The sequence below is a fragment of the Pinus tabuliformis genome, chromosome 3_2, assembly GCF_031772625.1.
Source record: "Pinus tabuliformis cultivar Carrire ecotype Pingquan chromosome 3_2, CPIR1, whole genome shotgun sequence".
Lineage (NCBI taxonomy): Eukaryota > Viridiplantae > Streptophyta > Pinopsida > Pinales > Pinaceae > Pinus > Pinus tabuliformis.
This window is the reverse complement of record NC_142302.1, coordinates 78,570,556-78,858,913: the sequence shown is the minus strand read 5'-3', so window position 1 is coordinate 78,858,913 and position 288,358 is coordinate 78,570,556. Positions and strand designations below refer to the sequence as shown.

At 38.8% G+C, this 288,358-nt stretch overlaps 1 protein-coding gene across 2 annotated transcripts; it reads right to left on the bottom strand.

Annotated features, from left to right (window-relative positions):
- Positions 1–51,942: 51,942 nt before the first annotated feature.
- On the bottom strand, positions 51,943–285,385 carry ATSTE24 (Peptidase family M48 family protein). Of its 2 annotated transcripts, XM_089415853.1 has the most exons (15): positions 285,206–285,385; positions 242,784–242,931; positions 242,383–242,467; positions 242,100–242,195; positions 190,051–190,116; positions 189,696–189,794; positions 189,290–189,403; positions 189,022–189,132; positions 134,518–134,580; positions 94,058–94,150; positions 62,135–62,248; positions 52,811–52,882; positions 52,516–52,581; positions 52,301–52,395; positions 51,943–52,185 (listed from the first exon to the last, which is right to left on the bottom strand). In XM_089415853.1, exons 1-15 carry the CDS (start codon positions 285,234–285,236, stop codon positions 52,176–52,178), a joined length of 1,263 nt encoding a protein of 420 aa, XP_089271979.1. In that variant the 5' UTR covers positions 285,237–285,385; the 3' UTR covers positions 51,943–52,175. The 2 variants fall into 2 exon arrangements, with proteins under 2 accessions (XP_089271979.1, XP_089271978.1); XM_089415852.1 differs by having other exon boundaries at positions 51,943–52,395; positions 285,206–285,383.
- Positions 285,386–288,358: the final 2,973 nt, after the last annotated feature.

The window sequence follows — 288,358 nt, the reverse complement described above, 5'->3', positions numbered from 1 at the left end:
ATATATATATATATATATATATATATATATATATTGTACTTGATTTATTGCAAAAATTACATTAATAAAATCATTTATTGTTGTTATCTACTTCTGTATTGCAATTATAAATGTTTTGACTGGTAAGAATAACAATTAAAAAGAAATATTGATTCACCCCACCCCCCCCCCCAGTATTTCCAACAATTGGTATCAGAGCAGGATTCTTCATATCAACCTAACAGCTTGAAGAAGGATTCTTAGTCATGATGAGAAACCAAGAACTGTCAGGAAGACCTCCTCTGTTCAATGGCACAAATTTTGGTTTCTGGAAAAAGAGAATGTCCTACTACTTAATGTCCCTTGGACCTGAAGTTTGGCATTCTGTCTTAAATGACTACATATCTCCTTCCACTCTTCCAACAGATCAAGATGAGAGGAAAGTCTACGTTGCAAATGCAAAAGCCTTAAATTCCATCACCAATGGAATCACTTATTCTGAATTTACAAAAGTCGTGAATTGTAACTCTGCCAGAGAAGTATTGGATAAGTTAATTAGCTTATACGATGGGGAATCCAAAGTCAAGAAGGCAAAGCTTCAAACTCATAGAAGGAAATTTGAAACTCTGAAAATGGATGATGAAGAAGATATTGCATCATACTTTCTCCAAGTAGCTGAAGTGGTCAACTCTCTTAAAGGATTGGAAGAAAACATTGAAGAAAACACCATTGTTCAAAAGGTCTTAAGATCTCTCCCAGACAGATTTGACTCAAAAGTAAGTGCCATAGAAGAAATGAAGGTTCTATATACTCTCAAGATAGATGAACTCCATGGAATCCTCATTGCCTATGAGATGAGAAAAGGTTGCCCAAGTTCCAAAGATGTAGCATTCAAGGCCTCAAAATCAAAAAAGGGGAAAGAAAGGAATGTCAGTGGTGATGACTCCGATGTTGAATCCAAATTGGCACAATTTGTACGAAGGCTGAAGAAAGGATCTAAGCTAAAAGGTAAATACCCTCTTATTTGTTTCAAGTGTGGAAAAATAGGTAATTATGCTACAAAATGTCCTCATAAGCATGATAGTGATGATGAAGAAATTCTAAAAGGATGGTATACAAAAAGAAAGGGTTCAATAAGAAGAATTTCCTCTCTAAGTAAGATGAGTCTGATGAAGATAAATTTGTAGTCATCAAAAAGAAATCAACTAACCAGTTCCCTCACCGCAAAGGAGGTAATGAAGAATCAGATGAAGAAAATGACCATGTTGGAAGCCAAGAAGTATTATCCATGGCATTCACAAATGATGATGACTTAGGGCTAGATGGAAATGTAGATGAATTGTTAATAAGTGCCATTGAAGAAAATTAGAAATTACAGAATAAAATCATTTCTCTCAAGGTAGAAAATTAGGAAACAAAAAGAAGGGAAGATCTCTTGAAAAATAAGCTAAAAGAAAAAGAAGAAGCTTGCGAAGAACGTGAAGCCGAAATAGTATCTCTGAGGAAGGAATTGGAGCAAGTTAAAAAGAGTTGGAAAAGCTCTCGAATACTTGACACTATCCTAAATAATAAAAAACCTCAACATGACAAATTTGGAATAGGTTTTAAAGGAGAATCATCAAGTACTAAGAATAATGTGGAAATCTATGCCGACGTACTTTCCAGCAACCCAAAAGAAGAAAGATTATTTCATTAAAGGCTCATCCCAGATCCAAAGAATGAAGAGAGAGTAACTCCAAGGAAGAATGTTGATTCAAATCATGGATGTTACAACAAATACAAAACAGTGTTTCATCAAAGGCCCATCTCAAATCCAAAGAATGAAGCGGGGGTAACTCCAAGGAAGAATGTTGATTCAAATCATGGCTATTACAGCACATACAAAACTATATTTTTTGGGCATTGTTTCCATTGTAAAAATTTTGGTCATCAAGCTAGACATTGCATGGCTCGTAAGAATGACACACCAAAACTGAAGGATCAAATAAACAAGCCATATGACCCCAAAGGGAAAGGACAAATCAAGACCTACAATTATTTTGATCCCTTGGCCAAATTTGATCTGATTTGCTCATTATGTAATAATAATGGACACAATGAACAAAATTGCCCACTCAAAAGAGGAAAATCAAGAAGTGAGAATCCCAACACGAATAAATGTGGCCTAGCTCTAGATACATGACAGGGGACAAAGGGAAGTTTGTCTCATTGAACAAAAAGGAAGGAAATGTATCCTTTGGAAGTGGATCTGCCAAAATTGCTAGAAAAGGAATTGTTACTCTTATAAATGGAAAAGGAAAAGCTCAACATGCTTTGCTAGTAAATGGGCTCAAACACAACCTCCTGGGTGTTAGCCAAATCTGTGATTATGGACATAATGTTGTCTTTAGCACCAAAGACTGTGAAATAAGGAACTCTTCCTCAGGGGAACTTGTGGCGAAAGGGGTTAGAACACCAAACAACATCTATATTCTGAACAAGATTCAAGAAGATAAATGCTACTTAAGTCAAACATATGAAAGTTGGTTGTGGCACAAGTGACTTGGACATACAAGCTTCGATAACTTGATCAATATCAGCAAGATTAAAGCGGTACGAGAAATTCCAAATTTATTCAAACCAAATCAAGGAGTATGTGGCCCATGTCAACGTGGAAAGCAAACTAGAACAAGTCACAAGACCAAGGAGTTCTCTACATCAAAGCCTTTGGAGATCATTCATGCTGATTTATGTGGACCAACTAGAACTCCGGCACTCCAAGGAGAAAGGTACTTTGCTTTATTTGTTGATGACTATACTAGAATGATGTGGGTGTTTTAAGAATCTTAAATCTCTTGTGGAAAATGAAAAGGACTCTAAGATTAAGTGTCTCAGAACAGATAGAGGGGGAGAATTCACATCAAAAGAATTTGATGAATTCTGTAAAATACATGGAATTAAAAGAGAACTCTCTGCTGCCAGAACACCAAAGAAAAATGGGGTAGTTGAAAGAAGAAACCGAACAGTTCAAGAAATGGCAAGAACAATGTTAATAGCAGCTAACTTGCAGACAAAATTCTGGAAAGAAGCAGTCGGGACAGTTGTCTATACATTAAATCGAACTCAATTGAGACCAAATAATGAAAAGACTCCTTATGAATTATGGAAAGGAAGACCTGCGTCAGTAAAATACTTCAAGATTTTTGGAAGCAAGTGCTTCATAAAAATCAATGATGACTCACCAGGAAAATTTGATTCACGGGTTGACGAAGGGATCTTTCTTGGATATTCTATAAGAAGCAAAGCCTACAAGTGCTACATTAACTGAATACGGAAAATAGTGGAAATCATTGATGTAAAAATTGAAGAAGACCTTCCAGAAAAAGAAATTGAAGAACATGAAGTTGATCCTCTCATTGAAGAAGAAGAACCTGAAAAATAAGAAAAAGACCAAGGAAAAACTAAGGAAAAAGAACCATCTCAAACCCCTTCAAAGATGAAATTTCTCCAAAAATATCATCGAGAAGAGTAGATTATTGGCAATATGGATGAAGGGATGCAAACCCGAAGAAGGATGACTAGTACACCAAAGAAGAATGATGTTGCTCTTCTATCCATGATAGAACCAGAAACATTTACTCAAGCAAGTAAGGATCCTCATTGGGTAAAATCCATGGAAGAAGAAATGTCTCAAATTGAGAAGAATGAGACATGGGAGCTGGTACCTCGTCCAAAGTACAAAAACATAATAGGAACAAAGTGGGTGTTCAAAAACAAAATGAATGAAGATGGACAAATCATCAAAAACAAGGCAAGGCTTGTTTGTAAAGGCTATTCACAAATTGAAGGAATTGACTTTGAAGAAACATTTGCACCAGTAGCTCATGTGGAAGCTATCAGGATGTTATTGGCATTTGCTTGCTTAAAAGGATTCAAAATCTATCAAATGGACGTAAAATCAGCATTTCTGAATGCGGAACTCAAGGAAGAAGTCTACATGGAGCAACCAGAAGGGTTTAATCTAACATAAGGAAAACACTTTGTTTGTAAGTTGAAAAAGGCATTATATGGGCTGAAACAAGCTCCTAGAGCTTGGCACACAAGATTAGATCACTATCTACAACAACAAGGCTTCAAGAATGTCCTGGAAGAAAGTAATCTCTACATAAAGACGGATGAGGATAAGTTACTAGTCACACTTGTTTATGTTGATGATCTGATTTTTGCTAGTAATAATGATGAGATGAGCCATGAGTTTTCTCAAAATATGTCAAAGGATTTCGATATGTCAATGATAGGAGATTTATCTCACTTCCTTGGACTACAAGTATCTCAAACCATGGTAGGCATGTTTATATCTCAAGCCAAATATCTTAAAGACATGCTTAAAAGATATGGAATGGAAGACTGTACACCCATGACCACAAGTTGAAAATTGAGCAAAAATGATGACTCCCCTCTGGTGGATGCAACTCATTACAGGTCAATAATTGGAGCCCTTCTGTACTTAACTGCTACAAGACCCGACATTATGCAAGTGGTAGGAATGGTGGGAATATTTCAATCAGCCCCTAAACAATCCCATTTGTTGGCTATAAAAAGAATTCTCATATATGTGAAAGGAACCCTTGATTTTAGTCTCTGGTACCGTAAGAGCTCAAATCTTACTTTGACTGCATACACTTATGCTAATTGGGCCGGAAGTGTCGATGATTGGAAAAGTACTAGTGGAAATGCATTCTTCCTAGGAGACTGTTTAGTATCTTGGCTCAGCAAAAAATAGACATCCATATCACTATCTACAGCTAAAGCCGAGTATATAGCTGCCACAGATTGTTATACTCAAATACTATGGATGAAGGAAGCTCTAAAAGATGTCAACATAGGTACAAATCAACCAATTACCATCTATTGTGATAACACAAGTGCGATCAGCCTCAACAAAAATCCAGTGATAAACTCAAAGACCAAACATATACCAATCAAGTATCATTTCCTTCGTGAACAAGTAGCTGAACAAGACATCATCTTGGAATATATCAATACTGAGGAGCAGATAGCTGATATTTTCACAAAACCTCTTCCTCAAGAAGCATTTGAACATCTTCATCAAAATATGGGGGTTATCTCTTTAGCATCATTTAAGTTGATTCATAAAGATGTTGCAGGACAGGGGGAGCAGTTAGACAGGGGGAGTCCTTGAGCACTCCTTTGCCACTGATGTCAAAGGGGGAGAGAAGAAGAATATTGCCATCAATGACAAAGGGGGATATTGTTGATCTAGATTGTCATTAATGTCAATATGAAGCTAAGGAGAAGCACAGCAAACTTGTGAAGAACAGGAGCAAAGCCACTGGAAAGAGGATCACATCAACGAAGGTACATAAACAGAGTCATCGGAAGTCACAGAGAGATATTTCCAAGGGAAACCGCTATCGGAAGTCATAGGAGCTATCAAAGCAGAGCTATCAAAGCAGGGAAGAAGTTCATTAGAAGGAACAAAGAGGAACACGCATCAGGAGGAGAAGCCAGCAGAAGAGCAGTTAACGGAGGAGCATCGCATGTAATATATGCCAAAGAAGAACTATCAGAATCCAAAGGGAAGACCGATCAGAGGAGCAAGAGAAGCATAGAGGAAGAGTCATTTGAAACCACGAGAAGCAAAGAGTGGAGAGTCGTTACTCTGTGTAACCGCGTTCAACAGTTAACCGACGAGTTTGTAATAGTGGCAGTGGTTATCGGGCGGACGCTAGGCGGTAAGTGGTATTTAGAGGAGAGTGCTTGATTCCATTAACCGAGTGACACGTAGCACTCAGGTGGAGAGAGAAAACCACTTTTTCGGGTGGTTATTTCTCTTGCAAGTGGCTTACCCGAAATGCATGTAGGTTGTTGGATCTAGCGTAGGTTGATAGACGGCAAAGAATTAATGGACGGTTTTGGGTTTATTAGGTTAAGTCGGGACCATTAGATCTAGAGAGAAGATCAATGGGGGAGGATCGTTAAGGAATACCGCAAGAGTGTAAAGTCGTGTCATGATAAAATATGCGATTGTGATATATATATATGATATATATATATATATATATATATATATATATATATATATATACCCACGGGATCATTACAATATGATGTAATATAATATCGCGTCCGTCGCAATATCGCAAGCCTTGTTAAAGTTTTGCCACATTGAAATCCGCCGATTGCGATATAATTACGAACCCGACTACACCATTATAGAATGGCTTAATCAAATGTCGCATCTGCGGTAATCGCAACGTACAAAGGAATGTCAAACGGTGATTGTGATAAGGATGTGGACCCCACGGAGTTATTAACAATAGTTTATAATCATATCGCATCCAATAGGGGCAATCGGTAATCGGCCATCGGTGATGTTATAGACATGGCTTATAAAATACCTCCTCAAAGCTGCGATTGTGATTGAGATTGTGACATGGCATGTGGGACCACCCATTATATATTTATAACTATGTTAATCTATGATATTGTTACAGGAGGACAAAGGATGTTAAGGGGCATCGGCAATGTTATATCGTGAAGACAAAGAGTTGCGGCTACGAAAGCTGCGATTGCGATATAGTTATTTCTTGTTGGCATTACGACATTATGGAAATGTGATTGAACTTGATGGCAACCCTCTCATAGACGGACATCTCTCTTATATACATCTTGATGGGGACAAGAAGAGCTAAGAGGAGAGAAGAGGGGCCATTTACATATGTTTATATCACAAAGAAGTAGTTATCGGAACCATTGAGCCATTGGAAGCTTATCGGAGCAATAGAGGCTCATTATCATACATATTCTTATCAGGAGGTATCGGGCTTATTAAGAAAAACCCATATATGCATGCATTAATATTATCGAGAGTGGTTTGGGTGCGTAAAACCCATATACATATGCTTTATTCAATAAGCAATAGGATGTATGCATTTTCCCCTTTCGGCGGATATATCCCAGTTACATGAGTATTAATATATGTGTTTCGGCATATCGGCATCGAGGTTTCGGCTAAGTAACCCGATGGCTTATTGACCCGATTGCAATGGACCCGATGGCATTTCAAATATGGTTTATAATAATATCGCATCCGCTGTATATCGCAAGGTATATAGGGTCGCCCACCTCAAATCCTCTGATTGCGATAACTCCACGGACCCGATGGCGGAGTTAAAACTAGTTTATAACAATATCACATCCACAGTATGTCGCAATGTATATAGGGCCGTCCACCCCAATCCTCCAATTGCGATAAGAAGTGGTGGACCCAATGGGAACTTTAAAGGGACTTTATAATATATCGCATCCATCGCAAACCACCGATAGCAATGAAAAGAGCGGACCCGATATATATAAAAAGGAGGGTTAATGGGCATGTCGCATTCGATCCATCAGATCGGAAGTCGGGAATAAGCCATGACACGGGCATGCGTTGTTAGCGATGAGGAGTGGACCCGATATATATATATATATATATATATATATATATAGGCTGGTTAATGGGGCATGTCGCATCCGATCTATCGGATCGGCCATCGGCAAATAGACAATGTTATACAGCGATAAGGAGCGGACCTGATATATTTATAAAGCATGGTTAATGGCCATATCGCATCCGATCCATCGGATCATCCATCGGCAAATAGACGATGTTATACAGTGATAAGGAGCGGACCCGATATATTATTGTTATGGGTGCATAATGTTTAAAGTCCGCCTTTTTTTGTTTGGACTTGTTTTCCGTTTTCCCGCTATCATCGGTCAAAGCAAGCGAGCCTCAGGATTTCGGATCCTCTGGTTTCGACTCATGTTTTTATCAAAAGCATGACTATATAAGAAGAAAAGAGATCCTTTGGCAAGGGATGGATTATGAATTGAAGATCTTAAGGGAGAATTGATTGGCATTCTTGTGATCGGTTAAGGAGCAATTACTAAATCTAAATCAAGGAGAATGCGCGCAGAACAGAGCAAAGGATTGCAAGCTTGAAGTTTAGACATTTCTTCGAGAGAAATCGCATTTCTTCGGGTGTATTGTAGTTCAGTAAGTAGCATAAGAGCAGCCAACCGCAGGATTTCCTTTAAGCAGCAGTCATTCTTTAACTCTGATATAGCCTCCTCTGCTGTTCGCTAAAGGGTTCTGGGTGCGCATATTGGGTTTGTCTTGTGTCTAGCCTCCGAGTGCACTGTTATATGTATATCCTCTGCATTGTGTTCTGATTTCGGCATAAACAACCTCTGTTTTAATGGGTGACCAGATCGAATATTTATTTATATTTTGATCTAGTGCTTGGGTTGGCGCTTGGGTGATTTTGAAAGATCTGCTGTATAAAGAAAATATATATTGATTTGATGCTTGGGTAATTCTGAAGATTTGTTTATACTTGATGACCATTTGATCTTCTTGGATCCAGTCTGAAAATTAATGAAACATGGTCCTTCAACGAAGTAGGGGGTTGTAGCTCCCTTCCAGGAGAGACTGGAAAACGAGACAAGGTTGTAGCTCTCTGCAGGTTGCAGCCTGCGTACTGGTAAAGGACTGCACCAGTACAAATTCTTTGTAAAAGAAATTTTATTTGAAAGAAGATAAATACATATTGCAGCAGGTGGTTTTCACCCACATTGGGTTTCCACCTTATATCTGGTGTTCCGTTGTGTGACAATCTGTTTTTAACTGTTCTTGTTCATCATTTTATGGTACTGACATACAAGTTAATTATCAATTTCGGAAGAATAATTTAAAGCATAAATCTGGATGGTTTATTGAAAAGAAATTAATAATACTGATTCACCCTCCCCCCTCTTAGTATTATTTCCAACAATTGGTATCAGAGCAGGTCCTTCTGAAGAAGCTTGATCGCTTGAAGGAGATCGTTCATCATGAGCAACTACGAGAGGGAAGCATCAATCAGGCCACCAATTTTTGATGGGACAAACTTCGTATATTGGAAGGTAAGAGTTACTGCCTATCTTCAATCTCTGGGTACAGAAGTCTGGGACATCATAGAAACAGGGTATACTTTTCCATCAGCTACTCCTATAGATCCAGCTGAGAAGAAGAAATATGAAACAAATACAAAGGCGGTCAATACTCTTCTAGGATGTCTATCTCAATCAGAATTCGTGAAAGTTATGCAGTTAAAATCAACAAAAGAAATATGGGACAAGATTGTCCTAAGCTATGAAGGAGATGATCAGGTAAAACGAGCAAAACTTCAAACCCTCAGGATTCAGTATGAAAATATCAAGATGTATAATGATGAAAGTGTAGCTAACTATTTTCTTCATGTAGATGAGATTGTTAATTGTATGAAAAACATGGGTGAAGAAATAAAAGAGGCTGTTGTGGTTGAAAAAGTTCTAAGATCTTTGTCACCTAGGTTTGAATCTAAAGTTTCTGCAATAGAAGAAAAGGAGAATCTACAAAGTCTTAAAATGTCACAGCTGCACGGAATTCTTACTGCTTATGAAATGAGGAAAGGAGGTCCATCAGACAGGAGAGAAGTTGCCTTCAAGGCTTCAGGCAAAGGAGAATACTATGAATCAGGACACGTGTCAGAAGAAGAAGAAGAATCAAATTTTGTCAAAAATCTCCAACGGGGTGCTGGACGATTCCGAGGTAAGTTACCTTTCAAATGCTTTGCATGTGGAAGAGTGGGTCACTATGCTGCCAAATGTCCTCATAAAGAAAAGAATGACAAGGGAAAGGAACCTGTTAGATGGAACAAGAAACAGAATGCTAACAGGAAAAGCTATTACACTCATGAAGATAGTGATGGACTCTCAAATAGTGACGAAGATGAACGAGGTAATGACTATAAACTCTTAATGGATTTTGAGGATGATGACTACATGGATGCTATAGATGAAGAAGGTTTTTATGAAGAAATGTCTAATCTCAAATTTTTCTTAGAAGAGAAAAATGTGATTATTGAATCTCTGCAATGTCAACTAGCTAAAAGAGAAAAACATCTTGAAAAATTGGAATGTGAAATTGTTGGTCTTAGAAAAGAGATTGAGAAGACAAAAGTTCTTAATCTTAAATTTGTTAAAGGATCTGAAACTCTGGATGAGATCATCAATGTGCAACGTTCTCCATTAATCAAGACAGGTCTGGGATATAATGGAGAAGCATCTCAAGCATCCACCTCCAAAAGTTATCTTGATGCAGCAAGAAGGAGCGAGCAAAGGCCTAATAGAAATCATCAAGTAAATCAGGGACAGTTTATCTCAAGAACGAACAAAAACTATCAAGAAAATCGGAGGCAAGCTACAAACAGAAGCTACAACCAGCCATAGGTAAAATCTTCCCAATTTGCCTCAAGAATGGATGTTGGTAGAAACTACAATCGGTTGGATGACAGATTTGATAATCGCAGAAGTTTCTTCAAATGTTTCTCTTGCCATAACTTTGGTCACAAAGCAGCTCAATGTGTTGCCTATAAGACAATCATGACTAGAGAAGCTCAAAAACAAAGAAGTATGTCTGGAATCAAGAAAAGGACCTATAACAATTTTTCCGCCCTTGAAAGTGAAATTGAATGTTCTATTTGTAATAACTTCGGTCACGAAGAATCTGAATGCAGGAGCAGGTTTCGGAAGACAACTCAGAAGGAACAAAGCCCGAATGCCAGAACATGGAGAATGAAGGAACCACAACCAGAAAGATGTGGAATAGCTTTTTATGCAGAAGGACAGGAAAATTTATGGTTTATTGATAGCGGATGTTCAAAGCATATGACAGGTGATAAAGAAAAACTTGAATCATATACTACTCTAGAGAAGGGAAAGAAGGTTTCTTTTGGAAATGATACTCCTGCGGCCATAAAAGGAAAAGGCACTGCTCAGTTGAAAGAAAAGGTCAAGGTTGGAAATGTTTTGTATGTTGATGGCTTGAAGCATAATCTGCTGAGTGTCAGTCAAATGTGCAATCAAGGAACGGAGGTAATATTTCGATCAAATGGATGTAGTGTTCGTGATCTCGATACAGGAAAAACAGTGATCAAAGGCAGAAGAACTCCAAATAATTTATACATATTTGAAGAAGGACAACAACAATGCTATTTGAGCAAGGACGATGAACATTGGTTATGGCACCGGAGGTTGGGGCACCTAAGCTTTTCACAAATAAGGAAAGCATGCAAATACTAGGCAGTCCGTGGTCTTCCAGACATCAAAATTCCAGACAACATAATATGCAAATCATGTCAGTTTGGTAAGCAAACCAGAACTAACTTCCCTGAAAAGGAAGGATCAGCTAGCAGGCCTCTTGAGCTGGTACATACAGATGTATGTGGTCCATTTAGGACAAGGTCACCTCGAGGAGAAGAATATTTTATATTATTCATTGATGACTTCTCTAGGATGGTTTGGTTAGGACTTATGAAGCACAAAGACGAAGCATTCGAAAAGTTCAAGTCTTTCAAAGCCTTGGTTGAAAATGAATTAGATTACAAAATTAAGTGCCTCAGGTCTAAAAGAGGTGGGGAATTTACCTCAAATGAATTTTTTGATTTTTGTGAAGAACATGGAATAAGAAGGGAATTCTCTACAGCTAGGACTCCTTAGCAGAATGGAGTTGTGGAAAGGATGAACAGAACAATCCAACAAATGGCTCGTGCTATGCTTGATGAGTCTGGAACCCCCACAACCTTCTAGGGTGAAGCTGCATTTGCTGCGGTTGTTATTCTCAACAAAACAAATGTCCGAGTGAACAGCACTCAAACTCCGCATGAGCTCTCGTATGGTGAGACTCCTTCCGTAAAGCACTTCAAAATTTTTGGGAGCAAATGCTATATTAAGAATATTGATGAACATCTTGGAAAAATTGAGCCTAGAGCAGACGAAGACATTCTCCTTGGTTATTCTCCTCACAACAAAGCATATAAGTGTTACAATAAGAGACTTGGAAGAATTGTTGACAGCATTGATGTAGTGGTTGATTAAAAGAGATACATTCCTAGGCAAGTAAGGTATGAAAATATCGAAGAAGATGAAGACTACCCTCCAAATCAGACCAATGATGAAGAAAAAGAACCTCAAGCACCCGAAGAACAGATAATGATAGAAGAGAAGACTCCATCCAGGTATGTACAGAAGAATCATCTAGAATCTCAAATTTTGGGACAAAAAGAGGCAGGCGTACAAACAAGAAGATCAACTGCAGAAGCTTCAAGCCATTTGGCATTACTCTCCTCCACTGAACCAAAAAATGTAAGAGAGGCATGCAAGGATGAATTTTGGGTCAAGGCAATGGATGAAGAACTTGAACAGATCGAAAAGAACAACACTTGGGAGTTGGTTCCTAGACCAAAGGATAAGAATGTCATAGGAACAAAATGGATTTTCAAAAATAAGTTGAACGAAAATGGGGAGGTAATTAGAAACAAGGCAAGACTGGTGTGTAAAGGGTATGCCCAACAAGAAGGAATAGATTTTGAAGAAACTTTTGCTCCTGTTGCAAGACTTGAGGTCATCCGAATGTTCCTTGCTCTCTCAAGCTTTCAAAAGTTCAAAGTATTTCAAATGGATGTGAAATCAGCTTTTCTGAATGGAGATTTAGAAGAAGAAGTATACATTGAGCAGCCAGATGGTTTCATTCTTGGGAATGATCCAAATCTTGTATGCAGATTGAAAAAGGCTCTCTATGGCCTTAAACAGGCTCCAAGGGCTTGGTACTACCGTTTGGACAAATATCTTCATCAACAAGGTTTTTCAAAAGGATCAGCAGATAGCAATCTTTATATAAAAATTGAAAATGACAAGTTGCTAATACTTGTTGTGTATGTAGATGATATTATCTTTGGCAGCAATGAAGAAGCTATGAGTCAAAGCTTTTCCTTGGTAATGCAGAAAGAATTCGAAATGTCCCTACTAGGAGAACTGACATACTTTCTTGGATTGCAAATCCAACAAAATGAAGATGGTATCTTCTTATCTCAAACCAAGTACCTCAAGCAGATTTTGAAGAAGTATGGCATGGAAGATTCAAAACCAGTATGTACCCCCATGGTTACAGGATGCAGTCTTAGTGCGAATGATGAATCAGCAGCAATTCATCAACCAACCTACAGATCTATGATTGGAAGTCTACTTTATTTGATAGGTACCCGACCAGACATCATGCATGCAGTGGGAATAGTTGGAAGATTTCAGACCAATCCTAAGGAAACTCATCTTCAAGCAGTTAAGAGAATCTTCAAATATCTTCAAGGTACTCAAAACTATGGCTTATGGTATCCTAGAAACACAGATCTCACACTCCATGCTTACACAGATGCAGATTGGGCCGAAAGTGTGGATGACAGGAAAAGCACAAGTGGTGGTGCTTTCTTTATGGGTTCTAGATTAGTATCATGGTTCAGCAAGAAACAGAGTTCAATTGCCTTATCTACAGCTGAAGCAGAATATGTGGCTGCTGCATCTTGTTGCACTCAACTTCTTTGGATGATGTAGACCTTGCAGGATTTTCAAATCACTTGTACTCCACCTATCTCCATCTTATGTGATAATACAAGTGCAATCAGCATTTCAAAGAACCCAGTCATGCATTCAAAAACCAAGCACATACCGATCAAGTATCATTTTCTCAGGGAACAAGTGCTTGAACAAAAGGTCAAGTTGGAATATGTTTCTTCTAAGGAACAAGTGGCTGATATATTTACCAAACCATTGCCCAAGGAGACTTTTGAATACCTCAGGAAAAAGCTGGGGGTTGTCGATGCATCATCCTGTTGTTAATTCTCAGATTGGTGCTTGTACGCAAGGTTCTTATGGGGTATACGCGTACAAGGTTCAGGGGGAGCATAATTCATTGTTGGCATTATAGTATTACAGAAGGAGTAATATGTTGGTAGATGAACTGTAAATAAGGCGTGCACCATATTTGATTTCAGTAGGAGTGAACAGGGCGGTCGGCGGGCCTCGGTAAGTTCTTGATTGTCTCAATATCCATGGCAATAAAGGTGTCAAGTTCAATTAACGGCACCAGCTGAAGGGAAAAACAGGGGGTCTTTGTATTATACGTAGCCAGAATAACTCAACTTTCTGCCATAAAGAACATGGTGTCGCAAACTGCTGTGGAATGAAATGGTTGCCAAAAAACTCTAAAGTTGATGTCACTTTCAGAATCTGATTCATAATTAGGCGGAACAGGTTCTCTGGGGGAGAAATCAGGAGGAGCAAGCTCTCAGGGGGAGAAATAGTCAGGAGAAGCAGATATCCGCCCTTTGCCCTTGATGTCAAAGGGGGAGAGTGCTTTGGTCGGTGTTGTTGCCATCAAGTCCAAAGGGGGAGATTGTTGGCATTATGGCATTATGGACATGTGTTGAACTTGATGGCAACCCTCTCACAGACGGACATCTCTCTTATATACATCTTGATGGGGACAAGAAGAGCCAAGAGGAGCTAAGAGGAGAGAAGAGGGGCCATTTACATATGTTTATATCACAAAGAAGCAGTTATCGGAACCATTGAGCCATTGGGAGCTTATCGGAGCAATAGAGGCTCATTATCATATATATGCTTATCGGGAGGTATCGGGCTTATTAAAACCCATATATGCATGCATTAATATTATCGGGAGTGGTTTGGGTGCGTAAAACCCATATACATATGCTTTATTCAATAAGCAATAGGATGTATGCATTTTCCCCTTTCGGCGGATATATCCTAGTTACATGAGTATTAATATATGTGTTTCGGCATATCAGCATCGGGGTTTCGGCTAAGTAACCCGATGGCTTATTGACCCGATTGCAATGGACCCGATGGCATTTCAAATATGGTTTATAATAATATCGCATCCGCTGTATATCGCAAGGTATATAGGGTCGCCCACCTCAAATCCTCCGATTGCGATAACTCCGCGGACCCGATGGCGGAGTTAAAACTGGTTTATAACAATATCGCATCCACAGTATGTCGCAATGTATATAGGGCCGTCCACCCCAATCCTCCGATTGCGATAAGAAGTGGCGGACCCGATGGGAACTTTAAAGGGACTTTATAATATATCGCATCCATCGCCGATAGCAATGAAAAGAGCGGACCCGATATATATAAAAAGGAGGGTTAATGGGCATGTCGCATCCGATCCATTGGATCAGAAGTTGAGAATAGGTCATGACACAGGCATGCATTGTTAGCGATGAGGAGCGGACCCGATATATATATATATATATATATATATATATATATATATATATATATATATATATATATATATATATATATATAGGCTGGTTAATGGGTCATGTCGCATCCGATCGGGCCATCGGCAAATAGACAATGTTATACAGCGATAAGGAACGAACCCGATATATTTATAAAGCATGGTTAATGGCCATATCGCATCCGATCCATCGGATCGGCCATCGGAAAATAGACGATGTTATACAGCGATAAGGAGCGGACCCGATATATTATTGTTATGGGTGCATAATGTTTAAAGTCCACCTTTTGTTGTTTGGACTTGTTTTTCATTTTCCCGCTATCATCGATCAAAGCAAGCGAGCCTCAGGATTTCGGATCCTCTGGTTTCGACTCATGGTTTTATCAAAAGCATGACTATATAAGAAGAAAAGAGATCCTTTGGCAAGGCATCGATTATGAATTGAAGATCTTAAGGGAGAATTGATTGGCATTCTTGTGATCGGTTAAGGAGAAATTACTGAACCTAAATCAAGGAGAATGCGCGCAGAACAGAGCAAAGGATTGCAGGCTTGAAGTTCAGACATTTCTTCGAGAGAAATCGCATTGCTTCGGGTGTATTGCAGTTCAGTAAGTAGCATAAGAGCAGCCAACCGTAGGGTTTCCTTTAAGTAGCAGTCATTCTTTAACTCTGATATAGCCTCCTCTGTTGTTCACTAAAGGGTTCTGGGTGCGCATATTGGGTTTGTCTTGTGTCTAGCCTCCGGGTGCACTGGTATATGTATATCCTCTGCATTGTGTTCTAATTTTGGCATAAACAACCTCTGTTTTAATGGGTGACCAGATCGAATATTTTTTTATATTTTGGTCTAGTACTTGGGTTGGCGCTTGGGTGATTTTGAAAGATCTGTTGTATAAAGAAAATATATATTGATCTGATGCTTGGGTAATTCTGAAGATTTGTTTATACTTGATGACCATTTGATCTTCTTGGATCTAGTCTGAAAATTAATGAAACGTGGTCCTTGAACGAAGTAGGGGGTTGTAGCTCCCTTCCAAGAGAGACTGGAAAACGAGACAGGGTTGTAGCTCTCTGCAGGTTGCAGCCTGCGTACTGGTAAAGGACTGCACCAGTACAAATTCTTTGTAAAAGAAATTCTATTTGAAAGAAGATAAAGACATATTGCCGCAGGTGGTTTTCACCCACATTGGGTTTCCACCTTATATCTGGTGTTCTGTTGTGTGACAATCTGTTTTTAACTGTTCTTGTTCATCATTTATGGTACTAACATACAAGTTAATTATCAATTTCAGAAGAATAATTTAAAGCATAAATCTGGATGGTTTATTGAAAAGAAATTAATAATACTGATTCACCCCCCCCTCTCAGTATTATTTCCAACATTTCTTTAATATGCAATATTATTATAATACGGCCTCTCTTACGCATTAACATGTCCTGTAAGAATTTGATGAATCCAAAGAGACAAAGGAAGCTGAAGAGTGAGTGCAGAGGAAGCCAGAAGATCAAGTGAGCAAAGAGGAAACGAGCGGAAGCCAAAGGTCAGGAGTATCAGGCATATACAACAGAGAACAAGGGAAAGTTTGAGGTGTTGGTGAACTGTAAGAAAAAAATGGAGCCAAAGTTCTGGCAGAAGTGGAAGGAACAAGAGGACAAAAGTAAGTCATAGGTCTAGCAGGGTTGGGAGTAAAGAATTACAACCAAACAGATCTAGACAGTTACAGCAGAGGGTTGGAGCCCTTGAGGTTGGTGCCTCAAAACAGAAAGGATTGATGTCTTGGGAGTTGGTGCTCCTAAATTCAAGGTTGGTGCCTTGACAAGACAGAGTTGGTGCTCTAGAGTTTGAAGCCTCACAAAGAGTCCAAGTTGGTGCTTGGCAACAGATTGAAGCCATATATATATATATATATATATATATATATATATATATATATATATATATATATATATATATATATATATATATATATATATATATATATTGTACTTGATTTATTGCAAAGATTACATTAATAAAAGCATTTACTTATGTTATCTACTTTTGTGTTCCAATTATAAATGTTTTGACTGGTAAGAATAAAAATTAAAAAGAAATACTGATTCACCCCCCCTCTCAGTATTTCCAACATGAAGCTCAATTCAATAGTTTCAGATTGAAGATGACAAATGTTATTGGTACATGTGTCTTACAATTATTCAAACTTGTGATTGGGGTATACCGTGAGTCCCTAGACAATCACAAAGTATAATACCATGAGTTGTAATCATTATCTTCATAAGGTGTCATGATGTCCCATTCATGAGTTGTCTATGTGATCTAGATCTAGATCTAGAAGATCTAGAATGGTCATTGGTGTATTATGAATTGAGACATTGAGATCAATATAATAGAACAAAGGTGCTTTAGGCCTTTTTTTCCAACTCACTTGTCTTGTTTTGCTCATGTTAATTCTTAACAAGTTTCAGATTCTCTACATTCACCACCAAGTTTCAGAAGACATATAAACACACATCTTGTTGAACCTGTCCAATACATGCAGGTAGTCTTGTCCCTTCCTAGTTGTTGGAAAACCTCTCACAAAGTCCATGGAAATTTTTTCTAAAAATCGAGTAGGTATAGGTAAGTTATGATATAGACCTTGTTTCATGTTACTAGGCTTGCTGGTACAACAAAGCATGCATCTTCTTATGAACCTAACTACATGTTCATACATTTTGGGCCAATACTCACACCTCTAGAAGTTAAGCATTGTCTTCCCTACACTAAAGTGCCCTGCAACCTTGAAGGTGTGAGTCTTGCTAATCAACAGTAATCGCTCACTTTTAAGAACACATAACTTATCCAACCTATAGAGTAACCCATCTTGGAGATGGTACTCAATTGTGTTTCCACCATTGTGCACATGACTCTAGCTTTGCAACTATTGAAACACCTCCTTGAAGTCCTTGTCTTATGAATATGCCTCTCAGTATGTATCATGGTTGAATCACTCCACATGCATCAAAGTTCCCAAAGCTATGATATTTGATGTGGGTGGCCTTGAAAGCATATTAGCCAACTTGTTTTTGTTTCCCTTCTTATACTTGATCACTAAATGACATTGTTGTAAAAACCCCATCCACTTGTAATGCCTAGTTTACTGTAGCTTACTCTCGACCTACAAATATTGTAGCTATTTAAGGAAATGTAACTAGACTAGGTCTTCATAAATGTAATTTTGATATTTGTATTTATTCAAGAAAAGATAAATTATTTTTGTAATATGTTTCAATGAGCTTCTTGGTCATTGAAAATAGGTCAAGAACATTTTTAAAGTGCTTCTAGAAAGTCAAAGTTAAAATGTAATTATGATAAGACCCTTTGATGGCATGTTACATCATGTATTTCATCATACAAGGTCATGGGAACACCTCCAAGCATAGTCAAATCCTCTCCTAGCATCAATGAAGTCTCCACGAAGCAAAACGATGAATAAAAATTGAATTATAGTGCAAATTGTAAGTTGGACTAATGGAAAGTCATGTTGGCTTGAAGAGGAGGGACATACCTCTACTTATAGAGGTTATCCACTCCTTAAAAGCACAAGGAACTCACTCTGAAATCTGCCCACAAGAAGAGGGTTGGACATGACGAAGGAAAGACAAGGAAGAGGGATACAAGGACAACATAATAAGAAGACAGAACAACAAAGTAAAGGAGGACATTTATGAAGTAACTACAGTCACACATTCGAGGTCAAGGAAGGTTTGACTGTGGCCATAGCAGCAGAAAAGAATAGTTCAAGTATCATCACTGTTTGGGTTGGAATTTCAGGTCTACAAGGCCTCCCTCTAAAGTGAAGGAGAGATCCTCACAAATGAAGGAAGAATAGAGAAAGCCAAGGAAGGAGAGGACTGTTTCTAGGGCTAGAAACAATCACATGTACGAAGTGCAGTAAGGGTATGACAACAACTAACAGTTCTTTGTTTGGGTGAGAGATCAAGCCTCCAAGAACTCACAAGCCTAGTGAAGGAGCCCATCACTATAAAGTAAAAAGGACTCTAATTGGAAGACGAAGTGCTGGAAGACAAAGTGTCGGAAGAAGTGCCTGAAGATGTGTCAGAAGTGATAGTGCAGAAAAAGATAGGATTTTACTTATACTTGGAGGATATCCTAGTCAAGGGTGGGGGGTTTGGCAGTTGTTCAAATAAGAAGCTTCAATAAGAGAAACCTTACCAAGGGTTTTCCTCTCAAAGAGTGGAGAGGTTTTGTCCCTGGCAGAGAGCCAAACTTTGTGTTCTTGTTATTTTGTTTTGGTGGCAGTTTGATGAAGTACACACATATGCACTAATAAGAAGAAGAAGAAGCATAAGCTAACAATAAAAGTAAAAAGACTCCACAAATTGTTATCAAGTAACCAAGAATCACACTACATTACTTTGCCCTAGATTCTTCAACATGGTATTAAAGCGTTAGGTGACACATCAAGGAAAGGGAAACTCAAGAACACTCATAAAGGGGAAGCATCTACAAGGTTGAAGCATCAATCCTAGAAGTCTCAATCACTTCAAGGACAAGAAGGGTCTACGATCCATCATTCATCAAGGAAGTGTACAAAGCTAGAAGAAGAGCCTTATATAAAGGCACCTACATAGAAGAGAAGATTGAAGCAAAACATGTTGAAGGAAATGTAACTAGGCTAGGTCTTCATAAATATAATTTTGATATTTGTACTTATTCAAGAAAAGAGAAACTATTTTGATATTAATTGTCGATGAGTTTCTTGCTCATTTAAAATAGGTCAAGCACATTTTGAAGTGCTTCTAGAGAGTCAAAGTCAAAATGTAATTATGATAGGACCCTTTGAGGGCATGTTACATCATGTATGTCAATGTACAAGGTCATGGGAACACCTCCAAGATAATCAAATCCTCTCTTAGCATCAACGGAGTCTCCAAGTAGCAAAATGATGGATAAAAGATGAATTTTAGTGTAATTGTCATGTCGGCCTAGAGGACAATCAATTCGGCCTAAAGAGGAGGGGAAAACCTCTATTTGTAGAGGATTTGCACTCCTCATACAATGCACAACCAAGCTCTAAAATCTGTAAGAAGAAGAGGATGAAGTAAGACAATGACAAGCCAAGGAAAAGGGTTACAAGGACAACGTGATAAGGAGATAGAACAACAAGGGTAAGAAGACAATTTCTAGGTGAGCTACAACTACACATGCAAGGTTCAGGAAGGCCTACCTATGGCCATAGCAACAAGAAAATAAATATCATTATATATCATTGTTTTGGGTGCAAACTAGGCCTACAAGGCCTCTCTCTAGCGAAGAAGGAAGGAAAAGAAAGCAGGGAAAAAGAAGATTGTTTTAGGGTTCTGTCCACACATGTAGCAAGAAAAACTTTGTGGGTTTGACAGCAGTTGTAGACAGCAATAGGAGAAGCCTCATTTGGATGTGCATCTAGGTCTACAAAGAATCAAAAGAAAATAAAATAAGGTTATCTCTATAACAAAGCAAAAAATCCCTAATTTTTTAGGGTTTCCTAACTCAAATAAGCAACAGAAGAAGGACGAAGTTCTAAAGAGAAAAGGTGCCGAAACACAGAGGATCATGTGCTAGAAATTATAGTGCAGAAAGAGGAAGGATTTGACTTATGCTTGGAGGATATCCTAGTCAAGGGTCTAGGGTTTGGCAGTTGTTCAAATAATAAGCTTCAATAAGAAAAAACTTACAAAGGGTTTTCATTTCAAGAGTGGAGAGGTTTTGTCCCTAGCAGAGAGCCAAACTTTGTGTTCTTGTTATTTTTTTTGGTAGTAGTTTGATGAAGTACACACATAAGAAATAATAACAAAAAGAGGAAGTATAAGTTAACAAGAAAAGTAAAAATACTTCACAAATTGTTATCAAGTAACGAAGAATCATCACAACACTATTTTTCCCTAGATTCTTCAACATGGTATCAGAGCTAAGGTGACACATCAAGGAAAGGGAAACTCAAGAACACTCATCAAGAAGAAGCATTTACAAAGTTGAAGCATTAAGCCTAGAATTCTCAATCACTCCAAGGAAAAGAAGGGTCTATAATCCATCATTCACTAAGGAGGTCTACAAAGCTAGAAGAAGAGCCTTACACAAAGGCAACTACAAAGAAAAGCATATTGTAGCAGGACCTACATCAAGCTACAAGTCATCAAGAAAATCTCATTATCAAGCAAGTCCACTTGAAGAAGGCAACTTGAATAGCATCAAGATCTAGGGAAGACAAGCCACCAAGCCTTCGAGGAAGAAATTCCATTACATATCAAAATCTATCAAGTAAGTACATGTCCCCTTCTGAATATACATCAATGTCTTTTTGCAGGGAAATCAATAAATTGGTAGGTACCAATAACTTTCTTGCATGGAAGAAGAGGAGTGATCTACTACCCAAGGAGAATGAACTCCTAGAGCATGTCAAAGGGAATATTGTTATCCCTTCTAAGGAGCAGACTCGAGCCTTAGCCAAGTAAAATAAGGATGAGGCAAGAGCTCAAAGGATTCTAATAGAATCAATCAAAGACTCTCTCATTCCTTATGTCTCCAAGTTTGAGACATCCAAAGAAATTTATGATAAGCTAGCAGAGTTATTCTCGGTATCCACAATTAGAGAAGTAATATCTCTGATGAATGAATTGTACAAGATGAAGATAACAAAGGAAGGAATAAATCCCTACTTCATGAAAATATCTGAAATGAGATCAAATTCAAGAGCTTGTGGAAGTCATGTCTGGCAAAGAAATGACAAATGTCTTACTCAATGCTCTACCTGAGGAGTGGGGAAACTTCACATCAAGCATATATGTCAATAAGGAAGCAACCACTCTCAGTTAAATGTGATCTCTATGCAGAACAAAGGAAACCATACTTAAGGAAAAGGAAAAGGTGGGATCAAAGGAGCAAGCATTTGCTACCATGGCCAAAATAAAGGGTAAATTTGACAAGTTTGGTCCACGAAGAAAAAAAAACAAAGACATGTCCAAGATCTAATGTTTTGGATGCCAAGAATAGGGACATTACAAAAGGAATTGTCCTAAGCTTAAAGAGGACAACAATAACAAAAGGAAGAGGGAAGAAGCTCACATAACTCAAGAGATGAAAGAAGAAGGAAAGAAGCAAAAGAAGGAAGATCCTCCAGATCTCTAATATGACTAGGTCAAACTCTTTACTTCTAGACTTCTTTCAAAGTTTTGAGTAGAATAGGAGCATGTAGGAATAAATTAAATTGCATGGCTAGAATCACCCTCTACTAGGTTAAACTCTTTACTTCTAGACTTCTTTCAAAGTTTTGAGTAGAATAAGAGCATGTAGGAATAAATTAAATTGCATGGATAGAATCACCCTCTAGAATCTAGCAGCATAATGTCCATAGAGTTCTAGAAACTCATGTAGATGTAGCATTTGTGATAAGAACCAAAATGAATAAGTAGAAATATCTTCTAGAATGTAGGAGCATGGTAGATATAGCTCAAGATATTCATATAGAAGAAGCATACCTAGTATAGGACCTCATACATGATGAAAGAAAATTGATCATGATAAGAATCTTAGAAGACCTACTTCATCAAAAGAAAGGAAACATTTGCAAGGCAAGGATCTTTAAGATCCTATGATGGAATCTTCAAAAGAAGGTTCATGAACCAAGGCAGATGTCTCATTGGGAATCCCATTCATGGGATTCAAGAAAAGGGATGATATGCAGGGAAGCTAAGATGAAGCAAGAAGGGCCACACCAAGGTCAATCAAATGAAGCAAGGATGATCAAAGGAGAATCAAGATGAGGTATGTATGCATCAAAGTTTAAGTCATGTTATCATTTGTATATTATTGAGTCATGGGTATAGTTCTATAACATGATCAAGCATGAAAGAATCTCTTTCACCAAGGACATGCTCGAAGGCATGCACTACAATGCGATGAAGGTCAACAAAATAATATGCTCACATAAGGAGCATAAGGTTGGTGACTAAGAAACGAGAAGAAATGCTGAAAAGTATAGAAAGTAAGCAATAAAGGATTGCTCTCACAAGAAGCATTAGATGTTGACCTATCTATGTGAGGAGAAGCAAATGAAGAAAAGATATCAAGCATGTGAAGAACACCATGATCACTGAGAATCACTATCTGACAAAGGCCTTGAAGATTTCTCCCGAAAGAAGGCAAGACAATGTTGATAAAGAAAAGACCCTTGACACCTATGAAGGCCTTAGAGATACAAAAGGTGTAGATAACTGATTCTACTCTACAGAGATGTCATGATGAAGAAGCCATCCAACAAAAGAAAAAGAAATGTTGAAGCAATATCAAGATGAAGTCATGATGGGCTACTAGGTCAAAGCATGTAACCTAGCAAGTACTATGAAGCATCCATGAGAAGAGTATTCTGAAGCATGGACAAGATGAAAAAGGAGTAGCCAAGATGACAAGAAAACCTGATAGTCACTTTCCACGAAGCAATGACATGACAAACCAAGAAGGAAAGTGATCGATGGATGGTTCCCTACCTAGAAGAAGTTCGAACAAATACTTCATGACATCAAGAAAGAAAGGAGATCAAGCAGCTGAAGGACCCACAAAGAAGAATTTGTTGATGAAGGAAAGAGTCTCCAGTTAAGAGGTAGCTCTAACAGGTCCTTGATCAAGAGGGAGTTTTTGGGTCACCCCTGATTACAAAGGAGTGACAATTGTGTTTTCCATTTCATGGGCCATGCACTAGACCAGGACTAACAACCGTAAGTCTAGATGAAGGCCATGAAGGGAAATTTACATACAAGATAGACACAACATTCTTGTCTTCACTTGGGAAGAAATAATGGGAGGATTAGATAATCATCTGGCATATGATACTCTTTGAGGATGTGTAGGGAATTCAAGAAAAGAGTAGTCAAGAGGACCGATATTCTTTGAGGGCTGGGAACCCAAGATAAGAATAGTCCTAGAAGGTCATACTCGGAGAACACCCGGGTGGGTATGTACCTTGAGAGACAATGATGAAGGTGTCTATAAATCATTGGTCTCGCGAACATTGTAGCTCATGGTCTCGTAAAGAGATGGATTTGTTAGTCAAGGCATTGCACTATGACAAAGCTAATGGATATGATATTATTACGGATGGATTGCTAATCGGGTTTCTCTTATGTGAAATTGCAAATTGTCAAACACCTTGTAAGATTGTATGAATATCTCCCTAGTTAAGAGGGAGTGTTGAAGGAAATGTAACTAGGCTAGGTCTTCACAAATATAATTTTGATATTTGTACTTATTCAAGAAAAGAGAAACTATTTTGATATTATTTTTCAATGAGTTTCTTGCTCATTGAAAATAGGTCAAGCACATTTTGAAGTGCTTCTAGAGATTCAAAGTCAAAATGAAATTATGATAAGACCCTTTGAGGGCATGTTACATCATGTATGTCAATGTACAAGGTCATGGGAACACCTCCAAGATAAGTCAAATCCTCTCCTAGCATCAATGAAGTCTCCAAGCAGCAAAACGATGGATAAAAGATGAATTTTAGTGTAACAGTCATGTCGGCCTAGAGGACAATCAAGTTGGACTAAAGAGGAGGGACAAACCTATATTTATAGAGGTTTTCCACTCCTCATACAATGGACAACCAAGCTCTGAAATCCGCAAGCAGAAGAGCAATAAGTAAGACAAGGACAAGCTAAGGAAAAGGGTTATAAGGACAGTGTGATAAGTAGATAGAACAATGAGGGTAAGAAGATAGTTTCTAGGTGAGCTACAGCCACACGTGTGAGGTTCAAGAAGGCCTGCCTACGGCCATAACAAGAGGAAAATAAAAATCATTATATATCACTGTTTTGGGTGCAAACTAGGCCTACAAGGCCTCTCTCTCCAACAAAGAAGGAAGGAAAAGTAAGATTATTTTAGGGTTCTGCCCACATGTGCAGCGAGGAAAGCTTTGCAGATTTGACAACAGTTGTAGACAACAACAGGAGAAGCCTCATTTGGAAGTGCATCTAGGTCTACAAGTTATACAAAGAAAAGAAAAGAATATTATCTCTATAACAAAGCAAAGAAGCCCTAATGTTCTAGGGTTTCCTAACTCAGATAAGCAACAAAATAAGGACAAAGTGCTAAGGAGCAAAATTTCCAGAAGACAGAGGATCATGTGCCAGAAATTATGGTGCAGAAAGAAGAAGGATTTGACTTATGCTTGGAGGATATCCTAGTCAAGGGTATAGGGTTTGGCAGTTGTTCAAATAAGAAGCTTCAATAAGATAAAACTTACAAATGGTTTTCCTCTCAAGAGTGGAAAGGTTTTGTCCATGGCAGAGAACCAAACTTTGTGTTCTTGTTATTTTGTTTTTGTAGTAGTTTGATGAAGTAAACACATAATCACTAATAAGAAGAAGAAGAAGTATAAGTTAACAAGAAAAGTAAAAATATTCCACAAGTTGTATCAACTAACGAAGAATCATCACAACACTATTTTGCCCTAGATTCCTCAATAGAACATACATCAAGCTACAAGGAGGTCCACTTGAAGAAACCTCATCACCAAGGAAGTCCACTTGAAGAAAAATTGAAGAACATCAAGATCCAAGGAAGACTAGCCATCAAGTCTTCAAGAAGGAATCCAATCCATTACATCTCAAAATCTATCAAGTAAGCACATGTCCCCTTCTGAATATACATAAATGAATTTTTGTAAGGAAAGCAATAAATTGGGAGGTACCAATAAATTTCTTGCATGGAAAAAGAGGACTGATCTACTACTCAAGGAGAATGAACTTCTAGAGCATGTCAAATGGAATATCACTATCCCTGCTAAGGAGAAGACTCAAGCCTTAGCCAAGTATAATAAGGATGAGACAAGAGCTCAAAGGATTCTGATAGAATCAATCAAAGACTCTCTCATTCCTTATGTCTCCGAGTTTGAGACATCAAAAGAAATTTATGATAAGCTTGTAGAGCCATTCTCGGTATCCACAACCGGATAAGTAATATCTTTAAAGGAATGAATTATACAAGATGAAGATAACAAAGGAAGGAATAGCACCCTACTTCATGAAAATATCTGAAATGAGAGATCAATTTCAAGAGCTTGGGGAAGTCATGTCTGACAGATAAATGAAAACTATTGTACTCAATGCTCTACCTGAGGAGTGGGGAAACTTCACATCAAGCATATATGCCAAGAAGGAAGCAGCCACTCTCAGTGAAATGTGGTCTCTATGCAGAACAGAGGAAACCAGACTTAAGGCAAAAGAAGATGTGGGATCAAAGGAGCAAGCATTTGCTACCATGGCCAAAAGAAAGGGTAAATTTGGCAAGTTCGGTCCACGAATAACAAACAACAAAGGCATGTCCAAGATCCAATGTTTTGGATTCCAAGAATATGGACACTACAAAAAAAATTGTCCTAAGCTTAAGAAGGATAATAATAACAAAAGGAAGTGGGAAGAAGCTCACATAACTCAAGTGATGAAAGAAGAAGGAAAGAAGCAAAAGAAGGAAGATCCTTTGGATCTCTACTATAACTAGGTCAAACTCTTTACTTCTAGCCTTCTTTCAAAGTTTTGAGTAGAATAGGAGCATGCAGGAATAAATTAAATTGCATGGCTAGAATCACCCTCTAGAATCTAGCATCATGATATACATAAACTCCCAGACAGTCATGTAGATGTAACATTTATGAGAAGAACAAAAATGCATAAGTAGAAATATCTTCTAGAATATAGGAGCATGGCAGATATAGCTCAATATATTAATGTAGAAGAAGCATACCTAGTATAGGACCTCATACATGATGAAAGAAAATTGATCATGATAAGAATCTTAGAAGACATACTTCATCAAAAGAAAAGAAACATTTGCAAGGCAAGGATCTTTAAGATCCTATGATGGAATCTTCAAAAGAAGGTTCATGAACCAAGGTAGATGTCTCATTGGGAACCCCATTCATGAGATTCAAGAAAAGGGATGATATGAAGGGAAGCTAAGATGAAGCAAGAAGGGCCACACCAAGGTCAATCAAATGAAGCAAGGATGGTCAATGCAGAATCAAGATGAGGTATGTATGCATCAAAGTTTAAGTCATGTGTATAATTACATGATCAAGCATGAAAGAATCTATTTCACCAAGTACATGCTCGAAGGCATGCACTACAATGCGATGAAGGTCAACAAAAGAATATACTCACATAAGGAGCATAAGATTGTTGACTAAGAAGCAAGAACAAATGCTGACAAGTCCAGAAATAAATCAATGATGGAATGCTCTCACAAGAAGTATTAGATGGTTAACCTATCTATTCGAGGAGAAGCAAATGAAGCAAAGAGATCAAGCATGTGAAGAACACCATGATCATCGAGAATCACTATTTGACAAAGGCCTTGAAGATATCTCCCGAAAGAAGGCAGGACAAGGCTGATAAAGACACCTATGAAGGCCTTAGAGATACAAAAGGTGGAGATAATTGATTCTACTCTACAGAGATGTCGTGATGAAGAATCCATCCAACAAAAGAAAAAGCAATGTTGAAGCAATATCAGGATGAAGTCACGATGGGCTACTAGGTCAAATCATGTAACCTAGTAAGTACTATGAAGCATCCATGAGAAGAGTATTTTGGAGCATGGACAAGATGACAAAGGAGTAGCCAAGATCACAAGAAACCCTAATAGTCACTTTCCACAAACCAATGACATGACAAACCAAGAAGGAAAGTGATCAATGGATGGTGCCCTACCTAGAAGAAGTTCAAACAAAGACTTCATGACATCAAGAAAGAAAAGAGATCAAGCAACTGAAGGACCCACAAAGAAGAAGTTGTTGATGAAGGAAAGAGTCTCGAGTTAAGAGGGAGCTCTAATAGGTCCTTGATCAAGAGGGAGTTTTTGGATCACCCTTGATTATTAAGGAGTGATAATTGTGTTTTCCTTTTCATGGGTCATGCACTAGACTAGGACTAACAGCCGTAAGTCTAGATAAAGACCATGAATGGAAATGTAGACACAAGATAGACACAACATTCTTGTCTTCACTTGGGAGGAAAGAATGGGAGGATTAGGTAATCATCTGGCATCTGATACTCTTTGAGGATGTGTAGGGCATCCAAGACAAGAGTAGGCAAGAGGACCGATATTCTTTAAGGGCTAGAAATCCAAGATAAGAATAGTCCTAGAAGGTCATACTCAAAGAACACCCGGGTGAGTATGTACCTTGAGAGACAATGATGAAGGTGTTTACAAATCATTGGTCTCGACAGCATTGTAGCTCATGGTCTCGTAAAGAGATGGAGTTGTTAGTAAAGGCCTTGCACTATGACAATACTGATGGATATGATGCTATAACATATGGATTTCAAATCTGGTTTCTCATATGTGAATTCTTCAAGATTGAAAATTTCCAAACACCTTGCAATATTGTATGAATACCTCCCTAGTTAAGAGGGAGTGTTGAATGAAATGTAACTAGGTTAGGTCTTCATAAATGTAATTTTGATATTTGTATTTATGCAAGAAAAGAGAAATTAATTTTGTAATATTTGTCAATGAGTTTCTTGGTCATTGAAAATAGGTCAAGCACATTTTCAAAGTGCTTCTAGAAAGTCAAAGTTAAAATGTAATTATGATAAGACCTTTTGAGGGCATGTTACATCATGTATGTCATCATACAAGGTCATGGGAACACCTCCAAGCATAGTCAAATTTTCTCCAAGCATCAACGAAGTCTCCAAGCAGTAAAACGATGAACAAAAGTTGAATTATAGTGCAAAATGTAAGTGGACTTAATGGACAGTCATGTTGGCTTGAAGAGTAGGGACATACCTCTATTTATAGAGGTTGTCCACTCCTCAAAAGTACAAGCAAATCACTCTAAAATCCACACAAGAAGAGGGTTGGACAGGATGAAGGAAAGACAAGGAAGAGGGCTACAAGGGCAGTGTAATAAGAAGACAAAACAACGAAGTAAAGGACATTTCTTAAGTAACTACAATCACACAAGTGAGGTCAAGGAAGGTTTGACTGTGGCCATAACAGCAGAAAAGAATAGTTCAAGTATCATCACTGTTTGGGTTGGAATTTAAGGTCTACAAGGCCTCCCTCTAAAGTGAAGGAGAGACCCTCACAAACAAAGGAAGAATAGAGAAAGTCGAGGAAGAAGAGGATTGTTTCTAGGGCTAGAAACAGTCACATGTACGAGGTGCAGTAAGGGTATGCCAACAGCTAATAGTTATTTGTTTGGGTGAGAGATCAAGCCTCCAAGGACTCACAGGCCTAGTGAAGGAGCCCATCATTCTAAAGTAAAAAGGACTCTATTTAGAAGACGAAGTGCTGGAAGACAAAGTGCGGGAAGAAGTGTCAAAGATGTGTCAGAAGTGATAGTGCTGAAAAAGGAAGGATTTGACTTATACTTGGAGGATATCCTAGTCAAGGGTCTAGGGTTTGGCAGTTGTTCAAATAAGAAGCTTCAATAAGAGAAAGCTTACCAAGGGTTTTCCTCTCAAAGAGTGGAGAGGTTTTGTCCCTGGCAGACAGCCAAACTTTGGGTTCTTGTTATTTTGTTTTGGAAGCAGTTTGATGAAGTACACACATATGCACTAATATGAAGAAGAAGAAGCATAATTCTCATTTCCCATTTGATAGTGTTTCCACTTCTTCACAGCGTGCACCAAGGCATAGAGTTCCTTGTCATAAGTAAGGTAATTAAAAAATACCCCATGAAATACTTAGGGATGGTGGCATACAAGTATTCCTCTCTATATCAAGCACTCCCATAACATACCCACTTGTATTTGTCTCCACTTAGAAGTGTTGTTACAAGTTTGGTATTCCCAAAAATAGTGTTTGATAGATCTTCTTCTATAACTCCTCAAAGACCCTCTACTGACCCTTTCCCACTGGAAACTCTTGCCACTTGTTGTTACAGTGTGGAGTGGTGTTGCCATTATTGAAAACAACACTATGAATTTCCACAGCTACTATGTTTGGCCAACAAAAATATTAACCTTAGAAACATTAGCAGACAAACATTTCATGATGACCTCCACCTTTGCAAGATCTATCTTCAGTGCTCCTCCACCTATCACATACCCAAGATACACCAAATACTATTGTGAAAACTCACACATCTCGATATTTGCCAGTAGTTGGTGCTTCTTTAATGTCTTTAGCACCCACGTCAAATATGAGATGCGCTTTTCTTAGGAATCATTGTATATTAGTGTATCATCCAAATATAAAATAACAAATGAATCTATTAAAAGGCACATTACATCATTCCTTAACCTCATAAATGTGTTTGGTGCATTGCATAGGCCAAACAACATGACTAACTACTAATACAAACCTTGTCTAGTTATGAAGACAACCTTCTAGGTATCTTTATCTCTGACTCAAACTTGGTGATATCCACACTTTAAGTCTAGCTTGGTGAAGCATTTCGCTTGCTACAATTGGTCCAACAGATCATCTATCTTGGGTAGGGGGTACCTGTTCTTGAGCATGATATTGTTCAATTCCCTATAATATATACACATCACCAAATCCCATCTTTCTTTGGCATAATAATGATGGATAGCTATTGCAATTGTTTCTTCACCTCACTTCCTTCTATAACATACTACCTACACAACCCAATGTTTGCCAATGGGGATTCTGGAAACAATTGGATCTCGTACTCCACTTCCCTCTCAAGTCGTAGCCCTTTAGGTTCCTAGAACACATCTTTGTGTGCATGTAGCAACTCTTCTAGTTGTTTTTCTGTTTCTTAGTACACCTCTCTAAGGATGAATTTGTTCTCATTGACTCTTCTACAAACTGATTTTCTCCAAAAAACAATGATACATACTTCTTATTAGAACTGATCAGTTTCTTGGCTTGTTTGACACTTACCAGTGAAAATTTGGACTTTCCCTCGTGTGTGATGATGGTGAACAATTTTCCATCCTTAATGAAGTACTAGTTGGCTCTACGCATGAAGATTTCATCCTGCATATACATATAGGGACTTCCAATCACCACTCCACATACATCAAGAGGAACTACATCTAGTTTTATTTCATCAATAAAATTGGCATTGGTAGAAAAATTGATTTTGTATTGTTTATTTACATTTATTTTTTGCATACTTATTTACCCATTCCAATGGATATGGGCTTGTACAATCACAAACTTTCAATCCTAATTTATTAACCAACTCTGCTACAATGATATTTCCCTGTGATCCTAAGTCGAACAGAGCAACAATCTTTGTCTTCTGCACCTGTATCTTTATCTGAAAGATACTAGTATTTTTAAACTATGTAAACTTTGAAACGGGAACTATAAACTCAAAACGGGAACTCTGGCCAAAAAACCCTGAAAAAAACATCAAAAACAGTGCTAAAAATGAAAAGTGTGTATACTGGAACGATGATTTTATTTTTTAGGGGTCAATTTTGAACAAGTTTTAAAAATGGCAGTGACTACGAAATTTACTACGAAATTTTAGTGCAAAATGTAGCTTCAAAACGAAAGTGATGATACTGGAACAATGATTTTTTTTTAGGGTCAATTTTCAAACTTTTAAAAAATGCTAGTAAAACCAAATTTTTATGTGCCAAACAAAGTTGTTTATGAGGAAAAAACACATTAATGTTTTTGGTAGAATATCATTTTTCTTTCCTAAGTATAAATTCAATATGTTTTCAACCATAACATGCTAGATACAAAAGAAATTGAATTTTTTTCAACTATAAAATTAAAAAACCATGACATTATGAACAAATTACATCACTAAATGAATTCAAAAGGCATTATTTGTATATTGAATAAAACATGCATTATATCTCTAATTTAATATTGCATTGTAGATATTTTGAAACAATAAAAATTATCATAATTAAGACATATAATCCAACAACATAAAAATGCCTCATAAATTCTCATTTAACACCATATGGAAATCATTAATTTTATTTCAAGATACGATGCATACATCAGTTATATAAACTGTCTTAAACAATTATTCAAAATCGCTCATATTTTCTTGCACACCATCAGAATTCACATCTTCAGATGAGTGACTGGATGTTGACGAAGATGTTCCATATTCTTCTCTTTCATCAACTAGTGCCCCATCTGAGTCCACATGCATGCCCAACACTTCAGGTTTTAAAATTCTTCTAGATCTACGACCGGTTTCAGCAGACTTCCATCTCAACATTGCTCCTTCTGGTAACAACCTTTTCAGAATCTCTATCGTCTTGAAGTGAAGAATTCCTCTCTTTGTTAAATTGAAGTCATAAACAAGCATGTCAACATCCTCCAATTTTAATATGTCTGTGCGGTGGCGATTTATATTTGTACCCTTTCTTTTTCTCTTTCTGCCATTTTTTTTATCAACTACCATCTCTAGCTTATACACACCATGAATGGGTGTGTATTTATGGCATACCAATGTACTTCAACACTCGTAACATCCTCATTTTCTGTAAAGACCTTTATAACTTTAGCAACCCATACTGGATAGCCATTGGGATCTCCATCGGTTAGCACTGCAATCATGCAACCCTCCTTAATATCCGGTACTGAACCCCTGTAAAGGTCTTCCATGGCTTCACGTTGTGCATGAGATCTTCTGGAACCAATATACATCTCTCTTTCCTCTGCCTATGAAGAATTAATAATACCTTGAGATTGCTGCTGTTCAACAATGTTTATTTCCTCATGTTCATTTGACACATTTTGTGGCCAAATAAATGGATTTTTCAAAGGTATATCTTCATTTATTGTTGTTGAAATGATATCACTTTGATTATTGAAAAATGACTCCCACCAAAGTGAATCAGCAATTTCAAAGTACTCATATGTATATCTAATACATTTTTTAATTTCTTCCGGGCAATCAGAATAATTTATATCTCTATTTTGTCTGCATGCATTCTGAACTTCACCAATTGATTGTAATAACAATATTTTTTATGCAAATATTGGATGATCTGGAATGAACTTCAAAAATTGCAAACTTGATGATGGTGCCCATTCTGCAGTAGTTGAATACTTCTTGCCCCATATTAGTGTTTTCCCATCAATTTTTTTGATACGAAATTGATGTTGGAAGCTAATGTCATTAAGTTGCTCAATGCATTTCCCCTCACCATATGATCCCAGAATAAACCTTCGCATGTCAATAGTTTCTTCCAACACATCAAAAGAAGGCTCTGGCATGTATGATTTCTTAAGACATTCAATTAGTGATGGCAAGCTCCCAACTTGCTTCCTCCTCAATATGACTGAAAAATCACTGAACATCTGATCAATATGGTCATGAGTGTGCCCAACAAGAAGGAAACCAACCTTTACCTTTTGAAAAATTCTCAATTCAATAAGCATGTTTAGATATCCAAAAACAACCTGATTTTTGTTTTCACGGCAAGTGTTGTCCAATTGTAGATACAAAACTTCAAAAAGATTTACCAGACCAATGAGAAATCACATCATGAATTATGGTTATGGTCAGATCTGAATCATTATGAATATTTGGAGCTGTGAAGTACACCTTTGGCAACATTTTTCCATTGAAGACCATACAACCGACCAAGTGAGACTGAATAAAATTTTCCTCCTGTAAATTTTTGGGCGTGCTAACAAAATGTGGTAAAAGTGTTTTCTTCTGGTCCATACCATCAATTATCAAACCCAAATATTTATTTGGATTATCATAACACTTCTTTCGATGCTTGTACAACTTCTTCCTTTTGTTTGTTTGTTGTTCGCAATGCTCCTAAAGTTCTTTGACAATTAAATCTACACAACATAAAAGAAATTCATTAAGAAATATGTTTTCTTAGTTGATGACTATACAATTTTAAAAGTTGAAGTTATGAATGCTTACCTCTTTCTGACCCTTCACATTTGACCCTTTTTTATTTAAGAGAAGCACATGTACTGTGAATCCCCATCCTTGTCTTCTTAGGAATACGGACATTGTTGAATTCTTTCTTCCATACTTTCACAAAACATTGATATGCAATAAACCGGCCATGTCCCTCAGCACCTTCTGCATATTCTTTGTATAAGTTGTAGATTTCTTGTCTTGAAAAATTATCTGGAATATGTATTGTCTCTCTATTTGGCATACACTCTCCATGCTTTGAAAAGAAATCTTTCATCCATGACATTGCAGTGTTTGATAATGGCCCAAATTGTCTTTTATGACGTACTTCTAAATAAAATGTGGGATCTTTTTCCAAATTTTCTTGAATTCTCGAGAGACAAAAATTCCCAATCGAATGAAACATTTTGAAAGCTTTTCTACAGATAAATAAAGTCCTAATATGATAATCATAACCTGACAATGTAGATTGCATGCACCCAACTAAATATGAATTTTGCATGATTTTATTCATTGACAAATATCTCTTCCTGCTTTCTAATGCAAATTTCAAATCCATATGTTTCAAGCAATCTTTTTGGCAACATTCACTTGAAATGAGAGCGCTGATAGAACTTCTTTTCGTCAGATATTCTGCTCTACCCCTTGTATAACTAGAACAGCTTGCATTGATACAAAAAGGTCTGCTCCTACTCCTCGATACAATATTTCTTGGCAACATCTCCATCATTGGATTATCATTTGTATAAGGATTTTCATCATCATTAAGAGGAATGTTATCCACGCTATGATCAGCTCTTCTTTTCAACTATTTACTTGGAGGATATTCTACATCTTCCCCTTCTTCAATGCTACTGTCATAGTCCTTAGAATTCAGACTGAATGCAAAATTTGACTCGATGTTTAATGGATATTCTTCCTTGTGTGCATTTTCAATGCTACTCTAATAGTCCATAGAATTAGGACTACGTCGAAAATGTGATTGTTTACTTATTGAAGATGTTACATCCTGTCCTTTGTCACTGCTACCTTTATACTCATTAGAATTAGGACTAAGTGCATCATCCTGTCCTTCATCACTGCTGCTCTCATAGTCCTTAGAATTATGACTAAGAGGACACTATGACACTCCATTCGCTTGAAATTCATCATCACGCTCTTAATAATTGTTGCTCTCATAGTCCTTAGAATTAGGACTAAGTGGACACCGTGACACTCTGATTTTTTGAAATTCATCATCCCGCTCTTCATCACTGTTGCTCTCATAGTCCTTAGAATTAGGACTAACTGGACACCGTGACACTCCATACTTTTGAAATTCATCATCATGCTCTTCATCACTACTGCTCTCATAGTTCTTAGAATCAAGACTAGGTGGACACTTTGACACTCCATTCTTTTGAAATTCGTTATCACGTTCTTCATCACTGTTGCTCTCATAGTCCTTAGAATTAGGACTAAGTGGACACCGTGATACTCCATTCTTTTGAAATTTTCCATCATGCTCTTCAAAACTGTTGCACTCATAATCCTCAGAATTAGGACTAAGTAGACACCGTGACGCTCCATTCTTTTGAACTTCACCATCATGCTCTTCAAAACTGTTGCTCTCATAGTCCTCAGAATTATGACTAAGTGGAACCTGTGACTCTCTATTTATTTGAAATTCTCCATCCCCTCTTTCATCAGTGCTGCTCTCATAGTCCTTAGAATCAGGACTAAGTGGAAGAATTGACTTTCTATTCATAGTGGAAGAATTCTCGCTATATTTATCAATATGAATAGAGTTGTTATGCGATGAAGATGTTGATGGTGTATAAATCGAAACTTCACTATCAAAACAATACATCATTTTCAAATAGAAGATGTTGAATGATATAAATGGAGAGTCTCCTAAAAATATTATATAGCTTAGAGAATGAAATTTTCCCTCCAAAAAGTTTCGCGAAAATATTTCCCTCCAAAAATTTTCGCGAAAATATTTCCCTCCAAAAAGTTTGGTAGATTTATTTACCTTCATTATTTTATTTTACAAGCTATTGAAAAATGTAAACTAAATTTTTTTATGAAATAAATCATTCAAATTAAAATTATAAACTACAACTTCTACATTAATTATTTTAATAGTTAAAGTATATAATATTTACTAAACAATTGAATATTTTTTTTTATAACATATTCTAAAATAAATTAATCCCACATTCAACCTGTTGTAAAACAATTCTACAATATTCGTTTTATAATATTTTAAAACAAATTATCCCACGTTAATTGTACGGTAAAACATCTCTGTAATTTCACTTATATAATAAATTTCATTATCACTATTACTCACATCACATCCAGGTTTTCTGAAGTTCGTTGGAAGACTTGTGAATTTGTGGAGTAGCTACATTGCTATGAACAACATATTCAATGAAGAATTCTTGCAATTGAAAGGTAAGTTAATTTTTTTTCCTTGAAATTTTTTATATTAAATTAATTTAATGAAGAAGAATTTTTTTTTTAAATTAATAATTTTTCTGAACCAAAATAACAATTAAGTCCGTCGCGAGCATGGTGGGCCCAACCAAACTCAATCGCCCAATAGCCGTGGGCAGGCCACCGTGGTGTGCGAGGTGGGCGGGGAGGGCCAATGGGTGCGCGGGGTGTGAAGGCGCAGGTGGGGCAGTAGGGGGTGTGGGGGCGGGTGCGGCTGCGGCACCCACCCCGGAGGCCCACCCGCCCATCACGGGGGTTGGGCGATTTTGAGAATCGCCAAGCCCCCGCAGCGAGCGGGCGGGCCTTTGGGGTGAGAATCGTCCAACCCCCGCAATGGGCGGGCGGGCCTCCGGGGTTGGCGCTGCAGCCCCACCTGCCCCCACACCCGCTACCGCCCCACTCCCTACACCCTTACCCCCTCCACCCACATCCAACTCCCCTGCCCCCTCACACGCATCCTCCCCAACCACCCCCCCAACCCCCCTCACACCTTACCCACGCCCCCTCACCCTCGCCACGCTCCCCCCGACACACCCTCCTCACCCCCTCCCCCTCACACCCTCAACCCCCGTCACATCCCTATCCCCGCCCCCTCACACACTCAACCCCACCTCGCCAACCCCTCACCCCCGCTCTCCACCCCTTCACACCCCACGCACCCTACGCCCCGCCCCCTCACCACCCCCTCACCCACCCAACGCCGCCCTCGCCACCCCCTCACCCACACACTGCCTACCCCCACCCCCTCACACACTCAACCCCCCTCATCCTCTCACACACCCGCACTCACCCTACCCTCGCCCCCTCACACCCTGCCCACCCTCACGCTACACCCACCCTCTCCCTACCCCCGCCTCCTCACACATCACCCACCCAACGCCCCTCAGACCCCGCCCACCTAATGCCCCTCACACCCATGCTCACCCTACCCCCGCCCCCTCACACCCCGCCCACCCTCACACTACCCCCGCCCCCTCACACCCCACTCACCCTCACGCTACCCCGCCCTACCCCCTCATGGGCCCTCCCTGCCCAAGGCCTCCCCCTCACACCCCCCTCAGCCGCCCCACCCACTCCACGCCCACGCCCTCATCTGCCCCTCACCCGCCCTCGCCCACGCCCATGCCCTCACCCTCACCCCGCCCACGCCCACGTCCTCACATGCCCACCCTACCCCCTCACCTGCCCTCACCCATGCCCAAGCCCACGCCCACGCCCTCACCCCGCCCACGCCCTCACACGCCCACGCCCTCGCCAGCCCGGCAATTCGCCCCCCCACCCGGCTGGTGGTTGGGCAATTCTGGGAATCGCCCAGCCACCAGCCGGGCGGGCGAGGGAGCCACCGGGGTGGCGCGGCCGGGCATGGGCGTGGGCGGGGAGGGCGAGTGAGGGAGTGGGGCGGGCGTGGGCGTGGGCAGGTGAGGAGGAGGGTGAGGATTGGGGCAGGCGTGGGCTTGGGCGAGGGCAGGTGAGGGGGCGGGTGAGGGAGTAGGGCGAGCGTGGGCGTGGGCGAGAGCAAGTGAGGGGGCGGCCGTGGGCAAGGAGGGCGGCTGAGGGGGAGGGTGTGGGGAGGGCGGGTGGAAGGGTGGGCGAGGGTAGCGTGAGGGTGGGTGGGGTGTGAGGGGGCAGGGGTGTGAGGGGGGTTGGATGGGTGGGGAGGGTGTGTGAGGGGGCGGGCAAGTGTGGAGGGTTCGTGTGAGGGGGCGTGGGTTGAGTGTGTGAGGGGAAGGGGAGAGTGCATGTGAGGGGGCAGGGGTAGGGAAGGCGCAGGGGTTGGGGAGGGTGAGTGGGTTGGGAAGAGGGACGGGGTTGGAAGGGTGGGCAAGGGTAGCATGAGGGTGGGCGGGGTGTGAGGGGGCGGGGGCGAGGGTAGGGTGTGAGGGGGGTTGTATGGGTGGGGAGGGTGTGTGTGAAGGGGGTTGGATGGGTGGGGAGGGTGTGTGAGAGGGGGGCAGGCGAGTTGGGAGGGTGCATGTGAGGGGGCAGACGGGTGGTGAGGGGGCGCGGGTTGAGTGTGAGGGGGTGGGGAGAGTGTGTGTGAGGGGGTAAGTGTAGGGATGGCACGGGGGTTGGGGATGGGGGGTAAGGTGTGATGGGGGTGGGCAGTTGGGGAGGATGCGTGTGACGGGGCAGGGGTAGTGAGGGGGCGCAGGTTGAGCGTGTGAGGGGGTGGGGAGAGTGCGTGTCAGGGGGCAGGGTTAGGGAGGGCACATGGGCTGGGGAAGGGGGGTAGGGTGTGAGGGGGGCACGGGGGTTGGGGAGGGGGCGTGTGGTTGGGGAGGGAGGGTAGGGGGGCTGAGTGTGTGTGGGGGTGGGGAGAGTGTGTGGGGGGCATGGGCAGGGTGCGTTGGGGGTGGCATGGGGGGAAGGGGGGTAGGGTGCGAGGGGGGTTTGGTGGGTGAGGGTGAGGAGGGTGCGTGTGAGGGGGCGAGAGTGTGGAGGGGGTGGAGGTTGGGGAGAGGGGGTTAGGGGCGTGGCATAGGGTGTGAGGGGGGGTTGGGGGTGGAGAGGTAGGATGTGAGGGTGGGTGTGGGTGTGAGGGTGAGGGTGGGTGTGGGTGTGAGGGTGAGGGTGCATGGGAGGGGGTGGAGATAGGGGAGGGGGGTTACGAGGGGGGGCGTAGGGTGTGAGGGGGGGTTGGGGATGGGGAGCGTGGGTGTGGGGGTTGGGGAGGGTGCGTGTGAGGGGGCGGGGGTAGCGTGTGAGGGCCCACCTGCCCACCCTCAACTGCCCCGACCACCCGCCCTCACCCGCCCACCTACCCGGCCCGCCTCGCCCGCCCGCCCATGCCCGCACACGCTTGCCCACCCACAAATAAAAAATTTATGATATATTTTCGTTGTTAATTTAAGTTAATATGTTTTTGTTATTTACTGATTTATGTGTTTCTATTTTTCAGGAAAATGGCATCAAAGAAGATTTCTGTGAATCTTTCTGTACCAAAGACTCTTAAAAGTGCATCTTCAAGAAACATTGGTGAACGAACTCCACCTGAGCTCATGGCTACAAATATTTCAAGTGCCTCAAGTGATAAGAAGATGATTTCAGATTGGAAGAATTCAAAAGAAATTTCCATCAAGAATCTAGTATATGAATAAAAGAGAAATCACAAATGTCAATATATATCTATATATTGATATACCGAATGATAATAAAAATTTTGAGGTGATGGGAAGAGTCATAGATATGTGTCCGGTACTGGACACTGAAGTTGTTTACATACTTACAAAAGCTCTCAAGTCACATGAAAGGATTAAATACCGACTATCATATTCATTATATGACATGGGAGAGGTATCTACAAAGTTGTGTAAACAAATCATAAATGAGATGACACAAAACATCATAAGTATTATTATTTATATTTGTATTTTTCGTTCTTGAAAGTGTCTCGCTATATTTTTTAACTTTGTTTTTTATTGACATATGATATTTTGTTTGGTAGAATTTTGTTGAAAGTTGTTCAATTAGATTGGGAGGCATTCATTTCATAGAGCATGATATCATGAAAGTTGTCAGTAGTTTTTACTCAGTGTTAGAAGAAGATATGGAAAACAAGAAAAATGTAGTAATTGATGATGCTACAAAACTACATCCAAATAATCAAAAAAAAAAAAGGGCCTCTGGTGGATAAATCTAGTAAAGGTAAACAAGTTACTTTTGAAGACGATGAAGTTGAAACTGACAGTGAAGCATATGTTGCCATCACTGAAGATGACATTGGAACTAAGAAGAGCCATAAAAGACCAAAAGTAACAATGCCCAAGAATAAATCTGTTGGGAATGTTATGATGAAGAAAAGTAAAGTTGAAGATTTTGAAGCAGTCATTACGAGCAGTCAAGAACCTAGTGAAACTTCAAAAGAAAGCAAAGAAATCTTACACCAGGAGCTGATTTAGAGGATGGCATTATCAAAACAAAAAAAAATGCCATTCGACAAAATTTGACAAAGAGAAACTTAATTGATGGTGGTCGTACATTTCAGCTTAATGTCAGGCAAACCTATAAGGCAAGTGAAGGACAATGTCAATATCAAGTTAGAAAGCCACATCATCTGCATGTTCACAACTTGAAGACATTGATGAGGTACAATCCATATGCTCATGTGGTTAGTTATGTGCTTCTTGTTGATCCACTTTAAGTTCCCAACAAAGAAGCATTTGACAAGTCAAAATGTTTTGAATACAATTATTATGTGCTTGGGGGTAACCATTAAGTAGAAGTTCAAAGACAATTGATGGAGGCATATCCTAATAACCCACGTTTTGAAACAATGAAATGTATCATTTACGCTGGTTTATCAGATACAAAAGCAAAGTTAGTGGCATAGAATCATAATTCAGATAATGAATATAGGATGTCTATGACTTTCATCCAAAGGGTTAGATTTATTCATAGTGAATTTGAAGAAAAATGTGGTGGGGATAGGATAAATGTTACTGCAGATTTCCGAAAGGAATGTTGTACGGAAATAGGCTATCAATTTGAAGAGAAAACCAATTCAAAAGATGGAAAAGGCAACAAAAATAGTGATTTATTCAGAGGTGTTGATAACATTTTCTAATTGGCATTTAGAACAACAGATGTTTGGAAGTTGATTGATGAGATTTTTAGCATGTGGGAAGACATTGCCATTAAAAACCAGAGGTTCAAAAGTCTAAGCCATTGATATGTAACAACAATAAATCAGCTCTTGAAATGAAGCAGCGTCCAGACGATATGACTATCACACCTTAGAGGGTGATGCAAGGAGTGAAAGACGAAAAAATTGTCAAAACAATATTATCTCGTGTGAGGTCAGGGGAATTATCATTGGAGGAAATGTCTAAAGAATTTCAAAAGTAAGTTTGTTGAATTATTTTTATTTATTTCTAGATTATAATTATATTTTAAATAAAACATGTTGTTCTTCGTAGTATTTGTTATACATATCATTATATTAACTTTTTGTTAATTTATCTATGCAGCCACAAAGTTTACATGAAAAATCAAGAACAAATGGTTAGATTGTTGAATGAAGATAGTTGGGATGATGTTGTACGCAACTATCTAGATTCAAGTTCTACATCAACATTAAAAGCTTTTTATCTTGCACTTAAAAAGGTATTTTGATTTATACATTCACTTTTATTCACCTGTGTACTATTTTTAATTTATAACTTACACATATATTTGTTTATTTTATAAAAAATGACGAAGGATGATAATGGAGCGCCAGATAGTTTCAAAACCTTTATTGAAAAAATAAAGATCGAAACACTGAGAAAGCAACGTATTAAGAATGTTGAACTTGATCTAACTCTTAATCATTTCATTTGGAATGGGCTAGACACTATTCAATATCAAGTAATACAAAGCAACTGTGAAGACATTGCTAAACTCTTACCTAAAAGGGATTATGCCCTAGTCATTGCAGATATTCCCCATGGTTTCAATATTCCAAACATTGACTATGATAGTGACCCTTATACTTATCAAGCTCTTAGTAAAGTGGTTGCGGGATTTGTAGATGTCACGTCATCACCATTATGGAGATTTGTGACATTTCATTCAGACACACAATTGGAAATAATATTGTCAAGCTTCAAGGGGAAAACAAATTCAAGGATGCAGCTTACATGGTAAGACGTTTAAAATGTATATTTGATTAATGTTGAAAAATTCACTTATGTACAAGTTAATTGAATTTTTACTATTTCATGTTACAGAGAAAAGTCAAATCTTTTTAACAATGAAGATCAACAATTTATAAATGATTGTGAGTTCATTCATATTGATAGTTGGGCAAAAAATGATAGCCATATGTCTATGATTTTTAATCAGGTAGACGGAAAGAGTCATAGCCAAATACTGACTTATGATGTTGTTGTGAGAAAACTAACATATCAAGACAAAGAAGCAAAAGGAGAGATAGTTAACGTTTATCAAAAACCACAATTATTGATTAACTATATTATAGACATATGTTCAAATGAAAGAGATTGGGTTCTGGATCTATTTTCTGACTCAGATAAGTTTTATTATATGGAATTGAATTTCAATATGTTATTTTTTAATTAATATGTCATTGTACTAATTTAATTCATTATTTCTTTTGTACTTGATAATTGGGTACAACACTAGCTTGTTGCCTTCAAAAAGGAAGAAATTGCATTGCAATTGAAAAAGATCGAGTACAGTGCAATTTCATTCAGCGAAGAATTAATGCTCTTCAATTTCTTCCAGATGCAATGCAAGAAATTAGGTTGAAGAAATGGGACTTTAGTGAATCACGTGTAGCAAAAAAGGCAAAGGAACCCCAACCACCATTACATGGAATGTTTGCAAAGACATACATTGGGAGATTCGCAGACATCAAAGACCCATTAGAAGAGGAAAATGAACAAAAGGAAGCAAAAAATATTGTGGAAGAAGATAATGATGAAACTCTAGAGGACAAAGAGTTTGGATTATGTGACATTGTTGATTAAATTTAAGTTATGCGTAGAAATCAAGCTTTGCAATGTTTTCACTTTGACATTTTATGAGAAGAATAAACACTCAATTATGGTTGTTATGCATTCAATATTTGTAATATGTGATTTTCGCATTGATTTTTAAGTTAATCATTATTTAAAAATTAAAAATAAATAAATAAAAAGAAGAAGAAGAAGAAGAAGTTATTATTATTTTTTTGACATGAAATTCAAAAAAAAAAAAAATATTATTTAACCATTTTTAGTTAAAATTTTCGTATAAAAATTGTGATTTTGACATGTCAATTCTAGCAAAAAAAATTATCAAAACGTGTAGTTTTTTTAGTTATATTTATGTTAAAAATGGTTATTTTTATGTCCATTGTTAAAAAATATTGTTTTTTAGAAACAATTATTTCATGTGGATTGAAAAATTAATTATGTATAAATATGTAGAATATCGAAAATTCAAAATATCGACCTTCTAATTTAAAAATGCAAAACAATAAAAACCTCACTACAAAAAAAAATTAAAATAAATAAATAAAATATGAAGAAAACGACCACTTCAAAAATTATCAAATTTACAAAATAATTATTTACATTTTATACATTAGAAAATTTAAAGCCAAAAAACAGGTCTTTTAAAAAAAGGGTCTGATACAAAATACCCACTTTTTCAAATCAGCATCAAAATCACTACCATTTTAAAATGTAATGTACATAAAAAAAAATTAAAGTGCCAAAACCTATGCTCTAAAAAAAACGTGTGTTCTGCATCACCCCTTTTCAAAATCAGGTCACTTTTTTGCTATCTCTACGAAAAGGGTAACAGTATCAGTTCCTGTTTCAAAGTTTACATTGATTTTATTCTCTTCGTGTTGTTGAAGGCTACTCAGATTCACCTCTTTACGCACTGATATACAAATGATCTTCTCATCCACGTCTAAGTTGCTTTCAACCTGGTTGCTCGAATTAATCGCCACAAGGTTCTTTTTCTTTGCATAATTCTTTTAGTTCTTTGGGTCAAGCTTTGGATGCAATTTTCAACACTTTCCTTAGTATGATCGTCAATGTTATTGTTGGGATCTTTGTACTAATGTGTTGTCGTTGTCATATTTTTTGCCCTTCCCCATTTCCACTTCTTCTTCCCCTCCTCGAAAGCTTCCTAGTGCTCTTTCTACTTCAACCCACTTGATTTCTCTTTCTTATGAGGCTTATGTTCTTTAGATACTATACTTGTACACAAGCCTCATCATCCAATATATGCTTAAATAGCATCACTTGCTTCCGTAGATGGCTATGTAGATGCCCAAAATACAAGGAGTGCATCTGGATTATTCAAGGAGATACTTAACATTATGGCCATCCTTCTAAATTATGTGGTGTACTCTTGTACACTCTACCCTTGCTTCTACCTAAGTAATGCCACCAAATCCATACCCGATATGGTAAAATCGTGACTTTATTTGGATTTTGAAATCCTCCCGCATGGTCATTAGTGGATCTTCCTCCAACCTCAAGGTTTTTGTGTGGCTTTTCCACCAAGTCAAGGCATGGCCCTCTAATTTTACGTGAGCAAACAAAATATTTTGTTCTTCCTCTATATGATGAACATTAAAATAAACATCTAATTGTGTGACTAGCGATTGAACTTTAAAGTGTCAATCTCACCTTGATACGACTTAATATTGACCTTTGCTTCCATTTTGAACAAGGATTGTAAATGCTTCATGGCACTCCAACTAGATTGATATTTTTCAACTTCTTTCTTTGGCTCCTTCTTTGTTTCTTCCTAGTCTCTTGATCTACCCTCTAATCGGACCTTTGCATTAGAAAACCCACCTTTTCTGAATAGCCTAAGATTATCGCTTAAGGCTACCATGAAGAGGCTCACATTATGGTTTATGTCTACAACTTGTGCTTCCAATCGCACAAACCTCTGCCCTAGAGGATCATGAGGGTTATTCATAGATTTGTTGACAATGACTAGCGTTTTGAGACTTTCGGCAGAATTAATCTTAATACCCTGCAACTCCCCACAATGTGCCCAAGGAAACCTACTCTAGTACCAATATGATCCATAAACTACCATGGATATTCCAATGAACAATTAGTCACAACAAATCTAATATCCTTATACTCACAAATACAAATCTATGTTATGCAAATTATTTTTCCTTTAACTTTTAGATTTATTGAGTTACAGTTTCATACATACAATATTTAGAATGTAGAAAATAGATAACAAACAAACACAATCACCCACAACAATAAGAACACAAAATATACCCTAAGAAACCCTATTAGGAAAAACACAACTAGAAGGTGAAACTGCTCTACTCTCTTTCTTTGAATGAAATATGGATGCAAATACAAATAATGAGACTTGTCGTCTATGGGATGTTATAGTGCACAAATTCACTCTATTTTCTCTCTCCCTATCCTCTTTCAACTAGTATGTTCATCTATAAAAAAATGCAGTGAAATAGAATGGAACCCCTTTTCTTCCTAGTAGTCTAGTTATAACACAACATGATAACCTATTAGTATTTAAGTTTCACTCTATCTCTTAACTAGAGTTACAATATTAACTCTTCTAGAGTTTTCTTCATCATGATCACATGACTAGCTCCCTTTCCATGAATAATGTGAGTTATCATGGCATCCTCTTGAATTATGAAGGTCAAAACAAGAAAGTCAACTTCCAAGTGACATAATTTTTGCATACGAACTTTAATTGAGACAATTCTTACATTGTTGGAAAGGTTTCTATGTGTAGAATAACATAAAACGGTACTAAGCCTAAGTGACAAAGTTTTACTTCCAAAAGATGTCGTTCAATGCCTCAAACTAGTCCCAAAATGTTTCACACCCAAATTTGCCAAACTGAGTCACGCTAGTAAAAATGGTCTTGTGAACTGATTCCTCCACTTTTTCCACTCTGAAAGCATTGAGATAGATCAGAAGTAATATAACAATCCAATCGGGATCAAAGAAGTTTATTACAACGTTGCCTCCAAAGACAACAAGTGTCTAGGACACCTAAAGGTCCTCTATCCTCATTTTCCATTTGAAATTCAAACACAACCATATACACAATACATTACCCAATTTCTCTACTCAACAAACAACAACTAATTACACATTCACAAGTGACATTTAATTAAGTTTAACATTGTCTATTAAAACACATATACACTTAACTGAAGATTGTTTGATGCTAAGAATTGATTTGAGAATAAGTTTCTCCACCCAACCCTAAATTTTATGCCATAATCTTGGTAAGAATTGATTTGAGAATAAGCTTTTCCACCCAACCCTAAATTTTATGCCACACTCTTGGTGTTTTTTTAGCTGGTTTTTTTTTAGAATATTGTGTTTTTGTTATTTAAAATATGTTTTTGAATGCATAAATAGATGTAATGCCCTAAATAACCCTTGAGGCACTCAGGTTATCCAAAGTACAAAACTCAAAATTGTGATTCCAACAAATTCTTGTTGGATTTCAAATAAAATTCACGGAAAAATGACTAAAAAAATGGTCAAAACATATAAGAGTTAAACTATAGCGAAGTTTAACTACACAAACATTCTACCATTGGTCCCCCCTTAGTTAGGCCATGACACCACAAGGGGGGAAATGGACAACACTATTGTAAATGAACTAGGAAAAGGAACCTCTCCTTCACTAACATGAGATAATCAAATGACCCCTCCACGTATTGGACTTTAACCCCCATGATCTCCAAACATCTCTTAAGAAGAAAAACAATTCAAAAAATCCCTTCATTACTCCATAATCCATAGACAATTCGCCCACCTCTTGTTTATCATGTTGAACCAGCACATCAAATTGCAACTCACTTTACCCAACTAGATTATAGAGCCCTCCTACAACTATTTAGTAAGCAAAAATTGTTTTTGGCGAGTTCAAAACACATCAACAATGATCCAACTTATGATTGACACTTTTCTAGTCATATTTGGACACCCAAAATGTAGCATATTCATTTAGAACATCCAAACCGACATTCCACTTGAGAATGGCAACATTCTCCTCATGATTCCACTGCTCCAAGCACTCACGCATCCCACAACTCTCTGTCTAGTTCCATGCATTTGTGTGCAACTACTCGCCATGATTTTTTTTGTTCCCTAATGCCATTCATGGATCAACTCTCGAATTTGAAAGTTTGAAAGCACTTCACAACCACCATCGAGCCTCCATAATTATGATGAGTGGTTGCTTTAGCTACCCAATGCTTCATTTAATGAGTTGTGGGTTGGTGGGAAAGCAAGGCAACAAATCTTGAATTCAAAGTTTGGTATAGTGCCTTGAGGGAGGATAGTTGTCGAGACTAATTTTCCATAAACCCCTAATAAATTTCCACTTGTGATATCATAATCGATATCAATTCTCACATTCCAAATCAATGGCTCAGTGTTTTTAATTAAAAAAAAATTAATTACATATTGTTTCTAATTGTCTAGTTTGGTTTGTCATGACAATAACCTTTTAAGTGCCGCATGATCATGTGTGGCTCCATGCTTTCATGGATGAATATTGCCCATATATATTTTTTTACCATTCCCCCACACCATTCATGGATAAACTCTCAAATTTCAAGATGGATACTTACCCATGCTACCCATTGAAGTCTAAAAGCATTCTACAGCCACCAATCCCCATAATTGTGGCAAGTGGTTGCTTCAACTACCCAACTTGATTTAATGAGTTGTGGGATGGTGGGAAAACAAGGCAACAAATTTAGAATTCAAATTTGGGCATAATACTTTGCATGAGATTATTTTTCTAGCAACACTCGTCAAGACTAATTTCCCATAACCCCCTCATCAATTCTCACTTGTGGCATCATGGTCCATATCAACACTTGCACTCCCAATTAGTTGCTCAACATTTTAAATTAACAAGAAATTAATTACATACATATTGTTTTTAATTGTCTAGTTTGGTTTATCACAACGATGACCTTTAAATGCCCATACATGCAATAAAAAAACAATTATTAACAATGATCTCGAGGTTAAATGGGGTTGTTACAAATATGAAATTATATTGATCCATAATTTTGCCCAAGCGTCCTGAACCTACTTATGATTGCATCCTCTAGTCCAATTAACTTTTTTTATATGATGCACAAGCATTTCACACCTCTAGAAAAGACTTTTCATGAGCATAAACAAAATAGCCCAACTAACTCACTAATTCATATGAATCTATATAATTGACTTCAACTGAATAAATTATTTTCAATCATAATTGGAAATCCCGTATGTTGTAGCATAGATCAACACCAAGAGTATTAAGCATCTATATAATGGCATACTAAAATCAGAAAAAACCAATCAAAAGAATTAAGCATGTATATAATACCATACAAAAATCAGGAAAACCCATCAAAAGAATTAAGCATGTATATAATGTCATATGAAAATCGGGAAAACCCATTTATTCTACAAGAGATCAACACAAATATGGATTTACACATTTACAGCCCTTGAGTTGTCCATATCTATATGTCAAAAGCAAGTGGTCACAATATATGTTGACATCACCTTCATGTAGAGAATAAATAAGTAAATGAGCAAAAATCATAAAATCTTATCCTTTTAAAAAATCAAATCCATTTGCCAAGAATAATAGAGATTGAAACATCAATGACAATGTATTTTCCAAAACCAACTGGTCTTGAAAAACCACCATATATTTTTTTACCATGTACATGGAAAATTTTAATCCTTAATATGCAATCAATGAAATATTTGAACGTATTTCTATAATAAATTCAAATTTATATGGATTTTATATAGTTTCTATAAAATTTTGATGATTTTTAAAATAAAATAATTTTATCATATAGAAATTGAACAATTCAATTTTTTTAAAATATGAAAATTACAACTCCTTTTTTGAAAAAAAACATGGAAAATTAGCCAATTGACGAAATTTAACTCCTAAAACTTTCCTTGATCATCTCTACGAACAAAACAACTAAGATTCCAAAATGCATGCCTTCTCCATGATGTAGAGATAAGTCTATCAGTAAAGGATGCCACAATATTGACCAATAGCATGAGAAAATCCAAACAAAACTAACAGCAAGTAGGCCATATCCTAACTATGGGGCAAATGAAAAACAAAAAATGGTAATGCACAACAATTTGTAGCATCAACCTAAGTAATAAATAACATAACATCAACCTAACTAATAAATAACATAATATCATGGAAGAGGGGCGAAGCCCACCACCCCGCACCACTTCCCATCACATTTATGAGGGGGTTCGGGGGGGGGAGTTGGGGATGGCATGGCTATCACGTCCCATACATCCACACATGCTAACCGTATTACATCCCTTTGCATTAAGATGGAAACTCTCATTTCGTTTATGAGCTCTTGGCTCATATGTTGTGGTTGTTTTCTACAACATCTACAACATTCCCCTACCGCAATTGGGATATTTCCCCCACAATGTTGGCTTTATGGAAACCTTGTCCCTCTGTCATGGTCATGTGTTCTTCTACAACCCCTGTGGCACACTCACAGTGCAAGTGGGATATCTCCCCCACGACACTACTATGTGAGAACTCAATTGCATGAAAGTCTTGGTTCCCTAAAAGCTGATCTTCATTAGATGCACCTAGTTTTGATCCTTTAGGCGCAAAGCAAGGTGAAAATGACTACACAAGTTACTTCTAGGATGTCGAAAATGGTGACAAGGGACAAAGTTAGAACGGGAAGGCGTTGGCAAGGATTCGAACTTCGTCTGCAACATTTCCATGTTTGTAATTCTTTCTATGTCCAATCCTTGTAGCATTTTCAATTTGTTAGCCTTTGCGTGGTGGACTCTAGTTCATGGTCAACAGGGCGTCTCGGTGATGTGAACTATCATTGGTGTGCCTGGGATTTTATGGCCAATCCAACGCTCCTCTTTGTTTATTCATCCTTTGTCACAACTTGCTACTCTAAATTCTAGACCTTTCAAGAAGCTAAGTGTTAAACTTCTGCTAATACTATCCTCGATCCCATCAACATGTTTCATTAGTTCTCTTCTTTTGGGGGATGTCTTTAATTGGGACACTCTTATCTTTGAGTACCATGCCCTGCCAACGAATGCAATGTCGACAAGGGTCTGGAGGCCGAGGCCGAGGCCCACAAGGCTGACCTTGAGCTCAATCCCAAGCTTAGAACATTGTGGCCATATTCCATTCTTCCACCCTTCAGAAATCCAAGAGGAAATTCCCCAGTTAGAATCCTTAACTACAAATGACCACCATACATACTCTTATTCCGAAATTCAAGATGGAGTAGCCTACTGGGTTCCCCACCCTAGTCATCCCAGGGGATGACAGAGCCAATATCTTAATTCCATTACCCTCCATTGGCAAGTGAAGATGCTCTTGGGCAAGGTCTTCAAGGAAAGACACGAGGACCACAATGACATTATCTCATCTTCATGAAATTCGCCAAGTCCAACGACACCAACACACGTCTTGTCAGCTTGGATGCTTGTTTGGCCGCATAGAAAGTCGTCTACAATGTGGCCTAAGCCTCCAACTCTTGCAGGCACAAGCATCGAGGATCTAGCCCCAGTCACTTCATCGGATAACTGATGCTTCTTCCAGCCTCTTGGCTTATGTTTTTCATTTTCAGTAGAATACTCTCTTCCAGCAGCTATGTAGCTAGCACTAACTGGTATTTGAATTTTGGTATATCTAGGCTAGAACATGTCAGCAACTTACACTACAAGTCAGTTTATTCTAGGATGGTTTTGACTGATAAAACGTAGACCATTGTCTGCAATTCCAGCTTCCCTTCTGGCAGACTTCGACAGGGCTCAATGTAAACAGTATCTTTGATTTTGTATGATGATATTTAGAGGCAATAGGAATTTTAATCAACAAAAAAAAAACATAATCTGTGAAAGCGCAACGAACACAGAATTTAGGTATACACAAGGTATCTAAAAACTGATGTATGAAGAATTTTTTTCCTCAGATGACAAAAGCAGCAGAATGAATAGACAACAAAAGCACTTGTATTATAATTGCCAATGACAATAAATTGTTTTGAACATATACAATAGAACTCTCTTCAATCAAACACACAGACATTATAACAGAAAGCCATAACTAGAATGAAATCCTTAAACTCTCATAGAACGACAATCAAATCAATAGTGACATTGCATATACTGATAAATAACCTTTGGAAGAATGGACGTGATCATGTCTCAAACATGGTTAAAATATGATTAGTGAGAATGCTCATAGACAGATCAGGTGAACAGCAAGCAAAACAAGTCACCATATTTAAAAGAAAAAAACTCCAAGGAATTATCAAACAAAAGAGCAGTGCAAAGCAACAATATAGAGAAAAAAGCTCAATAAAGTATAAAAAAGGCACACCTCAAGAATAACAATGCAAAACATCATATAAAAAATTTATGTTTCTCTTATCAATTCGGAAGTGTCAACTTAGCTAACATATTCAGGAGTATGATTACCAAGATAAGCAACTTCGAAACAGTAAAGAAGAATAATGGCCAATGCAGGTTTCCTTCTGATATAACTTTTAGCTAACCTCAATTGTTGGTTCATATCGAGCACAGTTAATGTTAAATTAACTCTTGCTTCATCTCATCAATCAAAACTCATACAAATGATGCACAAAATGTTATGTGATCTGATAAGGAAACACTATATATTACAATCATCGTGCCAGTGGGATTATTTCACACTTGGAATTTTCCTTATTGCAGAATTCAAAGTAAAGCTAACGTGCATGCTTCAAATTTCAATTTCTTAGTATCTTCCGCTCATGTTACTTTTTTTTTAATAAGAGGCCCTTATATAATTCAATTACATTTGAGCTAAAAGTTGGTCGCCTATAATTTCTAACTCCAAACCATTCAAAAGTCAACATTACTAAATGATTTGTCACACACGGAAAAATAGGAAAAATAAGAGGAACTTTCAACTTCATCGAACTTAAGTTTTATAACAATGTCTAAACATAGGACGCAACATTATTATCATGCAAAATTGAAACATTCATTGTTATTACAGAACATGTGAAGGCAATGCACCACTGACTTTATACATCTGCCACTCAAACAACCAACTATAATATACCCTCGTTGCTACTGAAGCAACATTTTGGTCATCGAGCAGCTTTCTGCTAATAGTCAAAATCGGCTGCAACAAGGCATTCAGGCCCCCAAATATGAAATAAATGCATGCAGATATCGAGGAATTAAAAGGATATACATGAAACCCCACAAACAAATCCTAATCCTCTTTTTCATCAGACCTGTCCAATGCTGCAAGCCTCTCTACAAGAGGAGGGTGAGAGTAATGATATGCTGAATACCAGGGATCAGTATTCATAGCCGATAAATTTTCCTCCTACACATATTTCTTAGAATCAATTGACATATCCTTCCAAAAATTGTGGTACATTTTTCTTGATTTATGTAATGAAAATTGTAAAAGAAATATTTATTCAAGTCCAAGATATTTTCTCACCTGCAACTTAATAAGCCCTGCTCGGAGAGGAGCACCATAGCCAAGTTTCTTTGCAAAACCATCGGCCTATATCGAAAACGAGAGGATAACCCACAAGTAAAATGCACCAATATGCATTCAAACAAAACAAAGTCAAGAAGTCTTGCTATGCTGAAATCTGAATTGATGAATAAGAGAGATATTTTATAAAACATGGTTGGGAAAGCAAAGCAGCATTAGTACAACCAATCTATATAAAATCAGGTCCCCAAAATACATATTTTCATCTAGAGAAATACGGCACAGAAGTGTTTACCTGGAACTCAAATGCTCGACTGACAAGATTGAGAGCAAAGCTCACAAGATGATGAATAGGCATTATGGTATGCTGCATATTTAAATAATAAAGATCATAATGGCAGAACAGAGTAATAAATTGGACATTCAAAATATTCTATGAAAATAGAAAGACTTGAACTGTGAAAGAAATGTTTTAAGAACAGACAGACAAATACAAATGAAAATATCAAGGATCAAATTATGAAATAAATGTGCAAGAAAAGTGACCGATCATTTGGCTGTACATAATGTCAGAAACTTTGAAAACAAACAAACAAACAAAAAAGTAATGAAAATTTGCAATAAATACTAAGGAATATACCTTTTAAAATAGAGCACTACAGAGCATACCAAAGAAACCCAAAAGTATATTTGTTGCAGGTCCTATGACATAATAAAGATCCCTCCTACCCACATGACCCTTATTACTATGTTGAGCAAGGAATTGTTACAAAAGTTAATAAACATCCAACTTATGTTCTAAGTCATGAGACACTCCAAACTAGGGCCTTGCTGTAATACATATCCAAAGCTTCCAACCTTCTGTTTGGTATTTGAACTCAATTCCGTGGCAGGCATGAAGCTTACGTGTTGATTAGTTGACGTATACAAACTAGAACATTGTTTGAAGAATAGGTATACAGGGGTAAACATAGCCAACCTACAAATATTTCTCATTTAATATTAATAACACACAAAAATAGTGATACTAATAAGCACCCTCTATAACTTCACTCCACAATATCTGGTTTCACTTGTAAGTGCAGATAAATTTAAAATTATTTGAACCAAATGTCAGTACCAAAAAACTGAACCGTCAAATGGAGAAATCTCATATTTATCCGAGCAAATTTAAAATGGAACTGCCAAATGGAGAAATCTCATGTTTGGAAGCCCGCATATCCTACTCTAGGCTGAAAAAATGTACAACAAAAATTTCAGGACAGAATTAAAAGAAAATCATGTCAAACCAATGCTCCTACATAGGAGTGCAATTCGAGGAGATAATATCACCATGGTCCAAAGAATAAATAAAGAAGATTTGAATCAGTTGTGATGTGATTAGAATCGAACAGATTGAAAGCAATGTTCCACCATGTTTATGTACACGGGCACATATGCTCAGCAAATCTAGAGAGATCCCCTGAATTTCTGGTAACATCAGGTAGGGTACATCAGGAATATACCCAAATAAGGGACACTACCCAAATGTAGATCAGAAATTTCAGGATAGGACAAAATGAAAGTCATGTTTGATGGCTTGGTCAAACTAACGCTCCTGTATACAAGTGCAATTTGAGGAGTACCTCCAAATTTCATAGAAAAGTCTTTATCAGTTGCAAAGTGATACATATATGTTGAAATTTCTAAGTCTAACCGTTAAAAATTTTATCTGTATTCTTCTGGTTTATTTCTCCTACTTGTTAATTACAAACAAGTTATTTAAACATACAAGCATCAAAATAAACACAACACAGTCTCAACCATCTACAAATCAATAGTTGAAAGAAATAGCAAACACACAAGTGACACCGTTATTTTTGGACAACTCGTCCCTAGAAAAACCCAATGCGGGAAAACCGGTGCAGCAATTCTGAGGTTTATATTATTATGCAGTCTTTCCTTGAGTACACCGGGGTGCCAAACTGGCTCACCCGACAGAGAAAAATAACCGGCAGAAATACCTCTCTATTCGAAAGCAGATATTCAGAAAATCTACCCCATGAAACCCTCTCCAGCACAACTAAAGCACTGCGTCAGCCTCCTGACCTCTGCGCTAGCCTCAAAACCCTCTGTGTCAGCCTTTTGAGGCACAGCGCAGCCTCTACAGCCTTCTATGTCACCCCTGTTGTCCTCTGCGTGGATGACGCATGCCCTTCTAGCTCTGCACTCTCTGTTGCGCTCTGCGTGGCCTGCTCTGGCTTCTGCGTCTGCCTCTCCGCCTCTACGCTGGTCTCTTGGTACTATCTCTGCCTCTCTGTCTAGTACTCCCTACACCTCGCTGCAAACTGATCACTGATTCGACTTTACTTAGCAAACCCCGCTCTAGTAAATCAAATGACTGATCACTCTAGTGTATCTCCAACTGACCCTCAAGCCTCCTCTTATACTTTTCATGTTGGTCCTTCAACGGCCGAGATTACATCTCTAATCAACGACTAAAATTAGATTTGGCTTGAACCATGTCTTTTAGAACCTTCTAACCCAGTTTTATCTTAATACCCATTAATATTTTATTTTTCCTAAGTTTAGACTTAGGAACTCTATTAAAAATATTAATTATTTTAATATCTCCCAAACCGGGAATAATCTACCCAAACCATTTCTGGGTCTTGGAGATCTCATGTTTTTTAGCCTCTCCACCAATTTTCATGGCTAGAGCACATCCAATGCTACCCCAAATCAACAATATAGATATTGAAAGAAATGTCCCACCAAGTTTCCAGTATGTGAGGATGCAAATACATCGGGACATTTGCTCAACATATCTAGATATATACCCCAAAATTTCAGGTCACATCAATTGGGGTACATATGGAATATATTATAGGGGCAACACTCAAAATATAAGAAGTGTATTAAAAATAAATTTGAAATATGAAATTAAAAAACAACAATTTTTTTTAATCACCATTTACCGATTAATAACAAATTGTGCACAGCATTGCATCGGTTATTATATAATTTATTCAACGAATCATTGTATTTCTCATGATTCATTATAGAAGGACTATATCCCAATTCATACATCCATGGACCATACATCACATTCTACATAATATGCACATTACTAGTAAGCTTTTTTAATTAGAAACGAAAAAAAAATTCTAAAAAAACATGGAGCATGCAATAGCATGTACTTGGTCTTATACTTGCATGTGCTATAAAATTCATCCACATCATCCATGCCAGCATCAATATCACTATAAAAGTCCTCAATCTTGAATGGCATTCAATGTACCCTAAGCCAATTCTTGCTACATGGCACCATCAATATCTCATTATCATTTAATAGTGTGTCCTTTTGAATTGACTTCCCATTGTGTCGTTTTCCCATGCAAATATTCACATGTCTTCTTATGTTAAAGATATAGGGCACTATGCCTTATGACAAGCTTCCCTGTGCTCCTACAGTTAAAGTTGTTCCTCTTGATAAAGTGGATGAAGTCATATGTGGGGACTAGATCCTCCCAGTTACAGAGAAATTAGCACTCTAAGATAGAGGAATAGCAAGATTGCAAAGCTCTCAAGCTCCAGTCCCACACATCTTTTGTCAGCTAATTGAAACTTTCCAAGGCTACATGCCGTAACGCATTCCTTGCATCTGTTTTCTTGAACAAACTACTTATTTGTGCAAATTAAAGAAATAATCATTGATTTTTTTGCATCAATTTCATGCAGAGAACATTTTTGAAATGGCAGCTTGAAACCCTCATTTACTACCAGATCTCCATATACCACTGTGGATTAAGTGCATTTGCACCATACGGATTCCGGAATGATGTGTCTATCGAATCCCACCAGAGTAATGAAGAATCACATCAGCTAATTGTCGAACTGTAACAAGGGCTCCCTCACATGAATGGTAGCTCCCACTCTACCCAACACATTTTCAAACTAAATCTCTCCAAGATGACAATAACTTGAGACATTATCTAAATTTGAAAACTATGTCCAAGATCATGAGAAAACACATAATGCCAAAGAGAAAGAGCCAAAGCACAAGAGATGAGAACACCAGGATTTAGAGATCTGTCTTCCGGATCCATCAAATAAATCTTTTAGATTACCGACGTGTTTCGAACCAGCTAATATGGTTCATTTTCAGGACGATTAGATCTCAAAGATTAGCATTGGCAATCTAAAAGATTTATGTGATGGATCCGGAAGACATATCTCTAAATAACTCTACTCACAAAAGCCTCCATTCAGAAAGCACCAGGATTTATCAAGCAAACTCCACTTGAATACTATATTGCATGAATACTTTATTAAGTGATACATAAGAACTTAAGAAGTGCACTACAACCCTTTATATCATTAGGTGTTTAGCTTTAATGCAGCTTTATAGCTTTTACAGCTCTACAATAGCTTTTAATATGGCATTGACAACATTACCATGTACACTTTTGAACATAAGATTTCCTCATAGGCAATATTAGAATTTGCCACTTTTTTAACTTCCCGCCTTTTTCTTGATGATGGAGAATGGAGTACAGAAGAGAGAACACATCATCACATCATCCCCCTTTGATGATGACTTCAATCACCCCAGGTAATTGTCGCAATTGGACAAACTTTGATTTGGTGAATATATCTACAATCTGCTGATCTATGGGACAATGTATTGACTCAACAATGCCTTCATTGACTAAACGTATCAAGCAACCATGTATGGCATCACAATTTAGCAAATTATTTGTTTTGTGGCTTCCTCCTTGGGCTGTTGAATCATTCCAATAATACATTTTATAGTTTTTGTGTTGATGTTTGTAGGTCAGGCAGGTGCTTCTACACAGGCTTAAGTGTCTAGACATGCAGGAATAACTTAGCCTAAGTTTTGACTTAGTAAAGCACATAATTATTGTGTTGGCTAATTGAGTTAAAGTAAACTTAGGAAAAGTGAAATATTTACATTAATGACTGTTTCAATGTCAGCTCTTGATCTCAAGGGAGTCAAGATCTAATCTTGATTGTCAATCACTTCAGAGATTAGGGTTAGGGATTTAGCTCAATGCAAAGTTATAAGAGAAAGGCTAAGGAGACACACCATACAGCAGCACAAGAATTAGAGAGGCATCTCAGTGAGGAGTCCGATACTCTCGTGTGCCAGGTCAGAGGGAGTGCGAAGGGGAGCTTGGAGATTCAGATCAGCCAAGGGGATCAAGGACTATTGTAGGGCCTCATCTGCTAAATCAGATCCGAAGCACTGTAATCTATAACGCTCTCAGTTGGGCCATTATCCCAAGACGGGAGCCCGGAGCCCAAGTAAGTTCTGAAGTTAATGAAGAACTGTTGATTGGGCAGATTCTGTTTGTATTATTGTGATTGAGATTGGTTATTTTTCCCTCCGCTAATATAGTTAAGAACTTCGCTGTGCTTTCATTCAAAAGATCTGTAATCTGCTAAGGTCAGTGAATTTTCGGGTGCTAGGTAAGCAAGAAGATTAACATTTCGTTGCCTCGAATAGTCAGAAATTATAAGTTTCCAATTTGCATAGTTTGAGACAACATCAAATGTTCAGGCTCAGGTTCTGGTTTGAATTCAATGACAATGAAATTCAGATAAAACTCAAATTTTTAGATAAAAATCATTATCAAAGTTTGTTCATGTATAGATTTCAAAATTTTCAACATATTATGCTTTAAGATAAAATATAGGGTTCTCATAGAATTGATAAAACATTATTATAAATTCTAAATTCTAAATTACGATCAAGTCCAATGGCATTACTAAACATTATAACTGGGTAAAAGCTGCAAGTGCAAGGGAGACATACACTTGATAGTGTGATTCATGATCACCTGAGAGATTCAAATGCAAATATGAAAGTCTAAATGAATAAAGGAAGCCCAAAACAGAGCTGAGATAGTCCAAAACTGCTGATGATAGAACCTTCAATGGTGACAATATTTAATACTAACAGAAAATCCTGTTGCAATTCAATGGACCCTGACTATGGAGAAATTGGGGATATAAACCATAGATAACGAAAAAACAATGAAGAAAAAATAATGCAATCTGAACAGTACATGGAGAAGATAATTAGTCAAAATAACATAAAGAAACAGTTGGTGACAGTCTGCAGAAGAACCCAATCCTTTAGAATCATCAATCCAGTGGGGTGCCAAAGCAAGGTGAGTCAGTTGCTGGTGTGGAAACTTCTCCAAACAGAAACAGAAAGAAATGAATGAGTCAGGCAGGATGATGTTTTGAGATAGATGTAGGTTTTTTTCTTTTAATTTCATTTTTTCCCATTAAAAAACTAAACTAATGGAAAAGAGGGTTGAATTTTGTGTTCGAGTTCACAGTACAAAATTGCATGCCTCATTCTGATTTGGTTGAGAAAACTTCTCAATGAATTTCATTCTCCTTTTAGAACTTGATGAAATTTGAATCCCAAGGAAAATAAACATTGGAACCTGTTACTTAGGCTAGAGTCTACAAGGAGGAGGAAGTTGGGCCATAGTAGCCATAAACAACCAAAAACCGAAAACAATGATGCCCAAAACTGAAATCTGACTATGTTAAATGTAGCTCTAATATAGCAAAATGAAGAGCCAAAAGTGTTTCACTAAAACCAGAGGTATTCTTTCCCTTTTTTTTTTTAATTCCAAAGCAAGGTCAATTTTTTTAAATCAAAACTTCATTTTTGGCCACCATATAGCAATTTTCAGCAGCCATTCCCAACCGTTGTATGGGACAGTTATACAATCATATGGAATCCATACTGAATTGCACAGAATTGCTCACAAAACCGCTGTAAAAATCAATTTACAGTACAGACTAGCCTTATTTCTCAATTTTCCTGACAGTATAGATGAATGGAAAGCAGATTGAAGCTGTTTTTTTCCTATATTGTTGCCCAAATTTGCAGATCTAAAAGGTTTAGCTGCTGATTTGCTATCTGTCAGCAGATCCAACGAGAAATTGATTGTTTTGGTTGCTATTTATTATAGATCTGAGTGTTTTAAAGCTGGTTGTGGGCAGATTTGCCCAAATCTGTGTGTTTTTCAGCTGATTGAGAACAGATTTGAGTCTTATTGGACTGGTGGTGAGAAGCATTGCCTAGATCTAAGTGGGCTGTTTGTGGGCAGACTTATTATAAATCTGCAAATTTTTCATCATATTACTCTGTCCTTGGGTTATTTTTAACCTTCACCTACGGCACCTGTTACCGCTCGGGTTAGCAGCTTTTTGAAGATCAACAAATATTTCTATAAGTACTATAATGTAAAAATTATATATTTAAAGATTAATATATGTTTTTATTTCACTTTCATATAAATTTAGTTTTTAAAAATTATAAAATATTTTATATTATTTCTACTTGCCGTATCCGGATCCTGGCTTTTCAAAAAACTGGTGGATCCGTATCTGTATCCAGATCCAAATCCTGGTAACTTATGTTTAGACTCAGGACCTAAGACACCCCTGCTTGGCATGCTGTTATTGGACCTGACATGAAACTGATTGGGCACTACAAATACAGTGGGAATCAATCTGTGACTGTTGTCTACCCATATATTTGGAGACTAATTGTTTATGGATTACATCCCAATGAATCAATTACCTTTCAAGACTTCAATTCCATTTCTCTCACAACCCATTACTCAAGCATGTTAGAGTGATTTTGCCTACTGCAACATTATATGCTGTATTGATCAACAATTTTGCATAATTGGTGTCTCATTGTTTGTATATATATTCATATGCATTAAAATATATTATTTTATTTTGAAAATTTTTATGTATTTTCTACATAAATTTTGAATACCTTTTCATCAACTTGCCTCTGAATCAAATGCTGAGTTCCGAGGCTAATCTGAGTTGAAGGTCAAAGCCAAGTCCAATTCTAACAACTTTGTGGTCGAGTCTAAGAATTGTCACTGTTCACCCTGCCTACCTACCTACCTACCTATAGGCATTACTATGATGTATTAGCCACAATTATTATTATACCCTGTCGACAAACAACCATTCTAAAACAAAGTATAAACAGCCATATGCAGAATATGATAAGGTTTGTCAGTGAATCACTAGGCCTCCGTTTAGATGGATAAATATTATGGCCAAAATAGCTACCTCTTCAACGACAATTACAAATAATGATTCCCCTAAGACAACCAGGTGCCTCTTGCAATGCTAATTAGACCCTCTAAGGATCCAATATGCTTCCAACACAAAACAAGTAGAACAAATTGCAAAAAATCAAACAATCAATCACTAATTCATCAACGAGATGAATCAAAAGAAGCCATAATGTGCAATCTAGCATCTCCATACCCTTATTTTACTGGTATATGGATGCTTCATATTTTCTTGTGGGCCAAACCTAGGTGGAATTTTTCATTTATTCACTGACATAGTCCTCTACTATGCACCCTCTCTTTGAGAAGATCATCCTTACTTCTAAGGCCTCCACCACATGTTTTTGTTTTGTCTAGTGGGATCAAATGAAACTTTCTTGACTCCAGATTGGTTTCCTGGACCACTGAATCAAATAGACGGTTTCTGAAGCCATCACTATCAATTTTGATACTATATAAGAGGCCTTTTCAGTATTCATAAATTCCTTCCCATTTTACTCTATCTTTCCTGGTATATAATTCCATAACCTAGAAGTACGATTAGCATTTCTCTATTTGTTTCTCAGTTTTACTATCCATCTCTCTATAAATCACATAGACATTGTCCATCTAACCAAAGCATCTAAACAGAAGGCTATGGACCATTCATTGACTATTTAAACAGACAGATGAATCAGCAATGATAAACAATAGAGAGATAGGTAGAGACAAACGAAAAATATAAAATTGATTAATTGTGATTCATATCTTACATGAAATATCCAAAATCTCAAATTCAGTAACTAAAAAGATCAAAATAGTCCACTGATGAAGATCAATGTCTAAGTAAAAAATATTTCCCAAGAAAACTCTCCAGCAGAACAGGGATTAAAAGAATCTATGGTTGATTGGAAAATGTTCCAGCTGTATTCTTTATTTAGGATAACTCAAAATGGATGCAAGTTTTGGGCCACTATGATCTAAATCCGTGTCATTTTTTGCTTCCAATAGATTCAGCATTGGCTTGTAGCATAGCATAACTGGTAATTAAAGGTACTTACCAACTTGTTGTTACCTAAAATTTGTTTAGTGTTTAAAAAAAATGTCTGGTGACAATAACAAGGTTTCTCAGAAATTTCACTGTAAAGACATCTTTATGAATATTGGCAGTTTCATCCGGAATATAAGATATAACAACATAAACCTGGCCTCCCAATCTAAGTTAGCAACTTAGCTATAACATCATTGAAAAGTTTTGTCAGCATATTTTGTTTTCATGCATCCAGAGAACACATTTAACATATCCATCTGGTTTTTGCTTCACTCTGAGATGAAGTTTATTCCTTTTCTTTCAAGTATTTCATCCAAGACAAGAAACAAATTATAAATGAAAATACTACAGCCACTACAAGAAACTTCCTTGACCCTCTTGCTCACTTTGTATTGAATTTACCTGAATGTTTCATTACAAAGGAACAAGATAAGATTATTGATAGAAAGATAGAAAATACCTGGAAAATAAGAAGCCCCACAAGTACAGGTTGGGATTGGAAACCAAAGCTTTCAAAGAGATCTTTTGAATTCCGAACAAGAGTATAGCCACCAAATTGTAATAGTGTAAGCACCTGAAAAGATCACACCCGTCTTCAAGATTGCCAGCCACAATAATAATAATAATAATAATCTAATTATAAGGTCACAGCCAAACCAGACCCCAAATTGGCGTATGAGACCTCCTTCTTTGTGTGACAACAGAACCCCAACTAATCTATAACAACTTGCTAAGAATCTGAATGATCAACACCCAATCATAAATACTGTTTCACTCAAAAGTGTTTTATGTTCAATACCTTGGAAAGTTAAAAGACAAAATGCCATAAGCTTGTTTCTATTTTCTAAAACAAGCTTTTGCCCACAAAAGTATGATCTTAGAGGAATTACAATCAACAGCATATCCCCTTATCATTTTCACAAAGTTACAATTAGTGGCTGACCATTTGAACTGTTATAAAGTAAAAACAATGGCCATGCCATGAAGAATTACGCTTAGGGTCACACTTTGCATTGGCAGACTATTTACTTCAAATAAAAAAAAAAACTAAATAGAATCTCATTTTCCTTCATTGAAATCTCTGTTCAGAGTCTAGCTTTGAGTAAATCCCTGTGGTGTGTCAAGTTGTCAACAGCCTAGCTCAAGAGAGATGGAAAATAAACCCAACAGTTATTGTACATTTTAAGAAGGAAGTGGCTATAATAAACAAGTCCCCGTAGCAACAAAAGCTTGCTTGGAGAAATATGTCAACCACATACTTGATGACATTGTAAAACAGCTTAAAGCTCATGGAAATTACGAAAACCATACAAGTCAAGGGACAGGCTGTCTTGAGTTTCTAGTGCAATCAAGACGAGCAATTTTTCAAACTGATAACTACTTCCAATGATACAATATTAGTTCTTTAGAGCATTCCAATCATCAAGCAGTTATACATGAAAAATTTCAACCATTCACTTCTACAATAGAGCAATAGAGATCACAGTAAACAATGAGACAAGAAACAAGAAACACCAAGATTTAGGGCAGAGGCCAGGGCAAAACCCACAAGGGGAAAACCCAACAATCTTTCCTTGTGAGAGAGAGTTCAATTCATCAACTGTACATCAGTTAAAGTAACATATCTTTGATGGACAAAATTTTGTCTTCTTCTTTAGTCAGAGAGCCACAAAACATTGCTTTACAACATAGATAAGGAGCCATAGAGAAGCTCACATATCACAAATAATAGTGCCACAAAGAAGCTCGCATACTATAGACGAATAGTGCCACAGACAAGCTCACATGCCACAAATAATAGTGCCACAGACAAGCTCGCATGCCACAAATAATAGTACCACAGAGAAGCTCACAGACCATAGATAAGAGTGCCACAAAGAAGCTCGCATACCATAGATAATAGTGCCACAGAAAAGCTCACATACCATAGATAAGAGTCCCACAAAGAAGCTCGCATACCACAGATAATAGTGCCATAGAAAAGCTTGCATACCACAGATAATAGCGTCACAGAAAAGCTCGCATACCACAAATAATAACACCACAGAAAAGTTCACATACCACAGATAAGTGTCACAGAAAAGCTCACATACCATAGAAAAGAATACCACAAATAATAACACCACAGAAAAGTTCACATACCACAGATAAGTGTCACAGAAAAGCTCACATACCATAGAAAAGAGTGCCACAAAGAAGCTCGCATACCATAGAAAAGAGTGCCACAGAGAAGCTCGCATACCATAGAAAAGAGTGCCACGGAGAAGCTCGCATACCATAGATAATAGTGCCACAGAACTCGGCTTGCTTAGGTCTACAAGATCGAGGAACAAGAGATAGATACTTGCTTTTGTTTTCAACCTCCAAGTAACTTGACTTCTTCATATAGAACAGAAAGAGATGTGAGATCAATCGATATGAAATGGAGAAGTGGTCTCCTATAAATATTCTTCAATAGGAGGTCGAATGGGTGCCTCAAAGGGGCCTGGCCGACTTAGGCCAACTTGACATTTGTTGAGTCATTAAATTCAAATCTAAATTTTCTTTTCTTTTTGATGAAAATATCGACCATGGCACCCAAAATTTCGAACGCTCCCTCTTAGCCAAGGAGGTAGTTTTCATTTTCTCTCTCAAGATCAATCCTGACCAATCCATAGGCTTCTTAGCAATAGCCCAAGGGAGAGATCAGATGTACAAGTCTCTCTCTTTTAAGATCAATATCCCCGACCAATTCATAGGTCTCTCAACAACTGCCCGAGGGAGAGATCACAAGTCTCATCATAAGGAAGGATACATAGCATCAAACACATCCCATCAAACAATATCGGTAATGAGGCCAAACTCTCCAACCATATGCAATTGTTACAAAGGGTCCATCTCCCCGACCATAAACAAGGTCTTTCTATCCACAACACAAGGGATGAATCCATATCTCAATCCCTAACTATACAATCTCTCGGTCCATTTCCCAACCAAACTCACTGGCCTCTTAGTCAATGACCCAAGGAAGGGAACTTAAGATCATTCTCCCCGACCAATCCATTGGTCTCTCAATAACTACATAAGGGAGAGATCACAAAATCAATGTCCCCGACTAGATAGTTCAATGAGCCAATCAATTTGTGATACATAGAGGCATCAATCAAATCACAATCACAATCTCGTATCTTCTTCAAATTTGTGACCATGGGAGTGTCCATGGACTTGCAGTGCATCATGCCAAATTTTTTAAGGATCTTAATAGTGTACTTGTCCAAAAAAGATTCCATCAAGCTTTTGCTAAATTTCCAATCCCAAATAGTAATGCATAAGATCAAGATCCTTCATCTCAAATTCAAAAATCAACTCCATCTTACAGTGGACAATGAGAACTTCAGCCCCCATTAGAAACAAATCATCGACATATAATAGCAAAATCAAGGGCTCACCTTCAACAACTTTGGATCAACACTATTCTTCAAGACTTCTAGCCATCTTCATCTTGGAAGTCACAACTGACTCCTTTTCATCATGGATCAAAGCATGCTTCAATTAGCCTGATCTTGTCTGCTCCCTCTGAATCCAAAGCTCATTTAATCACGAGTCTTCTTGTCACTTTGTTCTTCCATCAATTGTCACAGCCTTGGCAGTCTTCACAATGTACCTACAATCCTCACTAGGAGGCCATGGAAGAACAAATACAACCAAACAAGATACACAAGGACAAGAAGAATAATAACAACAGTAATGATTTAAAATAAGAGAGATATAAGATACTTATATTTTGAGAACATGTTGGCTCCCTCTTGATCTTTAGTCTTCTTGCAAATCAACTTCATCCACATGATGTCATTCCTTCTTAGAGCTAGGGTTTCTTCTTTCAAGTCGAAGTAATCATAAGACCAAGGCTTTCTTCTCCAACCTTGATTGATTAGATAGGGTGATCAAATTATTTTCTATGGTTTTGACTCCAAACCCTAATAATTCTTCAAGTTTAGTCTAGGGTTTACAAACCCACTCATCCTTGCATTCTTTCCCAACTTCATCATTCTTGTTTTCAATATCAGTATTATGAATGATCAGTCCTAGGGTTTTGTCCATAAACCCTGGGGCATTCTTGCTCAAACCCTTACTAGGGTTCTACAAACCCAAAACATTCCAAGAATCTGGTCAAGACATTCATTCTTCCAAGTCCTAGATTTTGCAACCCATTACGTCTCAATCTTTCAACAAGATATTAGAAAATGTATTTTGCACATAATTTGACCATTCTTCAAGATTTGAAGAGGAGATTCAACCACTTGATATGTCTCAACAACTTCACTATTAGTCCTAATCTAGTGCATGACACATGAAATAGAAAAAAACAACTATCACTCCTTTTTAATCAGGCGTGATCTAATCCAAGCTCCCTCTTGATTAGGGACCTGTCAGAGCTCCCTCTTAGCTATGGACTCTTCTATACATCAGCAACATCTTCTTCGTTGGTCCTTCAGCTGCTTGATCAACTTCTCTCCTTGAGGTCATGAAGATTAGTTGAGCTTCTTCCTTGTAAGGCAACAGTCATTGATCACTTTCCTTCTTAGTTCGTCATGTCATTCCTTTCTTCATGGAAAGTGGCTTTCATCATATCTGGAACCTTCCTAATATGGCTACTTCTTTCTCATCATGCTTCTTCCATTTATCACATGAATGCTAGATGTAACTGTAAGTAGCCCTGCATGAACTTATCCAGATCTTATTCAAGAAATCAAAATATATCATCAAATCATACCCTACTAGGTGGCTCTTCATCATGACATCTTTCTGCAGGTATCAGCACCCTGCATTCATGTTGACACACCTCCCAAAGATATCCATTGTCAAGGGTCTTCATCTTTTCCATCAGAGTCTTCATGTCTTTCCGGGAGATTTTCTAGTCAAGTCTTCATGATATTTTGGATGTTGATTGCCTTCATCAGGGTTGCATATCTCACGATCTCTTCCTTCCTTACACATTCCATTCCTAGGTGCTTTTAATCAGAGTTTCTTCGTTGTGATCAACCACCTCAGGTTGTATCTCTGAGATGATAATGGTCAGCTATCATGCCAGGGCATCTAGGATAATTGTTTTAGGGGTTTTGTTTAATTTGGAGGACCAATGTAGGAAACAAGTTTAAAACAGTGATGCCTAACCTTTTGAATAATATTAATATCTAAACAGAGGGTTGCTATTAAAATTCACACAGTGATATAGCTTGCATGGTGGTGAGCAGAAATAGAGAGGTGGTATGGCTATCACAGTCTTCAAATTGAAGATTAAATAATCATAAATAAGAAAACCTTTAAACTATGTTCAAAAGGTTTAACAAAATATGCTTAAGCTTACAACAGATGTTGATGATATTATGATTTAGAGGGAATTAATAAAGCAAACAGTTTATGTAATTCATCCTCTTTATAAATGATCACTTCAGAAGCTTATAAGAATAATTGAGACACAATTACTCCTACCTAGTTATCTTTGTAAAACATAAGAACATGAAGAAAACACTGTGAAATAAAATTGGAAAAACTTACAGAAAAAACGGAACTGTATGAATCAAAATTCAGTATCCATTTGCTTTTGTATTAATGATTCAGAAAAGACGAAACTGTATGAATCAGAATTCAGTATCCATTTGCTTTTGTATTAATGATTCAGAAAAGTCAAGTACATTCAATGCTTAGAAATTCTTCTTCAAGGGTGCAACCCTTAATAACTCGTGAAAGAGAGTTATTTATACAATCTAAGTACTGAGAAAATATCTTAAACTATTTTACAAAAATACATAATTACAAAATCAGGAATATAAACTACTAGCCGATCTGGCACTATTTTGGTGTTGAGCTGTTTGATGACTGTTGCTGAAAAAATTGAAAAAACTATTGCACTTGTGATGACTGTTCCTGTAAAGGCTACATGTTGTTTCATCACCCTCTAGTCAAGTAAATCAGTTAATACTTCCCAACGCTTCTTATCTGGGATAGATATCTTGGTTACCCTTCTGTAAATTTCATCCATCTCTGTATACTTCGTGAAAGTGGGTTTTACTGGAAATATATGCCTAATCTCATCTAAAATGAAGAAGGTGTCCCTCAATGCATTTAGCACCACTCTTGGTGTTACTGCACCTCTTATGTTTGACACTAAAGCTACATTGGTGCCTACCTCTGTAAGCTTTTGAACATAATCCTCAATAGGCATTAATTTGCCGTTAATTACAAGCATAGAGGGCAAACCCTTGCTGGTCAACGGTTCAATCCTACTGAAAAAACGTTGAACTATTGTATTCACACTGCTGCACTTTTCTCCCAACTGAAGGATAAGGTTCTTCTTGGTGATGATCTTCTTTACTTCCAGTATAGTTGTTGTCCTATCATTTATCCCTAATTTTTCAAGCTCATAGTTGTCTTTAGAATTGAGGAACTTGATTATATCAGAAGCAATTTCTGGCATATCCTCAAGTTGTTTAGAAATAGTTTCAACAGCTTGCTAAGCTTTCTCCAAGAGGTCTTTTTGATCAAATACTATCTTGATATAGGGCTAGATAGCCTTAATTGCTTCAGTAATTTCTTCCCACAGAATTTCTCTTGCCAAACCCAATTTGTTTCCAATGTAAGATTCTTTGAGTTCCCTCTGCAATGTTTCAATCTGACCTTTTGCTCTCTGCAACTCAGCTACATGTGAAGTGTCTGCAATTGTTTTCATATGTTGTAACTCCTTGAGTTCATTCTACAACTTCTTGATTTCTCCTGTCTGAATAGACAGGTTCTAAACAGCTTCAGCAAGTTGTTCAGCTCCTTCTGTTGCACCTATAGTTGATGTTGTGGCTGAAGTAGAAACCCTGGTTACAGGGATTGTTGCAAGGGGTACTATATCCATTGGAGTTTGGGCTCTTTTGATAGCTTCCTCTTTCTCCTTGACTAGTTTCTCCATCTTCTCTTCCATCTGTTTTATTTGTAGATTTTGTTCCATGATGAGCTTCATCATGTCAGACTTCTAAGTTTTAGTTTCTTCAATCTCTTTAGCCATCGAGTCCTCAGAAGCTGGTAGTTTGAGCTGCTTCCTTAATGTTGAAAGCTCAGCATTTTTCTTCTTCACAAGTTCTTCTATAGCATTTATGTTGGAGGGATCATATCCCATCTTCAGCACCAAATCTTCTAAAGATTTGATCTTTGTGTCCTTTGCCAATGAGGAGACTTTCTCCAACTTGAGTTGTGACTGTGTGTTTGCTAAGGTAACCTGCAATTTTGACAAACTCATGGCAGTATGAGTTAAAGTAGAAGAAATCATCTGTCCAGTTTGTTTGTGCATCTCAATTTGATCAATTGGATGCACATCCTTTACATTAAATTCAAAAGAGGTCTGCTTCTGATAATGTGTAGCAGTCCTAGGCTGTGGAATCTAAGCCTGCAGAAAAGCCATCTGCATTTTACCCTTCTCAGAGTCAAAGACTGAAAGAAGTCTGGCCTGAGAGCTGGAGGAATGTTTCTAGAACTGTGTGTAGGTGTTCAACTTCAACTCTTCATTCTTCTTTTTTATCTCACTGAAAACATGAAAGATGTCCTCCTCCTTGTCCTTCTGAATGCTTCCACTGGTCTGAATTACCTGTTGTTCATGAGAAGTAGTGGAATGAGTTGGGGATTGGGTAGACTGTCCACCAAACTGTGTATAGAGCATAGTCTCTCCAAGTCCATCAAATGTGGTTTTCTGAGACTCATGTGTTGCACCAACAGTCACAGAGATCCTAGGTCTCTTTTTCCTATGCACAATCCTAAAGCCCTGGCTTGATGCTTCAGTTGTAGGGGATGATTGTTCTTCCCTTGCTCTTTTAGTTGTCTTTTCCTGTGCAAGTGGAGTTTGCACATTTGAGGTAGAAACTACCTGCTCTTCAGCTTCTTGGAGGGTGTTCTCTATCCACTCCAACTGATTTTTGTATTGTTCTATTTCTGGCGTGGCTGTGTGGTGATATGCAGTAAACTTGTTCTCCACCCTGAGTTTAGAAATCATTCCCATTGGGTCATAAGACCAAGTGAAACTAAGACCAAACTTCATTTCCTTTAGTAACTTATCTGCTTCTTCTCCTGCTGCTATGGTATTGCAGATGAATGGACCAACCTGAGCTTTTAGCTTGAATTGAGATTTCTTCTTTGCTGCCACAAAGTGTACTTCATCTACATTTAACCTTTGTCTAATATATACTAGTGCAAAGATTCTGATGGGGAGGTACTTGGGAAGTTTGTAGCGTGGAAGCTCACAACCATAAACCCTGATTTCTGTGTAGTTTTGGTAAAGATACAAATCTCCTGTTGTGGCCTGGTCGACCAACTGCAATACTTTGACAATCTCATCACTAATCCTTGGTACTAGAGTGCTGCTCATAAGACTAATAGCTGGATGAATAAAAAATTCTACGAACTGTTTATAGGTAAACTCTTCTTTCTCCTTCATTCCCATTGTAGTCCAAAAGATAATTGATTGCTGATTGCCTTCCTCATCTAGCTTCTGTAAGGTAAATGGAAATTTGTCTCCCTGAAAATAGTGGTGATTTGCTTGGTTCAATCAGGGAACATGGATGAGTCATAAGGAGGGTTTCTTTTAGGCAGAGGACTATCAATAGCTAGGAAAAGTTCAAGAGTCTGGGATCTCTTAGTAAAATCTAGTTTCTAATAGGCTTCTATCAAGCTTTCATTAATTCTGTGATGTTCCTTTTTTCTGGTGTTCCTTATGGCATGGCTAGGATCGACTTCCAGGGTTGCAAGCAAACAAGTCAAAAGTGCAGGTTTAGGTCATCAACAGGCCCAGGGGCTTTGGAGATGTTTTATTGGGTCTGAAGGAGTTCACTAGCCATCTTCCATCATCAAGATTGATTCTGCACAGCGTGCTTCTCATTCCATTGCATTCTGATAATTCTTGTAAAACAGAGTTATTATTGTACCTAACTCACTTAATTGTGCTTAAGGTGGCATTCCGACATGAATACTTAACAAATAACCTTAGTGTAATAGCTCGTTCGAACCAAAACGAGAAGATTTGCAAGATGAGATGATTAGTGGGGATTTTTAGTGGCCTGAGGAGGCATTGTGGCCAATTTACCATTTTCCCACATTAAAAAAAGATATTTTAATTGAGGGAAATGTGCTCAATGATTAAAATAATAATAAATAGGAGTCCATCAGATCTATAAAAAGAGGAGGAAGAGGTCATTAGAAGATATCTTGGATTTGATATTTATTCTTGTGTGAGAGGTTGAGAAACCGATTCTCTACTTCATTGGTAGCCCCAGGACGAAAACCCTTGGGTGATTCAATGAGATTGGGCAAGTACCCATCTCCCCTTGTTGAATTGATCCAGAATTCACAGGATGGCTTAGCAGTGGTAGTTCAGTTTTGTTTTGGTGGAAGGCCCGTGCAGCATTGGAGCAAATCCTTGAGGCCAGTTCTATCTCAGCTATATCAGCTATTTTGATATTTCAGCATGTAAAACCCCAGTTTATATATAATAATAAAAATTGAAATTGTTTTCCAGTTTATTGTGTACTTGTTTGCCGCATGTTGATTACTTCATTTTACATGGCAATGTTCTCTTAAATTTATGAGAATTTGGTCATGAAAATTTGGTTCAAGAGGCATTTCAGGAAAATACTTGTAATTTCCCATTCGAGATATTACAGTAGTATCAGAGCTTGTTTTCCTGCCAGCTTGACTGTTTGATTGTCAAAATTGCTTGATCAAATCACTGCAGGTATTGGAGCAAAATTTTTTAAGCAAGGTGCTGAATTTTATTGTTGACTAGTCTCATCACAATCGTCGTTTGGGACCAAATCTATTTAGAATTTATCTAAGGCCAAATTGTGTTGAAGGGTTATTCTTTCAGTTAGAGATTGATGTACATGTGATTAAGCCACAGATTAGATTTGTGCGTGCATGCAAGTTGGTCGAGATATGATGTGAGCACTGAGGTCTGCGACATTCGAGGGTAAATTCAGGTCTGAAGGAGAATAGCTTGTACAATGGCGGAAATTCTACAAATTATATGGGCCACCTATTATCTCTGGTGGGGTTGATTAATTGATATATGGGAGCCCCATTTTACAGTGATATAGTCACTCTTGTCACAGCAAAATTATAGATGAAAGTCAAATGGGAATATGAGGCTGACAATTATGCGCAAATTTCAGTGCGAGTAGGAGTTTACGTGAGGCAAACAAAGCATATCACATGCATAGATCGGAGCGGAATATGGAAGTTCGCAGTCAATAAAAATCTTGTCATGGCCAAGCACCATACTGCACAGATAGAGAGCAGTTGGGTGAAGTTCATTGTCACGATCAGGGTCGAGTTTCTCAATGACAAACTAGGACAGAGGCATTTTTTTTAAACGGTGGGTCATAATTAAAATTTTATGGGCCAAATTGAATTTTAGTGGGGCCCTAAACATTATAAAGAGTCGAATTTGTGATTCGGTGGCGACATTTTCCTATACTAGCTTAATCATGTTACGAAGGGCTAAGATTTAAATATTACTTGCCAAATTACAAAAGGGCCATTATAATTTTGGATGTTAAATATCACCATGGCCAATTAATTATTCAAGAGGCTGCATATTTGCAAAGGCTTGGAGACATTGTTATTGTTTAAAGGGGCCAAGGATTTAATATTCGGCCAAAGTCTTTTGTGGGGCCAATTTCTTTGTTTCAAAAAGGGAGTTGTCGCCATTTCATGTTACATAGGGATTGTTGTGCGCGTGCCCAAGACTAGTGTGATTGGAAAAGTCGACAAGTTCATCTATACTGCAACAAGAAAGGGATGAATTCCCGCTATCCTGTGGATAGAGTCTATAATTGGACGAATGCAGGTGTGATTGCCGTAGAGGTCAATTTTTGTTGTCATTGCAGGCATTGATTCTCTTATCAACTCAGAGGTTGTGTTTGTTTAATGCACTGATCAATTCCTTGGGTCGTGTGCTTCAAGGTCGGGATGTGTTATGTGCTATGAAATCGAATTCATCCTAAATCCCTGCCATGTCCCAAATCCCACGAATCAGACACGATTCGCTGGGACACATGTCCTTCGAGCATGTTCGCCATGTGGGATTCCACGGAGATGTGAATCCAGTCAGCCTGTCTCGATTTTTGGACACGTGTCCCTTGGAAAGTCATGTCGTGCGGCCCATAAAGCCCGGTTTGTCCTCATTTCTCCCTCATTCTTTTGTGTCTCTCTTGATGTGGGTGTGTGGGAGCGACTAGCAAAGGGTTTGGGAGCATTTTGGAGGCGATTCAAGCAACAAGTAAGTGGATTTTGCTTCTATTTTTTTTCATTTTGCTTCAATTTTTTTTCCCTGTCACTTTTGATGATGCAACAGAGGAGAGCAATGGTGACCATAACAGTGATGTTGATTTTGATGATAATAATTGATGACTCATGAGCTACCTACTACCTTGTACATGTAGTTGTTTTGTATTTTCTATTTCTATTTGCCATTGCCATTGCTACTACCTATGTAACACATTTTGATTTTGATGACTTAATGAGAAAACTGTAGTTTCTTTTCTTTCTCCTATTGAATCATTGATGAATCTGTCACAATTGTATTTGTATGCATAATGTTACTTTGTCAAACTTACAAATTTTAAATTTACAATATAAAATCTAGATCTATGTCTGAATTTGTATCATGAATGAGAATTTGTGTAAGAAAAACCTAATTTTTTATATATATATATATATATATATATATAACATGTCCTGTTTCGGGGGGTCTACGTGCCCGTGTCGAACACTCGAATTTTCATGTCCTACACATCCCATGTCCCCGTGTCAGGTGACTTAGGTTATGTGAGATACCTGTAGCATCTCTTGTAAAAGATAGCAATCATATCCTGCCTACAACAGCTCGATTCCATGAAAGTCGAAATATTGTGCCAAATAGAAGGGTTGAATCCATGTGTCTAGAATTGATATTTCACTAGGCCATATTAATTTTGATGAAGCGAATCCGTCCTTCTACTGGTGGTTCGAGTCATTTTTCCATTCTCATATCTTTGTTTATAAGATAAAGGGGATCAAATCATTATTCTATTCCGAAATTGTTGAAGGGAGGGCCGACTGCTAGTGGAAAGGTGTTGTGCAGTTCGACGGCATCGTGATGCTTTGAAGGTAGCATGGTTGTACATTGTGGCAGCCCAGAACGGTCTTATCTCAGAGAAACTGTGTATTTGTTATGTGGGTGAGGAATGTTGCTTACGGGACTTGAACGGGCTATTGGTAAAGTAAAAGAACTAATAAGGAGAAAGGTATTAATTAGAGCAGGGTTCAAGCTTGGTGTCATCCACTATTTTCTTTTACTTTTGCGTGGATCAATCACATTGTGAAACAAGAAGTGCAATCCCAAGTTATGTTTATTCCATTAATACTCTAAGCATTTGCTAGGTGAATGAAAAAATACTCCAACTATTTTCACTATGTACCTGCAATCTTTATAAACACCAAAGCATTATAAAATTTAGTTTGGACCATTGAATACCTCATTTGAAAGTCAAGTGGATTTTTGTGCAACACAATAAACTTCATTACAAGAATATCCTCAGGATGCAAGTATCCCAGTTTTATCTATAAGTCTATCTTCCAAGTATGACATTTGCTCGAGTCTTGACATGTATCTTGTGTTGGGGATCTTAGTGAGATGTTGCTAAGTCAAGCCACTACTAAGGAGTATGTACTTGTGTAAATTGTAATAGAGTCTATTGTCTTTCTTGCTTTACATAAGGGCTGATATAATTGCAAAGTTGAGTGAGGGGTCTATGTATTGTTGTCAGTCAATGCTTTGCTTGATGTACTTGACCTCATTAAACTAAAACATGGATCAAACCTTTATAAATTCCCTTAATAAACTAGCAGCAACAATCAACAGAGCCTTTTCCAGGGAGACACTTTCTATGCTACAACAAGAGCATCCACAAATAGAACATGAGTTGGGACACAAATCTTTAAACTTGGGACAGATTTGAAACACATGAGGGTCACGGTGAAAGCTCTTTTCAAACTAGAAGAACTAGATGCACTCCTTTCCAAAGTACACCAGTTAGAGGGGAAGAAACTAATTTGGGCCCTAAAACCAGCTATGCTTGCCCTAATACAAAACAAGTTCTTGGAGTACCCTTGTGAAGGGGTCACACTTCCAGTTGCCTCCTGTCTCAGCAGTATCATGATGCTGACTGCACCTATACCTCCTTACAGTGATGACATAATGAGGAGAGTCTTCAGACTGATAGTAGAGACCTTTCAGGATTTGGATAACAATGAGGGTCCTACATTTGGGAAGAAGCTTGAGATTCTAGAAGTCATGGCCCTGGTTAGATCTTATGACATCATGCTTGATTTGGAGTGTGATGACTTGATTCTCCAAATGTTCCAATGCTTCTTCAACATTAGGAAACATCATCCTAACGCGGTCATAACACATATGCAGTCCATTTTGTCTTCATGTATGGGAGGCCATGATGCCATTTGCAAGGAGTTGCGGACTAGATTGTTGACCATTTGGAGGAGAGAACAGTTGGTCTCACCTGTTGCTTATGAACTAGCCGAAAGGTTGGTTGAGCAAAACATTGGGTTGTTCAAAAGACAGTTGACCAGGGAGGAGTTGCTCAGATTTGGTGGATCATGCAGTAAGAATCAGTTGAGGAGAAAGCGTCTTTGCTTCATCTACAAGGGACCTTAGGGACCTAACCACTCATGCATGGGTAACACCGAGGCAACGACAGGGGGAGATCCGGAGGAGATTCCTTCTCACTTTCAAGATAAGGATTCTCCTTCTATAGTTGAGTCCTTGGACACCACTAAAGGGCATGAGCAGTCAGGGCGAGTTGTTGACAATAGCTCAGAGTTGCAGCCATGTTTGGTAGAGGAGATTGATGAGCAGCAGCTTGTACTCATTCAGCATGAGCAACACATAGTGGAGCACAATGCGCATGATGAGCCATCTTTCGGGAGCAGGCAGATGTACAAGTAACCACCAAGGAAGTAGTATTTGCAGACATGGGTCATCGGGAGGCATTGGGACCTAATAGGACAAATCTGCAGGAGACAAGTGGACCACTGGAGCATGGGGTTTCCAATCAGATGAGGGAAGCTCTTTCAGAGACAGTGGTGCATCCATCTTTGGGTCTACCCACTAACGAGGTGCAGGTACATGCAGTGGCAACTAGCGAAGCTACAGTATTTCCAGTTCGAAACCCTCTCCAAGAGTACAATAACAGGGCATGTAACATGGGTTACCCACTTATGGGGAGAGAGGTATGGATTCCTAGACATATCTAGTTGATTGGTTGGGCAAAGGTGCATGAGTTGAGCATGGTGCATCTCAGTGGACTCGTTCCATATATAGGTGCACGTGCATCCGATCCTTCCCACGAGATGGATTGGAGGGAGGTCATGAGTTGGTATCTTGTTGGTAGCACGATATTTTCAGTCTGGAGCATAGTGCAATAGGAGCCATGGAGCGCTGATGTCTATTCTTGGTGGCATTGGGATCCTGGAGGATTTGTTCATGACAATCAAAGATTGGTTTGGGATCCAGGTATTGAGGGGTCTGTTCATGGTGGGTTGACACATAGGCATAGCATCACCCAATGGTTTTGTATGGGATCCGAGCATTGGGTCTCAGTTGCATAAGATTGGTCCACAGGTTTGGATTGCTTGAGGGCAAGCAATCTTGGGGCGGGAGGCTTTGTGATGTTTCTTTTTCTGGTGTTCCTTATGGCATGGTTAGGGTGGACTCTCAGGGTTGGAGGCAAACAAGTCACAGGTGCAAGTTTACGTCATCAGCAGGTCCAAGGGCTTTACAGATGTTTTATGGGGTCTGGGAAAGTTCACTTTCCATCTTCCATCATCAAGATTGATTCCGCACAACTCGCTTCTCGTTCCATTGCATTCTGATAATTCTCGTAAAACTAGGTTATTATTGTACCTAACTCACTTAATTACGCTTAAGGTGGCATTCTGAGAGGAATACTTGACAGAACACCTTAATGTAATAGCTCGTTGGAACCGGAACATGTAGATCTACATGATGAGATGGTTAGTGGGGACTTTTAGTGGCCTGAGGAGGCATGGTGGCCAATTTACCATTTTCCCTAATTAAAAAGATATTTTAACTGAGTGAAATGTGCTCAACGATTAAAATAATAATAAAATAGGAGCTTCTGCAAGGATCCATCAGATCTATAAAAAGAGGAGGAGGCCACTAGAGGACATCCTGGATTTTATATTTCTTCTTATATGAGAGGTTAAGGACCTGGTTCTCTACTTCATTGGTAGCCCCAGGACGAAAACCCTTGGGCGATTCAGTGAGATTAGGCGAGTACACATCTCCCCTTGGTGAATTCATCCAGAATTCACAGGATGGCTTAGCAGTGGCAGTTCAATTTTGTTTTTGTGGAGGGCTTGTGCAGCATTGGAGTAGATCCTTCAGGCCAGTTCTATCTTAGCTATATCAACTACATTGTTATTTCAGCATGTAAAACCCCAGTTTATATATAATAGTAAAAGTTGAGATTGTTTTCCAGTTTATTGTGCACTTGTTTGCCACATGTTGATTGCTTCATTTTACATGGCAATGTTCTATTAAATTTATGGGAATTTCGTTGTGAAATTTTGGTTCAAGAGGCATTTCAATAAAATACTCGTAATTTCCCATTCGGGATATTACAACTTCTCAAGTCTTTTGTTTTGCAACTTCTTGAATCACGAACATTCATTTGTAGTACTTTCATTCATTTGGTTCCTTCTTACTTCAAGGTATTCATTGTCATAATATACCCTCTCTCTGAAATGGGGAGATATACCCTTTCTTCTATCCAGGCTCCCTCTCAACTTAGGGAGATCAACAACTTCATAATATTGGAGAAACTTCATTCTTTCAAGGCTTTATTTCTTTCTTATGGCATCAAGGTTATCTTGATCATCATCATTCTTATAGCTTCCTTCATCATGCTTACCAATATTATCAAGTCATGTTCACTTACGAACATCTGCAGCAATTAGAAGATTATGTACCTGCAAAATTTTAATAGCAAGTAAAACCAAAAACAAATATACAGAAGCATGAAGTTAACTATGTCATTACAATGGAAACATCAACTATTCATACTTTAGGATATCAAATACCTAAACCTAGTTAGGTTCATAATCAGCAAGGGTCATATCTTTTATATTCTAGACCTCAACTTGTTGCTAGGGTTTTGTCATAAACCCTAGACCCCATCCTCGAGACACAAAGCCTCAGATATCAACAATTCAATCAAATAACAATCCTACTATACATCTAAGTTTTCAACAATAAGCTTTTAGAATTACTTCTCCGACTCCACTAGGGTTTATTGCAAACCCTAGATTTTATCATCAAAACTAAATCCTATCACAAACAATATCATCATATCCTAGATCATCAATTTCTACTAGGAATTTGTTACAAACTTACAAACCCTAGATTTTACAAATTATGAGCCTCAATAATTAAGATAGCATACTTGCATATTGATATCTATGATGCAATTCATATCGATATCTATTAGGTAAACCCAAGACACAAACATTAATAAATTGAAGTTAGATTTATAACAATTTTATTCAGAATAGGGTTTCGATCATACGAATGAATATACACCTTGGGTTTCATTCCTAGGATCTTACTATATAGGTTTTGTTCACGAACCCTAAATCACCAAACCCTAAAAATCTAAGGTTTTTATCATCGCATTTTCAAAACCCTAAATTTCAAAAAGAATATGATTTCTAGACTTCATCAACAACCCATAAGTAGATTAGGGTTTCATTGACATACCCTTAACAATAAGAGGCTAGGGTTTTACAGTGAACCCTAAGGGTTAGGGTTTCACAAGAATGACCAAATGATATAATAATGAGGATAGATTTAATCTAATGATTAATCACCCTACCAAAAATCTTTGTGATTCAAAATCCTAGACATAACGAGCACAAAATTCAGATCTCGTGATGAAGGCTTCAAACATAGACAAGTTTCTATAGACCCTCGCTCTATTATCAAGGTGTGTGGCCCTCTTTGGAATTCTAGATCATCCTTCTATATATCACAGTCCTTTAAGAGTAGTGGAATAGTCTTTTTCGATCCTTCAAAACACAGCTCTTCAAACCTTCGATCTGCTGTGAAAATCTGCAGAGATTAGAGCTTGCAAAAAGTGCCCAGAATTTAGTCCTCCTTGCCATTAATACTTCGGTCTTAGGTAGATGCCCTTCTTTCCTTGATTTGAAGCCAAAGTGTCCTTATATCTGCCCTTATTTCACAACCCTACCTTTGAGACCATGTTAAGAAATCTAGGGTAACGAGATCGGGTCTTCTATTATATTGATTTCTCTTTACTTTTGATAGATGTTTGTGATTTCTTAATTAAATTCTTCTTCTTCTTCTTCTTATAGTTATTATTTCTTTGTTCATCAAACAACTATCAAAACCATAAAAACAAAGAGACACCAAATGTAGGCACTCAATCAAGGAAAAACCCCTATGGAGGGGAAAACCCAGTCAAACTCTTCCTTAGTAGATTCATATCAAAGTAAGACAACCAAGACCTTTGACACAAACTTTTACCCCTCCATCCATCAAGCTGACCAAGTATGAATACAGTCCTCTTTGAAATTTGACATTTACTCTGCAATATCAATTTCTTCCTGCAATAACATGATGCCTCGGTCTTGTAGTCACCCAATATTTCAGTCCTATAGATAATCCAAATTTTCCTAACTTCGTTGTCCTGCAACTATGTCTGAACTTCTTGACTTCTTTTCTATTTGGTCGAGTTCACTTGGGTATATACTATATATAGTTGTCTCTGCCTATATATTGAGCCAACATGAATAATAGGAGAATTTGACTTGTAGAAGGTGAATTTGGAACCGATTTAGAAGAGCTTGAGGCCAACTTGATGGATGGAGGGTTTGACATGACAAAATAAATTTCTTTCTTTGACACCATGAACCCAAGAAGGGTTTCTTACATAATAAATTTGACTTTGACTCAACAAAAATCCTAGAGCACTCAATGGGTGCTTTGACCTATTGACCATTGACCCAAGCATGAAACCCATGCTTTAATAAGTCAATAAAAAATTATTTTTATAAATAATTTTTCTTTTCTTTCTTTTGATAGATACATGACTCGAATTCAATTATGAAGACCGACACTAGTTACATTCTTCAACAGAAGTTCTCTTCTTGCTTCCTTTGGTTGATAATTTTTGAATGTTGAGGCTTCCAAGAGTACTTCAAGTGACTGGGGTCCTTCTTTCTTTGAGTGGAAAAAGGGTCTTTGAGGTCTTCTTCTTCTTCCAAAAGATATGACGATATGATCTTTTTCATGTGATGGATAGTCATCTTTGATGCTCTTCTTACGCTCGACCCTTATGTATCCTTCTTCAATTGGATGATTTTCAAGTTGCCCCTTCTTCTTGTCACCTTAGCTCTAAAACCATGTTGAGAAATCTAGGGCAGCTAGATTAGGATGATTTCTCTTACTTTGATAACTGTGTATGATTTTCTTTTACTTAACTTGATGTACTTGTAATTAGCTTCTTCTTTCACGTGATTATTATTGTGTTCTTATCATCAAACAGCTACCAAACTATGAAGATCAATGAGACAAGAGGACACAAAATATAGGCTACTAACCAAGGCCAAAACCTCTCCCTTTGAGAGGAAACCCCACAAGGATTCTTCTCTTCTTATAGAATCTTCAAATGATGAATTCCAAAACCTAAGACCTTTGACAAAGACCCCTCTAAGACCAAGTCAAACTTCACTTTAATGAACTTGCTTTTCACAAAGTCAACCCAAGTCAAACTTGCCTCACAACTACTGCAACTTCTCCTTCGACCTCAATTTCGGACCTGCAACTTATCACTGCAATTTTCGAACCAGCTGCCAAAACCCTAGCTTGCACTTGCAGTTGGAATATGGTAAAATATGTTTCCTTTCTCCTTCGCTTGGGGATCTCCTTTCTCCTTAGCAACTCGGCCTTCAAACTTTATTTTTATGAACCCAAACTTCGGCTTCTCTTAGCTGGTCTGCAATTCGGTCTTGCTGGAATAAGATGATGCCCTAACTCTTTCGCACGTGTGGAAGATTGTAGCCCAAAAACAATCCTCTCATTCAGTTTGTCTTCCTTTTATTCTCTTCTTCTTCACTGGTTATTCTTGTCCTTCTTGTGCTTCAACGAGCTTGATGGATACTCCTTTGATGAGGTTGAGTTCTTCCTTATATATAGGCTTCCTTGTGATGTTTGAACAGCCCTAATGAGGCCGACTTGTCACTGTTAGGCCGACTTGGTCTTGGAGGGAGTCTTTTGACTCTTTTGACACTAAATTTCTTTGACTTGATACCACTGTTTTAAAATTCGGCCGAATCGAATCCGAAATGGCCGAGTTGATCCAAGTCATTGAAGAATTTTATGACCCGGCAGAAAAACCAATTCAGGAGGCCGAGTCATGACTGACTCAGCCGACTTATTGCATGACTCGGCCGAGTCAGTCATGACTCGGTCAACCCATTCGTTTCCACATCTACTCGGCCGAGTCATTAAATTCGGCCAGTCAACCAAAAAAACAACAATTTTTCTAATTTTTTTTTTACTTTTTAACATTTAGGTGATTGTTGGGGACTCCAAGGTGTTTTCTAAATTGGTTAAGTGCTATTTGGGGTCCATTCCCCTCTCCTAGTATTGATATGCTATTCAAGTAAAAGTGACATTCTCCTTAATCTTCATTTTCATCCTTTTACTTAAGTTTTTAACATTACCATGAAATGACTCAGGATGTTTGAGAGTGGTTCCAGCCTCATTGGATTTCATATGGAGCAAGTAGACGTTTAGATTTCATTCAAAATCCAGCAGACTTATCAGTTTTCCGGGATTTTAGGATTGGAGGATTGCAATGTTTCCATTGAATTTTGTCATGTATTAGGGTATGAAACTCGTATTTAATCAAGAGCGCCAATCCCTCTATGTACCTTGATGTTAGTGACATTGGTTGTCGAACTCCTTCGGGATTCACTCCCAAACCAGGATCTTCCGCTCCCGCTCCCGCTCCCGTTTTCGCTCTCGCTCCCCACTTTCACTCCCGCTCCCAAGTAACACTGAGCCAGATGATGTTGGCAACTCTAGCAGTAGCCAGTAGTACTAGTCACAAACTTTTGTTGTAGAGGCCATTTATAGCCTCCTTGGTTATGTGTTTTTGTTTTGATCTCTATATCATCATCGTGTATGTATTGGACAGTGCACTGGGTGCCATTTTGATATAATGGATATATTCATGAGCCTACTTTGATCATATGTTGTCTTCTATCTATATTCTAATGTTGTGTTTGGAAACATGAATGAAAATCTTTAAAATTATGTGTTTTTATAAAAAATAAATATTTCATGTATTTTTTACAATGACCGAGTCATTGAAATCGAGCCGGCCGAGTCGATACCGAGTCAGAGTTGACCCTCGGCCGAGTCGGAGTCGGAGTCGGAGTTTTAAAACATTGCTTGATACATGATGCCCATATAGGCTCTTTACATATGACAATGACTTCTTTGACTTCATGACAAAGCCCTAGATGCACACAATGGGTGCATGACCTATAAATAAAATGACCTAGAGCATGAAACCCATGCTATAATAATGATAATAGTAATTTCTTTTCTATTTATATCAAATACATAAAATCAATATTACATAAGACATTATGAAGACCGAACCTAGTTACATATTTCAACAGCCATGATTCTCCCCATTGACCAAATTTCCATTGACCGCAACAATTTTATTGATGGAGGGCATGTCACCATACAAACATCTTGACTACAATGCACTTAATAATTCAAACATGAAAAATAGACATCCTCCTTCAACAATTGATGATTTCTAAATTTCACGGAAGGTCATAATTTCTCCAAAACATATGTTAGTAGTGGGCATCCTGAAATTTCAAAATCTAATTCACATATAAGACAGAACAGATATTTGGCATGTTAGATCACCACTACATACTTATGGTTATTCCTCCAGACTAAACCAATGGATCCCTGCTTATATAGTATGTTCTTAAGGTGTTATATTGGATAGCATGTGTTTATAGTTCAGATGATTTTAAGATTTTCAGTAAGACCAAAGAGGATAATTTGTAGCATCAACAACCATATTAAATGATGGAGGGAAATTATGATAAACTTTCCTTGAGAAAATTTCAAGGAACAGGTTGAATGTCTAAGAAATATTAATTTGGCCAAAGCTATTCCAGTTCAACTCCAGGAAGATCAAAGTAGAGTGTGGTCAACCCCTGTCAACACACATGAGGTGAAACAATTTTATAGTTTTGCAAGTTTCTGTCAACCTGTGTTGGATTTGTCAAAGTTGACCGAGGGTTTGGTAAATCTACTAAGGAAAACCCAAAAGATTCATTTGGAGAATGTAAGCCATTAAAAGTAAGAAAAAAGCTAGAGTTCTATCTTTGAGTCACCTTTGAGGTTGTAACTTGTCATTGCATCTTCTATGTCAATAAATTTATGGATTTTGCATATGAATTTTATGATCTAAGTCTCAAATATTACTGCAAGCTAGAGTTCTATCTTTGAGTCACCTTTGAGGTTGTAACTTGTCATTGCATCTTCTATGGCAATAAACTTAGTTACTTATGGATTTTGCATATGAATTTTATGATCTAAGTCTCAAATATTACTGTCCATATCTAATTTATAGTAAATGTGAATCTGTAGCTATAGGAATCTGGTCCAAGTGGAGAATAGGTCAGCTTAACTACTTTTTGTGAACTATGGTATAACGTGGATGATACACTTGACAGAATACATAGCTATTGAATTAAAGCTTCCTTTGACAATTAAATTAACAGTGTATACAAGGATTTAATATAAAAAGCAGCCTGCGCATGCAGGTTTCACAAGTATAGCTCAAAAAGGAAAAAACCCGGATGGGCTAGCTTATGCCAAAATGGTCACAAGCTAGAAGCTGCAAGCCAAAACCACAGGTTAGCTTAAGCCAAAACACAGAGATGAAAGGATATATTGCTATTACATATTCAGCTCACATTATATTAATCTTTCAAAGCACAAGATAGTTCAAGCTAAGGCCAGATGTAGATGCTGCAGTGTCGCTATCTCATTTGGTGTGAATTGTATGAGTCCCTAATAGGTATGAAACCTCTTATACATCATTCTAGACCTGTCCATATTACTTTTAAGCTCATGACAAGCATGTCCATTTTTTATAACTGTTTAAAGAATGTTGAGTTTCTTCTTAATAATGCTTGGATGCCAGTTCTTTGTGTCTTGCCAAGTAGGCATAGCACCCATATAATTCTCATGGCCAACAATAAGCACTATCTTATGCCACACCAAAATTTTCCCTTATGGCTAGTAACTTTACATGGGCATATAAATCGATCTGTATAGCCGAAGTATATGCACAACCACCCCTAGAATGATGTCTATTTACCAGCAGTGTACCAATGTGAACATAGACACACACATACCCCCCCTCCTCCCAAGCCAAAGAAGTCAAGAGAGAACAAGATGTCTCCTCCAAAAATTAGTGTCAATCAACAATCAATAATATGACAAGTTACTAGCCTTGACTCGACAAGGTCAAATAGTAAAAGTTGACTCAAACTAGAGAAACTTGGGATTTTCCTTCAAAATTTTAGAAATAAAAAGATACTCTAAATTTCAGCCAAAAAAATAAAATATAATGTAATTTTCACAATGTATAAGTTCAATGCAATGATGCACGCAGAAGCAAAGAGGGTATTTTTAGGACGCAAATCATAGAAAGAATTGTTGTGGGTATTTATCTGTTGCAATGTGTGATTGATTTAAGGGTATTTTTAGGACGCAAATCATAGAAAGAATTGTTGTGGGTATTTATCTGTTGCAATGTGTGATTGATTTTTCCTAATTTTTATTTTCCGTTAAATATATTTCTAGAGTTTAAAATACCAGTGATTTTATTTTCTGATAATTCAGAATTTATTTGGTCAATTAAAAAAATTGATGGGAATAACTAATTGTCATTGAAAATAAATTGGGTCTGGTATTAGGAGATTTAACATGGAATCAAAGCTTTCTTGATAACTCTGAGAGAGAGATCCAAGATCGCTAAGGTTTGCAGCAGCAAGTTTCTTCTTTTTACAGCAGCAGAATTATTTTTTTTATTTTATAGCTGGGGTTTTGTGGCCAAGGTCGATTTGTCAAGATGGCATCACTGAGTAGTTTACAATATAAAGACAGGTTGGATGGGACTGCCAACTTCAGTCCCAGGAAGGAGCGGATTACAATGATGATAAAAATGAATGGTTTGTGGGCTAACTTACCTGGAAATGGAAATGGAAATGGATACGGATCCGGATTTGGACACAGATATGGATCCACCATATTTTTGAAAACCCAAGATCCGGATACGGTGGGGAAACACCACATATACAAAATACTCTAATAATTTATTTATTTTACTTTTAGAAAACATATTTAAAGTTAAAAATCAAAACCATACATGAATGACAACATTAGAACTGAAATCATTAGTTAATTCATAAATCTGAAGATTGAAATCATGATGCACCATGCTTTATACAAAAAGGATAACTGTTAATACAAAATTGAGTTTCTCATCAATGATCACTCTATTGATATGATGATGTACAGTAGGTCTAACTACATGTCAAAAAATGGCTCTATATGCTCATCAATTGAATATTTCAACTCTACATCTTAATCAACCTGTCATCTTCCTTGACATTTGGCTTAAAATCTAAAAATTCCCATCTAGTTACAGTGGTAAATGAATATTGTACATTGTTTGAGAACATGCTATAGTCTATGTATCATATTGTTCTAAGAGGACTCTTCACCTAGAGTTGGATGGGATTGATCTAATTAAATTATGAATGACACAGCCATCCTCTGTACACTATATAGTATCATCTATATATTGTTTTAAAGCTTTCTTGTTAGCATTATCAAAAACTGAAAACTTACATTTTGATGTGTCAAACCTTTCATAGTAGCATTATTGTGTGCTATACAGCCTAAAGTTATTTAATAACTTATACAACTATCCAGACTACATATTAGTAATAAGTGATCTAACTAAAAATCTAACTAGAATATTAAAAAATAAACCCCAAAATCTACTTTATTTGCTTGGGATTTGGCATGTGAGAGCTAGTTGACACAAGATCCATTTTCAATAGCATGGGATCTGTTTATGTGGAGGATTCTATCTGAATCTCGATGGATCCATATCTGAAATGGGGATCCGCAAATCCGGCATCAAGACCCTGTGGATCCGGTAACATAGTTTGTGCGATCTCATGAACACAGACATTCGGGTTCCTTCAGATCCAAACCTTGCAACTAAGCATAATCTCAAGGGTACGGAAGCAAGGTGTACAATTTTGGTTGGTGCGAGGCATCATATAATTCCTCACATATCAGGGAAGGACATGGGACATCAGACGTGTGTAGCCCTAACCAATCTTTACCAAAGCACAACCAAAAATAGGAAAAAGGTGTTGCGGGAAAAATTAAACAGCATTGGGATGAACAAATCAAACATTGTGACATCTTACCTCACAAGGATCCAACGGGAGCATGATGAGCTTTCAACTGTTGGGGAAACTATGATTAATTCGGAGCTGGTGAAGGTTTCTCTGAAGAGTTTTGTTAATCATTCAACCACATTTGTGGACGGGATCCTTGCTAGGCAACAACTTCCTGATTGGGGCCGATTGTGCGATTACTTCACCCAGAAGTAGATCTGGGAGAACTCATTGACCGAAGGACAGCAAATGAGTAATGAGGATAAAGGTGAGCTTACTCTTGCTACACAAGCGAAAAAGGGCAAAGGGAAGGCCAAGCAGAATCAGAGTAGAAGTGGACCTTCACAGAGTAAAAGGAGGACATGAGCAAAATCAAGTGCTTTGCAGGTCACATGTTCGGGCATGTTAGGTTGCTCTAAAAGGTTTTGTTAAGCATTCAACCACATTTGTGGACGGGATCCTTGCGAGGCAACAACTTCCTGATTGGGGCCGGTTGTGTGATTACTTCATCCAGAAGTAGATCTGGGAGAACTCATTGACCGAAGGACAGTGAATGAGTAGTGAGGAGAAAGATGAGCTTACTTTTTCTACACAAGCCAAAAAGGGCAAAGGGAAGGCCAAGCAGAATCAGAGTGGAGGTGGACCTTCACAGACTAAAAAGGAGAAGGACATGAGCAAAATCAAGTGCTTTGCATGTCACAAGTTCAAGCATGTTTCCAGTCAATGTCCAAACAAGAAGAAGACCAAGGCAAAGACAACCAATGCAACCAGCACTCAAATGGACGAAATGACTGAAAAGTTCGAGAATAACTTTGCCTTGGTGTCATGTCATTCTTGAATCGTCATGAGAGGTGTCTAGTTTGTGGATAGTGGACCATCTCGTTACATGATATGACCTCAAGACATTTTCACAGATATACATGTAGAGCTTGGTGATAATACCAAGTATGCAGTAAAAGGCATTAGCACCATAGAGTTTCAAATGGACTCAAGTGGTATCATCGTGGTGAAGGGAGTGTTGTTTGTACGAGGTTTTGAGAAAAATATCCTTTCAATTTCAGCCATACAAGATAGAGGACTAGAAGTCAACTTCACGGGAGGTGAAGTGGTTGTTGGACCAAAAGGAACTGATCCTAGAAAGGAGCAAGTAATTAGGAGAAGGGAGAAGAATCTCTATTTGTTGAGAGGACAGTCGGTGAAGGCTCTCATATATGAGAGTGATAGCCAGAGTGAGATTTGGAATAGGAGGATGAGACACCTACACTATAGGGCTCTTCCTATGTTATGGAGAATGTAATATCCCCACTAACTAATTTTGCTCAGTTCGTTCTAAATTTTTCCAATTTTGGGGATGTAAAATTTTTTGTGCTTTGGGAAAGAATACAAGGAAGCCTTTCACAACCAATAATACAAGGTCTAAGGAAATATTAGACTTCATTCATTCTGATGTGTGTGGGCCTATGTCTAACAAATCACTTGAGGCCATCTTTATTATGTGACCTTCATTGATGATCACTCTAGGAAGACATGGCTCTACCTTCTCAAGACAAAGGACAAAGTATTTGAAAACTTCAAGGAGTTTAGATCTAAAGTAGAAACCTTAACCGAAAGAAAGATAAAAACTTTGAGATCTAAAAATGTTGGGGAATACATTTCAAAAGAAATAGTTGCACATTGTAAAGAAGCAAGAATTAAGAGGGAGCTCATTGTTCCCTACAATCCCGTGCAAAATGGAGTTGCGGAAAGGAAAAGTAGAACAATTGAAGAATGTATAAGAACTATTATATTTGATCAAGATCTACCAAAGTTTCTATGGGGTGAAGCAGCAATGATAGCAATATATATACAAAATAGATGTCCTTATAGAATCCTAGAGAATATGACACCTGAAGAAGCCTTCACAAGAAAGAAGCCATGCATGGACCATCTTCGAATCTTTGGATATCCCACATACATCCATGTTCCAAAGCACAAGTGAAAGAAACTAGATTCTACAAGCATTAAAGGGATCTTTGTTGGCTACAGTCTTTCTTCAAAAGCATATAAAATCTACATTAAGGAAGGAAGACAAATTGAAGTAAGTAAAGATGTTATATTCGATGAGAATCATGCCTACAAAAGATACAAGGATATTCCAATAGATTTTGATGACAAAGATACACCACTATTCGAAGAAAAAGAGCATCATGACAAGACAACCACAAACCAAGAAGAAGTAGAAGGACCAAGTGAGCCTATTCAACCCATGATGACAGCCAAAACAAGGAAGAGGCCAAATTGGTTAAAAGCTACTCTTGAAGATGTCAAAGCACTACAAGGGACTTTTAGAGAAAGCAAAAGACCAAAGAGATATTCAAGATATGCAGCATATATGACAAAATTAATAGAAGTTGAACCAACTACATTTGAAGAAGTTTCTCATCAAGAAGAATGGAAGAAGGTGATGCAAGAAGAATATCAATCCATCATGAAGAATGGGGTTTGGGAAATCGTTCCTAGACCTAGTGACAAATCAGTTGTCACTTCAAAATGGATTTACAAAATCAAACATGCTATTGATGGAAGTATTGACAAATACAAAGCTAGATTCGTTGCAAGGGGTTTTTCTCAAAAGGAAGGTATAGACTATGAAGAAACCTTTGCACCTATTGCAAGATATACTACTATAAGATATTTGGTTTCACTGGCTACTACAATGGGATGGAATATTCATCAAATGGACATAAAAACAACATTTTTGAATGGAACCATCGATGAAGAAGTATACATTGAACAACCAAAAGGCTTTGAGATGAATAGTAAGGACACACATGTTTGCAAACTCAAGAAATCCCAATATGTCTTGAAGCACGCTCCTATGGCATGGTATGCAAGAATGGATGCATATCCCTTAAGAATTGGGTTTGTCAAAAGTTCTGCAGATCTGAACCTCTACATCAAGGAGGTGAACAATGAACCGATCATTATTCTACTATATGTGGATGATTTGTTTATTATAGGGGTAGAGCACAGAATACAAGAATGCAAGATGATGTTGGCAGTCGAATTTGAAATGAAAGATCTAGGACTCATGCATTATTCCTTGGGTTTGAAAGTCTAGCAGAAACTTGGAGAAATATATTTGGGTCAAGTGAAATACATAATCAAAATATTGCATAGATTCGGTATGATGGATTCCAAACCTATGACTACTCCTATGATCACTAATCTCAAGAAGTTGAGAAGCCTCGACTCTAGTCTCGTCAATCCTACTAGCTATCGTAAGTTGGTGGGTTCTATGATCTACCTAGTAAATATAAGACCAGATATATGTTTTGTCATGAATGTTCTTAGTCAATTTCAATTGGAGCCTCGTCATGGCCATTGGATAGTTGCCAAGCATATTTTGAGATATCTGCGTGGCACTATACATCACTGCCTAAAGTATGATGGAAAGGAAGTCAAGTTAACACGTTTTACTGATTCTGATTGAGATGGCAGTGAGACTAATGGAAGAAGCACTATCGGTGGATGTTTCAACTTGGGATCTGCCCTGATTTCGTGGATGAGTAGAAAACAATATCCTATTGCATTAACTAGTGCTGAAGCAGAATAAGTTGTTACATGTGAAGTAGGAAAGAAAGTTGTGTGGTTAAGAAAACTTTTGATAGATTTGTTTGGAAAGCCTCTAGATCCTACTGTGATAAATTGTGATAATCAAAGCAACATCAAGATGTTTGAATATCATGTATTCCATGCAAGGACAAAGCATATCAACAACAAGTACCACTACATTAGGAGACTAGTACAAGATGGGGTCATAAAGCTATAATATATTCTGACAGATGATCAGGTAACTGATGCACTAACGAAGTCTCTTCCGAATAAGAAGTTTGAGCATTTTAGAAGCATGCTTGGATTGGTCGATATTACAGATTCAATTGATAGGGAGAGATGAAGCGTCTAATGGCGGAGTCTTGGGAGGACATCTGGTCGGCTTGTGTGTTGATGTCTAGATCCCGAAGAGGGAGGGTGGCGTTGGTCTTGCAGCTCTGACCATGGATACGCACCTAGATCCTTGGGTTGATGGTTAGTTAGTAAGCTTGATGTTACCTAGATTGGCTGAAAGCTTTAGTCCATCTTAGTCCCACCTAGATAGATTACCCTGGTCAAGAATCTAGTCTGTAGCACTAAGTGTGCTAGAACTCTTTGTAGTTCATGTCATTTTGAAACCTTCCATGTACTTGTATCTATGTGTAAAATGTAATTATGAATACCTCCCTAGTTAAGAAGGAGTGTTGAAGAATGTAACTAGCTTTGGTCTTCATAATTGTACTTGTCAAAAGAAAATTTTATTATTAAAGAAAAATGACTTATTAAAGCATGGGTTTCATGCTTGGGTCAATGTTTTCTAGGTCAAATTCCCCATTGAGGACTTCTAGGTTTTGTCTTGAGTCATTAGAGTCATTGTCATTATTATTAGACCCTTCTTGGGCTTTTGTATCATGTAAAAGGAATTATTTTTAAGTCAAAAAGGTAATTTGTCACCTCCATGCCAAGTCGGCCTAGGTTAGGGCAATTCGACCTCACAAGAAGCTTATATATTGAGCAATTCTACTTCATTTGGAGAGCACCATCAACAAGTTCGATCTCTAAGAAGAAATAGCTGGAAAAGAGTGTGAAATTGCAGGAGGAGGAGGAGAGAAGTTGGGAAGAGGAAAATCGAGTTTTTGGGCTACCTTTCTCTCACACGTGTCAAGATATTGAGATGAAGCTGGGGCCGAAATCTTGTCTTTATTGTAGGGTCGAAGTTCTGAAGCTGGGGACCAAAAATCTGTTGCTGGGGCCGAACTTCTGATCTGAAGTTGCACTTTGAAGAGTTGTAACATGGAAGGCTGAGTAAAGGACATAAGAAGGGTTGACTTGGTGTTTGGACGAGGTCTTTGTCTATGTCTAAGAAGTCTGGAAGTGTCTCATCTTCAAGTGAATTACTGAAGGAAGAGTTCTTCACTGGGTTTTCCCCTTATAGGAGTTTTCCCCTGGTTGTGCGCTGACATCTTGTGTCTCTTGTTCTTGTGATCTTCACACACGCATAATTCGGTAATTGTATGATGAAAGATAATCCAATAAAGAAGTAAAAGAGGCCAACATAATTCATAAGTAATTATCAAGAAAGAGGAATCAAACCCTAATATCTACTAGCATTGATTTCTCAACACTTTAGGGGCATCCTTGATGCCTTTTACCATATCATGCCAATATGGGGAGCATAGCACATTGAATGGCACACCACAAGCACAAAGAAACCAAACAAATTTTGCATCGACCTCATCCCTCGCACCAATATTAAGAAAATCTTCTATTTTTACTGTAGATTCAGAGGTTCTAGAAGATCCATGAGGAGATGAAGGTCGGTGGCCACCAAGTTTAGAGGTTGCAATTATACTTTCATCAGATTGCAGTTTTTGTTTCTTGGCAGCAAGTGCAACACATTTTCTTTGTGCAGCCTCCTCTATTTGGATGTATTTTTTTCCTTTGTTCCATTAATACATTTTGGCAAATATTGATCCTACACCTTCTTTCTTTTCATCAAATGGAAATTTCCCACAAAGATGCCTCCTCAGACGAGTATATGAGCCACTATAAGGTTTTCCATTATGACAATCATGAGGGCAAAGAAATTTGACACTTCCACCACCTTTCTCCACCTCAACTATTGTCACAAAAGGAGACAAGGGTGTTAGTTCATCTTTTGGATTTGCCCCTTTCATTTGAGACAACACTTCATCCTCTTCCCCCTGAGACCCTTCCTCATCTTCATACATTGGGTCAACAATGTGACCACTATCCTCTTCAATTTCTTCCATTTGATGCCTACCCCCCACCAACACCATGAAGACCATAAATGGAATGGGCGCCCAAAAGAACACCATTTTTCCCTCTGATTAGATGAACAACCTGCAATAGAATAAGGGAGAAGAAGGAATGGGAAAGCGTAGGAGAAGAAAGAAGAAGAAAAAGCATGAAAAAATACAAGAAAATGAGCAAGTTGGGGTTTTCTCTTACCTCTTCAACTCTTGAGAAGTTGAGGTAGATGGCAGCCCTTCTCTACTCCAATCTCCTCTTTTTCTTCTCCTCCAAGCTCTCCCTTGTCCTCTCCTCCAAGCTCTCACAAATCTACTCTTCTTCTCTCTCCTATCTTCGTCCAAGCTCAAGATGGAATGTTCAATGATTAGAATGAAAAAAAGAGGGGGAGGATGCCTTTTAACCTCACTTCCCCTCTCTTCTCAATCCTAAAACAGCTCATTGCACCTTCGTTTACTGTGGATCCCACCCACAGATTAGCCAAAAAGAATAAAAAAAACCGCCCTGCCGAAGTGTCTATGTGCCCAGCAAAAGCAATTATGAAGCTTTCCAAAAGCATGCTTGAAGCGGCGTAGAACCATGATTTGCAAATTCGGAAGCTTACCACTTTCGATTTCCCATGAAGTGTATTTTTGCAGGCAGAAACGCACTTCAGAAAACTGACTCGCACTTCGATCGTGAGCTTCCAAGACACTTCTTTTTAAAGCACAGATCCTTCCCTAAACTGAGGGGGGCTTCCTACAACATTGTTTCAATGTCTACAATGCTCAATAATAATTCATTTCAAAATACATAGATGATACTACAAAATGCCATAGATTTTGGACAATTAAGAAGTCCATTGGTTTTCTGATGTGAAACCAATTGGGAAAATTAAGCAAAATGAGTGTTTCTCTTATTTTTATGAGTATTTTACAGACAAATTATTAAGCCTAACTTGTTAGCCTCACAAGTTAGACTTGCTAATTCCATTTGACTTGCAGGTCCAAGCAAATGTGCAAGTCAAAATTGCAAGAATAATTTGGGGCCAATTTAGACTTGAAGAAGCTAACAAGGTTGCAAGTATCATTCGGGGCCAAGTTCTTGGGGGTTGACTTCTCTTTGTTAGCTAAGGAGATAAAGAGTTGACTTTTCTTTGTTACCTAAGGGTTTCCAAGTGGATGGGGCATTGATTTCTCTTTGTGAGCTAAGGGTTTCTACAGAGATGGAGAGTTAATTTTGGTGCGTCAGAATTTTTGTAGGTAACTGATTTATGGTGTAAATTCAGTGGCTGAATTTTCCTTCCCTTGGCATGAAGGTAGGTTTGGTCCTCGTCTAACAAAGTTAGAAGGGTTGATCCTTTACTTAATTGAAACTTGAAAGAGGTGGTCCTTTACTCCATTAAAAGGGTCTTTTACTTCATTAGAAGGGTCCTTTACTTCATTAGGAGGGTTAGTTATGGCCTACCTAAGTTGTCAGAATACATAATGTGTGCCTTCAGTTAAATTTTAAGTTGTTATATACTTTTTTATGAAATAAATAATCCCCCCCCCCCACAAGGAGGATGCTGCTACCTTACCAGCACCATTCCACAGATTCCCCCCTCTTCCCTATGTTTCAGAATGGACAGTGGTATTAATTCACAACCGCAATAGCTGCTTGGAAGCCACAACCTCCCAGAGCATTATGCTTTAGCCAAAGGGATTAAACCAATTGAGCTATTCTTTGGGGATAAATATACTTATAAGTGCACTACATAAGACTTATATGATATTAATGTCATCCCTTCCCCCACACACCCTTGGTACAAGAAACTCATCCACTTGTTCTCAAAGTTAGATGCAACATGGGAGAATTATCATTATAAATAAGAAAAATTGCACTACAACAAATCTCTGCCTGAGGTCAGGCCCAGAAGAGTAAATACCTGCATGGCAATAAAGGAATACATTGTATGATTGAGCTTCCAATGCCCCAATTCATGGGCAATAACTGCAACAACTTCCTCCTCATTTTTGCACTGCACCAAGCAATTTTGTTCCAATCAGTGTTATATGAGAAAATCAACATAATTAGCATATTCAAGTTCCAGGAAAGAAAACATAAAAATGGACTCTACAGGAGTGTAAATTTACGAGTCCTTAAGCTCTATAAATACAAATGAAAACCAATTAGGTCATTTTCTTGAGTTTGATTAACAAGTAAATTATGACTGCTGATGTTCCCCTTTTTTTCTGAAAATAAGACAGGCAAAAAGAAATCATAAACCAATGATGAAAAACTCAATGCATCAAAAAACCATACCCAAAGGTGTGATTACGCTGATCCTGTTCTTCAATCAAACAGATGAAAATTAAATTCAGGGTAGAATGCAACACCCCAGCCAATAGACAGGACCTTTCAAATCCCGGAACAAAGTATTTAATAACAGCAGGGGTAAAAAGTTTAAAAACTCGATTACTGATCAATGTTGCTAATGAACAGTGGTTGGTCCTGCACTGTCCAGCACCTTTCAAGTAAGGTCCTGTGCTGACTAGGTAAATGCCTTACTGTATCAATGTGTTTCTCTAATGAGGTATCAGTAAATTTAACTCCACAAAGCAATCAAACCCTACTTAGTTGCAAACCTACAAGTCTTCCAGCAAAAATATCTGATGTGTGTGTGTGTGTGTATAAACTTGAACTTGTATAAATCTATTTTGCAACCATATTCCTCACTTTCAGCATTCTTGTAATCTCGCCATTTATAAAACCGTGTAACTACAAAAACTTATGACAGACTACCGACATCCATAATATGACTGTTATGCTTGCCACAATGTAACCCTTGAGACCAAAGCATACAAACAAGAAACTCTCAAATTGCAAAATCCAGAAGAACAACATCCTGAGTTGCCTTCACAGCAGCAAAAAGTCCTCTTGAGATCATGAGGGAGGAAAATAAGGCCAGGAGTCCCCGTTTTGCATGCAGCTGACATCATGCAAAACCATATTCTTTAGTGGATCAATTTCAATACAAAATCAATTAAAAATCCATCTCCCCATGACCAAATATTTTAAATATGGATTGTTTCCAAAACCACTTGTGATCCAACATCTCTACAAACTTGCTTGTGTTTTACCAATGATTACTTTCAAAGTCAATCGTACAAAACCTCATTTCTTTTGCACTTTGCATGTTTTATGCTCGCAAACCATTTCTATTTCTAGAGATACATATATAGCTCCATAGGTGTGGAGTTTATCTGCTCTCTAATATCATCAATTGAATTCCAATTCTATGTGCACAATAAAGACCCCCTCAATATAATAATCTCCATAAAAAACTCCATAATAAAGCTCAACTAAGCCAAATAAAGTATGTACGCCCTAGAGAAGTGTGCCAATCTCTCCAACAACAATAAAATATCAATATGTGAATTGAAAAGTGTGTCAAAGAGGGGACAGATCCAACAAAACCCCTAAAACATATCCAAACAAACCCTTCTAAATGTCAAAAGATGCCAAGTGACGTAGGGGACTCATGCAATTAGCATACAAGTAGTCAAATAGGGTCAAAAGGCAACTAGAATGATTAATCATCCTTGAGACGTGTGAACAATGGTTAATAACCACAGTCCATGTTTCCCTTCAGGCAACCACCCTCAAAGCCACACTAATTTGGAATGGGATTTTGTTGCTACTTCATAAGATTCCTACTCATCAACCTAGGCCTACTATTCTCCATCCACTAGTAGCATTCCTATGCTCATCAGTTCTTTCACATACAGTGGTATATCAGTTCCCGTGCCGTATATATGAAATGTGCCAAATGATCTCTCTGATGCCTTAGTTTCAGTTGGTATAGTTTTTCAATGTATGGCATCCCTGCTTAGAAATAGTGCTAAGGATTTAACATGTTAGGTATTAGCATTAGATGGATGTTTTATCACTGATAACTTAGCAAGGGTGTTACCTTATTACTATGTCTAACCATCCCAAGGACCAAGACATAATTGCTTTCAGATATTACTAGGAAATCAAGGTGGGTATCATATTCCATAAAAATTAAAAATTAAACACTCATACATTTCCATCCCATCCATAAAAATTAAACATTCCCCTAACTTAAGGTTGACTTACCCAATATTATCCAGAAAAGGATCATGAAGAAAAATAAAGAAAAATAATGGAAGTCCTAAATTAAATCAAACCAAATAAATGGGTAAAAACGGGAAGAGAAATAAATTAAGCGAAGAAAATAAACTAATTGACCATGCCCCCCAACACCCCACCCCTTTTCAAGTCCTAAGAGTAGAATGCTTATCTAAAGGACTTGAGAAAAAATTAAAGAAAATGAAAAGAAAGGAGAAGTGTGTGTAGGCTGAAATATTAAAAGCTCCCTCTCACAAGAATTTGCAAATAAATGAAAACTCCTTGCCACAATCTAATCAACTACTTGGACCAGACTTAACCCTCAGCATCATATCCGACGTTGGAATTTAATTCATTTGTTACCCTTATATCCCCTTTAAGATAACATCATCCACCTACTTTAACTTAGAGGACTTGGGAAATACCTTATGCCCTAGCCGAAAAACATGTATAACAGCAGTAAGCTTGTCCCCTTCATTAATTTTTGAGTAAACTAGGAACATCGGCTAAGTTATTTGGATTAATATATCTTATCTATGTCAACACCTAACAATTAGTTGAAGTTGGATGTACTATTATAGTTTCAGCATTGTGCATTGGGAAACATGTACCATGCCTCAACGTATGCATATAGTGCTTTGTGTTTTGTGTACCTGCATTGGGATCTATGTACCTACATACAATCATATCTGATCACATTAGGATATATGTCAAAATTTTTGGGATGTATACTCGTGCATTGGGATTCATGCCAACTGATGTGGATGATAACTAGACTGCCATATCATCATCGTACATATACATCAAGTTTTGTGTACACTCAACATCATATAAGCATCATTGTATTTATATTACATGTATATTAACACATATATGAGGGGAGTCCCCTCTTTGATGTATTTGTGTTCACACATTAGAGCTTATTCGATGTATTTGTAGTCGTGAGTCACATCCATGAGTGTGAATCAATGTGGCACGAAGCAGGGACAAAGAAGCATCATTTCCCAAAAATCTACTATATATTTGCATTTATATTAAAAAAACATCCAAAATACCAAATTAGTTGTAGAAGACATGAAAACATGCGTCTTTTTAAATAAATCAAGATAGATATGGCATCCACGATTCCACTGTACCTCATTGATTAATTATTCGAGCATCAACCATCTAGATACTAACAATTACAAACATACATCAAATTTTTTAGCATATCATAAAACATAAACATTTAGAAGATAAAATCATCGAACACTCAAGTAACTTATCTAGCAAGTGAGCAACTGTCAACATGAGTCATGTCCAAAATTCAAATAATAATGTTTACAAAATAGGCCACTTGGTCACCACCAAGACTCAAGTACACACTGAACTAGGAAGAGGAAGACAAGAAAGTTCAAATTCACAACAAGACTACAAGTCTAATCTATGACAAAAGTAGTAAACAATGAATATATCTACTAATCTCTCCTCCTACCACCACGAATAGTACATGAGCCTCTACGTGGTGGCAATGAAGAAGATGGTGAAGATGGTGGCTCTGGAAGTTGTCGCAGTGGAAACGATGAAGATGAGGCCCCTGTTGTTGGTGTTGAAGCACGGAACTTGCGAACCAAGGGATTGAATGGGGGTGGCATCTCAACACAATCATCATCATCCTGGATAAGAGCATCCTATAATTTCTCTAATCGCAACACTTCATCCTCCAAATTGGGCTCCTCTAGATTTTTGTCCCAAACCTTAAGGTCTTTATTAGTCTTTGCATCATCACAATAAAGGGGCAACAATCGCAAGTTGTAGTGAACATAAACCAAGCTCTCTGTCTGGTATAAATTTAACCCGTTCCTTTTAACACTATGGATGAAAGAATAAGAGCTCCAACACCTCTTTGCAGAAGAAGTGTTTACCACCTGTGATAACACCCGCAATGCCAAAGTTTGTAGAAGTGGAGTAGCACCTCCATGCACGTTCCACCACTCAAGAGAAGGTAAATTCTCTCAATCTCCAATTGCATGCATACTCCCAAATGGACCAGTGCTAAGCGTATAGTTGCTCAAATGTTTTTGTAGCATGGCAAACTCCTCCTCATCAGAGACTAATTTATCCAACGCTTTCATATAACCAGATAGAACCTTTGGATCTAGGTGTGGTTTTCTCTAGCTTCCCCCCCCAAAGGTGTTGGTATTGAAAGCAATGATGGATGGTAGTATTAAGGTGTCAAAACATATGCTAAGGAATGGAATGTTTAGCATATCCCATTGTTTTTCCACCTCTGCACGAATATAATTGTACAAGGTGATATCTCTAGGCTCAACAATGTCTATAATCTTCCCCAACATGCTAGCCATTTGCTCATACACCTCCCCAATTATTGGCTGATCTGAATATGCAAACTTGATCATGTAATAAATTGGTTTGGTGAATTGCAAAGCATATTTAATTTGTGACCAAAAGTAACTGTAAGAATAGTGCCCTTGGCTACATTAGCACCATCTCTATCAGTGTTAATGTCATCCCATGATTCAGAGGTCACCATTTTAGTTAAAGCTTGTCTCACTTTCACAATCCACCTAAAGGTGAGGTAATAACTTGCAAATCTTGTTTTTGCAATTTTAAGCAACTGCAACTTGGAGTAAGTGCCATAAAAGTAGTTTACTCTTGTATGCCCTGTGATAAATTTAATGAGTTTCTTTCCTCTCTTGTAAAGCTCATTAATCCATCCACATTCTTTATGCTTCACAATATCATGCATCAAAAGGTTCAATGTGTGCACCAAGCACCTAGACCAAAAGATGTGTGAATGAGTACAGTCAATAACTTTTCCCACTGCCTTGCAATTTGTTGCACTATCAATCATCACTTGAACCACATTATTAGCACCAACATCTTTGATTGGTTTCAATATGAGATCTGCAATGTTTTGGGAAGTTGCATTAATGGAGGAGTCATGACATGCAATAAACACTGCACCACTAGTAGAAACACCAAGAACAATTATCAAATGTTGGTTTCTAACATTTGTCTACCCATCTAATATAATGGATACCCCACAATCCACCCACTCATTTGTAAAATGTGTCAAAGCTCTCTAAACCTTCACTTTTTCTCTTTATAATAACATTGTTCTAGCTTTCTCATAGTTGGGGCTCTTGTATCCTTTTGGGGCTTCATTGATTCCCTTAACCATATCATGCTAATAGGGAGAGCGAAGCACACTGAATGGTACACCGCAAGCACAAATACACTAGACTATCTTTCCATCCGCATCATCCCTCCAAACAACATTAAGGAAATCCCCTATTGTTTTTCTACTTCCAGAGGTTGTAGAAGTACCATGAGAAGATGAGCTACTAAATTCAGAGGTTGCACTTGATTCAAAATGAGTTTCTTGTTTCTTGTTTTTTTGTCGTGCAGCCTCCTCTATTTGGGTGTATTTTATTCTTTGTTCAGCTGAAACCTTAGCGAAAATTGCTATCCCCATGACACCATTTTTGTCATCACTTTCCAACACCCCACAAAGATGCCTCCTCACACGGATATATGAACCACTATATAGCTTTCCTCCATGACAACCTTGAGGGCACAAAAACTTGTACCTTCCACCACCTTTTCCCCCTTCAATTTTGGTCACATAATTCCACAATGGTGTCAATGCAACTTTCCCCTCTTGCATTTCAGTGTCCTCTTCATCCCTTCCTCTTCAAACCCTTCCTCCTCATCATAAAATGGGTCATTCATATGGGGACCACTATCCTCTTCTTCCTCTCCCCTTCTATTTCTACTCCCCACCGACACCATGAATACCAAAAGTTGTATGATACATATAAGCCAAAAAAACACCATTTTGGAATATGAATATATATGAACAACTTGCAATGAAATGAGCACGAAAGAATGGGAAAGAATAGGAGAGGAAGGAGAAAAAATACAAACAACAATAACAGAAAAATGAGTGACTTTGGGGTTTGCACTTACCTCTTTATCTCTTGTAGATGGAAGCCCTTCTTTATTCATCCAAGCTCCTCCTCCTTCACTCCGCTAAGCTCTCGTCAAGCCTCCCTTCTGGATTTCTGAACCGCGATTATGTCGTCCGATCCATACAGGACGCGATTCGAGGTTTGGAACTTGGGGGGGGGGGAGGCATTTCGTGCAACATCGGTATGAATACTAGTCATTGCTCTCTCTCTCTCTCTCTCTCTCTCATTACACTTTAGAAGATTCTGGGAAGTTATTCAACCATTGCTTCATGAAAGTTTACTTTTAGAGCTTCTAGAAAGGGCAATCAACTTCAAAGACAATTATTTTTTGACATAGTGTTCAAAATTCCGCCACATCATAACCATTGCATGTAGATTGACCATAGGAATTCCGAAATGCGGCCATAATAAAAAATAGACAAAATTTTAACAAGTTACATTGTTGCATGAATTGCCACATAAAAGGCATCATGCAATTCGATTGTTTGACATCCACATGTGTGGATCATTATTGAGGTAGCGCTCCAATATTTTTATTAGTTTTTGGAGTTGTCTACCTCACAAATATGGACAAAAAATGGTTGGAAAACCACTTGTATTGAGCACATTGATTGTAGTTGATCGTTAGTTCACTAGTTGGAGATTAATAGGATATTTTCTTTGCAACAAAATATTGGTTAGTCTTTCCTTTGTTATTTAAGTGAGTTGCAAGAGCCATTGTCATAACAAGAAGAGAGACAATATGGAAAAAACAAGGATGCACAATATATGGGTGAGTTCTTCATTAATGTTATTGAGGATGTAGGTGTTGATCCTTGTGTGCAAATCATTACAGACAATGCACCTGTTTTCAAGCTTGTTGGCATGATTGTGGAAGCTAAATATCCACAAGTATTTTGAACACCTTGCATTGTCCATTCCTTGAATTTAACACTTAAAACTATTGCTTCTTATGTGCCTTGGATTGGAAGTGTTATTGAGGATGCATGACATATCCATAACTTTGTACAAAATCATATCAATGCCCTCACAATCTACAAAGAGTACACACATCTATCATTGTTAAAGATTACAAATACATGGTTTGCCTTTGCATTCATAATGATGAAGAGTTTGAGGGAGGTCAAGACCGCTCTTGGGGGCATGGTTATTTGAGAGTTTTGATCTTTTTAGAGGAAGACAAATCAAGTAGCCTCAAAAGAGTCAACAACACAGTGTTAGATGATGCTTGGTGGGAGAGGGTAGATCTCACTATTAGGATCATGGACCCTATCATTGATTTGCTACAATTTGCAAATAAAAACCAACCCATTCTATGAGAGTATGAGGGATGGGATTGCATGATTGAGTCCATGAGGACCATTATTTTACAGAGTGGGTGCCCTGAGTATAAGACATCATCGGAGGCCTTCTTCACCACCATACAACATATTCTTGATAACAAGTGTTCAAACTGGCAAATGGGGCCAAATTCCATCTCGGAACAGCTCATTCAATGGAGATGATGACCAAAATTGATAAAGATCATCTCATTTGGACAAGCAAAAGTATGATTTTGAATTTATGCCCACACATGTGCAAATTGTTCAGGTCAGCCACATCATCATGTAGGCTCATGAAGCCCAATGGACATGAATCTTCACCCTCAACGACTTGTATAAATACAAGTGACCCCTCACGTCATTTGGCATCATCATCACTCACTCTCCCATTCTTTCATTGGTTCGTACAACATTAGGCATTCTCTCTCTCTCTCTCTCTCTCTCTCTCTCTCTCTCTCTCCCAAGTGGGGCACAAGGAGGTCAAATTACAAGACACAATTGTAGGGCCAAAAATCTCAAAACTTTATGTAATTTGACCAGTGTTGACTTTCACTTTCTATGCATCCTTTGACTTCAATTTTCTAGGTGGATTTTTGTCTCAGCATGCCGCGTTTCTTGGCATAAGAACCGAGGCAAAAGAAGGAATTTGACCTGCGTTGACCGCAAGCTTGTTTGATCGCAAATTGACCAAGTTTGACCACAAATTTTGACTATTTTGGGCTGACTTTGACCACTGTTGGAGGCCGAATTTGTCTACCTTTGGCCGAGCTTCAAAAGAGAAGTTTGAATGTTGTGTTGACCATCTTTGACTTATGGTTAGGGTTGAAGTTTGATTGGAGAATTGACAGGGCAGTTTTGACTTGACTTTGGCAAGTCAATTTGACTTTTGTACTCTCTCTACTAAACATTTGATATAATAATAAGAAGAATTGATCAAATGGTTTTCCCCACATTGGGGTTTTTCTTTGGCATCCGCCAAATTTGGTGTCCTCTTGTCTTGGCTTGTCTTGTACATTTTGTTTCATGTTCTATCTACTATTATTGTCAATGTGATTAATGGATAATGTGATTGCTATTGGAAAACTAAATTGAAATTGTCAGTAGGCTACTAAAGGAACATTGAAGTAACCGCGCTAACCATAGAACATACTATTGTTATCTAAATTTAACAAGGTATCAGAGCTCAAGTGAAGACAAATCCCAAGCAAGAGAGAGAAAAGCAATCACTAAGAGAGATTTGTTGGTGAAGACTATTGGTCTAGCTTCAATGGCTTCTACATCTTACTTCAAATCCGAGGATAAGCTCAAGGACAAATCTAACTATCATGCATGGAAGATGACTTAGGACTTGACTTTGGAAGAGCACGATGCCATGGACTATGTGAAGGGATGAGTGGTGGAGACTCCTTCAAATGCACCTCCTACTGCAAAGACAAAATATAGGAAAGATGAGGTCAAAGCTAAAAGAATTATTATAGACTCCATTAAAAATCATTTGGTTGCTTATATTTCTGATTGGGGAACACCTAAGGAGATGTATGATAAGCAGGTTGGGATGTTCAAAGTGAGCAATGCAAATCAAATCCTCTTTCCCAATAACAAGTTGAAGGACATCAAGATGGACAAAGGGAAGTCTATCCAATCCTACTTCATGAGGATCACACAAATCAAGAATAACCTTCTATCTATTGGAGAAGTTATTGCTAACAAGGAGGTCACTCTCATTACACTTGGAGGTCTTCCAAGATCATGGGATGTGTTTAACGCAACTATTCTTAACAATGACAAGATTCCTAGTTTCAATGAATTATTGGCTCGTTGCACTCAAGAAGACACAAGGATAATGGAGAGAGACAAGCCCTCAAAAGGAAATGATCCCACTGCCTTCTTCGCTCATGCTAAGGGGAAGACTAATGTTGGTCCAAGAAAGCAGGGTCAAGGATTCAAAGAAGAAACAAAAGGAAGGTGCTATAATTGCAACAGGTTTGGCCATTATGCTAGATAGTATCCTCACAAGAGGGATACTCCAAGGGATGATGACAACAACAACCACAAAACTACAAAGGCCATGGCAATCAAAGGAACAACAAGTTCAACAATAAAGGAAAGACGAATGCTCCCGCTACTTGAGATGGAAATGGTCAACCTCCCAAAAAGACGATAAATTCCAGGTATGAGGAAAGTAATGCCGTAGGAAAACAAACAGAATTTTATCTTATTTCTACTCTATTTACGACCTCTCCTCTGGATACTTTGGATCATTAGTTGATTGATAGTGGAGCCTCAAGGCACTTCACTGGGTATAAGGAGGCCCTCTCAAATTTGGTTGAAAAGAAGACTAATTTGGAGATCATACTTGGAGACAATGCCACCTAACCCGTGAAAGGGATAGGCATTGTCACTCTTCACTTAAATCAAGGTCAAAACATTCAACTACAAGAAGTATTGTATGTTCCTGATTTGAAGAAGAACCTGGTGTCTATTTTTGCGATGGAAGATAAAGGCTTCAAGGTAGCATTCATTAATGGAAAGGTACGTATTTGGCAAAGAAACCCGAAAGATGCATTTACACTTGGATTTAGGGTTAAAGGTCTCTATCAAGTTGGAGGAAGTCCTTTGGATGCCTTAACTTGTAATACTTCTCTTCAATCTGACTTATGCCACTGGAGATTTGCTCACCTTCATTACAAAGCCTTACATGGGTTAAGAATGATGGTCACAAGTATGCCCGAGTTCAACATGAATCATGAAGGAGTTTGTCAGGGTTGTGCAGCTGGGAAACTTACAAGGGGACCATTCCCTTCAAGTGAAAAATGAAATTTCTGATATTCTTCAATTGGTCCATTATGACCTATCTAGTATGTTGCCAGTAACACCATAGGATACTTATACTATGCAATTTTTGTGGATAACTTCTCTCACAAAACATGGATCTATTTCTTGAAGAAGAAGGATAAAGTGTTCTTTCAAAGCCTTATGGAAAATCAAACAAGGAAGAAGGTCAAAATATTAAGGACTGACAAAGGAACCGAATATGAATCAAATGAGTTCAATGACTTTTGTAGAGAGGCTGGCATTAAGAGGCAGACAACTGTTCCATACACTCCTAAGCAAAATGGAGTTGCTGAAAGAAGAACCGAACAATCATCGAAGCCACCTGTGCCATGCTACATGATCAAGGTCTATCGAAGTTCTTACGAGGAGAAGCTGCAAACAATATCATATATGTTCAAAATAGGAGCCTGCATCAAGCACTACATTTGAAGACACCGGCAGAAGTTTTCACTGGTAGGAAACCTAATGTTTCTCATTTTAAAATATTTGGTTGTCCAGTGTATTTTCATGTGCCTAAAAAGAAAAGAAACAAGTTAGAAGCATCTGGGAAGAAAGGTATATTTGTGGGCTAAAGTAAAAATTCAAAGGCATCTAGAACCTATGTGCCTAGATGTCACCTTCGATGAAGACACTACCCTGGGGAAGGCCAGAGATCTCCCTGTTCTCAGGAAAGATAATGATGATGCTGCAGAAAAGCAAGATGAACCTCCGACAGATGAGACTACGCCCGATGTTGAAGGCCCAATGGATCCCATTGATCCACCTCCTGGTGATCCCTCTACCTCAAGGAAAAGACCTTTGTGGCTCAAAGATACTCTCTAACATGTTGAGAGACATATTGCTCCAAGAGGGACACTCCGTGAAAGAAAGAAGCCAAACAGGTATCAAGGGTACTTAGTTGCCATGCTTATTATTGTTCAATCTTGTTGAAGAAAGTGTAACTAGGTTCGGTCTTCATAATGACATGATCTTTGTATTTGACGTAATAAAAGGAAACAATTTATGTTTCTAATCTTGCTACATGGGTTTCATGAGCAAGAAGTGTCTCTAGATAAAAGACTTCTTCTTGATGTCTTTGGGATTTATTTAAATGTCAAAGAGTCATGTCATGTGTATAGAAACTCTTTATGAGTTCATGTAAATATGTACAAGTCTTCAAGTTGCGTATCAGCCCTCCAAGACCAAGATCAATGCCTCAAACAAGCCTATCAAAGTCTGCAAGCAAAACGGCAAGGATATAATTATGTCGGCTCCAAATAAATTAAATAAATACATGTCATGTCGGCTTGAAGAAATAGACATGTCGGTTCATAAACATACATCGGCTCATATATACGCTCACCACTATAAATACCCACAAGGGGTCAGCAAAAGATATACAAGAAATCTCGCATTTTTGTCTCTGAAATGTTGGGTGATGAAGGAGTAGAAGATCTGTATTACAGTGGGCTAGGGTATCCGCAAATGGCAGGCAAGTATATCGTTTTCTTTTGTGTGAATATGGGAGCAGATCCGCACTACAGGAAGGAGGGTACAGTCCTCAGATAGGGTGCAGGAAGGTGTGCTTCAGAGCCGCAGTCAAGGAGGCAGAGAACACGCAAGAAAAATCTCGCATGAAGAAACAAAGTCTGACTGCACCTCAGCTAGGGTATTAGGTGCAGTCATGACCAATCTTGAAAATATAAAATGGACGCAGATCTGATCTATATATATAACCGTGAAACAATGTTTGATGGATGAGGAAATAAAGGTCTCGGATGAGGGTATTGCAGTGAGGTCTAAACTGTATAGAGACCTAACCCTTATAGTGACAGTCTTCGCATCATATGGGAAAATACAGTGTTGCGGGGGAGCGCCCCCCACCCCCCTTCGAACCCGCTCCCGAAGCGCGCTCCGGGCGGGGAGCGCGCTCCCAAAATCGCTCCCGGACGGGAGCGATTTTCGGGAGCGTGCTCCCGTAAAAAAATTTACGCTCCCTGGTCTGTTAGGGAGCGACTCAGGGAGCGATCGCTCCCGCGCTCCGGGAGCGATTTTTAATGCCCGGGAGCGATCGCTCCCTGATCGCTCCCGGGCATTAAAAATCGCTCCGGGAGCGAATCGAGCCGGGCCGGGAGCGGTTCGGCGGAAAAAAAATCCGCCGGACCCGAAAAAAATTAAAAAATTTAGAAAAAAAAATTTGTTTTATAAGGCCAATGGGCCAAAAAACATTCATTATAACTTCATTGAGCAAGTTTGGAGCTGGAGCAAGAGCATTGGAGCGAAGAGCAAGTGCTGAGGAGCGAGGAGCAACTGCCAAGGAGCGAGGAGCAAGCCTGCAGAGGTAAGTAACTTAGTAATCTAGTTAGTTTAGCTGGTTAGGTAGTTAATTTAGTTGTTTGAGTTTAACTGTTTAAAAATCATGTATTTAAATTAAATTAATAAATTAAATTAATTAATCCCAATAAATTAAATTAATTTGCAGATTCAAGACTCAAAACCCTACAAACATCAAACACCATGGACCTGGCGATATTTATTGGCATTTTCCTCTTCCTGGTCCCTTTTATGGTTATTATGGTGGTGGAGAGTAGGAAACGGAGGGGGCCCCAAACTGAAGAGGGGGATGAAGAAGTCGGAGAAAGTCAAATGGGTGAAAACCCCAGTGAGGAGGAGGTGGAGGAGGGTGAACATGACCCTCAAAAAACTAAACAAGACCAAACTCCATTGTGGAAATATGTTCACAGGGCTGAAACAGGGAGAGGGGGTGGAACCACTAAATTTCATTGCCCCCATTGCAACACTGATTACACAGGTTCATACACCCGTGCTAGAAGACACCTCTGCGGGAAAAGGCCATGGGATGGAGAGAAACAAATAGGAATCAAAACTTGTGCAACGGTGTCAACAGCAGATAGAGCCAAATACATAAAGGAAGAGGAGGACGCCCAATACAGAACAAAAAGATCAAGGGGTTTCTTTGAACCAAGCTCACAATCACAAAGAACTCCTTCAGCATCCTCCCAAGGCAGTGGATATGGACATGGAGGCACAGGGTCATCATCTTTAAGGCGTAGAACCATATCAGATTTCCTTGATGAGGGGTGTAGGAATGATGTGGATTCAAAAGTTTACAGGTTCCTCTATGCATGTGGGATACCATTCAATGTTCTACGCTCACCTTATTGGCACGAAATGGTTTCTGCCATAAATGATGCCCCTAAAGGATACAAGAGCCCTGGGTATGACAAGGCAAGAACTGTTGGCCTTGATCATGAAAAAGCAAAAATATCACATTCTTTGAATAAAATGACAAGTTCTTGGACTGACAATGGGGTGTCCATTGTATCTGATGGATGGACAAATGTAAAAGGCAAACCATTGATAAGTGTTCTTGCTGTGTCTGTTAGTGGTCCCATCTTTCTAGCTACACATGATTACTCAGACAAGTTCAAGACCGCTATCAACATTGCAGAAGCATTACTTGAAACAATTGAGCGTATTGGCCCATACAATGTCATCCAAGTCATCATTGATAATGCTCCTAATTGTAAGGCAGCGGGAGCAATTATTGAGGATAAATACCCGAACATATTTTGGTCTGGATGTTTGGTTCACACATTGAACCTTCTGTTGCATGATATTGTCAAAAACAAAAATGAACAATACCAATGGATTGGTGATTTGTACAAGAAAGGAAAACAAATGATAAAATTTATTACAAATCATAGCAATACCCATGGCCTTTTCCGCAGTCACTCGAGATTGGAGTTGTTGAAGATTGCGAGGACTAGATTTGGTAGCTATTACCTCACCTTCAGGCGCCTTTTGAAGGTAAGAGAGGCATTAGCTAGCATGGTATCAAGTCCACATTGGCAGGTGTTAAAGGAAAGGGCTACAAATGTCGCTGACATGGCAGGTTTTGAAACGGTGGAGGAGGCCGCTCTTGATGGGCAGTTTTGGACAACTGTGAGGCAGGTATTGGATTTCACCAAGCCAATTTATCACATGATTCGGTTTGCAGATACAGACAAACCAGTGATTGGCGAGGTGTATGAGCAAATGGATACCATGTTGGGGGAAATAAAAGACATTGTTCATAATAGAGATCCCAACTTGTACAAACTGATTCATGATTGTGTGTGTGAACGGTGGAATAGGCTTAACCTTCCACTACATTTCTTAGCGTATATCCTTACGCAAAAATACTACTCTACATCTTGGTTGGGCCAACCTGCAGCAGGGGGTGGGGTTAGGACCAAACCCCATTTAGATCAAGAGGTAACTAAAGGATATCTGGAAGCATTAGAAAAGTTGGTGCCTGACAGGGAGGAATGTGCAGCTGTGCGCCTTGAAATAGGCAGATACTTCAGTGGCACTGGTTTGTATGGTAACTTCCATGCAATGGACGACAAAGATAAATTTGATTCTCTCACATGGTGGGAAACATATGGCGGCCACGGACTTTTGCCAAAATTGGCAAAAAAAGTTCTTTCACAGGTTGTAAATTCTTCTTCTGCAGAGAGGTGTTGGAGCACCTACAGTTATATACATAATGTGCAAAGAAACAGACTCAACGAAAACCGAGCAGAAAGCTTGGTTTATGTGCACTACAACTTGAGGTTGTTGAGTCATTACTGTGATCGGGCTAATGAGGATCCCACATATAAAATTTGGGACAATCACCCAGAGGACAACAATTTGGAGGATGGCATTGTACATATTGAAGAACTAGAAGAGGAACTTGTAAGGGATGAAAATGAAGCAGCTGCAGCAGCCATGCCACCTCCACCTCCACCTTCTTTCACTTGTGTAGGGGGTTTTCTTCTTGTATAATTCTACTACTAAATAACTTATGCCAATCCTTTTTATGACTAGGCATTCACTTTCAATTTAGCCATTGTTTTACCCACGCAATCTACAAAATAGGGGTTTAAAGAACCATTAAAATATCCCAAATAGAAATGAATTTGAGAAAGTTGCCTGCGTGGAGCCTAATTTGGCTCATTCCGAAGAAAACCCATGTTTTAGTTTTTCAAATTTCATTTTCTTTTGCTCAGAAAAAGCAACGAAAAATACTGGCCTTTAAAAATTGAAATGCATTTCTGGGACTGAATAGAATTTCATGATCATTAAATTTGAAATCAATTTCTCTTCAAATGCATCTTCAGTATCGTGCTTACCTCTTTTCTAATGCCCTTGACAAAGAGATGAAACCAATCCTCAAAAATATGAACTTACTACTTCCAATTTTTACTAATTATCACCACCATATATCTATTCATAATTGAATCCGGGCACTTACATAATTCTACAGGTGACATTGCCAAAGACTGTCTCTTCAGAAATTGAATGCTTCTTTGTCTTGAAATCAATCTTCTCTCTTTTGCTACAAAAATGAGTCTGCTGCTCTGATATTTTTACTCTGATCTTTGATTAACTGCAAAAAAACTTGTTGAAATTTCTGGGAAATGGTTGTTTTACCGTGTTAAACAAAACAATTTCAATTAAAACTCTTCTCTCGACATTTCAAAATTTACAAGTGGCAACATGTGTCAGCATATAAAATTGGGAAGCTCGGTGTCTCCATCCCCCAAAAAAGCCCGTGTTGCTGGCTGTTATTCTCAGGTATCTCATCTTCTTCAGAGGATGATTGAAAACAATAATAATTATTCGGATATGTAACAATCAATTGCTTAAATGTAAACATGAAAGAACTCTCAGTTCATGAATTCATGCTCTGTTTTTTCAAAAATCCTTCACTGTGCATCGTATTTTTCATAAAAACGTGCTCATGGTGCATGGAAATCATGTTACTGTGTATAACAATATATCCGTTGTTTCATGCATGGAGAGATTTCGAATTAATGAAGAATTGAATCTCTGAGTGATCCTGTGATGACTTGAGTTAATCCTGTGTTGACACAACAAAAATGCAATTAAGACTCCTGTTGAATCGTTGCCAAGGATTCATTCTTCTCACAGGTGGCGGAATTGTTTGAATGGACACGCAATTTAGACTTTGGAGGTGGCAACGTTTTCCATTAATGACAGAGACCCGGTTTGTGACACCTCTTTAAAATAATTATGAGTTCAATTATCTTCTAAATTCATTCAAAACTCAACAAAATCCGGAATTGATCCTTACCTGATTTTCCTGCACAATCAGTGGGATTCAACTCAGCATTAAATCTTATGTCTAACCACCTTATTTCTCCACAAACTCCTCTGATCTCCTCCCCTATTTATTTTGCAGTTTCCTCTTTGTTCAAGCTCTCTGTTCTTACGCAACCCTTCCTTCAATTTTTACGTTTTTCTTGCTTATTTCTCCTTCTACCAGGGTGCTATATGCGTGCATATGACTGCAGCGCATTCTCCTCTTCTTTATGAGCTTAAATCTAGCTGTGATGGTGGAAGAAAACTCTAATTTTCTGAGGTTTGTGGTTTAAAGAATGGTTGAGGCTTTCACTGCTAATCGCACAGGGCTTGTCTCTGTATTCAAATGCATTTGACCATTTTGATGTTTGATGTGCCGACCTCTGACCGAGATTAATCCCTCTGACTATTCTGTGTGCCTTGCTCCATGGTGCCCAAATGGGATACCACCATACCATCGAATTTTCATTGCATGCCTATCGAAATAATTTCGAATTGGAATGGAACCTTTTGCATTTATCATTATACCTTTAGTAATATGCATCATGTTTATAACATAGGTTCGTCCATTTTATTTGTTTCATAATTACATCTCCGCCCATATACCTTAGCTCATATATGATTGCATTCTCAAATATTTAGCTTAAGTTTTGACCTTTGTTTATTTTAATTTTAAAAATGACCAAAGAATGGTCATATTTTAAAATTAAATGTTTATCATGAAACTAACCTTTTTCTTTCTTTTTGTAGGTCAAAAGAATTTGATATTTGAGCCTTTCATTTTTTATCTTTATGTTTAAGAAAATTAGGGTTGATGTGATATGGTACATGGAATATAAAATGAAATATGGTATATGGAATGATAGTTAAATGGGTAGGATAATGGATATGGAAATGAATAGGAATAGGAATATAGTGGTAGAATAATGAAGGTAGTGAAATGTAGATAATGGAGTAGGATAAATATGGAATGTAAAATGATAGTGTAATAGAATGCATATCAAGTTAAATTAGTTTTAACAACTTGTAGGAAAAAATTTAAAAATTGAAATTTTGAGAGCAAAATTTTTACTTACTGTACTTTCCCTTTTGCAACATAGCTTGATATTCATACTGATTTGATGATGATTTTTACTGGTTCATCCAAATTTGGCTCATGATGATGGTTCTTCAAAGATACATTCAGATGAAATGTAGAGACTTATTTTTGCTTTCATGTTTTCACATCTGATATTGATTCAAGATCTTCAAATGTTGATGTTGTTCAGGTCCCTTCTGCAATTTGTAAATGATGTTTCAGGTCCCCTCTGACATGTAATTCAGGTCCCTTCAATACAGCTGCTCAAACTATTTGCATAGTTTTATTACGAATCTTCCCCCTTGCTTATTCTGAGACTTGTCCCCAAGTCTTGCTTATTCTGGAGGATGATTCCTACAAAATCAAACTGAAGAAATGGTAAAACAAAATAGAGAATTCATATTGGCCAAACAAGTTGGTTTTCCGATATGAATTCGAGTTTGTGTTGTGCCAGTTTTCTGGATTTTCACAACCAAACTCCTTTATTATTTTTTATCTTTTTCTATTTTTGTTTTCTTTTCTTTTCTTTTTTGGATGGAGGTGGAGTGTAATGGAGTAGGGAAGTATGAAAAGCTTCTGAAAATAGGTTATATTGAAGTCATGATATAGTAGTAAATAGATAGATAATAATAAATGGATTCCAAAACTTCAACGTGCATGATCGCGGAGCTTAACATACAATATGGATGATGGATGAAATCATGAACAATATAGCTTATGAAAGACTTCTTTGGCAATGGATGTGACTTTTCATGGTAGAACCAACAAAAAAAAAGAACTTGACTTCTTCTGATGATTATTAGCTTCATGTCTTTTGCCTCGATCTCGATCATGTCGTAGTGTGATTGGTGTTGTTGGTCGGTAACTAAAGACAATCTTCAAGAGTTTGGTTTTTCATTGGATGAACTCAACATCAGGTGAATTTTCTCTTTGCTTTGACTTGAACATTTGTATTCATATTCTGGAATATGAATTTAAAATTGACTTTGAAAATTACTTCATCCATGGAGGTCACTCCTTCATTCTCCCTATGAACTGCAAAAACATAGCACTTGGCTGCAATACAATATTAGATGATGGAGAAAGAGAGGTGTATAGTCTCTCTTCTTCCAATAAATATGTAAATCATTACAAGCATTGCTTAGAAAACAAGTCCAAAGATGATATACAAACAAAATACATTTATTTACCCCTTGAAGAATGGTGGCCAGCCTAGACCTCCTAGCGTTAATTTGTTTACAAAATATTCGTTTTATATCCAATTAAAGTGATTCCAAAGCCAAATTGAAGTGAATTCATATGGCTACCTCCAGTATAAACAGGTTTTCAAAATGGTTTAAAATGATATGGTAAAAATTATAAGGAGTGCCATGTTTGATAGAGTTGCTTGTTAATTTTTAAGTAGACCAACAGTCACTATTTAGAGTGTAACTTTTTCGTTAAAGATCGGATCGATGTGATTCCACTTGGAGATTAAAGTCGATCCATTTTTGTTTTTAAGGTAAAAACAAGTTTTAAAAATCATCAAGTTTGATATCACAAAATTGGTGATGAACAGACCTAAGAGGCAGAATTTTTCTATACTAATTTGAAGACATGCAATCACTAAAAGTGGCATTACTTTTTCATTTGACCTCCAAATAAGATGATTCAAATTGTGTATTGATCTAGACTTGAATATAAATCTCTCATATAAACAGGTTTAGAAAGAAAGATGGAAAGAAGGATGGATCCGGCGCGCTCTGCTGTTAACCGCGAGGGTTTCGGTTAGGGCATCCTGAAACCCTATCTCCTCAGACTGCAGACTCCCTACAGCCTACGTTTCGAACCTGCCGACCGGGCCCGTTTTTTCAGGTCACAACTGTCGCTGTCTTTTTCACCATGGAGCCGGTTAATGAGGTTATGGACACGGAAGAGGACGTCGATTACTCCGAAGACCCGCACCCGTCTCAGGTCATTTTCGATCGCCCTCCTCCCGCATCATCGTTTGCTGCTCCGGACCCTCTGCTTCCTGGGTCGCACCCCTCCCCTGCGGTATCTATCCCGGTCCCCCCCCCCCCTCGGGCACGCCAGAAGGTGCGGTTCTCTCTGAATCGGCCGGACTGGATCTTCCCCCGCTATCTCCGGGAACCCTTCGCTTTTTATCATCAGTGATCCCTCCATCACCGCCCTTCGAATCGCGTCCCCTGTCATCCTCCATCCCGGCTCCACCCTCCTCAAGCCAGCCCCCTCCTTCTTCGTCTGGTTTCTCTGCGCTCCTCCATTCTCCCTCGGGGTGTTTTGAAACCCCGGCTGTCAAAGTTGCTTCTTCCAGGACAAATCCGCCAGACTGCCTCCCGGATCCCTTGGTTCACCACCCTTCGGCGCCGCGTTCTGGTAAAAAGAGAACAAAGTGTGTCAAATCCACAGCAAAAGACATCTCTATCTGGTTTGGTGAGACTACGGCCATAGCAGAGGCGGCAATCATGGCCAATACTATTCTGGTGGGTCATGTCCGAGGGCGAGCCTACTCTGCGACCCGGTTAACACAATGGGTAAAGGAGATATGGGGTGGGATTCTGATAGAACTTCCTGAAGTACAGGTTCTCCCCCGCGGCTGGTTTGCTCTACATTTCGTAAAAGAAAATTATACGGATCTGGTTCTGGCCAAATTCTGGCATATTGAGATGGCGCCGGTGTTGCTTAAGCGATGGAGTCCCCTGTTTGATCCGGAACGTGAACAGATTGGAGCTGGGCCTTTATGGGTTCGATTGTCGGGCCTTCCCCTGCAATACTGGAACGAAGAGGTATTCATCCGCATTGGAAATGCTTTGGGCACATACCTGGATCATGATCGCACCTTTGTGGAATCTAGGAACAGAACGCTCGCCCGAATCCTGGTGCACCTAGACACTCGCGAAGGTCCGGAGGAAAAAATCACTCTCCATTGGGGAAGATACACTCGTGTTCAGATCTTAGATTACGAAGGCATTCCCTTCAGATGCCGTCGTTGCCATAGGGTGGGGCACGTCTTCAAGGACTACCCGCTCAACCAGAGACGAGCAGACGCGCCTGATTCCTCCATCCCCACTCCGAGATCAATCTCCCCGGCTGCTCAACATGTCCCGACCACGAGCATCCCCAATGATACTGCTCCACAAGTTCCGGGTGTCTTGCATGGACGTGCAACTGCTCAGCAGCGGCATCCGCAGGCATACCGGGTAACTCTCTATATCCTTCATTGTCAAATTTGTCTTCATCTCCTTCATTATCTACTGCTTTCTGTTCGATGCCTTCATCCTCCGTCATTGCCCCTGTGGTCACCGCCACCCTACCACCTTCATCCCCTTCATCTTCCCTCTCATCTCCCAGGGGCGCAAATCACCCTTATTTCCTGCGGCCTCGCCCTCACTCACAGGGTCCTCAATCTTCACACATTGGGTTGGGTATAATTACACCTGGTCCGTCCTCCCTGCCCTCGCGAGGGAGAAAATCTGATCTCACAAAGGCTATCCGGAGAGCGGGGGCAGAGGTAGCCACCGGGAGACAATCCACTATTGATGGGGTACTTAGAGCGAAGAACACCCCTGGACATCTTCCCCCATGAAGTGTCTCTCCTTCAATTGCAGAGGCCTGGCTAGTGCCTCAAAGAAACTAGCCCTCAAGAGGCTGTATGAATCCTCTCCTGTCGACATTATATTTCTCCAAGAAACCCTTGGACCTGCGGACTCCATGGCGGCCTCACTATCTTCTATCTTCCCTGGTTGGCAGTTCTCGACCATGGACTCCTCTGGTCGATCAGGTGGTTTAGCGATTGGATACAATCCTGTTATCGTTAAAGCCCAAGGTACCTGGGGGGGACCTGGCTTTCTGGGGCTTGATCTTTTCTCTGCAGACTTGGGCATCACTCTCAGGGCTATCAACATATACGGGCCATGCCACCAGCGTGAAGCCTTCTGGAATAACCTTCTGGGCTTATCCATCCTATCTGTTGAACATTTATTCATCGGGGGGGACCTAAATTTTTCTCTGGGCTATGGTGAATCATGGGGAGCCTCAGCACAAATAGATCCCATATCCGCTTACATGACTGATCTATTGGATCGAAATGACTTGAGCGATGTCCCTATGATTAAACCCCTTCCCACCTGGAGGAACAGAAGGATCGGTGATGCTGCCCTGGCTCGTAGACTAGACAGATTTTTGATGAAAGGATCTCTGCTTCAAAGACTACACCTCTACAGGCAATGGGTGGGGAATGGAGGTATATCAGATCACCATCCTATCTATCTGGAAATAATCGGTCCAAATAAAAAACCAAAGGCGCCATTCAAATTCAACCATGGATGGCTTCAGGACCCATCCTACATCCGACTTGTTACAGATTTTTGGCCCTCACACCCGATTGATCGAGCTGACTCCTTGGCTAAGGGCTTCTGCACGAATCTATTGCAGCTCAAGGAGCTCTCGATCGAATGGGCTAGGAACAAATACAGGCAGGAGGTAGCAGCTCTCAAGCACATTGAAGATGAGCTCACCTCTCTCACCGATGAAAGAGGATTGGGTTTCATATCGGAGGCAGATAAATCCCACTTAGTAGAGTTGGAAAATCAGAAGCAAAAAATCCTCAAAGAGAGGGAAGAATCTACTCGGTTGCGCAGTAGGGCCACCTGGCTTAAGGCCGGAGATGACAACACTCGCTTTTTTCACAATTATGCCAAAGGCAGAAAAGTCAGTAATACTATTTGGAATCTCCCTATGCCCGAGGGTGGAGTGGCTGACTCTTTCAATAAGCTCTCACAGATGGGTACAGCCCATTTCAGGAACCTATATAAGCAACCCCTGGGTTCCAACATTGCAGATATCATCAACATTGCTGGACATTTCCCTAGGTTTGTAAATGAAGATGAAGCTGAGAGTCTTTTTGATCTGGTGACCCCAGAAGAACTTGAGTCCACCATCAAATGGTTTAAAAAGGAGCGCAGCCCAGGTCCAGATGGATGGACCATCGAATTCTACATTGCCTTTTATGAGATGATCAAATTGGACCTCCTTCGGGTAGTAGAGGAATGTAGAATGTCGGGAACCATGTATAATGCCATCAACTCCACTTTCATTGCCCTGATTCCCAAATCTGACTCGCCCTCCTCTTTTGATGAATATCGCCCCATCTCTCTCTGCAATGTTCTCTACAAAATCATCTCAAAAATCATTGCCAATCGCATTCGTCCCATTCTGTCTCGCCACATTGCCCCTCAACAATTTGCATTCCTGGAACATCGCCAGATTCATGAAGCTATTGGGGTTGCACAGGAGGCCTTCCACTCCATCTGGACAAAACACCATAAGGCCATCATCTTAAAAATTGACCTTGCAAAAGCTTTCGACCGGGTAAGCTGGCTATACATCAAAATGCTCCTCATACATCTGGGCTTCCCCCACCATTTTATCACATGGATCATGGCATGTATTACAACCCCTTCTTTCAGTGTGTTGATTAATGGATCAGCATCACCTTTCTTCCACTCTGAACGTGGCCTCAGGCAGGGGTGCCCTCTGTCTCCCCTTCTCTTCCTCATTGTCATGGACAGCCTCAGTCGCCTTATTGAATCTGCCAAGAGAAATGGAGACTTCTGTGGCCTCAAGATATCAAAAGACTGGTACCTCACACACCTTCTATTTGTGGATGATGTCATGATCTTCTTAGATGGCAGCATCCAGGACTCTCGCTCTTTCTCAAATATTATCACTCTCTTCTCATCAGCCACTGGGATGCAGGCCAATCATTCAAAGTCATCTATCATTCTAGCCAGAACTGCTGTAAATGAATCGCATATGGCTCTCCAGCTATTTCCCTACAGCGTACATCCCCTGGATCAGGGCCTCAAATACTTGGGATTCTAGATCAAGCCTATTTGCCCCAAAATAGCTGACTGGATTTGGCTAGTGGCCAAATTGGAAAAGAAACTAAATATTTGGAGCCATCGATATCTTTCTCGTGCGGGTAGGCTGGTCCTGATCAAAGCAGTGTTGGAAGCTACCCCGGTCTTCTGGATGGCATTGGCCTGGATCCCTCGCAGCATTTTATCTCGATTACAGCAAACCTGTAATAGGTACCTATGGAATGGGGCAAAAGAGAAGCGAATATTTGCTTGGATCGGATAGAAGAGGATTGCCATCCCCAAGAAATGGGGGGGCTGGGGGCTCAAGGACCTCCCTTCTTTCGCACAGGCTCTGGCAGCAAAGATGGGATGGACCCTTATCTCTGGGGAAAATCTGTGGACTCACATGGTTTATCATAAATACATATGGCCTCTACAGCTTATGGATTGGATCCGACTTCCGACTTGGCCCAAAGCTGGGATATCCTCTGTCTGGAAAGCACTTCTTCATGCTTTACCACTTATCAGAGAAAACCTGATATGGAGAATAAATGATGGCGCTCAGGTCAGGGTCGGACTGGATCCTTGGAATGATAGCGGGGGCAGGCACATATTACCTGAAGCTCTCATCCGGTTCCTGCACTCGCAAGGGATCACTCACATTGTCGATATTGCTGATCATCAGAATACCTCCATCTTTGAACAGCGGTGGAAATCTGCTGACCAGATCAACATCCCTCCTCAATGGCACCAAGATTGGATGTCATATACCAGTGCTCTATCTGAAGCACACATTAGAATCAAACAGGGCTCCGACGAACTTATATGGTATCCTTCCAAGCACGGTATCTACACCCCAAAAGATGGGTACCTCTCCCTCATCTCACACAAGATCCCGGACCACATATCTTTCTGGTGGAATTCCATTTGGAAACTAACGGCGCCTCCCAGACAGAAATTATTTTTTTGGTGCATTCTAAAGGGTGTAATCCCCACGGGTGATTACCTCATGAGACGCGCGGTCCATGGACCATCCTGGTGTATATTATGTAAACAGGCAGCTGAATCATGTGTACACCTCTTTCTGCAATGCCCTGTACTGACTCACATTTGGCATTCCATTTCCTCTGATATTCGATACTCAGGCCGATGGGAAGGAGATGACATAAATCTTATCTGGGAAAATTGGTACCAACAACACAGAAACTCAAAATTGCAAAGCCTGCCCATCATCATCTGTTGGTACCTCTGGCTGGCTCGGAACCGTTTGACCTTTGAGGATAAAACGGTACTCTGGCCTCAACTCTCTGCAAAGATCATTGTTGTCTTTAACGAAATTCCGGAGCCTGTGCAGCAGAAGACCCGTCGTCCTCATGACCCTCCCCACATCAACCAAAACAGCCCATGGGCTTTTTTCGATGGTGCTGCCCAACAGCAAGGTTGCGGGGGGGGCTTTCTTCTATACAAATCTGAACAGCATTTCTTCAAAGCTAAGCTGGGATTGGGAGCTGGTTCAAACAATTACGCCGAGCTCATCACCCTCCGCCATCTTCTACATTTTGCTTTGAGCCACAATTGCTTGCATCTGAACATATATGGGGATTCAAAGATTATCATAGATTGGTTCAATAATAATACTGCATGTCACACTCACACACTCAGCAGCATATTGGATGAAATAAATTTATTGAAGGCACAATTTAATGATATCTCTTGCAATCATATCTACAGGGAACACAACAACAGTGCCGACCAACTATCCAAGGAGGCCACGGCACTTCCCAGAGGTGAGTGGATGATACAGGAGCAGCGAGGCGCAAATGCATACCAGTACTACCACCGTCCGTATATAGATGCACAGTATCACAGGGCTGCCAGCCCATGAAAATGTTTATGATCTGATATTTATTTTTGGAACATTTTTGTATATAGCTGAAAAAGAAAACAACTGATAGCCCTGCGTGGCAACATATATATATGACGATACAGAACATCCTATAGGATGCATTTTTGATATTTTTGTATGTAATAGAAGCTATAGCTACCCACATGTGTAGTGGAAGAACATAACAGCATATGCTAACCGCATCTACAACATATAATTTTTTCCAATCAATGAAAAGATTACGATTTTTCCAGTGGAAAAAAAGGTTTAGAAAGAAAGATGATTTGGTATGTCAAATATGCCAATGAACAGTCAAGACCTAGAATTGTCACCATGCAGATTTTTCGAGAAACGGTTAGTATTTCAAGAATAACTTTTTCATATGATCCCTGATTGACGTGATTCAAATTGATTTGGAAACTAGATTCCAAGGGCTATCCTGCCTATGAATTTCAAGTAAAAAAATTTCCATTAGACACCTCAAATATAGGTTGTACTAACTCTGTCCTCAACATTTCCCTTGAGACCTAGTTTTGATTTTGATCACATTTTTATTTGTGATATAAATTGAAAATTTCAAAATGGATTCCAAAACTAGATTTCAAGAGATATGTAAATAAAAACATGATTTAAAAATGATTCTATATGGTTACCCAAAATAGGATTGTTCTTACTGCAGTTTTGCCATGTAATACTTTCAAATGTATATTGAACAATGATGTGAAATTTTATTCATGAGAAAAAGTCCTATTTATTTATTTATGTTATTTTATCCTACTCTATTGTAGGAAAAAAAAATCATTCTTTAAAGTATAAGAGAATTTTCAATGCATCCATTTTCATAACAAGATCATGAGTAAATTCACATCCAAATTTGAAAAATATACTTTAATGAATGTTTGGACGTGAAAAATTATTGGACCATAGAGATTTGATGCTAACGAATGTTAAAAAATGGAGTGGTGTTGTGGTCTAATGACTAGTTGAAACCAAGTTTTGAAATGATCTTCATTTGCTTGGCTCTCCTTAATTGTCATAGCACAAAACTTTTCTCGTGGTACTTGTTCAAAATCTTGTATGCACAAGGGATCTTGTGATATACATGCTAGAAATTCTTCAATTTCTAGCTCTAATGTTTGATCTTCATTGCATGTGATGCATGACTCATTCACCTCCTCACAAAGATAGCTAGAAGAAAGTTCTAGATTCTCTTTTTGTGGATCAACTTCATGGATGTTTTGTTGCTCTTCTATCCTTTGACATAAAGATTCATCCCTAGTGAGCATTCTTAATTGAGGACAAGGACTTAAGAATAGTTTCGTGGTGGCATGCCCTCCTTTTCTAAATGATTTCTTTAACATCATTTTTTTTTTTAGATCTTGTCTTGCAAATAGATTTTGTAGTTATTTTTTTTATTTTATTTTTTTTTGGGGTTTTGTTTTGGGAATCTACTTTTAGGATCTCTATTTCTAGGCATAAATAAACATAACTAAGAGAAATGTATATTAACTAAAAAAAAATTATCAAATTTTTAGTGTTTTTGTTTATCTTCTATTTGACAACTGCGCCAAAATGTTGGGATAATTTACTATGAAAATTAACACAAGTATTCATTATCAATCCGGATTTGTAAAACTAGGAAAGAAGTCCACAGTGTATGGATATCAGATGTAGCCAAGATTAGAAGATAAAATTTGAAGAGTTAAGGAAGTACATATTGCAAATATAAACCTGTTTTAACAATTTCTAATTCACTTATGTAATATGTGAGGGATGAGGCTCATAACTTAGGAGAACCAGGGTGTCCTTCCCTACAATACTACTTTCATGAAGATAAATCCAAATCACTAATTAACAATGGTTTATGATGCAGAAGATGTAAAAGAAGAGGCTCCTAACTAAGGAGGACCAGATTGTCCTTCTTCACAATTCTACTATATCATAATCACCATTGCTTCAAACCAGAAATACAGAAATAACTTCAAATAAGAAAAGGAGAATGAAATTCAGTTTTAGTTCAAGACCAAATAGAAGGGGAATTTAACTTAAATTCATGTGTGTCACTTCATATGTAGATTAGAATTAAACCAATATTCATTCAACAATCATCACACATCTAAATACATTTGAAACAAGAACTAATTTATGAAAACTATGAAAATTGAACCAAGAAGTGCACTTAGCTTGGTGTGAGGGCCCTCCACCCTTGCCTTGCACACTTGAAGAAATCTCAGCTACAGCAACTTCAGTAGATCAACCAAGCATGAACAACAAATTGAAATGAAACAGGTTCTACAATTATCTTTTAGTCTTCAAAGAGTCTCAAAATCAAATTACATTAATTCTACATTCACAAGCCTTCAAAGTTTTGGCTTAAATAGAAAATCATGAAACAAATTGATCTAAAGTATCTCTAACAACTATATCTATCCATATCCACCTATCCAAGTCGAATCCATCCAATCTATCACTAAAAATATGGAAAATCCCATGAAATCATAAAACTGCACTATTTCCTAGAGATTTTCTGGATGACTAGTCATGTTTGACCAGCCTTGAGCAGGCCTGATTTAGCTTGCTTTGACCGAGCCAATTGGAATTAGTTCAGTCCTAGTTCCCAATCTTTCCATTCATGTATCTAGCTCAAGCCCAAGTGTCCTACAAATATGTCATCCACATAGCCATTACGGGAATTTTTTATTCTGTCCAAAAATACTCTTAAAACCCAATTTTGCAAAAACATCTAAAAATTGAAAAACATAATTTATTTGCTTGAATGCGCATAATAAGGTCAAAATAAGGTGTATATGGATGGTATATGGTGGAAAATGATGGAAATTAGGTGGATTATAGAAAGCAAAATTTGATAAAAAACGAGGGCCAACACTCCAATCACTCTTAGCGGAATCTATACTAGAGCCTTTGAGCCAAACAAGAACGTTGTCATCAACAAATGCTACTCTATCTCCTTTATCTTCCAAGCATGAAATAGAAACCAAATTCTTCTTCAAACCTGGTACATATAATATGTTGCTAAGATGAACATTATCACCTGATTCTAGCTCAATGGATGTCTTCCCAATGCCTTTGACTGCATAATTGTTGTTGTCTCCAAGTTCCACCTTTTATGATAATCTTCTTTCCATCGAACTCGCGAGGTTGTCTCTATGTCTTGTCATGTGTCTTGAGGCACCATTGTCTACTAGCCACAAGTATTCACTATCTATAACAAAACCAGTAAGAGCTGAAAAATAGAAGAGTTCTTTATTACCTAGATCTTCATTCTTAGGCTTCTTTCGAAGTTCATCCAAGTCTGTTGTGGTAGCGTGATGGTTTCCTATCATCTTTCTATCATTCGATCTTTTAGGACAATCGTTTCTATAATGACCAAATTTAGGACAATGATAGCATTGAACTTTTGACATGTCTCTCTTTCCTTGAGGAGTCGATCTTCTTTAATCAAGTCTTCTTCCTTCATTATTCTTCCTTCATTTCTCCTTTGAAAGCCAATCTTCTTTCTTCCTCCACCTTTCTTGAAAGTGTTGCATAAGCATGAGAGTCACCTTGCTCGAACCTTTGAATCTTTCCTCTTGATATGACTCATCATTCTTCTTGAGTACAAGCAGTCCATAGTTTATCAAACTTTGGAGAATCCTTTCTGGCACACATATTCTTGCTGCAAATGGACCCAACGATTCAAGTAAACCATTAAGTGTTGTAGTCACTAGTTCATTTTCGATAATGATTTCACCCATAGCTAGAAGTTGATCTCTCAATTTAGAAATCCTCATAAAATATGAGGCTATAGTATCATTCTAACATCACGAAGCTCATTCTTCAAACTCATTGCTTGACCAATATTGTTGATAGTGTACAAACCAATTAGGACATCATACATTTTCTTTGAAGAGTTAAGATCTGGAATATATCAGATCAAATGATCTCTGACAGAGTCTACAATGATACTACTAGTTATAATATCATTTTTCTCAAATTTTAATTTCTCTTCATCTTTTCCAAGTTTTGTCACCTTGCCTTTCACAATACCTAAGAGATCCTCTTTTGTGAGAAGAAGATCAATCCTTTTTTTCGAAGCCCTTAAATTTTTATCCCCTTCTAATTTGTTTTTTGCTTCCTTATGGGCCATAGATAACAAAATAGATTGTAGATATAGGTCTTCCTTAAGAGTGATCTCTTATCAAGGTTTCTTCAAGACTGATCTCAACGTCCTTTCTCTGATACCATGTCGAGTTTTCAAGTGAAATAGATACGAACAAAATATTTCAGAAATACTGATAACTACTTTTAATGATATAGATTTTGTTTCGTTCGGCAACTCCATTTTGTTGTGGATCGTAAGGGACTATCCGCTCTCTCAGATCTCAAAATCTTGATCTTCTTGCCCTTCAAGTTCTCCACTTCAGCCTTGAATTCCTAAAACTTGTCAAAGACTTCATCCTTTGTCTTCATGAAGTAAATCCATGTCTTGCAAGAGAAGTCATCAATAAATGTTACATAGTACAAGGACCCTCCAAGATATTTTACTAACACTGGACCACAAACATCATAATGGACTAGATATAATATTTCTGCATATCTAATTTCACTTCTTGGAGAAGGCTTCTTGATATTCTTCCCAAGCACATGACATTTACATACTCCTTCATGTTCTACCTACAACTATGGAACACCAACAATCATCTGCTCTAGGTTGGCAAAGCTCTATAGTGAACGTGAGCATATAATTTATGCCAAAGCTCAGGTGGATTTATATCATTATGTACAAGTGCTTGACTAGGTTGTTTCAAGATTCTATACAACCTACCTTAACGAACTCCAATCACTAGAGGAATCCATACTAGAGCCTTCGAGCCAAACAAGAATGTTGTCATCAACAAATGCTACTCAATCTCGTTTATCTTCCAAGCATGAAATAGAAACCAAGTTCTTCTTCAAAACTGGTACACATAATATGTTGTTAAGATGAAAATTATCCCCTGATTCTAACTCAAAGGATGTCTACCCAATGCCTTTGATTGCATAACTGTTGATGTCTCCAAGTTCCACCTTTGTGATAATCTTCTTTCCATCAGACTTTTGAGGTTGTCTCTATCTCTTGTCATGTGCCTTGAGGCACCATTGTCTACAAGCCACAAGTATTCACTATCTGTAACAGAACCAATAAGAGTTGAAAAATAGAAGAGTTCTTTATTACATGGATCTTCATTCTTAGGCTTCTTTGGAAGTTTATCCAAGTCTGTTGTTGTAGCATGTTGTTTCCTTTCCTCTTTCTATCATTCCATCTCTAAGGACAATCACTTCTATAATGACCATATTTATGACAATGATAGCATTGAACTTTTGACATGTCTCTCTTTGCTTGAAAAGCGGATCTTCTTTCTTCAAGTCTTCTTCCTTCATTTCTCCTTTGAAATTCAGGTTTCTTTCTTCCTCCACCTTTCTTGAAAGGTGTTCCATAAGCTTGAGAGTCACCTTGCTCGAACCTTTGCATCTTTCCTCTTGATACGACTCTTCATTCTTCTTGAGTACAAGCAATCCATAGTTCATCAAACTTTGGAACATCTTTTCTGGCACATATTCTTGCTGCAAATGGATCCCACAATTCAAGTAAACCATTAAGTGTTGTAGTCACTAGTTCTTTTTCGGTAATGGTTTCACCAATCGTTGGAAGTTGATCTCTCAATTCAAAATCCTCATAAAATATGAGGCTATGGTATCATTCTAACATCACGAAGCTCATTCTTCAAACTCATTGCTTGACCAATATTGCTGATAGTGTACAAACCAATTAGGACATCATACATTTTCTTTGAAGAGTTAAGATCTACAATATGTCGGATCAAATGATCTCTAACAGAGTCTACAATGATACTTCTAGTTGTAATATCATATTTCTCAAATTTTAATTTCTCTTCATCTTTTCCAAGTTTTGTCACCTTGCCTTTCACAATGCCCAAGAGATCCTCTTTTGTGAGAAGAAGATCAATCCTTGTTTTCCAAGCCATTAAGTTTTTCGCCCCTTCTAATTTGTTTTATGCCTTCATATGGGAACCCATAGTCATAGACAAGAAAATAGATTGTACATATAGGTCTTCCTTAAGAGTGGTCTATTATCAAGGCTTCTTCAATAGTGATCTCAACGTCTTTTTTGTCATAGCCAAGAAAATAGATTGTACATATAGGTCTTCCTTAAGAGCGGTGTCTTATCAAGGCTTCTTCAATAGTGATCTCAACGTCTTTTTCATCACCAAAGCTCTGATACCATGTTGAGTTTTCAAGTGTAATAGATACAAGCAAAATATTTATGAAACACTGATAATTATTTTTAATGATATAGATCTTTCTTTATGCAACTCCATTTTGTTGTGGATTGTAAGGGATTATCCACTCCCTCTTAATCCCAACTTCTTTACAAAGGCAATGAGCTCCTTGGAGGTATATTCTCCTCCATTATCAGATCTCAAAATCTTGATCTTCTTGCCCTTCAAATTCTCCACTTCAGCCTTGAATTCCTAAACTTGTCAAAGACTTCATCCTTTGCCTTCATGAAGTAAATCCATGTCTTGCGAGAGAAGTCATCAATAAATGTTACATAGTACAAGGAGCCTCTGAGAGAATTTACTAGCATTGGACCACAAACATTAGAATGGACTAGATATAAGATTTCTATATATCTACTTTCGCTTCTTAGAAAAGGCTTCTTGATATTCTTCCCAAGCTTATATACTCCTTCATGTTCTACCTACAACACTGGAACACCTACAATCATCTGCTCAGGGCTGGCAAAGCTCTATAGCGAAGGTGAGAATATATTTTATGTCAAAGCTCACATGGATTAATATCATTATGTACAAGTTCTTGAGTAGGTTGTTTCAATACTCTCTACAACCTACCTTCACGAACTCCAATCACTCTAGCAGAATCTATACTAGAGCCTTTGAGCCAAACAAGAATGTTGTCATCAACAAATGCTACTCTATCTCCTTTATCTTCCAAGCATGAAATAGAAACCAAATTCTTCTTCAAAACTGGTACACATAATATGTTGCTAATATGAACATTATCACCTGATTCTATCTCAATGGATGTCTTCCCAATGTCTTTCACTGCATAACTGTTGTTGTCTCCAATTTCCACCTTTTGTGATAATCTTCTTTCCATCAGACTTGTGAGGTTGTCTCTATCTCTCGTCATGTGTCTTGAGGCACCATTGTCTACTAGCCACAAGTATTCACTAAGAGATGAAAAATAGAAGAGTTCTTTATTACCTAGATCTTCATTCTTAGGCTTCTTTCGAAGTTCATCCAAGTCTGTTGTGGTAGCATGGTGGTTTCCTATCCTCTTTCTATCATTCGATCTTTTAGGACAATCATTTCTATAATGACCAAATTTAGGACCATGATAGCATTGAAATTTTGACATGTCTCTCTTTCCTTGAGGAGTTGATCTTCTTTCTTCAAGTCTTCTTCCTTGATTATTCTTCCTTCATTACTCCTTTGAAAAAGCCAAGCTTCTTTCTTCCTCCACCTTTCTTGAAGGTGTTGCATAAGCTTGAGAGTCACCTTGTTCGAACCTTTGAATCTTTCCTCTTGATATGACTCTTTCATTCTGCTTGAGTACAAGCAGTCCATAATTTATCAAACTTTGGAACATCTTTTCTGGCACATATTCTTGCTGCACATGGATCCCACGATTCAAGTAAACCATTAAGTGTTGTAGTCACTAGTTCTTTTTCAATAATGATTTCACCAATCGTTAGAAGTTGATCTCTCAATTCAGAAATCCTCATAAAATATGAGGCTATAGTATCATTCTAACATCACGAAGTTCATTCTTCAAACTCATTGCTTGACAAATATTGTTGATAGTGTACAAACCAATTAGGACATCATACATTTTCTTTGAAGAGTTAAGATCTGCAATAAATCGGATCAAATGATCTCTAACAAAGTCTACAATGATACTTCTAGTTGTAATATCATATTTCTCAAATTTTATTCTCTTCATCTTTTCCAGGTTCTATCACCTTGCTTTTCACAATACCCAAGAGATCCTCTTTTGTGAGAAGAAGATCAATCCTTGTTTTGCAAGCCCTAAAGTTTGTAGGGCCTTCTAATTTGTTTTATGCCTTCATATGGGAACCCATAGTCATAGACAAGAAAATAGATTGTAGATGTAGGTCTTCCTTAAGAGTGGTCTCTTATCAAGGCTTCTTCAAGAGTGATCTCAACGTCCTTTTCGTCACCAAAGGTTTGATACCATGTTGAGTTTTCAAGTGCAATAGATACAAGCAAAATATTGATAATTACTTTTAATGATATAGATCTTCTTACTTTCTGCAACTCCATTTTGTTGTGGATTGTAAGGGACTATCCGCTCCCTCTTAATCCCAACTTCTTTACAAAAGGAAATGAGCTCCTTGGAGGTATATTCTCCTCCATTATCTTCTCGATCTCTCATCATGTGTTTTGAGGCACCATTGTCTACTAGCGACAAGTAATCATTATCTGTAACAGAACCAGTAAGCGCTAAGAAATAGAAGAGTTCTTTATTACCTGGATCTTCATTCTTAAGCATCTTTGGAATTTCATCCATGTTTGTTGTGGTAGCATGTTGGTTTCCCTTCCTCTTCCTATCATTCGATCTTTTAGGACAATCACTTCTATAATGACCAAATTTATGACAATGATAGCATTGAACCTTTGACATGTCTCTCTTTACTTGAGGAGCAGATATTCTTTCTTCATGTCTTATTCCTTCATTATTCTTCTTCATTTCTCCTTTGAAAGCCAAGCTTCTTTCTTCCTCCACCTTTCTTGAAAGGTGTTGCATAAGCTTGAGAGTCACCTTCTTTGAATCTTTGAATCTTTCCTCTTGATATGAGTCTTCATTCTTCTTGAGTACTAGCAGTCCATGGTTCATCAAACTTTGGAACATCTTTTTAGGCACATATTCCTGCTACAAATGGATTCCACGATTCAAGTAAACCATTAAGTGTTGTAGTCACTAGTTCTTTTTCGGTAATGATTTCACCAATTGCTTGAATTTGATCTCTCAATTCAGAAATCCTCATAAAATATGAGGCTATAGTATCATTCTAACATCATGAAGCTCATTCTTCAAACTTATTGCTTAACCAATATTGTTGATAGTGTACAAACCAATTAGGACATCATACATTTTCTTTGAAGAGTTAAGATCTGCAATATATCGAATCAAATGATCTCTGACAGAGTCTACAGTGATACTTCTAGTTGTAATATTATATTTCTCAAATTTTAATTTATCTTCATCTTTTCCAGGTTCTATCACCTTGCTTTTCACAATACCCAAGAGATCCTCTTTTGTGAGAAGAAGATCAATCCTTGTTTTGCAAGCCCTAAAGTTTGTAGCGCCTTCTAATTTGCTAGATAACCGGATTCGTCCTATAGGCCCCACGAATCCCAAATCCAGCGTGTCCAACGCAATTCTGCCCTGATTCGTATCCAGAAACCATGACACGTCGTGTCCTTTCCTGACTCGTCGAATCCGAGGTCGTGTCACAATTTTGGCAACATGTCCTGTTTTCCAGGACTAGTTAGGCGGCAAAAGTGACCTGCACGGGTATGAAAAGGCCGCATTTGGTCATTACAGCCACGCATATTTTCATTTGGCAAGCGTTTTGGCAGCTTAATGATCAAGTCTAGGCCCTAGTATTGATATGCTATTCATGGTAATGTTAAATTCTTAAAGTAAAAGTGACATTCTCCTTAATCTTCATTTTCATCCTTTTACTTAAATTTAATAACATTACCATGAAATGACTCCGGATGTTTGAGAGTGGTTCCGGCCTCATTGGATTTCATATGGAGAAAGTAGAATTTTAGATTTCATTCAAAATCCAGCAGACTTATCAGTTTTTCAGGATTTTAGGATTGGAGGATTGCAATGTTTCCATTGAATTTTGTCATGTATTAGGGTATAGAACTCGTATTTAATCAAGAGCACCAATCCCTCTATGTACCTTGATGTTAGTGACATTGGTTGTCGAACTCCTGTATCATGACCCTCCTAAAAATGTACGCATCACTCAAATAAAATCTTGACTTGACATGTTATACTTGTTCTATCTTATGTTAATGCTTAAACGGTGATATTAATGACAAAGATCCCTATACAGATATAGAGCTAATGACAAAGATACCTCTGGATATTAATGCTTAGAGGGTGATATTAATGACAAAGATCTTGATTTTCCAACAAGACTAAAAAATTAGACATTTCTCGTGGTGGCAAGAGGGCCAAGCATAAGAAATAGATAATAGATTGACATGTATTTGAATTTTGTATGTACTATGCATGCTAATAGCTATAGATGAAGATCTATATTTGAAATCAATAAATTTCTATCATTAATTAAAATGTGTAAGAAATATCTAATTTTTAATATATATATATATATATATATATATATATATAATAATAATATATAACGAATCCTACGTGTCCTGTTCCAGGGCATCAACGTGTCCGAATCCGACACCACGAATCTCGAATCCTACGTGTCCCGAATCCCCCTGTCAGGTGACTTAGCTAATTTGTTTTATGCCTTCATATGGGAACCCATAGTCATAGACACGAAAATAGATTGTAGATGTAGGTCTTCCTTGAGTGGTCTCTTATCAAGGCTTCTTCAAGAGCGATCTCAACATCCTTTTCGTCACCAAAGGTTTGATACCATGTTGAGTTTTCAAGTGCAATAGATACAAGCAAAATATTTCTGAAATATTGATAATTACTTTTAATGATATAGATCTTTCTTTCGGCAACTCCATTTTGTTGTGGATTGTAAGGGACTATCCGCTCCCTCTTAATCCCAACTTCTTTACAAAAGGAAATGAGCTCCTTCGAGGTATATTCTCCTCCATTATCAAATCTCAAAATCTTGATCTTCTTGCCCTTCAAGTTCTCCACTTCAACCTTGAAATCCTAAAACTTGTCAAAGACTTCATCCTTTGTCTTCATGAAGTAAATCCATGTCTTGCGAGAGAAGTCATAAATAAATGTTACATAGTACAAGGAGCATCCAAGAGATTTTACTAGCAATGGACCACAAACATCAGAATGGACTAGATATAAGATTTTCGTATATCTACTTTCACTGCTTGGAAAAGGCTTCTTGATATTCTTCCCAAGCGCACAACATTTACATAATCCATGTTCTACCTACAACTTTGGAACACCTGCAATCATCTGCTCTAGGCTGGCAAAGGTCTATAGTGAAGGTGAGCATATATTTTATGCCAAAGCTCACATGGATTAATATCATTATGTACAAGTGCTTGAGTAGGTTGTTTCAAGTTTCTATACAACCTACCTTCACGAATTCCAATCACTCTAGCGTAATCCATACTAGAGCCTTTGAGCCAAACAAGAACGTTGTCATCAACAAGTGCTACCCAGAATATGCTACCCAGAAAAACTAACTAATAACACACATGTAAGCTAGAGAGAGAGAGAGAGATGTGAGTTAGAGGGAGAAAGATGATCTTTGTCCTTCTTTTCGTCCTTTTTGTCCTTCACTTGGATGCCCAGAAATTGTCTTTCTTGTGAGAGGTTGAATGGTGCCTTTGTGGATAAGGTTGAATGCCTTTATATAGTATTCTTCCTTCACAAAAGGGTGTGTCACTTCACTGGGGCAGACTTGACTTGAGGGAGGGCCAATTTGACTACTTTGGAGCCAAAAATTTAAAATACAAATTTCAAAATTTTCTTTTAAATCCAACATGCTCAACATGTCTTACAATAATTATTTCAAGGGCTAAATAATAAAAATGACATGAAGAACATGTATTGCAAATTATTTATACATTACAAGGCCTAAAATATAAATTATGAACATCGACCATAGCCACAAAATTCAACAGTAACTTCCAAATTGTAAATTATGAAAGACATTTCCTCTAACTTCCAATTGTAAATTGAACCTTGCCACTAGATATATTTTCAAGTACATGCTTGAATATATTATTCTTCAAGAGATGAAACTAAATTGTATCGACTTCAAAAGACTAACGGGGAAAGTTTAGATAGGCTTTAATCATGAGACAGCTAGTTGGATATTTTAAAGCAGTTGTAATCTCTAAAAATAATCACCCTCTAAATGAAATATACATTTTAACCCCTTTGAATTAGGACTACTTTTAAATTCTGTTAATTTTAGGTATGTTTTATGCTAGAGCAATTTATTTAATTTCTTTTCCATATTAGCAATCACATCATCATAAAGTAAACTGCAGATAGAACATAAATATAAATCGCAGAAGACAAACCAAGACAAGAGGACACAAGATGTGGTGCGAGCCAGGGACAAACCCCACAATGTGTGGGGAAACCCTTTGATCAAATCTTCTTTTATCTTCAAAGTTCAGCAGAGAAAGAGAGAGAGAGTACATTTACAACAGAAGTCAACACTTTGACTTATCTACATCTAGCATAGATCATTTCGTATATCGATGAGATCAGTGGAAGACATTCTGCTTCAACGGATTCTCCAAGGTGACAGCTTCACCTATCATAGTGCTGCACCTTACCATGTAGCACCATGCTGCCCTATCACAGTGCTGGACCTGGATGACTGAGCTGCTCTACTGCTCATCATGCTGCATCTTCCAAGGTCTCTTCATCATCAAGCTACCCATGCTTATGATTACATTCATCATGATACTGTTCATGCTCCATGTATCATTGTGCTGTCCATGCACATGATCTCATACATCATGCTGCCCATACATCTCATGATGTTGTCCATGTTCATCATGCTGCCCCATATATCTCATGATGTCCATATTCATCATGTTGCCCCATATATCTCATGATACTGTCCATGTTCATCATGCTGCCCCATATATCTCATGATGTCCATATTCATCATGCTGCCCCATATATCTCATGATGTCCATATTCTATATCATGGGGTGTCTTTCATGCCATGTCATTGAAAATTCTACTGAAGATTGTTACAGTCATACCATTGACTGCTATATCAACATTGCTACCTCTCAAAGATGACAACGTATTTGTATGCCCAGATCACACATCATGCTACTGCCTCTCGTATAACCATGACTGTGTTGCCTTTTAATCACTGCGGCTCAGCTTCATGCACTTGTTGTGTGTATAGTTGCTGCGGTTATTATGTTATTACCTGTGTCCTGATCATGACACCGTGTAGATATTACCACTGCATATATTATTGCCTATGTATTATATCATTTCCAGCCTATATGATCCATAGTGAACAGCGTGAATATAACCTTGATAGCCGAGCGTGTATTCATTGCCTTCTCTACCCAGCGTGTATCTACCTTAGCTTGCTTTGACTGCGTTATTGTATATATCTGCATTCCGTAATATCATGACTGCGCTCCATAATGAATTCCATGCACAGCGTATAGGTCTCACCATGAACAGGCCTACGCTATTCAGTTGTTCCTTATGACTGCGGCATTTTCTATATGATTCATCACGTTGACTATCTTGCGTATGAGTCTCCCTGATCTGTGTATCAATGTACAGCATACAAGTCTTCCCTGATCTGCATATTAATGTCATCATAAGTCTTCCTTGATCTGCGTATTAGGATTTGTGGTAGGGCACCTTTCAACTGCGGCTAGGGTTTATTATGGTCACCTTTATACAGTGTATAAGGATCCTCTATGACTGTGTTTATAGGGCCTGCGTTTAGATGTCCAGCATTTCATCTTCATTAGGATAGCGTAGATACAAGGGTACTTCTTTTGGATCTTTTCTCCATCAAACCCAAAACAAGATGAAGAGAGATCACAAGAGAGTGAGTGTGTAGAATGACTTAAAGTCTCCTTCTATTTATACTAAAAATGTGGATGTTTGAATAGACATGACGTTTGGGCTTCTTGAGCCTACGTAAGCGCTGGTCGGCTTGATAATAATTACATAATCAAAATAAATTCATATCTCCATAAATACTTATCGGAATCGGATGATCTTTAGATCAATCCTACACCTCTCGATGAGAGGGATCCAATAAAAATATCAGCTACTATAAATAAGTTGACCCACATGGAGTTTGGCCCTAGTTGCCAATTTAACAAATTTGTACTATCCAACAAGAAAATAACCACTAACAATGTCTACCCCGCCAGCTCTTCAAGCTAGAAAGATTTTGTGAAGCTCTTTAGTAACAAAGCAATGAAAACGTTCTGATCAAATTGAGGACATATATCTTTAACCATACCCTTGAGGTGGATTGGGTTTATTATGGTCACCTTTATACAGCATATAAGGATCCTCTGTGACTGTGTTTATAGGGCCTTCCAAACAATGATTTGAAAAACCATCTATTAAAAAGAAAGATAATGTTTGCAAGGAAGATATGGCTAATATTGTCTTCTAAACCTCTTAGCCAATAAAATGAATAATTAAATCATATGTCTTGCTCCTAAAAAGAATCATTATTTGATAACAGAAAACTGTTTAAATAGGTGAAAAACCCTAACAAAGAACGTGGGAAAAATGCTATAAAAAGTTGAGTTAGAGATTCAGTAATTGGCCAATAAATGGGAGCTAAAATCTACTTATTCACAATGGTAATAACAAGTTTGCTAACCAAAAAGTTTTAAAAGCACATTATTGCCATGATTTAATTTAATCATGGCCCAAAGGAATAGACAGGTGCAATAGGATCTCAAGATCTCTCAACTTTCAAGAGATAAAATGTGCATCATAATGAATAAGAAAAATCTCTAGGATCCTAGAGCAAAACAGCAAACTGTTTAAATAGGTGAAAAACGCTAATGAAGAACATGGGAAAAATGCTTTTAAAAGTTGAGTTAGAGATTCAGTAATTGGCCGAGAAATGGGGGCTATTATCTACTTATTCAGAGTGGTAATAAGAAGTTTGCTAACCAAAAAGTTCTAAAAGCGATTATTGCCATGATTTAATTTAATCATGGCCCAAAGGAATAGACAGGTGCAATAGGATCTCAAGATCTCTCAACTTTCAAGAGATAAATTCTGCATCTTAATGAATAAGAAAAATCTCTAGGATCCTAGAGCAAAACAGGAAGGATCCTAGACCATAGAAAATGCAAGAATTTTATTGCATTCAACAAAAGATAGCACGCACCTGCTGAATCAAGGTGTCATATATCACTATACGCTTGTTCTTGTAAAATCCATACATGTATGCCTGAAAAAGTAAAGATTTGCAGAGTTAAATGAACTCACAAAGAAGATAAGAAAAAGTAATCCTTTAACCAAAATGGGCTTCAAGAGAAAGCAATTGAGAAAAGAATAATTTCACTTGTGAGTTTTAGCTATTACCAAAACAAAATTCTACCAGAAATGTAATCAATAGAAGAAACAATAGCTATACGGAAAATATTAAGTTCAACTCCAGCTTACTTGTCATCCAATAAACATGCATCAGCAGTAATTCATAGATCTTGTACAAATAGTAGACATAAATGTTAACAAACACTGAATGCTAGTATGCATAAATACTACGAATCCAAATATTAGTTCACTAAAAAGTAGTAGTGCATCAGAAGGGATATACTATGCAACCTTCCTAAATTGAATGGAACTATGTTTCCTACCAGTGTAAACTATTGTACATTTCCAATGCTTAATAAAGATATTCCAAACAGCATAGCTACAGAATAATACCTCTTTCCACACATCAACTATATAGTATAGGCCAATCAAGGTAAAAAGTATAGTTCTGTAAGAATATGGGTGGAATCTATTTGTGGACCAAGTTTAAAATCAAATTGCATGCAAACAAATGTTTTTCAATGAGATAGTATACATTTACATCAAAATTGAATGTTTCCAAGAAAGTGAAACTACAATTGCTTGTAACAAAGTTATGTTTTCGTTCCATCCAGCATATACTTCAAGAACTTCAAGAGTTGGATAAATTAAAATTAACCTTCTAATATTTTTTTATCTCGATACTTAACATAAAATATAAGATGGATTCAACACTGGCTGATCTAAATCAATAATACCTATGATAATTTATCTTGGTACTATATATATATATAATACACTGAATTATAAAATAATAATTAAGATATAAATAGTGCATAGTATAAGTATACAATAGAATATAAAATTATTACAAATTATATATTAGTTGGATTCTATATATATTAATCCAACTAGTATATTTGTATATATTTCTGTGTGTGACTTATCATTGTCTAATAGCTTGTTACCCACCACTTTGTGGGTGACATCCCTAGGAGAACAAATTTCTCCATGATGGTCCTCAACCGGCAGCCAGTAGCCACCAAATAGCTCAATGTGCCATTTCTCTACCACTTGAGCCAGCCGTGTGATCCCTCACCCATCTGTCATTATCGTATGTTTGAAGGTGGGCCTCCCAAACCAAAAGGTATGCCTTGTCGTTTATAATTGAGTATTTTAGTTTACTTATAATGAAAACTCTTGGGCATGGATTAATGGGGGGATTCGGTGGAAAGAGTGTACTAGGTCTGTGCTCTTGTCCCCTAGGTCTCTCTTGGATGTTAACCTTGAACCCTAGACGTGTGGGATCTCTTTTACTGACCTTTGGGTTTTAGGGATGGTACTACATGGGAAACCCTAATTTTGGTTGTGTGGGCCTGCCTCTCAATCCACATATATCATTCCCCTTCCACTCAATACAACCCCATTCATCTATCCTACCACCTGGGTCCACATTCCTTCACTAGGCCAACATAGGGTAAGCCTACACCTCCCCTTGGCCCACACCTTGGGTTGGGCTTAGAACAATGCCCGGAGGTTGATGCAGCTAAAAAGAAAAGAAAAAGCATAATTGGCCACAATCAACAGGAAATTGTACCACAAAATGCAAAATATGGTTGGGACAAACATGTAATGTCCCAAACTAGGAAAAACAATGATATGCAAATCAAACAATAAATACAATACCAGAAAATTTAAACATTCAATGCACACCCATGTAAAGACCAGGAATGATAACCAACTGAGCCATTTTATTAAGAAATGGGAGCAATAGTACAATAGTGTGGAAGAAGTGCACTTAGGCTTGCCTCAATGGCATGCGTGAAAAAGCCTAGGTGATGAAATGGCAATCCTTAATGGTAGAATCAGTTGCTACAATAATGCCATGCGCTGCCCCAATAAACTACACTATCTAATGGAAAGATACCGCTAATAACCCCACCTCTGATGCTCAGAAATTCCACCAAATTAACCTCAAACTCCTCAAAAAAAACGCACCAAACCCCAGAAAGGGATTGGCCTGGTTTTGACCCCAAAAATTTGGCCTCGAAGTACCACATTCTCCTCCAGCTGGTGGAAAATACGCCTACCTCCAACTCCAGTAAAAACCCTCCCAAATCACTCCAAAAATATCGAGATACACTCCCCCAAGGTTCTCTTTATTTCTCCAAGCAGACTCTTGCCCGACAACTTGACCCACAAACTCCCACGTGTGCCTAGTGAGAGGCTTATGCGTTGGCCCTGGATGCTGCAATTCATGCTGCTCTCAAGCAGCCATCCCCTGCTCCCAAACTCCTCTGAAAGGATAGTATTCCACTAAAGCTCCATTACCAAAATTCTTCCAACAATTGCACCCCGGAAGACCCCTAAAACAACTCCCACGTATTCCCTTACTGCGTCCTCCTGGAATATGCACTAGCTGGGTAAATGGCTGAGCGTTAGCTCTGAATCCCCTCCAGCTCTACTCAGAAATGATATGATGGGACCTCCCTAGGGTAGCACTTGTAGTCCACCGAAGAAAGGGTGAGTTCTCTGCTTGCAAAACTCGATGCTAAATAGCAAGTGACCCGGCTAAGCAAGTCGAGCAACTAGAGTGAGTTTGATACAAAAAAAGATACCAAATGAGGCTAAGCCTCTCCTATTTATAATTTGTGGGCCTTCTTTCGCATTAGGCCCCTCCATCTAGCCTTTCAACTTCCCTCCTTGGCTATTCAAACTTTTCCCTTAGGCAAGTGCGTGTTTCCTTCATGTCGGTGGCCCCCACGCTCCATCAACCAAACATTACGACCCCCTTTTTCCTCCTAAGTCTTTTTCCCAAAATTGTGTGGGTCCCATGGCCTCCAAAAATGTCAAAATTGTGGAAAATGAACCTGTGACAAATTAATTTAGGAAGGGACAGTACAACCCTCCCCTCCCAATGTCACATGTCCCCAAGCAACTTCAACGTTGGATGCTCAACTATGTGTTCACCCTCCAAAGTGGCATCCTCATCCGATAAGCTCCTCTAATGCATCAAATACTCTCTGATACTTCTACTCCTCAAGTTCCTTTCCCTAGTATCCAGAATGGCTTCCGGCTCCAAAACCAGATGCCCCTCATCATCAAGTGGTGGCAACTCCACAGTTGTCGTAACCTGCTACCCCAACACCTTCTTAAGGCACGAAACATGAAAAACGTTGTGGATTTTGCTCCCCGGGGGAAGCTCCAGCTCATAGGCTACCTCCCCAACTCTCTGAATCACCATGTACGACCCATGGAAACGTGGTTGTAGCTTCTCGGCCCCTTTCTGCTTGAATGTGGATTGGTGATATGGCTGTATTCACAAGTAACCCAAGCCACCCTCCTCAATTTGCCTCTCAATATAATGCCTATTTGCATACATCTTCTGTTGATATTGAGCTATCAATATGTTATCCTTGAGAGCCTTAAGGATGTCTTGGCTCTCTTCAATCCAATATTTGGCCTTTGGGGCCCAGCTGTCTCCAAAAACAATGTCAGCAAATGACAAAGCATCATATCCATACAAGGCATGAAAGGGTGACATACTGATAGACATGTGATGGGTGGTGTTGTAGCAATACTCTCCTAGGTGTATCCATTGAATCCATGTTCTCTGTTGCCCAGTCAAGATAACCCTCCAACCATTTGTGAACCCTCTTAGTTTGACCATCAGTCTGCAAATGGTAACTCGTGCTCAGGGTGAGCTCAATGCCCACTAATCTTAAAAGCTCCTGCCAAAATGCTCCCATGAACTCACTGTCTTTGTCACTGACTATAGTCATAGGGAGTCCATGCAAACAAAATACCTCCCTGAAGAATAACTCGGGCAACTATGACGTTGTATACCGGGTCGATATGGCGAAAAAATGGGCATATTTGGTCAGCCGATCTAGCACCGGATATATACAATCCTTCCCCTGCTCCGCCGGGAGCCTCGTGATGACATCCATGTAGATACTCTCCCATTTCCCCTCAGGAATGGGAAGTGGCTGCAACAACCCATCTGGGTGAGTCAACTCCCCTTTGTTCCTCTCGCAAGCCTCACACTCCTACACATATCGTAATATGCCCCCCTTGAGGCCTTTCCATGTGAAACGCTCCCTGACTGTCATGTATGTCTTTCGGAACCCCTAGTGTCCCGATAGTGGGGATTCATGCGCTGCATGGAGAATCCTCTCCTTCAACTGCGAACCCGACACCAAGAATATACGCCCCTTGTAGTAAATGACCTTAGCCATCACCATATAACGCTCATCAACGTGAATTCCCTCCAATATCTCGCATGCCCTCTGGTCATTGGAGTACTGCACCAATAACTACGCCTTCCAGTCATGGCAAATGCTCACGAGTGAAAGTGTCGCGAGCCTCCTGGATAATGCATATCCTACTATGTTGTGCTTGCCATGTCGATCATTGAGAACCTGCTACCCGATGAAATTGTGAAGGCTATTGTGATGAGTCTTCACCCGGAATCTGTTGCCCACTAAGTACTGCCGAAATTTGGCCAACGTGTGCATGATGAATAACATCTCCTTGTCGTAGAACGAATACGGCCTCTCATGTGGAAGAAGTTTTCGACTCTCAAAAGCAAAGGGGTGTCCATCCTGAGACAATATTGTGCCAACCCCCTCCCCTGATGCATCGCACTCCAATGTGAATGGTTGTGTGAAATCTGGAAGTACCAAAACTGGGTAGCTACTCATCACCTGCTCGAGGCAATCAAATACTAATTGTTCCCTATCCGTCCATGTGAAAGCCCCCTTCTTCGTCATCTGTGAGAGGATATGCGAGCTATGAGAAGCCCTTTACGAACTTCCTATGATAGGTGCATATACCTATGAATCCCCTCAGCTCGGTCACATTCTTGGGCTCAGGCCAATCTCGGATGGCCCTGATCTTCTCCTCCTGCATTTTCACTCCATCTATGCCAATGATGTGTCCCAAGAAGGGCATATCTGTCAGCCTAAACTCACACTTGGATAGCTTGGCATAAAACTGTTGCACCTCTAAAATACGCAACACCATCTCCAAGTGTTGCAAATGCGCCTCCCATGTCCAACTGTAAATCAAGATACCATTGAAGAACACCAATACAAACTTCTGCAACTGCCCATGGAATATATGGTTCATACATGACTGAAAAGTTGTAGGTGCATTGGTTAGGCCAAAGGGCATGACCAAGAACTCAAAGTGCCCATAGTGGCACCTGAAAGTCGTCTTGGGGATGTCCTGATCCCTCACCCTGATCTAGTGGTACCCCGAACGCAAACCTATCTTAGAGAAGTACTTGGCTCTTCTAAGCTCATCCATCATCTATTCAATGCGCGGGATGGGTTATCTATTCTTCAAGGTCTTCCTGTTGAACGCCCTGTAATCAATGCACATGTGCAAAGTCCCATCCTTCTTCTTCACCTGAACTACTAATGAAGCAAAGGGGCTAGAACTCGGCGTAATGTGCCCCAATGCCAGCGACTCCTAGATAGCATGCTCTATCTCGTCCTTGTAGGCCTTAGGATGCCTATAAGAAGTGATGACCGCCTGCACCCTAGGCTCTAACTCAATGTTGTGCTCAAAACCAGTGTGGCGAAAATCGCGATAACAATAAAAAATCGCAAGTTTTTAAAAATGTCGATATTATTGCTCGATTACTACGTGGTTTTTTTTCCAAAAAATCTGTGAAAAAATTGCAGTAACTTCAAAAAATCGCGATAATTTTGAAGTTATCGCGATTCGATCGGAAGTTATTGTGGGGGTTGCGGACAACGCGTTTTTAAAAGGGAAAACACAATTTTATTTTGTCATTTTGAACAAACAGCGGCGTGGATTGAGAGATGAGGAGGAAAAGAACTATGGAAGGCGTCTACTAGGGCAGAGGAGGAGGAAGCTTGGAGATTTAGCAAGAGAACTTCGTCTTTGGAGCAAATTTCTCCGGCAAACCGTGCTTTCTAAGTACGGGGCACCAAATTTGGCCATTTTCTTTTGGTTTTTTTCTTGTTTTTGATTGAGTTTATATAACCCATTATTTATCAAAGATTTTTGAGTGAATTTGATGATGTTTTTTTTTTTTCATTTTTGTTGCATAGAGTGGAGAGAGTTCATTTTGGATTGAGTTGAGGTTTTTTTGTTCGTTAAATTGTCAAAATGTGTTGTATCATGTATGTAATTTTTTTTAATTTTTGTAATTTGCAACTCTTATTGTGCCATAGGTTCAACTTCAAAGTTCAAACTTCATCTTACATTAAAACTCAACAGTTCAACCAAGTTACAAACATGCCAAGAAAATTGGACCCTCTATGGGAATTTGGTGAACCTGATGGAGGGTTTGATAGATTGAACTTGTCTTGCAAGTTGTGTGGGCAACATATGTCAGAGGGGGGTTTATAGATTGAAGTATCACCTTGCAAAAATCCAGGGACATGATGTAGGGCCTTGCGAAAATACAAATGCGGAAATCATCTGAAGAGCCATGAGATCACTGGAAGAATTAGAGCAAGAGAGAGGCCAAAGCAGAAGTGAAGAAGCAACTAGCAGGGAGGGTGTTAGGCTCCGGGGAATATGGAACTGGCACTGGTTCTACTTTAGCATCAATATCTACAACCAACCCTATAGCTGCCTCATCATTTTTTGTTCCTAAAACCACGCTTGGTTCACAACCATTTATCACTTCAATGCTTTAAAAAAATGAGAAAGAACAAGCTGACAAGTTGTTGGGCAAGTTTCTCCTTTGACGTGATATTCCTTTCAGCGTTGCAAGGAATAATCCATTTTTCCAGCCTGCTGTTGATGCTAATGCAACTCTTGGCCCAAGGTACAAAATCCCTCCTTATGATGACTTTAGAGGTTGCATTCTTCAAGATGAAAAGGTTGACTGCACCAAAAAATTGGAGGAGTTTAGGGCATCATGGGCACAAACTGGTGGCACTATAATGTCAGATGGTTGGACTGACCAAAAGGGGAGAACCCTTATAAACTTCTTGGTTAGTTGACCCAAGGGGACAATGTTTATGAAATCTGTTGACGCATCTTCACATATCAAAGATGCAAAAACTTTATGTGATTTGTTGGATGTGTTTATTTTGGAAATGGGTGCAGAACATGTTGTACAAGTCATAATGGGCAATGTTGCAAATTATGTTGCTACTGGCGGGATGATTATGGAGAGGCATCCTACTTTATTTTGGACACCTTGTGCTGCATATTGTATTGATTTGATGTTGGAGGGCATAGGAAAAATTTCCTTCGTCAAAGATATTGTTGACTCATCAAAAAGCATTACAAAATTTATATATAATCATACATCTGTGCTTAGCTTGATGAGAAAATTCACCAACAACAAGGAATTGGTGCACTCCTCCATTACACGGTTTTCCACCAGTTTCATATCTCTTCAATCCCTTTTGAATTCTATGTGGGATGTGAAGAGAATGTTTCTTTCAGATCAATGGTGTGATTTGGCAGTGAGCTACAAACCAAAGGGAAAGGCCGTATGCAGATTAGTTTCATACCAGGAAGACTTCTAAGCGGGAGTGGAGGAGGTGTACATTGTTACTGAACCTTTGGTAAAGGTTCTTTGATTAGTTGATGGTGAGAAGCCCACAATGGGCTATTTGTATGAGGCCATGGACAAAGCCAAAGAATTCATTCGGGCCTACTATGATAATAAGGGAGATGAGGGGTTTCAAAAACAACTCCTATGAGAAGTGATTGATGAACACTAGAACAACACACTCCATCGCCCCATTCATACTGCAGGGACCTACCTGAACCCCGCATTTTCTTACCCATGCGGGTCCGTATTTGATGCTGAGATCATGGATGGATTCTTAGCCTGTGTTCAGAGGATGGTGTGATCTCTAGCAGAACGTGCAGAAATCTTCAGAGTAATGGAACTATACAGGATGGCAGGTGGCACATTTGGCTTTGAGATGGTTGTGACTGATAGGACAACTAAAATGCCAGGTATTTTTTAGTTTGTTTCAAATTTCATTGTCTCCTCAAGTTCATAACTTCATACTTTGCTTCAACTTTCAGATTTCATTTTTTTCTTATGTTTATTTTATTTGTAATTTTGTTATAGATGCATGTTGGAGAATCTATGGTGCCAGAGTACCCCATCTGCAAAAGCTTGCCTTTTGAATCCTCAGCCAAACATGTAGCTCCTCAGGATGCGAGCGCAACTGGAGTGTATTTGAAAAAATACACAACAAAAATTGCAACAAGTTAAACTTAAAACTTAAAATATTGCAAATTTCCAATTAATTTTTTGAATTTATTAAACAGTATTTTTTTTATAATTATTATTTTATGATCTTTGTACAGATTGGAGTCCCAGCGACTTAATGACATGGTCTACGTCTACTACAATCTTCGATTGTGGGTGAGACAACATGAGAGGATACCTAATATGGAGGCCATCTCATTAGATCGGATTGACACCACAGCTGCATGGAGGGTTCAGGCCGAGAGGCTCTCATGGAGTTTGTCGATGATTGGTTAGAGCAAGAGGTAGTGGAAGGCGTAGAGGGCGAGGAGAAGGAGGTGACACCACCTACCCGGGCTACCCCTGCCACCAGTAGAGGACGTGGTCTACCCCCTCTAGCTCCTACTTCTTTAGGTTCTTGAGCACAACAAAGTCCACTACCAACTCTACCGGCATCTACATCTAGAGGGGAAGGGAAAGCTATTGCATTTTCTCGCAAGAGGGGCAGAGGAAATTAGTAGTATTAGACTTTAGTTATTTGGTTCATTTCATTGTATATGACATTATGACTCATGATATGAGATATATTATTATATTTTTTGTTGATATTTTAATTTTTGAGGCTAAGTCGGAACTCAGAAGTCAGGACTTATTATTCAGGATATAATTCACTGTTATATGTGATGTAGCACTAGAAATGATATTACACATCTTATATATTAGTTCTTTTATCATATTTATGTGTCAATGCATTTATTTTATGTTGTAGTTTCTTTAGATATTAAAAAAATGAATATTTTTGTATTTTACGATTATTTCCCGATTTTTACGATTTTTTTCCGATTTTTTCCCGATTATTTCCCTTGTCGATATTATCCCGATAACGATTTTCGCAACATTGCTCAAAACCCTTGTCGGGTGGATGCCGTGGCAGTATGTCCCCAAACACTACCGGGTATCTGTCCAAAATGATTTGTATGTCTGGGTGAGGTGGGGCTTGGGTTGTCCTCAAACCTCTGAAAACCTCAGCCCCACTTCCCATGCTATGTCCCCATGCCTCAAGTCAGCCTCCATTCTGTGCATTGAAATTGTCTGTGGAGGGTACGAATGCATGCCTCGAAGAACTACCAACTGGCCATCCAGCCCTGTGAACTCCATCTCCAAATCCCTCCAATCAGTGGTGACCCGGCCAAGGGAGTAGAGCCACTAGACACCCATCACCACATTGGTGTCTGGCACATCGACAATGAGGAAATGATCTGTCACTGAATAGTTCCCCATGGTCACTATCAATGCGAGAACGTATCGGGTGCACTACATAGTCCTATTCCCCCAACACCAAAACTAAGAACCCCTCGTACTCCTTTGTAGTGATGCCCCACCTTTGGACCATCTAGGCATCAATGAAATTGTGTGTGGCCCCATTGTCTACTAAAACTAAGGCACGTTGTCCCTACACTGTGCCTCGGATCCTCAAAATCAAAAACTTGGGAACTCCACGCAAAGAAGCAAGGACTCCCCCAGTTGGTGCGGAAGGTGCTCCCCCGAGTGGTGGTGGTGGTGGTGATCCCCTCTCAACCTCACCCTCACTATCTCCCCCACCAAACTCCAACTCCACATCATCCTCTTGATCGTTATCCGAGAAGACCTCGATATAGTGGGCCTTGCCAATTGTGCATCGATGGCCTGGTACCCATGGCTCCCGACAAGTAAAACAAAGTTTCTTCCTCTGGAGGTCTCTCCTGTTCTCCTCATCCAACTACCCATGCCCCTGGGTTGCTCATTGTGGTGGGGGTCTAATGTCACCTCCCTTTTGTGGGTAGGGAGTCTATGATAGAATGGGTGCTTTGGTCTTGGGGATTGCCCCCTGCAAATCTCTATCACAATTTACCACCTCCTGCAAGGAAGAGGGCATGCGTGACTTCACAAGTCCACGCAATGGCTCCAGTAACCCCTCTATGAATATGTACACCCTCCTAGCCTCTGATAGGTTTGGCACCATAACTGAAACCTCAAAAACTCTGATATGTAACGCTTAGGGTGATCGGTCTATCTAAGTTGGGTCAACTCCCTGAAGTGAGCCTCTAGGTCTCTCCTGTTAAAGCGTTCCACCACTCTCCGTGTGAAGTCTTCATAAGAGGTCACGCTGGCATGGCCCAATGTGGACAAGCCATGAAACCACCACTTATGTGCTTCCCCATCCAAGTGCAAGATAGCCATTTTGATGGCTTCCACCTCCGTCATCTGATTAACCTGGAAATAAGTATCCAACTTCTCCACCCAAGCTCAAGTTGTGCACTTGGCAGAGCCATCATATGTGGGGAAATACATCCTCCCAATGGTACATTGTAATTCTGAGTTTTGTGTACTCAGTCCCCCACTGCACCTGCCCTTCTCATTCCGTTTGAGCTGGAAACAGTCTTTGAATGACAGGGCTTCTTTGAAATCTTCACCCATGGATTGCCACTCACAAAAAAACCCCCCCATGGGCATCTGATCATCTGGTCCTCCATGCTCAGTGGGTCTTGATGGTAGGAAAGTAGGCAGTGTAGTTCTGGATGGCCCACTGAAAGCTAGTGGATGAGTGGCTGGCAAAGGGTGGTCATACTATTGTGAGGCCCTTGAAGTCTCTCCAAATATGAACTCACGAATGTTGCTTCTTCTTTATTCCTTGGCTCTCCCATTTCAAATACAACTAATGTCTTCCCTGCTCCTGTACCTCTGCCTCCGTGTAATGTTCCAAAGTAGGGAAAATAATATTATGCAAATCAAATAATAAAAACAACACCATAAAATTGAAACATTCAGTGCACACACATAAAAAGTCCAGCAATATCCAACAGCTGAGCCATTTTATTATAATCGGGAGAAAAGTACAATAATGTGGATGTGGTGCACTTGGGCTTGCCTCAATGGCAAGTGTGATCAAACCCAGGCGGTAATATATCAAGCCCGGATGGAACAATAACTATTGCAATGATGCCATGCGTTACCCCTGTGAAACAATGTTGTCTGCTGCAAGCATGTTGCTCGGTGCTCAGAAAATTACAGAAGATTAACCCTTGCCTTTCCACCAAATACCCAGAATAACCCACGAAGGAATTGGCAAATGTTGACCTCGGAATTTTGGCCCAAATTCCCCTTAGCTCCTCTAATTGCTGGCCAAGTTCGGACCCCTGTTTGACCCCTTAGATCTGCCCAGAAAATTCTATAAAATTAGGAGTGTGATCCTTGCCCAAAACCTAGAAAAACCCAGAAAGGGTTTCCCTTGGTTCCAACCTTCAAAAATTGACCCTTCACAACATGGCCCTCCAAGTGATCTCCTACTTCTCCTGGCCAGCTCCAGCTATACAATTCCTTCCTCCAACTCCCACATGAGCCCAGTGATGGCTCTCTACGTAGGCCTCGGTGACTGTAAATCAAACTACTCCAATGCAGCAACCTCCTGCTCCAAAACTCTCCCGAAAAGTTGATCCTCCCCTATAGCTTGAATGCCCAAACTCCCGTGACAGTTGCTACCTAGATGAACCGACAAGCAACACCTGCGCGTTCCCCTTCTGCTTCCTTCAAAAACACGCACTGGCTAAGACAAATGTTGAATGACATGACTGTGAAACTCCACCGGCTCTCCTCCAAGGTAGTATGAATTTCCTTTGTAGGGTGGCACTCGAACCGAAGCAAGTGTTGAGATCTCCGCTCGGAGACACTCATGTGCTAAACAGCACAGTAACCCAGCTAAGCAACTCGAGCAACTAAGGTTGAGTTCAATATGTCAAAAGATACCAAATGAGGTTGAGCCTCCTCTATTTATAATTCGTGGGCCTCTTTTCCCATGTGGGCCCCCTCCAACTAGCAATTCGACTTTCCCTCCTTAGTCATTTGAACTTCCCTCTAAGGTGGTGCGTATTTCCTCATGTGGGTGACCCCCACGCTATGCCAACAAAACATTTCAGCCCCTTTTTCCTTCCTAAGTCTTTTCCAAAAATCACATGGGTCCCATGGCCTCCAAAATTGTCAGAATTGTAGAATAAATAAACCTGTAACAATTTAATTTCGGAAGGGACATTACACTCCGGTAAGTAATGTTCTGCCTGTCCTCCTCATTCATAAGAAAAGTCTTCCACGGCTGAGCCAAGATCTAAGCTTTGATAACTCTGTAATGTCCCAAACAAGGAAAAATAGTGATATGCAAAGTAAACAACAAATACGATACCATAAAATTTAAACATCCAGTCCACACCCATGTAAAGACTAGGAATGATACCCAGTTGAGCCATTTTATTATGAAATGGGAGCAATAGTACAATAGTGTGGAAGAAGAGCACATGGGATTGCCTCAATGGCAAGCGTGACAAAGCCCAAGTGATAAAATGACAAGCCCATATGGTAGAATCACGTACTACAATGATGCCCTACGCTGCCCAAGTAAAACCGCATTGTCTGCTAGAAAGATGCTGCTAGAAACCCCACCTCCGGTGCTCAAAAAATTCCACTGAATTAACCGCAAGCTCCTCAAATAAAACCCACCAAAAACCAGAAAGGGTTTGGTCGAGTTTTGACCCCGGAAATTCAGCCCCCATGTACCACGTCCTCCTCGAGCTATTAAAAAATACGGCATGCTTGCAACTCCAATAAAAACCCTCCCAAATCACTCCAAAAATGTTGAGATACACTCCCCCAAGGTTCTCCTTATTTCTCCCAGCAGACTCTTGCCCCACAACTTGACCCATAAACTCACACGTGTGCCTAGTGAGAGGCTTCAACGCTGACCCTGTATGCTGCAATTCATGTTGCTCTCAAGCAGCTATCTCCTGCTCCCAAATTCCTCCCAAAGGCTAGTATTCCATTGAAGCTCCTTTACCAAAATTCTTCCAGCGATTGCACCCCGGAAGACCCCTAAAACAACTCCCATTTATTCCCTTCCTGCATCCTATTGGAATACGAACTAATTGGGAAAATGGCTAAGTGTTAGCTCTCAATCCCCTCCAGCTCTCCTCCAAAATGATATGATGGGACCTCCCTAGGGTAGCACTCATAGTCCACAGAAGAAAGGGTGATTTCTCCACTTGGAAAACTCAATGCTAAACAACAAGTGACCGGGCTAAGCAGCGTGAGCAACTAGAGTGAGTTTGATAAGAAAATAGATACCAAATGAGGCTAAGCCTCTCCTATTTATAATTAGTGGGCCTTTTCCCATGCGGGCCCTCTTTCACACGTGAGCCCTTCCATATAGCCTTTTGAATTCCCTTCTTGGCTATTCGAACTTTTCCCTTAAGCAAGTGTGTGTTTCCTTCATGTGGGTGACCCCCGCACTCCATCAACCAAACATTACAATTTACAGCCACCTTCTTCTTCCTAAGTCTTTTTCCCAAAATTTGGTGGGTCCCATGGCCTCCAAAAATGTCAAAATTGTGGAAAATGAACTTGTGACAAATTAATTTAGGAAGGGGCATTACAGTCCTCCCCTCCCAAATGTTGCGTGTCCCCAAGCAACTTCAGCGTTGGATGCTCAACTTTGTGTTCACCCTCCCAGGTGGCATCCTCATCCGCTAAGCTCCTCCAATGCACCAAATACTCTCTGATAGTTTTGCTCCTCAGCTTCCTTTCCCTAGTCTCCAGAATGGCTTCCGACTCCAGAACCAAATGTCCATCATCATCAAGCGGTGGCAAATCCACAGTTGTCGTCACTTGTTGCCCCAACACCTTCTTGAGGCACGAAACATGACAAAGGTTATGGATTTTTCTCCCCTGGGGAAGCTCCAACTCATAGGGAACCTCCCCAACTCTCTGAATCACCCTGTACGGTGGATAGAAACGCGGTTGTGGCTTCTCAACCCCTTTCTGCTTAATGTGGACTATCAATACGGTTGTAATCACAAGTAAACCAAGCACCCCCCCCTGAAACTGCCTCTCAACCCTGTGCCTATTTGCATACATCTTCTACTGATTTTCAGCTATCAATATGTTATCCTTGAGAATGTCCTGGCTCTCTTAGATCCAATCTTTGGCCTTTGGGGCCTGGCTGTCTCCAAATACAATCTCAGCGAATGACAAAGCATCATATCCATACAAGGCACAGAAGGGTGAAATACCGATGGACATGTGATAGTTCATGTTGTAGCAATACTCTCCTAGGTGTAGCAACTGAATCCATGCTCTCTACGGCCTGGTCACGTAGTTCCAAAGATAGCCCTCCAACCATTTGTTAACCTTTTTAGTTTCACTGTTAGTTTGCAGATGGTAACTCGTGCTCGGGGTGAGCTCAGTGCCCACTAGTCTGAAAAGCTCCTACCAAAATGCTCCCATGAACCGACTGTCTCTGTCACTGACTATACTCATAGGGAGTCCATGCAAACGAAAGTCCTCCCTGAAGAATAACTCAACCACCTGGGACGATGTATATCGGGTTGGTATGGCGAAGAAGTGGGTATATCCTTCCCCTACACCGATGGGAGCCTCGTGATGAATTCCATGGAGATACTCTCCAATTTCCCCTCAAGAATGGGAAGTGGTTGCAACAACCCATCTGGGTGAGTCAACTCCCCCTTGTTCCTCTCGCAAGCCTCGTACTCTTGCACATATCTTAATACGTCCCCCTTGAGGCCTTTCCATGTGAAATGCTCATTGACTATCATGTATGTCTTCTGGAACCCCTAGTGTCCCGATAGTGGGGAGTCATCAGTTGCATGGAGAATCCTCTCCTACAACTGCAAACCCGACACCAAGAATATGTGCCCCTTGTAGTAAATGACCTCACACATCACCCTATAGCGCTCATCAGCGTGAATGCCCTCCAATATCTCGCATGTCCGTCAATCCTTGAGTACTCCACCAACAATTGCACCTTCCAGTCATGGCAAATGCGCATGAGTGAAAGTGTCGCGGGCCTCTTGGATAATGCATCTGCTACTATGTTGTGATTGCCCTTGACATACTCAATGTCAAAATCGTAGCCCTGCACCTTGCTGACCCACCTTTGTTGCCTGTCACTGAGGCCCTGCTGCCCCATGAAATAGCGAAGACTATTGTAGTCAGTCTTCACCCGGAATCTGTTGCCCACTAAGTACCATGAACATACCTCCCCTTTAGAAGCAGAAACCACCTAATAGGGTGTTAGGTTAAGCCCCCTTGGAGCTTGGAGACATTAGCACATGCCAAAGCCCACTATGGAAGAGTGTGCCATTATGAAGTGCCCACTTGTTCTCCATGCTTTGTAAACTCTTTTAATTGATTTCTTTAATGAATTGGTATGCTGGAAGGCACGGGGACGCATTGCATCTTATGCAGCATTCCAAATGGTCTCCATTTTGGGTTTGGTTTCCCTATACGAAGTCCTAACCCTCTAGAGGGCTACATTAGCACATGTAGGGTGTGCGTAGAGAGCCATGGGCCTCCACAGCAGCAAACAACATTCAATGGATCCCAAGAGTCATTCATATATTGCTCGTGTTTCACCTACTGGACGAGGGAGATGCACCTGGTTCACCATGCCCTATTGACCCCACAACTACATCATCCACTTGGCAGATGACCCAGGACCTGTATGATGTTGTGGCATCACTTATACCATCATCTGAGCCCTTCTAGATGGTCTACAAGCATCTTCAATCTATTTGGAAACCCATGAGGACACTTGTGTGCCCCCACACATATTTGGGAACACCACATGTTTATTACTTGGAGTACAAGGGGTCAACCCCTTGTCCACTACTTTTGGGAGTTCTATCTCACATTATGGCACCTGTTGACTTCATTAGGCCTCCTCTAAGGCCCAACGACACATGTTATTGATCATTCAACCCTCTTGAGAGGCTTTACTCTTTTATTATTGAGCTAGTTGGGTGGGTTTGTCACCAAAAGGTTGTTATTAAGCACATTATTTTATTTTAGGGGCTCACTTAGGCCAAATTCGCTAAATTGAACTCATTATAGATTGCATAAATAGATGAGAGGTGATTCATTCTCTCATCATCACTTGTATTGGATCATATCTTCTTATGAGATTTTCGCTATATTTTGAAGATGAGACTTTTGGGATGAATGGATGAACTTCCATGTTTGTTTATTCTTATTTGTCTTGGCACTTCTATTATTGACATATCTTGGTGATTGGATATATTCTTCTTACATGTAAGTACCATCTTAATGTTATTTTGATTCTTTATGTTGTTACATTCATGATATTAGAATTTTTGCTATTTTGGGGTTAATTTGCCACTTTTCTTGGAACGAAATTGTGGAAATTGAATCTCTAAAGTGTTGTATCATGATTGGGCCATGTTTAAATGAATGAATGTTCCTAGAGACATCCTTGTCTTGATAATTCACCAAATATTGTTGAACGAAGTATAAATTACCTTGAAGCTACTTCCATTAAGCCCTAATGCCCAACGAAGTTGTCTTTTAGGCCTCCTTGACAAGTGGAAATCAATCCAAACTCTAAATCTTCCATGACTCCATCTCTCCCAAAGGACAAAGCATTGGTCCTCCTCTGGTGATCACTTTAAAGCTAATTTCTTTCACCTTCCCCTCTTTTCTAGGCCTAGCCTACATAGGTCACCTAGGGCATCAATTATCTCACAATCTAGCCATCCAAATACTTCGATTTTTGGTCCACAACTATGTTGGTGTGTCGTCAAGAAGCCCTCCAAATTTCATGAGATTCTGACAGTGGGATCTTGAGATATCGCAAGCCGTAGCTCAAAGGACGATTCTTGCCCTTAGTTTCCCTTTGGCTAGTAGCCTCATTAGGATTCTTGTATTGCCTTTCATTGGAAATTTATTCTTTGATCCCTTTCCCCTCCCTAATTAGGTCAAGCATATCATTGGTTGTTAAATCCTATATCCTTGACCTAACCTCGGGTCCACTTGGTCCCCTGTCGTCCCAATACAATATTAATGTTAATTCTTTAAAGATCACTTGGAACCCAAGATTCCACAAGAATTTGAGGGCCTAGGGATCTCCTTATTAAAGAAACATACTCAGAATGTATCCCTTGAAATTCTCCTTAAGCCCTTCATTGAGAGCCTTCCTTCTTTCCTTCCAAGGCAAGCAAGCCACCATCTATAGCCTCTCTTGTGAATAGGTTTCTAGGATCATTAGTGGTCCACAATATAATTTATCAGCGATATCATCTAAAATCTCGAAATTATCAAGAAAATTTTAAAAACAAAAACAAAAATAACCATTTTTCCAAATGTTTAAACTTCTAAAGCAACACCAATATCAAACGAACTCATTGCTACACAAATACGAAAATAAAACTGATGTATAAGATGTCAAGTGGTACATCAAACATTGATAATAAAATATGAGAACTATCCTGAATCATAAGTCCTCACAGGATGATACAAAATCACATCAAAATAAAAATAAATGTGTCTAATGACATGAAACATGGGACTGCAAATGATGGATTTCCCCTTGTTTGCTTGATGGAAAATGGTCATAGCATGCTCAGAGTTAAATCCCCTATATCACTTTTGCAAAATGAGAATTAAAAGACCAAGAATTTGATTATAATTCATGTCCGGCCAGGAGGTAACTCCTCAAATCAATTGTGTTTATTCATTTAGATTGTTCATAGTTATATACATGAGGGTGTGACTCTTGGGTTTCACCCCCCGATGACTCTTCCTTTTCCATTATTTATTATTTACATTATTTACAAATGTTCACCCAATCCCCATGATTAGGTGCCAACATTCCACCCCTTAATCTGAAGCGATGTCGGTAAGTCCAAGCATCGTTTTGAACCTTTCAAGCTTTTCTCTTCCAAGAACTTTGGTGAAGATATCTGTAATCTGCTCATTAGTGGAACAATGGTGTATAGATGGATTGTCTTGGCCTCAACATGATGTCGAATCAGATGCTATTTTGTATATATGTGCTCCGTTCGATCATGGAACTTTGGGTACTTGGCCAACTTTATTGCAGAGGTGTTGTCAATCATGAGTGGAGTTGAATGTACTTGTTTTACCTGCAAATCTTCCAAAGATTTCCCGAGCCACACAATTTCTTTTGTTATCTCAGTTGCTGCCACATATTCTGCCTCTGTTGTGGAATCTACTAGAACTGATTGTTTGCATGATCTCCAAGAGACAGCTCCTGTCTCCTGATCCAAGACTCATCGCATAACCAGAAGTAGATACCCCAATTTCTTTGTCTCCATCGAAGTCTGAATCAGAGTATCCAATCAAGCTGAATTCACCCACCTATGTATACTTGAGTCCAAAGTCTTGAGTTCCCTTCAAGTACTTTGGAACTCTTTTTGCAACAGACCAATGTCCCTCACGAGGCTTTTGTATAAACATGGAGAGGATTCCAACAGAGAACAAAATGTCTGGTCTGGTAGTAGTCAGGTAGTTGAGACTTCCTACAAGCTGTCTATACTTTGTTGCATCCTCAAATTCTTTTCCTTCAATGGATGTGAGCTTTAAGTTTTGTTCCATTGGTGTAGTTAGAGGATTGCACTCAGCCATGCCAAACCTATTCAACAAATCTCCAATGTACTTCTTTTGAGAAAGGACTATAGACTTCTAATGTTGACTTACTTCAATACCAAGATAGTAATGAACATAGCCCAAATCAGTGATTTACAAAACCTTTCCTTAATTCCTTCTTTCTGGGATGCAATGTAGCTCTCATTGTTCCCTGTCATCAAAAGATCATCTACATATACCACAAGATATACAATTGTTTTGCCAACTTTCTTGACAAACAAAGTTGCATCATCAAGATCATAATGTTTGTGGTTGAGTTTCAAAAGATGCTCAGTTAACTTTTCATACCAGGCTCACGATGCTTGCTTGAGGCCATACAAGGATTTCACAAGTTTGCATACTCTATGTCATGTCCTTTCACAGCAAATTCTTCAGTCTAGGACATAAAAACATTCTCCTTTAGATCTTCATTCAAGAAAGCAATTTTTACATCCATTTGATGGACTTTCCAACCGTTATGAGCTACTAGGGCAAAGAGTGTCCGGATGGTAACCCATTTTGTTGTGGGGGCAAAAGTCTCTTCATAATCAACCCCTTCATTTTGTGCAAAACCTTTTGCCACAAGCCTGGCTTTGTGCTTGTCAAGTGAGCCATCAGCTTTATACTTGTTCTTGTAGACCTACTTACAGCCAATTGGTCTGGTTCCCAATAGAGGATCAACCAACTTCCAAGTGCCATTCTTTATCAAGGCATCATACTCTTTTTGCATTGCTTCTTTCCATTCATCATGAGAAGCGGCTTCTTTGAAGGAAGTTGGTTCAAAATCTGTAGACAAATTCAGTTCACAATCATAAGAAACATCCATATCAACAGGTGAATCAGAATCATCTAAATCACCTCCATTTTTCTTGGTTGAATTTCTTGTTCCTGTCTTTCCAACTTCATCAGGATGAACACTTTCAAGTGTCTTTTTCAACCACTTTGGGGGGACCATTCTGAGATGGTCTTGGCTGCTCAGTTGATTGAGTTGGGACTGAATCAAGATTGAGTGTCCCAATTTTGTCAATCACATCACTGAAAGTATCATCAGTGGTTGCAGTTTCATGTGGGAGAGAGAGTGCTTCAAAAGAAGATTCCACGGATTGATCCAGTATAAGAATCCCCCCTTCAAGATGTGGAATTTGATTATCAAATTCTTGAAATGATCTTGCATTTTTGAATCTATCCAAGCGATCAAGCTGCCGCTCAACAACATTGTCAGCTTTGGAAGATTCAGGAAAGATTACATCTCTAGATACAACAAACTTTTTATTAACTTCATAATAGAGACGGTATGCTTTGAAGGTATTTGAATACCCCAAGAAGATACACTTACGACTTCTTGCACCAACTTTATTTCTATGTACTTTTGGTATCAAGGCATAACAAGTGGAACCAAAGACCCTGAGATGCTTTATCGAAAGAATGTGGCCATACCACATTTCATAAGGAGTCTTGTTTCTAATAGCATTAGATGGACATCTATTCTTTACATATATAGCACATAGAACTGCATCAGCTACAGCACATAGAACGTACCATATTTAAGATTGTCCTATTCATTCTTTCAACTACTTCGTTCTGTTGGGGATTATAAGGCACAGTTGTTTGATGTTTGATCCCATGTTGGCGAAGATAGTTTTCAAATTCATTTGAAGTGTATTATTTTCCATTATCAAAGTGAATAGAGCCAATATGAGATTGTGCATCATTTTCAATCCATGTATGAAAGTTCTTGAATGTTTGAAAAGCATCAGATTTGTTCTTCAATAAATAAACCCAACACATTCTGGTGTAGTCATCAATAAATGTCATCATATATTTATTTCCATTTGCAGAAGGAACAGGCATTGGACCGCATAAATCTAAATGAATGAGTTCAAGTTTTCTATGTGCTCTGGAATGTGAATCATGAAAAAACTATTTGTTGTGCTTTCCTAAAATGCAAGCATCACATTGCTTGTTTCCTAAGAATTGTAGGCAAACCAATAATACCATTTTTCTTCAACAAGCAAAGGTTGTCATAATTCAAGTGTCCAAATCTAGCATGCCATAATAGACTTGATGGAAATGTACCTTCATCATAATGAGAATTGTATGAGAAATTTTGTGCATGAGCAGAGATACCTTGCAACTTGAGAAGCCTTTCTTCTTCTATCCCCATCATGACAAGTGAGTGATCTAATGCTTTTCTCACCTCAACCATGCCATCAAACATTTGAATGGAGTGTCCTTGCTGGCGGGATGTGGACCAAGGACAGCAAGTTTCTCCTCAGTGGTGGGAGATATAAAACATGATGCAAAAAATTCTGGAAGAGCAAGGAATTTGAGCCTAATTTTGCCAAGCCCTAATGGCTTGAGTTTTGATCTGTCTGCAAGGTATACTACTCCATCAACATTGTCAGCAAATTCTTCAAAAAAATCCCTTCTAAAAGTCATGTGGCAAGTTGCTCTTGAATCAAGCAACCAATCATTTTTCCAAGAAGCAAGTGAAGCATTAAACAAGCCTTCATTTATTCCAATATTACAATGTGCCACAACATAGTCAGCGGATTCAGGTGCTTTACCTTTCTCTTTGTCATTGGTTTTACCTTTGAGTTGATTTCTTTCCTGCTCAATTCTGTCCCAAGGCAACTTGCATGTGGATGCATCATGTGATCCATCTCTATTGCAACGTATGCAATGCAAATCAGACTTTTCTCCTTGAGAGAATCTGCCCCCCCGCCTCTGAAATTTCTTCTTCCTCTTCCTCTTCGACCACCTCTTCCTCTGGAAGAATCTTGAGCAAGATTATTCTCTCTATGTGCAAGACACACAGCGTCTTCAGTAGATTGAGAAGTTGTCTTCTTCCCAAAAGCTTTCTCTCTCTCAACAAATTTATTCAGAAGGGAGTCAAAGGTAATTTCTTTGAGGTTTCCATTTGCTTGCAATGACTCAAGATAATTTGAATAAGTGGGATAAAGTGCCTTGACAAAAGCTATCAGAGGAATGTCTAGTTCAACATTAGTGACTTTGATATCATGCATAATAGATTTTACTTCTGATGCAAGAGCAAGAGGATCATCATTTTTTAATTCAACGCTGAACAATTTAATCATCAGTTGGACAAATTCAAGCACAAAGTGTGAGTCATAGAGTTCCTTCAATTTTTGTAAGGTTTCAAAAGCATTCGAAAATGGTGAAATATGGCGACTCACCTCTTCATTTACAGATGTTGCAATCATGGCATAGGCCTTGCTGTTCTTGTTTTCTCAAATGGCGAATTCCTTGTTTGAGGTAGGCTTTGCTGGTTCATTGCCAACACAAACTCCTTTCCACAGCTCATTAAAAATGAGAGTGTGTTTGATCTTCTGCAACCATTCTGGATAGTTCTCCTTCCCGGTGAGAAACACTCCCACAATAGATATCAATGAATGCATTGTAAAATCTGTGCACTATAAAAAAATAATTTTGCTACCAATAAAATATAAGAAATTGCACTTCTGGTTGTAATTTTGTAAAAAAATTTACAATTCTGATATATATATAATGCAGAGGTTTATATCGGGGAGGGTTATATGAGGGAGGTTTATATGGGGGAAGTTTTATATGGGAGAGGGTTATATGAGGGAGGTTTTAATGAGGGAGGGTGTGTCTGGCGAACGGCACTCAAAGCAAGAAGCGAATAGCATTCAACATAACAGTGAGGATCGAAGGTATTGGAGGGAGGGTTAAAGCATAACGCTTTGGAGTGAAGGTAACGAAGGGAGGGCTAAAGCATAACGCTTTGGAGCGAAGGTAACGAAGGGAGGGCTGAAACCTAATGGGAGATCTTAGGATCGGGCATTCTGAGAACATGGAATGTGGTCAATATTCGAACATGGCCAACATCAACGGGAACGCCCTCTATCACGCCTTCCAAGATACAGTCAACACCGCCATGATTAACAATGTGAGTGCTCGGCCTGGTGAGTTTGAGGCTCAGAGACTCCATTATATGAAAAGGCCATATGAGCCAACGTCGCCTTTCTCATGCCACTCCAATGGAATTCAATGCATCGATTCCACCATTAATTATGATGTTGTGCTCCATCAAACAAAGCCAGGTCATTCCGTTGCGATACCATTCCGCTGCGCCACTTTGATACCATGCATCATACCACAGTATTAACACACCAACACTCTAGAGCTCATGTCTAAGCGGTGCCACCACCAGAATGAGGTCTCAGTTTCCACACGACCAGGGAGGGGCTCGACAGGTCTCGGCGCTTGACGGTGGAGTGGTATGGGGAGACGAGTCGTTTACCCAACAACGTTCAAGCAAGGAATAGAAAACACATATGACAGTGCATGGAAGGTGGGTTCAGGGCTCAGGAGTATGGCAGAGGTGTCAGTTTTGCAAAATAGGCAGAACATAGGCAGAAGGGAGTTACAAGGGCAGAGAGGGAAACCAAAAATGGAGTTGGCTCTGATACCATGTCAGGCCAGGAGGTAACTACTCAAATCAATTGTGTTTATTCATTTAGATTGTTCATAGTTATATACATGAGGGAGTCACTCTTAGGTTTCACCTCCCAATGACTCTTATTTTTCCATTATTTATTATTTACATTATTTACAAATGTTCACCCAATCCCCATGATTAGGTGTCAACAATTCATATTGACCCAAATAGGGTGACAATTTCAAAATTATCACGATAATTACTTAAATTATTGCAATAATTTCAAATTATCATGATAATTTTGAACTAGGAATTTATCAAGATATGATCACTGAGTTGGGTTTTAGCAATAATATTGTGATAATTCAGATTTAATTGTCATAAGTGTAACACTAATGTGTGTACATTCAGGGGGAGGGGGGTGTTGCAGTGTGCATGCTATTTTATAAATAGCACATAATACTAAACATTTAAATAAAGCATTCATTTAAATGACAAGCAATGTTCCACCATCGCCCACATTGGGATCCTCATCATTAGTATTACCGTTTGTCGTTTGTCTAGCCTTTTCCTCTACTATAATCCTCTAGGGACATTAGTCAACACCACCCAATTTTGATGAAATTTTTTAATCCAAGCCTTCAAATATGGTAGAAAAAACTTAACATGGCTGATCAATGATTTTGGTTTGAGTGAAGGATACAATTTTGCTACGACCATGACAAAGGAGTTCAACAGTCAACACCACCAACATCAAGATACATAAAGGGCTTGGTGCTCTTGATTAAATTCCAATCCCATACCCTGATATAGGATAGAATCCAAAGAAAAAGTAGTAATACTACCAATCCTTAAATCTTGAAAACTATTAAGTCTATTGAATTTTGAAAGGGATGTGAAATTCTACCTTCTTATTGTTTGTGTTTGTAGCTTAGACAAATATTTCCATGAGGGTGTCTACTTATGGAAATCGTAATCAAATGTATCCTATGTTTTTTCCAGAAATTTACTTTATCAATTAATTAATAAAGTGAACACATTTTTATTAAAATAATTTTTAATTCATAAGGTGACTAAAGTGGGACACTTAATGATTTAATTAAACGAGAGGCATTGATCTCAAGGTTAGATCTTAACCGTTCAAGATTAGGTTTTTGGCTCATGTCAAAGTTATAAAAGACAGAGAGGACAAAGGATAAAGACACATAGAGCGCATTCATTTCAATAGTCATGTGAGTGAAGGAGAACATCAAAGATCTGATTTTCATCTTGTTGCTCTTCAGTGAACAACCATAGAGACACACTTAGTTGCTATGATTTGTTGTTGCTTGCACGAGATTTTCTTATCAGCCTGGAACTATTATTCTCAATGATCAGTTACAATCCTATGCTCCTTTATCACTCACAGTGGTGTATCATTTCTCCATGCCCCTGATCTCAAATGTGCTAGATGATATTTCATACTGCTTTGATTAGTAATTGGTACGGTTTCATTGCTTAACCTCCTCATTTTGAAAATGATGCTAAGGTTTCATCGTGTTGTATAGAAAGGAGCGTTAGAGGGATTCTTTATCACTTTTAACTTAGTAGGAATGTTGCCCTGTTACTACTTCTAACAACCGGGACAAAATTACTTTTGGATAAGTGTGCCATTATGTTAGAACACTAGGTACTACCGAGGAATCAAATTGAGTAGCGTCAACATATCCTTTCAATACTCACCACTTTTCATTAAACACTTTTCATTTTCTATCCCATCCATTAAAGACAAAATTCCTCAAGCTTAACTCACCAAAGATCATCCAAAGAGGGTCATCAATAAAGATATAAAAAAAGGAAAAGAAGATGCAAACCTCAAAAAGTCAAATCAAAGCCAAAGTTTAGAAAGGGGGCATCGAGCTCACCCCATTTCTTTCCCCAAGGGAAATCACATCGATCGCTTCATTGAGCCTACAGCACCTATGGCTACAGGATGTAGTCATTCCCCTTCCATGACCACCGCAATGATCCACCCTACAAGCAGTCGACTACCTTCGCAACCTCTCATCGAACCCCATGGCCCCTCTCGCTCAACCAATTCACAGGGATTATTTTCCGCACTTTCACGTGAGCCCCTGCTAGATGACACACTGTGGTTGACTCCAACCTCCTCGGTTGGTTCCTCCTAAGCCATCCCTCCACGTTAACCCCACAACATTTTTCGAGGAGCCATGCAAATCCCCATTCCACATCTCCACGCAAGATATTTCTTTGCCAACCCGACTTCTCTCTCAGCCAAACTCAACTAGTTTATCTCTTTCACACCAACTAATTTTCTTACATGTTGCTATCACACAAAATTCGAAACCCTGATTCCATACAGTTTTAAAATTGGCAACAACATTGAGACATGTTCAAGTTCATCAAAGAACTTAACTCAAGTGGTATGGTTCACGATTTGTGTCGCACATGGCATGGGTTCAAGTCTCCGAAGACATGTTGGCCCATGTGGAATTTATGAAACAGAAATAGTTCTACTAATGGTGGAATAGTGGCAGCCGTTTCTATGAAATTACAAATTGTGCCCAGTGGAATGTACTCATTACAGTTAAAAATAAAAAATAAAAAATTAGAGTTCTCACTGGAAAATTTTAAAATTTGTTATTAAATCTCCTAAATTCACCCATTTTGAACAAGTGTGGTTATATCGCATGAAGACTGAAATGATTTATAACAGGTGCTATTGGTGAAAAAAATATTCGAGTTTAAGCAAATTTACAAGTGTTTATGTATTTTTGATAAGGTTGTTAAGTTTGGAATTGAATTTCTGACAAGGTTATATTTGCAAGTTCGAATATATTAGATAGCTCATGTTATAAAATACATTGTTGAGCATAGGATTTAAATGACCTTTTGGAGATAGAAAATTTGCTTGACTATGGATTGAATCGCATGAAATCAGAATTACACAAGTATATTTTATTTGTTGATAATTTAAGTGGAACAAATATCAAGCTGAAATTACCACTTGATACATTTCACAAAACTTATTTTTAGAAAACATGATGAGAAAGTTCATGTGGTTTAATTCTAAATTGGTATGACAAACTCATGATGACATTTATGGGATGTTTCCCTTTTTGATTCACACACACCCATTTAATGATAAAAATTTATCATCTCTAAATGATGAATGATTTCGTGGTTACTTTCTCAATGAAAAGTTATGAAAAGGTCTCAATTGCATTAAATTTTCACTTGGAAAAATTATTGAGAGATTCATCTTGATTCGAGAAGTTGTGAATGATTAAATCATAACACATGATATGACATTTTCTCCACATAAAGTTCATATGAAGATTCTATTGTTAACATCAATGATATACAGTTAAAGGGTTATTCAGTGGTAATTTCATGACATGATCTAGAATTTTTTGATATATGTTGATCTTTATTTTTCCAAGCTTGAAACCTTTCGAACTAAATTGGATATTTATGGTGATTGGTTTTGGTTTAAACATTGATCATTAGTGGAATATCTCCTTGGAATTCATGAACTTTCTTGGCAATACTCTTAATAATGTTTACCATATGGTTTTAACAATGTTGAATATGATAAATAGACTTGGTCTACAAATTCATATGTGATCTTTCTTAAATTGGCATGGTCATGATAGCATGTTTATGAATATCTTTCATTGAGTCACTCACACATTGAATGGTTAAACATTTAGCCTTCTTTGATTAATTATTAATGGTTCATGGTGAATTCATAATAAGATTCTAACTATCACTCATACCAAGCATTAAACGCAGGGAAACCCCCTAAGGTTAGGAAAGCCAGCACATCTGAAACCTAGAAATCAAGGGCAAGGTTGTCGCGGTGATAGTAGGTAGTTTTTCATATTTGTATCCTTCGGTTCTCCCCTAGTGAGATTGGACTTTTCTCTAAGGAGAATCTATGAAGATAATAGAGCCATTGGCGAAGAGTTTCAGCAGTAGTTCAACAAGGAGAAGGCAGCCAACCAGCATCGAGGAAGAGCAGTTGTGCAGCACAGTAGAGCAAGTCGTACAGCAGATCATACAGATTGTGTACAGTCATATAAATTCCATACAGCCATAACAATTGCAGAGCAAGTTGCACATGTGGTGCAGATCTACCTTTACTTCTATGCACACTTGAATTGCTCAGGTTTGTTGTTTGTTTGTTAATTTCTAAAATCCTTTTTCCCTATAACGGAGCTCTTGTCGTTAAATTTTTACAACCTAGTTACTGATTAACTATTAAACAAATTTTCACATAATAGAACCAAAACAAATTTTATCTATCTGATTTGTAACAACCAATACTCTAGGTTAATCAACAATAAACAACAGAAGTAAATTCACATGAAACCAATCACATCAACAAAATAACACAAGATATACCAAAGTAACCCCGGTGTGGGGAAAACCTGCAAATGTTGGGCTCTTTTATTTAGCTTCAGGAGCAATATTTCTTACAACAATTACACAAATTGCTACGGAAATTACACAACAATAATTTTGACCCAAAACCCTCATTTGACCCTCTCATACCACCCACACTTGGACCTCTTGATCCACACGTGTATCCCAACTGATTTACTTCAACATACAAGAGAAAACTTGGCCTCTCAACCTTGGAGAAAAACCATGCCCTGTTGCTCAAGGAACTCGGCCTCTCTGCATCTAGATGACTCACTCGGCCCTCTCTCTCACAAGCAAACTCGACCCCCTTGTTGATCAATTGGCTCTTGGTCTCGCTGTAGCTAGCTCGACCCCACAACTTGCTTTCTCTGCTCAGATACTCGCCCTCACTGAATCTCCAACTCATGCTCATCAATTATGTCTTCACCTCAACCCTTAGGTTCAATTTGTAATTTTTATACGGTAAGATCGACGGTCAAAATTAACTCGTCAAGTTAACTGAACCTAAATTACTTATCTTTAGTTATCTTTCTTATCTTTAACTTTCTTGACTTTAAATCAAGTATTGGTCATAAATTTAGCTTGCATTACATGCATATCTCATGCATGTCAAATGTAACTCATCCACATACATGCAACTTTGCATGTGGCATGCAACCCACTTGCACACTTCGCATGTCACATGCAATCAACATGCAAACTCCACATGTCGCATGCAATTCACATGCATGCCTTGCATGTCGCATGCAAGCTCCTAAAGAGGCAAAACAAGGTCCTTCTAGTTAAGACACAAGGCTAGAAGACTTTCCACAATGACAGAAATCAACACTTGTAAGTTCTGAAGATATTTTGAATGGTGAATTGATCTAGAAGAGCATAAATAATTGTGCATTGAGTGATTGCTTTTCTTCTTTTCCATTGCATGTAAGAGTTAATAATTCTAGCAAGTAACCAGATTTAATCTATTTGCTTAGATGATTTTAGGATAATATATCACATATGAAGTCCAATGAGGTTGCAACCACTTTTAAAGATCATGAAAAAATTGATGTAAAGGTGAAAGAAATGTCAACTTTTACTTTAACATGACCGTTAATCACCAACATTTTGGTCAAACCTAGTAAAAAGATTGAGTCAAACAAAGTGAAAATAACAGATTTAGTATTGGAAACACATGATATGTGCACTAGTACAGCTCAAAAACACAATTATGATCATACATAATGCATTTCCTATGCATCATACACATTCCCATGAAAACACATTTCAAGGACATACCACATGTTTTCATATGAAAACATGACTAGTATAGCACCTGAAGTGGTTTTCTGCAACATATGTCCTATATATATATATATATATATATATGTTGATTTTTTAGCCTCGGAAGGTCTCCTACATTGGTATGGTGTCTTTGTTGGAGAATCTAGTAGGGCAGCTATTTAAACAATTCTCCTTAACCTTGATAAAAGCTTGTGAACTTATATCAGCTTCTTATTATTCTTTGTTAGATTCTTTTCATCAAACAATTATCAAGAGCATAAACCATATGGACCCAAATATAGGCTCCAAGCTAGGGCAAAACACCTCCAAGGGGAAAACCCAAAAGAACCTTTCTTTTTATAGAATCAATTGAAATGAGACATCAAAGACCCAAACTTCTAGACCAAGATGTTAAGTTTAGGTATGTTTTATGCTTAGAGCAATTTATTTCAATTTTCATAGTTAGCTCAATATCTTTTCCAGATTAGCAATCACATCAGCATTAAAGTAAACTGCAAATAGAACATAAACATAAATCGTAGAAGACAAGCCAAGACAAGAGGACACAAGATGTGGCACTAGCCAAGGACAAACCCCAATGTGAGGAAACCCTTGATCAATTCTTCTTATATTTTCTTCAATAGTTCAGCAAAGACAGAGAGTACATTTACAACAGAAGTCAACACTTTGACTTATCTAGATAAGAGCATAGATCATCTCTAAGAAGATGATACAAGAGATTAGTTGAAGACAAGTTGCTTCAACTGATTCTCCAAGGTGACTCCTTAACCTATCATCGTGTTGCATCTCGTCATCATGCTACACCTCACCATGCTGCACCATGTTGCACCCATCATCACAGTGCTGGACCTAATGACCATGTTGTACACTTCATATTGTTGCACCTGTCACTGTGTTGCTCCCAATCACTGAGTTGCTCTCATCACTGATCTACACCCAATGCTGCACTCATCATGTTGCATCCATCACTGCATCCAATATGCTGCAATCATTTACACTCACCAGTCTTAGCTGCTTGCTATGGCTTACAGCCTAGCAGAGCAGCTAGACTCCTTCAACAAACCCAAAGTGCAGTCAACTAACAGTCACAATGTCTACCCAGATTTGTCTGCAATTGTCCTCTAAGGGAAGGTTGTCTCTGCCTTCCACAAGACTGTCCTCCATTTACTACAGCATGTATATATATCTGACATGCCATACATCAGACTGAAGATGTCACTGTCATGTGTTCACTAGATAACATACAACACAGTCATACTGAAGATAGTTGCCCACATAAACTATCCATCCAGAACTCAGATTAAGGTTTTGATCTTGCACTCCTAGACTAGGCCTACTGCCCAGCAAACTCGGCCTAGAGAGCAGACTTCTACAATGCATTGCTTCTTCTTTATGACAGCGAATTCCCAGTCCTTAACTCATGCCTTGTAACCATTTTATTTAACATGTTGTCACCTACAGCACATATATTTCCATGTTGTCACCTACAGCACACATAGGCCTTGTGCTGTTGATTAGGGTTGCGTATTGTAGATAAAACAGCGGCTAGGTATCCTTGATTGGACTGTGGATTAGGGCCTTTACTTGTTGCTCGTTAGGCCTCCTTAGACTGCGGCTAGGGCACCTTTAAGACTGTGGATATATCTCCTCCTTAACGCTGCTAGAGCTCTCCTTTAACTGCGGCCAAATCTCTCCCTTGCCTGCGGCTAAGACTCTTCCTTACTGCGGCTAAGGTAAGGCAAGATCTACCTCCCATTAGGACTGTGTATAGGGCAGCATTAGCCCTTCCTTGACAACTGATTAGGGCACACTTGAACAACAACTTGAGCTCCTAGATTGGACTGCGGCTAGGGCATCTCATCTCCATTAAGACAGCGTATAGAACCCTTCTTGACTGCGTAGAGGTGTCTCCTCCTAGGACTGCGTAGAGCCTTCTTTGATTAACTGTGTTAGGGCTTCTTCATTAGGGCAGCGTAGAGCCTTTCTCCATTAGGGCAGCGTTATCCCTTAGGATCTCTCCTCCTACCAAAACCCAAAGACAAGTAGAGAGGAAGAGATCCCAAGTGTGTGTGTCCAAATGACTTTCAAGGCACCTCTATTTATACTAAAACATTGAGCACATGTGGGGTTTATTTGGTTGTTGGCCAACCTTGACGAATTGTCCCATAACGCAAATAAATTCATATCTTCATGAATACTTATCGGAATCGGATGATTTTTAGATCAATCCTACACCTCTCAATGAGAGGGATCCAAGAAAAATATCAACTGCCATTAATAAGATGACCCACATGGAGTTTGGCCCTAGTTGCCAATTTTAACACTCCCTCTCAACTAGGGAGAACTCCATCCGTTGATCCATATGTCCGACTGTACTATCTCTGCCATCAGTGCCCTACACTACTTTGATCTACTCTATTGAACCATGAAGAAGAAGAATTGATCGAGAATGTCTCATACCATTCTCTACTAACCCGAAGTCAGTTCCATATGAAGAGAGTGTGTCATACCACTCTTACTGACCCGAAGTCAATTTCATTGATCCCAGATCAATATCACAAGAGAGTGTCTCAAACCACTCATTCTAATCCCAGATCAATTTCATTGATCCCAAATCAATGGAGGTCATCCTAGCATAGGGAGTACGGTAGATACAACGATGCGTCCATCGATAGTACTACCATGGTCCCTAAACCCATTTCCCTACTCATTGATCAGATGAGAGGTACTTCACATGAGTCCCAAACTGCATGGGTGGGATGCCTCAACAGGAGAACTAATCATCCTGTCCCTAAGTCACCTCGGGGTATCACAGGGGAAGGCTGAGCCATTCACCCTGTACACAGCGCACCATTAGGGGAGGGTGAGTCGCCCTATGGTCATGTGTTGCTCCAGTAAGTACCCCAAGCCCCCCAGAGCTCAATGCATGCAACATGCAAGACCCTTATAAGAAGGTCTCTCAACGACTCTAAGTATTCCGAGAAAGTCACACATTTGACCTTTCCCTAGGGCTTTGACAAAATGTCTGCAACCTGTACATCAATGATGGAGCCTCCTCGCTCATCAACGTACCATATCCCAGATAAGGTAGTATCTGATGTCTATCTGCTGGAGCAATCATTGAATACAGGATTCCTCAACAATCGAATCCCCCCCTGGTTGTCACATAAAATCATGGTGGTATTCATCATGTGTACAAACAGCTCACGGAAGAGCTTCCACAACTAGGCAGCTTCATACGAGATCATACTCGTAGCTATGTATTTGGTCTCGGCGATGCTTATAGCAACCGACTTCTGCTTCCTACTCATCCATGATATCGAAGCAGAACCCAAAGAGAACCAACACTAAGAAGTGCCCTAGTGATCCTCCACGCTACCTGCCCAGTGAGCATTCGAATGCAGCTTCATATTTCCGACAGTGTATCTCAATCCATGAGAGATTGTGCCCCAAAGATATCTCAGAAGGTTCTAGGCACCAATCCAGTGTGGCTCAACCATATATGAGCTCACCATGCTAACTGCAAATCATATGTCCGAAAGGAAGTTCACCAAGAACATCAATGCGAATGAGTTTATGAAACTCAGAGGTATTTTCCCAAATCTGGTCCAGCATCACTACCATATTACTTCTGAAAGTTAAGATCCTCAAGGAAGTCACGGGCTTGCAGTTTCTCGTTCCACATCCGAAATCCAACTCCCTCTTACATCTGCAAATGAGAGGGTCTGCACCTGTCAAAAATTGGTCGTCCTCAGAAGGTGTCGGTATGAGAGGTCTATCATCACCAAGCACCAAGCAATTCCTCTAAGCACCAAGTCAGCCCTGCAAAGAATCCTTCCTTAAGAAAGTCAAAATGTTCAATTTCAATAAGAGTCTTCCCTTTTCCAACCTACTCCCAACCACGGTTTCAGCCCTTACTTCAGACCTGTAATTGTCAGCCCTATAACAGCTACAAAAACCCTAAAACTTCCGCAAATGTGGACATAAATAGGTAGAGCTCAGTTCTCCTTTCTTCACTTTGTCTTTTCTCCTTATCTTCTAACTCCTTCATTCTTCTCGTCTTGCTTCTCTTTGTTGATATGAAAGTGCATAAGTGTATGTGCAAATGAGTCGAATCTCCTATTTTTCAAGAGGTTGAACAACCCTCTCTAGGCCGACTTCTCACTAGTAGGGGTGACTTGTGCTTGGAGGCTTATTTTGACTTTCTAGACTCAACATAGATTCTTTTACATGTTACAACATGCCCGAATGGGTCTTATACAAACAACATTGACTCTCTTGACTCATGACAATATTTTTTATGACTTGAAAAATCCTAAAAGCATGAAGAACAAGCTTAACCTAGTTGACCAATCAAAAGAAGCACGAAACCAATGCTTGAAAATAATATTTTTCTTTCTTCTTTTGCTTGTTACATAAGATTTACATAATGACATGAGTACAAGGACAATTATGAAGACTAAAACTAGTTAGATTTTCCTACACTCCCTCTTAACTAAGGAGGTATTCATAATTGTACAACCGGTACAAAGATATTCTCAAACTGAAGAGTTCTCATAAGAAGAGTCGAATTGGTAAGCCATCTTTAAGCTTCAACATCATAACCAACATTCTCAACATAGTAAGGCCTTAATTTGACAAGATTTATTTATATTAAACCATAATGTTGGGAGGTTTTATGTGAGACACCACACTACCTCTCAAGGTACATACCCCATCTGAATGTTCACTAGGTATGTCCTTTTAGGACTATTCTTATCTTGGATTCCCAATCCTCAAAGAATATCGGTCCTCCTCGACCACTCTTGTCATGGATACATGTCCAATCTTCAAAGAGTGTCGATCAACAAGACTACATCCTATCTTGGATTCTATATCCTCAAGGAGTATTAATCTTATATGCTTATCCAATCCCCTATCTACCATTCTCCCTCCATGGCCTTCACTTAGACGAACAATTGTTAGTCTTGGCATAGTGCATGGCACATGAAGAGGAGAATATGATGTCTAACATCACTCCCTCTCAACCAAAGAGGAGATTTTCATTCCCTCCTGTTTAGGGAATCGATCCTTGCCCCTTAAACATTTAAGGAGACTTCTTACTCCATCTAAAGCATAGAGGAGATTCTTTTACTTCCTTTCAATTGGGAAGCTTTCTAGTGTGCCTTCATCAATACGTCAGCTACTAGACTTTTATGGAGATCTTCAAGTAGCTACATGGCTTCTCCTCTTCTTTGCATCTTCACCAAATAGAGCTTCCATATTCTTGAATGTATTGGAACCAAACTGTGACAGGATTCAAGCCATCAATATTTCATATCACTTTCCTCTTGTCATCATCAACAAAGGAATTATATTTAGCCAATCAAAATAGAGCTTAATCATAGCCTCCTTTGGACATCAAAAGTGATCTTCATCGTTCATATGAATATCTGGTTATCTCTTTGTACTGCTACCTCTTAATCCCAAGATGATGTAAAAATCTTGACCATACAATCCTTTTAAGAATTACCAAAACTATCAGCTCAATTCACAAATTCATTGAATTGAGTTCAAAACCAACAGTTGTAGATATACTTGCCTCAACTACCATTATGATTTTCTACAATTTCCTTCCAGGTAGCAAGACATATATATTGACTAGATAGTCAGAACCATGACATCTATATCAATATTACCTCAATGTGATGGCCTCTTCGGATTATGCTTACTTCTGAGGTCAACATCCTTTCGAAAGCTCTATATTCATCTTTTACCAAAGATTCTTCTCCATGCTAATCACTTGTAATCAAAGTTCCCGTGGAACAAATTGATCAACAAGCTGCAATTTCTTCTTCCTTGGAGTTGTCATTATCAACTCTCTTTTTTTCTTCAAGAAACCATATTCAATGTTGATAAATACCATCATGTCTAAGTCATGTCATCTTGTGGAAGAGTCTTGATCCTTAACCATTTCAAAGTATGCCAAACTTCTTCCTCCAAGCATCAAGTAACCATATGGAAGACTTACTGAGCACATTTTTATAACCAACTCCTTTTGCAAGATTCTTGTAGATATGAACCCTCTCTTAGAGAAGAATTACTTCAAAACATGCACACCTTTGCTTCCCTACAACCATCTAGCCATATTTTCTTTGAATGAGCTTGCTCCCAACCTTATTGAAGATAAGCTTTCCTTTAAGAGGAGAAAGACTTTGATTCTACCCCTCAAACTGCAACTTGACCATACATACCTTCATCCTGCAAGACTATTATTTCCATACTAGATGGAATATATATACCAGTCATAATGCTTCTTCCAAGAACCTTCCTAAATGATGGTTCTTATTGGAGGATCTTGATGATCCTTCTTTGCAAGATGACTACCTCTAACATTATGTTAGAAAATGCTTACATGATCTACGATATGCAAGATTATCTAAATCTTCTCATTCTTTGAGAGCTAGATGACTTTTCCAAAGCAATTTGATTTGATGATGATCATATGCTTCCTTCTATGATGCCATGCTTCACAAAAATCAAGACTTCTTCTAGCAAAGGAAACTATGCATGATTACTCTAACTTCTACTTTCTAATAAAAGAAAGACAAATTGTAAATGAACCTGATATATATGGAGCTTCATTCAATAGTAAAGATCCTTGGGATCTTCTCCTTTCCTCTTATTCTTAGGTTCTTCCTTTTCTTCAGTTATGTGAGCCTCACTCCTTTCCTTTCTTTTGTTGTTTTTCTTGTTTGGACAGTCCCTCTCGAAATGTCCATACTCATTGTATCCAAAGCATTGTATCTTGTATTCCTTTAGACTTTCCAAACATCCCTTTCTTCTTCTTATTGGACTTTACAACAAAAGCTTGAGATTTTCCATTTGATTCAGTGTCATCCTTTGCCTTTATCCTTGTTTCTTCTGAGATACATTGAGCCCATAATACATCAAAAGTAATATCCTTTCTTGAGTAGACACTAGTTGCAAAATTGCTCCAATCAAGTGGCAAAGCATTTAGTACACAAGTAGTCATCTCTCAATTAGAAATGACTTTCCCAAGCGCTTGCAATTGGTCTCTCAACTATAAGATCTTCATAAGATATGTGTACATATCTTCTTTCTTTGACATATTCCTCAAAGGTCTGCACTTATGGTTCCCAAGGTCACCTACTTGTTGCCCTCCAACAGCCTTAAGGTGACCTTCAATGTTATCCAAAACTAGGACCCTCAACCTGCAATCTTCTCCTCTTATGGACGTCCAACTAGGCCTCTGAAATCTTCAAATCTGAGCACACTCATCTGAGCTTTTTCAGCCCTAACTAGGGCATATCCTATATCACTTACAAATTGCGTCCAAACTCTCCCACGGTCCCTCTTTCGTTGTTCTTTTGCCACAGAAGGATGCAACCTAGTCTATGCAGCTTCCTAGACTACTCGGATTTCCCAAAATGGTGCTTCCACCTACCTGTAATCACAATAGAATTTCAACTTGTATAATAGAGAGAAGCCCTCCTAAAATGTGCCCAAAACTCGACCAGTTGTCCTCCTTAAACCTGTGCCAAACCAAACCACGAACAAAGACCAAAAATTGTTCCTTTCTTCTACTTCTTTTCAGCTCGGCTATCTGAGAGTGCCTTCCAACATCTTGATGCTTTCAAGAATTTTTAGTAGATTTCAAAGATTCCGTAGAATAATGATGAATTCTAGGATCCCTTCAACAATAGTATCTTCAAATAGCTTCAAAGAGTAGATGATGATCCCAAGATTCTGCTTCCTTTTCTTCAAGATGATGGAGCGTACTAAGCCTTCAACAAGAGCTTATTCTTCCTTCCTACAATGAGAGCTTGATCCTTCTTAAGATGATGAGGTCGTCAATGAAAGCTTGACGTATTAATCTTCCTTCTAGGTCAATAGGTCTTCTTCTTCTTTGTGTCCTTCTGCAAATGATTCCTTTTGACAAGCAATCCCTTCTTATGTCAACAAGATGATCTTCAAGTTGCCTTCTCATTCTTCACCTTGGTTCTAATACCATGTTGGAGAATCTAGTAGGGTAGTTATCTAAACAATTCTTCTTAACCTTGATAAAAGCTTGTGAGCTTATATTAGCTTCTTATTATTCTTTGTTGGATTCTTTTCATCAAACAATTATCAAGAGCATAAACCATAAACACAATGGACATGTTGGAGAATCTAGTAGGATAGTTATTTAAACAATTCTCCTTAACCTTGATAAAAGCTTGTGAACTTATATTAGCTTCTTATTATTCTTTCTTACATTCTTTTCATCAAACAATTATCAAGAGCATAAACCATAAAGACAATGTACACAAATATAGGTTCCAAGCCAGGGAAAAACCGCTCCAAGGGAAAAACCCAAAAGAACTTCTCTTCTTATAGAATCGATTTACATGAGACATCCAAGACCTAAACTTCTAAACCAAGACCTCCTTTAAGCAGCAAGTCAGCCCTCCAAGGAATCCTTCCTTAAGCAAGTCAAAATTTTCAAAGTCAACAATTGTTACCCCTTCTTCAACCTGCCCCCAAACACAATTTCAGCCCTTACTTTATACTTGCAATCTCAACCTGCAATTCTCGGCCCTGTAACAACCGAAGAAACCCTAAGACTTTCACACGTGTAGACATAAATAGGAAGATATTGGTTCTCCTTTCTTCGTATTGTCTTTCATCCTTGTCTTCTAGCTCCTTCAGTCTTCTCGTCTTTCTTCTCTTGATTGATATCGAATTGCAAAAGTGTATGTACAAATGAGTCAAATCTCCTTCTATATATATGCTTTTCAAGAGGTCGAATAGCCCTCTCAAGGCCAACCTCTCACTGGTAGGATCGACTTGTGCTTGGAGGCTTATTTTAACTTTCTAGGCTCAAAAAAATTATTTTACATGTTACAACTTGCCCGAAAGGGTTTTATACAAATAACATCGACTCTTTTGACTCATGGCAATCTCTTATGACTTGACAAATCCTAGAAGCATAAAGAACATGCTTAACCTAATCGACCAATCAAAATAAAACAGAAATTAATTACATTTTCCAACAATCTTAGCACGTAGAAGATATTCGATTGCCTCATTAAGTGCTTGCTTGGTGGAGTAAATGATTTCTTTCCTAAGGTTAACTTAGGAAAAGTACAATAATTAATCTAATTAATTAATGTGTATTGTTATGCCAAATTTCTAAGGATAAACAATGACAATTATGAAGACAGAAACTAGTTACGTTTTCCAACAGTCTTAGCACATAGAAGTTATTTGATTGCCTTTTTAAGTGCTTGCTTGCTGGAGTAAACGATTACTTTCATAAGGTTAACTTAGAAAAAGTGCAATAATTAATCTAATTAATTATTGTGTACTGTTATGCCAAACTTCTAAGGATAAATAATAAAATTATTTAAGTGATCTAGATATAATCTCAACTGTTGATCTCAAGTGAGGCCTAGGATTTAATCTTAGCCATTGATCACTTAGGAGATTAGCGCTAAGGATTTTGGCTTAATAAAATTATAAAATAAGCTTAAGGGAGATGTGAAGACACAATGTGGAGAAAGCAATTTCCTCTAGAGCGAGAGGCTCAACTAGACTGAAGAGAATAGAGAATTTTGGGAGAAATTCAAGGAGGCTAAGTTCAACGAAGAGGGAGACCGAGTTGTTGAAGAAGAGGGTTGAATTGTGGAAGAGGTTGAAATATCCAGAGAGGCGAAATTCTCTTGTGCACAACTGCCATATGAGATAGGGAGAAAGGGAGGCACGGGTTAATTCTCCAAGGCCAATTTGCTTCAAGTGGTTCAAATTCCAAAGGTTGAATTCTTTAAGGTATTTTTTCCCAGTTGAGTTGAGTTTCCAAGTGCCCAACAACTATATTTTTCTATCTATTTTTTATCGGTCTAAAGCAAAATTTTCCCCAGAAATTTAATGAAGGAAGATTGTGCTAGGTACAAATTTGTTGTCGTGGTGTGATTGATCTCTTCATTTTATTTTGTTGCATTTTTAAGATAATATACCAGTGTATTCTTTTTCGGCAAATTCAAAAATCTTGGAGATGAACATTTTCTAGCGTTTTAATAAATTGTTGAAGTAAAATAAATCAACTATGGTATGACAAAAATTAACATGGTATCAAAACCATTGAAACTCTGTGGGAGGAATCATATTTCACAAGGGTTTTATGGTAGCAAATTATTTTGTGCCAACGAAACTTTTTCTTATTTTGAAATGAAGGTTTTGTATCTAAAGTTGATCTGGTAATATGGCATCATCAAGTCTATGATATGAAGACAAGTTAGGGGGGAGTTGTAAACTTCAATCCACGAAAGAAGCGAATCATGCTTGTCTTAATGGAAAATAGTTTATGGGAATTTGCAAGCCAAGTGATTCAGGTTCATCAGATTGAACATAAGCTGAAAAATATAAGAGTCAATCATTTTGGATGGTGTGAAGTACCACATAATCCCTCACATAACAAAGAAATATTCTGCCCATCAAATGTGGTCGGCCTTGACTAGGCTATAGCATAAGTGACAACCAAAATAAAAAGATGGTGCTAAGGGATAAGTCGAAAAGCATCAAGATGAACATATTTGAGATTGTGGCCTCATACTTCACGTTCAACAGGTTCATGATGAACTTTCAGTTTTTGAGGAAGAGGTGGCTAAGATAGATCTTGTCAAAGTAGGTAGCATTGAATGGGTGTACCAAGCAGTGAGCTATAATTGGGACAAGTATCCTAGCCAAAGATAAACTTCCTAATTGGGCCAGATTATGGGATGATTTCACCCAAAAGGAGATCTGAGAGGAATCTATAACTAGTAGGCAGTGCAAGGATGGAGATGAGGAGAACCTTGCTCTTGTTGGGAAAGCAAAGAAGGGCAAGGGTAAAGCCAAGAAAAACTAGAGTGGAGGAGTATCTTCACAAGGGAAGAAAGACATGAGCAAATTAAAGTGCTTTGCATGTCACAAGTTCGATCATTATGCCAGACAATGTCCAAACAAGAAGAAAAGCAAGGGGAAAACAATAACAACCGCATCTGCACAAATGGATGAGTTGGCTAACAAATTCAAGAAGGAATTTGCTCGAGTATCATGTCTTTCCAACACCATTACAAGAGTGGTGTGGTTTGTGGGCTATGGAGCATTTCATCACATGATAGAATCTTGAGATATCTTCACTAGTATGGCCAAGGAGAATAGAGATCTTCATGTGGGACGTGGTGACAACATCAATTATGCAATGGAGGGCATTGGCAACACACAGTTCCACGCAGTGTTTTACGAAACGGCCGTACCGAAACGGAAACGGCCGTTTCGTTCCGTTTCAACACAAAAAAATGTGACCCGGCCTTTGACCCGGCTCGGCTGGCCGAGTCAGCTATGACTCGGCCGAGTCAGCCAATGACTCGGCCGAGTCATAGCTGACCCGGTCAACCCGGCCGGGTCCTGTCATGACTCGGCCGCTTCGTTCAAGTGCGGCTGGGGCAGCGTAATAACCAAAAATAAATGACTTTTTTGCTGATTTTTGCCAAGGATTCAGAGGGAGATGTAATGTTTTGATGATGTATGTCCATCAGATAAGGATCCTCCCATTTTCAAATGAAAGAGGTAATTTTAAGATGTAAGATCTAGCTTTGTTTCTAAGTGTCAAAGGTCTGGTAAAATTCAACAGCTATTGTAGACTACACACAGGGACATTGGGGTATATCTGTATCATACATCACATTTAGCTGCCACGCAATGCTTTTGCACTAAACAGAATATTCTTTAATGTATACCTCTGTTCTAGAGGCGAATAGTAAAGGATCAGAACCGTGTCATAATCATAGAGTTGTGAACCACTGTCAAAACAATTTCAGAAAACCAACGATTATGCCCTCAGAACAAAATGACTAAAACCTGCAAAATATATGTTGAACGAACCCAGGGAATCCCAGAACTATAAACCACAAACCCTTATACAAGTTCAATGCTGTTACAGATCAAAGGATGTCCGAATTATCTTATCTCTTTTGGAGAAAGGATGTCCGAATTACCTTAATCTTTTGACAACCTTTTGGTCCAGCAAGATATTAGAAGGTTCAAACTTCAATTTGGCATTTTCAACAATTATTTAGCCTTTTAATATGCTTCCATATTATCAACTTATTTGGGGCTTGTGACCACATAGTGGGTGCACCAACTTAAGTTGGACATATCTTTCAAACAGTAAGGAGTCTCGCAGCGTGCTATATATCCTTAGAATCGTAATGACGAGGAGAATCCAATAAAGATGGTCAAGCAATAATGAAGCGGAACATAAAGATGAGTCTTTGATCATGTATGACAGAGTCCAGAGTCCAGACTACAGTTGACTATGTATTTACTATTGCCATTGGGTACACCGTACCATTTTGATATAATGGATTGGTTCATGAGCCTACTTTGATCATATGTTGTCTTCCATGTATATTATAATGTTGTGTGTTTGAAAACTTGAATGAAAATCTTTAAAATTGTTTAAAATTATGTTTTTTTATAAAAAAAATAAATATTTAATGTATTTTTTACAACGACCGAGTCATTGAAATCGAGCCGGCCGAGTCATTGCCGTTTCCGAGTCCGAGTCCGAGTCGATCCTCGGCTGAGTCCGAATCCGAGTCCGTTTTGTAAAACACTGGTTCCACGTAGACTCAGTTGTCCTATGGAGGTAAGGAGGAGATTTATGTAGTTCGGCTAGAGAAAAATTTACTCTCAGTTTTGGCAATGGAAGATAGAGGAATTGGGGTCAATTCCACATGAGGGGAGGTAACTGTCAGGTCGAAATGGGTTGATTTTAGCATGAGGCAAGTTATAGGTAGTGTTGTTGCTCAAATTGTATAGGCAATATGCGATGACACTCAGCGCAGGGGTTGTCACTCTAATCCCATCCCCCCACCCTCTCCATTATAATTGTCTCCGTACAGCAAGCTATGGGGGGTAGTCCCCATGAAATGTGAAGACGGGAAACTTGTTGGCAATCAACAAGTCTAGGAGACACAACTAAATCGACTGGCAACTTAGTTAATTTAGCAAGTTGAAGACTAGATTAGATTTCTCCTAAAAGACCAATTGCCTTAATTGAATCAATTACTTGCTTAATGATTATCAAATCATCGGATGAACAGTTGTTGCTTTAAATATGCTTCACCATCCTATATGAAATGCAAATCTTACAATCTACGTGAAATGCAAGATCTTGGATTATTTTAAATTATATGTCTATCTAAGTGTATCCTTCCTCTCAATTCTTTTGAAGCTAGTCTCTAGAGTAGGTTGTGAGAGAGAAACAAAGGGGAATCAAGTTATGGCTTGATTAACGATCCCTCCCATTTAGTTCTAACCACCTGATGCCTTCAGCGCTGCAGAGATTGTGGCTCTGACCATTGCAAGATCACAGTGTTAACCACTAAAGAGGTTCTAGGCTTCGCAAGTTGGGTGAGAAAGGTGGGCCTATCTCTCTATCGACCAAGCTTATGCTTGGAAGTAAGTTAATTAATGCAACACTAGGCCTAAGATGCAAATGCAAATAATTAAGTGAATGCTCTTAAGGTGAGATTATTAAGTTTCTTAAGTACTTGAAAGATAATGATATTCAATCTAGAACAATGAAGTACTTAACAGTAAATAACGACAATCTTCACCACAAGAGAAAGTGCTCAAAATAAACAGTGCCAGAAAATATTGCCAATATTACCAATGGACAATTGCTTAAGAGATAGACAATATCAATGCTCAAACAATTAGATACAATTCTTTATGTACAATTAACAAATCTTCAAGATCTTAATCAATGGAAAATTAATATGCCAATTAGATACACAAGAAAGAGATTAGATTCCTTATGGACACAATTAGATCTCTTATCACAATTATGATTAAATTCGATTAAGGTGCTTTAAGAGTGACTCGGATTGCAAATCCACAAGAGTTATTTAGCCCAATAATATCAAAAATGAGCAACATATCCACTTGTCAATAACCAATGATAGCAATGAGGAACAAGAGCATTATTCCACAATGCTACTTAGAGCAACTAGCCAATCAATTACCAATTCAAGCAGACCACTTGTACAAATTAGAAATATGTTAATGCAAGAATGCAAATGGATGCCAATGATGCAAAATGTAATGGAATAAAACATGGGGCAGCCAACAGATAAATGATTGCAGCTACAAGAGAAAAACCCAATTCAACCATTAAACAATAATCCAAGATCCACAAGATGCAAGGAACAAGAGCTAAGTGAAATTAAATGACTTTCAACACTTTTTCCACCACTGTAAATTTTATATCAGACCTTTATGCAGAGTATATCAGACCTTAAATTATTATTACAGCCTTTAGTAAATGATGAAATATGCCAAGTAATGCAAGCCCAATGAGTGCAAATGATTTTCCAATGACAAAATATGTTTGTAAATTGATTATTAGGCCAAGATTATGAGATTTTATCACTGCTGTAAGTGAAATTATATGGTTGTAGCAAACATATCAGATCTGGAAATTAACCTACAGTCCACAAATACTCACTTATATGCACCAAATTTGACCTTAGATTAATTCTCAATTTCTCAAGCAAATTATTTAGTGAATTTAGGCTTGATTTTAGATGCACTTAAGCGCTGAATATATTGCTGTCATGAATGCTTCAGAAATCAAAACAATAATAGTGATGAAACAGAAAGGTTAGAGAGCAAACCAAGAGGCCTAGTGGCCTTGTGGATGGCTAGTGAGGCTTCCAATGACCTTGAGAACCTGCAACCACCAAGTTAGCCCTAAAAATCATTGCAAAACCAAGTGTTAGAGATGAAATACTAAAACAATGACTGAATAATAGTTGAATGAGGTCTAGAATGAGAGGTTAGGGCTAGCAAAACCCCAAAACAAGGCTAGGAAAGGCAAATAGAGGGTTGAGTAAGGGAAAGAGAAGGCCCAAGAAAGCCACGGCAAAGGAAGAAAAGCCCTCTAGGGTTGACGTCAAGCCTCAAAAGGCTGACGTTGGGGTAGAGGAGGCCCTAAAAGGGCTACCGGCCAAAGGATAGGCCCTTTTAGGGTTGTGGCTTGGACTAGAAGGGGGACCAAGGGGCAAAGGATGCTCCCCAAGCCCACGGCAAGAGGAGAAAGAGAAGATCGAGGCCCCTAAAGGCTTGCGGCTAGGCAAATGGAGGGGGTTGAGGGCCTTATGAGGCCACGGCAAGCCCATTAAGGGTTGCAGCCAAGCCAAGGAGGGGGCTCGAGGGCTCTAGGAGGCCCCTAGGCCTCACAGCTAGAGCAGAGGAGGCTCGACGGCTAGGCCTTAGGGCCAAAACAAACAAAAAAATCTGAAGCTTGCAAATAGCAATTCACCACAAAATCACTACAAAATGGTGGACGACTTCCCTTCTTCAACTAGACGTTGACTTGTTGGAAACTGGGGAGGCTAGATCTTACCCTCAAGGGCCTAGATCAGCCTTTCTTACTTGGTTGAATAGCCCAGAAAAATTTGTTGCTTCAAACCCTTGAGCTACCACCTGCAAAATGAGTCAAAGAATGCCAAACCCCAAATATATATTCAAAAATATGGAACCCTAAATACTCAAGTGCTGCAAAATAAAATAGGTTAGGAAAATAATCTACAAATTATTTACAAATGTACAATATTTACAAAATTAAATTTACAAGCTCTCATTAGCAAATAAATTCCTTTTAGCCCAAAAATATTAATTTTGGAAAAAATATTTTTTGAATAAATAGCAATGGATGAATAATTTCAAAAAAAAAATACATATATTGGCCAAATCAATTACCACAATGAAATCTCAAAAGCCCAAACATAGTCGGCTCTCCCACACAATCTGTGAACTTGGAGCCCAAGGGTTAGCGTACCTGTAGATCTTTATAATTTTCTCAAATTAAAATTGTTAGATCATATGGTGAATCAAATTACCTAAGATAGCGGGTACCAATAGAATGTTCTTATCACCGACAAATGAAATAAAAAATCATAAGATATTGAACACAATATAGGACAACACATAGATAACACATATTACAAATCAACAGAAGAAGAACACCATGAATTGAACCCCAAAGTCTTTCTATTATGATAGAATAATGTTCTCACCAGAGCAGCAGCTCAATACTAGCATTCAAGAGTTACATCATCCAAAAATATCAAACAGAAGCTCAATAGCTTCTTTATATAGAGAAACCCATCCAAGTAGAAAATAACGGCTAGTTGGCTTGATCCTCGTCAAACTAATCTCAACCGTTGAAAATAACGTGATCATCTTTTACTCTCCACGTCAAAATTTTAATTTTGAGGAAAAAATCGAATTTTGCTTAAAATCCAGTTTTAATTAATCCAAAAATTAATATTTTGGATTAATTTCCTCAAAAATTTGACTTTGACTTAATCACCACGGTCCAAGTGCTCAAATTTTCTTAAAATATCCATTTTTCCATTCGTGGAGGACATCCAAAATTGACTTTTCTTTGACCCACGAATTTTTTATTATTTTCCACTTGGAGAGAAATTAATTTCTCTATAATTATTTTGACTCAAAATTAATTAATTTTTTGGCTTAGGATTTTTAATTACTTTAGCTAGAAAAATTAATTAATTGACACTAGAGAGGATTTAATGATTTTTTCACCCTCAAATATTTTAACTATGGTGTCTAACTATGAATAACCATGCACTAAAATATTTTTTACACCAAATTATTACAATATCAACCCTTGAAAGGAGAAATACACATTTAGATTCAGACCCCTCAATAATTTACCCAATTCTATGACAGAATATGATCTAGTATGAAACCAAGTGAGCTTGTAATAAAATAATTTAGCCAAATGTGCTAAAATTATTCCCAACCACACTTTTACGATATACTCTATATAACACTAGGACTCACCTAAGACCTTGTCAATGAATTTCACCCTAACTATGGGGTTTAAGCTAGAAGAAAAACTTTGTCGATTATTTGTGCTTACAAATACACATAATTCGGGGGGGTTAAAAAACTTCCTAGGATGAAATCCTTTGCCAAAACTAGAGGCTTACCTAGGTGTTGTTACATAATTAAATGGTCATACTAGCATCATTTACAATACAATTTGCAGAAATTGGGCTTACAATGACATAATTGTGTTGGTTGATGACTTTGAGCTTTGAAAAAAATACTTCGCATTATTGTACTCTACTTCCTTGGACTGTTGACAAAGTGTGGTCAACAGGTAACAAAGAGAATTATCTATATCTGTTGAGAGGACGGCTAGTGAAAGCCCTAGTACATGGCAGTGACAACCAGAGAGAGATTCGGCATAGTTGGATGGGACATCTACACTACAAGGCTCTAACACAATTAGGGGAGACAGTCATTGGTCTTCTGGGTTTTAGTACTATTAATTTTCCAATGTTCTATGCAGACACAATCACTTATTACAATTCTTCTTCAATTAGCAATCAATTATTCAATATGATTTAAATCTTCTAACAACAATAAGCAATTGTAGATAGAACAGTAAACCAAATGCACAATAAAAGACAGTCAAGAATAGTACAGACACAACAATTTGGTCAAAGACCAGGGAAAAACCCCACAAGGGGGAAAACCCTTTCCAAATTCTTCTTCTATTAGATTCTCATCAAATGTTCAATAGAGAGATACAATGTCCAAGTACATCAACGATGAGCCAAAGGTCAAAGTTTTGACTATCCCAAACATCGATCCAATATTCTTCACTCAATTACTATCATTGAAATTTGAAACCCTCCTGGTGTCTCGATGAAAATCACCCACTCGATGTGTCTCCAAAGCTTCCCATCAATTTTCTTTTACAATTTCTCATTCACAAATGAATGGCTACAATTAGAAGTTAACTTGATCCAATCATCGCTAAGATCATCTTAGAAACTTTCCACAAGCTTCTAGAGGTAAATTGATCTTATCCCAACTAATGTCAATTAATTATCTACTTTCCCTACGTTTAGAATTAGGAAACATTTAAAAAATCACTAATTGGCATAATTAAGATATTTTCCCTAGGTGAAACTTACGAAAAATTACATGGGCTTGGAGATAAGCAGTTCCTCTATGTTCTTAGCCTCAGTGACACCTTTCAAGGCTAGAACACTCCTCTCAGCTACAATATTTAACATGAAAGAGGATATTTTGCTTGCAAAAACATGTTGCGTGTCCTACACTAATAGTGTAGATCCATCTTAACTTCGGATCTATCATGCGCCAAGGGGAAATCAAATCCCTCAAGGTGCAAACCTTTCCCCCCATGCATGATTGATCTGGAATTAAAATGGACACACACACACACATATTCCATATGTCAACTACATGTTAGGAATTACACATCTCCCTCATATTGACCAACACAACATTGAAATGTTTTAACCAAGATACATCTTAACTCTAGATCTATCATGTGCCAATAGCAATCAAATACTTTGAGGTGCAAACCTTTCCTCGTGTTTTCTCAATCTAAAAAGTTATCACCACAAGGGACTTTATCCCTCTCCATGCATGAAAGAAATGAGCATAGAAGGAACTACACATCTCCCTCATACTGAGCATCTTCCCTATTGTTGGACACCTAATCCTCAATGGGTTAGTGTGGAAGTTGAATAGACAAAGTAGTCCAAGAGACCTTGGGATGTGAAACCCAACAGTCACATAATGTACTATAAATGTATATCATTTGTCAATAAAAATTGTACTTGCATGTTTTATCTTTCATATTGTTCTTGCTACCCATGTGTGTTTAACATGGTATCAGAGCAGGCATATCCCTGCCCTGCATAATTAAGTTGAGCCATTTGTTTTATGGCCTTTCTGTGCAGTTTATTTCTGCCATGAACTTCATGAATATTTTCTCATGAATATTTCTTCAGCTAAATTTTAGCTGCAACCTGTTAATACCTGCTGGTGTCTGGTGCCTGAAATCCGCTGCTGACTGACATCTCTGACCCCTGTCTGCCATATTCCTTTTATACAGACCTGCGCCCTGTCTGCCACATTCACTTGAACGATGAAACGCTCCTCTGCCTGACACTGCCAGCGCTGTCCAAGCTGTCCTGACATGGAAACGGTCATGGTTTCATAAACGTTTCAGAAGCGCTGTGCATTCACCTGAATGAATCGCTGCTCCAGGTTGAAACGTTCCTCTGCCTGTTCTTCGTGCGATGCTGTCTTTAGTTTGTATCTCTAAGTTTGGGCGAGGCGCTTGGTGCGGTGAGCGTGGAATCCTCACCACTAAACATTCAAATCCTGTCTAGTGATTGCTGGAGTATGCATTAGAAATCGTTTTGGTATTTGAACGCTGTTATACGCATATTATTGTGGTTATAATACCTGAACACTGTTATACGCATATTATTGTGGTTATAATACCTGAACGCTGTTATACGCATGCGTGGAGATGACATGGTATGCGGCGAGCGTGGAGTCCATTGAATACGCGGTTTACAGAAATGCTATGTGAAACGTTGTTTTATAGAAATGCTATGTGTTAAAACACTGCTTTACATAAACTCTGTTATATATACGCGGTTTTCGTGTGCCTGTATAATTCGATGTTCTCCATAATGCAGTACTCTTAGCACTCTAGACTTTGAATCCAGCGACCTGGGCTCAGACAATAAGGGATGTATTATTTGTCACATTACCTGAGGATTGAGTTGTGTTTTCAGATTTAATTGTGCGGAGTGGGTGCAACTATTCTCCTCAGTCGTGTACTCTACTGCTCTGAGACAAGATCTGGATAAAAATCCAATTGTATGTTGCAAGGGAATAGCTGCTCATGAGCTGATAACACCATTGATCAAGAGATGAAAATAATAGAAAATGTAGCCTTCTGTATTACAGAGTACATGGCAACAAGAAATGAAAAGCTGAATTCTCAAGAAGCTGAGACGGTAGATTGATATCTGACAGATCTGTTTCTTGCATAGACTTTGAGATGTCATCCACAGAGAATGGTATACTCAAGTCGTCATCCAACAAGAACAAATTTCCATGAGCATCGTTTGAATCTTCTGCCATCAACATTTTCATGCTTGCAATAACATCTGGAGACACACTGTGTGTGCCATATTCATCGTCCCAGTACATGGTACTGATTCTATACAATTGTTGTATGCTTAAAACCGGACAGAGATCGTGGGCAATTTCATCCAAATATTTCTTTGGCTTTTGATGTATAACCAAAAATCCCACTGCTTGTCTAATATGCTTGAGTGCATCCCAGGCTGAGCCTGCATACTCTTCCTTTGCTTCACAGCACCAAAGTTCTAGTTCAGCCAACCCTGCTTTTACATATTCTCCATTGCTAAATGAGCAGCATTCACGCCGTAAAAGGAGGCTGTTGAAAAGTTGTACATTGATGTATGCAAATGTCTGGGTAAATACCTTACGAACAAGAATAGATGGGACATAATTTCCACGCATAGTTTGGAGAAGATTGGTTAGGCTCTTGATAATGCTTTGCCAATGATTGTTGGATGCTTGTTGTGTGTTTGCATTTGCTTGGGATCGAGATATCTTAACTGCGCTTGCTCTTGGTGTTCTTGGGACCTGGATACATAGGCCAAGCAACACAGATATTTCCTTCTTAAGATTGTCACGGATAATCCCATATATTTTTTCAACATACGCTGTAAGTTGCTATTTGAATAACAAAGCTGGATACTTCGCTTCCACTTGGCGTACAGAATCCAACCCAGCAATCATCCCACCAGTTCCAAATGGAAGGCCTATGCCAAATTTATTAAGGAGTCAAATTGGAGGCTGAAATACTCATTATATCCATAGGTGATCTGCATCTAAATTGTATTCCTTGTGTTGCATTTGCGAAGGGGACAAATCCAGGGGCCATTGCTAGTTGAGGATTTGAAACCAATGATGCCATTACTTTGCAAACAAATGTTAAATTTGAAGAATTATTGAGTTTTGACCTTCCAAAAAGGGGCTTGACAAATCACTGCGTTAAAGATACATTGTTGATCGTTTCAGAATTTTCCCGATTCTAACACTGGGTGAAGATACTTGATTCTCTTGAAGCTTTAGTTCAGCTATGAGAAATCAGTTTGCAGGGTTCGATCTAGCTTCCTTGCAATTGATTATATTTAGTATCTTGATGACACAAACCAGGCTCTACTAAGACTGTCGACAAATTTCATTTGCAAAGAAAGTCAAAGATTGACTCTCTTTTTCACAGTGTGAGTAGTTTGAATAATTTGAGAAGTACATTAAAGCAGCAAGTCATTTGCTACATTGAAATTGGTACTGTACTGTTGACTAATATAAGCCAGAGGACCAGCACTGTATAGTTTGCTAAGTATTTGGACATATAAGGAGGTCTATCACTGTTGGTTCAGCGTGCTAGAGACTCATTCCAATGCCTATGACCTGAGCAAGTGTTGGAGCAGCATTCTGGGTCTGAAAGTCCTTGCTGGAATTTACTCTCATTGCTTATCTTCATTGCCAGAAAGTGGAAAGTGGCAAGATCAGAGAATTGTGTTATAATTGTTGAAGTTTTGATAGCCATCATTTCTGATTTGAAAGTGAAGGAGTATTTGAAGGATCCAAGCAAGTTTGCAGTTGCTGCTACCCAAGTTGTGGTATTAAAACTCATTATAGTCTCTGTCTACATATATATGCATTGATTCCTTGATTCATTTGCTACACATTTATAAAGGATATTACTGTGTACTGTGAGTGGGTATTACTTTTCTGCACTGAGTAGTAGTTGTGATCAGTTTTTAAGGTGTAAATCTGACATTGAAAAAAAATGGCTAGAATCAGTGAAGTATTAGAGTTCCTCAAAACTCTCATATTGTCTACTAATCATGATATATTAAAAGTCAGCAAAGTTTCTCTCACAGACATTCAGGTCTGTCTACAAAATGCACAAGAGAAAATTGATTTTTTGCAGCTTGAATCACAGCTACAGCAAGAAGAGCTACATCAAAATAGACATCATTCTGAACCTGTTTTTGTTCAGAACATTGAGACAACCACCCATCAGCAGCAAGTCAATAATGTTACAGTTCATTCAAATAAAGCAGCAGTTGTACATGCAGATGCAGAAACTCAATCTGCACTTCCCAAGCCCATCATCAGACCTTAGGAACAGCTTGTCCACAACAAGCACAGAACTAGTCTTGGATATGACAAGGACTTGTCCTTTCATATTCCAGACTACTCAAAGCCCATTCAGTTTCAGAGTGCTGGATTCATTCATGATAGTTCACTTGCTCCTCATGACAGTTCACCTCCAGCTGTTCCAGATTCTGCCCCTCTTCCACAGCAACAACAACAACAACAAATTGTGAAATGCCAACACTGTGACCGAGTTGGCCATCTGAAAGATCACTGTTTTGATCTTCATCCATGTAAGCACTGTCATAAAACCACCCATTCTTCACATAGATGCTTCAGAAACAAACATCCTGCAAGAACAAAGATTCATCTTGGATGGATCGCTTCTTGGCAATGGGCATCAACAGCCAAGAAGATACTCCAATCACATGTCAAAACTTGTTCCAGAGTATTGAACAATCTTGCAGTTGAGTTTTCTCCATCATCTCACCTTGTATCTGACAGGGGGGGAAATGATGGTCATCTACAAGCTTCAAAGCCACATCAAGCAAGCCTGAGCCACAACCTGCCACACCAGTTTCAGAGTTGTAGCCAGAGACAAAGATGCCGGTGAACATGCCTTCAGTTGGTAATATGGGACACTTCCCCTAGCAGAAGACTCCAGCGTCTTGCCAGTTTCGGAAGAATTCCGGGAACAAAATTGAGAACACTTCCTCTAGCAGAAGACTTCATCTTCTTGCCAGTTTTGGAAGAGTTCCAGGAATTGCATTAAGCATTCTAGAGTTGTTGGTCATCCTTAAACCATCACAGGTTGAGACTTCCCTTTTCAGGATGAAATTCTCCCTTCTATGCGGGGTGAGACCTCCCTTTATTGGTTGAAGGTTTCCCTCTTCAAAACAATAGGAGCACTTCCTCTAGCAGAAGACTTCAGCGTCTTGCCAGTTTTGGAAGAGTTTCGGGAACTGCACTAAGCGTTCCAGTGTTGGTGGTCATCCTTAAACCACCGCCCTTTATACCAACATTTCAGAGAGCACATTCAGCCTTGTGCTGCCATGCATTTTTGCACATTTTGTATTACAGCTCTCTTCATGGACTCATACATAACCCTTCGGATTAAGGGGGGGAATGTTGGACACCTAATCCTCAATGGGTTAGTGTGGAAGTTGAATAGACAAAGTAGTCCAAGAGACCTTGGGATGTGAAACCCAACAGTCACATAATGTACTATAAATGTATATCATTTGTCAATAAAAATTGTACTTGCATGTTTTATCTTTCATATTGTTCTTGCTGCCCATGTGTGTTTAACACCTATCAATTAAAGGCTCACTAGCATAAATTCGGAATGGAAATAGAACACAAATTTCTTGAAAGAGAGACGACTCGTAGACACTAATCATTACCGAAGGTTCAGATTCAACAGCACTTTATCTCACACTGCCCAGTTCACTAAGAAATTAGGTGTGCCTCTCTATCCTTATAGGGATTCTCAAGCTCACCATTCGATACTATTTTTAAATAACCAAATAAAAAGTTCCTAGTCCCTATTTATTGTACACGCATGGCATAGTTACCAAAACCAACCAGTTTGAACAGGTTTCAAGGATTTTCAGCCTGAACCAATCCTACAAACCGGATGTGAGTCAGTTAGGTTATGAAACAGTCCAACCAATCATGTCAGCATGTCAGCAGCAGCCCAACTCTTGCTGCTAACACCCAAAAAATCATCCAGAAAAGGCAAAAGAAATTTCTTGATGGTTCTTAACCACTAACCCCATCTTATTTGATGATGCCCCCGCTCTATTTGCCTCACACCCTTCATATTGAGCATTTGTGAACATTTGAAGATTTGGAGATGTAGCAACATGAGTATAAAGCATGATATGGGAAAAACTAGAGCTATTTGGGGCTGATTCCAGTGGAGAAAGAATATACAAGAATATACATCAGCAGTCTATGTATTATCCACGCGCTAGGAGAATACTTGAGACCAGATCTCTCTAAATTTGTTTAGTTTTTTAGAAACTAGGGGTAGTTTTTTAATGGAAGAATTATTTTCATTGTTAGACGAAATCCCTTGGCTTCAGGAAAAGTCAGAGACCCTGCATAGAACCATTGCCAATTGGTTTATCGGAAAATTGTGTGAAACCATTGGAAGAAGAGAATTGGGAGGGGCAGACACAAGCTGAAATGCCACTTAGCATAAATACAAGGGAAATCCAAAACATATCCTAGTGCCTTGGGTGATATAAAAAACCAAATACAAGCTGTTGTTCAAGCCATTTCATCCAGAGAAAGCAGAGGAAAACAAAATGAAGGATGAGATAGGGAGAAGTGGAGAGGGACCCTAGATATGAGAGTGGAAGTGGAAACCCTAGTTATGAAGCCTCCTCCACTTTTCCTTTTAGCGATCCCCTTAGAAATATCCCTCCAAGTCCACTTGATGATACAATCAGATTAGAAAGGAAGAAGATTTGACTCTTTTCTTGCACCCTGCACCACCCATGGTTCTCAGCACACCATCAATAGCTAATATAGGAAGTAATACATGGATGCATCTTTCCCATACATCGCTTCTAAGCACACCATTGACAGCGAATGGAGGAAATAATACAAGGATGCAGCTTTCCAATACACTGATTTTGAGTGCACCATTGATAGCCAATGGAGGAGGCAATATAAGGATGCATCATTCATTCCAATACATTGCCATATAGTGGTATGATGCACAAGATATTCCATTGAATATTCCCCACTCCCCCTATTATCACCCTATGTTAGATGCTGTAGATGTATGTGGTTCAGACTTCCATGACCCTAATGTTCATGACTTGAGTGGGCTACTTTCACCAAATGAAAGCCAAACACATAAATGATGACTTCACATAATTTACACTGTACAGATTCAGGAACCAGTAAGGGATGTAACATCAGTGTATATTATTCTAATGTTTCCTGATAATTTGCTATTCAATGTATATACTCTTTTAATTTTGATATATTTATTTTTGTTTTCTAAATTCATCCCTTCAAATTTTCTCAGATTATGGCAGGTAATGTTTCCATGCTGTTGCACTTTCAGAAATCATATCTGTTTCCAAGTTTCATGCAATTTGGCTTCAAGCTCACATGATCTGTCAAAAGAGAAGCAAACAGCTCTCTCCTTTTTTCATGTTATCTGTATGCATATCATGAATTTTTGGCAAGCTCTTAAATTGCTAAGCCAGTTTCAAAGATAATTAAATGATCTGAGATTCTGAACATGTGGCCTGGAGACATTTCAGTGCCACTTAGTAATATTTTGATATAACTCCAAAAATTATGCATATACAGATTGTGTTTGGTTGCGATTCTCATACTTTGAGTTTCCAATAAGTATTTAATACAGCTGAAAGGTAAACTAAAAAATGAAGAAGCTTTAGGTCAATCATATACAATAACAAAGTCAGTGTTCTCACATTGCTGTGTGTCGATCTTGTTGAACCATCAATCACAAATAGCTTCTTCAACGGAAACTTTAGAGATGATGCTAGCCTTTCAATATTCGACCTAAGTTCCCCTTCCGGAAGCTACTTAGTGACACATAAACAGAAACTGTTTAGAAAAATACAAATAACCATGCAAAGGCATAAGTAGCCATGACACATTTTGAGAAAAAAATATAAAAACTACCCTATGGTCAGTAAGTATTTATTTATGCATGAAGAAACCTCCTACAATACTTACAGGAGTGAACTTGTTGAAGAGTGGAGCTATAAGAATAGGATATAAAGACATCATCACTAGTGATAGTATAAGCATGAAGGCCCAAAGGTATATTGCTAAATATGGACCTCCTTTCTGCAAGACACAGGCACCATAATGATCATTTCTATTCCCTTGCAATTAAACTAAGGCATTATGCTCAATAAATATCGCAGTGTGGCTACAGAAAGGCAGATCACATTGTTGACAAACGTAAGTAAATGAACAAGGAAAATGGAATCTATGTTATTATCAATGTAGTTAGAGGATGTCAACAAGGTAGAAATAAGAAAGGACCTGGCTGAAATAAGACTGTACAACCAGACTGATATCTATATTCAAGACTTCAGGCTTTGCAGATATCACAAATGATAATAAATTCCAATACCTGCACAATTATGATTATTGCTGAAACAATTGGTGGCCCAAGTAAAACTGAAAGGCCCAGACCCACAACCATATCTCTGAGAAAAAGCCAAATCGTTTGCTGTAATGAAAAAAGGAAGAGAATGGCTCGATTAGCTTTCTTCAGCATACACATAATACAAGATAAGTTTAATAATGTCCAATGAAAGTTGCTCCTCTATAAATAACAAAAACAAAATCAGTCAGATGTTTATAAGGTCATTGATTTATCAGACATGTAGGAAAGAAACTTTAAAAAAAGATTCCTCGAAATGCTATACTCTCAATGAATGGCAACTAAGATGAATAGAAAAAATCAAAGTGAGGTTGAGACAAACTTTATTGAATCCATGCCGAGCCTCAATGACAAAAGTTGAATACAGTGAAAAAGGCAGATCTATCAACTGCAATCAAAACAAAACATCAATTAGAATGGCTATAAGAGCATCTGAACTATAGATTCTGGATCAGAAAGAATCACAAAAAAAATTGTTCGCTCTAATTCTACAAGTATTATAATAATCCTAGGCTCCAAACCAAAAGTGGATCCTGTCATCTGGCAAAGGGTGCATCTGCCAGAAGAATTGACAACCATGCAATACCTTGTTGAAGAAGTGTCACCATGAAGATATTAGCTGCATATAAAAATGGCATGGTAATGGTACAGATGCATCAATTATCCCACATTTATATATGAGCAGTTGAAGGGGGAAGACTGATAACAGACTTCGGCATTGGAATCATGCATGTTATTTAAGTTTGAATACCCAACATTCAAAATGAAAGAGAAATCATATTAATATTCATTAATGACCAAAATAGGTCAATGAGACCTGAAAAATGTAAGCAGGTCAGTTTGCATAGCCATAAATATGCATTTATCTCTGTATGTTAGCTGCTAGCACAGCTAAATTTTCTCAACATATGTATCAAGCACTCCCTCATTGCCTGTGTGTTACATCCCGGTGTTTCTCTCAGTCCTAATGATGGCTCTTTGGTCACCTGATGTATTGATTTAAACAAACAAGAAAAAACCTTCCACCTCAATTTCTGAGGGGATTGCAGGTCAGGAATTAGGAAAGAGGCTTCAGAAATTTAAGGATCTAAGCCTCATCTGATAGGCTAACAAGAACACACTATGCTTCCAGCATACCCCATTAAAACTAAAGAAACATTTAATTACCATCCAACATGAAATGGGCAATGATATGAACCAAAAAACGTAGCATTATACGTCGCCTTTGAACTACCTACAACACTGAAACATCGCACAGCCAGTGTAAATCTAAAATGGATGGCCAACAATGCCCACACTGCCAATCCTACAACCCTCAGTTCCTGAAATCCACAGTCCATGTTAACACCACAACTCGAACCTGTGATACAGCAACTCTGCCATGCAAACAGACAATTAACAGATGCTTTTCAGCAAGCTTACCTATAAATTAAGGAATTTCCAACCATTTGAAGGGGTCATATCACAGACCTGCTCTGTGACCCTGACCTCCAGAGAGACATAACTATAACTCACCTGCAGCCCCAATCCTCACGCCTGCAATCTGTGAACCAACATCTCAAATCTTTTGCATGTAATTGTTTCTTGATCAATACAGTATTTTCGCTTCAGAGAATCAAAGCATTGTCACAGTAACCTACTAATTAGGTAGTCATATAACTTGTAAGTTCAAATCAGGTCATCCTCAACACCACAAGCAAAAGAAAAGGCAATCATGATTCATGAATAGGCCACTGGAATTGAAACAACCAAGAGCGATAGAAATCAAATGCAAAACAAATTTGGCATGATTGAACCTAGCATCAGAGAACTGACAAAATTGCAGCTACAGAATAGAATGATAGGGTTGAGCAGAACCTCAGATTATCACTCATTATCATAGAAATGGCATAAACTTGGCATAAACCAAGAATATAACAAAGCAGACTACACACATCTCCCAGATAGAAGAATATCTAATGAAATTTAGTGTAGAAGATACCGTGGAGATAGCTAAGAGTGTCATGGCCACATCTGACGGTTACACTCATAATTCTGACAGTGAATGATGTACCAAAAGAACACAATATCCCAATGCTGAGAGCCACCCTGCTTGCTGAAAAGGTGCCTGTGCATTGTCAAGGTCACTTGGAAACATGAAGGGTCTCTATCATCTCACATGGTTGGAAAAAATCCACAAGAAGCGTCTTCACTAATGGGTTCCATGTTCTTATCTGCCCAAAATGGCTCACTACAGGAGAAGAATGTAGAAATCATTGCACAACTTTCACTTGATAAATTGGAAGATTAGAGCCAAAATGTGGTGTAAATCATGAAAAGCAATAAACACATTTCTAAAACTATATGATTGACAAAGGAAAGTAAGAACAACCTCAATTTTTGGACTTCACGCATATTTCATACATGGAACCATGCTTTCTAACATATCTCAAAAGAGACATCTTGCATTGCAGCACTTAAACTACTTTGAATTTCAAAACCAGCCACCATCTTTTAAGATGTTTTTCAACAATTCCTCCAACCGGAATCGCTGAATGAAAGTAGTTTGAGGCAAGATATGCCAACTTGTTCATTCTAATGAAGCATCTCATATTAAGTCAAACATGCACTATTGTCCATAGTTTGCAGTAACCTGTGAAAAGCTTGGAGACAGTATGAATCAAAAATGCAATGATAGTTGAGGCATGTACTGTTGAAGAGGAATGGTGGAAGAATATTAGATGATCAATGCCTTTGTTGAAACTTGAACTTAGTCTTAGTTTGATTCAAAAATTAGACATGAAGAAGTTGTACTTAGGTGAGATTTAAGAGGACATGGAGACATTGATTGGGACAATCTTGAAAATCCTAGAGATGGAGAGAGCAAAAATGAATGTTGTAGATGGAAGGTCCATCACACTTTCAAAATTGTTCTAATTGATAGGTGGAATAAATTCAACACCGCTTTGCACGTTCCATGTTCAGCAATTTATTTTATACCCAGAAAATTATTTTCACCCCAGCAAATTAATTTTTCTGAAAACTGTCGAATAAAAAATACATTGGCATTTAAGTTAAATAATTGCATTGGAAAACTAATCGATAATCAGTCACAAAACACAGCAGAAATTTGTCCGACAATTTTTCCTTCTCTTTTCTATTACTGTGCAAAATTAGGCTCCCCTAACAAGGAAAATGACCCTTGGAGATTACACAAAAAATACAGCAATGGAACCTGTCAACTCAGCACCCTTATAAATTCAGTTTGCAACTGTGCTGGCTGTTCTCCACAACTTCGGCACCCATGTAGCAACTCGGCCCCTCTACAAGTTTCGTATCAACCCTCTCAGCCTGCCTGCTGGATCTCGGCATCAACAGTTCTGGCCTTTTCCTCCATGCGGCACACCCTCAGCCTGTCCACAGAGAACTCTCAGCTATCCTCTTGTGTGCTCAACCTGCAAGACCTATGCCACTGGAATCCTGTAGCTGCATACTTTTCACTTCCCTTCTGTCTTTACTCTCTCACTTGAGAAAATCAGTCCCCCAAGAATAGATGTGTCTTCCTGCTCTCCCTTATGCTTCTTTTGTAATTTTCGCTGAGCCATATCCCTAACCCTAATTTCCTAAGTGACGAGTGGCTAGAATTAGATCCTAAGCCTCACTTGAGATCAAAGGTAGAAATTAGATCTAATTCACTAAAATGAATTAAATTCAATTTTCATTAGAAACCTTAGCTTAATAGCCAACATTATTTAATAAATTAATTAAATGTGTTTTTCCTTAGTCAAACTTAAGGAAAGAAATCATAAAAGTCACTTGCCCAACATAAGCAAGTACCCAAAGGGACTCCTGAAAATTTTCTACATGCTTAACACCTAACCTACGCAGAAGCACCTATCTGAGCTATCAACATCAACACTCCCTCCCAGCAACAGAGGTGTTCTGAACTACCTCCAATTTATCTCTGTAAAACACAAACCTGCCTCTCACAAGCTATGTCACATGGTTCGGGTTCGAATTCGAGTTCGGAAACAATTAAGTTAGATTCAAATTCAAATTTTCCGATGAGGTTCGTATGAGGTTCGGCATTAAGTTTGACTATATATATATGACATAAAATAATAAAAAATCAAAATCAATCAATAAAACTATATGAGTAGCAGTGAGCACCCACGAGCCACAAATCACGACCACTATTAACTTCACGCTCCAGGCGGCGGGGACAAGCAACGTCTAGAAATTGAATTCAGGAAATTGCAGAGAATACAACACGCAGCGGCAGCACTGAGCACAATAGAGTGAGTACACTCAGACTGAAGTTGGCTTGTGAAAATCTATTGACAACCATGGTAAATAAAGCCAAACCAGTGTCCACCGTGGGAAACTAATTGGTGGGAAGCGGAACAAGAGAAAACCATGTGCTGCCCATGGTTTTTCTCATAAACCTTAAAACAACTAACAAAAACCGCCCGAAATCTAACCTCGAACCCCAAAAAAGAATTATAAAATAATAAAATTGGGCTTCAGGGTTGTCTTTAGGTTCGCCTTCAGGTTCGAATTCGTTGAGGCTTGAATTTGAGGTTCAACTATCAAGTTTGAATTCGTTGAGGTTCAACTATCAGGTTCGCCGAACCTGAATGAATTTAAAAAAAAATTGGGTTCGCTGAATTTCAAACCTCAAGGTTCAAATTCGGTGAACACTGTGACATAGCTCACAAGAGGTTTGGTGAGAATGTCTACAACCTACGCACCTATGGAGATATATTGGAGCTTCACAACTCCTCTATGTACCCTATCTCTAATGATATAATAGTTGATCTCTATGTGCTTGGGCATGTCATTAAACATTGGATTGTTAGAAAGCTTTATGCAACTTTGATTGTCATATTGAATCATCGTCGGATCCAACTCAATACCAAATAAGCCTTTCAACATCATGTAAAGCCAAATGGCCTCACAACTTGCCAAACTCACTGCCATGTAATCAACCTCGGCTAAATTGAGAACCATTGAACTCTGCTTCATGCTAAACCATGAGATCTTTGTTGAACCCAAACTAAAGTAGCACCATGACGTGATTTTCCTATCCACTGTACACCCAGCGCTATCTAAGTCTGGGTAGCCATCCAAATTCTCCCTAACATACCTTAGCCCATACTCCACTGTACCTCATAGATACCTGAGCACATGCTTCGCTGTCAACCAAGACGCCCTCCTCGACTCCACGATAAACCAACTCAGGGTATTCACAGCGAAGCATATATCTAGCCTAGTGTTGACCAAATACATCAAGGAACCTATCAGTTGCTTATACAAAGTGGGATCAACTAACTCTAACTTTGAAGCATTAAGCTTCCCCAAATTGGTGACTATAACTGTAGACGTAGGCCTGCAATCCACCATCCCAAATCTCCTCAAGATATCAACTGCATATTTTCCACATCCCATGAAAATCTCATTTACCTATTGCGACACCTTCAACCCCAAAAAGCAATGCATCGTGCCAATTTCCTTCATCTAAAACTTTGTACAATGATCTCATTTGCACATCTCTATGAGCTTCTCTAACCCTATGACAAATAGATCATCAACATACAACACCAAGATGAGTGGATCATCTCCAATAAGTGTGTAATACATGTTGGGATCCGCCTCACTCTTGGTGAAGCCTATGCCTAACAGATACCCATCGATCCTTGAGTGTTATGCCCTTGGTGGCTACTTGAGTCCGTTTAGTGCCTTCTTTAACCTACATACATGAGAATGCCTCCCATGCACCTCAGAACCCTATGGTTGCTCGATATACACCTCTTTCTCGATCACATCAATGAGGAAGGTTGTCTTCACATCCATCTGATGTATCCTCCACCCCATCTCTGAAGTAACAGACATAACAGCCCTAATAGAAGTGCATTTGGCAATTGGAAATAATGTCTCCTCACAGTCCACTCTCTCCATCAGTGAGAACCCTCTTTACATGAACCTATCCTTGTACTACTCGATGCTTCCAATTGAAACATCTTTGATCTTGAAGATCCATCTCGATCTGACTATTGATTTCCACATTGGCCTCGATACAATATCCCACATAACATTCTTCATGATGGAGGCATACTCCTCCACCATGGAATCTCTCCAAACCTGTTGGCATGTTGCCTCCTCATAATCGCTAGGCTTAGAGTCAATAATGTCACTCATGAGGCGCCATATAACTAGGAAACGGTCTCGGTGATCTGCTCTCCCTAAAAGTGCTCCTAGGAGCCTCCACATTTTCCTTAGCATCTCCCAATGTCTATCAAGAGTTGGGTATGTCACTCAAGAATAGGCATGTCAATCTTACCCTTTGAAAATGCACGGTTCATTTTGCATTGTCTAGGGTCTTCCTTATCTCACCAACACAATAGACCCTTGGGGGTGATTACAAGCTACAAGAAACATTTGGAGGATCATTGATGGCTTGATGGAGGCTTGTCCAAGACCACGTTGATGTGACCAACAAGGGAGCCATTGAAGATGAACACCCTCTTCAAGAGATGTTTAGGGAATGGTTTATGGTGAAATAAGGGTCAAACACAACCTAAGAAGAAGAATGTCGTTCCTTATTTGTGCTCCATAGCATATCACAAGGGGAGCAAAGTCATTAATGGGTATCAAAGGTTTAACAACCCTTCAAAAAGGTAGCTAAGGCATGTTAAATAAAAGAAGAATCTTTAGTAGAGAAACTTCCACACATTTGGAGGCATTTTACACCATTTGAGGTATTTGGGGACAAGAAAACAATGTTTGACACATTTTTTACATATTTGGAGGAAACCTCTTTCCACAAGCGGGTGCCATATGGCATTGTTGGACTATATAAGAAAAGGCATTTCATTAAGAAAATGACAAATTGTGTTATGGACCATTTGCATGCATTCAAAGGAAAAAGGAGCAAAACAACTCATATAGAGGAACCCTTGAACATAACATGTGCCAAAGGAAAAGATTAGAAGAGGAACACCTTATCTTAGAGTGCAGCACTCCACTCCAAGGGTAAAAAGGGATGATATTTATGGGTTAAGTCGTGGTCCTAGACCTCAAAGGGGCATTTCAAGCACGTTCATGAGGCATTACAAATTAGTCAAGGAATGAGTCACCCATTTGGGGGAATTGCCACAATGGAGAAGATGGCATGTCAACTTATGATTTAGACAAGCCTAAAGGCACTCTAATGAATAGAGTGCCCTATATCTAGGGTTTCAACTCCCATTCATTATCATTTTAATCATTAGGTTTGATGTAAAAGCATCAGTCACACAGTTAAAAATTAAACAACAGAAGCATAAAAATTAATCTCACATACACAAGTAATTACTACTTCAAATCAACTTTTCATTCCTTCAAAAAACTTATAATCAAACCTCCACATGTTGCCTGCAAAACTGCACTGCGCAATAACCAAAATCACGACAGCCTTGAGCTTTTAAAGACAATTTGAAAGGTACGACTGCTGAAAAAACAACCATTCTCAACTATATGGATTGTACGACAATTGTGTGAATTTGTTGTACAAATTTGTGCAGTGCCTCCCACACAACTATACAGAACTATTCCATACATTGTACGGGACTGCATGCTGCCAGGAAACACTTCTTTCTCAGCTACCTACACTCTCTCCCTCTCTATTACTCAATTGGCCATGTGTGTTCTTGAGTGATGAAAGCCTCTAGAATGCCCAGTCTCTATACTTCTAACAAAGGATATAAGATTCCTCCTAATGTAAGTCATGCATCAAATACAATTTTAGATTCAACTATTAAATATAAGACACTCACTTTTCTCGTCAAGTAAATTACAAAATAGAATTACTTTTCCAAAAATACAATTACTTTTTGAAAATATCACAAACTATTTCTAACTCTCACACATTCACACTTAACCTGTGTGGAAGTTCATATCTGAGCTATAATTCTCAACACTCCCTCTTAGCAAGGAAGGAATTCTACACCAATCCAAGTCTATCTCTGAAAACCCTTCAAATCAACCTTTCATTCCTTCAAAAAACATATAATCAAACCTCCACAAGTTGCCCGCAAAACTGCACTACACAGTAACCAAAATCACGTCAACCTTGAGCTTTACAGGCTATTTTAGAGGTATGACTGCTGAAAAAGCAAGAACAATCATTCTCTACTGTATGGATTGTATGACAATTGTATGGTTTTTTGTGCAAATCCGTGCAGTACTTCCCACGCAACTATACAGAACTATTCCATACAATGTACAGGACTGCATGTTGCCAAGAAACACTTCTTTCCTAGCTACCTACACTCTCTCCCTCTCTCTATTACTCAACTGCTCGTGTGTGTTCATGCGTGATCAAAGCCTCTGGATTGCCCAGCCTCTATACTTTTAGCAAAGAATATAAGATTCCTCCTAATCTACGTCATGCATGAAATACAATTTTAGATTAAACTGTTAAATATAAGACGATCACTTTTTCAATAAAGTGAATTACAAAATAGAATTATTTTTCCAAAAATACAATTACTTTATGAAAATATCTCAAACTATTTCTCACACGTTCACACTTAACCTGTGTGGAAGTTCCTATCTAAGATATAATTCTCAACACTCCCTCTTAGCGAGGAAGGAATTCTACACCAATCCAAGTCTATCTCCAAAAGCCCCAAATTTTCCTTTTGCAAAGGGCTTGGTCAGAATAGGTCTATCGATCCATGGAAATATGTTGTAGCTTCGTTGCTCACATCTAATTCCTATCTCCTATGAAGTGACCTTTGCCTCTCTGCTGACCTATGTGCCATAAAAGTTTGCTTCCTGTTGCACCAAGATACCATCATTGATCCCAAGCTAAGGCAACACATTGAGGTGCTCTTCCTAACTACTACACTACTTGCCACTTCACCATCTCGAAAATATGTCAGACCTTACTCCATTGTGCCCCTCAGTGTCTTAGTGAACCATCGAAATCTCATGACAAAAGTAGAGAGGGCTCTTGTCTCCCCCTCTTCACTTGAAGGCTATTGCAAGTCCTAGAATTCATTAGTGACCCCGACCCAACCTTCAAAGCTTCCTGCTCCTCGTTCTCTATCACTAGGTGTATAATCTCCTTAGACCTATCCATGCTACTAGGGAAAGCAACTTTGGCATGCTTGTTAAGTGTGCACCTTCTGCATGCACCATGTTGCTCAATACTGAACTTTGGAAGACCTTTGATTATATCCCACAAAATAAACAACGTCCTATGATGCAAGTGCCCCATCCTCTTGTGCCCCAACTTGCACAAATTGACATTGTTATGCAGTGTTATCTCTTACTGACAAGGGTTTTCATATGCATATTGATAAACAAGAGGGTTTGCTAACATGACATAACACTTCTTCAGCATTTTGGGCATTTTCACATTTTTGGAGGTGATTGAGGAAATGGTCACACCTCTCGAGGCATTGTGGCGCTTTTTGTGCATGCATGGACCTTTTCTACACATGCCACATGCAGGATGCTTGAATGTTGTCCCTTCTCATCATTTACGAGTTGGTTTTCATCATTTGTGAGGGCCAACCTATCTCTTCAAGGACTATAACAACCACATGGTGTCTTGATGACTGATGACATGCACGGATCACCTTTGAAGGATCAAGGCTTGAAGGGATGATGTGGTATCCACTTGAAGTACTTAAGATCAATGTCACAAGGTTTAGGTTGGAATTCGTGTTAAACAACAATGAAATTCCTTTCGAATTTGAATTTCTCGATGCAATTAGAGTAAGGTTTCTCAATAGGTTTATATATATATATTACTAACTTATAATTATATTAAAATCATATATAATTTATTAATATCTATTATTAATTCATCAAGTATATAACTTACTAACTAAAACCCACACACTTTTAATATGTAATATATATAATACTGTATATAATATATAATTAATACATAAAACCTGTAATATATATAATATTGTATATAATATATAAAACCTTTATAATGTGTATAGTTAATATATAACACTTAACATACATAATAAATGTTACCTTATACCTATCCTACTAAACAATAAATCGCGATCTGTAGGCTATATACCATATAACATACTAAACAATGACATTAAAAGCATCGACTCTCGTACTAGGAAGGAATACTCTTGACACAAACCAACCACCATTCCAAAGTTGCAAACCAACCACCAACTTCCCATCAGCTTCGCCATTATTATTATCGTTGAGGTGGAAAGGAATACAAGTCATTAGGACCCGAGAGGGAAAGTAATGTAGAAGCCAAAGCAAAGTTAACAGGCCCCTAGGGCGAAAAATTGAATTCGTTCATGCTATTCGTATGTGATTCCAACATCAAGTTAGTCGAGGAAAGATAGGAAAAAAGACTAGAGTAAAAGGGATTTCACCCTTCAAACCCTCACTGTACCGCAATAGTGGTGAATTTCATCACTCAAACCAGAACGAATTTGAGTTTTTTGTTGAAGTTCGTCATATTTCAAACTTGAAGGTTCAAAATCGATGAACCCTATGACTTAGATTATGATGATATGGAGATGACTTGAATGAACACTAATGAGCTTAACTTGAGGGTCAACCCCATGCATTTGGACATCACTATGGTTGTTGGGTATTTAATGACCTATTCTATGACTTGGAGGGTCACTTCCAAGCTTCGTGAATGCCTCTTGCACTAGGATATGTCCATGGGCACTCAATTAAAACATTATTTTGAAGGTTATTAAGTATTATACAACATTTTAAGGAGTTGTTTTGGATGAGCCACCCACTTGTTGGAGTATTGTTCATCTTTCCATGAGGTTGTTGCACCTTGGGAGACTAAGTGTTGGACACTTGTTGACTTGGGAGGCCATTTCACCATGCTTTCAGCTTTGGAACCCTCTTTTTCAAGAATACTAACCAATTACATGATTGTGGAGCCTTGGGAAATTAGACATGTCACCTTGGGACATCATGCACCCTTCTTTGGAGGAGAGGACCTGGCTTTGGGGGTTCAATCATCTTGTTTATTATTTACGTGTCTTTGGCACTTCTATTTTTTTGTTGTTTTAGATCACTTAGTTTAAATTTTTTTTCTTCAAGTAGACTTGAGGAAGCACATAAAATAATATTATTTTATTGTAAAGGAAGTTTAGCATCATCTATATCAAGAGATGCACTTTCTCATTTGTTCTTGTGGTTGGATACTTGGGAGCTCTCCCTTTTGGAGCTTAATTGAAATATCCTTCTCAAAGGATTTATGGTGTTAAGGGTCCTTTCTTTGTGAATGAATGTTGTCAACTCTTGAAGCTTTTCCTACTTGATTATATTTTGGTGCATGAAGATTAATGGTGGATTGTTCAAATCTTCTACAAGACTTTTGAGATTGAGCCGTTGAAGGATAACATTATCACTTGGAAGAAAGAAGTGTAGGGTTTGTCCTCATTCTTCAGTTGTTGATTTGGTGAGTATCTAATTCCTTTCTTTACTTTTCCTTATGGTTCCTTGGATGAAGTATTAAGCTATGTCATAAGACATAGTTGATTTTCAATGGTGAACGTTGCCTTCCTTTGAAGAAACTTCTTGTAGATCTTGAATTCATTATTGATCTTGACTGGGTGAGGGATTATTCCACCTTTTTGGTGCTAGTCTCAAACCCTAATCCTTGAAGGAAATAAGCCAACTCCGTGGATAGTTTTCTTCTTGACCTAATTGTTATTTGATCCACCTTGACTAATTTGTTGTAGTTGGATTTAAAACTAATCTTAATTTCATTCCATAACTTATATTCTAGAAAACCTTAAAAAAATTAAAACCTCATTTTACTAGGGATACAGTCAATGTCAGCTTGTACTTCATTGCTATGTCTTGGTAATCCTAGTAGGGATACGCCTTTGAGTTGAAGGAAATTTGGCCTAAAGTTCAAAGGATAGGTTATCCAGGTGATAATGGTAACCTTCCCAGAGGTTTCCCCTCGAATTGTACCTTGTGGATTAGGGATTTTATCATTACGTACAATTTAAGCGATAACAATGCACCAAGGCTTAAACAGGTTCACCCTGCAACTTGTGCAAATTACCATCTCTAACCCCTATTACCTTAGTTCTATCTAGGCTAGAATCCTTCAACCTGATAAGGACGTGTTGGTTCTTGGACTCCAGTACAAAGACCTTATCCTCCATAACCTAAACTAAAAGCAAATTAATCCTAAGACCTTTAACAATCAATATATTGTCAAAATCTAAAAAAAATCCTAACTCAAGCTAGAAGGGAATAGTACCAACTACTACTATTGGGTGTTTGGCATCATCACCAAACTTAAATTGTACTCCCAAACCCTGCTTCTTCGAACTAGAAAACAACTATCAAGCCAATGTCATATTTGAGATGCCCCATTGTCCACATGATCAACATCCCTCAAAAACATGCTAGTATAAAGACAAGATATCATTAAGAAATCCTTCTCAAACTTCCTTTTATCCTTCTTTTTCTTTGGATAATGTGGTGCACAATGACCATGTTTATGACTCATGTCCTTATTTCTTGGCTATGAGGTTGACTCCTCACTCTTTCTCTTAGCCTTGTTGGGTCCTTTACCTTTACTCTTATTTTATTGATCAAATAGAGCTACGTTCTCATCACAATCCCCCTTGATGACCTGACTCCATCCGAGTATCTTGGATATAGTCATCCCAAAGATTCAAAGTCAAGAAGGTATTCTCAAACACAAATACCTTTGACAGATGGCTCCCATGATGCGGGGAAGCCATTCAGTGCCATGTTCACTAGCTCGACACTTGCAACCTTCTTCCTAACTACTGCAATTTGATCACATATTTGTATGATCCTCCTAAAGTAATTGGTGATTGTGTCTATGCTACTCATCTCTATGAATTTGAGTTTGTTCCACAATCTTCTTGTTTCTGTTTTGACTCTGGAAAAGTTTAACCAGGGCATCGAACATCTCTTTTGGCATAGTCTTCTCAAACACATTAGGGATCAAAATCCAAGGTCATCCACTTGGCCTTCACTTCCTTTTTTTTGTGAGTTTTCAAGTTTTGTGTGTTAAATCTTCTTATACCAACCCAGATTTATTTTCTCACGACAATTATTTATTCCCAACAATTTATTTAATTAACCAAACAAATTCTGAATTACCAAAAAAAAATCACTAGTATTTTAACCTCTAGAAATATATGCAGTGGAAATAAAAATTCGGAGTGATCAATCACACATTACAACAGATAAAAACCCACAACGACTCTACATCATTCATTATCTGGAAAATCATTGTTTTCAACCCACAGAGTGTTACAAGGAAAAATACATTTACAAGAACCTATAACTCAGACCCCACTGGATGAATTCGGCCTCCTAGAAATCAGCCTCCGAAAGAACTTGGCCTGGAGAAATTCAGCTGAACAATCTACTAGCGAATCGACCCTATACCTTCCCTACAAGTTGCCAATGCGCCTTAGGAAATTCGGTCTCCAACAAATCAGCTTCTCCAATTAAATCAACCTCTCTCTCTCTCTCTTCAGCAACTCCGCCCTGCAATGTCCACAACTCCACCTCTTGAATACACCCTCAAACCGTCTAGTACTCCTCCTCATTTATGCTTCAGTCTATTGAGCCACTCACATTAGAGAAAATTGTTTTCTCTTGTTGTGTCTCCTCCCTTGTGTCTTCACCTCTTCATCAAGCCCAGATCCCTAACCCTAATCTCCCTTCTCGAAGACATTAGAGATCAATGGTTGAGATCATTTCTAAGTCACTTAAATCATTAAATTATTTATACATAAAAAATGACTTAATAGTCCACAATAACTAATTCACTTAAATTATTCTACCTTTCCTAGGTTAGACTTATGAAAGAAGACATAAATCACTTACTACATACACCAAGCAAGCACCTAAAGGGGCAATAAATCATCTTCCACATGCTAAGACACCAAGCCTATGCAGAAGATCTTTTGAAGCTACTATAAGCTTCAACACTCCCTCCTAGCAAGGTAGGGATTCTCCACCACCCACAGCTTCTCTCAATAATTCACAAACTTCCCTTTTGTAGAGGCTTAGTGAGAATATCACAAACTTCCCTTTCACTGCAGGCTTAGTGAGAACATCTACCACCTACTTCTCTAAGGAAATGTACTACAATCTCACAGCACCTCTCTGGACCTTGTCTCTAATGAAGGATATATGATATCGATATGTTTGGACCTACCATGAAACACAAGATTCTCAGATAGATTCATGCAACTTTGATTATCAAAGTGAACCACCATTGGCCCCATCTCAAGATCAAATAATCCTACAAGCATCTTGTGAAGCCATACTACCTCACAAATCGCGATATTTGTCGCCATGTACTTTGTCTATGCTAAACTAAGTGCCACTGGCTGCTGCTTCCTGATGTACCACGAGATCATGGTTGATTCCAAGCTAAAACAACATCCAGATGTGGATTTTATGTCCACAACACTCCCATCCCAACCAAAACTAGTGTACCCTCGCAGGTCCACTCCACCAACTCTGACATATTTCAGTCTAAAGTCCACCGTACCTCACAAGTACATCAATACATGCTTTGTTGCCATCCAATGAACCTGTCTTGGCTCCACCATGAACTAGCTTTGTGTGTTCACAGCAAAACAAATATTCGGCCTGGTGTTGACCAGATACATCAAGGAGCCTATCAGTTGCCTATACAGTGTGGGATCCACCAACTTGCTTTCAGAACCGCTCCATCCTAAAACTCCTCAAGATCTTGACTACATACTCTCCCTTCCGAAGGAAAATCTCTCCTGGTTACTACCACACCTCAAATCCCATAAAGTAGTGCATCAAGCAAATGTCCTTTATCTCGGACTCTGAAGCAAGACCCTCCTTGCACATCCCTATGAGCTTCTTCAATGATGTCAAGAAGAGATCATCCACATAAAGTACTAGGATGAGTGTCTCACCCTAAACAAATACGTAGTACAAGTTGGAGTCCACCTCACTCTTGGTGAAGCCCAAACCAAGAAGATATCCATCAATTTTGGCATACCAGCGAGCAGAACCTACTTCAACCCATAAAGGGTCTACTTCAATTAGAATACATGAGATTCTCTCCCATGCTCCTCAAAAGCCCTGAAGGTTGCTCAATATACACCTCCTCAATCACATTGTTGAGGAATGAAGTCTTCACATCCATCTAATGTATCCTCCACCCCATCTCTAAAGCAATGGGCATAACCTCTTTAATGGATGCATATCTGGCAACAGGTGTGAATGTCTCCTCGTAATCCACTCCCTCCTGTTGGGAGAACCCTCTCGCAACGCACCTCACTTTGTACTTCTCGACACTGCCATCAGCTGCATGATGATCTTATAGATCCATCAAGAAGTGACCACTGACTTTCCCTTTGTCTTGGCACTATGTCCCATACATCTTTCCACATGATGGAGCTATACTTCACCATGGCATCCCTCTAGACCTATACATTTGCAACCTCCTCAAAAGTGGAAGGCTCGAACTCCCTAATGGTACTCGACAAGGCTGAATAACTAGAAAATTTTGTTGGCAGTCTACTCTACCTGTATGTGCTGCTAGGATCCTCCACATGCTCCTCAACATCCCTCAAGGTCTGTTTAGCCCATCTCGGCCTCATCCTAGTAGAGCTCGAAGGAATATCTTGCTCCTCTAGATCTATAGGTTGTGTCCCTACTGCCGGTGTTGTTGGTCCCTAGTCCAGCCTTAAGAACCTCTCGCTCTCGATCCTCTACCCCTACTGTCTCTTTCTCATGAGACCTCCTAAGGGTCCTGCCCTCATCAAATCTAACATCTCAACTGATTATCACTTTCCTTCGTCCTGGAATATAGATTCGATAGACATTTGAGACCTCACAGTAGCCCCTTTTTTATAAGGGCCCCGACTTAGTCTTCTTCTCTATGGGAATGTGATTAACGAATATGCACAAATGGCGAACATCTGGTTTCACTCCTTTAAACATCTCCCCAGGATTCACGTCCTCCAATATCCTATGGGGACTCCTGTTTTGCACATAAACAGTTATATTACATGCCTCCGACCAGAAAAAATATAGGCAATTCCTAGTCATAGATCATTCCCCTCACTACCTTCATTATGGTCTTGTTCTTCCTCTCGACAACCCCATTCTACTGAGGGCTGTAAGGTATCGTGAGCTCCTTCTTGGTCCCTACTGCCTTGCAAAAATCCTGAAACTCATTGGAGGTATACTCACCCCCATTATCTGATCTCAACACCTTAATCTTCTTCCTGATATGGTTTTCGACAAGAGCTTTGAACTCTTGAAACGGACAGAAGACCTCTTCCTTGGTCTTCACGAAGTAGATCCAAGTCTTCATTGAAAAATCATCTATCAATGTCGCAAAGTACAAAGACCTTGTAATCGACTCCATAGACATAGAACCGAGTGCACAAATTCCAACACTCCCTTAGCCTTGGTTTCTCTATGAGGAAACATGGCCTTCGCTTCCATCCTACTCCACCCTTAACTTCGAAAAAGCTCTAACCATTCTACATAACATAGGAAGAGCCCTATATTGTAGGTGTTCCATCCTCCTATGCCAAATCTCACTCTAGCTGTCATTCTCATGCATGAGGGCCTTCACCGATTGTCCTCTCAATATATAAAGATTCTTCTCCCTTCTCCCCATTACTCGCTTCTTCCTGGAATCAGTTCCTCTCGATCCAACAGCCACTTCACCTTTTGTAAAGCTGAATTCAAGCCCTCTATCTTGTATGGCTGAAACTGAAAGGACATTCTTGTCCAAACTCAATACATACAACACTTATTTCACCTAAATGATACCACCTAAGTCCATCTGAAACTCAATGTTGCCAATTCCTTCTACTGCATACTTGGCATTATCACCAAGCTCTACATGTATATCCCTAGGCTCCCTGGTCATGTTGCTGAAGATGTCTCAAGATCCTGTCATGTGACGAGATGCTCCATTGTCCACAAACCAAACACCTCTTCTGACGGTTCTAGAAACGCATGACACCAAGGCAAAGTTCTTCTCGAACTTTTTATCCATCTCATCCACTTATGTAGTGGTTGTCGAGGTTGTCTTTCCCTTGCTCTTCTTCAAGTTTGGACACTAACTAGCAAAATCCCTGAACTTGTGACATGCAAAGAACTTGAATTTTCTCATGTCCTTCTCCCTTCTATTCTGTGAAAGTCCACCTCCACTTTGGTTCTGCTTTGGCCTTCCCTTTGCCCTTCATCGCTTGTGTAGCAAGAGCAAGCTCATCTTTATCCTCGTTATTCCTTCATTGTCCTTTAGTCAATGAGTTCTCCCAAATCTCCTTCTGGTTGAAGTCATCCCACAACCGAACCCAATAAGAAAGTCAATGCCTAGCAAGGATCACATTTAGAAAGGTGCTCCAATGCTTAACATAACCCTTCAGAACAACCTTCACCAGCTTTGAATCAATCACAGTTTCCCCAATAGTTGCAAGCTCATCACAAGCCTGTTGGATCCTCGTGAGGTAAGATATTACAGCCTTTTATCCGTTCATCCTGATGATTTTTAATTTCTCGTGCAGCACCATCTTCTTGTTTTCATTTGTGCTCTGATAAAGATCAGTTAGGGCTACCAACATCTTATGTGTCATGTCCTTTGTTGATATGTGAGGAATTAGATAAGTCCATCCCACAGACCATTCATTTTTAGAATCATAGTAATCCAATCATTCCAGGGACTAACGTTAATGGCCCCATCAAACCTGTTTTTGTATCACAAACTACTTAGTGATGACATTTTTACTAATTGACCTTGGGCACAAAACCCCAACTGCAAAATTTAAAAATAATTCTATTGTCGTAAAAAGAAGAAACTCGTTGTTGCACACCCTAGCTTGCAGCATACATTGTGTCCTCTTGTCTCATTGTTCTTCATTGTTTGGTAGTTGTTTGATGATTAAAGAACACTGTAATAATCAAGTAAAGAAGAAGTTAATCAAGTTATGTAAAAATACATCACAAGCAGTACCAAAGTAAGAGAAATCACCTATTCTAGCTGCCCCTAGATTTTTCAATAGAATGTGAGGCTTATAGAAACCCGTTTATCAACCCTTAAATGATGTCCTTGGAAAATGCCTAGCTTGAGTGACTTGTGAGCTCCTTGAGGTCTTTGGGGATGGGTGGTCCAACTGAAGACGTCCCCAATCTCCAAAGGGCCCTGGTATCCTGCCTCGAACACAATCAACACTTGCAAAAACAATTATTAGTGGAAAAGGAAACATCATATAGACGCAAAGTTGAATTTGAGTGAGAATACCAAATTGAAACAAGTGCTCAAGATATGGCAAGCTCAAGGGAGATTACAAGTAATTGCAATCTTCCTTCCCTAGACAATAATACCCTCAGGAAATACACAAAATCAATTAGCTATGCAATATAAAACTCAATGAAACATAATCATAGCACGAAGAACAGAATCAATGATACATTTTACCTCATCCTCAAAGCACAGCCTCACAAGACAAGCATGTATACCCCAAAGACTTCCTTTATTGATCAACAGAAATTTGAGTATAGTAACAACAAGCATCTAGCTTCCAACCATGAAATGGGAGCTCAAATGGTTGATTTATACAAACAATGGAGAGAATCCTAATGAAAAATTCCAATGACAAGTGGAGCATGAGTGACAATCTCAAAGCCAAGTCGAATTGCATGTGAAGAGAGACAAGCCAAGTGTGAAATCGATCTCTGGTAGGTGGCAACGTATTCCCTCACGCTGGACAGTATACTCCAAGTCAAGAAATGTGAGTTCCTCTTCAGATGCCATGTGTGGAATACAAGTGGAAAAGAGGAGACGCACTCCCATCGAATCTCAACAACCAAATGCATATGTGACACCTCTCCCAAATTGAGCCAATTTGCCATGTGTATAGGTTGCCAGCAAGGTTTGTGTGTAGCTGAACTAGTTGTTGTGTGTGGCTAAACCAAAGTGTTGTGCCAAGCGGAAGGGAGAAGTGGAGTGTGTGGAGACCAATCTCCACAAATCTCTCATCAATCTGCCCATCAAAATGATCTTCAAATATGTGTTGATCCTCAATAGGATATTCGATTTGTCAATTAGGAAAATCGAATCCCAAATTGGCCCACAAACTCGACTTGCTTGGGTGCAATAACTCTTGAGCTCATGTGTTGTCAAAACACCATGAAATTTGTCCTTTGACTAAACTTTGACTTGACTTGATTTTCCATGTCATTTCCACTTCATTTGTCATATGGAAATATTCATAATTTCTCCACTTATTATTTGTCATTTGACCCTCAAAGTGTGTCGTAGAAGAATGTTGAGGTGGAGAGGATGAATATTGAGTATTCATACACCCTCAACATATTTTAGCATCACTTTATTACATTTTACATAAAAGTTAATTAAGAAATCCTGTCCTCTGGGAAATTTTTAATTATTTTAAAAATCCTATCTAGACTAAATCAAATTCCACGAAATTTCAGAGATGACCTAGCATGGTAATATAAATCGACCATAGACAACAACATGGACTAAGGGCTCAATCTTCAAGTTGTCACCCAAGCTTCGAGGGTATGCATGAGTGGAAAAACTTAGTTAATTATTCACCGCAAAAAAAGGGGAATAGTTAGTTAAGTCACAAGTGAAAAAAACACTCTAGGGTATACTCGCTTGTTGATCAAATCCCAAGTCTCCTAGGCCTGTTACATAGCTTTATTCATCATGTTAGAGACAATTTTACAACTCCTCGTAGGGTTGCAGAATTTGAGGACAGGAGAAGAAAGGGGAGAGAGAAAGAGGTTGGAATGCCCTGCTGACTTCTAAACTTCTGAAAAAAATTGATGTACATTTTGAATCATGGGCTATGGAGTCTTCATATCTGTTAAGTGCAACTCAGCATCAATTCAGCATCAGTTGGAAGCATGACCTATGTACTATAGAGAGGAGCACTTTACTTGTGTTGGCTTTCAATTTCTCATTGTAGGCCTTGTAAGAGTTTACAACCAAATTAGATTGTTGGCCTCTCTTAACTTTCATATATGTTATAAATAAATGAAGCAGAGAGTCCTCATAATCATCTAATCACATCATTATATCTCTTCTCTTTGTACTTAGCTTCTTAGAGGATATTTCCAATGTTTCCTCAAGAACCCTAGCTGGTGTCATAAAGTCTAGAAATCAAAAATCTCCATTTGGAGCTAGCTCTTTTGCCTAGGGTTTGCTCTTGTGGAGGAGATGTATCTTGTGGCACCTTGGGTGTCTAGACAAGGTTTGTCCTTAGAGGTTGAAGATTACGATTTTGTGATAAAACCCTAAGGTATCTTTGGTGAAGAATAAGACTGGTGAGGACATCTTGGATTGGGGGACTTGTTGGAGTGATTTTCACAAGTTGTAGCTCCTTGGCTGAGCTAGGGTTTTCATGTTTTTCTTAGCCAGTAGACTTGTAAGAGTTTAAGAGAAGTTTGTGATGTGTACATGTACTTCATCTTGAGCGTATTAATGACATTTTTCATTGTCCAAAACTTGTGCATTTTCCAAATTTGAATTTCAGCCATATATGTTCTTTCTATATTCTTATTTATAGCTATATATGTCTTGATGATTTGACCAAGAGTTACTTTGAAGTGTCTTCCTATTTAGAGATTGCTTGTATGTAGCCTATACAAAGAAAGGAGATTTCATGCCCATACAGCAATCAAAGAAGCATATTCTCGACCTTGATCATCTTGATAGATTCAGTTCAGTTAAATATCAATGTGCAAAGGAGTTGCACCAAAGATAGAATTCCCAATGATAGAGTATTTGCAGAGTTTTGGGTTTTATTATCCCGATCACTATTGTGTTGTTTGTTGGTTGAGGTGTGTGTGTTACACCAAAGAGCAGGCCATACCTCTAATTCTAAGGAGGAGTTGCACTTGGAACTGAACAGAGAACAAAGGCCTTGTATTAATGACATTTTTCATTGTCGTAAAAAGAAGAAACTCGTTGTTGCACACCCTAGCTTGCAGCATACATTGTGTCCTCTTGTCTCATTGTTCTTCATTGTTTGGTAGTTGTTTGATGATTAAAGAACACTGTAATAATCAAGTAAAGAAGAAGTTAATCAAGTTATGTAAAAATACATCACAAGCAGTACCAAAGTAAGAGAAATCACCTATTCTAGCTGCCCCTAGATTTTTCAATAGAATGTGAGGCTTATAGAAACCCGTTTATCAACCCTTAAATGATGTCCTTGGAAAATGCCTAGCTTGAGTGACTTGTGAGCTCCTTGAGGTCTTTGGAGATGGGTGGTCCAACTGAAGACGTCCCCAATCTCCAAAGGGCCCTGGTATCCTGCCTCGAACACAATCAACACTTGCAAAAACAATTATTAGTGGAAAAGGAAACATCATATAGACGCAAAGTTGAATTTGAGTGAGAATACCAAATTGAAACAAGTGCTCAAGATATGGCAAGCTCAAGGGAGATTACAAGTAATTGCAATCTTCCTTCCCTAGACAATAATGCCCTCAGGAAATACACAAAATCAATTAGCTATGCAATATAAACTCAATGAAACATAATCATAGCATGAAGAACAAAATCAATGATACATTTTACCTCATCCTCAAAGCATAGCATCACAAGACAAGCATGTATCCCCCAAAGACTTTCCTTTATTGATCAATAGAAATTTGAGTATAGTAACAACAAGCATCTAGCTTCCAACCATGAAATGGGAGCTCAAATGGTTGATTTATACAAAAAATGGAGAGAATCCTAATGAAAAATTCCAATGACAAGTGGAGCAAGAGTGACAATCCCAATGCCAAGTCGAATTGCATGTGAAGAGAGACAAGCCAAGTGTGAAATCGATCTCTGGTAGGTGGCAACGTATTCCCTCACGCTGGACAGTATACTCCAAGTCAAGAAATGTGAGTTCCTCTTCAGATGCCATGTGTGGAATACAAGTGGAAAAGAGGAGACGCACTCCCATCGAATCTCAACAACCAAATGCATATGTGACACCTCTCCCAAATTGAGCCAATTTGCCATGTGTATAGGTTGCCAGCAAGGTTTGTGTGTAGCTGAACTAGTTGTTGTGTGTGGCTAAACCAAAGTGTTGTGCCAAGCGGAAGGGAGAAGTGGAGTGTGTGGAGACCAATCTCCACAAATCTCTCATCAATATGCCCATCAAAATGATCTTCAAATATGTGTTGATCCTCAATAGGATATTCGATTTGTCAATTAGGAAAATCGAATCCCAAATTGGCCCACAAACTCGACTTGCTTGGGTGCAATAACTCTTGAGCTCATGTGTTGTCAAAACACCATGAAATTTGTCCTTTGACTAAACTTTGACTTGACTTGATTTTCCATGTCATTTCCACTTCATTTGTCATATGGAAATATTCATAATTTCTCCACTTATTATTTGTCATTTGACCCTCAAAGTGTGTCGTAGAAGAATGTTGAGGTGGAGAGGATGAATATTGAGTATTCATACACCCTCAACATATTTTAGCATCACTTTATTACATTTTACATAAAAGTTAATTAAGAAATCCTGTCCTCTGGGAAATTTTTAATTATTTTAAAAATCCTATCTAGACTAAATCAAATTCCACGAAATTTCAGAGATGACCTAGCATGGTAATATAAATCGACCATAGACAACAACATGGACTAAGGGCTCAATCTTCAAGTTGTCACCCAAGCTTCGAGGGTATGCATGAGTGGAAAAATTTAGTTAATTATTCACCGCAAAAAAAGGGGCATAGTTAGTTAAGTCACAAGTGAAAAAAACACTCTAGGGTATACTCGCTTGTTGATCAAATCCCAAGTCTCCTAGGCCTGTTACATAGCTTTATTCATCATGTTAGAGACAATTTTACAACTCCTCGTAGGGTTGCAGAATTTGAGGACAGGAGAAGAAAGGGGAGAGAGAAAGAGGTTGGAATGCCCTGCTGACTTCTAAACTTCTGAAAAAAATTGATGTACATTTTGAATCATGGGCTATGGAGTCTTCATATCTGTTAAGTGCAACTCAGCATCAATTCAGCATCAGTTGGAAGCATGACCTATGTACTATAGAGAGGAGCACTTTACTTGTGTTGGCTTACAATTTCTCATTGTAGGCCTTGTAAGAGTTTACAACCAAATTAGATTGTTGGCCTCTCTTAACTTTCATATATGTTATAAATAAATGAAGCAGAGAGTCCTCATAATCATCTAATCACATCATTATATCTCTTCTCTTTGTACTTAGCTTCTTAGAGGATATTTCCAATGTTTCCTCAAGAACCCTAGCTGGTGTCATAAAGTCTAGAAATCAAAAATCTCCATTTGGAGCTAGCTCTTTTGCCTAGGGTTTGCTCTTGTGGAGGAGATGTATCTTGTGGCACCTTGGGTGTCTAGACAAGGTTTGTCCTTAGAGGTTGAAGATTACGATTTTGTGATAAAACCCTAAGGTATCTTTGGTGAAGAATAAGACTGGTGAGGACATCTTGGATTGGGGGACTTGTTGGAGTGATTTTCACAAGTTGTAGCTCCTTGGCTGAGCTAGGGTTTTCATGTTTTTCTTAGCCAGTAGACTTGTAAGAGTTTAAGAGAAGTTTGTGATGTGTACATGTACTTCATCTTGAGCGTATTAATGACATTTTTCATTGTCCAAAACTTGTGCATTTTCCAAATTTGAATTTCAGCCATATATGTTCTTTCTATATTCTTATTTATAGCTATATATGTCTTGATGATTTGACCAAGAGTTACTTTGAAGTGTCTTCCTATTTAGAGATTGCTTGTATGTAGCCTATACAAAGAAAGGAGATTTCATGCCCATACAGCAATCAAAGAAGCATATTCTCGACCTTGATCATCTTGATAGATTCAGTTCAGTTAAATATCAATGTGCAAAGGAGTTGCACCAAAGATAGAATTCCCAATGATAGAGTATTTGCAGAGTTTTGGGTTTTATTATCCCGATCACTATTGTGTTGTTTGTTGGTTGAGGTGTGTGTGTTACACCAAAGAGCAGGCCATACCTCTAATTCTAAGGAGGAGTTGCACTTGGAACTGAACAGAGAACAAAGGCCTTGTAGGCATTCCAAGAATAGAGATCTTTGTACAAAACAGACGATAAAGACTAGAAGTTAATTCCACAGAGAATCCATGTTGTTGAAGTGAGTGGGTTGTAAGTCCCTCATTTATGGATTAGGTAAACCTAAACAATCAAACCCAACCAGAGCATGCACAAAACACCTTCAAGGAAAGATGAAAGTTGGAGTCAAAACATGATCGATGATGTCAAATGGTTCCATCAATTCTTGGAATGGAAGTAAAGGGACTGAATGTGCCACCACCCACCACCTTGAATGGAACAATACAAGATCTGACAATATCCATCGAAGAATGCTCATGGATAAGAAGCCTAGACTAAGAAAAGCTTGTTGGAAAATATGATAGCCATGGTCGGTATTTTCATCTTGGAAAAGAAATGGGAAATTTGAATTTTTTAATTTGTCTCCAAATCTAATTCAAATGGGCCTCATGATGTTTTAGGTCAGTTGGGACCCTAAGAGGCACCCATTCAACCCCCACTTGAAGGCTATATAAAGGAGATCATTTCTCCTCATTTTGACACATCAATTTTGTCTCATGCATCACTGATCCAGTGAAATTAGAGGAGGACCGGAAATTTAGGAGATGGCTGAAATTCTAGGGACGGCCGAAATTTCAAGAACTTGGATTTTGATATGGCACTTGATCATGATTTTGGTTACTGGTTTGGCTATTATTCTACTATTGGTATTTATGGTATATTGATGAATCTGGAAACTCTCTCCCTCTCTCACAAGGAATAACCTTTTCTGGGTTTTCCTCTTGTGGGTTTTGCCCTGGTTGTGTGCCTAATTTTTGTGTCTTGTGTCTCATGGTTTCTTAATATCTCTACTGTGATTTTTCTACTGCTCTTTCATGCTTATGAATAATTTTCTTATAATTGTATAAAGAAGTAATTAGATAATGATAATAGTGTTTTAATGGTGTGAAAAAACATGGAAATTATTCTAAGCTATGCCCTAGATAAAAATCCAACATGGTATCAGCGGTGGGGGGCAATGAAGAGCAGTTAGGACAAAAACAATCCAAGGCAGCTTCAGGAAGAAAGAATCTCTTGTGGCTAGGGGTTGAATTTCTGTGTTGTATCCTATGGTATGCAAATTTTCCTTAGGTATGCATGCTCTTCGATATCTCTATTATTGTTCTATTATTCTAGCCTAAGATCTTTTCATTTTTTTCAAATTCTTTTTCTTATAAAAACATTCTTGTGGTATTGTACAAGCTGCCTGTGCGAACTCTTGTGGAGACATTCTTTGAACTAACTAAATTATTCTAATATTTGTGGAAGTGTCTCTGTGAAAGAAAGATACAAACTTTGTGAGCATCCTTATGACATTTTATGCGGTCCCTCTACGAATTTTGTATGGTAAATCTACAATCTGAAACTCTGTGTGAGTTATCCCAAAATAGTTATATATTTTTGATCTTCTAATTGTTACAGATCTAAGGATTTAAGGATATATGGAATATCTCTCTGTGATGCAAATTATTGTAATAATATATATCCTTTGTGGGTCTAAATTTTAAGGGTTCTTGATCCTTGTTTATGTTATGAATAAAATATATATAAATAATATAAATATAGATAATATTGATAATTGTAATAATGATTAGTTAATTAGTAATCAGTACTGAAGAGGCATGTCTAAATGGGACATGACCTTCCATGAAGAGGCACTTGCCTAGGGTATATAAGCAGGCCTCACTCTCACTTGTAACATCATTCTAATTCATAAATTTTTAATATATATTCGTGTATCTTCAACGGAGATCTACATATTCCAAGTCTTCTGGAGTATTTAACTTGAAGTAGGAACTTTGTTCGTAACATTGGTATCAGAGCTATTTGATCCTCTGGCCGCTCTATCGCTGCACAGAGCCAATTTGATCTAGGCCTTTGGCCATCAAAATTCGTCAATCTTGTTGCCATTACATATCAAGTGTTACACTTCTCAAGTAATTGGAAGTTCTCCATTTCACAAGCAGGCCTTTGGCCAAGTATTTGCTTATAATAAAAAAAGGCAAGTATATCAAAAAAAAAAAAACAGATTATAAAAAATTATATATATAGAAAAAAACTTTTAAAAAGGGTTAAATAAAAAAAAAACCCACAAAAAATATATATATAAGAAAAACTAAAAATCATACAAATTACGTGAAGCACAACAGTTGACACTAGCCTGCATGCAACCACAGGACTAAGCTATAGTCGTAGCCGCTGACAGACCAAGCCGCCAACGACGCAACCCGTGGCAGCAGTCACCAGCATCAACCACAGCTTTGTTTGAACCGCCAAACTCATCACCGCCATTTTCCTTCCTAGCGTACGCCCCTTCTCCACCGACGTCCACACCACCATTTCATTCTTCTGTCGCTATGTCTACCGTCTCACCATCGTTGTGTTCAATATTTCTTGTCCAACATTACTGTTGTTCCATTATCAACAAAACCTCTACACTATTTCCACTGTCACACATCCGCTCTTTCCTCGACATCTCCCTACCGCAAAAACTGTCCATTGTCCATTCTTGTCTACATTGTTCTCCCGACCACACCCTTTTCCATCTGATCTCCTCATCGCATCGTTGTCTTCCGACAGTTCCCCAACACCCATTGCGGCCACCATGCAGGTTCTCCGCCATTTTCTCATGCCCTCGCTTGCCGCGTAATTCTCATGTCCTTCGACTTCCATTGCGGCCACGAATCTGCACTAGCCACTACCTTCGTCTCTACCCCTTCCTCACAATCGCCACCATCTCCAATCTTTCGTTGCTACCAACTTCGTACCAGCACAGTCGCTTCCCTGCTCATCACTGTTGACATCCTCCATTCCCGCTTATCAATTCTTCCCCTCGATTCTACAGTCACATCTTTTCATATGTCGGTCGCCACCCATCTATACAATCATTTTTTTTTTATTTTCCAAACTATAAATTAAATTCCAACTTCCCTATCAACTGTTGATTTGCCAATTAATTCTCATGTCCGTCGACTTCCGCTGCGGCCACGAATCTGCACTAGCCGCTACCTTTGTCTCTACCCCTTCCTCACAATCGCCACCATCTCCAGTATTTCACTGCTACCAACTTCGTACCAGCACAGTTGCTTCCCTGCTCATAACTGTTGCCATCCTACATTCCCGCTTATCAATTCTTCCCCTCAATTCTACAGTCGCATCTTTTCATACGTCGATCGCCACCCATCTATACAATCATATTTTTTTTATTTTCCAAACTATAAATTAAATTCCAACTTCCCTATCAACCGTTGATTTCCCTCATCCAATCAAAAGAACACAAATTAATGAAAGCATTGTATTAAAAGGATTTTATAAAGGGTTCATAAAATTAAAATAATTGTTTCCATATCAATTTAAGTAAAAGTTGTCTAAGGAACCATTACATTGTATAAGTGAATCCATTTGTATTTTCCATAAGGAAGAAAGAAAAAGGAGGTACACACAAGTGTAATCAAATTTTTTAAGAGCAATAGTTTGAAAAGTCAACATCCTAGATTGGGAAGAATTATTTAAGTATTTTATAGTGGATAGTTGTTAAAATTGGTAACTAGGGCCAAATTCCACCTTGGGACAGTTCATTTGATGAAGATGATGATTGCATTGGATTCCTCTTTGCGAGAGGTCCAAGATTGATATAAAGATCATCTCATTCGAACAAGCAAAAGTGTGATTTTGAATTTATTTCCTCTCATGTGCAAATTGTTCAAGTCAGCCTCAGCTTAATGTAGGCTCTCGAAGCCCAATGGATGTGTCTCTTCACCCACAACAAAGTGTATAAATAGAAGTGACCTCACAACTCATTTGGACATTATTCACTCACACATTCTTCTCTCTCTTCATCAGATTGGTTCATACAGCTTGGCGCAGCTTCTCTCTCTCTCACACATGTGGCAAAGAAGATGTTTTTTTGCACATCAATTACAGGCCGAAATTTCAGACTTCAAGACCTGCGTTGTCCAGCATTGACCGAGGCTCTAAATTTCACTGTGGTTTTACGGGCAGAATTTCGCTTTCTTCAGGACACATTGATGGGCACAAAAATCGAGAATTTTGGCGTTGTTTGACTTGCGTTGACCATTGGTTGACCGAGTTTGACCATAGTTTTTAGGAATGTTTGGGTTGACTTTGACCTTTGCTAGAGGCCATATTTGATTGCCTTTGACCAAGCTTCAAAGGAGATCTTTGCCTATTGTTTTGACCAGCGTTGACATTTTAGTTAGGGCTAAAGTTTGACTTCAGTTCACTGCAGAATTTGATAGGACTGATTTGACTTTGTATTGGGCTAGTCTATTTGACTTTTGTACTCTCTCTCTCTATTGAACTATTGAATAATAATAAGAAGATTTGATCAAAGCGTTTTCCCACATTGGGGCTTTTCCCCTAGCATCCGCCAAATCTCATGTCCTCTTGTCTTGGCTTGTCTTCTGCACTTGTTTTATGTCCTATCTACATTTACTGTCAATGTGATTAATGGTTAATGTGATTGCTACTAAAAATTATTGGAAATTGTTATTGGGTTGCTAAAGGAACATTGAAGTAAATTGTGCTAAGCATAGAACATACCATTGTTATCTAAAATTAGCATGGTATTAGAACTTAGGTGAAGACAAATCCCAAGCAAGAGTAAGAAAAAACAATCACTAAAGTTGTTGGACAAGAATTTTGAGCTAGCTTCAATAACAACTACATCATACATCAAATCTGAGGACAAACTTAAGGACAAATCCAACTATCATGCTTGGAAGATGTCTCTGAATTTGATTTTGGAAGAGAATGATGCTATGTACTATGTAAAGGGAAGAGTGGTGGAGCCTACTTCAAATGCACCTGCTGCTTCCAAAACAAAGTACAAAAAAGGTGATGTCAAAGCAAAGAAAATTATTGTTCATTCCATTCACAAGGCTTTGGTTGCCTATATTTCTGATTTGGAAACATCTAAGTAGATGTATGACAAGCTCGTTGGGATATTCAAAGTAAACAATGCAAATCAAGTCCTCTTTCTCAAGAACAAGTTGAAAGACATCAAGATGGAGAGAGAAGAGTCCATTCAATCCTACTTCATTAGGATTACTGAAATCAAGAATGATCTTCTATCTATTGGAGAAGTTGTTGGTGACAGGGAGCTCACTCTTATTGCACTTGGAGGTCTTACAAGAGAATGGGATGTGTTTAACACCACCATCCTCAACAATGACAGGATTTCGGGTTTTGATGAATTATTGGCTAGATGCACTCAAGAAGAAATAAGGATGATGGAAAGAGATAAGCCCTCAAATGGAAATAATCCTACCGCTTTCTCTACTCATGCTAAAAGGAAGAACAATGCTAGTCCAAGAAGACAAGGTCAAGGATTTAAGTCGGGATTCAAAGAAGGAAGAAAAGGAAGATGCTTCAATTGCAACAAGTTTGGCCACTATGCTAGAGTGTCCTCACAAGAAGGATACTCCAAGGGATGATGACAACAACAACCACAACAATTACAAAGGCAATGGCAATCAAAGGAACAACAAGTTGAACAACAAGGGAAAGAGGAACGCTGCCACTGCTCGATATGGAAATGGTCGTCCTCCCAAAAGATCAAGAAACTCCAGGTATGAGAAAACTACCGTTGTAGATAAGCAAAAAGAATTTTATCTTATTTCTACCCTCACCACTGCCTCTCCTCTGGATACATTGGATCATTGGTTGATTGATAGTGGTGCCTCAAGGCACTTCATTGGTTACAAAGAGGCTCTCTCAAATTTGATTGAAAAGAAGACAATTTTGGAGATCATACTTGGAGACAATGCCACCTACCAAGTGAAAGGGACAGGGAATGTCACTCTTCACTTAAATCAAGGTCAAACCCTTCATCTACAAGAAGTATTGTATGTACCTAATTTGAAAAAGAACCTAGTATCTATTTCTGCAATGGATGATAAAGGTTTCAAGGTGGTATTCGTTGATGGGAAGGAACATGTTTGGCAAAGGAACCCAAAAGATGCATTTACACTTGGATTTAGCAGTGTTCCACGGGGACGTGTCCCCCAGGGTCGGGTGCACGCACCCCTCGCACCCCACGCACCCGGGACGGGGAGTCTCTTGGGGGTGCGTTTCCCCACGCACCCTTTTTGGGGAGTCTCGGGGAGACGCAAGGGGGTGCGTTTCCCCAGTGTGGGAGTCTCGACTCCCCACGACTCCCCGAAAAGGGTGCTTCTGGGCGTCCCCCTCAGTGTGGGAGTCTAGACTCCCCAAAAAGGGTGCGCCTGGGCGTCCCCCCTTCAGATTTGTCTAATATGACTTAAAAATTAAAAATTAAAAATAAAAAATGAAAACCATTAATTTTTTTTTTTAAATTAAAATTAAAACTAAAATCTAAACCTAAAACTCATGTCATGAAAGGGAAACCGCTCATTTGATTAGTGGCCTTGCATTGCTCCAGCGCCGACTTTGACTGAACATTGAACTGAGGGACAGAGCATGGTGCACAGAGTCATTGCTGTTCAGTGTTGAGAAACTCAGAAAGTGTGCTGCGTCCCTCCGAGCTCCAGTTTGCAGTTGTTTGCATTTGCTTCAGCGGCTTTAAAAGTTCGATTCGACCACAGCTTTCACGTTTGAGCCGCAGCGCAGCCGTCAACCCTCTGTCCCGACACCCTACGACTGTGCGGCTCCACCTCCAGGTAAACGTCAAGGATAAATATTAAAAAGTTTTAATTTCCGTTTTGCTGTTTTGCTATCAGTCGACGATCCATCTACGAGTGCCAAGTGGTAGCTATCGGGCTATCGGGTTTCAGTTCTTTTAAATTGGACTGTCTTCAAAACCGAAATATCACCAATAAACGACCGTCGACAACCAATAAATGAATTCCTGTGTAAGTCTGAACATAATCATGGAGTGGGAAAACGGTAAAACCTGAGTGTAATAGGAACTCTGTGGTACCTTTTCGTATCCTTGTGCCGTCTAGTTGGTCTAAAAATAATGTGAATCCTGTAGAATATTTCTATTTCTAAATGTGACATTCTGTGAAATAAATTATAATCTCTGTGGCTTGCGATTTCCTGCGATTTTATTATGCGAGCTTCAGTATCAAATTTCAATTGCTACCTGGGACATTTCTTCTCTGCAGAACAATAGAATAATCGTTAACGTGAAGCTTCTGTTCCAGCTGTAAAGAAGTAATCCGAAGACTTGTTCTCTGAATCCAAATTGTAGGGTTGAAGCCTTTGTGGTAGAAGTTCAAATAAGGTGGAGGCTTGCTTAATAGCACTACTAAAGAAGTTTTTCTCTGAACATATGGTGTCACCCAAACTCTGAAATTCGAACCCTTTACCATGATATACTGGTATCCAAACCCTAACATTCTATTGTTATCATTAAAGGTACACCTAATTATTTTGATAGGAATTCAAATAAGTAGTACAACGCTTGGAAGCTCTGTGATGCAATCATGCACCTTTCTTTAACATGGAATGAACTAAATATATTCTCAGGGATTAACATAGGCAGTGAAAACAGATTTTAGGAAAACTGGGGAAAGAAAATTCAAAACTGTCAAAAGAAACACTTACTTTGCTTTGTAAAGTTCCAAACAGATTTAGGACAGAGAAAAGACGTAATTTTGAAGTATAAATCCCTATAACAGGCATGCTTGCTGAATTCTTAAATTACGTCTGTTTCTTGTTAAAATTAACAAAATCCCAACTAGGTCTCCAATGAACCAATTCAACTAGCACTGCTGTAGCATCTCTATGTTCACTGTGGTTATGTTTAGCTCTATTTTTTTCCTACCATACTTTTTTAGTTGTTAAAGTGCAAATATTGAGAATGATACCTCCAGAAATTCAAATAAATTATAAAAGCCAGCTAAACTGACCAAAGAAATGCCACCAGTCTTAAATGAGCAGAATCATTGCGTTGACCCATTTAAATTTAAAAATTTTAATACCAAAATTCCAAATGTGGACAGTGGACAGTCACTCAAATTTAATTTTTATTTTTTGTTTATGTTTCAGTTTTTGTTTTTAAATTTAATTTTTATTTTTTTGTTTATGTTTCAGTTTTTGTTTTGCATTGTAAATTTTAATTTACATGATGAATTTTTTATTTTTTTAACTCTTTCTGCAGGGCAGAAAAACAAAAAAAATATCTGCAAAATAAAGTAAAACAGTGACACAACAAGCTGCAAGCCTGCAAGTGTAAATACTAAAATCGTTGATTAGTATTACAACATGAGCAGCCACAGTGACAGTGATCGTGATACTGATAGTGATTATGATGTTCAAACAGAAAGTCCTCTTGGATCTGAAATCCCATCAGCAGTGAATGAAACCCATGGCAGCAGTGCAGCGAGTGTTTCTCCGAGTGCAACTGCAACTGCAACCCCGTCAAAGGCATTGGCCGAATATGCAAAAGGGACGTTTAATCCAACCAAACCTCTTTTGTTATATGTTGTCAAAATGGCTGACTCTTCAACTCAACCAAAACCCGGAAAACAAAGAGGTGGGACACGCCATTGGAAATGCAATGTTTGTGGTCATTCTTGGGTTGGGAGTTATAGTCGGATCAAGATGCATCTTTTGGGTGTAGGTGGCAAAGGGGTTAATATATGTTCAAAATTAACCATATTGCAAAAATCAGAGCTCTTGAGGATGCAAATGGCAGCAGATGCAAAGGGCAACTTCTCAAGTAAAACTGCCATGGCCCAAGTTCACCAAAATGAAAATATTGATGAAGCCACAAGCTCCAAAAAAAAAATGAAAAATATGCCTCCACCAGGTTCTCGTTCTTGTGCAGTGGGACCAACTCTTACAGGAATGTATGGTAAGTTGAACCGTAATGATACAGATGATGCCATTGGAAAATTTCTTTTTGCCAATGGCATTCCTTTCCATGTTAGTCGTTCTCCTTACTATAAGGAGATGGTGAAGGCAATTGCAGCAGCAGGATCCTCATATGTGCCCCCAGGTGAACATAAGTTGAGGACAGTGATATTAGAAAGGCAAGTGGCCAATATTAATGTGCAAAAGGAAAATATGAGGCAGACATGGGTGAGGGAAGGTTGTTCTATCGTTATGGATGGGTGGACAGACATTGCCAAACGTCCACTTATCAACATCATAGTTACTTGCCGAGAAGGGCCTTTCTTTCTTAGAGCTATTGATTGTTCTGGAAAGCGCAAAGATGCAACTTTCCAATTTGAGCTTCTTCGTGATGCTATAGAAGAAGTTGGATCTACAAATGTTGTACAGGTTGTGACAGATGCAACAGCAGTGTGTAGATCAGCAGGATTAATGATTCAAAGTAAATACAAGCATATTTTCTGGACCCCTTGTTGTGTGCATGCGCTCAATAATGCATTGAAAGACATTGGCAAAATTGAGTGGGTATCTAACTTGGTGATGGCTGCAAGAAATGTGCAAATGTTTATTTGCAATCACCATACCTCTTTAGCCATGTACAGGTCTCATGCGAGGAAGGAATTCCTCAAGCCTACTGACACCAGATATGCTAGTTATTTTCTTTTATTAGAGAGGATGTTGGAGGTGCAGTCAGCATTGCAGGCCATGGTTGTAACTCCAGATTGGAACAGATGGGCAGAATCCAAGACAGAGGAAGGAAAGAAAATCAGGATTCAGATATTGGATAATGATTGGTGGACAGATTGTGGTTATTTGGTATCACTTTTACGTCCTGTAGTTGAGGTCATTCGCTACACTGACACAGATTCTCCTACTCTTGGAGAAATATATGAGACTTTTGATACTATGTTGGATCAAGTAAGGGTGGCCATTCGTGAGAAAGATCCTTCCTTAGAGTTCTATACGACCCAAATTCGACCCATTATACAGCGTAGGTGGGATCGAATGAATACACCTTTGCACATGGCAGCATATGCACTCAACCCAAAATGGTATGTGGCAAGGACTGGTAGAATTCTTCCCATTGAAGATCCAGAGGTCAAAAAGGGATTTCGAGCTGCCATTACAAAGATGTATAGTTCAGAAGAAGGGAGAACAATTAGGAGACAGTGGATGCAATTTGCAAGTCTCAGTGGTCCCTTCAACAAGCATGATGCAAGGGAAGATCGCAATGATTTAGGCCAGACTGACCCCATTGGTTGGTGGACCATGCATGGGGATGATGCTCCAGAGATCCAACACCTTGCTATTCGCTTATTGTCTCAGATTGCTAGTTCCTCTGCAGCAGAGAGGAATTGGTCCACATATAGCTTCATCCACTCTATCAAGAGGAATAGACTTTCCTCTAGGAGAGCAGAGAAGCTAGTTGCAGTGCACAGTTCTCTACGTCTTGCACATAGGAAGACACCAGAGTATCGGAAGGGACCGGCAACACGATGGGATGTGGATCCAGAGGATAGTGCACAGATAGATGACGAGGATGGACCAGATGAGCTGCGACATGGTTTGGTTGGAGTTTCATTGGTTACTGAAGAGAGTGACTCTGACTCGGATATTGACATTCCCATTGATGGTCCTGATGACTTCATGCAGCAGATAGATGTAGAGGACCAATCATTGAGATTGAGTCCTTGATGCTGATTTATCATTTTATTTAATATTTTCAGTGCTGACTATGCATTTTTCATTTTTGAGTTGCAACACTAGATATTGATGACTTGACTCTTCACTCTTAACTATTTACTATTTAGTATTTTTGAGTTTGAACTTTGAAACTTTGAAGTTTGAGTTATATAGAATGATGAATGATGAATTTAGTTTTTAAATGAAAATCAAAGTAGATTACTAGATTGTAGAATGATGAACCATTGAAACTTTGAAAATTCAAAATATGGAATGATGAATGATGAATTTAGTTTTTAAATCAAAGTAGATTACTAGATTGTAGAATGATGAACCATTGAATCAATGAATGATGAATGATATCGATCAATGTATTTCAAATTTTCAGTATTTAAATATTTTATTACTGATTTTCTTTTTCAAATCTCAATGCTTGATGTATCATGTATGTATCAAAATGAATGATGAGGATAGATCAATGATTCAAATTTCAATTGTCTATTTAATATTTTTATGCTTTCATTATTGAACAGTGAACAATGAATATGAACTTGAATATATATATATATATATATATATATATATATATATATATATATACCTCGACGACTCCCCGCACCCCCGAAATTTCCCTAAAATTTGAGGGTACTCCCACACGTCCCCCCTGTGCGTCTCCCCGCACCCGCGTCTCCCCGCACCGGAATCTTGGTGGAACATTGGGATTTAGGGTTGAAGGTCTTTATCAGGTTGGAGGAAGTACTATGTCCCTGGTCAAAGAGAAGTGGAAATAAGTCATGATGTCACCTTCGATGAAGATTCTTTCCTTGGGAAAGTCTAAGATCTTCCTATCCCTGGGAAGGAAAATGATGATGATGCAGGAAAGAAGGATGAATCTTCGATAGATGATCTGATGCCCAATGTTGAAGGCCCTATGGATCCCATTAATCCACCTCCTGGTGAGCCCTCTACCTCAAGGTAAAGACCTCTGTGGCTCAAAGATACTCTCGAAGATGTTGAAAGACATGTTGCACCACGGGGGTCATTTCATGAGTAAGAAGCCAAATAGGTACCAAGGGTACTTAGCTGTTATGATTACACGATTGTTCAATCTGAGCCATGTACATTCGAAGAAGTCGTGAAGCACCAAGTTTGGAAGGATGCAATGAATGAGGAATATGAATCAATCATTAAGAATGATGTCTGAGATGTGGTTCTAGACCCAAGGACAAGTCAATGGTCACTTCAAAATGGCTTTACAAAATCAAACACGGCGTTGATGTGAGTGTTGAAAAGTTCAAGGCCAGGTTTGTTGCTCGAGGAAGGAGTGGACTATGACAAGATATTTGCGTCGGTTGCCCAGTGCACCACTATCCAATCCATCATTGCTCTTGTTGCCTCTCAAGGATGGAGCCTACACCAAATGGATGTCAAACTGCTTTCTTGCATGGCTCCCTTAAGGAGGAAGCCTATGTAGAGAAAAATGAGGGGTTCAAAGTTCAAGACCAAAACAAACATGTATGCAGGCTGAAGAAAGTGTTCTATGGGTTGAAGCAAGCCCCTAGGGCTTGGTATGAGAGGATTGATAGTTATCTTATGACGTTGGGTTTTACAAGGAGTGAAGCTGACCCAAACCTATACTTCAAGGTTGAAAAGGACAAACCTCTCATTCTGGTCCTTTATGTGGATGATCTTTTTATAACAGGTGCAGACCCTCTCATTTATCAATGCAAGACGGAGTTGGTTTTTGTATTCAACATGAAGGACCTAGGTTTGATGCACTACTTCCCACGCTTGGAGGTCTGGAAAAAGCTAGATGAGATTTTTCTTTCTCAAGGAAAATACATTGTGAAACTACTCGAGAGATGTGGGATGGTAGAATGCAAGTCTGTGTCTACTCTGATGGAACTCAACTTCAAGAAGCTATGTGGAAGTGTTGTTGGGCCCGAATTGGAAAATCCTTCCGAATATCGACAACTTGTGGGGGCCCTGATGTTGTTGGTAAACTCTCGTCCAAACATATACTTCGTTGTGAATACATTGAGTCAATTTATGGTCAAACCTCATCACATAGACTGGATTGCTGCTAAGAATCTCTTGAGATATCTCCATGGCAAAATCAACTATGGTTTGAGATACACTGCGGGGAATTTGAGACTACATGGATATACTAATGTTGACTGGGTTGGCAGTGTGGTGGATCGTAAGAGCGCGTTTGGATGTTGCTTCTCATTGGGATCTGCTTCAATATATTGGATGAGCAGGAAGCAGAAATCGGTTGCACTAAGCACCGCCGAGGTCGAATACATTGTTGTTAGAATGGCTTGTCCTGAAGCTGTTTGGTTGAGGAAGCTCTTCAATGAGCTATTTGAGCACGTGTTGGATACCACCGTGATATTCTGCGACAACCAAAGTGGGATTCGCCTTTCAGAGAATCTCGTGTTCCACGACCGCTCCAAGCACATTGATATCAAGCACCACTTTATCCGGGATATGGTACAACGGGAGCAATAAGGCTCCATCACATCAGGACTGATTAGCCGGTCGCAGACATTCTCATGAAACCTTTGGGGAAGGTCAAATTCTTAACCTTCCAAGAGAGAGTTGGAGTCTTGGAAAGACCCTCCTATCAATGTCTCGCAAGAGTTGCACACTGAGCTCAGGGAGCTCCTGGGGGCTTGGGGTACTTCTTGGAGGTATGATCGACCATAGGGTGAGTGGTTCACCTTCCCCTAGTGGTGTTCTATGTACAGGGTGAGTGGTTCACCTTCCCTTGTGATACCGCATGATGGTCAGCATGTGTGTAGGGTGAGTAGTTCACCTTCCCCTACTATTAACATATGCATAGGATAAATGTTTCACCTTCTCCTATGGCATATGAGCAGCATGAGTGGTTCACCTTCTCCTATGGCATATGAACAGGATGAATCGTTCACCTTCTCTTGTCGATGCCCCAGTATACATCCTACCCATGGAGTCCATGACTCATGGGAAGTAACTCTCATCTAGCCAATGAGTTGGGAAAAGTGGTTAGGGACCATAGCACTACAGGTGGACGCATCTTGTAATGTCGTACTCCTTATGACTAGGATGCATGTTGTTCAACAACTTGATTTGGGATTATTTGAGGTTCTACCTATGGACTGACTTTTGTCAGTGGAGAGTGGTAAGGTCTTGTGACTCACTCTTAATCACTTCTTCATTATTACTTCATGGTTCCGCAGAGCAAAGATGACAGAGATGGTAAATGACGATAGGATAGCATGATGATGACAGATGGATTGGCATGTGAGGGAGTGTTAAAATTGGCAATTAGGTTGCATTCTACCTTGGGACAACTCGTTTGATGGAGATGATGATTGCATTGGGTTCCTCTTTTCGAGAGGTCCAAGATTGATATAAAGATCATCTCATTCGGACAAGCAAAAGTGTGATTTTGAATTTATTCCCTTTCATGTACAAATTGTTCAAGTCGGCCTCAGCTTAATGTAGGCTCAGAAGCCCAACGAATGTGTCTCTTCACCCACAACGAAGTGTATAAATAGAAGAGACCTCACACCTCATTTGGACATCATACACTCACACATTCTTCTCTCTCCTCATCAGATTGGTTCATACAGCTTGGGCCAACTTCTCTCTCTCTCACACGTATGGCAAGGAGGACGTTTTTCTAGGCAAAAAATTATAGGCCAAAATTTCAGACTTCTAGACCTGCGTTGACCAGTGTTTTACAAACCGGCCGTTTCGAAACCGAAACGGCCGAGTCGAACCGTTTCATTAGCTGGAGGACTGACTCGGCCAAGTAACCGGTCCGGTTGACCGAGTCACACATGACTCGGCCGAGTCATCCAATGACTCGGCCGAGTCATGTGTGACTCGGTCAACCCGGCCGGGTCCGAGTCATTGTTTAGCTTCCTTGATTTATGACTCTGCCATTCACCACTGTTGGGACTCTTGACAGAAGTTTCTTTGTTGGCCTCTGAAATGCACCCCTTACTACAATGATTTTTGACACTGGCCATATTCTCCTCCAGATCACTACTTGCACAGTCAATTTTTGGCAACTTAGTTTTCTGAGTTCTCTGAGGCTCTACTTCCTCGCATTCCACAATCGAAACAACGACATAAGATGCCATCATTTGACATAAGGGCTTGTTGAATATGATGCTGCCGAAGGGCTTTGTGGACTATCAGAGAAAATGCATTCTTGAAAACGACAGAACAAACTTCACATTCAAAACAGTTACACTTTTCTCCTGCTTCAAGTGCAGAATCTAGACAATGATGTTTCCTTTTCATAGACATACTTTGGAAGCCATGATGATTCTCCAAGTGCTTTTCAAGTACCTCAGGAGTCAAGAGCATTTCCTCACAAACAAGACACCATGCAGATATCCCATCTGACTGATCCAACCACCTCTTCCAGTTCTGATGAGATATCAGTGTGGAATGAGTATCTGGTACTGCCACTTCCTTTTTTTCTTCTTGTGATTGAGTCTGTAGTATATTCACACAATTGCTGAACAGGGTTAATTGTCTTAATAACATTTTGGGATGCAAACATGCTTGTAAGAATTAAAATTCTCCTTGTAATAGTGTTTTCCACTTTCAGATTAAAAATGTTGGATCTTTTAATTACGACTTCTGATTTTTAAAGCCTATTAGAACCTGAAATCTGCCAGAGGGAGAAGCTCAGACAATGTTGTAAACAGCATTGTTGGCCACAATAACATGGACCATAAATTGTGAGAAAATAATATGCATGTGAATCGATAAACCTGGACATTGGTGATATGCACATTGTTTATTTGAATTATTGAATTGTATAAAAATGTGAGTAGCGGTTTAAAATAATTACTGAATATGTATTGAGCAACAGAAACAAGAAAAGTACTATTCATAGTGTTAGATCCTTGATCATGTACTAATTAACCTCAGTTTGTAAGCATCATTTCAAATAAGTTATCCCATAATCAACTCCTTTGTCTATTCAATATAGCTATATAGATTTGATGGACTGTCTTATTACAGTTGACTATGTAATAATGTATTGCCATTGGGTACCATTTTGATATAGTGGATTGGTTCATGAGCCTACTTTGATCATATGTTGTCTTCCATCTATATTATAATGCTGTGTGTTTGAACTTTGGAAACATGAATGAAAATCTTTAAAATTATGTTTAAAATATTTAAAATTATGTTTTTTAATAAAAAAATAAATATTTAATGTATTTTTTACAACGACCGAGTCATTGAAATCGAGCCGGCCGAGTCATTGCCGTTTCGGAGTCGGAGTCGGAGTCGATCCTCGGCCGAGTCGGAGTCCGAGTCCGAGTTGTAAAACATTGGCGTTGACTGGGGTTGTTTTGACTTAATTTGACATCGGGTTTAAGTGCATAATTTCGCTTTCTTCAAGTTGCATTGCCTGGCACAAAAATCTAGAATTTTTTAGTTGTTTGACATGTGTTGACCGCAAGCCTGTTTCACTGCAAAGATGACCATTGGTTGACTGAATTTGACCAAAGATTTTGGGATTGTTTGGGGTTGACTTTGACCTTTACTGGAGGCCGAGTTTCACTACCTTTGATAGAGCTTCAAAGGAGGTATTTGACTGTTGTTTTGACCAGTGTTGACTTTCTGGTTAGGGTTGAAGTTTGACTACAATTGACTGTAAAATTTGACAAGGTTAATTGACTTTGTATTGGGCTAGTCTATTTGACTTTTGTACTCTCTCTCTCTACTGAACTATTGAATAATAATAAGAAGATTTGATCAAAGGGTTTTCCCCACATTGGTGTTTATCCCTGACATACGTCAAATCTGGTGTCCTCTTGTCTTGGCTTGTCTTCTGCACTTGTTTTATGTTCTATCTACATTTGTTGTCAATGTGATTAATGGTTAATGTGATTACTACTAGAAATTATTGGAAATTGCTATTGGTTTGTTAAAGGAACATTGAAAAAAATTGTGCTAAACATAGAACATACCATTGTTATCTAAAATGAACAATAGTAGAACGATTTATATAAGATTGGTTTCTTATTAAAGAAGGTTAAGAAGTTATAAATATTCACAAAAGTTTAAAATAAAAAGATATATTGAAGTAGAATTATTTACAAAGTGAAACAAGGTATTTTGAAATGATGAAATAAATTATTATAAAAAAGGGCATATAGAGTAAAGAGAATTATTGAAGAAAAAAGTATAAAGAAAGTTTCAGGTTTTAAATAAAAGGGATTATTTAAATAAATAATAATTCCAAGAGTATTTATAAGTTAAAAAAAAAAGAGAGAGAAAGAAGGACAATACAAAATAACAAGTACAATGCAAAATAAAAAGAGGGAAAAAATCAAAAATGGCAAAAGGAAGATTTCCATAAACTTCATATAACTATGCCTCATTGCTATTTAAAATTAAAGGGTCTATTGCAAGAAAAGATGCTACTATCGCTATCTCGCTAGTCGAAGATAAAAATTACATAAAACCTAAAATCGCAAACCAATTAATGATTCCTGAGTCAAATATAATCGAAAAAATAGATTGTTATAACAACAAAAAATATGAAATAACCAATTTACAATTAAACATTGGAGATTATACATTCATATCACAATTCTCAGTTCAAAACCTATGGAGCGATCAAGGTGACATTATTTTAGGATCACCCTAGATGGCAACCTTAGGTTCCTTCATCTTGAATACGAACAAGAAGTTTACCAATTAGTGATCCTTGACTCGAATATAATCGAAAAATTAGATTGTTATAACAACAAAAAATATGAAATAACCAATTTACAATTAAACATTGGAGATTATACGTTCATATCACAATTCTCAATTCAAAAAGTATGGAGCGATCAAGGTGACATTATTTTAGGATCACCCTGGATGGAAACCCTAGGTTCCTTCATCCTGAATATGAAGAAGAAGTTTTTGACATTTTCTTACAAAAAGAAAAAAATAACGCTACAAGATGTTACAGTGAAGCCGAATTCAGTAATACCAGAAGACATACTAGATATCTCAAAAGTAATTTTTCAAGAAGGTAAAAAAGTACTACAAAATATGCAAAGAGAAGTTGACAAGATCACTGCTGAAAAAAATGAATAAGTTTCTCGGCTTAAAAACCATAGTGAAAAACTACTGACGCAAATTAAGAAGCTTAAAAAGGACAAGAAGTCGTTAAAAGACAAGTTAGAACATTATATTCAAGAGGAAGTATCGAAGTCGCCAGTCGTAACAACTCCAGTTGAAGATAAAGGAACATATAGCAAACCAGTGAATACCACAACTCAAGAAGAGGATAAGTCAGTTGAAGGAAAAATACACTCACATGTTGCAATTCAAATGATGAAAATTCCAAACGAAGATTTTGTACCTAACTCAACAATCGTGGTACCAGAAGAAAAGCAAAAAAATTGCCACACCTGATAAGGGAAAATCAAACCAAAAGAATTCCCTATCAACATTTGAATCATGAGAGTAGATAACTCAATCAAGCTACGCATATGTACCATTTAGAACAGAAACAACAATCTGATGTTCCAAAGGATATTGAAGAAAGCTCAATCCAGTCCAGTGATAACAATTCATCACAAGTTTCTAATAATCAAAAGATTCTACAAAAGATTAATTTAGGATGGTCAGATCCTTTCTCTGTGTGATAATTTTATATATCACTCCAAGAATCATATCATCTTTGTATCAACAAAGATGAGAGATTCGAGACGACAAAACATTCGAAATAGAAAAAGAGATCAAGCCTTTTCATCAGCAAGCTTTGAGGACAATGCTTTTTGAGGAGGGAGGCAATGTTATGAATAAAATATATATAAATATAAATAATCATGATAATTGTAATAATGATTAGTTAATTAGTAATTAGTACTAAAGAGACATGTCTAAATGGGACATGACCTTCTATGAAGAGGCACCTACCTAGGGTATATAAGCAGGCCCTCACTCTCATTTGTGACATCATTCTCATTCAAACATTTTTAATATATATTTGCGTATCTTCAATGGAGATCTACATATTCCAAGTCTTCTGAAGTATTTAACTTGAAGTACAAACTTTGTTCGTAACAGTTTACATGATCCAAAGGTCTTTGAAATGATTCAAGGCTTGTTTAATGTGAATTATTACCGATGTGAGGATCATATGCAAGCCTCTGTGGAAAAAGCTTATCTTTATGGCATGCCTCTAGTTGATCGAAGTTCTATGATAAGGTACTGAATATCCTCTACGGCCTCCACTCTAAGGTATGTTGCATGTATTGCGAGTTTTGTATGAATGCATATTTCCCTTCTCTAAGAGTCCTAAGGAGTAATGTGAACCCTAAATACAAGTAGACCGAATGGTGAGCTCTTGTAATACGATGTAAGTTTATGATTCAATGCTATAAGCAAAATCATAAATCTGTGCGAGTTGGAAGATCAAAGGAGAAATTTCGTTCTGTGAAAGTCTTAAGTTCCATGAAGAATCAAGGCATAAATTATGCAAGTCACTATGAGACCGAATTTCTTTTCTGTGAAATTATGTGACATATTAAAACCCTCCTATGCAAGCCTCCTATCCTGAAATGATACATATTTGTCTTTTGATGCATCTGTACTATACTTTTATGAATGCAAGCTTCTCTCTGGTACATTGTGGTTCTAAGGAAATCTGAGTATGATCCTATACTTACCTTCTATTATTGCAGACCAAAGTCACCCATATCGTGTATGCGAGTTTCCTATGTGTGTGAGTTTGGCTCTCAAATGGAAGTTGAGTCAGATGCATTCTCTTGTAAGCATCTCTATCATTGTGATCTGAATTCTGAACCTAACGCTCTGATCTGAGTTTGTATGAGTTATCAATACTCTACATTAGTACTATATTCATAGAAGAGGGACGTTATCACTACATAGAGCCAACCAGTCTGGAAATAAGGAAGTTGACCTCTCTGGTATTGAATGAGTTGTTTAATGCTTATGTTCATATGATCAAACCCGTAAAGAACAAGAATGCTAGAATGATGGGATACTTAGGCCTGGGAGTATATATTTTGTAAGACCATAATGATATTGCATAAGGAAATCTGTTATAACATGATCAGAGAATTTTTTGTGAGAAAATCTGTTAAATGCTATAACATGTATAAAGGTTACTCTATGATACATGGCTGAAGGGTTGCAAGTCTGCACATTGATTTGTATCTTGAGATCTTTGTTCTAGCGAAGGAGAAAGAATTATTAAGAGGACAAAGCCTTGAATGTTGGGGAATAGTTACAAGGTTACCTTTGTTACATACATTGCTCCATTGAAGATTTTAGAAGATGTATTAGAGGAGAGGTTGTGCTCCTCTCTTTTATCAAACCATGTGATCAATAAAACTAAATAGAAGTTTCTTGAGCTATAATTTGATCCAGGCCCATGAAAAATTTGAAGGTTGTGTTCTTTGAAGATTATTTCTGAAGTTACCTCTTGGAATATGGATTGCAAGGATGGGAAAATCCCCAGCAAGGGTTTGGGTAAGTAAAATCCTAAGGTTTATGAAACCTTAGGTCTAATGATTGACAATGAGAATCATATATAACAATGAACCAAGTCTAAAATGTAAGGATGAATATTTAACATCTAGGGTTTGTAAGCCCTAGAACAATCTTGAAAAGTTTTTAAGGATTAAGATTAAAACCCTAGCCAATAAATTAATAACCCTATTTTGGGTTGGACCTATGGATTAATTGCTTCTGCTTACGAAGATTTGACATCTTGTTGTTAAGGTTGATTTGTAGGTTGAATGTAAAACGACTAAAGATTAAGAGGGAGCTCAAAAGATAAGTATCTTGTATTTTTCGTTTTATTTTTCGTTACTAATGATGTGAACTCTTTGATGATGACAAGGACTCCTTGTTCATGATATGGACTCAATGATAACAATGTAGGCTTGTTGATGATGTGAACACATGAAGATTAAGAGGGAGCTCAAAAGATAAGTATCTTGTATTTTTCGTTACTAATGATGTGAACTCTTTGACGATGACAAGGACTCCTTGTTGATGATATGGACTTAATGATAACAATGTAGGCTTGTTGATGATGTGGACTCATTGATGATATTGATGATAATGATGATGACGTCACCTCCTTAAAGATGAACTCCTTGATGATATGAACACCTTGATGATGAGGATGTGAACTCTTTGTTGATGTGAACTCTTTATGATGATATTGTGGACTCTTTAATGATGATGAATCTTTGATGGGGACTCCTTGATAATGATGTGGACTAGACTCCTTGAATGAATTTCTCAATGATGATATGGACTCCCTGATAATATAGATAATATGTAGTATGTATTACTTATGGGGACTCTTTGGTGATATGGACGAGGTCAACTATTTGATAATGATATGGTTAGCTTCTTGATGATGACATGGACTCCGTGATGATATGATGATGATGATGATGATGATATGGATTCCTTAACAACGTGGGCGTGTTGATGATGATAAACATGATGTGGACTCGTTGATGATGATAAAGATAATGTGGACTTGTTGATGATGATAAACATGATGTGGACTCGTTGAGGATGATAAAGATGAGGTGGACTCATGTTGATGACGTGGACTCGTTGATGATGATAAAGATGATGTTGACTCATTGATGATGATAAAGATGATGTGGACTTGTTGATGATGTTTACTTCTTGATGATGATGATGATGTGAACCCATGAACTCTTTGATGTTGTGGACTCCTTGATGTGAACTCCCTGATGATGGTATAAACGAAGTTAACTCCCTAATGATGTGTACAAGGTTGACTAGATCTCAAAAGGCTACGATCAAGAGGGAGTTGATACACTCTCTAAAGATAACTATTATCTTGATTGTTTCTATTGATTATTTCATTATGAGTCTCTTGGCTTACTTGATTGTTCTTGTTCTTCCATGGCCTCCTAGTGAGGATTGCAGGTACATAATGGAGACTGCCAAAGTATGGCAATCGTTGATGAAAGAACAATATGACAAGAAGATTCGTGATAGACCCTGTACTCAGACAGAGCAAACAAGATCAACCGGATTGAAGCACATTTCTATGAATATGGCTAGAAGTTTTTGAAGACCAATGTTGATCTAGATATGCTAAAGATAAGCCTTAATTTTTCTACTATGTAGAGGACTTTTGTGTAACAGGGAGTTGCTTTTGTAAAGGAGCCTAGTGGTATTTTTGGCACAATGGACTGTAGGGTCCATCGACATCTCCCTAATGAATGATTCGAAGAAGTTGTAAGACTCTGATATTGACTTGGTTGATTCTTTGATTGGTTCATTTATCTAATGATGTTTGTTTTTGTTGAAGTCTATTGTTATCTGTTGGATTCGATTATTGTTTGTTGGATTCTACTATGGTTGTTGATGCTTCCTTTTGTGAGAAGCCAGTTATTATTTGTTGGATTCGATTATCGTCTGTTGGTGCCTACTTTTGAGAGAAGCCATTTATCATCTGTTGGATTCCACTATGGATACTGATACTCACTGTTGTGGTTGCCAATGATTGCTTCTGTAAGAAGCCACTGCTGAAGTCTATTATTGTATGCTGATAGTTATTGATGTTTGCTTTTGAGAGAAGCCTTGGATGAAGCTAGATGAATAGTTGAATGTTGTTGTTTGTTGTAATGTTTGAGATCCACCATGGCTACATTTTTTATGTTGAGCTGATTGTTGATGTTTGTGTGAAGAAATCGGAACGAATGAGAATCCCTTTGGAGAGGGAGCATTGATTACATAGCATCCTAAATCTTCCTTAGGTTACGGTTGTGTGACCAATGAATTGGTCGGGAAGATTGTCACTCCTGTAGGTTGTGTGTTGTGAGACCTTGTGGTCTGGGAGGTGCATTGATGATTTCTCTTGTAGGTTATGTGCTGTGAGGCCTTGTGATCCGAGTGATGTATTGATTTGATGATTCCTCCTATAAGTTGTGTAGTGAGACCTTGTGGCCTAGAAGATGTATTGATTTTATGACTCCTCCTCTAAATTGTATGTTGCAAGACCTTGTGGCTCAGGAGATGTATTGATTTGATGATTTCTCTTGTAGGTTGTGTGTTGTGAGACCTTATGGTCCGGAAGATGCATTAATTTGGTAATTCCTCCCTTAGGTTCTGTGCTGTGAGACCTTGTGGTTGGGGAGATGCATTGAGATGAGTTGGGTGCCATGTATCTTTCCTTATGATGAGACTGAGGATTTCTCCCTTAGGCTGTGGACTGTGGTGGTCGGGGAAATTGATCCTGGCAGAGAGAGAGATTTGTATTTTTTATCTCTTCCTTAGGCATGGGTTGTGAGACCTATGATTGATCGGGAAGATTGATCTTGAGAGAGAGAATGAAAAGTACCTCCCTAGCTAAGAGGGAGTGTTGGAAAATATGGTAGCCATGGTCGGTATTTTCATCTTGGAAAAGAAATGGAAAATTTGAATTTTTAAATTTGCCTCCAAATTTAATTCAAGTCGGCCTCATGATGTTTTAGGTCAACTGGGCCCCTAAGAGGCACCCATTTAACCACACTAGAAGACTATATAAAGGAGATCATTTCTCCTCATTTGGACACATCAATTTTGTCTCATGCAACTTTGATCCAGCGAAATTACAGGTGGGCTGAAAATTCAAGAGGACGCGAAATTTCAGGAGGAGGTCGAAATTCTAGGGAGGGCCAAAATTTCAAGAATTTGGATTTTGACATGGCACTTGATTATGATTTTGGTTACTGCTTTGGCTATTATTCTGCTATTGTTATTTATGATGCATTGATGAATCTGCGAACTCTCTCATATGGAAGACCTTTTTTATGGGTTTTCGCCTTGTGGGTTTTGCCCTGTATGTGTGCATAATTTATGTGTCTTGTGTCTCATGGTTTCTTGTTAATTTTGGGTATATTCTATGCTTAGAGCAATTTATTTAAATTTTCACAGTTAGCAATCACATCAGCATTAAGATAAACTGCAGATAGAACATAAATATAAATCGTAGAAGACAAGCCAAGACAAGAGGACACAAGATGTGGCGCTAGCCGGGGACAAACCCCACAATGTGGGGAAACCATTGATCAATTCTTCTTTTATGTTCTTCAAAGTTCAGCAGAGAAAGAGAGAGAGAGTACATTTACAATAGAAGTCAACACTTTGACTTTAGATATCGAATATCAGTTGAAGACATATCGCTTCAACTGATTCTCTAAGGTGACTCCTTCACCCATCATAGTGTTGCATCTCGTCCATTTGCTGCACCTTACCGTGTAGTACCATCATTCTGCATCATGCATCATCATGCTGCTCATGATCTGATACAGAACCGAGCTGCCCATGATCTCATACATCATGCTGCCAATGCATCATGTTGCCCATGATCTCATATCATCATGCTGCCCATTCATCATGCTCCCCATGATCTCTTGCATCATGCTGCCCATTCATTTCTTGCATCATGTTGCCCATTCATCATTCTGCCTCTTCTATCATGCAGCCTTATTTATGAAGCAATAAGTAGATCAGCCTTAGCTGCTTGCTATGGCTTGCAGCCTAGCAAAGCAGTGAGGCTATAGTTCCAGAGACCTTCCAGCAGACCCATCTTAAACTATCCTTCTATTTTCATGTTGTCACCTACAGCAATCCAATATTATGACAGCAGCTTGATCCTCAGACCTCCTTGTTGTTGTGTATATATTCTCATGTATAGTGGTTCCATAGGTCCTCACCAAGACAACGTTAGGCTGCACAATATTCAAACCCTTGTTTCATGACAGCCTTAGATTCGGGTTGTTCTGTACAGTGATTAGAACTTATTTATGACAGCGTATAGGTTAGCGTAAACTTTCACACTGCGTATTGGCTTGGCAGCTACAGGTCTCCTTTGAACTGTGGCCAGATCTCCTTGGCATGACTGCGGCTTCTTCCTCCATTGACTGCGTGAACAGGTCTGCGTTTAGGCTGCTACAGGCAGTGATGAAGGCTTCTAGGACAGCGTATCCCCATGATAATATATGGCTGCCGCTTCACTTCATGACTGCAGCCAACATGCCTGCGGTTCTTAACTGAGGTTATGACAACCTTGACTGCGGCTCCACTGCAGCATCATTCCCTAAACCCTACGTATAAAGAGCAGCATATATATATCTGTGTATGTACAGGAGCTTTCATGGCTGCGTATATGGCATCACGTTGACTGTGTATTGCTGTGCGTTAGAACTAGGGCATCATAGGCCAGCGTACATTCTCATGGTGTCTCTCTCCTGCTCCAAAAACCCAAGATGTGGAGAGGAGGAGATCACCTCAATAATGTGTGTACCAAATGACATCAAATCCTCTTCTATTTATACCAAAAACGTATAGGTTGAATAGACATGACGTTTGGGCTTCTTGAGCCTACATAAGTTGCTAGCCGACTCAACAATTTGTCCATAACATAAATAGATTCATAACTTCATAAATACTCATCGGAATCAAATGATCTTTAGATCAATCCTACACCTCTCGATGAGAGGGATCCAATAAAAATATAAGCTGCCATAAATAGGCTGACCTACATGGAGTTTGGCCCTAGTTGCCAATTTTAACATTTCTTGATATCTCTACTGTGATTTTTCTACTGCTCTTTCATGCTTATGAATAGTTTTCCTATAATTGTATAAAGAAGTAATTATTCTAAGTTATGCCCTAGATAAAAATTCAACAAAGCTTAGGGGAGGCAAGGTGCCTTCCCTACAAACTCTACTAACTTCCAAGGCTGGCAAAGCTCTAGAGAAAGGAAGCTAGCAATGGACACATGTCCTCTATCTTGGGATGGGGGATAAGGGAACTACATAATCCTAAATGTCACTTGGTATATCCACAGCACCTGGAAGGACAACAGTTACTCTAGTCACAAGGCATTGGGTATTGGGAGAACATCATCTCAGTGACTTGTCGATGTATGTGGTGGAATGACAAAATCTAAAGGGCACTTAGTCCCCCAAACATTCAAGATGCAATTAAGGAGGTAATCAACCTAGCAAGCTTGGGCTAAAAGAAGATTGAATTATAATGTCTTGTCTACATGACAATTGAATTATAATATATTTTCTACACGACAATTGAATTATAATAAGCTTATGCCTCTTGTGGTCATCATGCATATAAAAGCAAACCATTTAAAACACCATGCTAGCATGAGAATATTACTTCTAGACTCTAGTGGAGCATTTACTACATCAATTGATGGGTTTTTGGTTCACCCTGAATCATATAAGAAACGAAAGGAACGGTGTTATTTTGGATTTGTCATGTAGGCAAGGATAATTGGTATGAACACTTTGTGTTGCTAGGATATGTTACTCTTGATGAACATTCAAATTGATGTCTCATGAAATAACATGCATGTTCAAACAAAATAAAGTTACGAAAGAAAGTAACATGGAAGTTCTTTGTGGAGAGTGGTAACAAATCTAGGACGACACAAGAGTTGGCCTAATTCTTGATATAATGTCATTTGCATTCATATCACCTCCATCCCCAAATCAAATTTCAATCTGTTTCCCATGTAATTAAATCTATCACTAAGATACCAATATTTCAACCATTCCCATGATTCCCATCTTCGTAGACTTGGCAATCACCCACCTCAATCTTTGTGGGTGGACTAGGCCAAAACATATATTCATCAAATTTACTCTTCCGGATGCATGAACTCTCCACAACCATAAGGAGATTTGTAGCAAACACAATAACAATCTCCGATGAGTAAAAGCTATCCATTCATTTTGCACATTTAATACTTAAGAAAGTTATTATTGAGATTAAAGAAAACCCTTTCCACAAATCATTTAGCTTGAACAAATGTGAAAAACTTACCAATGACTGGAAGATGTAAGGCTAACACATTGGAATATATGTAGCCAACCTAAACAAGTTTTAGGGCCCATGCCACTTTACATTCATGTAATCTGATTATTGTTTGACCATACATGAAAATTTCATATTTCATAATTAAAATAGATATGCTTTGTTCATGCTCTCCTAGTTTGTACTTATGTACACATCCTGAAATTGGCAAGAGGCATGGGGCCACATCTACGTTACCAGATCTGTTAGGCCCATGTGCTGGATCCATGGATACCTGGATCTGATATGGATTCAGATTTGGATCCACTCAGGATTCGTACAGACATTAAATTTATAGGGAGAGAAAACACTAACGTCAGCCTAAGTCAACCATTTTGCGGAAATTCATCCATAAAATTCAAAATTCTACGCATGTGAAGAAAGGTCACATAACTTTGATTAAGTTCAGTAGATTTGGTTAGAATGCAAGTTTGTAATAGTTTGATCCGTTTCACATGTTTTTAGATGGCTCTGAAGGTGATGCTATGAAATGTGCCCTCGAGCTTCCCTCAAATGCTGTCCTTATTGCTGGAATGTGCCCTCAAGCCTCCACGGAATGTGTTGTCTGTCGTGTTATGCTGCAACTGCGCTGTCTGTCCTGCTGGAGTATGCCCTCCGGCATCAATCCACCATCTTGCCTGTCCAATGTCATGCTCCAATGTGCCCTCAGTTCTCATAAATCACCAATGACAGTTGCCATGACGCTATGTTTTAGCCACGATCATTTTAAAAATAGCTTTTAAGTTAACTAAATTGTGAGATAAGTATAAATTATATTATATTTATACAGTAATTTACTTGTATATATATATATATATATATATATATTTTAGATATTATTATTATATAAATAAAATGAATATAAAATTTGCTTATATGGACAGGACCATTATCAGTATTACCATAGACCCATTACAGAACCTGTTTTGGATACTGATGCATCACAGTGACACTACATATCAAACTTTATTTATCATCAGCTCTTTTTGACTTTTTGGACAGTTATGTTTATATAGTTTTGTATGTATGGTCATATATAGATGGACATATGGTCTTCATGTTTATTATTTTGATGTACACAGTATACATATCTGACATATATGATGACTGCCTGTTCCTTCCAGGAATCTCTTTATCAGCATGATATATCAGCATATACAGCATGTAATTTTCTATCTTTTGGATAATGAAAATTGCGATTTTCCCTTGGGGAAAAAAGGATATATGTATAAAATATATATATATAGATATTCATACATATTTTTAAGTTCTAAAAATTATAAAAATATATTTATATTTATTTGTACTTTTCGTTTCCTCCAATATTCGGATCCTGGCTTTTCTAAAACTTAGTGGATCTGTATCCGGATCCACATCCGCATCCTGGTAACTTAGGGCCACATACAGAGGCTCAATCAACAATTATGCCTAGAAATAAATACGTAGGATAAGAAACTATAACACTGGTTATCAATCATTCTTCTCTGTCAAAAAACCAGATGCAAAAAGTCTCTCTCTTTTTATGTGCATAGTGGCATCAAAATATTCATTCAAAGGTTTAATCTTTAGAATTCTTCAACATCATCAATTAATATTGTAAGTCATGGTGATGATTACTCACGTTTGACTTTGTTGTTAAAAAGGTTTCGAAGTGTAACAACTATTATCAACACTAAACTCGATAACAAGGCTGGAAAGCATAAAGAACCTCAAGACAAATAACAGATACATGAGACAGCTCGAGGCTATAATAGAACTGATCATTCCTTCTCATGGTCTAACAATAAGATAGAAATGCTGATCAATAAGAAAGTTCCCCAGATGATACCTGAGACCAAAGAGTAACAGCTGCTAAAAATACGAGTGTATGAATGATTTCATTATGAGGATCTAAGCCCAAGTTTGCAACTACAACTTCTGATTTCTGCAGTGAAAGGGAAAAGAACTTTAAACACAACTCAATTTAAATCAATGAAAACATGTATATAACAACCAAAAGCATATACGGCTACACCCTGGGTTGAAGACAGGTTATTCCAATATATATACAACATTAATTCTTGAAACTCTAGACCTTTGTCTTAAACAAGATATTTATCAACACAAAGTACCTGCCAAAGGAATGGTAATGCTCGAAGAAGTAAAATTGCTGAATCTCCTATGATGGTCACTGCTGCGTGAACAAAGTGGAAGCGGCTGAAGCATGAAACAATGAGAAGATAACATTAAAAATTGATCAGGCTAACTGTGAGTGTTTATAGATAGACAGATAGATAGATATTTGTAAATATACATTATATATGTATATCGATATTATCAGTTTAACAGTTGGAGAAAAGGCTTCTCCATATCTACCAGTTGAAAGAAGAATGAACCAAATCCGACATTGTAAACAGCACAAGCCTCAGATATGCACAGAAATACTTCTGTAAAAAAATAACTTCTAAATCTGAAAACATAGTAGTGTAAGAAATCATTTGCACTAGATATATAACAAGGGAAAATGGCAAACCTTTTATCAATGCTGTAAGCTCGAGATTTTTCAAACTTATCCTGACTCACCACTCCTTTTAAAGGCTTAGGCAGATGAGGAAGCTTAAGTGACGTATGTTGCCTCAAGTCAAGGTATGTCTCAATGAAGTACATGAAGATCATGAAACCTGTAATAATTTTCAACCCGTAAGTATTGGTAATGCTTTGAAATTACAAGGTATGTCTGAAGGAAGTACATGAAGATCATGAAACCTGTCATATTTTTTCCAGCCACAAGTATTGGTAATACTTTGAATATTATCTTTTAGTGCGTACCTATAAAACTTTCCATTGCATGCCTGCTAAGATTTGGAACTAAAATTTTCATTCAACTAATTCCTAGTCTGGATACCCATGGAAATACTGTCTCTATATAGCCACATTTTATAAAGATTTTTATGAACCAATTGCAACAACCAACTTTCAAGCCTAATTTGGCCAAATCCAATTAATGGGCAAACTATGCATTTAAAGTTTTAATTGAAAAGTTCATTAACATAAAAGTTATATGCCCATGACTTACTGTAAAGTATTATAAAATGCCTCTAGTAGTTGCCTTGTAAGTATGCTATTATAGGTCTCATGAATCCACTAGAATAGATAATAATTCTGTAATATTACTTTTGGAAAATGGCCTCAGACACCATTATTTTTCTAAGTTGAATGAGGGTTTTCAATGAGATATTTTGTCCAATGGTTTGTAAATAAATCGATGTAGGTGTTCTTCTTAAATTTGATTTGATTAAACAACATCCATCAATTGGAGCTCATGCAAGTACACTCAGTCCAGCACATATTCTTTAATTTAAAACTCAGAATTTATACCGAGAATTTATACCAGATTGCCTTGACACCGTTTTTACAAACAATTCGGATGCAAATTTAGAAAATTAAATAAATGGATAACACAGGGATCTTACCCAACAATTTGTATGCAAACTGGAAGAGAAATTTCTGAGGCAAAACTTAATTTTTATTTGAGAGCAGATATATGAAATTACAATGCCACAGGAAATAAAACACCTGGAATGAGCTCCTCCTGTTAAGAAATGGCAAGCTGATTGTATGTGCCACTGAAATCGATCAAACCTTTGATTAGGCAGTCTGCTACAGGATTAGGTCAAAAAACTTCAAATCTGGTGCATGTGAAATTGTGAATATGTATCTGTCAGTGGCCTTCTTCAAATCAGAACTCCATCCCTCCTTCATTCATTCGTAGATGTCATTACTGTGCATTTATCTAGCTCGGCCTTATGGAAAACACTGTGCATAGAACTTGGATATACGCCCCTCACTAATTAAAAATTCGGCATCAATCTCTGTGCACAATAGACTATTCCACCAACCTGAGGATGCTGAGCATGGAAATAAGGAGATTCATCCTCCTTCCAGGGCTATGCAGTTCACCTTGAGGTCTGATATCAAGCTTACCTGTGCGTAGATGTTGGTCTCTCTGCCCTCTGGAAAATGTGCAAATCAAATGTAGAAGCTGAACCTCTATACCCTTCAGAATATGCATATTAAACAATGGATTCAGCTCTCCTCCTGGTCATAGGTCAAGCTGCCTTTTTGGTAAACTACTTTCAGCCTCTATCCTTCCTGGACAACACGCAGGACAGTCAGGAATATCATGAGAAAACCTCCACGTCCTGGCATTCCAAATAATTTGATTCCTTAATTTACCCAGAATTACAACACATCCTTCGCACTTGACAAATTTGAGCACAACTGAATCTGGAATACGGCTTCTTCTTACTACTCCAATGCCCTGGAAATGTAGCGAATAATTTGCCCAAATTCTGGAGATAAGCTTGGACTCTTGGTGATAGTAGACCCTGCAATAAACCCAATTTGAACATCTGAAATGATCTTCCCCAAGAGCTAACTAAGGTGCCGCTCAAAGTCTACTGAAATTAGCTATTGAGTTTCACTTGAAGCTCTTGAAACTTGCTTGAGCTTCTCCCTAATGTCAAATAGAAATGATAGGAATAGAATGAATTGCCATCGAGTTCCTCCTCCTTTTATAATACCTAATGGAGCCTCCCTCTAGCTTCTAGATTTTCTCTTTTTCCTTTTTATTTTATTGGTGGGGGCCATTTTCCACATTTTGCCACTATTCCAATAAAATAATAATTTATCTCCGTTCTCCAATATAATATTAATTTGCCACCATTCCATTACAATAATGATTTGCCTTCCTCCAATAAAATATTATTTTGCCGCCATCCCATTAAAATAATAATTTATCCCTTTTGTCACAAAATAATATTTTCCCCTTTTTAATATTATCCAAAAATTTCACCCGGTTAGAAATTCTTCCTGTACTATCTGATTTATTTCTTCCTACTTGTTCAATTACTTAACAAGTTATTTACCATGTAAATACTGAAAATAAATACAAGTACAGTATCAACACATACAGATCATCAATTGAAAGTAAACAAGCACACAAGTGACACCATTGTTTTTGGACTAATGTCCCCGGAAAAACCCAATGCGGGAAAACCGGTGCAGCTATTCAGAGGGTTTTATTATTATGCAGTTTCAGAATACAACTTGGGTGCCAGAAATGGCTCACCCAACAGAGAATGCCCTCAACAGTAGTACCTCTCAGTGGGAGACAGATATTCCAGCTAAATCACCGGATGAACGATCCCACAGCAACGCTGCAGCATTTTTGTTGCTCTCTGTCACCCTGATAGGGACTGCGTCACCCTATCCAGTGCTCCAGCCTCTAGGGTCTGCGTCAGCCTCTCTAGTCTAGCGTCAACCTCTCGGGGCTCTGCATCAACCTCTACAGCCTCTGCGTCTCCCAAGCTGGCCCTCCTCAAGCTCTGCGCACCTCCTGGCTACCCCTACCTCGCCTCTGATTGCCTCTGTGTGGCCTCTAGCTGGCTCTGCATCAACCCTCTCCCGGCTTTTGCGCTGATGCTCCCATAACTATCTTTGCCTCTCTGCTACTGTATTCACTGCCCCTCAGCTGCAACTCTGATCACTCCTTCGATTTCCTCAGCAAGCCCTGCCCTAGAAAATCGAATTCTTGATCAACTTGGTGTGTTCTCCAATTGACCCTCAAGCCTCCTCTTATACTTTTCTCGTTGGTTCATCAACGGCCAAGATTAAATCTCTAATCAATGGCTAAGATTAGATTTGGCTTGATCCATGACTTTTGGACCATTCTAACTCAGTTTTATATTAATTCACATTAATATTTTATTTTTCCTAAGTTTAGACTTAGGAACTCCACTAAAAATATTAATTATTTTAATACCTCCCAAACTGGTTAGATTTTGTCCAAACCATTTCTGGGTCTTGGAGATCTCATTTGCTATAGCCTCTCCACCAATTTTCGTGGCCAGAGCACATCTGATGCTACCTCAAATCAACACTCCCTCTTAGCGAGCACTGTGCTCTAGTAATACTCCTCACTGAGTATCACCCTGATCATCCAGCATCGGTCCCTGTGCTGATGCTAAGCCTCTTTGCCCAACATCCTCTGCACTTCTGCATCATGTACTGCTACCCATGGCCCTAGGACTACCACTGCTGCATCTGTACGACAGCTCCCTCAGCATCCGTGATGCTGCGCATGGCCCTACCACTGCCAATCCTGCATCTGCACTGCATCCCCTCTCATAATGTTGCATCGTGCTGCCTATAGTACTCCACTGCTAATTGCTACACTGCAACTCAGTTACTAAGAAGTAAGTAATTGATCCTCCCAACTCTGACATCTTTGTCAGGCTAGAAACACTCCCGATGTTGAAGCTCCCTCTGTTGTTGACAAGTGCTCCCTCTACTGACCTCTGCGTTGTTGCAACAACTCCATGCATCTCGCACTGCTGCCTCACGCTGTCCCGGGACTCCTACACTGTAGCACCCTTTGTCGCTTCATCCACATCCGTCTCTACTGACATATGTCAATCCTGCTACTCCTCTTCGGGGCTCCCGTAGCAAGGTATAATCCAAGAGGTTGGGTACCTCCAGGATCCTACCCCTCTCGCTTATAGTCCGCATGACTACAGCTCGATGTCTCCCCACCTCTTCTCTCGAGGTGCATGAGCACTCATGGCACAGTCATCAACAGTCTCCACTTCCTTCTTCACCTTAGCTCGCGCAGCCTTGGTCTCAAAAGCCTCTCCCTTGCTCTTCTTCCTAGGACACTGGTTCGCATAGTGACTAGTTCCCCACAATGGAAGCACTTGAAGTTGGAGAGGTCCTTCTTCTTTCTTTTCTCCTGCTTTCCCGCAAATGCGACAACCACATTCTTCTTCCTCCTTCTTGATTCTAACCCCTTTTCCGCTACTCCCCGCCTTGGACCCCCATCTGATCTCTTCTTTACGAAGAGCCGCCCACAATTCCTCCCAATCTGGAAGGCTCGTCCTACCCAGTATGCTCTGAACAAATACGTCTCAATCGTCTGAGGTTGCGTTCAATGTGGTTCTCACCATCAGTTCCTGATCCGATGTGGCCCCTATGGAAGTTAGTTGATCACAGATCTCCTTCAATCCACCGAGGAAGACATTTATCTGCTCTCCCTTCTGCATCTAATATGACCGTAGTTGATTTTCAAGTAACATCCTCCTTAGCACAGAAGTATGCTAGTACAATTTCTTCAGGGCCTCCCACATCTCATTTGTCGTCTACTTCTCGGCAATGTGTGGCACCACATGATCCTTGACACTATCAAGGATGATGCACTTTGCCCTGGCCATTGCCTCCTCGTACTTGTTAGTTTCATCTGGGTCAACAAGGATCACTATCATTTTCAAGGCGAAGTGTTTGATGCGATACGTGTCTAGAATGGACAAGATCCTGACCTTCCAGAATACAAAGTTTGAAGCTCCGTCCAGTTTATCCCATCTAGAAACTCTCGGTTTGACTCCCTCTAAGCCTCAATTTCCCTTCTACAAATCCCTCTGCCAATCCTCAGCAACAACTCCCTCCTCATTAGCCTCGCCCTGTTAGGTACTATTCTGACCACAGTACCCCAACAAGTTCGCTCCGCAACTTACACACAGCCTCCTATGCCCCAGCAGTCTGAAGATTAGAGCCTCAAGACTCTGCGGAATCCCTGCACCGACACAATCTACACCTCCTGGCCACAGCGTCGATCCTTCCTAGTTGAGAAAGATGATCAGGCACTACGTAGGTTAGGTCTGCTCCTCTCTGCCTCAGCGTTGATCCTCCTCCTGGCTCAGACTAATGACGCAAGCTCTCTGCGTCACCCCTTTCTTGTTGTTTTCTGCTAGAAACAGCTTTTGTCACTCGAGACAGTTGTTTCCGTTGTTGCTACTCTGCTCGGCTGATGCCCTCAGTTATCCTATGATCTGCAACCACGATCTAATACCATCTTGGAATTTCTAAGTTTAACCCGTTAGAAATTCTTCTTATATTATCTGATTTATTTCTCCCTACTTGTTCAATTAATTAACAAGTTATTTACCATGTAAATACTGAAAATAAATACAAGTACAGTACCAACACATACAGATCATCAGCTGAAAGTAAACAAGCACACGAGTGACACCGTTGTTTTTCGACTAATGTCCCCGGAAAAACCCAATGCGAGAAAACTAGTGCAGCTATTCAGAAGGTTTTATTATTATGTAGTTTCAGAATACAACTTGGGTGCCAGAAATGGCTCACCCAACAAAGAATGCCCTCGATAGTAGTACCTGTCAGTCGGAGACAGATATTCCAGCTAAATGATCCAGGTAGATATTGGTGGCCACCTGCCAAGTCCACTTGGACCCCCGCCATTGTTTCTTTCAACTTTTCAGTTTCCTTGTAGCACAGTTTACTATTTTTAGCAGTGTTTTGGGTCCTGAACTTCCGGAGCCGTTTTGAGGCCCTAAACGACGTTTTTTGGGAAAACTGGGAGCAACATGGGTCCATGGACCGATGTTGCTCTTCCCAAAGTTGTAGTTCTCGGATAGATCTTTCTAACGAGATTTGTGCGTGTCAAATGAAGATCGTATGCCAAAGTTACGACCCCGTGAAGTTGATGTACCAATTTACCCAAACGAGGCCCAGAGTTTGGTGTTTCATCTTCTAGGGTTAGGTTTTTGGATATTTAGGGTTTTCCATTATTTCTCAACAATAAATAGGCCTTCAAGCCTCATTGTAACACAGTTTAGAGTCATGTAGGCTGTAGCCACCACATCTCTTGTCAAAGATAAGCTACCATCGCCCTAGCTAGTTTATTTCAATTTCTGTTTGTAAGCATATTTCAATATTTTACAGTAATGAAATGAAGTATTATTTCTGTTGCATCTCTATATGTATGGTTATATCTGTAATTTGTTGCGTTCTGTTTATATTCGGATCATTGGTATCAGAGCGGTCTGTTTTTTCTATGTTTTTCTTTGCATGTCCCCAACGAGGTAGGGATATAAGGAGTTAAGGCTTGAATTGGTCGAACCTTTGCAAGACTAGCCTCGCAAATCCCGACGGCCTTCCATAACGGATGAAAGAAAGACGGAGGGGCAAGAGATCCTATCAAAATCTTGCTCGAAGAGACCCTTCAGTGACAAAGGAACGCGATGACGGACAACTTTGCCCAGATCCTTCAGTGGCTACCCAAGGGCGACACATCTACTTCCAACAGCTACTCTGGAAGCACCACACCCTTTAAGGTACAAGTTAACTTTGACATTCCCATATTTGAGGGTCAGATAGATGCAAACGCAATAGATAAATGGTTAAATCTGCTAGAAGGGTAATTTTTTGTTCATGATTTTTCCGACCAGGAAAAGATTACTTTCACTCTTCTCAAAGCCACCCCCCACGTCAAGGACTAGTGGGAAACCTACAACAAGCAAAAGGATGAAAACGGCCTCACTGTTTTCAACCACACCCACTTGGAATTCATTCCGGACTGCCATCAAGGAGCAATACTACCCTGTCAGAAGCTATGAGGATCAATACATAAAGTGGACCACGTTAACGCAGGGAAGGGACCAAGACGTGCTGGAGTTTACCAATATTTTCCATACCCTTCGCACGAAGTTGGGTATCAAGGATTCGGAGTAGCATTTGGTACTCAAATACCGCGACTGCCTGGACAAGTACATCCAGGAAGAAATAGAATTCCTGAACATCTCCTCACTCGGCACGGCATACTGGTATGCCCTTAAGGTCGAGCAAAAGTTTAAACAAAAGAAGTGAGACTTTGGATTTGTGAATCTGAAGCAAGGGAAAGGTGCCCCGAAACCGCAGAACAAAGGAGAAAGCCAAGGCGGGGCGGCCCAAGACAACCCGCCAAAGCTGCAAGCAAAGAACAGCGCCACGAAGCCGAAAAGGGACACAGGAAAGTAGTGTGAGTTCCATAAGAGCTCCACTCACAACACAAGTGAGTGTCGAGCCAAGCAGTTCTTGGTGGTCGAGCTAAGGGTTTCAGAATCAGATGCATGTTCCGACTCTGAGTTAGAACCCGACAAGGGGAATGACTAAAGGGAAGCAGATTATCGATGCAGAGCCCAATGCCACCGTTGCCACCACGAAGATCCAGAAAGAGGAACCCGAAGATCTAGAGGAGGAGGAGCGTCTCTTCCACTCCCAAATGTGGGTAAAGGGCTCCCCACTACAATTCATTGTCAATAGCGGGAGCCAAAAGAACCTCATTTTAGTAGAGGTCTTGAAGCGACAAGGCTTACCGACCACAACACATCCACAACCGTACACCATTGAGTGGCTTCACCAAGGACGGGATCTTCGCGTAAGCCAACAGTGTCACCTTCCATACAACATCAAGCCCTTCACGGATGAGGTATTGTGTGACGTTGCTCCCCTTGATGTTTGTGATGTATTATTAGGACAACCATACTTGTGGAAGCGACATGTTGTATATGAGTCAATGCCTTGCGTTGTTATTGTTTCTTTGGGAAATAAGTTGTACAGGATACAGGAGGTAGCACCGCCTACAACCATCTCTTTAAATATTGCAAAACAATGCAGTAAGCTCATTTCTAAAACTGGGAAATTTGTTTTCCTGATGATATGCCCTCAAAGAAAAAAGAAGACGATGGCCACGACCTCCAGACATAGCCCCTCCGCACGACAACTACAAATGGACAAGGTCGTGGAGGAGTACGAGGACATCTTCACCTCCCCCGCAGGGGTTCCTCTACATTGTCAGGTCAAGCACTCCATCGATCTGACCGCAGGTACGCCGCTGCCCAATGGACCAATCCATTGGCACTCCGTTCTAGAGAACGATGAAATCAAGAGGCAAATTTAGGAGTTGTTGCAAAAAGGTCACATCCGTCCGAGTTCATCACCTTGTGGGAGCCCGATCATGTTGGTACAAAAGAAGGATGGGACTTGGAGACTCTGTATTGACTATCGGGCACTGAACAAGATCACTGTCCGTAATAGGTACCCGATCCCACGGATTGGTGACCTCCTGGACCAACTCAAAAGGGGCAAAATATTTCAGCAAGATCGATTTGAAGTCATGATATCACCAGGTACCAATCGAACCCTCCAATGTGTGGAAGATTGCCTTCAAAGCCAAGGAGGGCCTTTTCGAATGGCTGGTTATGCCTTTCGGATTGACGAATGCTCCTGCAACCTTCATGAGGCTAATGGATGACATCTTGCGGCCATTCACCAACTCATTTGTAGTGGTATACTTGGATGACATCCTAATCTTCAGCCAGAGTTGGGAAGAGCACCTCCACCACATCCGACAGGTTCTCCAAAAACTGCAGCAACACAAGTTATGTGCCAATTTGGAGAAATGCACTTTTGGCATGACCCAGGTTCAGTATCTGGGATACATTATTGATGAACGAGGGGTGCATGTGGATCCAGCCAAGATCCAAGTCATTCGGGATTGGCCATCTCCAACCACTCTGACAGAGCTCCACAACTTTCTAGGTCTTGCCAACTTCTACCGCAGGTTCATGTTGGGATTTTCTCAAATCACTTGGCCCTTGAGTCAAGTCACCAAGGGAGGCACGAAAGCAAAATTCTTTTGGTCTGAATCTCAACAGAAGGCATTCACAGAGTTGAAAGATCACCTCTGCTCAGCGCCAGTGCTCGCATTAACAAACTTGCAACAACCATTTTAGGTTGAGACAGATGCCTCTAACTATGCTATTGGGGCAGTCCTTACTCAACACGGGCATCTAGTGGCATATCACAGTGAGACACTTTCAGACACAGTCCGAAAGTATCCCACTTATGAGAAAGAGATGTATTCCATTGTGCAGGCTTGCCGACAATGGAAGCACTACATTTTGGGGAAGGAAACGATCGTCCACACAGACCACCAACCCCTGCAATTCATACAGACCCAAGGGAAATTGCAGAATGATCACCATCAGAAGTGGTCCACATACCTGCAACAGTTCCATTTGAATATCAAGTATAAGAAGGGCAGCACCAATAATGTTGCAGATTGCCTCAGTCGAACACCGATCATGGCATTAACCATCGTGCTCAACTCTTGTGGGCACGAGACTTCTAATTGGCCACTTCTCTACAAAAGTGATCCAGAATTCGGCCACACATACCAAACACTCTTGGAGGGTCAGCATGTTCCATATTTTCACCTCCAGGATGCCCTATTATGCCACCTGGGTCACCTATGTGTTCCTTGAAGCGAGCGTGCCAAGATGATTTGGGAAGCACACTACAGTTGGCCTGCTGCGCATTTCAGGGTCGAGAAAATGGGGTTAGTACTGCAGAAGTATTTCTATTAGCTGAATCTTCGACAAGATGTCGGGAAGTACATAAGATCATGCACTCCCTGCGCCATTGCCAAACTGACCATCAAGAAGCAAGGCCTCTATACCCTGCTGCCTACCCCTAGTCGACCTTGGGAATCCATCTCCATGGATTACATGTCGGGCCTTCCTTCTACTAAGCATGGAACGACTGTGTTTTTGTGATCATCGACAGGTTCTCGAAGATGGCCATTATGGCAGCCTACAAGAAGAATATCACAACAGAAGCCACTGCTAAACTCTTCTTTGAACGAGTGTGGGTACACTTTGGGATTCCACAATCTATCATCTTAGATCGGGACAGCAGGTTCCTTAGTACATTTTGGTCCAGTCTCTAGTCGATGTTGGACACCAAACTCACTAACTCCACCACCTTCCATCCTCAAACTGATGGCCAGACAGAGGTTGTGAACATGATGATCGTACACATTCTGTGCTTGTACAACTCAAAGCATCCACGCACATGGGATGAGAGCCTCCCCTACGTTCAGCACAGCTACAACCGGGCTCTTCACAGCCCGACTAGCCACAGCCCCTTTTAGGTGGGCTTGGGATTCTAACCACTATGTCTCATTGATGTGGCCATTCCATTTGCAGCTACTCACGCAGATTCGGCTCATGTCCAGTCCGAAACAAATAAGGCAACCAGCTTCATTGAGCACATCCAACATATTCACCAGTAGGTCCACGACATTCTGGAGAAATCAAATGCCAAGTACAAGCAGCGACATGATCAACGTCGGATGCCACACAAGTTTCAGGTGGGCGACAAAGTCTGGTTGCATTTGCAAAAGGAACGCCTTACTGGCGCCTATCGAAAACTAAGACCAGTCTGATATGGTCCTTACACCATTACCAAGGCTGTGGGAGACAATACATTTGAGCTCAGCATTCCCCCATTCCTTGGCTTGCACCCAGTGTTCAATGTGGACCGCCTTCGACCATACTTTCCACCATTACTAGACACATCCAACATTGCAGAACAGCTCACACCCACAGAGTTAAATCCAAATTGCATGGAACAAGCTACAACTAATCGGATCATGGACACACATATCAAGCACACTCGCCAGCAGAATATCCAACTGTATCGAATTGTCAAAGCAGGCCAACTCCTTCACCAAGGCAAGTGGCTCACCAAGGACCAAGTTCAACATAAGTTTCCTCATCTCATGGAGGAACTAAACACAATGGGGACCATTGCTTCCTGGGGGGGGATGATCTAGGTGGATATTGGTGGCCACCTGCCAAGTCCACTTGGACCCCCACCATTGTTTCTTTCAAATTTTCAGTTTCCTTAATTGTAGCACAGTTTACAATTTTTAACAGTGTTTCGAATCCTGAACTTCCAGAGCCGTTTTAAGGCCCTAAACGACGTTTTTTGGGAAAACTAGGAGCAACACCCACTTGGAATTCATTCTGGACTACCATCAAGGAGCAGTGTTACCTTGTCGGAAGCTATGAGGATCAATACATAAAGTGGACCACGTTGCGGCAAGGAAGGGACCAAGACGTGCCGAAGTTTACCAATATTTTCCATACCTTTCGCGCAAAGTTGGGTATCAAGGATTCAGAGCAGCACTTGGTACTCAAATACCGCAGCTGCCTGCACAAGTACATCCAGGAAGAAATAGAATTCCTGAACATCTCCTCGCTCGACACGACATACAGATATGCCGTCAAGGTCGAGCAAAAATTTAAACAGAAGAAGCAAGACTTTGTATCTGTGAACCCGAAGCAAGGGAAAGGTGCCCCCAAACCGCATAACAAAGGACAAAGCCAAGGCAGGGCGGCCCATGACAACCTGCCAAAGCTGCAAGCAAAGAACAGCATCGCGAAGCCGAAAAAGGACACGGGAAAGTGGTGTGAGTTCCATAAGAGCTCCACTCACAACACAAGTGAGTGTTGGGCCAAGCAGTCCCTGGTGGCCGAGCTAAGGGTTTCAGAATCAGATGCATGTTCCGACTCTGAGTCAGAACCCGACAAGGGGAATGACAAAGGGAAGCAGATTATCGATGCGGAGCCCAACGCCGTTGTTTCCACCGCGAAGATCCAGAAAGAGGAAACCGAAGATCCAGAGGAGGAGGAGCGTCTCTTCCACTCCCAGATGTGGGTAAAGGGCTCCCTGCTACAGTTCATTGTCGACAGCGGGAGCCAAAAGAACCTCATTTCAGTAGAGGTCGTGAAGCGGCTAGGCTTACCGACCACAGCACATCCACAATCGTACACCATCGGGTGGCTTCATCAAGCACGAGATCTTCGCGTAAGCCAACAGTGTCGCCTTCCATACAACATCAAGCCCTTCACTAATGAGGTTTTGTGTGTCATTGCTCCCCTTAATGTTTGTGATGTATTATTAGGACAACCATACTTGTGGAAGCAACATGCTGTGTATGAATCAAGGCCCGTGCTGTTATTATTACTATGGGAAATAAGTTGTACAGGATACCAGAGGTAGCACCGCCTACCGCCATCTCTTTGGTTAATGCAAAACAATGCAGTAAGTTGATTTCCAAAACTAGGAAATTGTTTTCCTGATGATATGCCCTCAAAGAAAAAAGAAGACGATGGCCACGACCTCCAGACAGGGCCCCTCCGCACGACAAGTACAGATGAACAAGGTCGTGGAAGAGTACAAGGACATCTTCACCTCCCCCACAGGGGTTCCTCTGCACTATCAGGTCAAGCACTCCATTGACCTAACCCCAGATGTGTCGTTGCCCAATGGACCAATCTATCGGCCCTTCATTCTAGAGAACGATGAAATCAAGAGGCAGATTCAAGAGCTGTTGCAGAAAGGTCACATCTGTCCGAGTTCATCGCCTTGTGGAAGCCCGATCGTGTTGGTACAAAAGAAGGATGGGACTTGGAGACTCTATATTGACTATCGGGCGCTGAACAAGATCATTGTCCATAATAGGTACCCGATCCCACGGATTGATGACCTCCTGGACCAACTAAAGTGGGCAAAATATTTCAGCAAGATCGATTTGAAGTCAGGATATCACCAGGTACCAATCAAACCCTCCGATGTGTGGAAGATTGCCTTCAAAGCCAAGAAGGGCCTTTTCGAATGGTTGGTTATGCCTTTCGGATTGACGAATGCTCCTGCAACCTTCATGAGGCTAATGGATGACATCTTGCGGCCATTCACCAACTCATTTGTAGTGGTATACTTGGATGATATCTTGATCTTCAGCCAGAGTTGGGAAGAGCACCTCCACCACATCCGACAAGTTCTCCAAACACTGCGACAACACAAGTTATGTGCCAATTTGCAGAAATGCACTTTTGGCATGACCCAGGTTCAGTATTTGGGATACATTATTGATGAACGAGGGGTGCATGTGGATCCAAACAAGATCCAAGTCATTCGGGATTGGCCATCTCCAACCACTCTGACAGACCTTCGTAGCTTTCTAGGTCTTGCCAACTTCTACCGCAGGTTCGTGTTGGGATTTTCTCAAATCACCTGGCTCTTGAGTCAAGTCACCAAGGGAGGAGCGAAAGAAAAATTCTTTTGGTCTGAATCTCAACAGAAGGCATTCACAGAGTTGAAAGATCACCTCTGCTCGGCACCAGTGCTTGCATTACCAAACTTGCAACAACCATTTGAGGTCGAGACAGATGCTTCTGACTATGCTAATGGGGCAATCCTTACTCAACACGGGCATCCAGTGGCATATCACAGTGAGACACTTTCAGACACAGTCCGGAAGTATCCCACTTATGACAAAGAGATGTATTCCATTGCGCAGGCTTGTCGTCAATGGAAGCACTACATTTTGGGGAAGGAAACGGTCATCCACACAGACCACCAACCCCTGCAGTTCATACAGACCTAAGGGAAATTGCAGAATGATCACCATCAGAAGTGGTCCACATACCTGCAACAATTCCATTTGAATATCAAGTATAAGGGCAACACCAATAATGTTGCAAATTGCCTCAGTCGACCACCGATCATGGTGTTAACCACCGTGCTCAACTCTTGTGGGCATGAAACTTCTGATTGGCCACTTCTCTACAAAAGTGACCCAGAATTCGACCACACATACCAGACACTCTTGGAGGGTCAGCATGTTCAAGATTTTCACCTCCAGAATGCCCTGTTATGCCACCTGGGTCACCTTTGTGTTCCTTCAAGCCAGCATGCCAAGATGATTTGGGAAGCACACTACAGTCGGGCTGCTATGCATTTCGGAGTTGTGAAAACAGTGGCAGTACTGTAGAAGTATTTCTATTGGCCGAAACTTCGATAGCTAGAGCACATCTAATGCTACCCCAAAGCAACGAGAGCCTCCCTCTAGCTTCTAGATTTTCTCTTTTTCCTTATTATTTTATTGGTGGGAACCATTTCCACATTTTGCCACTATTCCAATAAAATAATAATTCATCTCCCTTCTCCAATAAAATATTAATTTGTCGCCATTCCATTAAAATAATGATTTGCCTTCCTCCAATAAAATATTATTTTGTCGCCATCCCATTAAAATAATAATTTCTCCCTTCTCTCACAAAATAATATTTTCCCTTTTTAATATTATCCAAAAATTTGCAAAACTCCTAAGTGATTTTTGCATGCACAAAATTGGGAACATCACATTCCTCCCCGCCAAAAAATGTTTGTCCTCAAGCAATATCACCATATGTTGCTACTCCAAGGTCCCAAATGTGTCACTGAACCACTCCTCGATGCAACACCACCACCACCACACGAATAAATCCCTTGACACTAGGGTCCCAAACCATCCTGACCCTTATGAAGCCACCTTCGCTCTGTTCACTGTCCCATAAGATTAAGTCACCTGAAGCCCTCTGGATATCGACAGTAAGTAGAGCACCCTAGCAATGTGAAATCTTGAGGAGACCCTCGAGAAGATGCCCTCCCAAGTAATCGATCTCATGCACTTCAACATAAGACTCTTGAATATGCAGTCCAACCCCCACGAAAATGAACCCTCGTCCGCATGTGCTCCCCCTGATCCTCTTCTGCGTGACATCCTGAAATATCGGTGAAGTTCCCCATGTCATCAATGTATCACTAAAGCCTAATGAAGATCTGAATGATCATCCTCTATACAAACCAGCTCATCCCTGAGGGTAGCTGAACTGCCAAGTATTGTGATGCTTGGATCCCCTAATAGTCTCAAAAGGGTGCCACCATGTTGTCAGTATGCCACTCTGACCATGACTGTTCACCCATCATGCACAAGTTGTATTCTCCTCTCATGGAACCTAATGGCAAAAAACATGTAAAGTCCTAACATATTTAGCCCAGGTATCTCCACAGTACCAAGGCCTACCCATCTAACACCAAACCTAATCCAAAGCAGTAACAAGGAAAATCAACCTTTCCATGCGATGAAGGCCTCGGCACTCTCCACATGTCAACACAAGAGTGAGTTGGATCACTCTCTGCCCTGATCCTGCTCATCACGAAATAGAGTGACCAATCCACCAACTGAATCCCTGGATCCCATGACCGAATCTACGGTGGCATAGTCCTAGCGACTGTTGGAACCCACTAGTGCCGCATCTTTAGTCCCTGCATGCACTCCATATATAGACTACATACACCATGAATCAATTTGGTGTATAAAACACTGCGCTTTGCCTACCATACCCCACAGCGAGCTTTATTATCCTGTCTCCTGAAGGCACTCCCCAGTACTGCCTGGAATCTAAACATATTCCTGTAAGGAAGGTCCACCACCCGCTGTATATGCTCCTGAGGCACCTCGAAATATCTCGCCCAAAAGGCGCCACGCATCTCCCTAAGTGTGGGCTCAAAGGTCAAAAATGTGCTACCTCTGTAGAAGATCGACCCATCCCCAAGCCTGCATCTACCAACTCACGCCTCGACCATATGCCAGAGTTGGAAAGTCTCTCTGCCAATACACTGAGCCCTGTCCAACTATCTCAGATGAACTTCCCAGGTCTTGTTGTTCGTGATGAGAGCATCAAGAGACAATATCCAAGTCCCTTGTGTCAGTGCGTAATGTTGGAGAGTGATAGATGTGTGGGCTCCAATGGGTATATCCAAGAACCCATATGGAAGCTCACGGTTGGCCTTATGGGTGTGTGTCTAACCCAAGGATATGTCAGTTGTTTGCTTTAGGAAGTTTGTTTGAAGGCAACGCTCCAATAACCTATTGTGCAGCATCGTACTATGTTGTACACAAACACATACCCTTGCACTGCTTTGCATAGCACTGAACTCCGTGGCACAACTTCGTGCACCACTAGATACTAACACTCACTGTCGTACCACCCTATACCATCTGGCATCCCACATGCACCAATGTATCCACCACTCTGCTAGTAAACCCTCCATGCTGTGAGCTACATCTCCCTATTTGTCCTGACAGACCTAAGCAGCCTAACTCCTCACCTGCTAACGAGAATGACACTATTGTGCCTATCCTCAATAGCTTGTGTCCAATATAACAATGAGAGAGCGTTGTCTTCATGCAATGCCCTACCAATGCCACCTCCTCCTACTCGCTCTTGCCTAGGTATGCGCATCATCCTGCGACCCCACGCACAATCAACATGCCAAGTCATCTCACGAGGTTTGCTTGCCCCCTCATCAATCCAATCTGTCACTAGTATTATCCAGGCATTTGATGAAGACCTAAAAGTGTTCATGCAATCAATCTTTGGATCCACCACCCCACTAACACCATCACTAACCAAGTCCATGTTGTGATGGGGAATCCCACCTGGATCCCACTAACAGTCTGGCCCTCGAGCCCCTCTAGTAATCCATGACCTCTGTTGAACTGTGGCCATGGATGTCTCCATCCACCTAGCCTACTCCATCGAGTACCAACTCAGTAACTCTCGCCATCCAATCCCAAAGGAGGGATCGAATGTACAAACATCTATGCACGGAACAAGCCCTTCGCGCTAAAGTTGTGCCACACTCACCTCAAGTCACTTGCTCTTATTGACCTGGTCATCCCCTATGATCTATCTAGACAACCCCGCCTCTCTCTATCCAATGCATAGAGGTGAGCTAAAAATGTTGGAAGCGTTGTCAGCATGCCTCTAAGGTGAATTGTGTTGGAGTCCCAACATGTGCTCTCTTCTTTATCCTTCATCAATGGCTAGCCCCAAAGATGGTTGCCCATCATCCATCATCCTCCATCATGGGCTCAACTTGAGCCTCTAACTATTCCTCCATAGACAACCCATCATGCAAAACGTCCTCACCAGTTAGTTATAGGTGGTTGTCGTCCAGAAACTCTGTCATGGACTTGGATGCTTCTGTGCCAACTGGCATCTCATCAATGGATGGTCCTATGGGTGTGTACTCCACTCTCTCTCTATCAATGTCTCTTGTGCCATTAATGTGCTCTCCGATAGTGGTGACTCTGGACTCACACTAGGCCGATCTATATCCTCACAATCACCAGGGTTATCTGCTTCATGCACAATCTCCTCCTCATGCCCGAGGTCGGGAATCACCTCCATGTAACAGGCCTTGCCCTTGGTGTACCAATATGACAATCTCGCTCTTGATCTATGCCTCTCCCTCAAATGGCAAAACTCCCTAAACGATATAAACCTCCTGATCCTGGGGTCTAACGGATCATACTCATCAATCCCATCTGAGAAATACCTCAACAAATCTGCAAAAGTATTTGCCTCTCTCTCCTTCTCAGGTTCATTTAGAAAATGTGGCATGGTCGGACGGCTAGAGTGGCCATACATATGGGTGTTGTTCTATTGGTTTGTGCGTGCATGCGTGTGGCTTCCTCCTATTCGTGAACCCCCATCGCCATTGTTGGCTTGACCCTGCTAGTGCTGCATTTGCAGTCCCATCAATTGTGCCAGAATGTCTATCGTGGCCCTGTTTTGCCTCATCAACTCCTCTAGAGTCTGTGCCCGACCATCGTCTAGGTTGCTCATTGTTTTTGAAAATCTCTTCCATTACTCCCTATGAACTCCTCTCTTTTTGCGTCATTGGAATGTCCATAGTTTCACCCATCATTGTGCATGCATGCCTAACACCTCCATGATTTTGCTAGCCACCCCACAGCTGACCAAGGTAACGCTCTGATACCACTGTAATATTCCTTCTTGGAAATGGCCTCAGACACAATTATTTCTCTAAGTTGAATGAGGGTTTTCAATGAGATATTTTGTCCAATCATCAATGGTTTGTAAATAAATCGTTGTAGGTGTTCTTAAATTTGATTTGATTGTACAACATCCCATCAATTTGCAGTCATGCAAGTACACTCAGTCCAGCACATATTCTTTAATTTAAAATTCAGAATATATACCTAGAAATACTACCAGATTGCCTTGACCTCCTTTTTACAAACAATTTGAATGCAAACTTAGAAAATCCGTTCAATAGATAACACAAGGATCTTACCCAACAATTTGTATGCAAACTGGAAGAGAAATTTCTGAGGCAAAACTTAATTTTTTATTTGAGAGCAGATATATGAAATTACAATGCCACAGGAAATAAAACACCTGTAATGAGCTCCTTATGTTGAGAAATGGAACACGCTGATTGTATGTGCCACTGAAATCGATCCAACCTTTGAATAGGCTGTCTGCTACAGGAATAGGACAAAATACTTCAAATCTAGTTCATGTGAATATGTATATGTCAGTTGCCATATTCAGATGAGAGCTTCACCTCTCCTTCATTCACTTGCAATTGTGATTACTGTGCATTTATCCAGCTCAGCCTCATGGAAAACATTGTGCATAGAACTTGGATATATGCCCCTCACTAATCAACAGGCATCCTCGTAACAAGGATCAAACTCCCTTTTTGGCATCAACCTCTATGCACAATAGACTATTCGGCCAACCTGAGGATGTTGAGCATGTAAATAAGGAGACTCATACTACTTTCAGGGCTATTCAGCTCACCTTGAGGTCTAATATCAAGCTTCCCTGTGCATAAATGTTGGTCTCTCTGCCCTCTGGAAAATGTGCTAATAAAATGTAGAATTTGGCCATCCATACCCTCCAAATAATTGGATTCCTTAATTAACCTAGAATTACAACACGTCCTTGGGACTTCACAAATTTGAGCACAACTGAATCTGGAATACAGCTTCTTCTTCCCACTCCAATGCCCTGGCAATGTAGCAAATGATTCGGCCCAAATGTTGGAGATAAGCTTTGTCTCTTGGTGATGGTAAACCCTGCAATAAACCCAATTCGAAGATCCAGAATGATCTTCCCCAAGCGCTAGCTAGGGTGCCACTTGAAGCCCACCGAAATTAGCTATTGAGTTTCTCTTGAATCTCTTGAAACCCGCTTGCGCTTCTCCTTAATGTCAAATAGAAAATTTAGGAATAGAATGAATTGCCATTGAGTTCCTCCTTATATCATACTTCATGGAGCCTCCCTCTAGCCTTTTTCCTTATTATTTTATTGGTGGGGGCTATTTTCTGCCATTTGACGCAATTTAATTAAAATAGTAATTCGCCACCATTCCAATAATATAATAATTTACCTCCCTTCTCCAATAAAATATTAATTTGCAGCCATTCCATTAAAACAATGATATGCCTTCCTTCTCCACTAAAATATTATTTTGCTGCCATCCCATTGCCTTCCTTCTCCACTAAAATATTATTTTGCTGCCATCCCATTAAAATAATAATTTCTCCCTTCTTTCACAACATAATATTTTCCCCGTTTTAATATTTCCAAAATCTGCAAAACTCCTAAATGATTTTTGCATGCACAAAATTGGGAACATCACAGTCCTCCCCAGCAAAAATTGCTTGTACTCACCATATATTGCTGCTTTAAGGTCCCAAATGCGCCACTGAACCACTCCCCGATGTAGTATCACCATCACACGAATAAATCCCATGACACCAAGGTCCCAAACCATCCTGACCACTGTGAAGCCACCTTCGTTCCACTCACTGTCCTATAAGATAAGGTCACCAATAAGTAGAGCACACTAGCAATGTGAAATCCTAAGCAGACCCTCGAGAAGATGCCCTCCTAAGTAATCGATCTCATGCACTTCAAGAGTAGACACTTGAAGATGCAGTCCAACCCCTGTGGAGATGAACCCTCGTCTACATGTGCTCCCCCTGATCTCTTACTACTAGACACGTTGCCATACTGGTGAAGTTCCCCATGTTATCAGTGTATCCTTAAAGCCCAATGGAAGATCTGAATGATCCTCCCTTGTAGAAACCAGCTCATCCCTGAGGGTAGTTGAACTGCCACATCTTGTGATGCCTAAATCCCCCGCTAGTCTCAAAAGGGGTGCCACCATGTTGTCGTTGCGCCACTTTGACCATGACTATCCGCCCATCGCGCGCAAGCTATATTCTCCTCTCCTAGAACCTGATGGCAAAATACCTATAAATTCCCAACATATCCATCCCAGGCATCTCCACGATGTCAAGGCCTGCCCATTCCACACCAACCATGATCCGGAGGGGTAACAGGGAAAGTCGGCCTTGCCATGTGATGAAGACCTTAGCACTCTCCCACATGTCAAACCAAGAGTGAGTTGGATCACTCTTTGCCCCGATCCTGCTCATCACGAAATAGAGTGACCAATTCGCCAACTAAATCCCTAGATCCTGTTACCCACCATTTTGTGGGTGATATCCCCAGGAGAAAAAATTTCTCCCAGATGGTCCTCAGCTAGCAGCCCCTTGCAACCACCAACTAGCTCATTGTGCCATTTCTTCGCCACCAGAGGCAGCCATGTTGTCCCTCACCCATCTGTCATGATCGTATGTTTGAAGGTGGGCCTCCCGAACCTAAAGGTATGCCTTGTCATTTGGTAATTGAGTATTGTAGTTTACCTATCATGGACACTTTTGGGCATGGATTAATGGGGGGATTAGACAAAAAGAATGGGCTAGGTCCATGCTCTTGTCCCCTAGACCACTTTTGGATATTAACCTAGGATTCTAGTCTCATGGGATCTCTTTTACTGACCATTTGGTGTTAGGGATGGTATTTCATGGGAAACCCTAATTTTGGTTGTGTGGTCTCGCTCCCTCATCCACATATATTGCCCCCTTTCCACTCATTATTATCCCATTCATCATTTCTCCCACTTGGGTGCACATTCCCCCACTGGTTCCACATAAGGCTAGCTCTTCCCTTCCTCTTGCCCACACCTTGGGTCAGGCCTAGAATGATGCCCCAGAGGTTGATGCAGCTAAAAAGAAAAGTAAAAGCACAATTGGCCACATTCAACAAGAAAATGTACCACAAAATGTAAAAGATGGTCGAGACAAACGCATTTAGCATGTGGGCAAAAGCCAATACATGTGCTCTACCCCATCATCATAGCCATCACCCTAGTTCCTACAGGTTCTATGAGCCTCCTTCATCATATAGGAACCCATGATTATCCCAACCCCTGGTGGGCAATGCACTATTGTATCTTAAAAGGGGTATCCACTGCTATATCTCACACATCGTGCTCTTACCCTTTGAGCCCCAAGCAGTTAATTAAATAAAAATCATCAAAGGCAGAAGTCATATAAAGAAGGGTGGAAAAATCAAGGTCGGGGCTCCTCATGTGCCATGATCGCTCCCTCCTATACATTATATACCCAAGTGTGGGCTTCCCTCTTACTAGCTACCTTTGTACCCCAACATGTGGCCCAAGGTTGCCCCTTCTCATTCCCTACTCTATTCATCTTTTTATCACATGCCACCACCTTTTAAAGGATGTACCTTGGACATATTATCCCCTTTAGAAGTAGAAACCACCTAATGGAATACTTGGTTAACCCCATTTGGAGTTTGGAGACATTAGCGGGATTACAAGTGTTCACCATCTTGGGTTTGGTCTCCCTATACGGGGTCCTAACCCTCCACAGGCCTACATTAGCACATGTAGGGTGTGTGTTGAGAGCCATGGGCCTCCAAAGCAGTAGACAACACTCCATGGATCCCGAAAGAAATTCAGAGATTGCTTGAGATTCACCTGCTGGACAAGGAAGATGGACCTAATTCACCTTCACCCAGCCAGCCGGACAGATGTACCATGCACTTGGCAAATGACCCAGGACTTGTATGTTGATGTGCCATCACATACACCATCATCTGAGCCCTTACAAATCGTCTACAGATATATTCAACTTACTTGGAGACCCATGAGGTTACTTGTGTGCCCTCATAGCCATTGGGAACACAACAGGTTTATTATGTAGAGAACAAGGGACCAACTCCTTATCCATTACTTTTGGAAGTCCAACTCATCATTTCGATACTTATGGAGTTCATCAGACCTCATAGAGAGCCCAACGACATGCACTATTGATCATTCGACCTCTTGGGAGGCTTATTATTTTATTTATGAGCTAGCTTGGTGGGCTTGTCACCAATAGATAGTTATTTGCACATAATTTTAGTTGATGGGCTAATGTAGGCCCAAATTAGGTAATTTGAACTCCGAATGAGTATATAAATAAGAGAGACATGAATTCATTTGTATTATCACTTGGTTGGACTTGTATCTCTTTGTAGAACTTCACTATCCTTCTTGGTGGACGAAATTTTGGAGAATGGAATGAATTTTGATGTTTGAATCATTCTCTTGTCTTGGAGCTTTTGGAAAACTTTTGATGGTTGGATATACTCTAATACATGTAAGTGCAATTTTAATACCACTCTTTGCTCTATTTTTGTCACATATATTGTTGTTTGGATTTCGCTATTCTAGGGCTAATATGTTGCATCTATTATTGCGAAGTTGTGGAAATTTTGTTTCTAGATAGTGATGCTTCCTGTATGATGAGTGAAAGTTCCTAGGGATATTTCATGGTTGAAATTTATCTTGATAAGCCATCTATTTTGCAAAACGAAATATAAAGTCTTTGAAGTTGCTCTCCTTTTCCCTAGTGCTCAGTGAAGTTGCCTCTAAGGCCTCCTTGACCAAGAAAATCAAATCCGGATTCATAATCATTCTTGACTCCAATCTCCCAAAGGATTAGGCACTGGTTTACCATAGGTGATCACCCTAAAACTTATTTTCTTCACATTCCCCTTTTCTTTTTAGGTCTAGCCCCATAGGTCACTTAAGGCATCGAATATCTCAAAATGTAGCCATCCAAATACTTCGATCTTTGGTCCACAACTGCGTTACTGCGTCCTCAAGAAGCCCTCCATGTTCATGAGATTCCGACAGTGGGATCTTGAGATATCGCAATCCTAGATCAAAGACCAATTCTTGCCCTTGGTCTTCCTTAAGCTAGTTACCTCATAGGGATCATTGTCAACCTTTCATTGAATTTTTTTTCCTTTGATCCCCTTCTCTTCCCTGATTAGGTCAAGCTCATCATTGGTTGCTAAACCCTCCCACCTTGACCTAACCTGGGTCCATTTGGTCCTGCATGGTCATGTTTCCTATCAAAGCTAACTTTTCAAGGATCACTAAGGAATCCAAGTTCTATAAGGGTTTTGAGGAACAAGAAGCTCCATTGCATGACATAATCCCTAAACCTAACCCTCAAATCCTCACCAACCTTTCCTAGAAAAACCTTACACCTTGCTTACAAAGCAAGCAAGCCCTAATTTTAAGTTTCTCCTTGGAAATGGTGATTGGAATCACTTCTTATCCATTGCATTGATATATTATTTGTAAGTGAGTCCTCATACCGAGTCTCCTCCCATCGGTGAAAGTCTGTAAAGAGTAAGGAGCCTTAGCTAAGGTGACAGTGGGCTAAGTCTCCATTGTTGCCCTTGTCCTAGGAGTTTCCCTTTAGGATTCCCTTTAGGACCCCTGCTAGTTTGAGTAGTAACAGTACCCATTACCAGATCTATTGTGGCATAACCTGACCATTGTTGGAACCCACTTGTGTCACAGCTTTGGTCCCTGCATGCACTCAGTATATAAACTCCATAAACCATGAATCAATCTGGTGTATGTAAAACTGCCCTATGCCTGCCATACCCCACAACGAGCTATGTTATCCTGTCTCCAGTATTACCTGGAGTCTAAACATCCGCCTATAAGGAAGTTCCACCACCTATTGTATATGATCCTAAGACACTTCGAAATATCTCACCCAAAAGATGTCATGCATCTCCCTAAATGTGGGCTCAAACATGGAGCACGTGCTACCTCTGCAAAAGACCGGCCCATCCCCAAGCTTGCATCTACCAACTCACGCCCCAACCATATGCCACAACTGGAAAGTCTCTCTCCAAATGCACTTAGCCCCATCCAACTGTCTCAGATGAACCTCACAGGTCCTGTTGCTCATGATGAGAGCATCAAGAGACAATATCCATGTCCCATGTGTCAACGTGCAAAGTTGGAGAGTGATAGATGTATGGGTTGTAATGGGTACATGCAAAAACCCATATGCAAGCTCACCATTGGCCCTATGACCAACCCGCTCTCTGAACCTGGGTGTGTCTAACTCAAGGGTATGTCAGTTGTCTCTTTTAGGAGCTCTCTCTAAAGGCAATGCTCCAACAACCTATTGTGCATCAGCATACTTTGTTGTACACAAACACGCACCCCTGCACTCCTCTGCATAGCACTGAACTCCATGGCACAACTCCAAGCACCACTGGATACCAACGCTCACTATCGTACCACCTTATACCAACTTTCATCCCACATGCGCCAATGCATCCACCACTCTGCTAGTAAACCCTCCGTGTTGTGAGCTACATCTGCCCATTTGTCCTGACAAACCTGAGCAACCTAACTCCTCACCTGCTTTACATCAAATAAGGGGAATTGTCGATGAAATGGGAATTGTCGAGTTTAGGCGCATTAAAGTCCAAGTTTCAATCCTTGCTTGGGGCTTGCTAAGGCCGAGTTCTGCTGATAAGAAGGATGAGTTCACGCTTCATTTGTTGAAGGAATTTTTGTTGCTAAGAAGGTTGTGTTTGGGAAACCGAGCGCTTGTGTGAAGGGCAGAGGACCAGCTACTAGGAGGGCAGACTTTCTTTAACTAATATTGACTCTTGTACAAGCTTTGGTGCTGATAAATCAGGGAGTTGGAGCTTCCTTTTTGCTGGTGTTGATAAACCAAGAAGTTGGTGCTTCCTTTAAGTTGGTGTTCATAAACCAAGAATTGGTGCTTCCTTTCATTTGGTGATAAAAAAATTGAATGTACTCTTTATATATATTAAGAAAAGAATTTTGTGGTTTTCTCCTATTTTGGGCTTCCACAAAAAAATATTTGTGCTCTGTGTATTTATGTGCTTTGTTTTATATTTGTGGATACATTTACAAGTTTTTGAAGTTAAAAATTGTTAGAATCGATTCACCCCCCAGAGTTATTGAATATTCCAATAATTGGAATTAGAGCGGGTTCCTTCATAAATAGTTTGACCAGTGGAAGGTAGATCTCAGTAAGACTCATGGACAAGCAAGCAGAATATGCCAAACATGGTCTTCCATTGTTTGATGGACAAAAATATGTCTTTTGGAGCATAAGGATGAGATTGTTCTTACAAGCACAAGGAGTTGGTGTTTGGCAAGCTATTCTAAATAAATACAACATACCATCCTCTATTCCGACAGATCTAGTTGGAAGAAGACTATGAAAGTAATTCAAAGGCTATGTATGCCATTCTAAGAGGGCTGACAAGATTAGAATTTGTCAAGGTTATGCATTGTGAATCAACAAAAGAAATTTGGGACAATCTTAAGAATCCGTATGAATGAGATGAAAAGGTCAAAGGGGCCAAGCTTCAAGTGCTTGTCACCAAAAGTATAGTTAGTTTGCACATTATTTTACTTTAGGGGCATTATTAGGCTAAAATAGACCATTTGAATCAATGTTGCACTAATCGTTATCGGGATTAATTTGGCATGGGGAAAAAATCGTAATAATCAAGAAAAAAATCGGTAATAATCAGGAAAAAATTGTTTGGTACAAAAATATTCATTTTTTTTCAATTTTTTTAATATCTAAACTATCTACAAGATAAAATAAATACATTGACACATAAATATGATAAAAGAACTAATATATAAGATGTTTAATATCATTTCTAGTGCTAAAATCACACATAACAGTGAATCATGTCCTGAATAGTAAGTCCTGACCCCTGAGTCCCAACTCAGCCTCAAAATATCAACAAAAAATATAATAATGTATCTCACATCATAAGTCATAATGTCATATACAATGAAATGAACCAAATAACTAAAGTCTAATACTATTGATTTCCTTTACCCCTCTATATGTAGATGTCGATGGAGTTGGCAGTAGACTCTGTTGTGCCCTAGAAGCTGAAGAACTAGGAGCTACAGGAGGTCGACCACATAGCTTGGGTCACCTCCTCCTCCTCATATAATATATATATATATATATATATATATATTCCACGATTTTTTCATAATCAGCAAAAAGAAAACCCTGATTTTATCTTCTTTTTGAAAAAATCAAGATAAACTGATTTTAACGCGATTTTTTGGCGATTAGTGCAACACTGATTTGAATCCCTTAGAGAATTGTATAAATAGAAGACATGCATTCTCTCTCATTCATCATCACTTGGATTTGTATCTTTTTTCTCTCTTGAGAATTTCACTATACCGATTTGAGGACGAATTGGAGAATCTTCGATGCATTTTGATGTTTGGATATCTTTCTTGGTCTTGGAGCTTCGATTTTGTCTCAATTTCATGATTGGATATACTTGCTATACTTGTAAGTTTTTTTCACAATCTAGTTTTCTCTCTTTATTATATATACATGTATAACATATGGAATTGTTGCTCATGAAATCTGAAATTTTGCCTTGATTTAATGCGAATTAGTCGAATTGTTGATCTTGTGAGGAATTGCATATGTTACATGTTTGGGTATAGTGAATGAATGTTCCTAGGGGTACATTATCTTCATAATTGCCTTGATAAAATCATCAAATTACTACAACAAGAAGTATAAATTCCTTGGTAACCTAGTAGTTGCCTTAGGGCTATATGAAGTTGTTGTAGGACTCCTTGATTAAGAACATTATAAAGGTTGAAAGCACATTGACTCCATTCTCCCAATAGGCTAGGCATTGATCCTATTCTTGGTTATTACCTCAACGAATACCTTTTTCACCTCTTTCTCTCATTTCTAAGCCCTAACACTAGGGGTATCCTAGGACATCACACGAAATCCATTGCAGCCATCCATTTCAAGAGCGAGTTGGGTAACAACTATGCTAAGGTGTCCTCTAGGCCCTCACAAATTTTAAAGAACTTCCTGTGGCTAGATTTGGAATTATTCCAAGCCCTAGCTTCAACTTCGTTCTTAGACTTAGGTTTCCTTGATTAGTGGCTTCATCAAGGATCATATTATTGTAAACTCGAGTCAAATCTAATTTCCTTGATCCTTTTCTCCTCCCTTACTTGGTTAAGACCATTTATCTAAAGTTTCACCTGAAACCCTTGACCTTGTTTAGGTATACTTGGGCTTCTTTGTGTTCCCACACCCTTTATCAATCAAATTCCACAAGGATCATCCCAGAAACCCTCTTCCCTTAGCAATCTTTAAGTCTAGGGTATTCCCTATCAAGCAATATTTCTAATCCCTAGGTCTAGGCCTCCTTTGAGCCTTTCTTGGAGAGCCCCACACCTTGCTTCTAAAGCAAGCAAGTCCATAATTTAAGTCCCCCTTATGAATGGGCCCTTCAAATCACTATCTATCCCATCACTGACTCACCATTCATAGTGATTTCCCTCATACCGAGACTCCTCCCATCAGTGAAAGTCCACAAAGAGCGGGGAGCTTTAGCTAAGTTGACAGTGGGTTGTTCTTCCATCGTTTCCACTTCATCTAGTAGTTGCCCCTTTGGAACCCCTCCTAAGACCCCTGCTAGATTAAGCGATAACACGGCCCTAACCAGCAACCACTATAGACCATACAACTCTGTGTTTACCCCAATCTTGGACCCCTATTATTTAAAAAATTCCTCCTAAATCCTAGCGTACTTCTACAAGGAAAAAATTTGTCTCAGATTTGCATATAGGTTGTTCTTAGATACGCTCTTCTAACAACAAGCTCTCACACGCAACGTGTACATACAAGAATGAACTACAAAGGTGTCATCGTCCTCCTTATAAGCTTTTCAATCATGCTAAATCTAGCAAGTTAATTTTAGAACTCGGACTTGTGATTGATTTGTTAACTGAGTCAAACTGACTCTTCTAACTCGTCCTGCCTCAATTAGAAATTGAAGCTCACTAACTCATCCTTTTCTAAAAATAAACTTGCACTTGGAGACAAAAAAAATTGAGCCTCCAACTCCTAGGCATGAGTTAACTCCTCCATGACTCATCATATTTCCCAGGAACTCATGCATGCTACAAGAAGATTGTTTGTGGTCTTCCTTGACTAAGGAATAAGTCCAGAAGGACCTCGTTCGCTACACTTTTCAACACTATGAAGGCAGTTATGGTAGAAAACCTCACGAGGTTTTCAATAGAAATTATAATAGTTTTGGCACTCTTAATTATGAAATCAAGTGTTACAAATGCAACAATTTTGGACACAAAGCTAGAAATTGTAAAAGCAATTTGATATTTCCTTATACAGAGAAAAGGCAAGTCCTTGTCCATCATATGGTTGAAAAACCAAGAACATAGAAGAAGATGTTGCAAGACTTTAAGGTTAACGAATGTAGGGTTGCTCTATAAGCCTAAAGCAGAAGAAGTCAATAGTATATTGATAGTGGATGCTCAAAGCATATCATTGGAGACCAAAACAAATTTGTAACATTGAAGAAAGAAAAAGAAACATTTGTCACTTTTGGTAATGATAACTCTGCCAAAATTATAGGGAAAGCCACAGTTAACTTGGAAGCAAAGATTTGGTGGCAAAAAATGTTTTACTTGTTGATGATATGAAGCATAACTTGCCAAGTGTTAGCCAAATGTGTGATCAAGAACACACACTTCTATTCAATTCAAATACAACGATAATAATAATAATACAACGATAATGTTAAGCATCAAGAGTTTCAGTGTCGGCTCTACTCTTCATTTCTCCGGAGCATTCAACTAACGCGCTTTTAGTATTTAAAAGCCTCGAAAATCCTACAAGCTAACGCCCGAACAATGCACTAACAACTTTGATTGACACCTACAAATACGAGTACGCTAGTTGCAGTAGAAGGTTGAATTAAGATAGATTACATACAAATCCCAACCAGTCCTAAATAGCGAAATAAAATAAGTAACTCAGGGCAAACCAAATGAATTTGGCACTATTTGTGATCAGCCACATTATCGATTTCTCACCACTACCCACTACAACCTCTAGTGGTCTACTTTGGGAAATATTGTTAGCAAAAAGAAGAGCCAAGAGCTTGAGAAAGAAGACAATCGCTCCAATGGCTTACAAGATACTATACAAATCATATCTAATAAGACTTTAATTGCATGGTGTGACTGATACACTAACAAGTGTACATGTGAGGGAGTGGTTGACCTTCAGATTTTTCTTTTCCAGCTGGGTGCAACTTTAGACACAACACGAATGATCATTCCTGTTTCTTATGACTATTATTCTTATAGCATTCATGATTCGGCCCTTCCACAGGAAATGAAGGATGGTCAACTCTTTGCTCAACCATGCAACACAATGACTCTTTACATTAATGACAATATCTCAAACAATCTTGCCTAAGCTTGACTTTGACATCAATGACAATATTATCCCAACACCAACGGTATATGGCACTCCCTCTAACTCCTCACAGTTGAGGAGAAATGTTTTTTCGAATATTCATTATACATTATGCCAGTTGCACAAGCCACACCAGCCAGTGGACAAGTCGGCTCAATCTAGACCCTGAATGCATTATAAATAGGCATGAGAAAGAGCATTTCAAGTCACTCACTCAAGCAAGTTCAGATATGTTCAAACAAGCAAAGAAAAAGGAGTTTTGAGGTTCATATCTCATGAACCAGAAGGGAAGAGGAGTTGATTCGAAGAGACTTTCTGGGAGGAAGTTTTGGCACATTTTTGAAAGAATTTTGGCTTATTTTGGAAAGGTTTTTTGGGGCTTATTTCAGAAGGATTTTTGGCACACTTTTTGAAGGTTTTCGGTCCTAGTTAGAAGACTAATTGCAAATTTGTTCTTGAGGACTGAATTTTGTCCCCTTTGAAGGCAGAATTTCAAATCGGTGTAGAGGATAAAATTCCAATGTGGAAGGTCGAGTTTCAGGCCTATCTTTAGAGCAATACCAAAGTTATGGTACATAGAAGGCTTAACTCAGGCGAGTTTCTAGTTTGTTTTGTTATGATCTAACATTGTTCTCTGTTGAGGAGGTCGAACCCTGTGGAGGAGGCAGAGTTCTAGAGGTCGAGTACTAATTGCTTGAGGGCTGAGATTAGGTGCGTTAAGTCCAAGTTTCAATCATAGTTTGGGACCTGTTGAGGCCAAGTTTTGTTGATAAGGAGGCCAAGTTCAAGGATCATTGTTGAGGGAAGTTTTGTGATATGAAGGTTGTGTTTGGGAAATCGAGTGCTTGTGTGAAGTATAGAGGAGAAGCTACCATGAGGGAAAACTTTCTTTGACTAATATTAACTCTTGTACAAGCTTTAGTGTTGATAAATCATGGAGTTGGTGCTTCCTTTCAGTTGGTGCTTCCTTTTAGTTGGTGTTTATAAATTTGAATGTACTCCTATATATATATATATATATATATATATATATATATATATATATATATAAAGAAAAGCATTCCATGGTTTTCTCCTACTTTGGGCTTCCACATAAAAATCTTTGTACTTTGTATATTTATGTGCTTTGCTTTATATCTGTGAATGCATTTACAAGTTTTTGAAGTTGAAAATTGTCAGTACTAATTCACCCCCCCTCAATATTGTTGAATATTCCAAAAGATAATGCCACCCACTTTGGTTCGAATCCTAGCCAACCTTGCTCGATATGGTCAATGGGTTATCATATCCAGCCACGGAGTTTTTCTTGGTAGTGATTGTATGTTCCAATTACCGTAGCAATGATTTTCAGCCCAAAGAATAAGAACATGAGCATTTCTAACATAAGGTCCCAATCAATTTTGTCACACGTTAGGAAAATCAACCTTAAGCAACAATAACATTTTGTCCAAACCCGACTCACTTTGCAACTTCCTATGCAATGAATATTGTTTCTAAATTAAATCTCCCCAATATCAATCCAATTTTCTCTAGTTATATTATTCTAGATGTTATCTTCCAGACTAGCAATACCAAGGCTTTAACCATTATCTTATACACAACTCGTTGGAGCATAATAAGAATTCAACCATTATCGACACTCTTAATTTACTACTATCAAATACCTAAAAGTCATCCTACACAAATCATTCCCAATTTCATGCCACCATTGTTGCATGGGGAAATCTCCCTAATCCCAAACAACCAAAAACAAGGATATCCCCATACAATGTACACTTCATAAAATTTTAAACACATGAAAGTATAACAAAACATATTATTTCTATACTAAAAGCTAAGGCATGAATAGAAAATTCCTCCTAAACAGAAACCAAATGAAGTTGCAATTTTTCAAAGTTGTAAGGGGTTTTGGTACAAGGACGTCTATGATACCCAATATGGATACAACGCCCCTATTTCCAGTATAGAACAATCAATAAAGCACTCAGCACCCATACAAAACAAAGTAAGCCTAATTTGTGCACACTAGAGGTTCCTATATGAAAATTTACCTACAATATAAAATATAACATCTTCCATACTATGTGAATACAATATGATCAATGTACCGCTAATTGTATATTATCAATATTGTACAAATACAAAGCATGCCAAAATGCATCATACTATACAATTGAACAAAACCCCTAAAAACCTCTTACAAAAAGTTGCCCCAAAAAACCTAAAATTTGCCATTTCAAGCAACATTTCTTTTCTTTGTTCTCCCGCACATTTAGGAGAATGTAATCCAACCTTCTAAGGAGAAAAAAAAAAGCAATTGAATTTCCAAAATTCGTTGCATCATTTTGTATTTGTGAGATGTATACTCATGTATCAAAGCCAAGACAGATTTTCGCAATATGTATGTTTCATATAGCTTTGAATCTATCAAGCCAAGGAATAACTCCTGAATTAGATTATTTCATATTGATGTGAATAGACTTATATAGCATTACAAAAGCGACCCATCATCCTCCAAGGTCGATCCCTATTCTAATTGTTTATATTTCCCCTATTTACATATTTACAAAATATTCACCAAATCCCCAAAAACTAGGTGTCTAACATTTCTCCCCTTAATCCGAAGGGGTGTTAGTGGGCCCAAGCATCATTCTGAATTTTTCAAACTTTTCCTTCCAAGGTCTTTGGTGAAGATGTCTACAATTTATGTCAAAGGATCTTAACTCGAGTGGTTTGGTGAACAATTTGTTTCCCCAACTATGTGAGTTCAAGTCTCCATAAACATGTTGTAACCAGCCTGTTACTAGCATTTATGAAAAGTTGCATCCAGTGCAATAGTGGCAACCGATTTTTTGAAGTTTCTGATTCTCTAGATATTCTCTTCACAATTTCAAAATAAAGGGATGTCTACAATTTTCCCATTTGTGGAACAATATCTTAGATAAATAGCCTTGGCTTCTACATGATATCAAAGCAAATGATACTTTGTGTTGATGTGTTTGGCTCGATCATGGAGACTGGCATTCTTTGCCAACTTGATTGTAGAAGTATTGTTAATCAGAAGGGAGGTAGAGTTCCCTTGTTTCTCCTATAAGTCTTCAAGAATTTTCTTGAGCCACACAACCTCCTTTGTTGCCTCTATAGCTGCCAGCTTCCCACATATTTTGCCTTTGACGTGGAATCTACTAGATTTGACAATTCATGTGACCTCTAGGAGATAACTCCTGATCCAAAACTCATAATATAATTTTAAGTAGGCACTCAATTTTCTTTGTCTCCATCAAAGTCTAAATCAGAATATCCAATTAAGCTAAAGTTATCCACCTATGAATATTTGATTCCAAAGCCTTGAGTTCCTTACGAGTACTTCAGACTTTTTTGCGGGAAACCAATGTCTTTCACAAGGCTTTTGCATAAATCAAGAAAGAATTTCGACAACTAAGGAAAAATTCGGTTTAGTAGTGGTAAGGTAGATAAGACTTCCTCCAAGTTGTCTATACTTGGTTGCACCCTCAAATTCATTCCCTTCTTTTGAAGTGAGCATCAAATTATGTTCCATTATGACTAGAGTGGATAAAGGATTGCATTAAAAGATGCCAAACCTGTTCAACAACGGTGTAATGTACTTCTTTTGAGAGAGGAATATATACTTTGGATGTTGAGTCACTTCAATGCCCAAGTAGTAATGAAGATGTTCCAAATTTATCATCTCAAATCCTTTCTTCAACTCTTTCTTTATGGATGCAATATAGTTTTCGTTGTTCCATGTTATCAACAAATCACCTACATATACCACAAGATAGAAAATAATTTTGCCAATTTTCTTAACAAACAAAGTCGCTCATCAAGATTAAAGTATTTGAAATTTCATTTTAGAAGGATGTTGTCAACTTTTCATACCAAGCTTCAAGTGCTTGTTTTTTGCCATAATACATGTAAAGGTTTGATGAGTTTGCATACTTTCTATTCTTGTCCCTTCACAACAAAACCTTTTGGTTGAGACATGAAGATATTTTCTTTCAAGTCTCCATTCAAGAAAGTAGACTTCACATCCATTTGATAAACTTTCCATCCAATATGAGTTGCCAAGGCAAAGAGTCCGGATAGTGGCCCATTTTGTTGTGGGAGCAAAAGTCTCCTCATACTCAACGCCTCCTTTTTGGGCAAATCCTTTTGCCACAAACATTGCTTTGTGCTTTTCAAGTGAGCCGTTTGATTTGTACTTGTTTCTTGTAGACCCACTTGTAGCCAATTGGTTTGGTTCCAAATGGAGAGTTCACCAACTTCCATCTTGCATTCTTTATGACAAAACCATACTCCTTCTACATTGCTTCTTCCCATTCATCATGAGAAGTAACTTTGTTAAAGGAAGTTGGTTCAAAATTAGTATATAAATTCAATTCACAATCATATGAAACATCTATATCATCAACTAAATTAGAATTATCTGCATCACCTCCATCTTGTTTGGTAGAACTTCTAGTTCCTATCTTTCCAACCTCATCAAGATGAACACTTTCAAGTGTTTTGGTGAGCCATTTTGGGGGACCTTTCTAAGATGGTCCAGGTTGCTCTACTCACTGAGATGGGGTCGCATCAAGATTTAGCCTTCCAATCCTCTCAATCACAGCATTCAAAAAGTCTTCCCAATTTGAAGAAGTGGTCAGAACTTCATGAGGGGGAGGCAGTGCTTCAAAAGGAGATTCCATACATCGATCCAAGATAGGATCCTCCCTTCAAGATGTGGAATCTCATTATCAAATTCATGATAAGTTTTTGGCTGATTGAATCTATCCAAATGATCAAGCTACTACTCAAGAGTGTTGCCAATCTTGGAGGATTCAAGAAAAATCACATCTCTAGACAAAATAAACTTATTAAGTACCTCGTCGTAAAGATAATCTATCTTGGTGGTATCTGAATAACCCATTAAGATGCATTTATAACTCCTTGCATCCAGCTTGCTTCTTTGTTCCTTAGAAATCGAGGCATAGCAAGTGCAACCAAAGACGTTGAGATGCCTTACACAAGGAATGTGGCCATAACACATTCATAAGGAGTCTTATTTCTGAGAACATGAGATGGAAATCTATTTTTGACATATGCTGCACATAGAACTGCATCAACCCAAACATCAACTTTACATTTTTAATGAAACATCATGTTGAGAACCATATTTAAGATAGTCTTTTTCATTCTTTCAGCTACACCATTTTGTTGAGGATTGTATGGAATAGTAGTTTGATGTTTAATCCCATGTTGGCAAAAATAGTTTTCAGAATTATCAGAAGTATATCCTTTTCCGTCATTAGTACAAAGAGAGTGAATATGTAATTGTGCATCATTTTCAATCCATGCATGAAACTTTCTAAAAGTTTCAAAAGTTTATGATTTGCTTTTCGACAAGAATACCTAACACATCCTGGTGTAATCATCAATAAAAGTCATCATGTATCTATTGCCATTTGCAGAAGGAACAAGCATAGGGCCACACAAATCCGAATGAATCAATGCAAGTTTTCTATGTGCTCTGAAAGTAGAATCATGAAATGGCTATTTGCATGTTTTCCTAGGATACAAGCATCACATTGATTCGTGTTTCCTAGGAATAGTTGGCAAACCATAAACACCATTTTTTCAATAAACAAAAACTATCATAATTAAGATGTCTAAATCTTGCATGCCACAGAAGACTAGATGGCAATGTACCTTCATTGCATTGAGAAAAGTGTGCAAAGTTTTGTGCATGGGCAAATGTTCCTTACAACTTCAGCACTCTTTCCTCCTCTGGTCCAGTCATGACAACTATGTTGTCAGATGCTTTCCTTATTTCTACTTTGCCATCAAACATATGAATAGAGTGGCCTTGTTGGCCAATGTGACAACAGGCAATAGATTTCTCCACAATTCTAGAAGGCAAAGTACATCATGTAGAAGAAAATCAGGAGGTCCAAGCAGTTTAAGCCTGATGATGCCAAGTCCGGATGGCTTAAAATTTGACTCGTTTGCAAAATACACTGCTCCATCTACATTATCACTGAGGCCTTCAAAGAAATCTTTCCGAAAATTCATATGACATGTTGCACTTGTATCAAGCAACCATGCATCTCTCCAAGAAGCAAATGAAGTATGTAACAAAACTTCAATTACTCTCATATTGCAATGAGCAACAATGTAATGAGCATATTCAAGTACTTTACCTTTTGCTATGTCTAGTGCTTTACCTTTGTCTTCTTTGCGGTCTTGTTTGATTCTCTCCCAGGTGATTTTGCATGTGGATGCATCATGTCCATCTCTGTCGCAACAAATGCACTAAAGATCAAACCTTTCTCCTTGATGGTGTTTACCCCCCTACCTCTAAAATTATTTCCTTTGTGTCCTCTTCTGTGCCACTTCTTTTAGAGAATCATGTGACTAATTCTTCCCTTTTTAAGCAAGTCGCATTGCTTCTTTAGGGGACTGTGTTGTTGTCTTCCTCTTCTCGCATGCTTTCTCTTGTTCTGCAAAGTTCTCCACTAGGATGTTAAAAGTAGTGAATTTCAGTGGGCTAGGTTGTTGTCTTCCTCTTCCTGTATGCTTACACTCGTTCTGCAAACTTCTCCAGTAGGGTGTCAAAAGTAATAGATTTTAATTACTCACTAGCTTGCAAGGATTCAAGGTAATTTGAGTATGTAACATAAAGGGCCTAAACAGAGGTTGTGCGAGGAATGTCCATCTTAACTTTAGTGGCATCTACATAATGCATAATGTCTATAATCTTTGAGGCTAAGACTCGGGGATCATTGTCTTTCAACTCAAGGTTGAAGAGTTTGACCATCGACTAAAAAACCTCCAATTCAGAGTGTGAGTCATTTAGATTTTTCAAGTTCTTCAATGCACCATAAGAATTTGTAATTGAAAATATATGACAACCCACCTCTTCACTTACAAAAGCAACAATCAAGGCATAGGCTTTACTATCTTTGTTCTCCCAAATGGCTGGCTCATTATCTGATGTGGGCTTGGTGGGCACATTGTAATCCTCTCCTTTATAGATGCCTTTCCACAAGTCATTAAAAATGAGGGTGTGCCTGATCTTTCTAGACCAGGCTAGGTAGTTCTCCTTGCCAGTTAGCACCACACAGACAATGGAAATGAGAAAATGCATCTTCATCAACACCTCTTCCTTCCTAGTGATCTATGGTTATTTTCTCAAAACTCCTCTAAAACAAACAAGTCAAGTAACGATTTCAGTTCCACAAATCTCTAACAAAGCAAAGCAATATTCACCTCAAATAAGCAAAGCAATATCGTCTAAACCCCCAAAGCTTATGTGGTTCTAGATACCACACATTAGGAGAGTTGCAATTACCAACAACAAATTGTGAACCCATGAACAACTACTCACACAAAATATATCCCAAAGAATGATCCAACTAACAAATTTTGACCATAATACAAAATAGAAAGTGATGTGGGTGTTTGAATATGGAAAATTGATAGCCTTTGGCATTTTATCATTCCTATCGTTGACGTAAAACAAGCAAAGTTAAATTAACAACATTGCATGGAAGATTAAAAGGTGGCCTTCACAAAAGAATTATGAAGAAAAACAATGCCATAAACAACGGACTAATGGCAATCGCAGCAAAAGTACCTGTAGCAGAGATTTCCACAGGACTCAAACTAGGGATGGTAAATTTAGTTTTTTGGTCGAAAACAATCAACAAGACTTTCAATTTGTTTCCAGATTTTTATCCACATTGAACATTTTCAATCACGTTTCAAGTCCAAAGCAGGACCCATCCTCAAGAGTAATTGATGAGGAGAAAGATGAGAGCCACAAAAGGTATAAATAGATAAAAGGTTTGCCATCCTTCTCTCAATCTTTATTCTTAATTTTTCAAGTAGACGAATCTCTTTCCAAGTCTACCCTTTGTATAGGGTAATAATCCTTGTTTGCAAGTTTCTGTGGTTATCAAATTTGAATTTGTTTCTGGATTTTTATCCACAGTGAACATTTTTAATCAGCGTTTCAAGTCCAAACGAGGACCCATCATTAGAGTTAATTGATGAGAGAAAGATGAGAGCCAAAAAAGGTTAAACTAAGCCTTCAGAGCTAAAGGCAAACTAAGCCTAGGTCATTATTATGGACCACTCCTTTGCAGAAATATTTACCCCAATAGGAAGAATGCCTTCATACTCCAAAAACCCTAAATGGGCAATGTCACATGAGGAAGAACAACCAAACAAAGTATGAGAGATATCAAATGATGTGGGGAATGACGCACCAGTAGCTTCAGTGTTTACGATAGCATGATGGTGCAGATAAAATAACCGACGCAAAAAAGGAATTGCAAGCCCAACCAAAGCACAAGGAGATCGCCTTTCTCAATAGCGTGTGCTTAACATTAGAGGGAATCCTTGTTATCCTTGTTGGACTACGTTTCCCCAAAGTTCACATCGAAGCCAACAGTGGCACCAAGGTGGATCCTCAGTCGAGTGCATAGAAAACAAAACAGTGACAAATGGGCTAAATAGTGTGACAAAATATGAGAGGTGTTTCTACAGAGTAAACAAGGACAACAAGACCATAGATCTGGAAGGATGGCACAGCAATGCCAGAGATACCTGACCTGAAAGGGCAGACAAAAGGGAGTCCCACTTAGTGGGACAAGCTACACAAAAACAATCTAACACCTCAATGCTTGGCTCTAATACCATGCCAAACCGTGGAATAACTCTCAAATTGGATTGTTTAGTCATAACATTAGAAAAGTGAGCCTTTTTTCTCCAAGGTTGGTTCCTATTCTAACTATTCATATTTCCCTATTTAAATATTTACAAAATATGCACCAAATCCTAACAAAATCCATACTCAAACTTGTGTATGTGTTTAGTTACTATGGTACAACATAAAATACTTAAAAATACATATTTAAAAAAACCAAGAGGGAGGAGGGGGGAGAGAGAGAGAAAGAACCTAAGGAGTTAGCTCAATCATTTGTCACAAATGTTGTTGGGCATTGGCTAGTTTGTGTCGACAAGCACCCCATTCCAATGCCCCACCAAACACACCAATCCAGGTTGGTGAGATTATTGGGGATGTCTTCCACTAATGTGGGGAAAGCATCCCACGACGTTTTCTTTGGAATTGGTCTTAGAACATGTGTTTCCTCCTAAGTGGTCACAAGTTATCCAAAGGGGGTAGGGTATGTACACCTCCATAGACTTCAAAAGCCAAATCACTATCCCCTGTCCCACAAACATGGGGTCTCATACACCAATTTGGTGTTCAGCTTAGTTGTGACCTTAAAATTAAATTATTATTATTATTATTATCTCCCCATGCATTCAAAAAATAAAAGCTTGTAATAACATATATATATATATATATCCATGTATTACATAATAATATTCATTCACAAACTTTGGTGCCATTGTTGCTACTCACAAGCAAAACATTAATGCCCACTCTCAAAATAGATGTTGCAACAAGAAATATGATGCTTGCACAACAAGAAACAAATGCTTGCAATGAGAAAACAACACCCATAGCAAGAAATCAATGCTCGAACAACAGGAAACCACTACTTATAGCTGTGAATCCATACTAATAGCTCCAAGTCTATGCCCACAAACAACTTTAAACCACTACTTATAGCTGTGAATCCATACTAATAGCTACAAGTCTATGCCCACAAACAACTTTCAACTCCTGCATGCAATTTTTAGCCTCCAAGGATACAAAAAACTAATTGCGGTGATCGATTTTTCTCACATATTGTTAGAACATATGCATCCCCATGCAACACTGTATTTTTTAAATATAACAGATAGGAGTGAAACTGAAAAATATAAATTTATTTAACATAAATAAAGGACAACAGTAGGTCAGAGATTTGTGGATGTCATGAAAGATTGAGGCCCTTCTAGAATCAATTTGTAATTTACCATTTTGTGCATGAAAAGTGTAGTATAAAAAGTCAATGGTAGTTTTGCCAAGTCCATGAAATCGAGGTGCTAATATTGCCCCCACCAAAGTTCAAGTCACTCCAAAGACAAGTGTGTGCTCGTGCTCATGCTTGTGTTTGGAAATGGGTGCTCAAGCGTCCAATTCTAATTCCCCGCGAGACACACGAATCTAGGCCAGTGGGTTTACTAGGATACCATCCACTAATTTGGGAAAAGCATTTCATGATGTTTTCTTTGGGATTGATTAAGAACATGTGTTTCCTCTTAAGAAGTCACAGGTTATCCAAAGGGGATAGAGTATGTACACATCCATAGACTTTACTACATGAAGGGGGTCCTTTGTCCCACAAACAAGGGAGTCTCATACTCCAATTTGGTGTCTGGTTTAGCTGTAACCTTAAAATTAAATTATTATTATCATTATTTATTTATATATCCCCAAGCATTCATAAATATAAGTTTGTATTTACTAACTTATACATATCCACATATTGCATATCAATATTGTTCACAAAATTTGGTACCATTGTGGCTGCTCACAAGCAAAAGATTAATGCCCACTTTCAAAATAAATGTCGCAGCAAGAAAAATGGTGCTCACACGGCAAGAAACAGATGCCTGCAAAGAGAAAACAACACCAATAGCAAGAAATCGGTGCTCGAAAAGCAGGAAACAACTGCCTACAGCAGTGAACCCATACCAATAGCTCCAAATCTGCGCCCACAAACCACCTGTTTGCATTAGAGGTTGGAAAAGGGCCTCCTAAACATTAGGGGCCTCAGTGAGCTTGGGATAATATTACTTTTTTCTTCCCTGTCGGTGACTGTTGCATTAGACCACCAGGTGGTAAAATATATTAAGCCTATCAGGCCACTGGATGCCAGAAAAAAATTAATTGACTCATCTTAACCTCCCCTGTTTTCTGAATTATATGATGCATAAAATACTTACTCGAACAAGCAGAAAGCTGCACCTTTCGATATGATAAATTAGTCAATGAAGTGAAACCTTTTTGAATTATATGATGCATAAATACTTGCTAGAACAAGTAGAAGGCTGCACCTTTCAATACGATAACATAGGCAATGAAATGACACCTGCTTACAAGATTCAACTACACAAGCAAAGAACATGTCGGCACTTGAACCCTGATTGTGGCAATAACAAGTACAACCAAACAAAACATTTCATTGGAGAAACTTGAAACCGGGTGAGGGCAATAACAGCACCCATTTTCACCAACACAGACATAAGCAAAGAACGTATCATCGAAGAGACCTGAACCATAGTAGGCCTGCTTTCAGCAACGCAAGCAAAAGAAAAGAACACTCTGTTACACGGGAACCGTTTCCTAGAGGTGGGAAACTCGTTCCAGTGGTTCCCGCGCTCCCGGAAGCTTTGGAACTGTATGGGAACGCTCCCTTTTCTGTGGGAGCTGCAATAAGAACTTGGGAAAGTTCCGGGAGCTCTGAAGGCTGTTTTTTTTGGAGTTCCCGGGTTCCTTGGGGTTGGGGAATACAAAGCATGTAGACAAATATGTTGAACTGCCCACAAAACATGAGGCTTTGTTGAAACCTTCGCAGCAAGAAAGGCCAAAGACATTCTTAACACCGATATCCGTAGTTGAGAAACTGGAGCAATCTGTTGATGGGTTAAGGAAGCGTGTGACACCTCAATGTAAGGGCGATATCTGGGATGTCATGCTGATGAGTATTTATTTTTTTGTTTATGTATATGTATCGCAGAAGATTGTGTGCATATTTTATGTGGCAGTCAATGCTTAACCATTAGAGTCGCTTTACTTTTTCTCATAAGAATAACTAGAGAAACATAGGTAAAATTGTTCCTTTGTATTTATAAGGCAAATTGTTTCAAACACTGGTCATGTGTCAGAGAAATGATAATAAACTTGACATTTTAAGGAGAGACTCAGGAAGAGAGACACCCAGAGAATATATTTATATATAAGAGAGATTATATATTTAAATTGATTTTAATATTTGAATATTTTGATTTGATATTGATTTTGATTATTATATAATTATATATTTTTTCTCATAAGAATAACTAGAGAAACATAGGTAAAATTGTTCCTTTGTATTTTTAAGGCAAATTGTTTCAAACACTGGTCATGTGTCAGAGAAATGATAATAAACTTGACATTTTAATATTTTATATATATAAAAAAGAGAGACTCAGGAAGAGAGACACCCAGAGAATATATTTATATATAAGAGAGATTATATATTTAAATTGATTTTAATATTTGAATATTTTGATTTGATATTAATTTTGATTATTATATAATTATATATTTTTTTATTATATAATATTACCCTTCTCGATTAGCCGTTTCCTGTAAATTTTGGGGAAACCTCTAGCCGTTCCCGACACCCATACCCAAGTTCCCACGTTCCAAAAACTCATGCAACATAGAAAGAACATGTCATTGAGACTTAAACCTGGTGGACCTGACGGTGGCAATTACAGCCACTGAACGACTTGTCTTTTAATTAATATGCAACATCCTTGTAAACTAATATTATGTATTAACAGTAATATATATTTTCTGGTCAATACATTCCATAGACCTACAAAACCCAGAATGTCCCTAACTATGACCACCATAGCCACTAGATAAAGTCAGAAGGAACAGAACTCAATACCCCTGACACAAATAAGCTCAAGTAGCTACCGACGCTTATGTATGTAAGTCTGCTTGCCAGTGCTTGAAAATTACCTTCTCGCATCAAAAATACATTCGACATACTAGACAAGACCAATGTTTTACTTTTTCCTGGAAATCGATCCTGTGACCTAAATTGAATTATAGTAGATACAGGCACGGCTTGCAACTAACCGGACAATTCAATTCCATACTAATTTTCAAGAGCAAAAACTTAGGAAATAGGAGACGGCAACCATTTGGGATGAACCAAAAAGACACGCGATAATTGATTTAGTTGATGACAAAGACAGCGTAACCTAGAGGGAAAGCCGAACGCTTTGAAAATGGATAAAGAGGAGACGTTATAACCCTCAACAAAAAAAAAAATGCATAAAAGGCATGAAGTGAACGGCATTCAGATGCTTACCAACAACAGCTTCCAAATAGGGAAACGCCATTTTTTAGACCAATCCTCGCCTCGCCTCGCCTCGTTCAGTAGCGAATAAAGGGCCAACTAGTAAAAGAATGGGACGCAGTGGACCTGATCTCCAGTTGAGTTGGGTGCCGGGGAAGCCGCGATACTAAGGCAATACGGAGGTCAATATAAAGGCATGACGCAATTTCTCCATTAGTTTATAAAAAGGGCAATTTCTCCATTAGTTTATAAAAAGGGTTAATTAGTTATACTTTGTTAGTTGTTCAAAGGAAAGTTTGTTTGCAAGGGGCCAAGATTTAGGTCTGCTTATTTTGCCTCTTTAAAGTAAAATGTTATCTTAATAAAAAATTGTTTTTCTTTAATTTATGGAAATCAATTAATCGTAAATTTAAAGATATTTGGTAAGTTATTTTTTTTTAAAGGAAATAAGTTAATAATCTAAAATTTAAAGGCATTCGGTAAGAGAGAAAATTTGGCTCTTACAAATAGCTAACGAATTGTTCTAAATAATGTGGTTTTATTTGAATAATAATGATAAGTCATTGACTAGTGATGATTGTCCCTTCTTAATTTGACAACTAAGTTATAATAGATTTTCTATTGTTTAACCAAAATAAACAAACTATTCACTAGATGATATACACAGGGTCAACATTTTTGTATGAAAAAAAAAAATTTTCACTCAATCATATATGAAGTGCCAACCTTTTTGTATGGAAATTCTTCAAATATTGATAAGCAATACAAACATGTCATGTAATGAAAATATATTAATATAAATATTTTTTAACTAGTGAGAATCAAAACCAGCCTAGATTCATATTAACTCTAGATCTACCAATAGCCGAGAGGGATCAAATCTCTTAAGATGCAAACATCTTTTAGAGTGAAAAGAGATTCGATCTCTCTCGAATATGCAGAGTTAAAATGGATCTAGATTGATCTAATATATATGTAATTGACATTGAAATATTTTATTTATAATTCACATTCTCCACATTAAAATGTTAAAGCATGCCCCTCCATATTTTTTCATGAATGCATACATTTAATTATTTATATTATTAATATTTTTTAAAATATTACATATCAAATCTATATTAAGCATTGAAAGAATTACAATTAGAAAGCAACTATTAATAGAATAAGAATTCTCTCAATCTTTCTCTATATATGTTTCATATTAAAATCTTTTACTTAATCTATATACTGAAATATTTTATTTATAACCTATGTTAAATTTTTCTTTCTTATTGATATTTCTAAAATCTTGTACACCAACTGCATATTAAAATAAAAATAAATTACACTGGTGGAAAGTAAAATTATAAGAAAAAATATAATTTAAATTATTTTATTTTTGTCTATATAGAGTAGATATATTAAAATATTTTACTTATATTGAAAAAGTAAAATATTTGTGATTAATATATTGTTGTTTTAGATATCATGTGTAAACTAAACATAAAAGGAATTACACATAATGTAATATCAATATTTTATTTCTTGTCGTCACCATATTAAGTAGTGAAGAAATTACATTTATTCCTCATATTATAAGGTAAATTTTTATTTCTATTTTTATTTTTTAGTTACTTTATATCTCTATATAAAGTTATATAAAATTAAGGTGTAATTTGAAGTATTTTAATTTTGGCCAGTGATTTCTTTTGTTATTATTATTTTTAATTGTCAATTTAAATTATTATTTTACTATTTTTAAATGTAACGATGCTAACAACATCTCTCCCATATTGGGTTGTAGAGTGTCTCTCGGCACAATAATTTGTCAATTTAAATTATCATTTTACTATTTTTAAATATAACATTACGTGACAACATCTCTCCCACACTGGGTTGTAGAGTGCCTCTCGGCGTAATAAATTCAAAAAAGATAGCTATTAACCTTTATAAAGTGTGGAAATTTTTAATGGAAGGATGGTCACATGATAAATTGGTAAAAATGTTGATTTTATTTGAGAGGATTAATGGTTTTATTTTATCTTTAATTATGTTAAATTGAGTTGTTGCCATATTAATAAGTCGTTGTCTAATTATTAGACGTTTTAGCGTTTTTGGCTAGAATCCGATGAAAAAAATTGGTTAAGTCTTCATTTATGTTATCTAATTTTGGTTTTTTACTGCACATATAAATTCAACACCCTAAGGTATTAGGATTATGGAGAGTTCAAAACTCAAACTTGTGATTCCAACAAATCCCTACTAGATTCTGGGCAAGTTTAAAACTGGAAGATACGCTAGAAAATGCTTCAAAACATCTAACAAATAGACTATGACTATTAATCACCAGTTTAAATTTATATTGGTAGTGAAAGCAAGAGGGGGTTTCCATGGTCTCTAAGGAACATCAATTATATATTTCACCTTAGGCTTCAACAAGCTATCAAATAATTTAGTAACAACATACGCTTTATTGTATGGATTTATTCTTGTAAGGGAAGTAAACGTCAAAGAACTCTTAGTGTTTGGATACTTGATGATAACCATTCAAACATTGATCGGGAAATCCATCATCGAGGAACACAAACTAAAAAATGGTATTACTCGGACCAAGCAAGAAGCTAATTCCTTTGATAAAAGTCTCATGTTTCCCTATCAAGCATAATACCCCTAATAATAATAAATATAATAATCATAAATAAATACAATAATATAATATTAAAATATAAATAAATAAATAATAATAATAATAGTAATAAATGATAAAGAAAAGATAATGATGGTAAATAAATAATAAATAATGAAGAGAATATAATAACAATTAATAAATAAAATAGTAAATAATAAATTAGAATTTTAAATAACTATATATAAGAGCAAACTATAAAAATAGTAAGAATAAGTAAAGTTAACAAAAAGCAAAAATGAATAACATAATAGAGTTAAATTAAGAGAAATATTAAATTAAGTTAATATAAAAAAAATAAAAATTGCATGTTGACACATGGAATGTGTGCATGCAAACTCTTTTCCATTTTTTGGTCTATTTAATGGAGGATGAGGGTGATGAGATTCATCCATTCTCTTGGAAGAAAAGTGTTGTGAGACAAAAGATTCCCCACAGTAGTACTTTGATTGAGGGCTCGAGGGTGACCAGTTGTAGAAAGATTATCTGCAACAGAG

Bases quoted from the DNA above. Each gene is read 5' to 3' on its own strand.
- ATSTE24 (XM_089415852.1), bottom strand. From the start codon at position 285,236: ATGGCGTTTCCCTATTTGGAAGCTGTTGTTG. The intron at 189,404-189,695 runs GTATTGGAATTT...TGTGTCTTGCAG, and splicing joins CAATAATCATAATTGTGCAG to AAAGGAGGTCCATATTTAGC. The intron at 134,581-189,021 runs GTGAGAACACTG...TTACTTTTTCAG, and splicing joins CAAGATCGACACACAGCAAT to GCATACATGTATGGATTTTA.